Source organism: Budorcas taxicolor, chromosome 17 (genome assembly GCF_023091745.1).
Source record: "Budorcas taxicolor isolate Tak-1 chromosome 17, Takin1.1, whole genome shotgun sequence".
In the NCBI taxonomy this organism is placed as follows: Eukaryota; Metazoa; Chordata; class Mammalia; order Artiodactyla; family Bovidae; genus Budorcas; species Budorcas taxicolor.
This window is the reverse complement of record NC_068926.1, coordinates 68,973,726-69,262,083: the sequence shown is the minus strand read 5'-3', so window position 1 is coordinate 69,262,083 and position 288,358 is coordinate 68,973,726. Positions and strand designations below refer to the sequence as shown.

At 44.5% G+C, this 288,358-nt stretch overlaps 2 protein-coding genes across 8 annotated transcripts; both read right to left on the bottom strand.

Annotated features, from left to right (window-relative positions):
• Positions 1-52,112: 52,112 nt before the first annotated feature.
• HORMAD2 (HORMA domain containing 2) lies at positions 52,113-109,890 on the bottom strand. The gene is made up of 10 exons (XM_052655006.1): positions 109,840-109,890; positions 104,708-104,849; positions 102,795-102,858; positions 102,216-102,252; positions 99,333-99,353; positions 98,580-98,606; positions 88,678-88,745; positions 85,583-85,734; positions 85,152-85,405; positions 52,113-52,217 (listed from the first exon to the last, which is right to left on the bottom strand). The coding sequence occupies exons 1-10, from the start codon at positions 109,888-109,890 to the stop codon at positions 52,113-52,115; spliced, it is 921 nt and encodes a 306-aa protein (XP_052510966.1).
• A 40,359-nt stretch (positions 109,891-150,249) lies between these two features.
• Positions 150,250-278,899, bottom strand: MTMR3 (myotubularin related protein 3). 7 transcript variants are annotated; one of them, XM_052655189.1, is made up of 21 exons: positions 278,753-278,899; positions 211,485-211,537; positions 208,679-208,764; positions 200,670-200,759; positions 200,147-200,263; positions 189,465-189,547; positions 187,334-187,500; positions 176,464-176,560; positions 174,606-174,719; positions 169,868-170,073; positions 169,222-169,353; positions 167,802-167,913; positions 164,185-164,380; positions 163,212-163,397; positions 160,149-160,319; positions 158,810-158,955; positions 156,652-158,053; positions 155,443-155,553; positions 154,903-154,991; positions 154,157-154,183; positions 150,250-152,338 (listed from the first exon to the last, which is right to left on the bottom strand). In XM_052655189.1, the coding sequence occupies exons 3-21, from the start codon at positions 208,679-208,681 to the stop codon at positions 152,167-152,169; spliced, it is 3,621 nt and encodes a 1,206-aa protein (XP_052511149.1). In that variant the 5' UTR covers positions 208,682-208,764; positions 211,485-211,537; positions 278,753-278,899; the 3' UTR covers positions 150,250-152,166. The 7 variants fall into 7 exon arrangements, with proteins under 7 accessions (XP_052511149.1, XP_052511151.1, XP_052511152.1 ...); XM_052655191.1 differs by lacking the exon at positions 278,753-278,899 and adding an exon at positions 278,391-278,459; XM_052655192.1 differs by lacking the exon at positions 154,157-154,183.
• Between the last annotated feature and the right edge of the window lie 9,459 nt (positions 278,900-288,358).

The following is a 288,358-nucleotide window of genomic DNA, read 5'->3' as shown; positions in this document are numbered from 1 at the left end:
CGGGCCCTCAACTCCCTCCACTCCCTGCCCTCCAAGGGGCCCGCAGGAGCGGCCCCCAAACACCTGTTGGAGGCATGGACCTGGGTGGGTCGAGTGGAAACACGGGACAGAACCCCTTCCAGACCACCTTTCAGCGTCTGAGTGGGTCCATGCAGACAGGCCCAGAGTGGGCCTTTGAACAAGCTTAGGGGGCTCGGGGCACAGACAGGGCTCAGAGCCTCCAGCTCCAGGCATCATTTGCTGCCTCCAGAACCTGGCCTGCATTGGCTGGGCTGATTCTGTGCCCACAGCTTGGCCAAGATAAAGTCTTTCTCCCGATTTTTAAGGTTTCCCCATCACACTGGTCGGGATAGCCAGAATGTTTCTGCCAAAGGCCTGGGGGGTTCGTGGACCTCTGGAGGATGGGTGAGCACAGGGAACCTCAGGAGACTTTCGAGGAGGTTCAAATCTCAGAGTTGGAGCTTCCCAGGTGGCGCTAGTGGTAAAGAATCCACCTGCTGACGCAAGAGATGCAAGAGACGTGGGCTCGATCCCTTGGCCAGAAAGATCCTCTGGGGGAGGAAATGGCAACGTACTCCAGTATTCTTGCCTGGAGAATCCCATGGACAGAGGAGCCTGGCAGACTACAGTCCATGGGATCACAGAGTCTGACGCAATTACTGAAGCGACTTAGCACACACATGTGTATCTCAGAGTTAGTCAAGATCAGTAGTTCTCAGCTGGGATGATTTCATCCCAACCCTCCCCTCCCCACGGCCCCAGAATGTTCGGCAACACCTGGAGACATTGCTGGTTGTCACACAGAGCTGGGTGGGTGTGCCCCTTACTGGCATCGAGAGAGTAGAGGCCGGGCTTGTGGCTAAACATCCTATAAACCACAGGATGGCCCCCCTTGCAGGACTCGTGGGCCCCAGTGTCAAACGTGCAGAGGCTCAGACCAGTTTAAAATGACTCCATCAAACAAACCCCTCATCTCTCAGCATCTAATCTGCTCCTGGACAAGATGCAGCCCCCCAAAACTGACTGTGGCTTCAGGCCTTGTGTTGTGTGAGCACATGCAGGTAGGCAAACACATAGGAAGTGATCCGAGAGGGCAACAACAAGGTTAGTTCACACACAGAAGTGCTGGGCAGCTGCGAGGATGGGGGGCCAGGAGGCCTTCGTCCTGGTTCTGTGTGCCCCAGACCTGCCCCCTTTCCTCTCTGAGCCTTGGTTTTTGCATCAGAGAGATTGGCTTAGGGAGCACAGGCTTTCAGCCAGACTGCCGTGAGATCGGATCCTGGCTCTCTTCCTCACCAGCTACGGGAACCTGGGCTCATTACTTTTCTTCTGAGTCCCATTTCCTCGTATGTAAAGCGGGGACCCCACATCCTGTCTCAGAGGGCTGCTGGGAAGATGAAAGGAGATAGTACACAGAAGGCGCCTCCCAGCCCATTGCTGCCTCGTGGCAGGCACTTCTTGATGGCGCCCTTTGTCACTTACGAGGTTCATGCCAACCCAGAATCTCTGCCAGGGCCGGCACGCTGCAACCCAGCAGCTTGGGGTTGCAGATAAAATCCAGCACACTGAAATTCAAACTTAACCGGATGTCCTGTATTTTTATTTGCTAACTCTGGCCCGCTGCCTGCTTTTGCAAATAAAGCTTTATTGGGACACAGCTCTGCCTGTTCATTGACACATCGTCTCGGGCTGCTTTTTGTGCTATAATAAGAGTCAGGGACCTCAACGGTCTGCAAAGCCTAAAATAGTATCTGATCCTTTAATGAAAAGCATGCTGAACCCTGGCCTAAACTGGGGAATGACTGCTTCAGGGCAGTGGGAGTGTGTCTAGAGCCCATGAAGGAACTGCTCCCCTTTCTGGGCAGTGTAGGGAGGTACATGCAGAGGAAGGTGGGCCCTTCCATTTACCCTGTGGCCACAGCCTGCAAGAAATCAGAAAGAGCCTTGGCCTCAGGGAACAGAGGCCAGGGTTCTGGACCTGGCCCTCTGCTGACTTTCAAGTGACCTTGGCAAAGGCCCTTCCCTGCTCTGGGCCCAGGCCCAAGCCTCACGGCTTGCAGGATGTTGGTTTCCCAACCAGTGGGCGAACGCCTGCCCCCTTGCCTTGGAAGCTCGGAGTCCTGACCACTGGACTGCCAGGGCAGCCCCACTGGGCCCAGTTCTTCCTTCATTTGCTCTACGGATGGTCATTAAACATGAACCGCCTACATGTACAGATGCCGCTGGACCCGCGCCCCTGCTCTTCCGGGGGTAAGAGAGGATGATCAGACCCACGTGTTCTCAGGCTGGTGTCAGCAGGAGCGGTGAGGACGAGGAAGCTGTGGCAGACCTGGGGATGGGAAGAGATGCGTGAGTGGAGACCATGATGGGGGAGGAGCCCCCGATTTCCCCACCTGCTGCCTCCTGGGGGCCACTCAGGGCAGGAAGGGATCGACTCTGGCCAAGAGGCAACGTTTTCTTAAGCCCCTTTGCATCAGAACCCTAAGAGGGGGACCTGTCACATTCTCCTCTGGTCTGGAGAGAAGCTGCCGGCCAGCAGGGCTGCTCCCTCAAGGGAGTGGGGTGAGGCAGGGATTGAGGGAATGGAGGAAGGCCCGAATTCTGATCGTGGCCAGCAGCTACCCTCTTCCTGGTTTCCTGCGCCCATTCCCGGGAGTGTCCTGTCCCGAGCCTGTAGCTGGCCAAGCTGGGCTCAGCCCTGTGGCCAGGCCAGGGGACCAGCAGGGGTTCACTGGGGCTTCCTGCAGAGTGTAGCTCAGACCCCCTGGGCTGACCCGCAGCCCCAGGCAGAGTGGGCCAGAGGCTCCTCCCAGCCTTGGCTTGTCCCCCTCCGAAGGCCTGGCCTGGACGCCCTAGGAGGTCAGGAACCCCGCCCATCCCTGTCTGGAGGGGAGCAGTAGTTGACGAGGGTGTGTGATAGTCATCAGACCTGCCATGAGCCCCACCCGTGCTCCCTGCGCCCCTGGAATCTCCGGCAACATGGCTTTATTCTCTTTTCCATTGAGGAGCCTCTCAGTTCTGAATTCTTTCACTTGGATTGGTTTTCTGCTGGATCGATCTGATGCACGAGTTACTAATGATGATGGCACGATGCTGTGCCAAGGGGTGCTGGCAGCTCAGAGGAGACACCTCTAAGTCACACATTTACAGTTTAATTGGGGTCTGTGGCACCCTAAGGCAAATGAGTGACTAATGGTGGAATTTTAGACACATGGCAAGTCTGTAGGGGGTAAGACCCTTGGATTACAGTGTGTATGAAAAACTAGTTCCCTACAGGTGAGCAGGGCTATAAAGTTTACTAATGTAAAACTCATCTCATAGGCATTCATTTGCTTAATTTCCTAATAGCCCGATTGAAGAGTCAGGTCTCATTTGAGACTCTCATTCATGTATTTATTCAATGCCTGGCTCTGTGCTGGGTACTAGAACCCCGGGGGTGGGGTGGGGTGGGGGGGTGAAAACACAGGATCCCTTTTAGGGACTCCCCTGGTGGTCCAGGGGCTGGGACTCCGAGCTCCCAATGCAGGGGGCTTGGGTTCGATCCCCGGTTGGGGAGTTGGAGCCTACATCCCGAAACTAAGCCCCACTGCAGCAAATAAACAAACAAATACTGAAAAATAAATAAATACAAACAAGATCCCTTTTAAAAGGAGGCCATGTAGTACAGAAGATATACCATACACCGTGATAGAGAAGTGTGCACATGTGCTGAATTCTGTGCGACCCCATGGACTGTAGCCCGCCAGGCTCCTCTGTCCACGGGATTCTCCAGGCAAGAACACTGGAATGAGTTGCCATGCCTTCTCCAGGGATCTTCCCGACTCAGGGATGGAGCCCACGTATCTCTCGTCTCCTGCATTGGCGGGCGCCTTCTTTACCACTAGCGCCACCCGGGAAGCCCATGACACAGAAGACAGCTGCTCAAAAGGAGACGGTGAGGAGGCAGTGGAGGGTCAGAGATGTGGCGGGTGTCCCTGCAAGGGACCAGCGCAGCCCCAGGGAGGAGGAGGATGGGCGAAATCTCCTGAGGGTGAAGAGCACTGATGTTCAGAGAATGAAAGGACGTCACATCAAACACTGTTTGGGAAACACTGTATTAAACAAAGTGGAAAAGACGACCGTCGCAGGACTCGTCAGAGCCTTTAGGTCGGGTGGGAGGGGAGCGTGCACCATATTCCATAGATCTTCTAGAACTGTATTCCATGGACACAGTCTGGGGAGCACTGAGCTGCCCACTTCCTTGAGCATCCTGTAAGGCATCTTTCCTGGAGGCTTCCGCCTGCCTACCCCACATGAATTCTGTCTGCAGCCTCTTCTCTTCCACTTTCCCAAACTTCCCGCACGACCTGGGCTTCCTGAACAGAAAGAGAGACAGAGGGGAGCCAACCAGGCACAGGTCCTTCTGCCCCAAATCTCAGTTTGGTCTCCCACCTGCTAAGCCAGGGACCGGAGCTGACCTCCGGGGCAGGCACATGGCGCCCTTGCGAAAGGTCCCTGTAGAGATGCTCCCAGACGCACTAGGCCTGGCCCCGGGGCCCTGAATCAAGGCTGGGGCCCCAGTAACCTTTCTGAAACACAAACTGGCCCACGCACCTTCTGCTTAAAGCCCTCGGTGGCTCCCCGGTACCCTCAGGATCAAGTCCGCGGCCTCAGCTTGTGCTCCGCCCACCCCAAGCCTCAGTCCCCATCACCTGCTTCATGCTCCAGCAAGGCCAAATCGCCTGTGCTTCCAGGACCCGCCCTGCTTCTCCCTGCCTCCCTGTCTCCGAGCTTGCAGCATTCCGTGCCTGGAGCATCCTTCGAGTTCGTTTATCTCTCGATGACGTCATTCCCCCTGACTGGGACTCCTACTTGGGCCTCTTCTCCTGTGAGCATTTCTCCTGTACCCCCAAGCTGGTGTCTCCCCAACATTCTATTTTCCAATTTTTATTTACTTATTTATCTTTGGCGGTGCTGTGCGTGGGCTGTTCTCCAGCTGTGGACGGGGGCTGCTCTCCGGTTGCGGAGCACGGCCTCTAGGGCGCGTGGGCTTCAGTAGGTGTGGTGCAGGGCTTCGCTACGCTGCAGCATGTGGGGTCTTCCTGGATCAGGGATCGAACCCGTGTCTCCTGCATTGGGGATTCTTTCCCACTGAGCCACCAGGGAAGCCCTCCCCAACACTCATGTGTGTCTCTGAGGCCCCGTTCTATCCTGGCGTTATCAGAGCTGCACACAGGACTGTTCCAAGGCCGGCACTCACAAATGTGTAACAGGAGACACATGGCGTCCCCGGCAGGGGAGTGTAGGACCACAGACTGGCTGTGTGGCTTTGGGCAAGTTCCTGTACCTCTCTGTGCTTCTCCCCTCTTCTACAGATGTACGAGATTGAACAGTATCTGGCTTGTGCTAAGAAACACTCGCCTTATGGGACTTCCGTGGCGGCCCGGTGGGGGCATACTGTCCCGACCCGTCTCCATCCGCCGCTTGACTACTCAGCGTCTCAATGAGCTCAAACACCCCGTCTTCATGAAACCTTCTCCGAACGCGCACCCCTCGCCCCTCCTGCCTGGCACAGTAAAGCCTCAGCCCCTCCTCCTTCTGATGAGGCAGGGGCCACGTCTGTTCATTTCTCTGTCATTAGCGCCTCACTCAATCCCCAGGCCTGAGCAATCACTTGTGCTCATGGGAAGCCAAACGCCTTCCCGTCAAACACCCCACATCGTCCGGGTTAGAAGACTGAGCCGGGTTTGCTCCCGGGCGCTTGGAGGAGGCCCTCGACCTCGTCCAGGCAAGGAGGTGAGAACTCTGGCTTCAGCCGCTTGCAAGCGAGGCTACTTCCCTGAACCTTGGTTTCTTAATCAGTTAGAAAGATGGGGGGTGGGGAGAGTGTGCAGCAAACCTCAAAGGGCTGAGAAAGCGCTAGCGCAGCATCTCGCAGGGAGTTGCGGCCTCCTGGCCCCCTGACAGCTGTTGTCTGGGGACCGTGGCTGCTGCCCCGGCTGGGCCAGCCCTGGGTGTCTGTCATCCAGAGACAGCCGGGCCTGCCTGGGTGTGCTCACGTCCTCGGCCTGTCACCCTCTCTGGGGTAATGAGTTCCATACGTTTATCTTGCTGGGTACTGTGCATTCCTGTTTATCCCGAGACCCACAGAAGTAAACACCGTACTCGGATGACCGGAATTTTCCATCTCAGCATGTTGGAGGATAGCGCCCGTCCCAGGCCATCCTCTGGGCCCCGAGACACCCCGAGGGGCCATCACATCCACGTTCTCCCCTACCCCCGTCCCTGGCACATTTGGTTGCGTTTCACCATTTGGTGGGCCCAGTTGTTCTATAACAGACCACAGGAGCTAGAAGGATCTCAGAGAAACCCTGGTGGGTTTCAAACTGGGCCCCGAGAAGCCCTGGTGGGGCAGGGAAGTGACCCAGGGCTGTTTCGGGGGGAGGGGGGAACTGGGCGCACTGAGAAGGCAGAGCTCAGGGTCTTATCTATCGGGCCATTTTGTGAGATTTTTTTCCTTAGGGAGGGGGGGCTTCTTTTGCTAAAAACAAAATGAAACCACCCATAAAAGGTCAGAAACCACCAACATAGTTCAAATCTTCCTCACTTGACAAAGGACACCTCTGGGGCCCTAAGCACCTTTGCTGAGGCCACCTGCAGTCTGATCACTGGACCCGCAGGCCTGGCCTGAGCCCATGAAGGGCAGTGGGCTTCCCACCATCCTGCACCCCGATGCCCACCTAATTGGGAATGAGGGCGGCTCCCCCTCTGCTACCAGGGAATAGGAAGACAGTCACATACGTGAAAATACCCGGCCCACAGTGGTAACCTGCCCTGCCCTGCCCACCCCCGGATGGGACTTAGCTTGGCTTCCCCGGGTGTCCCAGACGGACCTCCCTCCAGCTTTGAAGGAAAGGTCCTGCTAGTGTCCTGAGTGGGAGTTCGGGGCTCCCGAGAGCAGCACAGGGTGGTCCCAGGAGCCCCACTGACCACTGGCGGGAGTGGCTGAGTGAAGCACCGAGTTAACACTCAGCCTCTCTCCCTAGGGGTGTGTGTGTGAGTGTGTGGAGCCCATGCCATGTGGGGTCTCAGAGGTGAGCAAGACTCAGTGACCCTCCAGGAGCCCCCTGTCCAGAGGGAAGACAGAGGTGGAGGCGCTCGGATGCTATTTAGGGGAGCTGTGGGGAGCTGGACTGAAACACTGAAGAGGGACATAGATGAGATGAGGGGACAGGGAGGGACTCCAGGGAGAGTGACGTTGAATCTGGGAGGAACGGGAGTCAGCCAGGCAGAGGAGCTGGGGAGGATGACGTAAGAAAACAGGATGACCACGGCTGCTTACAATACGGCGAGGCGTGTAAGACGCTCACAATGCAGCCACAGGGGGCCTGAAAATGAGTGACTCTTGCGGCTCCTTGTCCAGAATGACGGAATCATGGGCTCTCGGGAGATCTTAAAGGTCATCTAAGCCAGTGCTTCTCAGAGAACATGCCTGGTGGTCCCGTGGTTAAGACTCTACCCTTCTACTGCAGGGGTATGAGTTCAGTCCCTGGCAGGGGAAATAAGGTCCCACATGCTGCTTGGTGTGGCCAAAAAAAAAAAAAAAGTAAAAATAATTAAGCTAACGTGTCTCAACCAGGAAGGGGGGGCAATGGGGCATGATTTTGCCCCAGAGGACATTTGGCAATGTCTGGAGACATTTTGGATTGTCACAAAAATTGGGGAGGGCGACGCTGCTGGCATTAGGGATGAAGGGCAGAGATGTTGCTGAACGCTGTACACGTGCTAAGGACAGCCCTCACCTCAAAGAAATGTCAACCGCGCCAAGGTTGAGAAGCCCGGCTTTAAGCCCACCTCCCTCAAAATTCCCTGCTGTCTGAACCAGCTCCACCAACTGACTGTCAGGCCTGCATTTGAGCACCCCCAGGGGCAGGGAGCTCATTACCGCCAGGGAGCCTGTTCCTGTCCGTAAGCTCAGTGTATTTGCCGAGTTCCTTTTCACCATGATTTGAAATCCCTTCTCACGTTCCTTTAACCTGCAAGCATTTTTCTAGTTCCCACCTCAGAGCTAGCCCAAACCAGGCATCAGCTTGCTGCTGCTGAATCAGTCCCTCAGTCGTGTCTGATTCTTTTGTGACCCCATGGACTGTACCCCGCCAGGCCCCTCTAAACATGGGATTTCCCAGGCAAGAATACTGGAGTGGGTGGCCATTCCCTTCTCCAGGGGATCTTCCCAAGGGATCGAGCGCGGGTGTCCTGCTTGACAGCATTCTTCACCACTGAGCCACCTGGGAAGTGAGCATCAGCTTGAGACGCCTTCAAATGTTTCCCTGTTTCAGGCCCCTCCGCGTGATCACGAGGCTTGACCTGGGGTGTGGGGTGGTCTCCTATCTCTGTGAAAAGTGGAAGGATCTCAGCACCCCAGCTCGGGAGCCAGAGGGGCTGGCAGAGAGCGGGGCCCGCTGGTGGTGAGGTCAGACCGAGAAGCCCTATGTCCCTGGGCTCTCCTGCTGCCACTTGATGCTCTTGGTCATGTGGCTTCTCTGAGCCTCAGTCTTGTCTCCTGTCAAGTGGGTAGGAAGACAGCCTGGCCTTTTTTCGCTTAGTGCCCCGATGCTCAATGGCGACAGTAGGTGGGAAGATTTAGAAAGGAGAAGACTCTACACAGAACAGGATAAGAGGTTACCACTGTGGGCCGGGTATTTTCACGTATGCGCCGGTCTTCCTATTCCTGATAGCAGAGGAAGAGCCGCCGTCATCATCCCATTTCACAGAGCAGTAAACTGAGGGGGCAGAGACCGCAGCTAAGACCCGGCAGGAACCTAAGTGTCCATCAGCAGATGAATGGACACAGAAGAAGCAGTAGAGCCCTACGGTGGGATACTGTTCAATAATCAGCCATAAACAATGAAAACTTGCCATTTGCAAATACATGGGTGGGCTTAGAGGGTGTTACACTAAGCGAAATAAGTCAGATGAGGATACATACTCTATGATATCACTTCTATGTGGACCCTAAAAAATAAACTAGCGAATATAGCAAAACGAAACAGGCTCACAGAGAATAAGTTAGTGGTTACCAGTGGAGAGACAAAAGGGAGGAAGGGCAAGATAGGTGTAGGAGATAAAGAAGTACAAACTGTTTTATAGAACAGAAGCTACAATGGGGACTTCCCTGGCGGCCCAGTGGCTGAGACTCCGAGGTCCCTATGCAGGGGGCCTGGGTTCCATGCCTGGTTGAGGACCTAGAGCCCATATGCTTCAGCTCTCTTCCTGAAGGCCGCAACTAAGACCCGGCACAACCAGATAAATAAAGAGATTGAAAAATAAATTAAGCTGAGGCTATATTGTTCAACACGAGGAGTATAGCCCATAGGTTAATGACTACAAATGCAGTGTAACCTTTAAACGTTGTGAATCGCTGTGTTGTACACCGGAAACTTGTACAATCTCGCACATCAGCTATATCTCAATTAAAAAACGCAGCCCTGGTATCTGGCCTCGGCCCGAGTTCAGCACCGGGAGGGGCAGAGCCAGCAGCCGAGGGCGGCAGAGGCGCCCGTCGGCGTGGAAGTCGCCAGGCTGCGGGCGCCAGCTCTGGGAAGCACTCCCTCACACCGCTCGCTTCCCCTCTGAAGCTGCCCGGGCCGGGTTCACCCGCGCGGGGTGGAGGGCATCCGTGCCCAGGGCACCTGCCCCTCCTTCACACGCCCCCTCCTCTTCCGCTTCCTCTCCAGGCCTGCTTCCTTCCTCACTTCAAAGCTCACAGGTTCTCTCCCTCACCAGCCACTTTTCTTTTCTTTCTTGGAATCTGCCCAGGGAGAGACACCTGCGTTTCTGTTTCGAGTTCCCCTCAGGCCCCCTGTTTCTCGGGTTTCCTGGGGAGGTCAGGGCGGGGCAGGGGCTGGGGCCTGCGGGCAGCCACCCATCAGGCTGGGAACCGCGGGCCCCCTGTTCCAGGCCCTGATATTCGGCCACCTCCTCTCCCTCTGACTCCCCATCAGTCTGCCCTCTTCCATCTCCGGCTCTGAGACCCACTCACAGCTTCAGAGACAGGAGCGTGTCTGTTGGAATCCAGGCCCAGGGACAGACAAGGGCTTGTCTGGGGCAACGCTGGACGAGTAGGGGGCAGGTGGGAGTCCCCTGCCTTTCCCTCCGTGCCAGGCCCACGCCCTGTCTCAGCTCGCCCCCCACTGCCGCCCCGCGGGACACTTTCTGGGTATGCTTCTGCCCCCCTCACCTGGGACTTCGTTTCCCACCCCGTCACTTTCTTGTCCGACTCATTCGTCAAGAGGCAGTCCAGTGTCGCCTACTCCAGGAAGCGTCCCTGGATTGCCTCCCCGTGTGCTCCCTGGGCTGAGAGACCTTCCTCCTTTCTTCCCGTAGCACTGTGTCCTCAGGGTCTCAGACGGAACGACCTGTGCTTTCCAGGGTCATGAGTGGAATTGCCGGCGTTTCTCTCATTGCTTTCCTCTCTCATCTGTGAGCTCCTTAAAGGCTACACCTTAAATCCTTTCTTTCTTAAACATTTTTACTGAGATGGAATTTACACACCATGCAATTACACCGTTGAAATGATTTTTAGTGTATTCACAGAGCTGGGCAACCACCATAACAGTCCATTTTAAGACATTTTGATCATCACCCACCACCCCCCCCCCCAAAAAAAAAGAGCCTGGACCTTTTGGCTGTCTCACCCACCCCACATGATCCCCCCAACCCCCAACCCCTGACACTGAGCAAACACTAACCTCCTGTGTGTCTCTGTGGATTCCCTAGTGTAGATATTTCATACGAATGGAATCATGCAACATGTGGGCTTATGACTGGATCCTTTCACTCAGCACAATGTTTTCAAGGCTCATCCATGTTGTAATGTGTATCAGCACTTCATCCTTTGTATGGCTGAATAATATTCCATTGTACGGACAGACCACAGTGGGTTTATCCCTCTGGCTTGTTTCCACATTTTGGCTTTTATGAATAACACTGCTATGAGTCTTCCCATATGAGTCTTTGTGTGGACATGTGTTTTGGTTTCTCCTGGGTAGATACCCAGGAGTGGCATTGCTGGGTCATATGGTAACTCTATGTTTAGTTGTTTGAGGAACCGCCAGACTGTGATCCAAAGCGGCTGAACCATTTTCCATTCCCACCAGCAGCGTGCAGTGATGGATTTCTCCACATCTTGGCCGTCACTTGTTATTATCTGACTTTCTGATTCTTGCCAACCTAGTAGTTGTGAAGTGGTGAGTCTTACATCTTTTATGTGCCGAGCAGCAAGGCCTGGCAGGGGAGCGCTGGAGGCAGACCCAGGGCTGGAAGCCCGGCTCTTCACTTCTGCTGGGGAACTTCACCTGGCTGAGACTAACATCTTTCTAGTCTGTAGAATGGAATAATATCAGGTGCCCCAGAGACTGTGGCTGGAAAGCAGGTGGCACAAATGCTGGTGGACATGTGCTCGGTCAGCGTGAACCACAGTTAACAGCTACAGTGACCACTCCAATGCGGGGCAGTTTCTGGCACAAGGGGGAGTGACCCCTGTGGACGTGGGTAGAGTGGCCAGTGACAAGCTAGCCCTGGGGAGATCCCAGCTGCTGGTCTGAGCTGGACACACGGGGCCCAGGGAGGTGCTCAGTCTTGCATCCAGGAACCCCTTGGCCATGCCCACCCTACCTCCACTCCCCCGTCCCATCCAGGCCAGCTCTTGTCTGGCAAGGGGGAGCCGTGTTCTTTCTCCGGGCTTTTGAGACTCAGCACATGTGAACCTCCTCCTGATGGTTTGAATTAGAAAGCAGCTGATGCTTTCTGGAAACCCAGGGAAAAACATTATTGTTGGAGGCCAGTCTCCTCGTTGGCAGAGCTCACTGCCCTGGCCTGGCATTTCAGAACACAAAAGCCTGCGCTGGCTAAATCCGAGCCTTCCCATCGGGGGCTCCTCTCCCTGCCTCCCTCTTTCTCACCCAGGCCCCAGCCGGGCCTGCCAAACGCTGCCTGGCTGCCGGAGGGGAGTCGGGACAAGAATCCCCTGGCTGTCTGGGCCCGTCCACCCCGGCAGCACGTTGCTGGACCGAGGTCTGAGTCAGCTCCCCGCCTGGCAAAGGCTGGGTGTCTGGTGTGATGCAAAGGCAGCACCCTGGCAGGGGGGAAGGAGGCAGCAGGGCCAGGAGCGAGGCAGCCACAGGCTGGCTGGACACGCAGCCATGAGCCGCGGGAAGGGAGAAATGGCGTTGCTGCTTTCACTGGGCAGAGGAGGAAACTGAGGCTCAGAGAGGTGAGGTCTGGCGGTCACAGGCCAGCAAAGGGGTGAACTGAGGCCTGGATCACCCCAGCCCAGCTCCCAGGCCCTACCCTTCTGTTTCGTGCTGAGAATGGGATGTAGAAGCGCTTTCTGAACCAAAAGGCACACTCAGCAGGGGTTTGGAGGATCCTTCTTACTACAGTTTTCCTCCTCGGGTTCTGCCCCAGTCCCTGCGGGAGAGTCGGGGGAGGTCGCTTGGGTAGGCGGTCAGAAGACCCTGGAAGGGCTTCCCTTCCAGCCGGCTGTCGGTTCTGCAGCGGCTTCGACGGTTAGAGCCCCGTGATCAGGGCTGCCTTATCACCTCCAGGGTCGCAGGCCCTGCTCGGGAAGCCGGACTGTAGATGGGCAGGGTGATAATCAGGGCCTGCAGCGCCCTGATAAAGCCGCCGCAGCACAGGACCGGACAACCCAAGGGCGCCTCCCGTCCCTGCCTTTGCTGGCCTCGACTGCCCCGGGTGCTTAAGCTCCCTTGCCTTCCCCGTGAGGAAAGCCAGCACCCCAGGGTCCCAGGCGTGGAGCTCAGGGGGATCTCTTCCCACAGCAAACCCCCAACCCCCTTCTGGCTCCTTGGGCTCGAGACCAAGCCAGCCCCGGGTCAGGACCACAGCCACATCTCCATTTGCTTGCCCTAAAAATGGGGCTTCTCTTGTCTCCTCCCCACAGGTGTGAGAAGATCCAGTGAGATCACACGTGATTCTCGTGAGAGCAGAGGCCAGCACGCGAGAAGGTGCCATTTATTCACGCGCTTTACCCAGCGCCTCAGCCCGGTGCTTCAGCAGTGCTGTCCCCTGGCCTGGAAGCCCTCTGGTCTTTCCAGACCCTGCCCCTCCTACAGGGCCCGTCTGAACCTCACCCTCTTCCCAAAGCCATCCCGGAGTCTGGCCCCAGGCCCGTCACCTCCCCAGGCTTCCCCCTCCCAGTACTCGGCCTACAAACAGGAGGCTCGGAGGATGTGCTCTGCTTGGCTGACCAGGGCTACCCGGGTGGGTGGGGGTGGGGGTGTGTGTGCTACAAATGATTTGGACACTTTCCCCGTGGTGTGTGTTTGCGTCCGCTCTTTCCCACATTGTACATCATTTGTGTGTATAATTAGAACAGAATTCCAAACAAATGCTATCGTCACAAGGATCTGCTCCACTGGGCTCACTGAAGGATGTGGCGTGTGTCTGTCGTGGCTATGTTGACCGTGATCGTCCAGGCAGTGGTCCTTAGGCCCGATCCCCCTGCACACCCGCTTATCATCCCCTCACTAACGCGTCAGCCTCAGCTCCGTCGGTCCAGCCCCCGGGGGACACCCACCTAACCATCTGAGGTGTCCCGAACACCTGCTCTCCCTTCCCGAGGGCCAAGCTTTGGTCCAAGTGTAGCTCAGATTTCATCCCCCCGGGGGCTTCCCCTGCCTCGGCCACCCAGAGGCACGGCCCTTCTTCCTGTCTGTGTGGGGGTGGCATGGGGGAATGACCCCAGCTCACCTTTGCTTTCTCCATGTGCTCACGAGGGTCGAACAGGACCAAGAGCGTAGTGTCCAGTGCGAACAGCTGTGTGGACCTGCGGTGGGGAGTGGAGTCAGTGCTTATGGGAGGACGCGTCCAGCCCCACCAACTGGGGAGGAATGCAATTTTTTTTTTTTTTGGTGAGATCTTAGTTCCCTGACCAGGCGTCGATCCTGCGCCCCTCGCAGTGGATGTGCAGAGTCTTAACTGCACTGCCAGGGAAGACCTGAGGAATGGGAATCTTTAATGTTCCCTTTCACACTTGCTCTTTAAGGATGACAGCGCCAGTGAGCTGATTACAGGAGCCCGAGTCGCTAGGGGAGGACTCAGGTGCTGGCCCCCACACTCCCAAAACCCCAACCCCCTACTCCTTGCCATCCTCTCACCAGCTCCAGCCACAACGGTCTCGTTCCAGTCAGAGCCATGCCACTGCCCTCTCTGCTTGGAAAGCTCTCCCACTCCGCTCACCTGATCCCGAAAAATTCAGCAGATGTCCGCTCCCCCAGGGCAGCCATTCCCAGTCCCCAGGCCAGGCCTGTGCCCTAGCAGGCTGGCAGAACCCAAACCCTTCGAGTGGTACTCATCTTTGCTCTAATGAAACAATTAGCCATGTAATTATGACATCGGCCTCTCTCACCAGGCCAAAGGCTCTGCTGAGGTGGGGCGAGCCTCCATCCCAGTCAGGTCAAGTCCTGGGGACAGACACTTGGTCGAGCTCACGGGTGTGGCTCAGCACAGGCTTGCCGACCAATAGAATGAATGAGGGTGGGATTCGGCCCTCTCTCTCTCCAAAGTTCAGCATGGCTGTGCCATGGGTCCAGCTGACGATGCTAATCGGTCCTCAAGTGTTTAGTGGTGTGTGGCCTCTGGGCCCTGGAGCCGGATGGAGCCTGAGTCCCAGCTCTGCCGCCTCTGAGCTGTGTGTGATGTTGAGGCACTTACCATTGAACTTCCAGGCCTAACTGAAGCCCTGAGATAACATTAGTGCCTCATCAATAGTGCTATTGATACAGGTTTACACGAGTTAAAGATTACAATGAGTATGACTGCAATTATTATTATTATTGCTGGTTATGACTCAGAGGGTTCCTGCTTCCAATTAATTATCCTTGTTCCGTAACATCAGGGGCCCAGGCCTTGACAGCCGAATTGGAAAGGCCTGGGAAGGGAGCCAGAGGACCAGGGCTGCACCTTAGCGGCCCAGCCCGGCCGTGTGACCATCTCGCCTGCTAGCCGGATGAGTAAGACCGGCAGCCATCAGATTTCCTAATTATCTACTTCACAGGGCTGTGGGGGATGATCAGACAGAGACAGGAATGAGAACTAGTCTCTCTGCAAATATTTGTTGAACACCTACTGTGTTCCAGGGCTTGAGGAGGGCCAATTAGCTAGTGAGACCACAGGAGCCCTACCCCAGGGAAGCCAGAAATTAAGGGATTACTATGAAGTGAGCAAATGTGCTGTAAACCCGCCGGCCCCAGCCTTTTTGGCACCAGGGACCGGTTTTGTGGAAGACAATTTGTACTCGGGGTGGGGAGAAGGAAGGTTTTGGGGTGATTCAGGTACCTTACGTTTACCGCGCACTTTCTTTCTGTTGTCATGACCTCAGCCCCACCCCAGTTCATCCTCGAGGCTGGGGACCCCTGCCGTAAATGATCACTCTGCTCGTGGCCCATCTCTGTCTGTAGTACAACCTAATGGCTCACGGGGGAAGTATCTCCTGCTCTGCCTCCTTCTAGTGATGCGATCTGGGCACATCCCTCAACTCTGAAAGCCTCTGAGTCTTCATTTATGAACTGGGCTTTGAGGAGGGCGTGAACGACCCCTTCCTCACCACGCTGGCGGAAGGATGAAGTGAGTTCACGCGTGTGAGGGTTTAAGTCCCACAGGAGACACTGCTGAGCTCTTGCCAGACGGTGGTTATCGACCTTGCCACCTGGCCCTGGACTGGCACCTGGGGTTAGTGAGACGCGTGTGTCCTTCAAAGGGAGAGAGACCAGGAGTGTGGCGGGCACCCTTCCCATTGCACACTGACTTTTTGTTAAAGTCACATCTATGATTGTACAGGAACAGAAGTAAGTCTGAAATATTCCAGAGGCTGGGGTGAGGACATTTACCTTTTACTTTAAAAAACATTAAAAAAAAAATTTAATTCATGTGCTTATTTGGCTGAGCCAGGTCTTAGTCTCGGCACTCAGGACCTTCAGTCTTTGCTGCAGCAGGCAGACTCCTGGTTGCAGCACGTGGGATCTAGTTCCCTGACGAGGGATTGAACCCAGGCCCCCTGCACTGGGAGCTTGGTCTTAGCCAACAGGGAAGTCTCTACTTTTTCTACTTCTCTGTATCTTTTGAACAATAGATTATTTTTGCTTTTGTGATAAAATATACAAAATATAAACTTTTATGGTTTTAGACATTTTAAAGTGTATGTTCACTTAAAAATGAACACACATGATCTCAGTACATCAGTTCTGTTTTGCAACCATCAACACCGTCCATCTCCAGAACGCTTTCCACCTTGCCTAACTCAAACTCTGCACCTTTAAAGCACAAAGTCAGGTGCCTTTTCCCCTTGACCCTGTCAGCCTCTACTCTAACTTCTGTCCTGAAGATTTTGACTATTCTAGGAGCCTCACATGCATGGGCTCATACAGAATTTGTCCTTTGCAGCCAGCGTATCCACTTAGCATAGTGTCCTCGAGGTTCATCCGTGCTGTAGCATAGGTCAGTACTTCATTCCCTTTTAAGGCTGAGTAACAGTCAATAGATTACTTTTGCAAATTGGAAAAATGAAGATTGACCCAAAACAACAATAAGAAAAAGAATGACTGTATGAAAGACTGAAGAAGGGATGGTAGGTGAATAGCTGGGAGCCTCGGACTGAGGGGGCAGCAGGGTGATAAACTGGTGAATCAGCCCTGGGTGTCCTTTCTCCTAGGAGGAGGGAGTCAGGCCCCACTGTCCCCTGGCCGAGAGGACAATGAAGATACTCAGCCTGCCAGCCAAGGGCTGTGACTCACAAGCTGTGAGGCCGGGCAGGGCCCCCACGCGTGGCCCCCCGATGTCTGGGGCCATTCAACCTGGGCAGTGAGCAGCTCGGAGTTCCCGGTCCCCTTCTGATACCGGCCCTGCTCCCGGTCTCTGGGGACAGCCCCGTTGGCTTGGTGAGTAAGGAGGCTCTAGACAATTCCTCCTTTCATAAACCTCCACCGCTGACTAATGCCTCCCAGTCACGCTGGGCCCTTCCACCCGAAAGCCAGTCCCTGCCCCAGAGCCGGCCCTGTGGGATTTGGAGGGAGCCTCCCTCATCCCCACTGGTGCTCCCTCATGCCCTGTCCTGCCAGCCTCTGGGCCCTGGCCCCCCAGTCAGCCTTTTCTCCCCTGGGCCACTTCCCCTGCCCCCCCAAGCCCTCAGCCCTGGGGCCCAGGTTGGTCCGACCACTATCAAACCTTTGTATAACCTCTCCCTGTCCATCCTTGGCCTTTCCTGCTTAAAAGGCTGGGGCCAGCAGCAGACGACTCCAGTGGGGGGGTTTCAGGCATCCAGGCAAGCCAGGGGGGACTACTTCTGAGCACCGGAAGGGTGTCTTGAGATGCCTCGAGTTCCTCTGGGGCATGTGGAGGGGTGCCACAGAAAGAGATGGGCTTGAACCAGAGTTCAAATTCTGACTCTGCCCCTCACTAGCTGGGTGACCATGGGCAGGTAACTTAACCTCTCTGAACCTGGATTGCCACATCTGTTAAAAAGAAATAGGGAGGGGGAGTTCCCTGGTGTTCCGGTGGTTAGTGCTTTCACTGCCAAGGGCCTGGGTTTGACCCCTGGTAGGGGAACTAAGGGGCTTCCCAGGTGACGCTAGTGGTAAAGAATCCAACTGCCAATGCAGGAGACGCAAGAGATGGGAGTTCCATCCCTGAGTGGGAAAAGTCCCTGGAGGAGGGCATAGCAACTCACTCCAGTATTGTTGCCTGGAGAATCCCATGGATGGAGAATCCCATGGATGGAGAAGCCTGGCGGGCAATGGTCCATAGGGTCGCAGAGTCAACCAACTGGAGCGACTCAGCACGCACACAGGGGAACTAAGACCCCATAAGCCATGCAGTGTCAGTTAGTCCAGTCGCTCAGCCGTGTCTGACTCTTTGGGACCCCAAGGACTGCAGCACGCCAGGCCTTCCTGCCCATCACCAACTCCTGGAGCTTACTCAAACTCATGTCCTTTGAGTGGGTGATGCCATCCAACCATCTCACCCTCTGTCGTCCCCTTCTCCTCCCGCCTTCAATTTTTCCCAGCATCAGGGTCTTTCCCAAGGAGTCAGTTCTTCACATCAAGCAGCCAAAGTACTGGAGTTTTAGCTTTAGCATCAGTCCTTCCAATGAATATTCAGGACTGATTTCCTCTAGGGTGGACTGGTTGGATCACCTTGCAGTCCAAGGGACTCTCAAGAGTCTTCTCCAGTACCACAGTTCAAAAGCATCAATTCTTCGGCACTCAGCTTTCTTTACAGTCCAACTTTCATATCTGTACATGACTACTGAAGTGTGGGCGGAAATAAAAAAAGGACTGGAGGTGGGACTAATCCTTCCTTCCAGAATGGATGTGGAGCACCTTCCAGAGAGACTCTTGACTTGGCTTGGGTGGAGGTGACTGGCCAGGAAATGGGGTTGGGACTCCTTGGGGAGCACCTGCCTTTCAAGGAGAGGCCTTGTCCAAGGAGCACACAGCTGGTAAGAGCCGAGCACAGTCTCTCTGATGTCTTGGCCCTCAAGGTGGCTTGATTCCCAGCTGAGAAACGGCCTCCTATGCTCAAGGTTGGCAGGAGGGTGAATTCTTTCATGACACCATGTGAGGGCAAGGGGCTGCACCCCTGGAGTGGAGCCTGGCATGGGCACTCCCAGACATCAGATGACAAGCAAAACCATACTGGCTCTTTTCCGGAAGAGCATCTCCTTCCTTTTTCGAGAGGCAGTGAGAGGGGAATGAGAAAGGACCATAGCCAGCTTTTCTTACTAATGAGGCCTAAACCAGGCCAGCGTGGGAACGACTTGGCGGGATCCGAGAGACAGCTTGGAGAACCGGGAGAAGCTCTGGCCTGGGAAGGGAGAGCTGCAATCCCAGCTCCCCAGCCCCCACCCTCCACGCCGTGTGGCCTTGAGTGAGTCACGGCCTCTCAAGTGACACGGCTCTTATCTCCAAAAGAAGGAGGTGAGATGTGAGGTCTCTCAGACCCTTTCCAGTTCTGAGATTCTCTAGCCTTGCAGCCATCTCTTTAAAGACGAGAAGCAGAGATGCTGAGCTGAAACAGATGTGGAGGATAAAGCCAAGATAATCAGCCCAGCGGTTTCTCTCTCTCTAATGCCCTGCGTCAGCAAGGGCCTGGGTGAATTCTGGCACTTCTTCCTTGCGATAGGTAATCGAGGCAACATCTGTGGGCCCGAACTTCCGGAGGAGAGGCTGATCAGTCAGGATTTTGTCCTCAACCCTTCGTCTCTCTTAACCAGCCTGTGTGTGTGATGTGGCCTTTCTGAGTCCAGTGGGGTTCCGGGGCTGACTTCCGGCACGGAGAGTTTCTTGAACACGATTCCTTTGCTCACAGCCCCTCTCCCTCCTGTCCTTCCTACAGTTAGCTGGAGTGTGGGGACGCCCATCCGCTCGAGAAGTATTCTTTATGTGTCTCCCCAGTGCCTGGCTTCGAAATCAAAGGGATCTGGGCCACATGTGTTAGACGGAAGTCCCATGAGTCTCCAGAGTGTGAGATATGACCAGGCTTCCTGGCTCCCAAGGGGCTCACCAGGCCGGCAGAGAGTTCAGAAGGTGAGCCAGGATCCACTCGGCAAAGTGACAGGCAGGCCACAAGGGCTCTGGGTGGCTGGCAGGAGTTAAGGCCTCAGACACACGTGACAAATTTAGCCAGCCCGACACAGCCCTGAAGGGTTAGATTTCATTTTAAAGGAACCGCCTGCCCCTTTCCATCCTGCACCTGGGTCTGCCTCCTTCCTCACCTGATTCCATTCTGTAATTACACGCTCACACGTTTCTTCTCTCAACCTGCCTCTAGAAAGCAAGCTGGAGAGGGAAGGGCTGCCGCCGCCTTCTCCACCACCTTAAGGCGCCGAAGCCTGTGAGCAGGTAGGCGACAAACTCGAAGTCGTGTATTTGGTGGCGTGGCAGGGCCGAGGCAGACTTAGGCAGAGGTCGAACATTCAGTCCTTCGAGAAGCCGGGACGTGTTTTTTTTTTTCCTTTTCCTTTTTGCTTCCTAATCAGTGGCTTCTTGCCCTTCGCCGGAGCCCGGGGCGCGGAGCATCCGGGCCTGGAACGCGGACGTGCGTGGGAGGGACGTGAAACTGCGGCTGCAGCCCCGCAGAAAAGAATCGGTCTTTGTCCTCATGTTCGCGTGCACCTGTCATCCCAAGCCCTTGACAAACACTGTGTCATTCACCTTCCCAACCTGGGGGCGGGGCGGGGCGGGGCGGGGCGGGGGGCACGCGGCAGCCCAGGGAGCCGCGTTCCGTGCATTCCAGCCCCCTGACAGCTCCTGGTACCGCGGCTGTGAGCTCGCGGTGTCCAAAAATTCCAGCTGACTCATCCGTGGGTGAGCGAGGCCAACGCGGGGGGACGGGTGGAATCTCCTGGGGTCTGCCTCTCACCAGGCCCCCTCCCTTTCAGAAGGGAAAGTGGGGCTGGGGTGGGGAGGGGCGATGGCCCGGATTCAAGCTTTTTTTTGGCTTAAGGGATGCTCAGGTGTCCCTCGAGGCGCCAGGAAATAGTGAAACAGGTGCAGCGCGACGTCGTGGCCAGGAACTCTGCCACCTCAGCCACAGGATTTGAGTTCTGGCTCCATCGTTATCACTTTGGGAGGCCTCATGAAACCTCTCTGGGTCTCAGGGCCCTGGAGTGGGAATGGGGTGGTGGTGGGAGGGCAGTACTGGTTCCACCTCCGCCGCGCGGTGGTGAGGATGAAGCAAGAATGTGGGTAAGACGCCGGTCACAGTCGCGGCACAGAATTGCCTAACAATAGTGACTTGTGCTAGGACCACCCCTGCCCCACCCCTTCGAGGCAATGATGGGAGATTGTTCCCAGGCGGGCAGGCAAGTGTGCAGTGGGGCCCCCGCTTGGCTCTCCAGGACAAAGGCTGCAAGACAGGTGGGGAGAATGTCCCTGCTTGGCCTGGGATTGTGGGTAGAGCCACCACTCTCTGACTCTCCCCTGTCTCCGCAGAGCCTCCAGGAGCAGAGGGCTGTGCACATGCTCAGGAATGAGCCCACACTGGCCCCGCAGAGGCTTTTCTAGTACTCACGGCCTCCAGATGCCTTCTAACCAGATCCTGCCAAATTCCTCTTCCCTCCGCCCCCCAGGACTTGTCTGACGCCAGAGCATTTCTCAAAAGGGGGAAGCAGTCCCATCGTCACCACCTCATCACCACACCATTACAGCGCTGGCGTGCCCTGCCTTCCAGCTGTCTTCCCCAGGGATGTCTCTGAAGGTTTTTTCCCCAGCTCCTTCCGGGGGCTGCCGGGGAGAGTGAAGTCCGGGAATGAGGATGGGACGCAGGACGAGACCTTGGGCCAGTCCCTGGCCCTTTCCACTTTCCCCATTGTCTGTGAAACAGGAGGCTGGCTGAGGTCATCCATTTCCGGCGGCTCAGTCCTGGGGTTTCCTGGCCCCCGTGGGCGGCAGAGAGCCAGCCAGATGAACACTTGTGGCTGTTTGGCAGGAGAGCACGGAGGTTAGGCGACAAGTGGCTCAGGGTTTGAATCCTCGCTCTGTCCCCTTGCCAGCTCTGTGATCTTTGGCAAGGCGGACACCCTCTCTGAGCAGTTATCCTACCTGTAAAATGGGCATGCTAATAACCACCAGATGATGTGAGTGCAGAGCACAGCGGGGTGCCTGGCACTCACCATATTCCAATGTTTTCCCCAGAAGTATGGGCTCGGTCATTGTCCCCGTGAGCCTCTCGCCTCAGAGGCCGAGAAACAGGCCAGGCAGTGTTGGCTGGTGGGAAGAGAACTCAGAGCACGTTTCGGTGTTTCAGCCCCTGCACCGAGCGGCTTCAGAGAGGAGCTCCAGCTCCCAGGGCAGCTCTTGGCGCCCCTGCCAGGAGGTGGCTTGGCGCCGGGCTGTGTTCCTCATGCCCATTCCCGTACTTCCAGATGTTTCAGGCAGCAGCTGTGGAGCTCTTTCAGGTCCCGCTCCTTTGGATCTCCTTTCCTGCAGCTTCTCTTTCCTCCAACTGGCCAGACTTCACAAAGGGAGGGCCCTCCCGGGGAGGATAGCCAGATACCTCATAAAATGCCCCTTTTACCAGCAACAACATGACCGGCTTTCAGTACTAGCATTTCATTGGTCCTCCCCTGGATGTGCTGGAGGCCGGGGGAAGCAGCAGCAAAGGACAGGTGCGTGCACATGAGGGTGAGTGTGCATCCAGGTGTGAAGGTGTGTTTTGTTTTTGTTAACTTGTTTCACACTTTATTAGTTACTTCTTTTTTTTTTTCTTCTTAAACTTTTAATTCTGTATTGGAGAATAGCGGATTACAGGCTTCCCAGGTTGCTTGGTGGTAAAGAATCCGCCTGCCAATGCAGGAGACATGGGTATGATCCTTGGATAGGAAAGATCCCCTGGAGAAGGGCATGGCAACCCACTCCAGTATTCTTGCCTGGGAAATCCCATGGACAGAGGAGCCCGGTGGGCTCCAGTCCATGGGGTCACAAAGTCTCACACAACTGAGTGACTGAGCATGACGCATAATTGATTAACTGCATTGTGATGGTTTCAGGTGCACTGCAGAGGGACTCGGCCATACATACACGTGTGTCCGTTCTCCCCGACTCCCCTCCCATCCAGGCTGCCCAGTGACACTGAGCAGAGTTCCCTGTACTGTACAATAGAGGATGTGTGTTTATATTAGGGTGTGTGTGTGTGTGTCTGGGGAAGCGCATATGGGTGTGAACCTTTGCTGCATGTGAGGACATGTTATGGTATGAAAATGTGTACCCACATGTGTGTTTCTGTGTAAAGGTGCATTTATGTGTGAGGGTGTGTTTGCAATACAAGTGGGCAGACATGCATGAAGACTGAGGGTCTGTGTGTGTGTGTGTGCACAGTGGATGTTTGTGGATGCAGGTGTGTGAGAACACTGCATGGTAAGGCCACTTTGCCTTGTGTTCGAAGATGTGCGTGCACACGTTTCTATATGGCGGTGCACATGTGTGTCCCGTGTGAGGGTGGGTGTGTACACCCGTGTGGATGTCTATGCATATATGTGTGAAGGCATGTGTCTGTATGTGTGAGAATATGTGTGGCAGTGTGAAACAAGGTGAACGCTGGCAGGCTGGTGTGCGCCCGTGTGTACGTATGCATACACGTGTGAGGACGTGTGCTCCCGAGTGCGGCTGCGCACACACGTGAGGACGTCTGCGCGTGCGTGGAGAGCTGGGCGCGGATGGACAGTGCGGGGCGGAGCGCTGTAATGGCGACCAGATGGTTTCCTTGTTTTGCGAGACCTCCTTGGTGTTTTGTACCAGGCGCTTCCCAGCACCGAGGACAGATCTTTTTTTCCTTTTCTTTTTTTAAAAAAATGTATTTATCTTCTCACGTGGTCAAAGGGCAGCATGCAGGCAAAGAGGGGGTTTCTCTTCCTGGATGGCTGGGCCCGCCCACCCTGGGCATTGCAGAGGAAGGTTTACCTTTGCCAGCGGCTGGACTCTGCGGGCCCAGCTTCCTGGGCTCACGGTGCCCGGGCCCGGGCTCCCGCTCCACCTCGGGCGTGGCTCGCCTATCTCAGCGCAGATTAACTTCCCTGGCACCGGCTTTGTTTAGGCTCATTATGGAGGAGCAGCCGCAGAGAGTGCAAGCCTCTCCCTTCCACCCCGGGGGTCCTGGTTTTGCTGAAAAACACTTGATTTAGAGCTTCTCGCTCTGCTCCTTGGGGCTGGGAGTCCCGGCAGAGGGAAGCACCTAGGGCCTGGGATGTTTTGTCTGCTGAGAGTGGGGAGAGAGGTTCCGTTTCTCCATTGCTGAGCTCTAGCAGCCCTGGTGGGTTTGGGCTGTTGGTTGAGTGTCTGCTCCTAAGGGTGGGTGGAGAGAGGGAGCCTCCGGCTTGTGAGATAAAAACCCTCCTCTGCGTGATGGTGCGAGGGAACCCGCTTCTCTGCACGTGTTCCACCAGGGAAAACCGCTCTGGGCTCACTGAAACCCTTTAAAATGTTTTCTTCAATCATTCTGCCCCTGCACTCTGGCTTCAAACCTCCAATTTCCTCTCTATTTTGCCTCTCAGGGATCATAAAGAGTGCAGTGTCCTAGCTCTGAGGGGATGCAGTGGTCCACACCCTCTCCGCAGAGAACCTCCTGGGTAACGCCCTAAGCATCTGCCCACCCAGGTGGCCTGGACCATTTTGGAGTCGCTAGTCGGTAAGACTGCTGAGAGCAAGACCTGTCGCTGCCCCAGACGTCTGGGCAGGAGCCTGCTGCTTGGCTGCATAATGGGCCTTGGTACAAGTTTATCGGATGAATGAAGGCTGCGGTAACTCACCGCTGGGTAGACAGCCCTTGGTAGATGGCCTACATCCAAAGATCATTGGGATATTTGAGAAAATTCTATTGAGCCAAAATGTGTTTCCCTCAATCAATGCAGATTAGGTGTACCACGAAAGCCATAACTAAATGAAGGCAAGCATACTGTTGAGTCGCTAAGTTCCGCTCTTTGCAACCCCGTGGACTGCAGCACACCAGGCTCCTCTGTCCTCCACTATCTCCTGGAGTTTGCTCGGACTAAAGTCTGTTGAGTCAGTGATGCCATCCAACCATCTCATCCTCTGTGGCTCTCTTCTTTTGCCTTCAATCTTTCCCAGCATCAGGGTCTTTTCCAATGAGTCAGCTCTGCATGAGGTGATCAGAGTATTGGAGCTTCAGCTTTGATCCTTCCAGTGAATAGTCAAGGTTGATTTCTTTTAGGATTGACTGGTTTGATCACATTGACTCCTCTTTTATTTTTCTTTCTTTTTAAAAGTTTTGTTGGAGTACAGTTGATTTACAGTGTTAGTTTCAGGGGTACAGCAAAATGAATCAGTTATACACACATACACTCTTTTTACCATTCTTTTCTCATATAGGCCATTAGACAGTATTGGGTAGAGCTCCCTGTGTTACACAGTAGGTTCTTACAAGTTACCTACTATATATATAGTCGTAATTTCCCAATTTATTCCCCCACCACCTGTTACCCTTTGGCAACCATAAATTTTCTACATCTGTAATTCTATCTCTGTTCTTTAGATAAGTTCATTTCTACTGTTTTAAAAAATTGCACATATAAGCAATATCATACGATATTTGTCTTTGACTTCACTCAGTATGACAATTTCTAGGTCCATCCATGTTGCTGCTAATGGCATGTGATCATTCTTTTTATGACTGTGTAAGATTCCATTATATACCACATATTCTGTATCCATTCCTCTGTCAGTGGACATTTAGGTTGCTTTCATGTCCTGGCTATTGGAAATGATGCTGCAATGAACACTGGGGTGCCTGTATCTTTTCAAATTATGGTTTTCTAGACATGTACTACTCTTAATGCTTCCTGGATCTAAACTGAATATAGATCCCATAGCTGCTCCTCATATCACACAAATGTAAGCAGTTTTTCCACTGAACATCTTAAAATATGCCTCATGAGCTGGACCCAGAATTCTAGGTGTAGCCTGATCAGAGACCAGCATACTGGATGTCGTAGGTTAAAGTCCTAACCCCTGGCACCTGTAAGTGTGACTTTGTAGGGGGTTTTGCAGATGTCATCCAGTCAGGATGGCCATGTTGGAGTAGTGTTAGTCACGCAGTTGGTCCAACTGTTTGTGACGCCATGGACTGTAGCTTACCACGCGCCACTGTCCATGGGATTTCCCCGGCAAGAATACTGGAGTGGGCTGCCTTTTCCTTCTCCAGGTGATCTTCCAGACCCAGGGATCGAACCCGGGTCTCCTGTGTTGCAGATGGATTCGTTACCGTCTGAGCCACCAGGGAAACCCATATTAGGGTAGGGTGGGCCCCAGATTCAGTGACTGGCATCCTTACAAAAAGCTCTGGAGATGTGCAGATGCGCTCATGGGGAAGAAGGCCTTGTGAAGACAGGAGAGGCTTTTTCTCCCGCCCCGCCCCCCGAAAGAGCTGGAAAGGGGGAGAGAGCAGGGAGGGTGAAATCTCTGCATATCTGCTGATCATCGCTGCATTTCCCTGGCTGGTTCTGCCCATTGCTGTGCTCTCAGAGATGGGGATTTGTAATCACCAGGACATCTTTTTCTCAACCCAGTTGTTTGAGTTTCCAGACCTAAATTAGGTTGGGGAAGCACACAGAATCTGCAGACTCAGTCGTCTCTGTTTCATCAGAAGTTTGCTGAGCCTCTTTGATGTGCCAGGCCCTGAGCCCAGAAGGTTGGCGACAAATCGTGATGTGTGCCTTACACGGGATGGATTCTCACTGCCCCCTGAGGACACTGGGGCACGCACTTGCCAAGGAAGGGTGCAGCCAGGCTGTTAAGTGCCACCGAACATGGCTTGGTGTTTCCCACCTCCTCATGTGAGAATGACCAGATGTGTTACAAACACAGTCGTTTTTATTGAGTGTGAAGGAGTAACTTCGAATGTGAAATTATGCTCGCGGGCATTTCCAGAACTTTTTTTTTTTGCCTTGGTTGATGGTCGCAGGAGATGCCAGATCCCAGATGGGGTGAAGCCAGGGTGAGGACCACAGAGAGAAGTGCCAGTGCCTGAGTAAGAGGGAAGTTGTGCAAGGCGTGTGGCTGACTGTGGGCCCGTGCAGGGAGGCTGCGCGGGGGCTGGCCACGGGCAGTGGATGGTCACCCTGGATGCACCTGGCAGTGACCTTGGGAGCTTAAAAAACAAATCTGCTTCCAGGTCGCAGCACTGCCTGATTAAATCAGGATCTGCAGGGGACACCAAGGGGAGAGCCAGCAAGAGAACAGAGCTTGGCCAGGAGTAAGGTGGTTCCTTCTTGCACTTGATGTGGTACAGTGAAAACACACCCGCATACGTGCATATAGACATGGAAAAACCCTGTCATCTTAAGCAAACAAAATCTAGCATATATGTTATCAGGTAGCATTGTGACTTTGGGGAACGTGCTGATGAATTTGGGGCTGAAGACAATTGCAGTGAAATTGCAACCTTAGGCTATTCCCTGGGGCATACCCGTAGCTTCTGTCGCATATGTAGCCTTCGAGTTCTTTCTTTTTTTTCCTCCTCTCTCCTTTCTTTCCTCCTTCCTTCCCATGAACGATTTCTTTTTGGATGTATAGGATGTATCTTTCAAAAAAGATTCTGAAAATACGGAACCAAGTAAATTAGGGCTTTGGGTCAGCTTTCCTGTCATTCACCCATCCTGATCCTGATCTGGTTTCTTTGACTGAAAGTAGTGAACCCTTTCTTTCTTTGGGGGTCTCTCTTGGCCGGTCTCTTGGTCAGGGGGCATCAGCAGAAGGTTGAGAGGGATCCTCTAATGGCTTTTGGAGAATTTGCCTAGAAAGTATGCACAGATGGGGAACCCCCAAAGGCTTTTTCTAGAAGTTTCTATCTTAAGGATTTGCTCCAGTGGAAGGTGAGGGTCATGGTTCTGAATGAGGCATCCTCTTGTGGATGCCAGAGTCCTAGCCCCATGACCCCAGTGTGAGCTGGTCACCAGGTGCTTAAGCTTAAGAGGAAAAAACAAAAAAAACAAAAACCTGAAAAGGTTTGGGGATGGGGCTTCCCTCTCTGTATGTAGAAGAAACCAACCGAGGTTGAGCTCAGGATGAAAGAAACTGAAAAGAGAAACATCCAGCCCTTTTCAGAAGACCCACCCTTCTGTGTTCCTGGGGGCCCTTGGCCCATCTCCCAGTGTTCCCTTCACGGACGGAGAAGCCTGCCTCACACTGGCCCTCCGGTCCTAAGAAAACCCGACTCTGAGAAGGAAATTGGGTACAGCTGCTCCCATGGAAAGAGCGAGGGATGACAGGACAGGCCTCTGTGAAAATCTTCCAAGGAGGTAAGGAGAAAAAAAAAAAAGAGATTCTTCATTTGCATCAAGAGTAAACTTCCTGTCCCATTAAACAATGAGCCATTCAAACTCCGCCTGAGTAAAAGTCCCCTGATGCAATGCGAGGGTGAGCAATTTCATGTCAGGCTGTTGTTATGAGATTTATACATGTCCTAGCTAGGGCTTGAGGTGAACATCGGAGCCAAAAACAATAGCCCTAAACCCCACATGCACAGGAACCTCATTCCAGTGGAGTTTCCTTAAGAGAGGCGCACAGCAGACTTTTCACAAACAAAGTGACTTCAAAGGCAGGCTTGCATCACCAGCCTCCCTCCCTCTCCTGACACTTCTCTTTAGGCCAGACCTGGCCCTTCTGTTTCTTGGTTTACTTTATGAGGCTCTCTCTCTCTCTCACACACACACACACCGCAAAGCAATTATCCGAGCTCATAGGCCAACAGGAAAGTAATTGTAACTGAGTACTTCCTTTGCCACTGCAGTGGGGATGGGACCCAGTGCCTGGGCTGCAGCTGTCCCGGAGGCTCCCAGACTGAACACCCCCCCCCTCCCCGCCCCACCAGCTCCCTGGGGGAGGAGGATGCCAGGGGGATGGGGGAATGGGGGGGATTTTTCTTACATCACTTGACGTGCTTGCTGTCACTACCCAAACCCTGAGTCACAACTGAAGCCGGATTGCCTTGGATCTCTGGCTGAAACCAGAGGTTCTAGATTTGGAAACCTGACTCCCATCAGCTGACTCTTGTTCATTTCATCAGACGAAATGTGTCTAGTCTTACTTGCCCCCTCTTTGAGCTGAAGTGCCTTCTCATAAGGGGATTACATGAGGCAAAGGCGCTGTGTAGTGGCTTAGTAAGCCGATGCTGGGCGAGTGAACAATATTTGACGTTGGGTGAGTTTACAAAAAGGGCAGTCTCTCTGTTTGTTTAAACCAAGATTAAGCGAAAGGAAAAGTTTTTCTTTCCCATCCCAGGACAAATGGGAAACATATGTTTTGCCTTTGGACTTTGTAATACAAGGCACAAATGATGCTCCCCGCCCCCCTCCGCTGAGTCTTCAAGCACTGCAGACTGTTTCCTCTCTTTGGTGGTCAAAGCCAATACAAGCTTTTAGATTTCCAGACAGCAGAGCTAATGGTGATGACCCAGTTGACTCCAGGTAATTGTGTAGGGGGCTGTTCCCGGGCCATCTGTGAGTAGGCAGGATGTGATCCTGGGCACTGGATTTAAGTCCTAGCTCTGCCTTAGTCCAGGTGACCTCATGTAAGCCTCAGTTTCCTCACCTGTGAAATGAAATTGATTGAACTTGAAATGTCTCCGGTCATTTCCAACTCTGGAAAGACTGTTGGTTTAGGTTGGTTCCTCCTGTCCGTGGGAGACTTTCTTAGCTGAGGGTCCCCTTTGCGTGGGCTCATGGCAGCGTGGGAGACCTCGGGTGAGGAGCCTGCCCTAGCACCGTGCCCGTGACTCACTGTGACCTTGGACAACTCACTGGCCCTCTTTGTGAGTCCTTCTCCTTATCTGAGAGAGGGGGTTTGATGGTCTTGCCCCTGACACAGCAGCTCAGATATGTGACAAGCCTGGATGAGACAAGGGTGTAAAGTACTTTGAGTTCCTTGGGCTAAATAGATCATTCATCTCCGAAGATAAGTTAAAAAAAAAAAAATGCTAGTCCCCAAATATTTTTTGGATTATCTCAAGAATAAAGTCATGAAAATCTGAATTCTTTACTCTCGGCTTTCCTTAAATGGCTACTTCGATGCTGGTGCAGGCATCGAATGACCAGTGTGGGCTGTGAAATCCAGTGATGCCAGAATCAGTCCTGCAAACACCTCCTCACAGGTGGGCAGCCAGTCCCTGCTGGGACACAGCAGCAGGGAGAAACCTCGGATCCTGAAGCCATCTGGCCTTTTCCGAATCATCCCTGATCATTAGGAACATCTCGCCTCTGTTGATTCAGAACCTGCCTCGTGGAGTAAATCCGAACCGCCCATCGCCCCTGTAGCAGTCACTCCATTTCAGCTTCATTCCTCTTTCGCAGTGCTTGAAGACACGCCACCCCCGAGAAACCTCTTTTCCAGTCTAAAACAACTGTGGTGTCTTAAACGGATTTTCGTTGACTTGCTTTTTGGATTCCGAAGTGTTGTTGTGCTTTACGTGCTTCAAATGGTCAATGTCCCTTAAGAAAAAAAAGTGAGACTTTGAACCAAATGCAGTGTTCTAAACGTGCACCCGTGGGTGTGCCTCCTGTGTTTCTGTAACAGGTCAGGTAAGAGATGTGACAGCAACTCAGTGACTTAGAGAATATAGGATGTTTTTTCTCTGTCTCGAGTACCTGGGTGAGGTGAGCGATCCAGGTATCGGCAAGTGACCCGGTCCTCTGCAGTCATTCAGGAACCCAGGCCCCTTCCAGCTGGAGCGCCGCTGTTCTATGGGGTCAGGCTGCCTGGCTGCCGGGTCCCAGATGCAACCAGGAGGAAACCCAGAGAGTGAGGAGGTGTGTCCACCTCGTAAGGACCCCAGCTCCCAACACAGACCACCTCTTAGCATCTCACTGCTGAGAACTCAGCCCAAGGTACTCAGCTGCAGGGGAGGCTGGGAAAGGTGGTACCATCCCCAGGGAGGAACGGGAGAAAGGACGTTGGCAGCCACGAATATGGACAAGCCTCACTGGGCTTTCAGTTCTGGAGAGACAGCAAGCTCCTTCCAGGTCACGGCCAATGCACCCCTTGTCCTGCCTGGAATATTCCATCTCCCTTTCTCCCCTTCCCCTTCATATGGCCGTGGCTTCAATGCCGCTTTCCCATAGAGGCCTGGCCTGGCCACCCCAGGAAAAGTACATCCCTCATCACACTCTTTCCAGCCTTCGTTTATGTCCTCCTAGGCCCCGTCACAAGTTTCAGCAAATCTGTGTGGGTTTGCTGCTTTGCCCTAGAGAACTATAGACCGTGTGCAGGTAGGTACCCCACCTGAATGGTCCTCTGGTGTCTTTACTGCCCAACTCAGTCAGTGCCTGACACACAAACTACATGGCTAAATAAGGATTTGCTGAATCCGAGAATATCTAGACACTGCGTGCTTAGTCGTTCAGTGGTGTCTGACTCTGCAACCCTTTGGACTGTAGCCCACCAGGCTCCTCTGTCCATGGGATTCTTCAGGCAAGAATATTGAATGCGTTGCCCATTTCCTCCTCCAGGGTGTCTGCCCGACCCAGGGATCAAACCCTCATCTCATGCGTGTCCTGCATTGCAGACAGATTCTTTACTAGCCGCGCCATCAAGGTAGCCCCATATAGACACTGGATGCTTCCTGAATATAGTCTTCCAAGCACATCACACTGGTTTCACTTGCCGTGAACTAAAAGCCCCATGTCTCTTCTTGCAGCAACTCTTCCTAAGACAAATTTCTCCATCTGCTTCTTAAGAGGTTGACTTTTTGGCCACAGAGCCAGCATTTTATGCTGAATACCTATTGTATTTCTGCTGCTTGCTTCAGACGTTACTCTAGTCCCCAAAGACCTTTCTTTGATATATCAGTGAGTACATTTATTTTTCCTGATGGATCAGCCTGTGTGTGTTTCCTTATTGCTGTTGGAAGACACTGATGGAGACGGGGAAAGGGGGTCAAATGTGAAGCCCCTGTCCTTACTTCAGCCTGTGCTCCATCCAGCCGACAGTCTGGCACCAGCTGCCTTTGGGAATGAATGTTTTCTCATGCAAACCCCACTCTTGATAAGCATCTCACTCAGCCTGGCTGTGTCAAGTGCCCTGCTGAAATGAGATACACATTAGAACTCAGGGCCTCCTGTTCCACTCCTGCCCAGGACGACAGAGACTTCCAGCCAATGGCAAGAATCTCCTTGACAACACCCTCTAGTTTACCAGTCTGGTGATCCTAGAAAAAACAGGAAATGACTCGTTCTTAGTGAATCCATGCTTAGTGATTCCTAACAATTACTGCTCTCTCATAAGTGTTTGCAAACCTTTAATTCTTAATTTCTTTTGTATCGTTTCCAGGATCTAACCTTCCTGGAAACCCTGCCACATGGGTCCATTATCTGTCCTCAAATGTAACACCACTATCCTCACACCTCTGTAGGAAAGGTTTTTCCTGTCCGGCTCTGAGTATCTAAACCCTGACCTCCTTTCCAGATCTAGCTGGAAGGGGGCCCCCTCCGCATTCCAGGTCTCTCTGTGCTCTGGGTCCTCGTGGAATTCGTTAACCACATCCCTCCTTGGGGCTTGTTGCTGCCACCTGGGCAGACTTTTGGATCTTCCTCTCATGATGCTCAGCCTGGCGTCACACCAAGCCCTCTCCCAACAAGGTGTATGGCTTGAGTTGACCACTGAAAGCCAGCTTCCGTTTATGCCTACTGATTAGCCCTTTATTGGAACTTCAGCCTAAGCTGTGCTCTAGAGCCAGGTGGTGTGGTCTTCCAGTGTTTGAAAAAAACCTTTTTTTAAGAATAAAAATGCAGTATCTTGTAAAATCCCAAGGAAGCTATAGACTTACTGGATCATCAACTAAGGGAAACCAACCTGGTTGATGTAACAGTCTGGGAAATCAAGATTAGGTCATGACACAGATGGTCCAAATACAACACTTAAAACATCCCGAATGTTGCACAGGCAAAGGAGATGAATCAAAAATCAGAGCCCATGCAAAATACTCTCTGCCTTTCAGAAACAGGTTTACAAAAAGATTTCCAGTCGGGTTTCTTGAACTACCTTTGTAGATCTAAAACAATTTAATTTCCATATGACTTTGGAATAAAAAGTCAATGTTATAAAATGAAATCCTCCTGTTTAAACTGCCCCCGCCCACCCCCCCAAACAGCAGCAGCATCAGAATCCGGTAGAGGGGAGCCTCCCTGTGGCTAAGACTCTGAGTTCCCAACACAGGGGCCCAGGTTCGATCCCTGGTCAGGGAACTAGATCCCACATGCCTCAACTAAGAGTTTGCATGGTGCAGCTAAGACCCCATGCAGTCAAATAGATAAAAGTAGATATTTTAAAAAAGAATCTGGTGAAGGTGCTGATGTCACATCACACCATACTTGGGGACTAGGTTGGGGTGAGGGGGAGTTAGCTGTTTCAGATCTTCGAGTCCGCTCCCTCTCAACTGCAATGGAACAAGGCTTGTACCTTTCAGGGGAGGGAGCTTAGAAGGGAGCGATTCTGCCCCTCCAGTCACTAAAGGAGCCCTCCCTCGTCCCAGCCCTTTGAGACGGCCAACTCCCTCAGACCAGAGAGAAATTTTCCTTTCTATCGAAACACTGACGGCTCTGATTATCAAACCCTTTCTGCTGCTTGCTTTCTGACCTTAACAAATCTGGGATTAGTATGAAAACCACCCAGGCGGCTGACTCTCCACATTTCCCAACTGGCTGTCTGGAGGTGGCTTCTCCTTCATGAGTAACTTCCCCAAATATTTGGGAAATTGCCCGATGGTTACGACCACCATGTGAACTCCAGGCAGAGAGAGAAAACTCACCCCTGGGTCAGCCCTGACCTCTCCCCTCTTCCTTTCCCCCTCCTACCTCACTCTCTTCTTGCTCAAGGCAATTTACATCCCTTTTTCCCACTAAGAATGGAATTTGGGTTCCCAGCTATCAACAAGGACTTATGTGGATTTCAGGCTTTGCCCACCACCTCCCTTAAACATTTTTATTTCTTTATTTTAGCTGTGTTGGGTCTTCAACACTGCATGGGCTTTTCATCGCGGTGACTTCTCTTGCTGCAGAGCGTGGGCTCTGGGGCACGTGGGCTCAGAAGTTGCGGCTCCCGGGCCCCAGGCATACAGGCTCATTAGTTGTGACTCACAGCTTAGTTGTTCACTGCATGCGGGATCTTCCCCGACCAGGGATCAAACCCGGGTCTCGTGCAGTGCCGGGTGGATTCCTTTACCGCTGAGCCATCAAGGAGACCCAGGCCTTTCTTATAAGTTCTCTGTGATTGGACGTTCCGAGATCAGGAGGAAGCCCATTTTCAGGGATCTTCACTCCTGCCTTCACCACCTTCATCCGTATTCCTAGGACACTACAAAGCTACAGCAGTTCTCAATGAAAGGACCCACATAGAGTTTCCCAACTTGACGCTTTGCCTGGCTATCGCTTCATGTGAGCTCAAGACCACTGTGACCATTTCTGGAGTTTCTTTCCAGCCCCTACTTTTCCCTCTCTTGTTTCGCAAGATCCTTGTGAGCCTCCAGGACCCCAGGACCCTTATTGCCCCCTGAGCAGGTGTCAGGCTGAGGCGAGAGCTGGTGCCAACGCAGAGCTTCATGGCAGCAGTCAGAATCAGCATGAGAGAGGACCGTTCTGGGGGTTGCTGAAGGCACAGTTAAAGCAGTTGGGTGGACTTCACATCCAGAACCTATGTCCAGAAGCCAGCTGATTTTTTTTTTTCCCTTAATAAAAACTTTATTGAAATACTGACACCAGAGTAGGGTTGCGCTGTTGTATGCCATACAGAATGAAATGTAGTTTCATTGTCTTGGTAGATTAACTGGAATTACTGAACTGATAAGGCTTTCTGCGATAGAACACAAATTCTGGAAGCTGTGTGGATCCTCAGTGTTGCTTCCTTCTAAATGAACAGCCTTCTGTGAGTCTGGCCTTCCCTCCTGTCGGCCCAGAAGCCAGCTGACCTGTCAGTGTGTCTCCCATCCACAAAATGTAACGTCTTACAGAGAAACGCGAATGAACTTTTGGGCTGACTCAAAAGTGAAATCTGCTTGCAGGGCAGAGAAAATTTTGATTCTTTTTTTTTTTTTCAATTGTGGTAAAATTACACAGAACCTAAAATTTACCCTCTTGATCATTTTTGAGTATACAGTTCTGTGGCAGTAAGTTCACAACTGTCAGGTGGCCAACACCAGCTCCCATCTCCAGAACTTTCTCTTCTTCTCCACCTGAAACCATGCCCAGTGAACAATGACTTCCATCCTCTCTCTCACAGCCCCTGAAAATGACCATCTACTTTCTGCCTCTGTGGTTTTTACAGCCCTAAGTACCTCGTATGAGTGGAATCATACAGCGTGCGTCCTTCTGTGATCAACTTATTTCACTTAGCATAGCGTCCTTAGGGTTTGTCTCTGTCGTAGCGCATGTCAGAATTTCTTTTCTTCTTAAGGCTGAATGATACTCCGCTGTATGTATAGACCACATACTGTTTAGCCCTTCATTGTCATTTGATTCTGGTTTTTTTTTTAAGGAGTGAAGTTTGTTATTTTTAACAAATGGAGAGTTGAAGAGGCAGTGGAGTGTGGTGGGGAAAGCCATGACTTGGACATCAGGGAACCTGGGTCTCCGTTCTGGCTCTGCAGCTAGTGACTTGGGCCCAGTGGCTCCTGCGAAAGGGTGTTGGAGGAGCTCCTGTATCAGAACTGGCTGGGCTTCCTGGGAAGATCTGACTCCTTGCATTTGGTCTCTGGGAGTGGAGCCTGAGAATTCCTTCCCAAGGTCTGTCTGTAAGCCTGGGGTTCCACCCCTGCACAAATAAAACAAATTCTCCTCCTTTTCCCCCCCCTTTTTTTTTTTCTTTTTTGCTTAAGCAAACTGAGGATGGTTCCTGCCACTTGCAGTTGCAGAATTATAACTGAAATATCCTGTAACAGATGAACCCAATCCATAGAATTTTTTAAAGAATAAATTGAGATATCTGTATGAATACACCATAGAAGTGCGTACTCAGTCACTCAGTTGTATCTGACTCTTTGAGACCCCATGGACTGTAGTCCGCCAGGCTTTTCTGTCCATGGGATTTTCCAGGCAAGAATACTGGAGAGGGCTGCCATTTCCTCCTCCAGGGGATCTTCCTGACCCTGCATCTCCTGCATTGGCAGGCGGATTCTTTACCACTGCACCACTTTTATGAAGCTCACACCATAGAAGTATTAACCCTAATTTACCTTACTATATTGTTATTATATGAGGCCCCTCTCTCCCTTTAGAATAAAAAGTACTATATTCACTGGCTAGAATTAATATTCCCAAGTTACTCTTTTATGTGGCATAAGGCATTGAAGGCTGAGGGTGTTCTGAGATGCAAAGGAAAGGATGGGCATTTTGAAATGCGAATATTTTCAAGAAAGAGTAGAATACTTTTAAAAGAAATCACACGCTTCAGCAAAGTTTCCAGGATGAATATTCACTGCTCTCTTGCTTGTTCTGGGTCAGGAGAAGGGCTGGGGGCCCCCAAGACAGCTACGAGCAAGCAAAGGGTGAGCAGCCAGGCAGTGACAATGTGTTCTGGATGCCAGGATGGGGAGACAGACAGGACGGCAGGGGAAGTATCAGAGTCCACTCAGGGAGACTTCCTCGAGGAAATGATGCTTCAAAAGGGGTAGGAATGAGAGAGGCCACGGGGAGAATGTCGTAGGCCAACAGCCTGCTCAGGGCCGTGGAGGCAGAGGAGCGCGTGATCCCCACTGGGCTCTGAGCACAAGACCCTGGGGAGGCGAACACGGGCCGAGGCTGCAGGTGCGTGGGCTGAGCTGGGAGCCCGGACTTGACTCTGGGGCCCTGGGGTGCCGCTGAGGGTTTTCGGAAAAGTAAATCTGTTCACACTTATTCTCTGGCAGGATTGCCTCAGCCAGGGTGGAGGATGCGTGGTAGGGCCTTGTCCGGAAGCAGAGACGGGTCAGAGGACGCTGCAGTGATCTGAGTGAGAGAGGGCAGTGCTCCGAGATTCGCCTTAGGAGGGAAAGACAGGTTGAGGGGAAGAGAAGGGATTCCGTTGACTTGTGACTTCACTCGATCCTCAGTTGTAAAGAACTACTGTCTCCATTTTGCTGGTGACATTCGGGAGGAGGGGGTTGCCCGCTGAGTTGCTTGTCCAAGCACACACAGCCAACAAGGGTTCGGGGAATCAGAATGTTTGTTTTTTAATTGGGATATAGTTGCTTTGCAATGTTGTGTTAGTTTCTGCTGCACCACAAAATGAATCAGCTATGCGTATACATATGTCCCCTCCCTCTGGGATCATCCCACCCCTCTAGGTCATCGCAGAGCACCAAGCTGAGGTCCCTGTGCTCGATGGAAGCTTATCGCTAGCTACCTGTTTAACACGTGGTAGTGTCTGTATGTCAGCCCCCACCTCCCAGTGGGGTATTAGGATATTACAGTCTGTTAGCACAAATTGCCCCCTACATGGGACTTGGGGAGATGAGGCTCAGAGCGAGTGGGTTTAGTCATGGGAGAAAAGGCCCAAGTGGTTGTCCAGGACGGGGCCCTGGTGTGGTGTTGCCTGCAGGACCCTAGCAGAGGGGCCTTCAGGATGGGGTAGACAGCCACCAGGATCAGATGTTGACTGTTCAGCAGAATCATTTAATTAATCAGTGTGCCTTACTGAAAGACAGCCTTCGGGGCTTCCCTGGTGGTCCAGCGGCTGACACTCTGCACTCCCAGCGCAGGGGGCCCGGGTTCAATCCCTGGTCAGTGAACTAGTTCCCACACTGCTGCAGCTAAGAGCTTGCATGCCGCAACTAAGACCCAGCACAGTCGGGTTCCTGTTTATTAAATGTGAATAAATCTATATTTAAGAAGACAGCCTTCAACTGTAGGGAAGGCGCTGCATTGAGCTGGACAAGGTGCGGACCAAGCAGACAGAGGGTGGGGGGAGCAAGGCCAGTGTAGGTCCCGCAGCCCCCACACCCAGGTCCTAGGTGAATGCTGTGATCCAGGCCAGCCAACACAACCTCTCCAGGCTGCAGGCGACAATCGTTCTCCACCAAGAGATGGTTACGGAAAGAACTTCAAAGAAACAATGGATGTTAGAGGTACTCTGCACATCCTATGAGACGGTGAGTTCTGTGTGGTCCTGAGTTGTGGTTTGGTTATTTTATCTGCTCAGGTCCCCTCCAGGGACGAGTCATTAGTCTGGTCCTCACCTCTCACTTCTCCCAGATCAGCCCCTCCCTGAAGGAGGCTCTATGGAATCTGGGAGAAGTGGGAACCCTCCATCCCTACCAGGCTGATGGTTAGAAGAGTTGGTTACTTTCCTGTCCCAGTGCCTTGTCATTCCCCTGGGATGAGAAGACTCAGACCGAAAGAAGTAGAACTAGTTTTCAAAACACTTGCAACGGAAAGGAAGAGGAAACAGATTTGACCTGAGTTTTGGGGTCAAAGAAAAATTTCATTTTCTCGCTTTGGCTGCTTGGTATTGCAGCTTACATTTCAGACAACTCCAAGTGGACCTAGGACAAATGACTATGGGTAAAATGTCTTTTAAAGGGAAGACAGGGTGGTGGGTTTAGGGGCTCAAGTTCGTGAGATCTAGTTTCCAGAAAAAGCCAAGTCTGACCTAGCAGTCGAGATGCTTACCTGATTTTCTGGTTGCACAACTCAAGTTAGAACATTGGACAGGAAGCTCTGAAGCGTTTAACTCCGTCGTGTGCAAACTCCAGAAGGTGCTTACTGGGGAAATGTATGTGCATGCGAGAGTAATTCCCAGTGAGGGCCCTCTGAAAATCCTGGCCCGGGGCCCCCTGCTCTCGGCGGCTTCATCTGTAGGTGGGCAAAACAGCCCAAGGAAAGCGTGAGGGTGGGTGCCACTGTGTTTCGAACAGCTCCATGACTCGTCTGTTTCAGAAGCGGGTCATTGTTTGACTTTCTCTTTAGAATATTGTTTTCTCTTTCTGCTGTTGCAATTAGAGCTAGAAATTCAATTAACAAGGCGGGGGGGAAGAGAAACGGCCTTTTCAGGCCAGCTTCCTGGTGCTCCCGAGAGGTTCTGGGGTTAGGTCGGCCCCACTGTTGTGCTGTCGACTTCTGGGTGTCGACGGGATGGCGTGTGACTTGGCCAAATGCTGTCCCCGTGTCATAGCCGTGACCGCTACTGTCTTGGCTTCCGAGACTGCTCCTCAGTGTCTTGGTATGTGATGCCAGTTTTTAATAACAGCTCTGTTTACCGGGCAAATGGTTCGAGCATTTATTATTATTTTTGCAACACCTGTCAAAGAAAGAGAAAGCGGCCCGGCCGGGCTGTGATTAGAGGCCACTGCCGTATCAGGGGTTTTGGGTTTCCTGTTGACTAGCCTACATATCTCTGTGCACCCAGACTCACTCCCCCTGCCCCGCCCCTGAGGAAACTGAACAATATGAAGTGGACACACATGAAACGCTTTGAAGGGGAAAGTCACGCTATGTTTCCAGACACAACACTTTTTTTTTTTCCAGGTCACTTAAAAGAAACCGCACTGAGTCCATTTTCAGAGAAGCTCTTTGCGTTTGGGGAAATAAGGCCTCTTCGCAACCAGATGCCCCCGAGCTCCCCTCCCCTAGTCATATGTGTGTGTGTGCGCTCCGTTGCTCAGACGTGTCCAGCTCTTTGCGACTCCTTGGACTGTAGCCCGCCAGGCTCCTCTGTCCATAGAATTTTCCAGGCAAGAATACTGGAGCGGGTTGCCATTTCCTTCTCCAGGGGATCTTCCTGACCCAGGGATCAAACCCTCTTCTCTTGTGTCTCCTGAATTGGCAGGTGGATTCTTTACCACTGTGCCACCTGGGTGGCCCCCCAGCCCCCACCCACCTCCAATCATAAGTGCTTCCAAAGTTGACTGGGTGGGTATTTACAGAGTAGACTCAGGAAATTGAATGTTCAATCAAATTAATATCTTTCCATGGGAGACAATGTTCATAAGACACAGAAAATTGAAAGAGGGGAGTTGATGAGAAATTCCACTAAGTTCAATGCTTTTGTACACACACACACACACACACACACACACACACACAGAGGAAATACTCTAAAATGGGTGGTGAGACTAGGAGTAATTGTTCCCTTCTTCATGTTTTTCTTCTCTTTCTAAACTCTTTACCGTAAGCAGAGATTTATGCCCATAGCAGAGCATGGTGAGTGAAAGCTTAGACTTTGGAGCCAGACTGCCTGGTTTGAGTCCTGGCCCTCCCACGTCCTGCGGTGGCGTTCAGGGAATTACTTGATTTCTCTGTCTCATTTTCCTCATCTGTAAAGTGGGGGTAAGGATTGTACCTATTATATAAGCTGGTTATAGCAATTAAAGGGTTTATGTGTGTAAAGTGCTTAGAGCATGTCTAGCACTTTTGTTCAATGAAGAAAATTTTTACTTTCTTTTAAACATTAATTGGAGTATAATTGCTTTACAATGTTGCGTTAGCTTCTGCCATTCAGCAGTGTGAATCAGCCGTAATGTATACATGTCTCCCCTCCCTCTGGAGCGCCCCTCCCGGCCCGACCCTCCCCTCCTAGGTCATCGCAGAGCGCCGGGCTGAGCTCCCTGCGTTGCGCAGCAGCTTCCCGCTGGCCGTCTATTTCACCCGTGGTACTGTGTATATACCCTCCCAATTCATCCACCGTCTCCGCCCCCTCCCCCTCCCCCAAGTCTATTCTCTACGTCTGCGTCTCTATCGCTGCCCTGCAAACAGGTTCCTCAGTATTTTCATCAGTACCGGTTTTCTAATTTAGTCGAATTGTGGCTAATTTTCTCTGGAATGCTCTCGGCCATGGTATTCATGCTTTACAACGCTGACTGCTGAGAGGGCACGTATATCCCTAGGCCTGTGTCTGCCCTCAACTAACACAGTTAGGGTGGACATGTGGCTAAGATTCTCAAAGCTATTTGCCAGGTCGTGACAAAGAGCAGGGATTTCCCAAGGGTATACTGTGACGTCCCTCCTCCCCACCACAGCCCCCCCCCATTCGGTCATAGCCGAGTGACGGCAAGCCTAATTGTCTCCTAAACCACAAGTTATACTATCACAGTTTGGCTGGTGACGTCCACAGAGCTGGAAGGATCCTTGACCTTTGGTAAGTGATGCCCCTTGCCCAGATCGAAATGCCCTGGGTAAACCTGTGCACAGTGGTACGTGCTTCACTTCCTCACGTAGGCCTGGGAGGAGCAGAGGGAAATGGGAGCCGGCTTTGTGGCAGGTAGTCAAATAATTGTGAAATTGTTCATGAACTGATAGGAGAAGGTGAAGGAGCTAATGACAAGGCAGAATGAGCTGGGGAGATCTTTTCCCAGCACTCAGAAGAGGATCCACCCAGAAGCACATCTGGGACCGTTCACTTGTTTTGCCGACCACAGACTTGAGTGGTGGAGCTCATTTTTCATTTCATCATCATCATCATAGTATATATGTATGGCTGTGAGCTGTAGCCTAAGAGCTGACAGAAAGAAAGGAAAAAAAAGAAAATGCCTGAAACAGGGGATCCCTCCTGCTCAGGGAACAGGACAGGAGGGCACTGGAAACCATGTCAAACCACACTGAAGCTGTTTCCCTTCAGCCAAGGGGAAAATATTCTAGAAAAAGGAAACTCCAAAACTCTTGTTTACCCAGCTGTCTGTACAAAGTGAATTATTCATGATTAAATGTGAATAATAAACCCATGCAAATATTTGTTATATTCTCAGTTTTGAGGAGGTTGGGAGAGCAGCAGGAAATGAAGTCACTTTAAGGTGATTTTGTTAACTATTTTCTTTAAAAATATATAAAGAATATAGATTTTGATTTTTACTTATGTACAGTCTTCTAAAAACAACCCACCAGGTTGCGTTTTCTTTAGGAGGTTGTGTCCTATTGGAAATGACAATCTAAAGCTTTTCCTTTTAGTTATTATGACTTTTATATAATTTCCTTAGAAACTAATTGTGAAAGTTTTTTTTTTTTTCCTCTGACATTAGAGGGCTAAAAAGCTTACAGCAGAATCTCTTCTCTAATGGGAAATCTTAACTGACAAGTTTCCAAGTACCTGCTGCTTACTGTAAATTCTTACCTATAGATTTCAGTTATAGGTTTTTGATAAGGGAATATTACAATAATACTGATACCTGGCAGTTTGAAGCTGTTTGTCTCTTTTTGCAGAATTGGTTTAACAGTTTCCATCAGAACTGTTAGACTTTTAGCTGGAACTTGGTTAGGTTTTATGTAGCTTGCCCATTCTAAGAAACACTTAAAAATCCAAGCAATTGCCAGACAGTGTTTAATCATCTTGTAACTTTTCAAAGTCACTTAACACATTGTGTCACCATGATCTGCTAAAGAGTTTAAAGCATGCAAATGACCATTCTCTGTACTGTAATTGTAAATGAGTTTCATTCACAATAATAACTTAAAAAAAACTCTTTCCCCTGGGCTCCATCCTTATGGCTGAGTTCATTCCAAGTGAAGCCCATGTTACAGCTGACCATAGACTAGGTTCAGATAAATCTCACTTTTGCTCAACAGTAACCTCAGTCTCTGGAGGAGGGGCCAGAGGACTGGTGTGGTCCCTTCTGACTCATGAGGATCAGGCTTTCTCTAGTTGTTGGGTCAATCGCTAAGTCATGTCTGACTCTTTGCGACCCCATGGACAGCAGCACATCCGGCTTTTCTGTCCTTCACTATCTCCTGGGGTTTACTCAAACTTGTTTCCATTGAGTGGGGTTTGCTCAAACTTGTGTCCATTGAGTGGGGTTTGCTCAAACTTGTGTCCATTGAGTGGGGTTTGCTCAAACTTGTGTCCATTGAGTGGGGTTTGCTCAAACTTGTGTCCATTGAGTGGGGTTTGCTCAAACTTGTGTCCATTGAGTGGGGTTTGCTCAAACTTGTGTCCATTGAGTGGGGTTTGCTCAAACTTGTGTCCATTGAGTCGATGATGCCATCCAACCATCTCATCCTCTGCCACCCTCTTCTCCTTTTGCCCTCAATCTTTCCAGCTGGGCTCCCAAGAGAGCTCGCCCTCCCTCCCCGCAAACTGCCCCGAGGCCAGGCTGAGGAATTCCGTCCAGGTGCCAGGCTGCGTTTAGAGTGGACCGTCACCACCCCGAGCGTCTGCCTCTCGGTGGCCCAAAGCCCTATGTGGTCGCCGTCTGCTTTTCGCTGCTAATGGAAGAGAAGAAGAGAGGAGATAAAGGCCTCGTCCAGAAATAAAGGGAGATCCAGGATTACGATGAAAACCGACTTTGACAGGATCTCTGGTCAGTTCTGCACATCACGCTACCCTGCCTGCCTCAGTTTACCTGGAAACCAACAAATTGGCGGCTCATCAGTAGCTAGCGCTGTGGTTCACCTGCCGTCCTCTCTTTCTTCTGCTGCTGTTGTTCCTGGAGATCTGGACTGGGTGGCACAGGCCATCCAGAGGAATGAGAGACCAGAAAGTCATCTAATCTGCTCCCCAGGCTTTAGGCTGCCCTGAAACCTATCTAGACTTCCAGAGCGGGTAATCCTACCACCTGCTCTTGAGTTTGAATGAAACGTAATCCATCCTAAGTCCTTCATCTCTCTCTCTCTCTCTCTCTTTTTTTTTTATTAAACCTTTTATTTTGTATTGGAGCATAGCTGAATATCAGTGTTGTAACAGTTTCAGGTAGACTGCAAAGGGACTCAGCCACACATATTCATGTATCCATCCTCTCAATCCTCGGTCCACTATCACTTATTCTATGTTACGTGGAGAAAACTGGGTTTTTAAAAAACATTTATTTTTAGTTATTCGGCTGTGCCGGGTCTTAGTCACAGCATGTGGGATCTAGTTCCCCGACCAGGGGTTGAACCTGAATCCCCTGCATTGGGAGTGGGGAACCTTGGCCGCTGAACCACCAGAGGAGTCCTGAGAACTATTTTCTTATTAAAAAGAAAGCACATTAAAATTGCATTGTAAGGTTAATTGGCAATATTTGTAAGTGGCAAACATAGGTCTCAAGAGGAGGTAATAAAGAACTAGAAATTTTTAGAAAAATATGGCCTACATTTAGTGAAACCCCATCAGTGAGTGAAGGCTTCCCAGTAACACTAGTGGTAAAGAACTAGCCTGCCAGTGCAGGAGACAGGGGACTCTGGTTTGATCCCTGGTTTGGGAAGATCTCCTAGAGGATGGAATGGCTACCCACTCCAGTAGTCTTGCCTGGAGAATCCCATGGACAGTGGAGCCTGGCGGGCTACAGTCCATGGGGTCAGAAAGAATTGGACACAACTGAAGCGACTTAGCACACACTCACACCAGTGAGTGAACATTGGTCTCATTGTTGACATTTTCACTCTCCTGTTTCTCCCAGGATCTGCAGTTATCTGAGCAAACTTGCCTTTCCCTTTATAGGAACTGGCCTCAGGATTTAGAACGGTGGTTTCTTTCTCAGACTGTTTCTGCTGGGGAGCCGTTTCATTATGTGCCAGGAAGTTTCTGAACCTGCAGTGTGATTAATTCCTTTAATAGCCTCCTCTCTAGGGAAGGCCCATTAGCAGACATCATTATGAATTAACATCTGAGTCCAGGAGAAAAGCCCTTGGAGGCAGCAGTGAAACAGATCAATCTTTGTTGAGAGATGTGACCGGGGGACTTAACCACGTTCCTTGTGGTTTCAGAATGACATGCGTGTTCTTGGACCTGTAGATACTCAGAGATAGTTGTCTTCTCAGTAATACCCTGACCACACCAGCTCTTTAACATTAAGAGAGAGTTCTCAATGTTGTAATTTCTTAGAAGAGAGCGGCGTGGTGAGTGTGCATGCTGCCTGCGCTGACTGATGCCTGTGAAGAAGGGCCACTTAAAATACACTTGAGGCTGCTGGACAGATCCATTCTAGAGTAACGTAAAATTCAGGGTTCCCCCCACCCTCCACACGCCTTGATCTTGTTAAATAGTAATGAAATCTTTCTTGGGACTTCCCTGGTGGTCTGGTGGCTAACACTCCATGCTCCCAACACAGCGGGCCCCGGGTTCAATCTCCTGGTCAGGGAGCTAGATCCCACATGGGGCAGCTAAGACCTGGAGCAACCAAATACATAAATATAAAAAAAAAAAAAAGTAATGAAGTCTTTCTGCTGGAGTCTGAGTATTTTCTTGATTATTTTCACATTGCTTTGGGTTCAGAAAAGACCCTGATGCAGGGAAAGATTGAAGGCAGGAGGTGAAGGGGGTGACAGAGAATGAGATGGTTGGATGGCATCACCGACTCAATGGACATGAGTTTGAGCAAGCTCTAGGAGATCGTGAAGGACAGGGAAGCCTGGCGTGCTGTAGTCCATGCGGGTGCGAAGAGTGGGATGCGACTGAATGGCTGAACAACAAAGCCTGTATGACCTTGGGCAAGTGGTTTTGCTTCTCTGTGTCTTAGACATCTCGTCTGAAATCGAGAGGACAGCAGGACCTGGCTCCTTTGGTTGTGGGGGGATTAAATGAATGAGCATGAGTGGGTGGGTGCTCAGCAGAACGCCCAGCCCAGAGCAAGCCCCACCGAAGCTGACTAATACCGCGATTAGCTCGGCTGAGTGGAGGTTGCGCCGCAGCACGCAGGCCTCAAACACAGAAGCCGAAAAACTCTGACAGGGCAGAGGAGTGGGTGTGTGGGTCCAGGGTGGGGCCCAGCTACAAAGGGACATGAAGGAACTTCTGGGGGTGACAGAAGGGCTCTGTATCTTGATTGTGGTGGCGGTTAGCCTGGTGTAAACTTAAAACTCAGACCATTCTTTCTCTGATCACCCCCTTTCATGTATCAGCCCAGGCCGTGTAACCACTTGCTGTCTGCGTTAATGCAGAGTTTGCCCGGTTGATTTTGTGTCTCTGAGCGACTTCTTCTCTAACGCCCCTTCGTGTGCGCATACTCACCCTCGCTTCTGTGACCGTGTCAATGAACACACCTGGACTGGCGTATGTGGCTGTTCGTTTAAAAAGGAGGAAAAGAGACAGACGTGCACATGCCAGTTGGTTTACCTGTTTATGCCTTAAAATAGCTCTAGAAGGACAAATGAGAAAGTGCCTGTCTTAGTCACCGGTGGGGAGGGGACCTCGGGACAGGGCGGGAGGGATGTGTCTCGCTCTATGGCCTCTTGTTCCTTTTGAATGTTCAATCCCGTGCATGAATTACCTAATCAAAAAAATAAATAAATAAAACGTAGGCAGTAACAAGAACCCTGCCGAGTTCGTCCGTCCGTTCAGCAAATGTTTACCGGGCAGCCCCCACTTGCCAGGCAGGCAGCAGGGTTAGGTGCCCAGGGCTGCGTCTCTCCCGTGCGACCCTTCACAAACGGTGCGTCACAGGCCCTGTGTGCTTGTTCAGCCTGAAAGCTTGCTTACAGGAGATAGAAAGGGCCCGGGTTAATTACAGTGGCCGGGGCTGGCACATGATTCAGGGAAAAAACAAGGTCAGGGTCAATTACGGTATAAGGGACTTCCTTCCACATACTGAAAAGACGCAGAAAGCGGCAGCGTGGCAAGGCTATGGGATAGTACCTTGTCCCTAATGTGTCTGAACATTAACTCTCTTTGTGCCAGGCATTCTCCTGCGGGCTTTATTTGAATCAGTTCACTCAGTTTTCACAATAACTCTGAAGGGAGACACTATCATGGCCCCCACTTTTACGTGTGGGGAAATTAAGGCACAGCCAGCTTGCCCAGGGTCACACAGCTCGGAAATAGGACAACCAGGGTTTGAACCCAGGCAGTGTCTAAACTCCAGAGCCCTCAGCCTTTTTTTTTCTGTAAAATTAATTAATTTAATTGGAGGCTAATTCCTTTACAATGTTGTGGTGGTTTTCGGTGTACATTGACGTGAATCAGCCACGGTGTACACGTGTCCCCTGTCCCGAACGCCCCTCCCACCTCGCTCCTCATCCCATCCCTCTGGGTTGTCCCAGCACACCAGCTTTGAGTGCCCTGCCTCATGCATCAAACTTGGACTGGTGATCTGTTTCATATATGATAATATACATGTTTCAGGGCTATTCTCTCAAATCATCCCACTCTCACCTTCTCCCACAGAGTCCAAAAGTCTGTTCTTTACATCTGTGTCTCTTTTGCTGTCTCACATATAGGGTCATCATTACCATCTTTCTAAAGTCCATATATATGTGCTAATATACTGTATTGGTGTTTTTCTTTCTGACTTATTTCACTCTGTATAATAGGCTCCAGTTTCATCCACATCATTAGAACTGATTCAAATGCGTTGTTTTTAACAGCTGAGTAATATTCCATTGTGTATATGTACCACAACTTTCTTACCCATTTGTCTGCCAATGGACATGTAGGTTGCTTCCATGTCCTGGCTATTGTAAACAGTGCTGCGATGGACACTGGGGCACACGTGTCTCTTTCAATTCTGGTTTCCTTGGTGTGCATGCCCAGCAGTGGGATTGCTGGGACGTATGGCAGCAGAACCCTCAGCTTTAACCACTTCAATCTACTGTCTTTTGGGAAAAGCATTTAGAAAATGTTCCTTTGCTCCATCTCTGTTGAAATTCTACCTTTAATAACAATGTCATAGAATAGAATTTTACAGCTTGGAGAGCCCTCGATATTCTCAGTATTTACTTGATTCTTCTTTTATAGAAAAGTTATTTTTATTTATTTGGCTGCACCTGCTCATAGTGTGGCATGCGGGGTCTTCATTGTGCGGGACCTTTAAGTTGCAGTGTGTGGGATCTAGTTTCCCGACCAGGGGCCCCTGCCTTGGGAGCACAGGGTCTTAGCCACTGGACCACCAGGGAAGGCCCTCATTTGATTTGATTCTTAGCCAAAGAGCAACATCCTGGTCAACTCAACTTGAGCACTTCTAGTGAGGGGAACTCATTACAGCCAGAAACTGTCATGGGCTGACAGGTTTAATGATGGAAAGATCACATCCTCGAGCCGGGCACCGCTCTAGGGCACGAAGGAGAAAGTCTTCCCGCTGTGGAGCCCACACCTGCCTCCCTGCAGCCTCTTCCTACCGGGTCTGTGTTCTGTCTTTGGAACAACCCAGATCGGGTCTGTGGTTCCCTCATCTCCTGACTTGGCCTCCCAGTTTGCAGACAGCTGTGAAGTTCTGCTTAGACATTCTTCTCCCCTTTATTCAGTCTCTTCTCCTGTCGCATTCCCCATGTGAGATTCACTTTTCTTACAAACAAGCTTCCATTTTAAAATGCAGACGTGGGGAGGGCAGCCCATTGAGCTTCATCTGAAGCTTGCCTCCCATCAGACTGTCTTGCGGGAAAGAGAGTCTCGATTTGGGAAAGGAGAGGGGAGGGTGGCTCGGGTGTTGATACAGGATCTCGAGGGTAGGCAAAAAGCCGCGCTGGGACCCTCAACTCCTGACATGAAGCAACGGGACAGGCCAAGAGCTAAAAATGAGCACCTATTGAGCACCAGCTGTGTACATGCTGGACACTTAGCTTGAGTTGCTTGGTTTAATCCTCACAAGTGTGTCACTAGGTAGGCGCCACTGTTATCCTGAATAACCCGAGCTGGAGGAGGGAAATAGCCTATCTAAAAAATGCCAGCCAGGTTTGGCAGCCACACCCTAGCCTTTTCCTTAACAACCTTGCTCAAAGAAAGATGAAAACCTAACTGTGTCTGCTTACCCTGGAGCTGATCAGTAATTATTCAGACGGACTCCAGATGCCCCAGACTTCTCCAGCCTTCAGGAGTCCTACAATCCCCAGTGAGGAGCCCCACTCTTACACCAGCTTTCTGTCCCCAAGTGCCTGAGTCCCTGAGGAACGGCGCATACCCCACCAGCCTGCTCGGGCATTCCCGGCTCTCTGAATCTGCTGCCTCACCACTCCTGTCTCGGGGAAACCTTCTACAGCTGAGCCTCGTGGCACACTTAGGACAGGATGAAAGTGTTTAGGGAGACTTGTCCCCAAGGGGGTCCTATTGAGCAGACCCCACGTCCAGCTTCCGGCTGGGTTGTAGGGGTCAGTAGACCCGCTGCCTCGCCTACAGTAGGCTACTGGTAACCGTGAGTCCGCCACCTCCAAGAGTCAGTCTCAACGACTTTGACACTCCCTGTTTGTAGAGATGTAGTCACCCAGGGGAAGTGATGTGAGTCGATTAGCACCTCAGGTCTTTCCATTTCTGGGTAGGATTTTGGCTTTACCATTGCCTAACCAAAGAGCCCACTAATTAAGGCCCTCATCCTAAAGGAAACTGCTAACTACATAGCAAGTCTCAGCCAGGGCCTCATTACACAAACACACAACCACATTGAAAATATTACCTTTAAAAAATACATATGCACTAATAATTTCTGAAGGGGATACATTTGGAACAAACAGAGGCATCTCCTCGTTTGTACAGAATCTCGGACTCACGCCGTGGGAGGGCTGCTCGTTGCTTTGATTCTTATGAGTTCAGTGCGGGTCTCATTTTATCATCTGGGTCTTCCTTCTCACTGAGGATCATCACCACTGAGAATTTTTTTTACTGTAAATCCGGAAACTTCCTGGGAATCTCTAAAGATCCAGTGCTACTCGGTTTGAAACCATGAACTGACAATGTTAAGACAGCCTGAGAACTGGCTCTAATAGTGTTATTTTTTAAAAAAAATTGTATATTATTTATTAACACATACATGTGGAATCTAGAAAAATGGTACTGATCAACCTATCTGCAGGGCAGGAGTAGAGATTCGGACATAGAGAACAGACTTACGGACACAGCAGGGACGGAAGAAGGCGGGATGAACTTAGAGAGCAGCATTGAAATACATACGTTACCATGTGGAAAATAGACAGCTAGTGGGCAGCTGCTGTTTAGCAGAGGGAGCTCAACCTGGTGCTCTGTGGCAAGCTAGAGGGGTGGGAGGGGGTGGGAGGGAGGTTCACGAGGGCGGGCACATACGTATACCTGTGGCTGATTCACGGTGATGTACGGCAGAAACCAACACAGCACTGTGAAGCAATTATCCTCCCATTAAAAATAAAAAGAACAAAACATACACAATTCTGAACGTGTGTGAATGTCACTTTGACACTGGTGAATCTTTCCAGGCTCTTCCTGGTAGAGGTGAGCGGGAGAATGAAAGCACCCTGACACCAGAGAGACCTTTGAGAAGGGAAATGAAGGTGTGGTTTTGGTGCCTGGCTTCAAAGGCTGGTGGCAGTCGTGAGCTACACCAACCCTCTTCCCAGCTAGACCAATTTTCTGTCAAGACAGAAAAACCGCAGCAGCCCAAGTCAAATTTCCCCTGCATCGATTTCAGTTTAACGACATCCCAGTTTCCAGGCGGCCTGCGGCAGATCTTCGCAAGCGCCAGCGCTGTTGGGGTGAGGGACTGGCTAGAGCGCTGTGGTTTAGGCCCCCCAGCTGGGGTCTGAGTTGTCCTTCTTTTCACCGAACTTCTAGCTTCATGATGAACTTGTGGTTGTTCATTCCGTTATTATTAAGGACAGAAATGAATAAGCTACAAAAAGGGTTTTTTTTTTTTTAATTTTTTTCCTCTCCCCATCCCAATAAATTATCCAGTAAATAGAATTGAACACCCTCCCATCTTGATAGCTGGCTGAACATCTGAGCCCTGCTATGTCAAATCAGCGAGTTCACGTTTTCATGGTTCTCGGATCCTCTTGACAACATGTCTCCTGGATGTGCCCAGCCAGGGCACAGTTCCAGCACCTCTCTGCTGCTGAGACACACTCTCTCTCTCTCTCTCTGTCTCTCTCCCTGTTTCCATCAGACACACACATCCCGCCTGCTGGCATCCACTGCAGGAGGAGAGGGGTGTTAATAGAGACAAGAAAAGCACTGAGAGACTCTCCAGACAGATTCAGGCTCTAGACTTTGACTTAAAGGATCCCCCACCTTAGGCTAGGTTTATGAAAATTATAGATTGAGAGCTAAATTCCTCTTTTGAACAAAATGGTTCTCTCTGAAATCCAAATTGACTAATTGCTGCCTGTAACTCGTCTGCTCTGAGAGTCAGAGCCTCCCGGGGTACTGACGAAGCTGCTTGGTGTTCAGACACCTGAGGCTCCGGGGCAGGCTCGCGGCCTCACAGGGTCTGCCCCGTCAGATTTTGCCAGCCTGTCGAGTTCCACTCCTCCTGGCACTGAGTGCGAGTGGCCTCCTATAGCCTTTGCCAGTCTGGTCTACGCTCTGCACTCTGGAGACACAGAACGAACCTAATCCCTCTACTAGACAGCTAATCTCTTCACAGGATTCTCTTCAGAGAAGTTATGGTGACTCAGGCTCCAGCTCTATCAAGGATAGAATAAGCCCGTACCTTCCCCCTCCTCCTCCTCTTAGTGGCAGGGTGAGCTCATGGGAGGACAGTCCACGTGCTGGGGGAAGGGAACTCGCTCCTCCCTGGCAGGCCTCGGGGACACAACCCAACTCAGGACCCCAGCTGGGGGGCTGCCTGTGGGCAATCGGAAGCTGGAGAGCCTCCCAAAGGGGAGTGTGACAACCACAGGCTGCCGCTGGCTTGCGTGCACGGCTGGCCCCTGAGAGTCTCCTCTCAGCCCGGATGCCCCTGAGAGTCTCCTCTCAGCCCGGATCAGAGGTCTGTCCTGGCTTCTGAGTCTTTCATGCGCATGAGAACCCAGGGGGCTCTCCAGAGGGGCCCCCCAGGGGTTCTGATGAATAGAAATGAGCCAGGCCTAGCAGTCTGCATTTTAACAAGCACTCCAGGCCCTGATCTCCTTACTGCACTGATCTGAGTGAAGAAAACTAGATGAGCCAAAAAAACACCTTGTGTTCTGATTTTATTTAACTAGAAAGCACACACATTTATAACATTTAACTTGTTGGTCCTATCCATTTAAATTGTTATTAAATTTCATGGTATATAAATAATTCAAATAACACTGACATTTATTATTCATCTGCTGCTAATCATTCAGTCTATCAGAATTCTTCCAGAATGACGGGAGGACTGGGGGCATCATCTGCAGGTTACAGACTGATGAGCTGAAGTTTGGGGTGGGGGGAGTGTGTCACAGGGGCTCTCGGGAGGGAACCAGGCTCCTGCACTGCAGCCCGTTCCCGTCTCGGGCTGGCCAGCAGAAGAGGGCACAGGGCCGGCTTTGGGGAACTCTACAGGGAGACTACACTTCGGTCCAGCACTTGGCTGATGAACCTCGTGACTGAAGGTACCCCAGAAATCACACCTGGATCAGCACCGCCTCACACTCGCTATGCGATTCTGTGGGAATTCTAATGAACTGCAGAGGGATTCCAGCACACAGGTTACAACAAGTTAAAACCTTTTGTGGCTGTCTGAGTACCTGGGGAGTTGAATTAAGCAAAGAAAATCCTCTTTCCTTTGAGAAGGACAGCTTGTTTCTCTTCCAAAGAGCTGCTGTGGTTCTTTTCCAGCTATAAAGGGTGTCTCATCTCTAACTCCGCCTCAAAGTACTGCTGGCCCCAAGCAGTCCTGGTGACCTCGTTTCTTTGTGGCCAAGTGAACCCGTGTCCTACCCGGTCATTCAGCACTTAGTGAATTAACACAGAAAGTTGAGCAACACATTTAGTCAAGGGTTTTGGTGATAGAAACTTACTTTCCTACTAAAACACTTCATGCACACTTGTTGCAAAATGAACTTATTTTAGAATAAAAGTAGCAAAGGCAGCCAAGTTTCACTTTCTGTCAGGGATGAAGACTTTCACTGGTTCGCTGACCTTCCTCTTCTTTCCGGATCTCTCAGAACTTTGCTGACTGCACACGAAATTCATCTTTTGAATCTGTGAGAATCACCAGAGAGAGGCACACTTCAGCAGAGACTCTGATATCTGCTCAAGGTACACAAAACAGACCAAGCGTTAATCCCCTGAGCGGCATAACGGATCCAAACCTGCCTTCCTGCAGGCTGGGCGAGCCCTGCTTGGGGGCCCTGCTGCCAGGAGCTGAGCCTGGCATTCCAGCTTTCAGGAGCTGAGGCCCCTGGAGGCAGCCAGGTTTGGGGACAGTTTCTTGGCTCTCTTTAGTGAATTCAGCACATCCAGCTCTTGAGAAAAAGAGCTGTCAAGAGGTGGGGCTAACAAGGAGCCATTAAGGGTCAGGAGAGATCTAGGGCACTGATAGCTTTAGAGGCAAATATAATTCAAGTCACCTTTTCAGTGAGCAGAATCATGCAGTCTTACCTTTTTTAAACTATAGGTTCATATTAACAAGGTGGGACCATGACCTTCTTTCTGCTTGATGAGAATTACGTTACTGACGAAAGAGAATTCAGTTAGTGACTCATCATGGATATATATTTCTCCATTGGGCTCAGCTTTGGTAAAGATTTTAGAATTTATTTTTGCTTAACCGAGCAAACAACTCGATGTCAGACAATCCCTAATGGCTGGAATTCCAAGACCGGCATGGAGGACATTTTTATATTTTCCAGCCACTAGATGGGAGGAAAGGTTTTTCCATGTTCTCTGTTCTTTCTTTGGAGGAAAATGGAATAAGATACATATTTTTAAGCAAGACTTGTCAGAATATCTAGTAGAAGTTCCAACATTATTCTTTTCCTTTGTTATAGGTACAGGTTATTATTGTTGACATGCTTTTACTACAAAATAATAGAAGTATCAGTAAAGCAGCTAAGTACCATTGAGAACCAATGATTGGTTCTACAAACACCTAATTTCATCACCAGTTTTGCATTTTAGAAAGTAGTTGAATTTCTGATCTCAGAAACCACAAATTCCCTTTGGCTTAAACCAAGACATTGGCTATATGGAACAGTAAAACTGAGAAAATAAGTACAGCTGCTCATCAAGTAACTGGTTTGCTTAGATATACAAAAGTTTGAAAGGTCTGCTCTAAAGGTAAGGAAATAGCAACATAAAAACCCAAAGCACAAAAACCGACTTCTTTATCTGGGAGGTGAATCTGTTTCAGTGTAGCTGGAAGAAAAAGTACTTGGTAAAATCTAGCTTTTCTAAAAATGCTGCTTGGGTATGCTTTCCATTCAAATGAAATTATCCCCACTTCTATCAAGTCAGGTTACACTGGGAAGGAGAGAAGATGGGTGTACAAGTTGGCCTGATGGTTTGATAGCTTTGTTCTCTTTTTTTCTTCTTTCCTTGAGTCAACCAGAGTTCTGTTACAAGCTTCAGAGCTTTACTTTTATGGCAGCGAGTTCACTGAAACATCTTCATAATGTATATAAGGCAACTAGTGCGGTCTGGGAAGTCCAATGGTTCATAGGAAACTAGTGGATTCGAAAGCAGGCATGTGATCAGTTGGGATGCTTCCTAACATTGATAAATAGTCCGTGTTCTGAACTATATAAACCCACAAGTTTTACCCATACAAAGCAACATTTGAGAAACATTTTTCAGGTGCGCTCCGACTCGCTGAGTTTGCATCGTTGGTGCCAAAGCCACCCAGGCAAGCATTCCACTGGAGGTGTCCAAGTTAAAACCCTGGGATTCATCCACGGCTACTCCACTATCCTCACCCTGAAGTCTAACTCATCACTAATTCCAGCCGAGCCTACCTCTTTAATATCTTTCAGATCCGTCCATTTTTCTCTTTCGCCCTGCCTCTGGTTTGCCATAGGCCAGTATCATCTCTCCCAACTCCTGGGTCTCAAACTCCCACTCTTCCTGCCTCTCCAATCCACTCTCCCAGTCTGGAGCCTACGTAGGCTCTGCTCAAATCTGACTACACGGCTCTCCTGACTCATCACCCACGTGAGTGACTTCCCACCGTTCTCAAGACGAAGCCCACACTCTCTGCGGCCTGGCCCATCTCTGCAGCTCCGCCTCGCTCTAGACTTCCTGGGCCAATCGCAGCTCTCACGTGGCCCCCACTCGCCCCACTCTGGACCTGGCCTCTGGGGTCTGCTCCACACTCTGCTCCTGCTCCGTCGCCGGGTGCCGGGAACTACTGGCCGAATGAATGAGTGTGCTCTGTGCTGGCACTAGTACCGTGTCCCTGGAAATGCAGGAGTGCATAAGACACGCTTGTTTTCAAGGATTGAATCTTGTAAGGGAGAGACAGTAAGCACACGATTGCAAAATAAGCCAGCACAACACAGTAGACATTCATTCATTCAGCAACTACTAATGGAGCGCCAGCTCTGTGCGTGGTATTGTTCTGGGCGCTTGGGGCACATTAGTGAACAAACGAGATAAAAATCCTTGCCCTGTAGACTTTACAATCCAGCCATGTTACTTTTTGGCTTAACGACTTCCTATGGCATCTCACCACTCTTAGGCAAAGTCCAAAGTGCCTACCTTGGCTTTTCGTACACCATCGGTGGTTCTGGGAAAGAGAAGGGCCCCAGAGGGGCTCTAAGACCCTGATGGCAGCTCTGCACTCATTCCTTCGGAAAATGCTCCTGCCCCCAACTCACACACGCATCCGCTGTGATGGGCCATTTGCTATTTGTGGGGGCTGCTAGCCCCTGAACACCCCGCAGCTGGAGTCGCCACCTGCCAGGGCCTGGCTGTGCCCAGCCGTACCCGCTGCTTCTCCTCTACTGTCTCACTCTCTGCCCGCTCAGTTTTCTCAGCACCAACGACTGGCAAATGGCCCATCACAGTGGATGCGCATGTGTGTGTGTGCGAGAGAGAGAGAGAGAGAGAGAGAGAGAGAGAGAGAGAGAGAGAGAGAGAGAGAGTTGGGGCAGGAGCATTTTCCGAAGGAATGAGTGCAGAGCTGCCGTCAGGGTCTTAGAGCCCCACTGGGGCCCCTCTTTTTCCCAGAACCACTGATGGTGTATGAAAAGCCAAGGCAGGCACTCTGGACTTCGCCTAAGAGTGGTGAGATGCCACAGGAAGCCGTGACGCCAAAGCTTTGCCCTGACTCTGGACCTCTGCACACGATGCTTCGTCTGTTCAGCAAGCTCTTTCTCCCTCCACCGGTCCTCTTTTTGGCCTGATCAATTCCTGCTCTTTCTTCAGATGAAACATGATTTCCTCAAAAAGCCTTCCCTACCCTATTCCTGTTAAGTTAGGTACCCCAATCATATGCTGTTAATAGAGTCCCAGGAGATGAGGCACTTGCCTGTCTTGGTCGCAACTAGCATATAGTAGGGCCTGAATACATTTGTTTCCTCTGAATGAATGAATGAATCCTCAGACAACACTGCCTGCTGTGTAGAAAGGTGTGCGGAGGCATCAAGTGGAGGCAGGGCGGTGAGTCATGCTACTGGAGTAGTCACATGGTAACCCTGGGCACCAATGCCGGAGAGACGTCAACAGTGAGAGAAGTATCGAGAAGATAAGAGTCAGGAGGATGATCAACTGGACGCAGTGGTAAAGGAGAGGTGGGTAGGTCAACAATGACTCCCCGTTTCTGGTTCAGCTAACTTCAGGGATGGAGGGACTGTTCTCTCAGGCAGAGAACACTGAGGGTTTTGAACCTGCTGTGTCTGGAGTACTTGAGAAACCCCAAGTAGACATAGGGGATCGGCAGCTATGTACGGACTGGAGCTTGGGATGGAAGTCTGGGTTGGACATGTAAATGTGAGAGTCATCAGCATATGGAGACTGATTAATGCTGTGGGTGTGGAAGAGTTTGCTTATTGAGAGATCAGAGCGTGAGAAGGGAAAGGAGGCCAGGATACAGCCATAAGGAACTCCAACACGTAGAGATTAGGTGAAAGAGAGCCAACAAAGAAGGGTGAGAAACAGAGAAGTCTAGATTGTCCTACGAAGAAAGCCAAGGGAAGAGAGGTTTAAGAAGAGGGAATAGAGAAAATAAAAGCGATGAAGGCTTTTTTTCCCTGAAGTGTCAGGGGTTGCCGAGACGTCAAGGATGATAAGGACAGAAATATGTCTATTTGATTTAGACAGGGAAGTTACTAGCTGCATTGTCTGGGGGGCAGACATCACCTTGAAGTCAGTTGAAGAATGCATAGAAAATTAAAGACATTGAGACAGCAAGTATGCAAAGTTTTATAAAAAGTCAAGAGGGAGTGACCAGCTCAACCTGGGGAATTTAGAGAAGGCCCCTAAGCATAAGAGAAACATTGAGATGGGTCTTACAGTATGGGTTCACTGCACTGGAGACGGGGAAAGTGGGTAAGAGGGGTCATTCTAGGTGGAAGGTTCATTCAGCATGCTTAAAGCACTGAGGTATGGAGAAACATGGAAGGGACACGCAACAGTGAGAAATGTCCCTTCACTAGATGGGCCCTTAGGGTGAGGAGCTACACATCAACACTCTCCTGTTAAAAATGTAAATTCCCCTCTGATTATTACTCAGTATGGTATCAGTGTAAGTCAGCCTATCAAATGGTCTCCTCACAGGCTTTGGGAAGAAGACAGATAAGTATCAACACAGAAAGAGCAGTCAGGGCGCCGTGCTTTGCATTAGGGGGTTGATCTGTCTGGGGAACAGAGCGGGTGGGCAGCCCCAGACGACCAGGAAATACCGTGAGAACTTTTTGTGCCTGGGGTGACAGTGCAGAGAATTTGTTTATTACTTCAAAACGATCTGCCAGGTCAGATCTGGCAAAATGTTTTCTGTTTAGAAAGTCAGTCCTTGCCAGCATAGATGTATATATAATCAAGTGTGAAGTATGGCATCTCTGGACTTAGAAGTTCCCAGATCAAGGACATTTATGGTTCAGAGAGGGTTTGTGCTCTTATAACTAAGTCATAGCCATGATGTTAGTTTCAAATCCTCTCCCTTAAAATGTATCTTTTTTTGCTCAGTGAAAGGTAGATCAACAGCGATTATCTAATAAATGCTATTCGCATGAATGGAGCTTGTTGTTAACACTGTGATGAATGAGCGGTTAAGAAACCAAACGCTTAAAGAGAATGCTGACCTCCAGCTCCAGTGGAGCTGTGAGCTCTCTGATGCGTTGGGAAGTGTCTCGCATTTTCCTGGGATTTATGGAGAGCTTGCCCACTGTCTTAGGGTTCTGGACCACGTTTATCTCTCTTTGGGAGGTAAATATGTAGTCTCCTTAGAAATCACATATTTCCATTAATCTCTAGAGTTTTTCCTATCAGTTCTTCCTTCCTGTACATTTTCTAATGCATCATGTGGCTTCTAATGCATCAAGTTCCATAATTCATTCATTTACTCAGCCAATGTTTGGGGCATCTTCTCTGTGTCAGATATTGTGCTGAGCACGAAAGACACAAAGCTGATCAAGACATGCTTCATGTCCTCCAAGAGATTATGGTGGGGAAACAAACTGGCTACAGATGAAATGATAGAGAGTCCTGTGTAGGGCACGGGGAAGGTTCCAAAAAGATCTTGTCAGCTCTTCCTGGGGAGGCCTAGCACGGCCTCAGAGAGGATGTGAAACCCAAACTAAGAATGGCGAGATGAGCAGACATTCACCAGGCAGATGGCATTAGAGAGAACATTCTAGACAAGAGAAGCACAGGGACGGGATAGAAAGCAGAATACCCCTGAGGACAGGGAATCGTTCAGCGGGACCAACAGGAAGGGCATAGGGTGGTGGGCTGGGTCAGACAGTGTCGTTCTCCCAAGTATGGACTTTGTGCTGTCGTGGAGTGCCTCCAAAGAGTTCTCAGAGCAGGTGTGTTGTGGAAAGGTCCCGATGGCAGCAGTGTAGGGGTGAGCCGGGGGCAGTGAGACGAGGAGCAGGAAGGTTACTTCAGGAGAACTGATCCAGGGGAGAACAAGGGCCGCAGTGAGGCTAGACCAGGGCGGGCGATGGGGGCAGAGGGCAGAGGAGAGAGAGAGGGAGGCTCTGGACCTGGACCCTGACACATCATTGCCATTCACTGCGATGGGCACAGAGGTGGCAAAGGGAAGAAAGGAGTCAAACAAAATGACAAAAATGATCAATGATGCCATAACAATAGTAACAATACAGTAATAATAATATAATAGTAATAAATAATCAAGATGGGAAATAGAGGAAGCTGAGGGGGTGGGTGGTAGAAGCAAGGTGGGGAGGGTGGGCGGAGAAGTAACTGACTCCGGTTCCAAGATTCTGCATTGGAGGTGAGCTCTCCAAATGCAGATGTCCCCCAGGGCCCCGGCCAGGTGATCTGGAGCCCAGGAGGAGGGAGGGCACCGTGTCAGGAGCACAGGGAGGGTGTATTCACTTCACATCAAAGACGGGCCGTTACCTGAGCTCCGGCAGGAAGGTGGGCGAAGTGGCTATAGGTACAGGTACCTCTTTAAACAGGGGGGCAGGAGGTTGACTGATTCGTTCCTGCTGGGCTTAGTCATTTCTATGAAGTAGAGTTCAGGTCATCTGTTTAGCAAGGGAGTCAACTGTCTTGGGTGGCACTGAAGACACTTACATGGTGTAAGCATGGAGAGGGGGAAGGAGCCACTGATGGACCTTCAAAACTAATAGTTACTGCTTAGGGTCCAGATAACTAAGATACAGCACCTTCAAATGAAAAAATGTGACTTTGACATATTAAACATTTTGCTCTTCTTTTTACAACCATTTGAATGCTTACAATAGACTTGCTAAGAACATCACAAATGTCATCTCATTTATTCCTTGCGACAACTATGTGAGGACAGAGAAGGGCTTTTTATTCCTCTCTTACAGATGTAAAAACTGAAGCTCAGAGAATTGAAATGACTTGTCCACTTCACACATTTAGTAAGTGGAAGTCTTGAACACAGGTCTCCTGACTTCAAATTCAGTACTTTTTATAATCTGCTTTCAACCCAAAGGGGAAACAAAGATAGGAGAACCCAGCCATCAGAACTCTGGGTAGGGCTCCTCGGTTTCTGTCTGAGGCTGACCGTTGTTGGGCACAGCCTGCTGGGACCTCAAATGAAAAGCCAAAGCTGAGTTCATTAATCTTCCTTTGGAACCAATTTTTCCTCCTGACTTTTCAATTTCTGTTAACCACCATTTCCCAGTCATCAGAGGTGGAAAAGACGGTCACCCGAGACTCCTCTCTCATTTCCTAATGCCCACATAGCGCTCTTGCAATGAGTGCGTGAAACAGCACAGATGGGGCGCCTGGCCCATCTCCCACGTGCAAGTCCTTCAGCGCCTGGTGGCTGTCGTCATTCCTACTCCAGCCAGACTGGATCCTTGCGGTAGGCTGAGAAGGGCCACCAAAAGGTGTCCATGTCCTAGTCCCTGGAGCCTGTGAACAATACCTTATACGGCAAAAAAGGCATTGCGGGGGCAGCCTCTGCAGGTGTGCCTGAGGGTCTTGAGATGAAGAGGTTATCCTGGATGATCCAGGTGACGCTACCCATGAGCACGTGTGTCCTTATAAGAGGGAAGGAGCGGGAGACTGGAACACTGACAGATGAGGAAGAGACCGTGTGACCCCTGAGGCAGAGACTGGAGTGATGTGGCCATAAGCCAAGGAATGCCAGGGCCCCGACATTCAGAGGAGTATGGATTGCTTTCGGCCCAGTGACTGAGTCTGGGATTTCTGGCCTCTAGTGAGAGAATACATTTCTGATGTTTTAAGACACAAGATTTGTGGTCATTTGTTACAGCAGCCCTAGGAATCTAACACAGTTATTCCTCCAAAACACCTCATTCTCTCCCCTCTTCTGTATTTCTTCCACGTTTCAGAAGACAGAAATCTTCTGTTATTAATACTTACCCTCCTAGGTTTTGAATAATTCTTTCAAGGTCAATCTCTAAAAGTATTTCATCCACAAAGTCTTTCTTGTTTCTTTAATCTGATATGAATTTTCTTTCTTGAGCAAATACCCACAGCACATTTTTTGTAATTATGTTTTCCTGACGGCATTAATATTTGTAAACAATTTGTCCTTTACCTAGAACAGGGTTTTAAGTTCTTTAGGAATTAGTTTATATTAATATGATTTTTAGACTCCCTGAAATGCTTTACATGGTGTCTTTTACACACACCAGTAATTCTTTTGCTATCTGAACTACTTACAAAAGTATTCAATTACATAGTTATTCACACATCCTAAAGCTGCACCGTCAAGATTAATTAAAATTTAGAATTCGGTTCCTCAGTTGCCTTAGTCACATTTCAAGTGTTCAGAAGCCACCTGTGGGTGCTCAATTCAAGTGCAGAATAACCACGTATCAGACGTCACAGATACAGAACACTGTCATCGTCAGTGACGTTCTCCTGCACAGAAATGCTTCACAGAGGCAATCTGTGACTAATCCAAGCAGACACGTTTCCTAGGGACCTTGGTGTCAGTAGTGACATTAGAAATAAATTTTCCTCAAAAACGCAAAGAACCATTTTACTTTGTAAAAAAGTCACAACTCTCCAAGATTACTTTATCAAATCAATGCAATCCCAACCAAAATCCCATTAATATGTCTTTTGGAACTGAAAATGATTCTAATGGTTGTCTAAAAGTGAAAATATACAGAAAAATCTTTAAAATACTAAAAAAGAACTATGAGGGTGGGGGTAAAGAGTTGGTTTTCCAGACTGCAGACACAGAGTAATTAGAGCACAATAGCAATAAGAACAGACATATCAATCAGCACAGCAACAGACAATAGCAAGTCTAGAAACACACTATCTAGGATTTTTCGTTTATGGTAGAAGTAGCATTCAGATTAGCAGGGAAAGGGTAGCAATTCAACACCACCACAATGGGAAGACTCTCACACCAGGAAAAACAAAATCCAGCTAGCTTAGGGAGCCAAACGTAAAACCTAAAATTAGTTTATTAGAAGAAAATGTATCAATAGAAAACCTTCTTAGAAGAAAATATGGAAAAACACGTTTATAGCTTTAGCATTGCAGAAACTTAAAAAAAAAAAGTTTATTTATTTGGCTGTGCCGGGTCTTAGTTGCAGCATGTGGGATCTAGTCCCCTGGTGGGGGATTGAACCTGGGCCCCTTAGGGGGCGCCGAGTCTCAGCCACTGGACCACCAGGGAAATTCCTCCAAAGACCTTTCTAAGCAAGATATGAAATGGTAAAACCATGGAAAGTTATCCTGTGTTCCTAAATTGGAAGACCTAATGTTGTTAAGCTGTCAATACTACCCAAAACAATCTACAGATTCAATATAATCCCTGTCAAAATCCTAGTGATTTTTTTTTTTTCTCAGAAATAGAAAACTTCATTCTAGAATTCATATGAAATCTCAAGGGACCCTGAATTGCCAAAACAACCTGTAAAAAGAAGAACAAAGGGATAGGCCTCACACTATTGATTTCAAAACAACTACAAAGCTAGTGATCAAAATGTTGTATTGGCCCAAAGACAGACATACAGACCAAGACATAGAATAGAGTCCAGAAATAAACCCTCACATATATAGTCAGATGATTTTTGACAAGGATGTCCAGAGGGGATGCCCCATGGAGACTGATTTTTGACAGAGGGGATGCCCAGTGGGGAAAGGAAAGTCTTTTCAAGAAATGATGTGGTAGACCTGGATATCCATGTGCAAAATAATGAAGTTGGACCCTTGTACCACATACAAATATTAACTCAAAAGAAACTGAAGCCCTAAACATAAGAGCTAAAACCATAAAACCCATAGAAGAAAACGAAGGGGGAAGTCTCGTGACACTGGATCGGGCAAGACTTTCCTGGACATGACACTAAAAACACAAGCAACAAAAGGAAAAACAGGTAAATCTAACTTCATCACATTAAACCCTTTCATGCACCAGAGGACACTACCAAGAGGTGGCCTAGATGACCCATGGAATAAGAGGAGATATTTGCAAGTCACATCTTATAAGACATTAACATCCAGAGTATATAAAAAACTACAATTGCAACAAAACAATCTGATTAAAAAGTGGGCAAAAAAGAAAATATACAAGTGGCACAAAAGCAAATGAAAAAGATTCTCAACATCACTAATCATTGCGACTGCCACTGCTAAGTCGCTTCAGTCGTGTCTGACTCTGTGCGACCCCATAGACGGCAGCCCACCAGGCTCCCCCGTCCCTGGGATTCTCCAGGCAAGAACACTGGAGTGGGTTGCCATTTCCTTCTCCAATGCATGAAAGTGAAAAGTGAAAGCGAAGTCGCTCAGTCGTGTCCGACTCTTAGCGACCCATGGACTGCAGCCCACCAGGCTCCTCTGTCCATGGGGTTTTCCAGGCAAGAGTACTGGAGTGGGGTGCCATTGCCTTCTCCTCACTAATCATTAAGGAAATGCAAATCAAAACTACAGTGAAATATCACTTCATACTCATTAGGATGGCTATTAGTAAAAAAAATAAGAAAATAACAAGTATTGGGGACAATGTGGAGAAACTGGAACCCTTATGCATTGCGACTGGGAATGTAAAACAGTGCAGCTGCTATGGAAAACAGGACGGCAGTTCCTCGTGTAATCAAAAATGTAATTACCACGTGACCCAACAACTTCACTTCTAGGTATATGTCCGAAAGAACCCAAAGTGTGAACTTGAACAGATATTTCTTCACTCATGTTAATGGCAGCATAATTCACAACAGCCAAAAAGCGGGAGCAATCTCAATGTCCAGAGACGGATGAATGGGTAAACAAAATGCAGTGTATACAAACAATGGAATATTGTTTAGTCTTAAAAAGGATGGAAATTCTGACACATGCCACAACACGGATGAACCTTGAAGACATTACGCTAAGTGAGATAAGCCAGGCACAAAAGGACAACTAGTGTTACATGGGTTTTCTAAATATACTAACAAGGAGAAATCTCTAGGACATATGTTAAGTGAAGAAAGCAAGTTTCAGGAAAAGATGCCATTATCCCATTGATGCTTTTAAAATATCCATAAGTGTATGCATATATGTGTAGGTATATATACGACATAGGCATACATTCCTATACGCGCATATAGTGCTATCCAGTAGAAACAGATGCAAGACACCATTACAAGCCACATATAAAATTTAAAATTTCCTAGTAGGTACACTGAAAAAAGTAAAAGGAAACAGATGACATTAAATTGTAATAATTATTTGATCCCATATATAAAAAATGTTATTTCAATATGTAATCAATATAAAATTGAGATATTTTGCATTTTTTATACTATGTCTTTACAGTCTGGTATGTATTTTCCACGTACAGCACATTTCACCTCAAGTTAGCCACATTCCAAGTGGCTTACAGCCACCTGCAGCTCCTGGCCGCCATGCTGGACAGCACATCTTGTGTGTTTTCAATTCAAAGCCAGTGATATGCACTATCCTTATTGGTGGTTTTTAAATTATCTGTGAGAATGTATTCATGTGTAAATTGTATTGGGTTGACCAAAAAAGTTCATTTGAGTTTTTTGAAACATCTTACAGAAAAGCCCAAACAAACTTCTTGGCCAACCCAACAGAATTAGTTGCATTAGAAATTTGAAGTTCTGTATTTGTTTATTCTGTTAAAACTATATCTTTTATTAATTGCTGTTTATAACCAACAATCTTTATCTGTTTTCCTTTATTTCAATGTGATGAAAGCTTTACTACATTATTTTAATTCGTAAACTGGGAAAGTCATAAGAGAACATTAAAAGCCTTAAAATTTTTGTGGTTTACCTTTTACAATTATAAAATATTCTAAACTATTATTAGATACTTTTCAATAGAAAAATGTCAGCTACTTTCCTACTTCCACATGCCTGAGTAATTAACTATTAATTCTGTGGTAACTAAAGTAGAAATATAAAACACATATAAACACATTCAAGCACATACTTGAAGTAATTATAAAAATGAAACAGTTGTTTTCAGTTTGCAGCATGTAGGAGGAAACGTACAGGCGATGACATGATGATGTTATTAGATGTGCTAAACTTGACATAGGTTTGCTGATTCTTCAAAAATGAGATGAACAGATAATAGATACAGAATTGGAAATGATACCCGCTTCTCATAGACTCGCTATGTAGTATGTAGGTCATTTGCTTGAGTCTGAGTCTCTGAAAAGCGCTTCAGCAGGTGTTAAAAGAAACAGAGTATAACCGTAAGTACAGAAATGACTCTATAGAGACGGGCCCCGCAAAACAGGCAGGAAAGGGCCACTGTGGTATGAGGACCATCTGAGGTGGGAGAGCTCCTACTGGTGTGATGTCCAGACCTTGCGTCCTGACTGCCTGCTCCCGCTGGCAGGAAAGAGAGGGCAAAGCTGATGACACTTAGGAGCTCTGGCACCCCCGAAACAGTTCTTGCATACAAGGTGGAGGCAGAATGGCAAAGATCGCTTCACTGAGAAGTCAGGTTTTCACTTTCAACTGGCCCTAAGTTCACTTGAAGAAACAAAGGAAAACAACAACAACTAAAAAGAAGCAGTTGAGTGTTTGGAGTGTGGATAGGTTTTACATGAGGGACAGACACCTAACCTTAAGTTGTATTTTGCTTTTTCAGCAAACAGTGAACATTTTCCAAGTTTTAAACAGAAAATGAAAATAATCATACCTCTCTTTCTGATCTACTTTTATTTGCTAATATAGTTGAATCCTTTCCTATAATTAACGGAACTTTGCATGGCATCAGTTCAGTTCACATCTAGTTATTTAACTGCCTGGTTCCTTTTCCTGGATTTTATTTATCTCTTGCAATAACTAGTACAGTCACATGGTATGAAATTCAAAATGCAAAATAAAGGCACACAGTGAGCTTCTCCCTGCCACTCAGTGCCCTGTCTAGAAGGCAACCTCCACCAGTTTCTTGGACAACTTCTCAGAAACTGTTCTGTTTCCATTCTGAAATTAACTGTACAGGTGGCGCTGGTGGTAAAGAACCTGCCTGCCAGTGCAGGAACCACAGGAGATGCAAGTTCAGTCCCTGGGTTGGGAAGATCCCCTGGAGGAGGGCATGGCAACCTACTCCAATATTGTTGCCTGGAAAATCCCATGGACAGGGAGTCCATGGGGTTGCTAAGAGTTGGACACGACTGAAGCAACTTAGCACGCGTGTACTGCTAAAAAACTTAAAACTGCTAGAAAAAAGTTCGCAGTATCATCCTCTTCAAGTTGTTTCACTAGAGCTGGATCAGGCCTGGACTGATGAGGAAGCGAAGGGTTGTGACCAAGTCCCCGACCTCGTTGCCGGGTCACGCCTGGTCTCATAGCACGTGAAGGTGGGCTTTCTTCCCGCTGCCTCCAGTTATCGGTTATCTTCCCCATCTGGAGACCCCATGTTTTCCTCCTAAACATGGACTAAAGGAAGTGAGAGAACCAGACTGTATGAGGGTAAGAATGAGGGTGGGGCAAGCAGAGGTTCAGGTAGCAGGCCGAGTACCAGATTCAGGTCCCAGGCGTTCAGGTGATGATGCGGGAGGCCTGGGCAGCAGAGCGTTGCACGGTGGTGAGGAACACAGACGTGGGAGAGTGAGCTCTCGCCAGTATCTCCCACAGGTAGGATGAAGTGAGGGCTAAATCTAGATGCAAGCAGGATGCTGTAGGTACACAGAGGGAGAGAGAGAATGGGGGGAGGGGCTTTATCAATCAGCCCAGGGCTGCTTGAGCATGTCTGATGAGCGTCTTCTCAAAACAGCACACGTTTTTCCCTGACTCATGAAAACCCAGAGCTGGGAGAACGCCAGACCCATGTGCTGAAGCTCAGTCAGTGGGGAAGCCTTTCAAAACCAATATGGGGAGGAAGGACTCAGAACTTGCACACGCACAAAAATGTAGGGATTAATAATAAGTACCCCCGCAGCTTACGACTGGACTCAGAACCAAAACAAAACACTCATTTTCAAAAGCTTTACTAATTAATTAAAATCGAGGCGGCCAGGCGTTGCTCGCCTCCAGGGGGCGCCATTCACATCGCTGCCCATGACACCGGTAGCCCCTGGAATTGTGCAACGTTGTCGACATAACCTTGCGTGGGTGGCAACCCTATGAGGACAAACGTCACTTTTTGCGACCGCTTCCTAAGTTTCTCCATCTCTACTTTTTTACTTGGGATACAAGATTTTCTATGATAAGAAGAAATCAGATATATAGAAATATGAACATGCTTTCTTAAAACCGCAAGTTTGTTGAGTATAAACTGCAGTGTAGCTATGCTACAGAATGTGGCTAGATTATATACCTAAAATATGGCATAGTGTGCATAATGATTTTCCATGATGGGGTAGGGCTGCTCGGTCTCAAATATTATTTATTCAGAAATGTAAGGCTATTTCAAATCAAGTCAGCCAGAGAACAGCGTGGAATGGTAATACTGTTGCAGGGCGTCCGGCACATACATTGTCATTCTGAGGGTTTTAGGTTTATGATTCAAAGTTGAAAGTTTCACAAGAAGAGTTTTCCTGATTTCCCCTCAGCACGTCTCATTTCCCCTCTCGCCATTGTCAAATCCAGCGGGGTAAAGATGTCTACCCATTTGAGAAACAATATGACGGTGGGTCATGTGAGAGAATGAAACAACAATGTGGAAAAAGCTTCTGTGCATGTTTAAAGTTATGCCAGCATGGTTCATAATTCCTCGGTCGAATATTCCTGGTCCGGAAGCGGCCAGCCACGTGAAATCAAGAAACATTTGTCATCGTTAGATACAGCTGTGTTCTGTTCTCTGTGTTTTGCATTAACTGGTGAATATGCAGGTACTGATCTTTTTTAAGTTGTTGGGGCTGGGTGTTTTTGTTTTTGTTTTTGGTGGGTAGGTATTGAGCTAATTCCTAGTGGTTTTTAGAGTTTACCCACATTTTCCCTTTTTGTGGAAATATTTACGCTGGGGATTTCCACTAAGGGAATTCGAGTTAGCAGAGCTCTTTGGGGTATGTGTGTTGGGGGGATGATGGAAGGGACATAGCAGCTGAGGCCATATTTCTATTAGTGCCTTTTTATTTTCTTGCCCCACTGAAAGTGTTTCCATACACATAAGACTTAATCTAACAGGTTCTCATGGAATATTATATACATAAAATAAGATCATGGATTTGAAAATGTTTGGCACAGTATCTGGTACATGTTAATCACTCAATACAAATTGATTGTGTCTAGCTGCCTGATTTTGCCTGATTTTGGTGAATATGTGGTTGCTGTAGGTGAAATGTGCCCTAAACTGGTGCACCAACTTTTAAAAACCTACCTTCTCTTGGGGTATGAGAAGTATACAGGATCTCCGAGTGATAAGTGAAATTATATATTTAATAATAGCCCTCCACTTCAAGTTTCAGCTGCAAACCTGTCGTCTTCCTGTAAGTCCAGCAGCGGCACTGAAGACTGAAGAGCATACAAACGGAGCCATCCTCTCAAATCCCACCCAAGAAGCCATGAGTCTGCTTGAGAAATTATTCATCTGGTTATTTTCATGGTATAGTGCAAAGACTGACAACTAGGGGGCTGGGTTCCATCACTGACTTGCAAGTTTCCATCACAGTTAAAAAAAAAAAAAACGGGAGGGGGATCATATTTGCCATGGACCAAACAGCAATGCTTTGAGGATTAATGACATAATGTCTGTAAAGAGGTTGGAGCTCCTTGGAAAAAAGACACTACATAAATATAAAGTAGTATTAATATTTAGGCTTAGTCCACAATGTGAGACCTGCTTTCTCCGGCTCATGAGGTCACCAGCAGTTTGGTAACGTGTGCTCAGACACCCACAGAGGAGCCTTGTTCACTTCCTCGTGAGTGGGCCAGAGAGCTAATCTGGACCCACCTGGCGGGGGCACCCATGGAGGCCGCGCCCCCTTCCCACGGCCTCTGAGTGGGCACAGATGGAGCGAGCCGGCTCCCTGAAGGGATGAGACATGGCCGAGGGCGCACTTCAGCAGCACGCAGGGCTTCCCAAGAATGCAGTGGGAGTTTGGGAATGTTTTGGCTTAGAACTAAACAAAAGTCCAGTCATACTGTATCTTGATTTAGAAGGAGAGCTAAATTTGCCTTTCTCAGACAAAGAAAATTGGGATTAAGAGTAGGAATGAGAAAGCTGCCTCTTGGAGTGGTTACTTTACGTCTCTGAAGGGTTTGGAGGCAGACTTGGGTATGTCTGTCCTGGGAAAGCTGTGCTCTCCAGGGACTGTCTGCAGGCCCTTTGATGACTGCTTTCTGTCTCCTCGTCAGCGCTTCGTCTCTGTGAACTGGTTATCAAGGGTGATCTTGCAGAGGTCTAACTGAATGACGAAATATCTGCATTTCTCAGTTTTAAAAGATAAAGTTAATTTTGCACCTCGGGCATCAGAAACCACCATCTTCAAAAAATGTAAAGTTCATGAATTTACCAAAAGCCCTGGAACTTGATAGCGATTCTGAGGCTGTGGCCATAATACCAAACTATTCGAGCAAGAGATGGAGAATGTGAAGAAATATTTCTTTTTTTTAAAGCTAGGTGTTTTGTTTCTACATTGATGTAGGTTGCATATTCTTTTAGAAATGATTTGGTTTCTTTGTCCACTGCTTTCTGTGGTATTTCAGACTGACTGACACTGACAAATAGGTGCTTCTGTAGGAGAAAGGAAACAGAAACAAATTGGAAATCTTTTTCTAAAAAAATTATTGACCCTAGTGGTGCTTCCTCGATGAGCAGTTCGGTCCTCACGCCGATGACGCGTGTAGCAGAGCCAGAGAGGCTCGTGCACGGGGAGTGTCAGGGCCTGGGCATGGGGAGGAGGGTGTCCCCACGGAGGACAGGCCTGGCGCAAAGAGTTAGAGGCTGAATGGAGCAGGGTATGGGAGACTCTTGGGGCGTCAGAGCCTGAGCAGGGTGACATGGGTACCTATACGTGTGTGGGGAAGATGGCGAGGATGGGAGGTTGGTTACATTCGAGAGGATGAATACCATAAGTAATATGTTAAGTATAATGGGGGCCAGGTTTCTCACTGATGGAGAAAGAAGTTACAAATATGGAAAGAGATAAAGCCAGAATTTCTATGGGATTAGATGGGAACTGGTGGTACAGCTGTGAGTTCACAGATTCATGATAGGAAAATAATTGTGTCTTGGACAGTGGAGGAGGAGTGGGGACGAAGGCCTGATTACCGTGGCATGCAAAGAGAAGAGAAAGGGAAGTGGGCACAGCAAGTGCAGGCAACTCTCTTGCAAGGTGGATACGATTTAGGTCAACGGAAAGAAGAAAGGCATTCCAAGCGAGAGAAGATTACTTGTTAAGTTAAGGAGGCAGAAGTGAACTTGGCTTGTTCTTGTGACACTGAGAAAATTGACTCCAGGAAGGGGGACAGGTTCGGTGATAGTGGGAAATAGGACAGGCAACGTGGGGGCAGGTCGGGAGCAGCCTGAAAGCCAGGTAGAGGTGCTTAGACTTGACGTAGTAGGAAATGGGAGTCACGCGACATTTTGATTAAGGAAGTGAAGTGATGAGAGTTGCATTTAAAGAAGATGCGGGATGGAGCAGGAGGCGGCGGGAGAGCTTGGAGGCTGCGGCAGCAATTCAGGTGCAAGGGGATGCAGGCCTGGACTCAAGTCCTGGCAGTAAGAACATACTGGAAAAGGAATGCTTGGGGAAATTTTGATACCCGACTAAATAAGTGATCTCAAGATTCTGTACCTAAGAGGATAAAGATGATGCTGAGAGGCAGGGAAATTGGATAAGGAAGTCTGTTTTGGGTGTGGAAAGGAGAGGGCAGTGAGGAATAAAAAGACGAGCATCCTGGACTTGACACGATAGTGGGACATCACGGTGGAAATGCCCAATAGAAGATTAAAGATACAGAACTGAAGCTCTGTTCAGTTCTCGTGGTCAGGGCCCAAGATGAGACATTTGGGAGCCAGCAGTACACATGGGGCCATCAAAACCCTGAGAGTGGATGAGTCCTCCCGGGGAAAGTATGTAGACTGCGCAGAGTATGGAGTCAGGACCTTGGACAGGTTGGGGTTTGCCCACAGTTAGAGGCGGGAGAAGAAACAAAAGTAACAGAGAGAAATGGATGACGGCTCAGGAGGGTGGCAGAGACTGAGAACAGTGTGATGTCACAGGAGTAAGAAGGAACATTTAGAAGAGAATATACAGCCACATCATAAAACAGGTCAAGAAGAATGAAAACTAAAAGAGGAAAGACTGTGAGATCTTATTGGAAAAGTCATTATTAGAAAAAGTGAGGGAAGGTGAAGAAGAGGGAAAAAGCACACTTTCTGATTCAAAGAGCAGGTGAAAAGCTGCAGTAAACGGACAGCATCTCGTGAAAGACTGCCTATGGAAAGAGCACAGTTAACTAGAAGGATGCGCAGGGTCACGCGAAGCTTTCTTCTACCTAATGTCTGAACAGCTTCATCCAAATTTTCCTCCTCATTTTCTACTACAAGAATGTCAAAGTCCTGCTTTTGAACAGAGTCAGGATTGTGACACAAAGCTCCCAAAACCAAGTGGAAGAATTTATCTCTGTGTGTTCTCCTAAGTTAATAGGAAAGTATCTTGGTGGACTTTCAAACTATCTTTTAATATTTTTTCCCCTAAATTGAGACTATGGATGTCCTGGCAAGAAGCTCCAAAAAGACAGAGTATGCATGACAAATTTAAAACATGCAAATATTTTCAGATAATATCATTATTATATTCAGTGGCCTTCTACACATCTGAGATATTTATTTCCAAGTCGGAGACTATGAGCTAATATTCATTCAGACTTAAATACTTTAAATGTGATTTTAAAGTAGTTTTATAGGATTATGAAGTATTTTTAATGTTAAAATTGTTAAGCAATATTTCACCAATTCTGAGAAGTCCTGTCTAAAGCAAGTTAGACCAAACCATTATTCTTCAAACCAAAATGCTTAAAGAAAAAAAAAATGCATTGCTGGTCCTAAAAGTTAATTCTTGAAATATTTATTTTTTGAGGAGTACATTTACTGATTTCTGGGTGAAATGGTACATTGACACTCCATCAATATTTATTTAGTTTCCTCCCCAAACCTCACTGCTGCTGCTGCTGCTAAGTCACTTCAGTCGTGTCCGACTCTGTGCAACCCCATAGACAGCAGCCCACCAGGCTTCCCCGTCCCTGGGATTCTCCAGGCAAGAACACTGGAGTGGGTTCCAAACCTCACTAGAGCGACAGTAAAGAGATTTAAGAGTAGAAACCCCAAAGGACTGGAAGAGTAAGAGAGAAAACAAGAGCAATGGGAGTTTGGAAGCTGGAAAGCAGACAGATAAGAGGTAACTAGTATCGCTGGTGGAGAAGGCAATGGCACCCCACTCCAGTACTCTTGCCTGGAAAATCCTATGGACTGAGGAGCCTGGTGGGCTACAGACCATGGGGTCGCTAAGAGTCGGACATGACTGAGCGACTTCCCTTTCACTTTTCACTTTCATGCGTTGGAGAAGGAAATGGCAACCCACTCCAGTGTTCTTGCCTGGAGAATCCCAGGGATGGCGGAGCCTGGTAGCCTGCCGTCTAGGGGTCGCACAGAGTCGGACACGACTGAAGCGACTTAGCAGCAGCAGCAGCAGCAGCAGCAGTGTCGCTGGTAACTTAAACCAGCAGTGGGGCAAACCGAGAACTACCCACATGTACAGGGAACTATAAAGAGTTTCAGCATCAGGTGCTTTTGGAATAAGGAATGAGAATGGTGGGTAGTGAAAGTGTTAGCTGCTCAGTGGTGTCCGACTTTTTGAGATCCCATGGACTGGAGCCTGCCAGGCTCCTCTGTCCGTGGGGGTTCTCCAGGCAAATATACTGGAATGAGTTGCCATGCCCTCTTCCAGCGGATCTTCCCGACACAGGGATCAAACCCACTTCCCTTTTGTCTCTTGCATTGGCAGGCGGGTTCTTTACCACTAGCGCCACCTGGAGCTAACTAAAGAAAGTGCAAGTTGCTCAGTCGTGTCTGACTTTGCGACCTCATGGACTATACAGTCCATGGAATTCTCCAAGCCAGAATACTGGAGTGGGTAGTCTTTCCCTTCTCCAGGGAATCTTCCCAACCCAGGGATCGAACCCAGGTCTCCCACATTGCAGGTGGATTCTTTACCAGCTGAACCACAAGGGAAGCCCAAGAATACTGGACTGGGTGGCCTATCCCTTCTCGAGCGGATCTTCCCGACCCAGGAATCAAACCAGGGTCTCCTGCATTGCAGACGGATTCTTTACCAACTGAGCAACGAGGGAAGCCTGCAGCTAACTAAAGACCTAGTAAAAGACATTTATGAAGCAGTTGGATTCCTCAGACCCCTTCTTCAACTTTGCAAAACCAAACAGTTGCCCACCCAGGCATAAAACTGAAAATTCCCTGAAGAATGTTGCAGAAGGTAGTGAGATCTAGATCACAATTGAGGCAGGGTTGTGGCGCCGGAAACGGGGGGATTAAGCGAAAGTACGCACAGTGAATGTACAGAGCCTCAGCCCTCTATCTCTACTTGGCTCCCAAAACAGCAGAGACCAACACAGACTCAGGAAAGTGACCAAGAGGAATCATCTAAAAATACAGATGTTGAGCATTCCCTGAGGCCTGATTGTGGCACTCTACAGCGAAGGCCCACGAGCTCAGAGCTTTCTAGTCCTTGCACTTTTAAGCACGAGCAGCCAACCAAGGACCACCAGCCGTCTTTGGCCTCTGCAGGGAGAGAAGTCGAGAAGGCGAACAAGGGTGGAGGAGGAAACAGCAAGCAAAGAGAAGAAACAAAGGCATGCAGAGGGAAGAAATGCATCTGGAGTATCAATATCCTGAGATAAGAGACCATTCTGTGAGTGTGAACGAGAGCAGGACGCCTAACCGTAAGAAGGAACACCCAGAGAACAGCGGCACAAGGCTCTTGGAGACAGAAACACAGTAGCACAAACAAAGACTCAACAGAGGAACGGGGCCATGTTAGCACGCTAGGAGTCACCCCCGAGAGCACAGAATGAAGGCACAGGGATGCGGAAATGGCACAGGAAAGACTTTTTAAATAGAATAACTATATACAGCAGGTCTGCTATCTGAATATCACACTAGGAGATCCAGAAAGAAAGAGTAGAGAGTTTTGAGCAGACATAATTTTCATCAAGGAAATAATTCAAGAGAATTTCCCAGAACCGAAGGAGCACCCAGGTTACCAGACTCAAACTGGCCAGAGTGACAAACATAAATAATTAATTAAAATAATTAATAAAATTTCAGAAATCTGAGGAAACAGCTTCCAGACAGGAAAAAAAAACGAAACAAAACAGATAATAGACAAAAGCTCAAAATCAGAATGACTTGGAAATTCTTAACAGAAACACCAGAAACTATAATATTTTGAGGAACAATGCCTCAGAATTCTCATGAAAAATAATTGTCCTCCTAGACCTTTATTTCTGGACAAACGTAAAGTAAAATAATATTTTTAGGGCTTAAAGGATCTCAAAAACTTATCACCGATCACCTCTCTCTAAGGAAGTTATTAAAGGACAGGCTCCACAGAAACAAGGGAGAAAGACAAATCAGGAAATGAAAGGTCTAAGACAGGAGAGGCACAGAATTCCCCAGAAGCTACGGAAGGGAGATTTCAGTATGAGAGGCAGGCACCAGGCAGAGCAGTCATGCAGATTTGGTCAAAGGTGAAAAGCTCCAGGAGAAATTTCTCAGTGAGGACAGAGCTACTGCATCTGAATATCCTAGAGGGGTCTTAGAGCAGCACTGTCAGCAGGTCTTTCTGTGAAGATGGAATGCTCTGCATGTGTACTGCCCAACACAGTAGTCACTAGGCAGAGCACTACAAGTGGGTGACTGAGTAGCTAAACTCATTTAATTAAAATTTCAACAGCCACATGTGGTGAGCGGCTACCATTTTGGACAGTGCAGGTCTAGATAATTTGCAGAGAGTTAGGAATTGAATTAGGAATAAGTAGAGAAAAAGCTAAGCAAATGAACAATTATTAACTGCAGGAAAAACAAACATTTATGCAAGAAAAGCAACCATGACTTACTGCATAACTCGGCTTGTTGTAGAATTATATAGATGAAAGAATCTACTGCAAATTAATGGTATAACCAAAATTATATTACATATTGGGAAAGTATTAGGTGGCTTGTTTTATCTTACTTTCACTTACCAAAAAAGGTACAAATACTTTCTCCAGATCAATAATGTTATTTCTCTGCATTTGTGCTAAGTCACTTCAGTTGCTGTCTGACTTTCTGTGACCCTATGGACCATAGCCCGCCAGGCTCCTCAGTCCATGGGATTCTCTAGGCAAGAATCCTAGAGTGGGTTGCCATGCCCTCCTCCAGGAGACGTTCCTGACTGAGGGATGGATCCTGCATCTCTTATGTCTCCTGCACTGGCTGGTGGCACTGGCTGGGAAGCCCTTTCCTTCTCTACCATGTTCTTAATGGCTACGTAGCGCCTCATTTGCTTGGTCTACCAAAGCTGACTGAGCCAGTCTTTCCGTGAGAGACACTTAGGTTCTTTCCAATGTGGAACAGTTACCAACAGGGCTTTAATGGTAATAATTAATACCATGGATCACTGCTTTTTAAAATTTAACTGTAACGAGGCAAAGTCTATATACTATTATGTATACTGTTGATCTCCTGGAGAAGGAAATGGCAGCCCACTCCAGTATTTTTGCCTGGAGAATCCCATGAGCAGAGGAGCCTGGAGAGATACAGTGTATAGGGTTGCACGGAGTTGGACATGACTGAAACGACTTGGCACACACAGCACACATATACTGCTCCATCTATTTTAAGCATATTATACATTTGCAGGAGCCTTGATAAATGTATATATCCTTGTGACCACACTACAATCAAAGTAGAGAACATTTCGTCACCTTAAAGTTTCTTTATGCTTCTTTGCGCTAAATCCCCATCCAACCCCCACACCTGGGGAAACATCAGTTTGTTTCCTCTCATTTTAGATTAGTTTTGCATCTAGAATTTCACACAAATGAAATCATATAGTATGTACTCTTATCTGACTTTTTAAAAATTCGGTCACGGTTTTGCAGAGTTGTTTATTCTTTATTCTTATTATTGCTACTACTAATCCTTTGTACTGAGATACCACAATTTACTGATCCCTTGACCTGTTGTTGGGTATCTGAGTTGTTTCCAGTTAGGAGTTATTATGAATAAAGCCACTGTGAACATGTGTGTTCCAATATTCTTGTGATTATATGTCTTCATTTCTCTTCGATAACTAGGAGTGAGATTGCTGTACCACACAGTAAGCTAATATTTAACTTTATAGGAAACTGACAAAATGTTCTCCAAAGTGGCCGTACCATTTAACATACCCACGAGCAAGATATGAAAATTCCAAAAGATCCACATCCTTGACAGCACTTGGTATTCTCAATTTTAATTTTAGCCCTTCTAGTGAATGCAGACTAGTATCACATTTTGGTTTTAAATTTGCATTTCCTGGATGACTAATGACATAAAGTATCTTTTAATGTCTTATTTGGCTATTGGTACATATTTTTTGGTAAAGTGTCTGTTCATATTCTTGGGCATGTTTTCAAATGCGGTTGGTCTTCTTGAGCTGAAAATAATCTGTATAAATATAATCTGTACATATAAACGTCATACATTCTGAATACAAGTTCTTTGACAGATTTTTATTTAGGAAGACTATTTTCACTCAGTTTTTAGCTTGCCTTTTCATTTTCTCAACAATATCTTTCTGGAAGAGAAGTTTTAAATTTTTATAACGCTCAATATATCAGTATTTTTCCTTTTATTGTTAGTGTTTTCAGGGAACTGCTTAAAAACATTTTGTTGGACATTTTGTTTCCTCCTAGAAGTTTTATAGTTTTAGCTCTGACCACGGTGGTATAAAATTAGAAAAAAAGAACAGAATAAAATTGGGTAACTCACAAATATGTGAAAACTAAACAACATACTCCTAAGTAACCAATAGGTCAAAGAAGAAATCAAAAGAGAAATCAGAAGATTATTTGAGATGAATAAAAGAGAAGATACACCCATTTTTTTTTATTGGGTTGTTTGTTTTTTTGATACTGAGCTTCATGAGCTGTTTGTATATTTTGGAGATAAATCCCTTGTCATTTGCTTCGTTTGCAAATATTTTCTCCCATTCTGAAGATTGTCTTTTTGTCTTGTTTATGGTTTTCTTTGCTGTGCAAAAGCTTTTAAGTTTAATTAGATCCTATTTGTGTACTTTTGTTTTTATTTTCATTACTCTAGGATTCGGGTCAAAAAAGATCTTGCTGTAGAAATCAGGAAGAGAAAAACAAATATCAAATAGTAACGACTATGTGGAATCTAGAAAAATGGTGCAGATAAGCCTAGGTGCCAGGCAGGGACAGAGATGCAGGGCGAGAGAGCAGACGCGTGGCCCTGGGCTGCCGGGGAAGAGGCGGATGGACTGGGAGACGGGGATGGATGTCTGTGCTCCTGCACGTGTAAGACAGGAGCTCAGGTCTGTGCTCTGCGTGACCAAGACGGGTGGAATGTGGGTAGGGTGGGAGGAAGGAAAAAAGACAGGGTATATATATATATATATACACACACACATACATATAGCGAGTTCACTTTGTTCTACAACATTGTAAAGCAACCATGTGCTGTGCTTAGTCACTGAAGATACAACAGAAGAAAACTATTGCTAAAGCAGTGCTTAGAGGGAGGTTTATAGGTATAAATGCCTCAAAGAACCTAAATTTCCAACTTAAGACACTAGAAAAGTGCAAACTAAACCTGAAAACAAGCAGAAGAAAGGAGATAAAGACTATATTGGAAATTCGTGAAATGGAGAATACAAAAACAAATATAGAGAAAATTGATGAATCCATAAACTGCTTCTTTGAAAGATCAACAATATCGACAAACCTATAGCCAAGAAAATGAGAGAAGACTCAAATTATGGGATTCTCCAGGCAAGAATATTGGAGTGAGTAGCCATTTCTTTCTCCAGGGAATCTTCCTGACCCAGGGATCGAACCTAGGTCTCCTGCATTGCAGGCAGATTCTTTACCATCTGACCCACCAGGGAAGCCACTGAATTAGAACAGCAAAAATTACTACTGACTTTACAAAAATGTAAGAAAGCATTATAAAGAGGTGCTATATAAATCCCTTGTCATTTGCTGTATATGTCCATAGAGATAACATAAATGAAATAATAAATTCCTAGAAAGACACAAACTACCAAAACTGGCTCAAGAAGTAACAGAAAACCTAAATAGCTCTATACAACTGAAGAGACTGAGTTAATAAGTTTAAAATTACCCGCAAAGAAAAGCCTAGACCCAGATGGCTTACTTTTATTCAAAGAAAAATTAATGCCAACTCTTCACAAACTTTCCCAAACAGTAGAAGATTGCTCCTAACCTAATATTACACTGGTTTTAGTATAATGATAACATTGTATTATTTCGGGTTATTACAGGCACTTTTTTTTACTCTCAGTCTTACTCTTTTAAAAACAACAACAGCAACAAAACTGACTTCTTTTAGGCTAGGCTTTAGTAATAGTAGAATCCAAAGTGTTACTACCTAAGACTACTCACTATGCTTTTCTTCTGCTGTTACACACACACACACACACACACACACACCTATCTATGTATCAATATGGACTTCCACTATTCTTGTCTAGGAAATCCCATGGACAAAAGAGCCTGGCGGGCAACAGTCCATGGGGTCTCAAAAGAGTCAGACATGACTTAGAGACTAAACAGCAACATCTATCGATACACTCTTTTTCCCTTTATGTACAAGTGATACATACACAGCTCATCAGAGTGGCTATTCCTACTCACAACAGGAAGGAAATAATTCTCTGATATGTTAAAGAGTGATTCATATATGAAAAAAAGATGACTTATATGACTGATGGGAAAGTCAACCAACTTTCATTCCTTTTCATGGTTAACAGAGGATAACAATTATGTTCTGTAATGCAGAACAGAAAATTTAGTTGAAAAAAAATGTCCTATTAGACAAAAAGAAACTTTGTGAAAAGGACTATAGCCCTGTGATAAAGAGAATGATGTGCGGTTTTGAAGTCTGAATATTTTCTGTAGATAATGAGCCTCCTCCAACGTTTTCAATAATCAACTCCATTTCCAAGAATCTAAGATATTCTTGCCAACACTACTTTGTATCAGACAAGGCATATATGCTTCATGAGATGTAATGATATGAAAATCACCAGCCTATACCTCAAAAATTCAAAACTTCAGAGTTTAGTGGGAGAAAATAGGGTTTTGAGTGAAAAGGCTCTTGTTTTAATCCACTGACTAGAATACATAGGAATTCTAAGGAATTTCAGAAAATATCTTTCTAGTCCACACTTAAGTGCCCATTTACTTGGGCACTAATATACTTTACATTCTAATTTCTCAAAAACAAATCATTTATACTTAAATCCAATGTGTTAGCACAAAAGGTAAGAAATGGCCTTCACACAGGGAAAAAAATGCATTCAGGTAAGCCATATATTGTTATGTGTATTCTTTTGTGGAATTCATCAATAAGAAAAAGCAACCCCTTCTAAGGGAACAAAGACTCATAAAGAGCTCACAAAATTAGAAAATTACCGCCTGTGGATCCCCACTTAAAAACTGATAAAAATACAAATTCCCAAAGAGCTTTCTTTTTAAAATTATGTAGTTTTGGCTGTGCTGGGTCTTCACTGCTGCTGGGGCTTTTCTCACGCTGAGGCGAGTAGGGGCTTCTCTTTGGTTGCGGTGCACAGACTTCTCACTGCGGTGACGTCTCTTGTTGCAGAGCACAGGTTCTAGAGCGGGCTCAGTAGCCGCGGTATGCGGGCTCAGTAGCTGCGATATGCGGGCTCAGTAGTTGCGTCTTCTGGGCTCTAGGGCACAGGTTCAGTAGTCGTGGCACACAGGTTTAGCGGCTCCACGGCAGGTGGAATCTTCCCTGACCAGGGATGGAGCCCATGTCTCCTGCATTGGCAGGTGGATTCTTTACCACTGAGCCACCAGTGTTAGTCACTCAGTCAGGTCTGACTCTTTTAAACCCCATGGACTGTAGCCTGCCAGGCTCCTTTGTCCATGGGATTCTCCAGGCAAGACTACTGGAATGGGTTGCCATTCCCTTCCCAGGAACTGAACCAGGTCTCAGGCAGATTCTTTACCATCTGAGTCACCAGGGAAGCCCCCCAAAAGCTTTCAGTTCAGTTCAGCTCAGTCACTCAGTCGTGTCCGACTCTTTGCGACCCCATGAATCGCAGCACACCAGGCCTCCCTGTCCATCATCAACTCCCGGAGTTCACTCAGACTCACGTCCATCGAGTCAGTGATGCTATCCAGCCATCTCATCCTCTGTCGTCCCCTTCTCCTCCTGCCCCCAATCCCTCCCAGCATCAGAGTCTTTTTCCAATGAGTCAACTCTTCGCATGAGGTAGCCAAAGTACTGGAGCTTCAGCTTTAGCATCATTCCTTCCAAAGAAATCCCAGGGCTGATCTCCTTCAGAATGGACTGGTTGGATCTCCTTGCAGTCCAAGGAACTCTCAAGAGTCTTCTCCAACACCACAGTTCAAAAGCATCAATTCTTCAGTGCTCAGCCTTCTTCACAGTCCAACTCTCACATCCATACATGACTACTGGAAAAACCATAGCCTTGACTAGATGGACCTTGGTCGGCAAAGTAATGTCTCTGCTTTTCAAAATGCTGTCTAGGTTGGTCATAACTTTTCTTCCAAGGAGTAAGCGTCTTTTAATTTCATGGCTGCAAGCATCATCAGCAGTGATTTTGGAGCCCCCAAAAATAAAGTCTGACACTGTTTCCCCATCTATTTCCCATGAAGTGATGGGACCAGATGCCATGATCTTCGTTTTTTTTAATGTTGAGCTTTAAGCCAACTTTTTTACTCTCCACTTTCACTTTCATCAAGAGGCTTTTGAGTTCCTCTTCACTTTCTGCCATAAGGGTGCTGTCATCTGCATATCTGAGGTTATTGATATTTCTCCTGGCCATCTTGATTCCAGCTTGTGCTTCTTCCAGCCCAGCGTTTCTCATGATGTACTCTGCATATAAGTTAAATAAGCAGGGTGACAATATACAGGAATGATGCTAAAGCTGAAACTCCAGTACTTTGGCTACCTCATGCGAAGAGCTGACTCATTGGAAAAGACTCTTATGCTGGGAGGGATTAGGGGCAGGAGGAGAAGGGGATGACAGAGGATGAGATTGCTGGATGGCATCACTGACTCAATGGATGTTGAGTCTGAGTGAACTCCGGGAGTTGGTGATGGACAGGGAGGCCTGGCGTGCTGCGATTCATGGGGTTGCAAAGAGTCGGACACGACTAAGCGACTGAACTGAACTGAACTGAAGGCCCACTTGACTTCACATTTCAGGATGTCTGGCTCTAGGTGAGTGATGACACCATCGTGATTATCTTGGTTGTGAAGATCTTTTTGGAGAAGGGAATGGCAAACCACTTCAGTATTCTTGCCTTGAGAACCCCATGAACAGTGTGAAAAGACAAAATGATAGGATACTGAAAGAGGAACTCCCCAGGTCAGTGGGTGCCCAATATGCTACTGGAGATCAGTGAAGAAATAACTCCAGAAAGAATGAAGGGATGGAGCCAAAGCAAAAACAATATCCAGCTGTGGATGTGACTGGTGACAGAAGCAAGGTCTGATGCTGTAAAGAGCAATATTGCATAGGAACCTGGAATGTCAGGTCCATGAATCAAGGCAAATTGGAAGTGGTCAAACAGGAGATGGCAAGAGTGAACGTTGACATTCTAGGAATCAGCGAACTAAAATGGACTGGAATGGGTGAATTTAACTCAGATGACCATTATATCTACTACTGCGGGCAGGAATCCCTTAGAAGAAATGGAGTAGCCATCATGGTCAACAAGAGAGTCCGAAATGCAGTACTTGGATGCAATCTCAAAAACGACAGAATGATCTCTGTTCGTTTCCAAGGCAAACCATTCAATATCACAGTAATCCAAGTCTATGCCCTAACCAGTAACGCTGAAGAAGCTGAAGTTGAATGGTTCTATGAAGACCTACAAGACCTTTTAGAACTAACACCCCCAAAAGATATCCTTTTCATTATAGGGGACTGGAATGCAAAAGTAGGAAGTCAAGAAACACCTGGAGTAACAGGCAAATTTGGCCTTGGAATACGGAATGAAGCAGGGCAAAGATTAATAGAGTTTTGCCAAGAGAACGCACTGGTCATAGCAAACACCCTCTTCCCAAAAGCTTTAATGGCTTAATAAAGTAAGAACATCAGTCTCTACAATTGACATGGTACAACATTAGCTGGCCATCTTTTTATAGCTGTCTGGATGTGTTAGTAATTACTAGAGTCATTTAAGAAGCCTGGGTTAACTACCTGTATTAGAAAGAAGTACTTTTCCCTCAGGATTTAAACTTAGCATAAAAATTTTTTAAAATTCTATATCCACAGGTTATTGTCACCATATAGATGAGTTCTTTAAAGAAGAAGCTTGTCCAAGAGTCTCTTTCTAGGGTACATGACTATTGCTATCTACGCAGCTGACCGCAACAGAGAAAACAGGCCCCATTTCACGGAGTACTGTGCGGAGACAGACACTGTGTTGTGGGCCTTACTACCTAAGGCCTAAAGCTCAAAACACCCTATGAGGAAGGAAGACCTGTCCTGAAGATGTGGCCAAAGTAGATGAAATGATAAGGACACATTAGAACAGGATTTTTCAGACAGTGCTACATAAACCTGTTTTGTCCTGGGATTCCTTGGTCTCTTTACTTGGGTTCTGTGTCCTGTTTCTGAAGTGGAGTTTGGTTTTATGAGTTCTTATCATTTAAGAATTTTTAAATTTCAAGTTTGTCTCTTTTCATCATTTCTGATCCATGACCAAATTATGGTCTGAAGTATTTCAGATACAAAACAGAAATGGTAACCAAAAGGATGTGTGAAGTGAGAAGAAAATAGGAGCTGAACACATTCCTGGTCAGGCTGTTTGGTAAAGATTCAACGCAATACAAAGATAAGGACCTGGCAGGAGGGAGAGCATGTATGCTTAGAAGCTGAAATTCCATTTGATGCTGAATTTGAGGTATTCATATAATAAATATGTCTACATATTGATGGAGAGGTCTGTTTGGAATAGGGAGACAAAACCAAACCAAAGAAATAGAAGAAGACAAAGATGAAAGCCAAACATGAGCAAGATAGAAAAACAGAGCCACAGAAGAGACCAGCACAACCAAAAGATGACCGTGAAGAAAGAAGTAAAAACGCACTGATTTGGGCCAGTATAACCCAAGAAAAACAAATGAGGCACAAATAAATACCAGATATAAAAATAGGGAAACAACTACAGAGCAGAAGTGATTTTTAAAATTATTAGACCTCCATGAATAATATCATTCCAAAATATGAATACTTGAAGACAGGGGAGAGAAAGGTGAGTTATTTCTATTTTTTGTGTGATGTTATTCATGGAGGTATCTTGTAATTTTAAAATTCACCTCTGTTTCTGTAGCTATTTCTCCTTGTTAGAGAAAAAACATAGAGTACATCTCTGTAAACTTTAGAGTGCAAAAAAATTTTTAAATAAAAACTGCCAAAGATAGCTGAAAAGACTGATAAGTTGAACTATGCTAAAATTAATATTCTGTTCATCACAACATACCATTATGAGAGTAAAAAGGCAACTCATAAAGTTGAAGAGATATTCACAATACATGTATCTGACTAAGGACTTATGTAGAATATATATTCAGAACTCCTACAAATTCATAAGAATGAAAGACAAACCCAACAGAACCCAATAGAAAGATGACAAGAGCCTTAAAAAGAAATTTCACAAAAGAGGACATCCAACATGGCCAAGAAACCTATGAAAAGGTGCTCATCTTCCTTAGTCATCAGGAAACTGCAAATTAAAACCACAGTGACATACCACTACACACCCACCAGAATGGCTAAAATTAAAAAGATGGAAAATGCCAATGGTTGGTGAGGATGTGGAGCAACCAAAACCTGCTGATGGAAGTGTAAGTTGACACAAGCACTTTGGCAGTTGTTTTGTAGTATCTATTAAAGCTACTCATATCCTGTGACCCAGCAATTCTACTCCTACCAGAAATGTGTATATTTTACTAAAAAACATGTTCAGAATACTTGAAGAAGTGAAAAAGTGTTTCACACTCCATGATTCCACATCTATAAAATAAAAAACAAGAGAAACTAATCTATTCTAATAGAAGCCAGGAGAGAGAGACTCCTGTTGAATAGAACCGTGACTGCAAAGCAGGACTGAGTTTTCTCAGAGTGCTGGTACTGCTGTGTTTCTTGATCTGGGTGCTGATTTCGCATGTGTGTTCAGTAGGGCTGGAATAGGGTGAGGCAGGCAAGATACTGGCACTCTCTCTTACCTCCCATCCCAGTGCTTGGGTTCAGTTTGTGAATATTTATTGAGCTGTATCATGATATATGGGCTTCCCTGGTGGTACCAGTGGTAAAGAATGTGTCTGCCAACGCAGGAGACATAAAGAAATGCAGGTTTGATCCCTGGGTCGGGAAGATCCCCTGGAGGAGGGCACGGCAACCCACTCCAGTATTCTTGCCTGCAGAATCCCATGGACAGAGTAGCCTGGTGGGCTAGAGTCCATGGGGTTGCAAAGAGTCAGATACGACTGAGCACGTGTGCAAGATATATATTATGATGTATGTTGTTTTCTGTATGTGTATTATACTTGGGTTTTAAAATGTAAAAGGAGTCTGATCTACCTTACCCCACAAATAAAAATTAACTCCAAGTGGAATAAAAATTTAACTGTAAAAAGAAAAACCTTAAACCTTTATAACAAATTAAAGGAAAGTATCATAAATGACCTCAGATAAGGAAGGATTTCTTAATATTCAAAAGCACCTGTTAGAGGAAAAGTTTGACTATATTAAAATTAAGAACGTCTCTTTAGCAAAAAGGAGCTTAAAGAAAGTGAAGAGATAAGCCACAAACCTAAAAAAAAAATACTGTAACATAAATAATGGAAACAAGTTATTATTTTGGATATATTTTTTAAATCAATGAGGAAAGGATAAATAACCCCAAAGAAAAATGCATGAAAGTCTTGAATAGTTACTTTATATACATAAAAAACCACAGCAGCCAATATACACGGAAAGATGCTTAAACTCATTAATAATCAGGGAAATCCAAATCGAAATCAAATCATGAGGCATTACCATTTACATCCAGCAGTTAGGCAGAAACCATAAACGTGGGTAACACTAAGTGTTGTCAAGGATGGCAAGCACCCCCTCCACTGGTACCGGAGCACAGACTGGTACAGCCATTTTGGAAAACAGTTTTTCACCACCTAAGAAAGTTGAAAATGTGCCAGCCCTAGGACTCTTTGGAATAGTCCTCAGAGACACTCTTGCATATGTGTACAAGGAGGTGTATACATGAATGTTTATAACAATTACAAAGAGAAAGAATGTCTGTCAAGAGTAGAATATTCTACAGCAGTGAAATGAATGCACTCTAACTTAGGGTTATCCATAACACTTGTACCCTGCTCATCAAGAACTTAATTATACTTCCAGTGCGTATGAATAAACACTTAGAATTTTTTAAATGTTTAATATGCTCTTTTTAAGTTAAAGAAAATCCCAAATTTCCTAACTTCATGGGTACCTTTTGTAAAAAGAAGTATATTATTGGGTTGGCCAGAAAGTTGGTTTGGGTTTTGCATAAGGTGCTATGGAAAAACCCAAACAAAATCTTTGGCCAACCCAACAGAAGGTCTATTTCCCCCTCCTAGCCATGGACAGTTTCATTTAACAAAGCATATTTCCTTCTTGAACATAGTGCTTTTTTAGAATAAAGACTCGAGGTCAGGGTCTAGTTTTGTTTTCCTTTTTATACCCAGCACACTCCACTGGACGGTTATGCTGTGATATGAGCTGTGCGGGAGCTGAAGCGCGTCAGCTGGGTTTAGCCGAAGCAGTAGAGGGGCGCTGCGGCTTTGCCTTACGTCAGTGTTGCGTTCCTCTTCTTCCTCATCGCAGTCGAGGCCCTGGTGGGCGATCTCGGTCGTGTCGCTCTCCTGGAAGAGGCTGCTTTGCAGATCAGACACTCTGGTGGCTTCGGCTGTGACTTTTACTTTCATGCTGTGAAAGCCAGTGGAGACCATTCCCACTTGAAGGTTTACAGGCTCCCCTTCGAACAGCAGGAAGTGCGAGCTTACTCCTTCTTTAAAGCCAGGGGGCTGGTAATCGTTTGGGGTCACTGCAAAATGGAGAGGGCAGAAAACCAAGAAAACTGTGAGTCTCGGGAGAGCAAGTCAGGTTAGCCTTTCATGTGTAACAACAGCCGTCTCTTTCAAAGGCTTGCCAAAATCCTTCTGTTTATCCAAAATACTACTTCAGCACTAAAGAGGGGATCTGACTAGAGGTCTCCACCTACCTGCATTGTAGTAGTGGAGAGTCATAGTCAGTATAACATCGTTAGGAAGGGGTCCAAGGTTCTGCATCAGCGTGTACAGTTTACGGATCAGCAGAACACTGGCTTTCTTAATATCTTCACTGTTTGTCCCACTTTTGAAGCTTGTGTTACTGCTATAACCACATAAGAAAACAGCAAACTTTTCAATCACATATAATATTGAAAATCTATTTCAAAAAGAACAAAAATTTTCACTGTATGAGCAGATAAATATAAACTAAACGCAGGACACTCTTGAGACTATTTTAGAATGTAAATTAAAGGAGTTATTGTACTTTTTGCAATGAATGTTCAAAGGGGTTCTTAAGTAGCAAGTTCCCTTAAGGCATTTTAAATGTGACCTCATTTTTTAAAAATTTCATTTATAAATGACCGCATAATTTAATACTGAGAACAATGGACTTGACATTTAATATTGGCTCTGTTGCTAACTAGCTGAATGACTCCGGTCAAGTCACTTAGACACACCAGGTCAGTTAACTCCATTGTGAGATAAGCTTACACGTTTCTATATCTCTCCAAATTAAATCAGTCATCATCTCTGGCCTTTGTACCATCTGGGCATCTCTCAGAGGCATCCCCTTCTCACTCTTGCATGGATTATCACCATGACTGACTATTCTTCCCGTTTTCCTTCTTGTTCACACTGCAAAACATTCTCCACAGCACTCCTAATACATATTCCTAACAGGAAAATCCGCTCACATCACTCTTAAGCTTCGTATATTGTATCCATTACTTTTCAGTGAAATTCGAGAACACTGTGTGTGCAATGGCCTTTCACCAGCCACACCCGCGCCTCCACCGTCATCTGTAACTAGTCCCTGATTCCTTCCTACTCCTATGCATTTGTGTATGCTGTTCACTCTGCTCACACTGAGCTTTCCCACTTGTCTCCCTGACACTCACGTGTCATCTCTTCAGGAGGTCTTCTCTGGCTGTGCCCACCCCGCACCCCCATGTATAACCAACCGTATGTGCCCTCTAGACTGAGTGGCTGTATTTTTCATCTCCACAGTACTAAGTTTGGTGCCCAACCCCAGTAAGTACTCAATAAACATTTGTTTTATTGAGTGAATGAACAAATTGGGCTAAATTACCTTCCAACTCTAAACATTTTTTATTTCTCTCCAAAAATTTCCCCCCGATTAGTCTCACATTTGAGTAGTTTCCGGAAGGACTATGACTGCAATATATTTGTACAATGCCTTTCACGTAGTAAGTACGCAATACTGAAAAATAATCCTTAGTAATTGAACTACTAGAGGTAGTGTGAATTCATAAAACAAACATTATTAAGTAAACACATTTGCTCCTTTTTCAGTTTTGAACAACTTAAAGTTTTGTCTGCCAGGATCTAGCCAGTTTGAAATAAGTAACCAGAGGGAAGGGTGATAGCCATGAAGTCCATGGGCTCCTTCAGTATACATCACAGTCATGAAACCGTCTCATGTAAAATCATATTCAAGGCTTCCTTGTACTGTTTTTTAAAAGGAAAATCATCTTTACTATGTAAGAGGTGATAAGGTAATTTTGTATAAACAGTCACCCAAACCAAGGCCCAGCTTGGGTCTAGTATGCATTACCTTCTCTTCCCCTGAGCAGCAGAAAGATTTGGCCATTCCTGTTATACTGCTCACCTCTAGATATGTGCGCCTTCACGACGAGAGAGACTAACCTGGTTGTCAGTGGCACTTAGGTCTGAATTTTAGAGGGCAGGAGGCAGCTGCCCCATGTAAGAGAGCAGACATGGAAGCTCGGAGCACTGTGCGGCCGCATGCAGACAGTGGCTGGGGATGTTAGCACCTTGGCTCTCATTCCTAGAACCTACTTCCTCTTCACAGCCTAGTGCTGTCTGGAGAGTTTACAAGGGAGAAGATTGTAAGGGTATGAATCTTGGAGAGAAGTTGTAAAGCTTGTAGTGAATGATGAGAGAACTCATCGCATGGAAAACTGAGAATGAGGCCACATTTCTCTTCAGAGTCATTCCTTTCGGAGAGACTCATGCCTCTGAGGTGGAGCTCTCTGCCACCCAGGACTTTCCTCCATCTTCCACCCGCCCCGCTTCTATTCCGTCTCATTAGGGATACTCAGCTCTATCTGAATCCAAAAGCTGGGAGGGGAATAAAACATCTCCATACGAGCTGAGGACCTTCTGAAGCGACTGTCCTTGTCCTTGCTGTTCAATCCACTAGTGTATCTAAAACTTAAAAATTTAGGCTTGACAGGAAAACGCAGTGCTCTCCAGTCTTTTCCATACAAGGATACAATATAGATGGTTATATTCGCATGGCATACGGGGCTAAGCAGATGAGAATATTTGTGTCTACAGGTAAATAGAGCAGGGGCTTCGCCTATCCCGGTCCCCATCTGGCTGTTCTGAGGGTAGAAAGGATCGCTTTCTTGGCATAGCAATTCAGAAGCTTCGGGTTAGTGGTTAGATAGAGCCTCACAGAGTTCTTCAATCAACACCACATGCACAGCCCCATCAATATAATTTCTACTGCTGTGCTACCCACCAGCCACCATAAAGACCACCAACATCACCACCGTGACCACTTGGTACCGTGTACTGTGTGCTTCTTACCTGCCGGGGACGGGAAAAGCTTTACCTATGCATTATAATTTAACAATCACAGCAACCATATGAAGTAGATATTATTAATTGCACAGTGCGGATGAGAATGCTAACATCTGGGGAGGCTGAATATTCTGTCCAAAATTATATGACCAGAAATGTCAGAGCTGGGGATCCAAGCTAGATCTTTCTGCCTTAAGAATTAGGACTCTTGACCACTAAACTTAACTGCCTTTAGACCTACTAATATCACCTACAAGGAGAAGAGGGAAAGAAGCAAAGGAAGCCTCTTCTCCCACCACCTTCATTCACGGATTTCAGAAATTTAAACAATTATTACATTCCCTTTTTATAATAGCAAGTTTTTTGTAAGATTATTGGGGAGGTTACAAGGAAGAATAAGGCCTATCTCTGGCTTCAAGAGGTATATGTCTACTTCAATCCTATGTATTTCTTATGTTCATTAAACAGATTCTACCTGTCAAAATCCATAGTGGCGCCTTCTTGTGTGTATTTGAATTTGAACTGGTATATCTCAGTCACTTTCTAGAAATATCAAAGGGAAGAAAGAAAGAAATTACTTTCAGAAACTCTCTGGATTTTCTTATCTAGTAACAGGTGTTACTTGCCAGGTGTTACAGGTGTCTGCTTATCTAGCAACAGTATATACCTTCACTGTTTACCTTCTATACCTCCCACATACCTGTTTGTTTTATAGCATGACATTATTCAGGAGTGATAGCTCCAGATAAAAACCTAACAGTTTTTCTCCTCCAAGCTAAAAATGAGTTAGATGGCATAGTCTATTGTTACTGCTTTAAAGCTGGAGAAACTAAAGTCCAGAGGCAAGTGTCTGACCTGGCTTTGGTCAGCAACAGTGGAACCAGCTAAGAAACCACTCATTCATGGAACAGATATTTATTGAATGTCTACTTTGGGTCAGGCACTGGAGTCACTGTGGTGAACGTGACAGAAAAGGTCCCTGTTTTTCCTGCGTATACAGACTGGTGGGAGAAATCAGTAAATAAGTAAACAAATAACAATTTCAGGTAGTAATAGTGCTGTGGACAATATGAAGCACAGCCTGTGACAGAGGACGGAAGGGCGAGGTGCTGACTGGGTTGGGAAGGGCCAAGGAAGCCCTCGCTAATGAGGTGATGTTTGAGCTGAGCCTCCCTGACAAGGGTCAGTCCTGCGCAGATGTGGGGGAAGGCAGGGCACCCCAGGCAGAAGATACAGCGAGGCTAACGCTCTAGAGGAAAGGAGGCCTCCTTCAGGACTACAGAGGAGGCCAAGTGGCTGATGGTGAGCAAAGGGGAAAGTGCAGGAGATGAGCTTGTAGACGAAGTTGTGGTGCCTTGTAACTAAGAGGCTTGGACTTTATTCCAAGTAAACAGGAAGTGAATGGTGAGTGGTATTAAGCATGGGAGTGATTGACATTTTTTTAAAGATCACCTTGGCTATTTTAAGAGTTCAGAGAAGTGGGAACCATGAGAGTAATTAAGATGGTAGTAATTCAGGGAAGACTACAATGGCAGCAGGTAAACTAGAAAATTTGAAAAAGAACTAGAGTCTGTGGTATCAGATCTTTTTTTTCTTTAACTTTCGTGATCTTGCACTAAAAACTAGAAACCACTGCTATCTGCTAGCTATAAACAGAGACAAACATAAATAAATAAGCTAGAAATAGAGAGGGACAGATTTCCTCATGAGAAATGTAGTCCATTTAAAATAAAATAATCGCCTAGCAGTTGAAGCTAACATTTGACCCAGATACACACACAGTTGACTCTTGAACAACACAGGTTTGAAGCATGCAGCCCCACTTAAACATGGATTTTTTTCCGATAGTAAATACTACAGCTGTATGTGATACGTGATTGTTGAATCCAGAGGATGCAGAACCAGGGATACAGAGGAACTCTGTTCAAGGAGGGCCTGCCATGAACTACGCATGGCCTTCCCCTGCATGGGGCCGCCACCCCAACCCCTTCCTTGCTAGAGAGTCAACAGCAATCTATCCACAGAGCTGGAGAAGGCGCTGAAGACAGACAGGCAAAGGCTGTGAGTTTAAGTCAAAACACAAAAAGACTCTTCCTTCATCGTTTCAGTGTTTTGTTCCTTGACAGTGTGGGAATGGGAATGTTAGACTGATGAGGAAAAAATCACAATGTTCTTGTTCAGTTCATTCAGTCGCTCAGTCGTGTCCGACTCTTTGCGACCCCATGAATCGCAGCACACCAGGCCTCCCTGTCCATCACCAACTCCCGGAGTTCACTCAGACTCATGTCCATCGAGTCCGTGATGCCATCCAGCCATCTCATCCTCTGTCATCCCCTTCTCCTCCTGCCCCCAATCTCTCCCAGCATCAGAGTCTTTTCCAATGAGTCAACTCTTCGCATGAGGTAGCCAAAGTACTGGAGTTTCAGATTTAGCATCATTCCTTCCAAAGAAATCCCAGGGCTGATCTCCTTCAGAATGGATTGGTTGGATCTCCTTGCAGGCCAAGGCACTCTCCAGAGTCTTCTCCAACACCACAGTTCAAAAGCATCAATTCTTCAGTGCTCAGCCTTCTTCACAGTCCAACTCTCACATCCATACATGACCACAGGAAAAACCATAGCCTTGACTAAACGGACCTTAGTCGGCAAGGTAATGTCTCTGCTTTTGAATATGCTATCTAGGTTGGTCATAACTTTTCTTCAAGGAGTAAGTGTCTTTTAATTTCATGGCTGCAATCACCATCTGCAGTGATTTTGGAGCCCAAGAAAATAAAGTCTGACACTGTTTCCACTGTTTCCCCATCTATTTCCCATGAAGTGATGGGACCGGATGCCAGGATCTTCATTTTCTGAATGTTGAGCTTTAAGCCAACTTTTTTGCTTTCCTCTTTCACTTTCATCAAGAGGCTTTTTATTCCTCTTCACTTTCTGCCATAAGGGTGGTGTCATCTGCATATCTGAGGTTATTGATATTTCTCCTGGCAATCTTGATTCCAGCTTGTGTTTCTTCCAGTCCAGTGTTTCTCATGATGTACTCTGCATAGAAGTTAAATAAGCAGGGTGACAATATACAGCCTTGACGTACTCCTTTTCCTATTTGGAACCAATCTGTTGTTCCATGTCCAGTTCTAACTGTTGCTTCCTGACCTGCACACAGATTTCTCAAGAGGCAGGTCAGGTGGTCTGGGATTCCCATCTCTTTCAAAATTTTCCACAGTTTATTGTGATCCACACAGTCAAAGGCTTTGGCATAGTCAATAAAGCAGAAATAGATGTTTTTCTGTAACTCTCTTGCTTTTTCCATTATCCAGTGGATGTTGGCAATTTGATCTCTGGTTCCTCTGCCTTTTCTAAAACCAGCTTGAACATCAGGGAGTTCACGGTTCACGTACTGCTGAAGCCTGGCTTGGAGAATTTTGAACATTACTTTACTAGTGTGTGAGATGAGTGCAATTATGCGGTAGTTTGAGCATTCTTTGGCATTGCCTTCTTTGGAATTAGAATGAAAACTGACCTTTTCCAGTCCTGTGGCCACTGCTGTTTTCCAAATTTGCTGGCATATTGAGTGCAGCACTTTCACAGCATCATCTTTCAGGATTTGAAATAGCTCCACTGGAATTCCATCACCTCCACTAGCTTTGTTCGTAGTGATGCTTTCTAAGGCCCACTTGACTTCACATTCCAGGATGTCTGGCTCTAGATTAGTGATCACACCATCGTGATTACCTGGGTCATGAAGATCTGTTTTGTACAGTTCTTCTATGTATTCTTGCCACCTCTTCTTAATATCTTCTGCTTCTGTTAGGTCCAGACCATTTCTGTCCTTTATCAAGCCCATCTTTGCATGAAATGTTCCCTTGGTAGCTCTAATATTCTTGAAGAGATCTCTAGTCTTTCCCATTCTGTTGTTTCCCTCTATTTCTTTGCATTGATCGCTGAAGAGGGCTTTCTTATCTCTTCTTGCTATTCTTTGGAACTCTGCATTCAGATGCTTATATCTTTCCTTTCCTCCTTTGCTTTTCACTTCTTTTCTTTTCACAGCTATTTTAAGGCCTCCTCAGACAGCCATTTTGCTTTTTTGCATTTCTTTTCCATGGGGATGGTCTTGATCCCTGTCTCCTGTACAATGTCACAAACCTCATTCCATAGTTCATCAGGCACTTTATCTATCAGATCTAGGCCCTTAAATCTATTTCTCACTTCCACTGTATAATCATAAGGGATGTGATTTAGGTCATACCTGAATGGTCTAGTGGTTTTCCCTACTTTCTTCAATTTGAGTCTGAATTTGGTAATAAGGAGTTCATGATCTGAGCCACAGTCAGCTCCTGGTCTTGTTTTTGTTGACTGTATAGAGCTTCTCCATCTTTGGCTGCAAAGAATATAATCAATCTGATTTCGGTGTTGACCATCTGGTGATGTCCATGTGTAGAGTCTTCTCTTGTGTTGTTGGAAGAGGGTGTTTGCTATGACCAGTGCATTTTCTTGGCAAAACTCTTTTAGTCTTTGCCCTGCTTCATTCCGCATTCCAAGGCCAAATTTGCCTGTTACTCCAGGTGTTTCTTGACTTCCTACTTTTGCATTCCAGTCCCCTATAATGAAAAGGACATCTCTTTTGGGTGTTAGTTCTAAAAGATCTTGTAGGTCCTCATAAAACCGTTCAACTTCAGCTTCATCAGCGTTACTGGTTAGGGCATAGACTTGGATTACTGTGATATTGAATGGTTTGCCTTGGAGACGAATAGAGATCATTCTATCGTTTTTGAGATTGCATCCAAGTACTGCGTTTTGGACTCTTTCGTTGACCATGATGGCTACTCCATTTCTTCTGAGGGATTCCTGCCCGCAGTACTGGATATAATGGTCATCTGAGTTAAATTCACCCATTCCAGTCCATTTTAGTTCGCTGATTCCTAGAATGTCGACATTCACCCTTGCCGTCTCGTTTGACCACTTCCAATTTGCCTTGGTTCATGGACCTGACATTCCAGGTTCCTATGCAATATTGCTTTTTACAGCATTGGATCTTGTTTCTATCACCAGTCACATCCACAGCTGGGTATTGTTTTTGCTTTGGCTCCATCCCTTCATTCTTTCTGGGGTTATTTCTCCACTGACCTCTAGTAGCATATTGGGCACCTAATGATCTGGGGAGTTCCTCTTTTGGTATCCTATCATTTTGCCTTTTCATACTGTTCATGGGGTTCTCAAGGCAAGAATACTGAAGTGGCTTGCCATTCCCTTCTCCAGTGGACGTTCTTGTTACCTGTTTCTATCTGAGATTTGGTGTCCCATTAATCACAGTCAGCGGGTTCTGGGGATACTGGCTCATGCTGCTTACATTATTAAAAGACTAATTTGTAATGGAGTTAATTTTAAGAGAAAAAAATTTTTTCTAGCAAAACAATCTATGTGAGAAATTAAACCAAGATCAGAAGGCTGCTTTGAGAGTCCAGTAAGAGAGATGTATGAGACCGGAGGAGCCTACGGCAACAGGTTTCCTCCAGAGAGGCTAGATACACAACACCCTTCTTCGTGGATGAGGGTGTAGTTGCCCTGTCAGGTAAACAATGCCTGTTCGTCCTGCCCGCCCATGTTTCCCAACCAGCTCTAGCTTTTTGATGCTCCAAGCTATCTTTTAATTGTATCAAGAGTAGATCCTGTAGTGGTTGATAAAAAATTGATACTTTCTTATTTGGTCTGTAGGGCAACTGATAAAAGAGGCATGTTTGTAATTGTTTTACACTGTGTGTGTTAGTTGTGTCTGATTCTTTTCGACCCCAGGGACTGCAGCCCACCAGGCTGCATGGAATTCTAGCTCCATGGAATTCTCCAGGCAAGAATACTAGAGTGTGTAGCCATTCCCTTCTCCAGGGGATCTTCCTGACCCAGGAATTGAACCCAGGTCTCCTGCATCACAGGCAGACTACTGTGAGCCACCAGGGAAGTCCAATTGTTTTACAGAAGATGCTCATCCTTAATAACTTCAATCTGTGTCTGATTGATCAAAGAAGGTTTATTTACAGCAGGCACTAGTCTCTTCTTAACACCTCATAAAACATTCTCCTGCTTTTCAGATTAATGTGTTGCCTAATAAAGATGAGCCTTTAAGCTGCTTACCAATGGTTTCTATTAATCATACTGAATGTATCCACATGGACCAGAACAACAGCAACATATACAGCCTTTCATTCTCCCTCCATGTTCCAACCCACTGGCAAGACTTCAGGCCTGTCTCCAAAGCGCATCCCCAGGCCATCTGGTTCTCTTCACCTCCATTCTCTTCACCCCATCCAAGCCAAGACCAGCTCTTTCCATCTGATCTGCTTGCTTCCAAACTATTCCTCCTCCTCCAAATTCATTCTCTGTTCTATGGCCAAAAAGAGTTTGGAAAATGCAAATCAGACCGTGTTGCTCCTTTGCTAATGGTTTCCCACTGCCCTCAGGATAAAATCCGGTTTACTTTGGTCCACTGGCCTGACTCATCTGTGCCCTGCCAACCTCTCTGACCTTCTCTCTTGCCTCTTCCTTCCACCCCACTCACCCAGCTCCAGGCCCAGGGCAGCCTCTCTGTCCATGAACATACACGATGCCTTCCTGCCTTCAGGCCTTCAGACAACTGCCCTCTGGGGTACGTTGTCTCCAGTTGATGATAGCAATCATGCTACTTGGGCACTTCCCTAAATGCTCTGCTGCTGCTAAGTCACGTCAGTCGTGTCCGACTCTGTGCGACCCCACGGACGGCAGCCCACCAGGCTCCCCCGTCCCTGGGGTTCTCCCGGCAGGAACACGGAGTGGGTTGCCATTTCCTTCTCCAATGCATGAAAGTGAAAAGTGAAAGGGAAGTCGCTCAGTCATGTCCGACTCTGTGCGACCCCACGGACGGCAGCCCACCAGGCTCCCCCGTCCCGGGGGTTCTCCCGGCAGGAACACGGAGTGGGCCTACCTCTGTTCATTTATACGTAGCCAGACTGGGAGCAGGCACGACACCATTACAGATGAAGCTAGTGAGCAGCAGAGCTGGGATCTGACTCTGACATCTGCAGTGCTAACTCCTGTATTGTTATGCCAGTCCCATGCTGTTGCCTTTCACAAGCCTGCACAGGGCGGCTCTTCTGGCCACTGAGTCTCAGCTCAAACAGTGGCCCCTCAGGGAGCCCTTCCAGGGACGGCTCTCCAATCTTTTTTCCTCCATTCCCACTTGGCACTCTCCAGCATACCACCTTCTTTTATTTTCATAGCTTTATGATGTATCTGAAACTGTTGCTAACTTTTGTTTACTTGTTTATTGTTTATCCTCCTTCATAAGCTTAATGTAAGCTTCCAGACAGCAGGGACCTTGTCTATCCCATTAATTCCTGTGTGTCAGACACATAAGTGGAACCTAATTAATACTTGGTGAATGAATACATAGTCAGCCAGGACGGAGTTCACACTCAATTGGATTTCATCTTACAGAATTAAAAAAGTCTCCAAAAGTATATTGTGGCTAGAAACAGGGGCCCTCTGTATTTCAGTCCCTGAAATGGTCTATTAAAAGTGGTGTTGACCACCTCTAATAGTCCCAAAGAAAACCAGATGGCGAAATGGCAAGATCTGTGTTGTGGTGTCAGTCGTGTCCGACTCTGCAACTCCAAGGACTGCAGCACGCCATGCTTTCCTGTCCTTCACCATCTCCTGGAGTTCGCTCACATTCATGTCCACTGAGTCGGTGATGCCATCCAACCATCTCATCCTGTCACCCCCTTTTCCTCCTGCCCTCAATCCTTCCCAGCATGAGGGTCTGTTCCAACGAGCCGGCTCTTCACATCAGGTGGCCAGAGTATTGGAGCTTCAGATTACGCATCAGTCATTCTAATGGATATTCAGGGTTGATTTCCTTTAAGATTGACTGGTTGGATCTCCATGCAGTCCAAGGGACTCCCAAGAGCCTTCTCCAACACCACAATCTAAAGCATCAGTTCTCTGGCGCTCAATCTTCTTTATGGTCCAACTCTCATATCCATACATGACTACTGGGAAAACCATAGCTTTGACCAGACAGACCTTCGTTGGCAAAGTGGTGTCTCTGCTTTTTATACTCTCTAGGTTTGTCACAGCGTTTCTTCCAAGGAACAAGCGTCTTTTATTAAAACACAGTAATTCTTTATGGGTCTAGCATGTGTTAGGTTACACATCTTATTAATACCCTCCACCCGTTCCGCAGCATGCATCTGCAGGAAAGCTACACTGTCCCTCTTCACTGCTCTAGTTACTTTTGTCAGTTCATCTTTCTTGAGATGGAGCAACCAGGACAAAACCTCAGGTACAGAAGCACCACAGCTTTGTGTAATGCCCCAAACTCCGCGGGTCTCTGGACAGAATAAGCACACTTGTTTAAGCCAGAGGCTCTCAGCTGGTGTACCATGACAGCTCTTCACAGGAGCACTGCAAATTTCAGTCCATGTGTAACATGCTTTTTTGCTTCAGGTAAATATTAATGTTGTTATTATTTGTGCAATTCTGCTTAAGGGAGGCTACGCTTCTACCAATATGAGTTAAGAAACATGGTACCGGGACTTCTCTGGCAGTCCGGTGGTTAAGACTTTGCCTTCCAATGCAGGGGGTGCAAGTTCGATTCCTGGTCAGGGAGCTAAGATCCCACATGCTTCATGGCCCAAAAACGTGAAATATTAAACAGAAGCAATATTTAAAAAAAAAAAAAAAAAAAAAGAAACATGGTACCATATTAGATAAGACTGTTCATGTGAGAATGTTGTTTTGAGAGTATATAAAAGAGTGAGATCAAAGATGTAAATAGTTCTCTCAGTGTCTTGATGCTAAAGAGCAATCATGAAACAGTGTAACCCATGGATACTCTCCGGCTATGAGTATTGCTGTGCCATAGTTATACCATAATTATTGCTGAGATGTGTGGAGTCTTTTTGAGTCTTTTAATCCTCTTAAACATGCCACCAAATTATCTAGTAATCAAAAGTGTTCCATGAACACAGAGGTTAGGGATCACTGCTATAGGAAACAATATGTAAGAGTTCAGAATATTTTTTCTGGGTCATAAATGATGGCTTAGAACTTATCATATAATAAGCTGATTTTGCTTTCTAACTTTATTATATATATTGCCTACATCAAATTTCATTTAACAGTTTTCCTCCCACTCTGTGATATTTTTCTGTAGATAAGCCCAATTTCCTAAGCATTGTACTACCTCAAAAAGCCTCAAAAAATTTCAGACCAGGAGTTTGGCATGCAGAAAAAACCTTAGTAATTTATTGCATGAAGGAAATGACCAATTTATTAACAATTTATTGGAGACCATACTTTGGGAAACTTTTCAAATGCACTGGAAAAACCCCTGAAAACTAAACTAGAGATAGAGATATACAGAGGTAGCTTGGGCACTGAGGAATTGTTACCCACCTGCACGCACCAGTTTTCTCGGCCTTGCTCAAACAGCTATTTATAATCTTGCCAAAGAGTGAATAGTAAAGGCTAAAAAAATGCTCAGCTTAGCTGTGAAGGTCACCATTTAGGCTAAATTCATAGGCTTAGGGAAAGAAAATTGAAAGCAAGGAAAGGGGAAGAGGAAAGAAAGCGGAGAGGAAAACAGAGGTCAGAATGAGAAGAAAGGAGGAAGGGCATCTCCCTCCATTCCTGGGCTGTGACCTCAGCTGCTGTTCAAAGCAGCACAGGTAACCACTGTGTACTCAGTACATTGACAGTCACTCTGGGGGATGAAAAGAAGACAAGACCCTTGTCCTCAAGAATTCACAGTCTGGCTAGGAAGATAAAGTAATCTATAGGAATCAAGAGTGTTGAATTGTGAGGTCCTACTGGGAAAGGGAATTCAGAGAAGGAAGAACTTGGTGTGAACAAAATAATCAAAGAGGCTCTCATGGAAGTTTCAGACACAAGTTGGCGTTGAGGATGAATAGGATTCAATAAGCAGAGGGAAGAAATTTACAGAGAGAAGGAAAAAGGTATGGCTTGGAAATCTATGAGAAGGTCAGAGCGGGAGAATTTAGTTAGTCTTTAAAAAAAAAAAGGTTTAGCATTTTTATGCCCCAAAGACCACAAATAGAAAGGATTCAGCGTCAGTCAAAATGAAAAGGAGATGCGGTCTTCATAAATCAGATTCTCACCGTTCAGGTGTTAGGGAATAGGCTTCAGTTCCACTCAATGTTTTTCTCCCAGTACTGCTAGGTAGTTTTTTTAAACCGCATAATAAAGAATTGGTGACATTTATAATAAAACACACAGAAACAGCTCACTATGAGTTACTTTGCTCATTTGGTAGTCTAGTGACATAATCTATGGCCTCAACTCAGGTAAACATATTTAAATATACATACCTGCCCATCTCTCTATGTGTTCTTACCTCAGGTTCCTTGGGATTTGTGTAAAGCTATTTAAGGAAAAATAAACAGCATTTAATTTCTGAAACTAGATTACTCCTCACAGAATACATTTGCTATGTGAAGAGTTCAGTCTGTGCTATATTAATTGAGTACTAAAATACATATATGCATAGATTATATATATCTTGAGATATACATTTCAAGCTAGAGGTGGAATAAGCTCTAATTTTGTGAACATAGAGAGGCTTTAGAGTATTCCATGAACATTGACTATAAGGAAATTGATAGCCAGGTATTTTATAATTACTGTAGCTGAGCTACAAATAAATTCTAAATAATTGGTTATGGTTTAAAATTTTTAAAATAATTTATATATCTAAGACTCTCAGTACTATTGTCTCATATTTTCCTTCTGTTCTTAATGACATATACCATGCTATACCCAGCAGTATACAAAACTTCAGAAAAGTCTGCAACACTTCAAAAACAAGGAACTTTGAGTCTGTAAAGTAACTGAGAAAATGAAATCCTGATAGCTAGTAGATAGAACAGATAGTATATCCTATATATTTCCTCAGTTATTATAATATGCCAAAGAAATATATAGACTATGACATTTTAGTAAAAGTTCTGATAGAGTTTTGTTTCATTCCAAAATGTCATAGGACAGACAATGAAATTCAGGGAGGATGGGACAGAGTACACAGTTGAACCTTTCACTTGCCAAAAGACAATGAAGCAGAGACACAGGCTTAGTTTAAATGTGTACTTACTGTTAGTACTGCCATGTGTAGCTGTAAGAGAAGAGAAAACTGTTGTTACTACACACTTGCACCTGTGTTATTGTTTTTTTCAATAAAGTCTAGTTAAACTATGACATCAGAGATGTTCCAAAAATTTGAGTAGAAAAAATATTCAAAAGGTCAGAGAAATGGATACTAATCCATTCATCCAAGTGAGTTCTGCTGGAGAGGGGAAGGATGAAAAAAAAAGATAACTATACTTATACATTCTAGTTTGGGAGGCAAAAGATACACAAAATAATTCATGATAAGAGTTAAATATGCCATAAGCATCTCTAAAACATTTTGCCCTTGGAAAGGAATCTACTAGAGTTAAAAATCTGAAGTCTGATATGAGTTCTACAAAACCCCTGCCCTCCCTACATATACATTACAAATCAGATTCTCTCTGTTTGAAAGAATAACAGAATACATAGATACAGAGACAGAATCAAGTCTATCACAAACTTTTAAACACTGTGATACAGATGAGAAAATTTTCAGGACCATAACTTCGTATCAAATTATTCACCTATTTCACCCAAAGGACTAAAACTTTAGTGACGCTGTGTGGCCATTTTGGTTACTGCATACAGTTGATTTTAAGACTACCCAGTGAAACTCTAACTTACATTATTTAATAGCTCATTCATTCATTCAAAAGTAGAAATGGCCCCTGATCTCAGGGAACATGCAGACCAGCAGGAGAGGACAGAAAACACACACACACACACACACACACACACACACACACACACAGGTACATCATCACAAGTGTGTTAATTGCTATGAAGCAGTTAGGTTGTGAACATGAAACAGATGGACAATCTAGGCTGGGAGAAGGGTGGCAGGGGGCCGGGGCTTGTCAAGGAAAGCCTTTTGGAGGAAGTAAATATTTAGGCTGGGACATGAAAGATAAATTGGAATTAGCCAGATAAAGGGTGTGGGGTAGGGAAGAAACTTTTGCAGGAAAAGTAACAATATGTACAAAGGTTAAAGGCACTCAGCATGTTCTAGAATCCTTGTGTGGCTTGAATTTGGTGAACAATGGTGAGAGTGACGCCTTAGAAAGTGTGATCCCTAGGCCAGCAGTCTCAGCATCACTTGGAACTCGTCTGAAATGAAAATTCTCACACCAGAAATTTGGGGGTGGGACCTGGCAATGTGTGTTTTACCAGGCCCTCCAGGTGACTCTGATGCAAGCTAACATTTGAAAACTGCTGCCTTGGATTATTAACTCATTTAATTCTCAAACAACCCTGAGGTAGGTTCTAATATTACTGTAAAGAAACCCTAAGAGGTAGGTTACATGCCAAGACACAGGAATTAAGTGGCAGAACTAAGATTCACTTCAGGCTGGCTTTTTCCAAGCCTGGAGCTCTCACCTACATTGCACTGCCCCTCAATGATGGACACTCAAGAAATGTTGCTCAATGAATGGACAGGAGAATGAATGAGTGCTGTTTGGTGTACTGATGATGGCCTTCTACCCCTCTCAACCCATCTAAATACTAAGGGCCTTCAAAGCTCAGGAGTCATTTTCTCCCAAAGACTTCCCTCATGCCTCTCGCTGGCTGTAATCCCACCTTTCCCATACTTCCTTTGTACATGATCAGTATCTTGCCTTTGGCATTATATCACTTTCTAATGAATATCACGATTATTTATACTTGTGATAAAGATGATTTTTTAAATAAAAATATCAAACTGATATGAAAAAACTCAAAATTTAATAGCCCATCCTGGCACAGGTAGAGACCAATCAGAAAAGGTGCCAGCTTAGCCTTAGGCTGGGTTCCTGGAAGCTCCCCCTGAGCCAGCTGTCATCCCTTTAGTTGCTAGGTTATGGAACAGTCTGGGGAGATCCAAGACTCCCCAGAGACTGGTGGGGTGAGGGGGAGGACACGGTGGGAGTCGTTTGGGGCCTCAGAGAAGCATTTATTTAGCACTGGATATAGAGTACTTCAGTATTTTAACAAAAGGTACAGCCACACCAGTGTTCACTAGCTGATCATCAGTTGTGCATATGAATGTCATTCATCTTCTGCCTTGGTCATAAGTTCTTTGTGTGCACAATCTCAAATCTGTTTTATTCTTGCATTCCTCAACCTCCCGGTCAGTGTTGAACAACTCATAAGTAATAACTGTCCAATGAAAAAGGAAATGTATCAGTGCAACTAAATAATCCAATGCAAGGCTTACTCACCTTAAGTTTTCTTAAAGGAATAGGAATTGAAAAGGGGCAAAAAGACACAGATGGGGAAAAGGAGGAAGCAGCGGTGCAAAGTTCATTTCTTAAATTATCTCTTCCACTAGACTGGAGCTTCTAATTTTTATACCCTTCGCAGCTGTCTTGGGCAGTGAGGAAAATCTAATGCACTTAAAATTCAGGCTGCATTTTTCAAAATTCAAGCTATAATACTAGCTATTTTGAGGGAACAGGTTATATACATGTGCCAAACATAGACAATGAAATAACTAACACAGAATAAAAATCAAGTATTCAATTCCACTTTTTCCTTTCATATCTGCACATTGCATCACCACGATTTTGAAGCAGCGCAGTGTGCTGAATGCCAGATTCTTGTCTCCCCTGTCCCACATCCTGTGGGTCTCTTCCAGTGACTTCAGAGGAAATTCTGTGATCAAAAAGATATGCGTATGTAAAAGAGAAAACTGAGGGTGTCACTTCTAACTGATGTAAACGAGACATCAACAGGACAACAGAGACACAAAGTAAAAGAAGCTGGTTCATGAAGGCATATGTAGGAACTGGTGTACTGTTAAAACACAACAAAATAAAGGCTAAAATCTTCTTTTAAAGGGATAAAGGGTGAGTCTTTGATCCTGGTATAAATTTAAAGACGTTCTTACGTATCTCTTTTCCAAAGCATCAAAACAACCTTGAATCCTGTCAAGAAATAAATACTTGATGTCAATTTGGATCAGATGCAAAGTCAAAAAGAATCCCAAGTACAAAACTAATTTACTTTTTTTGCTTTGAAATACTTTAAGTTGATAACCATCTCACCTTTCACCCATTTAATCATTTTCTAGAAACTCCTAGTATGTCTTAATGTATTAACAGTACTTATAATAAATAATACGTAAGCAATTTTGAGGTAGGGAATCACATCTTATTTTTCTTTTTGCATCTTGTAATGTTTAGCGCAGTGACATGTATTTGATAAGTAATCAAATTTTGATTGATATTTTTCTTCCTTGTATAAAGTCTGTATTCTTAAAAAAAAGAAAAACTAAATCAGTACCTTAAAATAACATTGGATAATTGTTACACATTTCTAGGAAGTTGTAAAAAAAAATACATGGAAAGAAAGAAAAGAAGAAGGCAACAGTTTTAAGGAAATGATCTTACCAAATAAAGTCTTCTGGGTAATTTCAGCCATAATAAAAATAATGCTGTTTAACTTTGGTGGAATTTCAGTTACTTACCACTTGATAATATGCAGTGACCCAGGACATTTTTTATCTTCTCGGAGGATTTTTAAACTGAGGTCTACAAAAATAGAAACATAGCCTGCTGTACTAAAATTGTCCATGCTAAATAAGGGTATTTCCTTTCATGATTTTATTTATACCACTTACTTAGTTTTATAGCTTATAAAAACATTTTGAATCTCTAAATGTCTAATTTTAAAGCAAATCCTGTGTTGATGACTGGCTTAGTTCCCGTTTTTATTATAGATTAGCAGTCTCCTCTTCTACAGTGTACACAACTGAGGTGGTTGTGAGATCAATGTGTCACTTCTCTGCTTCTGCTGAATTTTAAGTTATCATGAGGTAGTACTGAGACCAGCTATATCAAGCAATTTAAAATATACACCTCAATCTCAAATCACTTATCTGGTATTTCTCTCAGTGGGGGGAAAAAAAGGATAAGAAATTTTTCATGGGGTATTCCTCAGATATTAATTTACATCTGAAATTCAACCACCTTACTATAGGAAGGAAGAATAAGAAAAGCATTAACAGTCTGGTTTAGACTAGTCTAAAACTGATTATTGATTCATGTATGACTTCATATAAATCACTTCACCTTTTCATAGTGTTTTCCTATTCTAAAATTGATGTTACCTCTGTTGCTGTTGAGGGATATGAAAATTATTACTGGGCATTTTGATGTCATGTGCTACTTTAAGTACAAACACTGAGAGGAAAATATACAACTTCCATTAAAACTATCACAAAAGATAAAGCTGTAAACAATGGTATTGCCCTCCATGCATAGGTTAGTGATTGGCACACAGTAAGTGCTTAATTAATTACCCCAAACGTGGCTTTCTCTAATTCTATATTCCAAACAAGAGGAGAAATGACAATTATATGCTGCATAGAAACATTTTCACTATTACAGATTTCTATCCTGGCCAGAAGAGCACAACACAAATGAGGCTGTCACAACTGCAAATATGCTTTTGTGTTTACAGCACACATGGATTTCATTGATGCTCATGTAGAGAAGCAAATGGTGTTTAAGAAAAAATAAATTGGAATGAGGCCTAAGTTATCATTAAATACAGATGTGAGAAACAAAGTAAAATTAGATTTTGAAAAATAACATCTTACAAGGAAACTTGTAGCCCTCTAAGCCCTGTATATTTATTTTCCAAATGATACTCTCCCACTTTGGTGACAAATCAGCAAGATTTTCTGAATGGTTATCACAATCTAGCTTTTTTTAAAAATAAGATTTTTGAAAAACTGAAGAGTCCTAGCTAGGTACATTCTTCTTAATACAAGAGAAGGAAAGGAGACAGAAACAGCTTGTAATACAAGGAAATGAGATCATAAATTTAAGGACATAAGAAATAAAAGGAGGGAAACTAGAAGAGAGAGAAAATGGAGAAAAGAACAGAACCGATTGGAATAGCAATTGTTGACATCTCCATGTCAATCAACAGATGGGTTTGGGATGGCTATGCATTTTTTTCCAGCTTATTTCTACATGTGAACAGAAAGAATCTTTAAAAACTTCTCAATTAAAGTTCCTCAATGCGGAAGTCTGTCTCAAAGTTGACACACAAAATAGTGCAAACGTACAGCACCCACAGAGGTTTCAACCTGGCCGCTGCTTTTGTGGGTGTAGTTTAGAATTACTGGGCTTGTCCATACAGATTTCTTTTTTCTTCAGCCTGTCATTTGGTATCTAGCCAGGAACTAATGGTTCCTACAGGTAAAACCACTACACAAAGTGAAATTAAAATGGAAAATGAATTAGCAAATTGATCCTGACAAACAGGCCCATGACCTGGAATTAGCACACTCCATGAGAAATTAAAGTGTACTCCTGCCAAATAGAGGGAAAGGGCCGCACCAGCCAAAGTAACCATTTAGTTAGACTTTACCATCCAAATGGCGTTCTCCGTAAGAGCTCTCTGGAAATAGGCCCCGTAGATACGTTATACACGAGACAGAAGTAGCAAAAAGTTTCTTCACCATTATCAGTGACTCATGCTCGTTAGTGATTTGAGATGGGAAAACTGTTTTCTAGGAGGGAGGAAAAAATGAAAAAGATTAGTATTCTTTAATATATTCAGCCCATCATGTCATTACCACAAGCAAAATGGAAAGACTTTTCAAGACCTCAAGTCTGATACCTTTTGAGATAATCAAAAGGAAACAAGGCTTTGAATATTGCTTTAAATTAGATTTTCACTGGCAAGGTAGAGACAGGTATTCAAGTAAGTCAAGACTAATATAATTTATTTTACAATGATCTGTGGATTTGAGGCAAAACTGGGAGTCTGATGATGTGATCTTCCCTTCCACACACTCCTCAGAAGGCGCTGCAACCCGCCCTTCGCCCCCTCCATTCTGTTCTCTCCTCTCCAGTCGCCAAGCAATCCTATCGTTGGCCTCATCTCAGTCCCCATACATGCGACTCTACTGCAGTGTCTGACACTTTTGCCCACACTCGCTCTCAGCTTCCGTAACACTATTTTCTTGTTTTCTTCCCCCCATCTATCCTCCATAGCTATTTCATTCTCTTATTTTTCCTTCGGTTTTTCTGCATTTTCTGGGTGTTGCTCCCACCCCAGAATTGTCTCCAGTCTTTTCTCTTTCTATAGCTCTCTCTCCTTGAGTCATTTCGTCTAGTCTCATTGCTTTACCTGCAGCCAGTACAGAGAAAATGTCCTTATTTCTGTTCTGAGCTTGACTTCCATGTCTATTTTCCCAACATCTATGCCCAGACCACTTTGTAGACCTCTCAGTTTCTCTCTCTCACCCTGACTGAAACCTGATCCCAAGCTTCAATCTCAAACAAACGAATCAGTGTCCACTTCAGTCAAATCATCCAAGCCAGACGCAGAGTCACCTTTGGCTTCTCGGCCCCCTCCATACTCCACATCCAATCACTCAGTACTCTTAATTCTATCTAGAAGCAACTCATTGTCTCCTTTCTCCTCTCACTGACTTGGCTCAGGACGTGCTCATTTCTCCCCTTTACTACTGCAGCAGCCTCTGACCTCCCTGCCAGTCGTTCTTTTCCATCTGTCCTTCCTGTTGCCGTCATCATTCACTTTAAAGAATACAAATCTTATCATGACACTCCCAGTGTTCACACAGGATAGAGTTCAAGTGCGGCATCTGGGAACTGTCAAACCTCATCTCTGCCCAGTTTTCTTGCCTCATCTCCCAGCGACCCCCCTTCATCCTCTCCCACGCACCCTACTCTTTAGCCACACGCAACTGCTCTTCATCGACTATTCTGCTACCACGTGTTTTCACCTTTTGTGCTTTGCTTAAGCAAAAGTTCTACACTGTAGGTGACTCTCACACATGAAGCTGAGCACAGGAAACCTGGCACAAATGAGTTCTACTGCATGACTGCTCCTATACAAGATACAAAAGCAGGTGAGATGAGTCCATGTTACTAGAAGTCAGGATGGTAAAGCTCCAACAACCTTGTTCAAATTCAGAGGTCTTTAAACTATGGTATGCAGTTTCAACTGTTCAGATTTAGTAATTCTGTTACCTGGAGGCAGGTACTACCCACGAATATGCCTTTAGATGAAAGAGAATGCCCCCAAAGCTTTTCTGTATCCAGATCTGGTTCTAGAATGTCTTCTGGACATTCTGGACATGATTTTGCAATGTAAGCTGCTTCCTGGGTACACTACATAGTGAAAACGAATTATCAGTTCATCCTTTTGGTCAAACTACATTATATTCAGTTTTCAAAAAGATATAATTATTACTCTTGCATGTATGAGAGGAATTTGGGGGGAAAAATTAATAGAGATCTTAAAGCCAGCCTAAGGCTATTTATTTGTATTCTGTAACCAGTGGAAAGGCAGCAGGTTTGATCGGGTCAGTAGAATAATTGTTTTAGGAATATTAAGCTATAGCAGAAGTAGGAAAGATCACAGTTCAAAGGGAATTTGATATGGAATGTGCACGTGTCTGCATGTAAGTGTGTAAAATTTTACAGAAAATTGCTTTTTGTACCCATAGATTCTGAGAAATTAAGGTTCTTTGGGGTTCATTGGGTAATAGCTGGCATGATATGTATATATAATAACTTACTGAAAATATGCCAAAACTTAGAGACAATACTTCAGTAATAACCATCTGTAAAATTAAATAATCTAAAAATATAAAGATATTTATTTTAAATATGGAATCAAAACGGCCATTTGTAGTAATGAAGATCAATGATTGGAAAAGGCCTCTAGAATTGTTATTTTTCTATACTCCAGGAATTTTTTTCTCAGCTCAACTGGTCTAATATTTTAAGAGGTATCATGCACATTTTCATAAATGTCTAATACATGAAAATACTGTGGCTTAATAATAGAAAACTATTATAAGTTATTTTAATCAGAAAGTGTGCTAATGACGTAAGTAATGTTGGACAGCTCAACTGTCAAGCTGTCTGTGTGTGAGTCGCTCAGTTGTGTCCGACTCTTTGTGACCCCATGGACTCTAGAGCTCAGCCATCAAGTTACACGTGTGTGTGTTAGTTGCTCAGTCATGTCCAACTCTTTGCAACCACATAAACTGTAGCCCACCAGGTTCCTCTGTCCATGGGATTCTCCAGGCAAGAATACTGGAGTGGGTTGCCATTTCCTTCTCCAGTGGATCTTCCCGAACCAGGGACTGAACCCAGATCTCCCACATTGCAGGCAGATTCTTTACCATCTGAGCCACTAGGGAAGCCCTATGGCAAGTTATAGTATTTCTCTGAGCTTCAGTTTTCTCCTTGTTTCAAGGCTTAATTGAAATAATAATACCAAGCCCTTGGCACAGTGCCCAGCACATGTAAGTGCTGAATAAATGTTAGCTTCTATAGTAATTATTGTTGTTTTCAGTAAAAAAAATAGCAAAATCATACAGTCACTTGAAATTTGCTGGGAGAAGTAGTTCATGCAGTCCAAACTACAAAGACAAAGATCTGTTTATATCAAAAGGTCAATTTGTTAATTGACAGCGCAAAAAATAACTGCCAAACTGATTGCAATTCATCTACCCAGCTAAGCATTTTCACCCCAGGAAGGAAGCACACTTAGGAAATCCGATGAGATCAGGAGTCTGCTTGTTGAATATACTGAATTCAAGCCAGAAAGATGACGGCTTTCTCTCTGCCCTAATTCTCCTTCAACTTCAATCCTTCCTACCTCTGCTACAGCTTAATATTCTGAAAACAGTAATTTACTCAACTGTCCTGGCAAAACTGCTGACTTTCCACTGATTGCAGAATAAAGCATGGGCTCCTTACTTAGCCTGGCTTTTAAGATCCACACTAATTTGTCCCCAAAGTTCCTATTCAATGAATTTTCCTACTTCTGTCCAACATGATGAAGCCCCACTCCAGTAAGGATGGGTTCTTTGTTACTCGCTGAAACACGCCATGCTCATTACTTATTTGAGCCAAGGCATATGGTAGTTTTTTCCTCATGGAATTCTCTTCTCTCTCCTCCATCCTAATCCTTTTCATTATTTAAGACCCACCTTAAATCTTGTCTCCTTCCTGAGGAATATACAAACCATTCTAGTCTATACAACAATCCCTAAATTTCTATCGTTCGTATTGTTTTACTCTTGTCACAAACATTTAATGCATATACTGCATTGTATATTGACTTACCTCCTGTAAGTCATTTCCCCAACCAGATTACAAACTTCTGGAACATGAAGATTCTTTTTTTTTTAAATTCTCTCAGAAAAGAACACAGTGTTCCATATCTATTACATAATACTAAGCTCTCAGTGAATAAATGAATGGTTCATTAATGGCTGTCATGGGACAAGATAAACTGCCAAGGTGAGCCCAGCAAGGCTGCCTGGCCCTGGCGTGCTCCCCCAGGGTCCTAGCTTCCCTCAGTGCCCTCTCCTTCAGTTCTTATAATTGCATCAGTGTGTATCAGAAGCTTCCTAATTGTGTCAGGAAGTGAATGTCTAACAAAGAACCTTTCTCTTTAAATCTTTTCTTTTGGTTTCTGATTTCTTTTACTCTTGCTGTTGTCCAGTCACTCAGTGTCTGACTCTTTGCAACCCCATGGACTGTAGCACGCCAGGCTTCCCTGTCCTCCACTATCTCCTGGGGCCTGCTCAAACTCATGTCCACTGAGTCAGTGATGCCATCCAACCATCTTGTCCTATGTCTTCCCTTTCTCCTCCTGCCTTCAATCTTTCCCAGCATCAGGGTCCTTTCCAATGAGTCAGTTCTTCACATCAGGTGGCCAAAGCACTGGAGCTTCAACTTCAGCATCAGTCCTTCTAATGAATATTCAGGATCGATTTCCTTTAGGATTGACTGGTTTGATCTCCTTGAAATCCAAGGGACTCTCAGGAGTCCTCTCCAACACCACAGCCCAAAAGCACCAATTCTTTGGCGCTGAGCCTTCTTTATGGTCCAACTCTCACATCTATACATGACTACTGGAAAAATGGTAGCTTTGACTATACAGACCTTTGTTGGCAAAGTAATGTCTCTGCTTTTTAATATTCTGTCTAGGTTTGTCATAGCTTTTCTTCCAAGGAGCAAGTATCTTATAATTTTGTGGCTGCAGCCACCATCGGCAGTGGTTTTGGTGCCTGAGAAGATAAAACCTGTCATGGTTTCCATTGTTTCCCCATCTATTTGCCATGATGGGACCGGATGCCATGATCTTCGTTTTTTGAATGTCTCATGAGATGAACCTTCATCTGAAGATGCTTCGAGCCTGAAATCTAGAACTCTTCCCTCAACTGGTAGTTCTCCGGACTTATAACTTCACAAAACTCTTTTACTCTAGAAGGTCTAGATATATAAACATGAAATAAGCACCCAGGAAGTTACTTCGTAGGAATCTATTCTAATTTCCTGAACATCCTCAGTCCATTAGCCAGTTAAAATGTAGACATACTCTGCCAGGATATTATGTGCCAATTAACTGATAAAGCTGCTATTTTAAAAAACACCAAAGATTAAAGTCATGATTCTGAATTAACTCACTAAATAGTCATTGATTTTCTTTTAATTCTTAATAAATACCTTAGATGTCTTGTGAATTCTGATAGAGCGAGAGAGCTGAACAGTGGCCATGATAGTAATGTATCAGGATTCTTTCAACAAATCTAACCTGCAGAAAAAAAAATTAATTAGAGACCTTGCCTAAATAATCCTTTTCTTGCATATCTTACAAAGAACTGTATAATTAGCATTTGATTGTATTCTTTGGAAAATCAGTTTAATAAACATCTCCACTACCAATTTTCTATAAATTAGAGTAAGATCTCTGGATTAGTTTTTCCAACCACCCAAGGAAAATATAAGTTGACTTACTAGTTCCCAAATACATTTGGAGAATAAATTACAAATCCCCTAAAGGTTCAACAATGTATTTTACTCATCTTTGTTATTCCCTCAGAGTGTGAACAGTGCTCTCTTTATAACAGAGGCTTAAAAAGTATTTCTTGAATTAACTTCATGTATAATTGATTTTCAAAGTCAACTCAAAAATTAGAGTTTCATACCCATTAGGATGGCTATTCAAACAAGATGGAAAATAACAAGTGTAGGTGAAGATGGGGCAAAATTGGAATCCTTGTACACTGCTGGTAGGAATGTAAAGTGGTGCAGCTGCTGTAGAAAGCAGGATGGCAGTTCCTCAAAAGGTTCAGTAGGTTGACCATACTACCAGCACTTCCACTCCTAAACTCAGAAGTATCAAAAAGTGTTAGTCGCTCAGTTGTATCCAACTCTTTGTGATCCCATGAACTGCAGCCCACCAGGCTCCTGTCCATGGGATTTCCCAGGCAAGAATACTGGAGTGGGTTGCCATTTCCTTCTCCAGGAGGTCTTCCCCACCCAGGGATCAAACCCATATCTCCTGTATTGCAGGCAGATTCTTTATCATCTGAGCCACCAGGGAAGCCCAAAAAGTATTGAAAGGAGGGATTCAAACAGACACACACCAATGTTCAGAGCAGTATTATTTATAATAGCCAAAAGGCAGAAACAACCCAAAGGCCCAGGAACAGCTGAATGGGCTTTTAAATATGGTATATACAATGGAATGTTATTCAGTATCAAAAAGTAATGAAATTATGACATATGTTGCAACATGGGTAAATTTGAAAACACTATGCTAAATGAAATAAACCAGACACAAAAGGATGCCTATCACATGATTCCATTTGTATGAATAGAGTCAGATTCATAGCGACAGAGAAGAGAACAGAGGTCACCAGGGGCTACGGGGTGGAAGGAATGGGGAGCTCAATTTATACATAATTTCATTCAGGATGATGTAAAATTGTTAGAAAGGGGTAGTGGTAAAGGTTGTACAAACGCTGTGAATGCACTTAGTGCCACTCAGTTACACGCTCAATGGTGGCCGAGATGATAAATTTTATGTTTATACATTTTACCACAATAAAAAAGCATTTATGTTTAAAAATACATACAGTTTTCACTATATCACTTCACTAACAAAAAAGAAGCAAATTTCTCTTTTTCTTTTTAAAGGACTTAATTGTAGTTTCAAGATTTTATGGAGTTCTGACCAAAATATTAGTAAAATAAACCACTTCAAGAAATTCTGGATCACCTAGGATAGCCTGTGACTTGATTTTGTGTATAAATTAACGCAAGATTCTGGAAGATTTTGCAAATAAAAGAGGGCAGTATTATTTAAGGACACTGCCACAAGGTGGTGATAGAGATTATAAACAGGTAATAATTTCTCTCAATTTACTTCTTCAGAGTAGCACTAGGGGACACTCTTTTACAAGATTTAAATGAGACTGACAACCACCTGATAGTCCTTTGGCCCTTAAAGATTCCAAGGTGTCTTTTGTTGACTTCAGATTAGAACCTTCATTTTTGAGCATAACCTTCAAAACTGACTCAATATGATCACTATCTCCTTTACAACTTCAAGAAATAAAATGGGAAAAATAAGTAACTACAAGAGTTTACACTCCAGTTTTGACCCAGTAAACCAAGATAAACAACCACTTCCCTGGTGGCTCAGACGGGAAAGCGATTGCCTACAGTACGGGAGACCTGGGTTCGATCCCTGGGGCAGGAAGGTCCTCTACAGAAGGAAATGGCAACCTACTCCAGTACTCTTGCCTGGAAAATCCCATGGACGGAGGAGTGTAGTAGGCTACAGTCCATGGGGTTGCAAGGAGTAGGACACGACTGATCAACTTCATTTCACTGAGCTAGTTATTAGAGACAATAAATAATAGGGAATAATTATTTCAAGTGGCTTTCTATATTGGTGGGTTTTTAAATAATTTCTCTATGATGGCAAGGTATTCTGATGGCATTTCTAGAAAATCAAGTCCTGAATACAGTATCAGGCTATTAGAACACAATGCATTTACTACATCCATGTATTTGGAATATATGAATAATCTGGCTTAAATTGATATTATCGCTGAAAGCTCAAACCTCCAGGATACTTGCTTTTCAGAAGGGATTCAAAGCTAATCACTATTAAGCATTTGGTACTTATCTGCGGAATTAACATTTATAAAATTAGTGAAGTTAAATTTTCCAGACACATATGCATGTATACAGAGAAAATTAACTGCACTGCTAGTGCAGTCTGGGAGAAAGTCTTTGGAGTTAAGGAACCTGGGTTCGAATTCTGCTCAACTACCTAGCAACTCTATGTTTTGGTCAAATTACTTAGTCTTGCTGGGCCTCGGTATCCTTTTTGTAAAAGGAGACAGTAAATCCAGCTTTTCAGGGCTCTTATAGTGTTTATCAGGACATGTATTTATCTGGAGAGGAAACACAGCATAGTGGTTAGGCACATGAACGTTTGCAGAGCCAAACTGCCTGGGATCGAGTCCCAGTCTGCACTCCGATTGCCATGCTGTTTCATGCACACGTTTGCCTCAGTTTCCCCATCTGTAAAATACAGTCAGTGATAGTATCTATTCAGGTATGACCTAAATCAAATTTCTTATGATTATACAGTGGAAGTGAGAAATAGGTTAAAGGGACTAGATCTGACAGAGTGCCTGATGAACTATGGACGGAGGTGTGTGACACTGTACAGGAGACAGGGATCAAGACCATCCCCATGGAAAAGAAATGCAAAAAAGCAAAATGGCTGTCTGGGGAGGTCTTACAAATAGCTGTGAAAAGAAGAGAAGCGAAAAGCAAAGGAGAAAAGGAAAGATATAAGCATCTGAATACAGAGTTCCAAAGAATAGCAAGGAGAGATAAGAAAGACTTCCTCAGCAATCAATGCAAAGAAATACAGGAAAACAACAGAATGGGAAAGACCAGAGATCTCTTCATGAAAATTAGAGCTACCAAGGGAACATTTCATGCAAAGATGGGCTCGATAAAGGACAGAAATGGTATGGACCTAACAGAAGCAGAAGATATTAAGAAGAGGTGGCAAGAATACACAGAAGATCTGTACAAAAAAGATCTTCAAGACCAAGATAATCACGATGGTGTGATCACTCACCTAGAGCCAGACATCCTGGAATGTGAAGTCAAGTGGGCCTTAGAAAGAAGTCAAGTGGACCTTAGAAAGCATCACTATGAACAAAGCTAGTGGAGGTGATGGAATTCCAGTGGAGCTGTTTCAAATCCTGAAAGATGATGCTGTGAAAGTGCTGCACTCAACATGCCAGCAAATTTGGAAAACTCAGCAGTGGCCACAGGACTGGAAAAGGTCAGTTTTCATTCCAATCCCAAAAAAAGGCAATGCCAAAGAACGCTCAAACTACCGCATAATTGCACTCATCTCACACACTAGTAAAGTAATGCTCAAAATTCTCCAAGCCAGGCTTCAGCAATACATGAACCGTGAACTCCCTGATGTTCAAGCTGGTTTGAGAAAAGGCAGAGGAACCAGAGATCAAATTGCCAACATCCACTGGATAATGGAAAAAGCAAGAGAGTTACAGAAAAACATCTATTTCTGCTTTATTGACTATGCCAAAGCCTTTGACTGTGTGGATCACAATAAACTGGAAAATTCTGAAAGAGATGGGAGTCTCAGACCACCTGACCTGCCTCTTGAGAAACCTGTATGCAGGTCAGGAAGCAACAGTTAGAACTGGACATGGAACAACAGACTGGTTCTGAATAGGAAAAGGAGTACGTCAAGGCTGTATATTGTCACCCTGCTTATTTAACTTATATGTAGAGTACATCATGAAAAATCTGGGCTGGAAGAAACACAAGCTGGAATTAAGATTGCCAGGAGAAATATCAATAACCTCAGATATGCAGATGACACCACCCTTATGGCAGAAAGCAAAGAGGAACTAAAAAGCCTCTTGATGAAAGTCAAAGAGGAGAGTAAAAAAGTTGACTTAAAGCTCAACATTCAGAAAACTAAGATCATGGCATCCCATCAGTTCATGGCAAATAGATGGGGAAACAGTGGAAACAGTGTCAGACTTTATTTTTGGGCAGCTCCAAAATCACTGCAGATGGTGATTGCAGCCATGAAATTAAAAGACACTTACTCCTTGGAAGGAAAGTTATGACCAACCTAGATAGCATATTAAAAAGCAGAGACATTACTTTGCCAATAAAGGTCCGTCTAGTCAAGGCTATGGTTTTTCCAGTGGTCATGTATGGATGTGAAAGTTGGACTGTGAAGAAAGCTGAGTGCCGAAGAATTGATGCTTTTGAACTGTGGTGTTGGAGAAGACTCTTGAGAGTCCCTTGGACTGCAAGGAGATCCAACCAGTCCATTCTGGAGATCAGTCCTGGGTGTTCTTTGGAAGGACTGATGCTAAACCTGAAAGTCCAATACTTTGGCCACCTCACTCGAAGAGCTGACTCATTTGGAAAAGACTCTGATGCTGGGAGGGATTGGGGGCAGGAGGAGAAGGCGACGACAGAGGATGAGATGGCTGGATGGCATCACCGACTTGATGGACATGAGTCTGGGTGAACTCCACGAGTTGGTGATGGACAGGGAGGCCTGGCATGCTGTGATTCATGGGATCGCAAAGAGTCAGATACGACTGAGCGACTGAACTGAATAGTATCTACATTCCAGGGTTGTTGTGAGGACTAAATAAGCCATTATTTGTAAGGCATTTGGAACACTGTCCGACACACATTTCATTATATGCAGGTTCAGTCTTAAATCTGATATTTGTGTCTGAACTTGTTTTCTTCCCACCTCCCAGTGTTCCTTCTCATTGTCGTCTTCAGGCTTCTTCCTTGCCCCATTTTAAGCTTTTGGTGTTCTTCACGGTTCTGTCCTAGGAGCTTTTTTCAACATTTTAAACACACTTCCTGGGTGAACAAATACATTCTCACTGTTTCAATTACTATTTCTATTCTAACAACTCTTATATGTATACCCCGACCTGGGTTTTGCTGGGGAGTTGCAGATCTGTACCTCTGACTATGAACCAGTTTCAGCTGGATTTTCCCAGCATATCCAAATGTGAATCCTTTTGCCCTAAACCGATTTCTGTACCTTAGCTGAGTGGATGACAGCATCAAATACCTGGGTTTCTCAAGCCTAAAAACTCTGACTCAGCTCTGCTCCCTCCTCATTCCTACAGCCAGTCTCCTAATGTTTCTCAAGCGTCCACTCCTTACTTGATGCACATGGTTGTCATCTCCGCTTTAGATCAGATCAGCTTCATCTTTCACCTGGATTTGTTCAACCACCAGTCTGTCATTGGCCTTACCCATCTCCAGTCTGTTCTCGGTACTGCAGCCAGAGTATTCTTCTTAGATTACCAACAGGACTCTGAAATTTCCTGGACTGAAATGCTTCCGCAGGCCCCCGGTGCCCTCAGGATGAAATCCAAACTTCTCCAGATTGGGCTCAATCCTCCTTAGCCACATCTCTAACCATTTTCCCGTATACTTTTATGCATCAGCTATTCTCATCTACTTTAAAATTTTTAATTAATGGATTTATTTTTGGCTGCTCATGAGGGGCTACTCTAGTTGCAGTGTGTGGGCTTCTCACTGTGGCGGCTTCTCTGGTTGCAAAGCATGGGCTCGAGGTGTGCTGGCACCAGCAGTTGCAGCTGACAGGCTGTAAACATGGGCTCAGTAGTTGTGTGTGGCACATGGACTTGGCTGCTCTGTGGCATGTGGGATCTTCCTGGACCAGAGATCAAACCCACATCCCCTGCATTGGCAGGCGGATTCTTCCCAAACAGGGAAGTCCCTTGTCTACTTTGAAAGTGTTAGTTGCTCAGTTCAGGACTGAACCTGGGTCTTCAGCATTGCAGGCAGATTCTTTACCACTGAGCCACCAGGGAAGCCCAAAACAAGTGTTAATCACTTGGTCGGGTCTGACTCTTTGCAACCCCATGAACTTTATCTTCTTTAATTAACCTATATTCTCTCAGCTTTCAGGTTTTTGCAATGTTCCCTCTGCCTGAAATATCCTCCTTCCTTTCCAATTCCTACTCACCTTCTAGACATGGGGTTAGTGTCAGTTTCTCAAGGAATTATTCCCTGGTTCACCATCAAGTCCCAGTTATGTGCATGTTGTAATATATACCGTATCATTTTGCATTTATGTATCCATCCCACCCTGCTGTGAGATAACATGAGGGCAAAGTTGTATCTGCTTAGTTTGTTCTTTATTTTTTTAGGTTTTGTTTTAAGGTATACTTCAGTAAGTTTTCATATATTCATGAAGTTTTGCAACCATCACTACTATCTAATTTCAGAAGAGTTTTGTTACCCTACAAGAAACCCTATTTCCACTAGCAATCACTCCTCATTTTTGCCTCCCCTGACTCCTTGCAACCATTAATCTACTTTTCATCTCTATCAGTTTGCCTATTCTGGACATTTATTTCCTAAGAGTGGAATCATATATAAATGTTTGTGTCTAGTTTAGATCATTCCGGAGTCGTTAGCACCATGCAGGAGTGGAATAAAGTTGGTTGTTGTTTTTCAGTTGCTAAGTGGTCTGCCTCTTTGCAAAGCCATGGACTGTAGCACACCAGGTTCCTCTGTCCTCCACTATCTTCTGTAGTTTACTCAAACTCATGTCCATTGAGTTGATTATGCTATCTAACCATCTCATCCTCTGCCGCCCTCTCCTCCTCTTGCCTCCAATCTCTCCCAGCATCAGGCTCGTTTCCAGTGAGTCAGCTCTTTGCATCAGGTGGCCAAAGTATTGGAGCGTCAGCACCAGTCCTTCCAATGAATAGTCAGGATTGATTTCCTTTAGGATTGACTGATTTGCTCTCCTTGCAGTCCAAGGGACTCAAGAGTCTTCTCCAGCACCAGAGTTTGAAAGCATCCATTCTTCGGCACTCAGCATTCTTTATGGTCCAACTCTCTCTCTGTACATGACTACTGGAAAAACCATAGCTTTGACTATGCAGATCTTTGTTGGCAAAGTCATGTCTCTGCTTCTTAATACACTGTCTTGGTGTGTCATAGCTTTCCTTCCAAGGAGCAAGCATCTTTTAATGTCATGGCTGCAGTCACCATCTGCAGTGATTTGCATCATGCAGTTCTGGAATAAAGTCGGTAGGTGCTAAAAAATATATACGCTGGATCAATAGAGAAGTAATACAGGGACAAGGAAGAATTGAGGGTCTAGAAAAGAATTATAGAATTTTAGAGGCAGAAGGAACTTTGAATGATCTAGTCCAAACATTTATTTTTCTAGATGAAAAAAATCAAAGTCCAGAGAAGTCAGTTGATTTATTCAAGGTCAATCAACCACTTAGTGGCAGAACTGAGAATAAAAATCAAGAAAACTGACTCATAATTTAGGGGTTTTCCTACAGTGACTCAGCACAATTAAATTCCCTTGCTTTCACTGCATCCAAAATAATGCACTACCAGCACCTTCCTAGTTGCTGAGCTTTCTTGCTGGTTTCTAAACATGGTAGTGTCTCTTTTCCATGTTCTAAAATAAGCTGGCTTCAGGAAGGCAAAAAAGATCTAAATAATTGTTTTAAATAGCCAGTTTCCTTTCAACTTCTAACTATTCTGTTGCAACTGTTGTTTTCCCTTTGAGCAGGTGTTTTGTGGAGGTCTCCTATTCAAGTACAAACTGCTTAATTTTGAAAGCTTACAAGCTGACAGCCCCAGGAGTTTATGACTCCATAGATCATGTATTCTCAGAGAATTATTCTGATTTTTTATCACCTTGTTCTGACTCATTATCTAAAACCCTAAGAGATTTCAAAACTGTGAGTTTTAAGAACAGAACTCTAACTTTCAAATGTCTTTGACATTTGTCTTACACTTTGCTTGTGTATTGGATTCACACACATCTGAAACTTCACAGGGCCTCAATACCATTCATTCTTATGCTTGATATGTCTGCTCTGACGAGGATTATGATCTTGAAAAAGGCAAAATTTCTGTGTTTTCTGAGATAAAGACTCACTCTGGGCTTACCTCTTGACCTACGTGTCAATTGGCCTATTTAAAATGGAGACACAATAACTACTTTACCCTTTCATGTGTGAATCCAAGATTCAGATAAAGATTAACCAGCTATTGTTTAGTTTCTGAAGGCCTAAGCCTCCTAGGAAGGTGGGAGTTGGGGGGAGGGGTGTGTGTGGAAGGGGAGGTGGCATTCTGAGTGACACACAAAAAAACAGTTTCATTACATGTGCCCAAAGGCAATAACAGTTGATTTCCTAATGATTTCCACCCAGCTTTCCCAATCTTTCAAAACCATTTTGTGTTTTTTTTAAAACAAGAAAATCCATTTTCGAGCAAAGGAATAATATCCAATAGCTGGATTCTAAAATGCAGCCAGATGACCTTCCTTACATGTATATGATATGAAGGATGGCTTTACTCAAAGGAAGTACATGTCAACATAAACGGGCTTGCATCATAAAGTTGGAAGGAAGAGGAGACATTCTCTGCAACTAACCCAATCCCTTCAGGTTTAAAGAAAAGGAAAGTCAATTCAGTGGAGGAAGGATGGTCTTTTTAACAAATAGTGCTGGAACAACAGGACATCCATAGACCAAAAAACCCCCAAACCCCTCAACCTAAATCTGACATCACATAACAATATTAATTAAAAATGGATCATAGATTTAAATGTAAAATATAAAACTACAAAGACTAGGAAAATCCAGCAAAGGGACTTTGTTTGCCAAAATTCACCCTGTTACTCAGAGGTTTCACAGAGTTTGGTCCCATAAATTATTATTCTCTATTTTAACAAATCCCATTTGGTCCTGTTAATTCCCCTACTCCCTGCTCACTCAGAGTAAATGGTTTCCACCGTATTAACTGGGTATTTGTTCATGCTCTTTTGGTTTTTTTAATATCTTCTTCATGCTACTTCATTTATTCATTCTATTCAACATTTACTGGGTGACTACCATGCACGAATCTTTGAGTAGGCTTACAAAGATGTAAAATACTGTTCCCATCTCAAGAGATTTATGGCCCAGTGGAGGAGAAATCAGATTATCCTAATTAGATTAAAACTCCTTTACTTTTTCTTCAATTTCATCAGCCAAGTACACGATGTACTACTGCACACGGAGTCCAGCGCTCTGCACAACTGAACACATTTTGGTGACTGGTTAGTCTTGAGTTTCAAGATACACTCTGCACTGTTTGGGAAACTAAAGTCCAGATTAAATGGCAAATCCTGGATAAGGCGAAAGACGAACTTGAGGTCAGCCCGTGGGGACTCACACCCTCCTCGCTCCCCTCTTGGTCTGCGCCAGCCATTGATTCTGGCAAAAGGCCTCCACGGCTGGAGAAAACCTGATCGAGAAGATAATCCCCCAAAGCTCCCCATCCGACTGCGTGTTGCAGCACGCAGGTATCAGTTTTGGGGGCTGCCACTGCCCCCTCCCCCCGAACTGATTCCTTCTTTTCCACCGATATCTCATTTAAAAGCTACCTTGATAGTGGAAATGTGAGTGTTTCCAGCACAATTCTTTCCACCCCCCACCCCTGCCCCCGACCCCTCAGTAAATGTGACATTTTTCATCATCAAGCGTTTGGGGGAAAATGGAACCTGGCGGTTTCCTCTGTCCTTTCTCTCAGCCCCGGCTTTCTCGCTACTCCTCAGAGTACTTCGGCCCTCAAGAGAAATACTTTCAAATCAAACTTAAAGCCTCAGGTAGAAAGAAACGAAAAAAAAACACAAAAACCTAAGAGAACTAACAACGTTCAAACCGCCCGTTTTTCTCCGTATTCCTCGCGTTTGGGCAGCTCTCACCTCAGCCGGTTGACGCCTTCCGGTGACTGGGACTCAACCGCCTTTTCTGGCTGAAACCCGCCTCTGGCGCTTGTGAATAGTCGCCGAGGCCTTCCTGGGCGGGGCGAGACGAGACGCCTCGTGAATAATTCATTAATTCTCGCGCTCCGAGCGACCGGCCTCGCGCCGTCTCATGCATACGCAAATGAGGGCGCCCGTGGACTGGCACGCCCCCAGCTAGCCCCGCCCCCCACGCCGGGGCCGCGTGCCCCGCGGGGCGGCGGTTTGCAGCCCACGAGCCGAGCCGTCAGGCCGCCGGCGCGGCGTCGGCTCTGCGGCGTTGCTCGCTTTTCTGAGGGCTCGCTCCGGCTTGAGGAACCCGCGCCGAGCTCGAGGCGCCGCACACGGACCTCGACGCGGCTCTCGGCTCGGGGCCGCTCCGCGCGGTAAACCTTACGTCGAGGAGACGCCTGCCGGCTGAGGTGAGAGAGCGGCGGCGAGCATCTCGCGGGCAGCGAGGGTCCTGGGTTGCAGCCTGCGGGACTGTGGGGTTCGTGTTGGGCGAGGCCCGGAGCGAGGGGTCCCAGAGAGGCCAGGGGGCCCGCGCGGGGGCGGCGCCGGGGACCGGAGGCAAGCGCCCGAGAGAGCGGGCTGACGGCGACGAAGGGCGCTGGAGACCCAGGCCACAGAGGTTTCGCGCCGGAGGGCATCTCTAGTTCTGCCCGGTGTGGACCCCGCTTTGCCTTATTTTTAATACGCGTTGGTAATTTTGGCAATAAGCACTTAACATGTACTCCTCTCACACTGCCCTTAACCTCGTCCCTGGCGCAGGGCTAACCCCCGTGAGCAGTGGGGTGCGTCCCCTCAGGCCCAGTTCCCACGGGTTCCACTGCACACGTAGGCTCTTGTGGCGATCCTCCGCGGGCCGCAGAGCCCCTCGGACCTCTGCAGTGGGGTTTCCTGCGAGAGTGGATGAAGCGGCGGGTCACTTGGAATCTATTTTTTTTTTTTTTGAGTATTTATTTCATTTAACTTTGGCTGTGTCTGGTCTTAGTTGTAGCACGTGGCATCTTCATTGTGGCATCTTTTGTTGCGGTCCGGCAGGCTTAGCAGCCCCGCAGCATGTGGGATTCTAGTTCCTCCACAAGAGTTCGAACCTGTTCCGGCATTAGAAGGCAGATTCTTAATCACTGGGCTGCCAGGGAAGTCCCCTTGAAACCTATTTTTAATTTGTTTTCACAGTTAAAAAAAAAAAGATTCAAGTTGGCAAAACCGTGAGTTTATAACATAACGGCTAAAACCCATCTTTGGGCAGCTAATTCCTTTAGTGCAGGTTTTCTCAGTCTCAGCAGTAGTACCCGCCCGGCTCAAATCCAAATCATTTGACAACTCAGAATGTTTTCAGACGTTGTCAGATGTCCCCTGGGCGGCAAAATCACCCTTAGTTGAAAACTACCGTGGACCCTTGAACAGTTGGGGTGTCGCGGTGCTGACGGCCCTCACAGTCAAAAACCTGAGTGTAAATTTGTAGTCGGCCACCCTCATCCGAGATTCGCCTCTGAAGTTTAAGCCAGCTGTGGATCGTAGAGTTACTATTTATTGGCAACAGTCAGCGTGTAGATGGACCCATGCAGTTCAAACCCGTGTTGTTCAAGGGTCAGCCATTCCACTCTAACTCTACGTTTTCCAAAAGTGACTGCTCTTTGAGCTCCCGTGCAGATGGTCTCTCTGCTCTAGCCCTTTCCCGGCCCAGCGTTTTCCTGCTTCTCTGGCGGGGCTGCTAGCCCTGCTGTGCTGGCTGTGCTCATTCTCACCTGCCTCCAGTTCTCAGTCAGCTGATCACCACCATCTCCAAAGAGCCTTCCCTGAGGTGATGAAGTCGACACCACAGACACATACCATTATTCTCTCTCCTTATCACTGTTTTCTTCCTAGAACTAAGTGCATTCTGGATCTCATTTATGTGTTAACCTGTTTTTCTTTCTTCACCACCGAGGATACAAGTAAGCTTCATTAAAGGTCTCATCTCTTCAGGTCCCCACAGGATCCCCAGTGCCCAGCACAGTGGCTCACACACAGTAATCACTCAATAAATTTGATGGACTGAAATGATAAATTACCCTCTTTTCTCCCAAGAGCTTCTGTGGAGTTTCTCCTACTCCTTTCCATTCATTGTCCCTTCTGCGCTCCTTTGTGACCTTTGTTTAGAACTGAAATGGGTAAATGAGCACCAGCAGCTGTGGGTGAAACCGTCACTTTCCTCACTGACTTAACCACTCTTTGGGGACAGAAACTGTCCTTTATTATATTTATTGAGAGTATTCATATTGTTGGATGAACTAATAGATGACTTAAAGAGCAACATTAGACAATTAAAAATGGATCATGCTAGGCTTCCCAGGTGGCACAGTGGTGAAGAATCTGCCTGCCAGTGCAAGAGACGAAAGAGGGACAGGTTAGATCCCTGGGTCAGGAAGAGCCCCTGGAGAAGAAAGGAAATGACACCCCACTCCCATTTTCTTGCCTGGAAAATTCCACGGACAGAGGTGCCTGGCGGGCTATAGTCTGTGGGGTCGCAGAGTCGGATATGACTGAGCTTGCATGTACGTATGTGTCCCTCGTGGTCCAGTGGCTAAGATGCCCCAGTGCAGGGGGCCTGGGTTCCATCCCTGGTCAGGGAGCTAGATTCTGCATGCCGCAACAAAGGGTTCGCATGCTGCAACTAAGACCCGGTGCAGCCAAATAAAAAATATTTTAAATGTTTTGTTTAAAATAAATAAGTAAATAAATGTTTTGTTTAAATAATGAAAAAAATTGATGGGGCTTTAGAAATTATGAAGGAACTTTACAGATGAGAGTTTGGGTAATTTGCTCAAGGTCGCCAGGGTTTTTGAGAGACCAAATCACAGCTACAACCCATGGTATCACACCTCTCACTTCAAGGCTCTTTCTTGTTTCCAGCCAGTCTAGTTTCTGATTACTTTTCTGAGAACCTGGCTTACAGCTTAAACACAAAAATCCCAAGACTTGCTTCTTGTCAGCTAAGCTTTTGAGGTTGTACTCTTCACCTTTTGATTAAATCCAGCCCTTGGGATAATGGCCTCATAAACTCAAAAGTGCTATATGGTATTTCAAACAATTTTCCATCTTCTTTAATGCCTTTCAGTGCTAAGAGATTGGAACTTGCCCCTGTCAAAGCAAAGTATCTTGTTTGTTTTGGAAGGAAAAAACGTTTGTTGTAGGAGAAAGTGATCATTGTTTAGAAATTTACAAATAACCAGTTGTTAAAGTTTTGCCAAATCCTGTATCCAGTAGTAAAATAACATGTGAAACAGATGCAAATGGAGGGGGAAAGTCTCTTTTGAGATGACTTTTCATTGCCTAAAGTTGACCTTTCCCTCCGTAGACACGTGTGTCTCCTGTGCTTCATGCCGCGTGTGTCTCCTGTGCTCCGTGCACCTGAAACAGCTGTCACTCACTCATTAGCATCTAGGCAGACTTCCGCTTTTGAGGACCAAAGACTATTCAGGGTTCCTTCTTTCTTCTTGGCAGTTTTTGTAGGTAGCACCTGGTGTTATGGTGAGAAACTTGTGGAGTCCTCTCAGCTTTTAGTATTTTGCCGTTTTTTTTTTTCCTGGTGTGTGAGAGCACACTGCCATCCCTGAAAGCAGAGATGCCTTTTGTCTGACTGACTGAAACTTTTCCCCACCAAATTCAGTTTAACACTGGAAATTTTTCCAAAAGACAGTTTTTACTTGAGCATTATCAAAATAGACATATTGAATATAAAATGTAATCTCTAAATCTCTCTCCTTCTTCAGTGCACATAATCATGATGCCAAATGCAGGGAAAAGAGATTGAGGTGGAGGAGCAGCTGCTCTTAACATCATCATAACTTCCAGCCATCATAAATCTGACACCACCATATTTATTCATTCATCAAACATTTATTTTGCCCCTACCATTTATAAAGAACTCTGCTTGGCCTTGTAGGGACCAGAGACATAAAGACTTGGTCCCTGAGCTGTGGAACTTTTCAGAGAGAGGGAGTTTGGTAAGAGAGGGAGACCTGTGAACACATTACTCGAATAGAAAACAGTTTGCAAACATTAATGGAGGTAGAAATTATATGATGGCATGTAGAGAAGGGAGCTCTGCATTCTGAATGGGGAATCAAGACAGCGTCACAAAGGAGGTGGCATTTTAGGAGGAAAATGTGTATATATAATTTGCTTTGCACATTTTATGGCAGTGGTTTTGGCCACTTCAGAACAATAAAAGCAGACATTTTGCCCACGACTTTAGAAGCAGGAAAGAAAGGGAGATGGAGGAGCCTGTCTTTCCACTCCTGTCAGCGACAAGCTTCTGAAAGCTCAGTGCTGCTTCGCAATCCCAGGTGCCTCGCTCGCGGTTAAGGGGAGTATGCCAGCTAGGTGGTTTTGAGCCCTCTCACTTCTGCATTAAGCTGTTATCCTCATTTCCATTGGGGCATACAGTAGCCATGTGATTTTTGGGGGGTTAGGGATCAGTGGTGTTTATAAAAGTGTTTGTGAATGTGACTCTGAAATCCTAGCATTTTAAGTACCACTGAGAAGGAAAGACAAATGATTGAAGTTTTTCATCAAGCCTGTGTGTGTAAATTGGCTATATCCTTACTTATTTATTGTATTTTTTTTAAGAGAGGAAGGCAAAGATAGAAAATTGCCAACTTGGCTTTAGCTTTTGAACTTGATCCATTCATTGGCAGCCACAGAGAAGCCAGTCAGTATGAAAGAAACCCCGAATACAAGGTCTAAACTTAGGCTCCTGCTGCTTTTGCCCACACGCTATCAACCTAAAACACAATTGGTTGTGTAGGATTATGGCGTTCATGCCCACTCCAGAGTGGCATATCAATTTATGCATCCTTTGAATTGATCTTTTCCGACTGGCAGAGGAATCTCCATGTGGGTTGTATGTTTCTGGGGAAAGCCTGGGGTTTGATGAACTGGAACAGGAAATGACAGGGGCCGTGTGGTGACAGGCTGCTGCCTGCTTGAGTGCCCTAGGGAAGGTATTGAATGCTCAAACATAGAAATGTTGTGTTTGGCTACTTAGTTCTGTTTGCTGCTATGAACTTTGTTGACATGTAAAATGATTTTATTCTTAATGTTCATCGTTTAATAGAAAAGATTTCAAAGGGAGTAGATTTTTAAACTGCCTCTCTGTGATTGCACCGTGGTACATCTGTACATGGATCTGAGAGGTGATTTGCACATTGCTGACAGTCCATATTTTGAGGCCCTTTCTACGTTTTGATGCTTGGAAAATGACAGTTACCAAAATTGGTTTAGAAGTCCTATGAGAACATAGTCCAACTCAGCCCCATGAGAGGCTTTTTTCCCCCCTTCCTTTAGTTCATACTAACCTAATGCAAATATGTAAGTACTAATAGCCTCTGACTGAGAAGATCCCTAATTTAAGATTCAGGATACTTACAATCTTAGCATGAACTGAATACAATAATATAAGACATCTGAGGCAGGCCTTTCTAACATCTCTTCTCATTAAACAAACAAAAAGCAACTGCTTCCTGCCAAGAGAAAGGTTAAAGAGCTGGAAAGTGAGTAAGACATTACACAGTAAATTACCAGTAGAGCTTTAAAAATGAAAGGGAGAGAGAATTGCAAGAAGGCATCATTCAGAGATTTGCTGTAACTTACACCTACAAAAGCTATACCAGAAAGCCAGATTTCTCTGAAGTCATGTTCTCATATTTGCCGGGGGCTGTGTTAACCTCAGTCACCTCAGTGCACAGCACAGAAAGACTGTAGTGAAGAGGCACTGAGAAAATTCAACGTGTGACTTCATCAATAAGCTGTAGATATTCCCCCCACCAATCTTTATTTGTTGAAAAGGCACTAGATATAGGACTTAGTAAACACATCGAGTGACTGCACTTATGTTATTGTAAGAACCCCAAATATCCAAGTGATTAACTGGGATACGTTCAAATTATGCTGGCCTTATAGAGTGAGTTTGGAAGCTTTCTTTCCTCTGCAATTTTTTGAATAGTTTGGGAAGGATTGGTATTAACTCTTCCCTAAATGTTTGGTAGAGTTCACCTGTGAAGCCATCTAGTCCTGGACTTTTGTTTGTTGGGATTTTTTTTTTTATTACTAATTCAGTTTAATTACTGGTAAATTTTTTATGTTTTCTGTTTCTTCCGGGTTGGGTCTTGGGAGACTGTACATTTCTAGGAATCTGTTCATTTCTTCTAGTTGTCCATTTTGTTGGCATATAGTTGTTCATAGTAATCTTATCCTTTGTACTTTTGTGGTGTTGATTGTGGCTTCTTTTTTCATTACTGATTTTACTGATGTGGGCCCTCTTTTTCTTGATGAGTCTGGCTAAAGGTTTGTCCATTTTGTTTGTCTTATCAAAGATAAGATTAGTTTCACTGATCTCTTCTATTGTTTTTTAAGTCTCTATTTCATTTATTTCTGCTCTTTATGGTTTCCTTCCTGCTACTAACTTTGGGTTTTGTTTGCTCTCCTTTTTAAAATCCCATTAGGTGCAGGGTTCAGTTCTTCTTGGAGATTTTTCTTGTTTCCTGAGGTAGGCTTACATAAATATGAATTTCCCTCTTGGAACTGCTTCTGCTACACCTCACAGATTTTGGATTGTTGTAGCCTCATTTTCATTCATCTCCAGGTGTTTTTTAACTTTCTTCTCTGACGTCTTCAGTGGTTGTTTAGTAGCATATTGTTTGTTGTTCAGCCCCCAAATCGTGTCCAACTCTTTGCAACCCTATGGAATGTAGCATGCCAGCTTCCCTGTCCCAGAGTTTGCCCAGATCATGTCCATTGAGTTAGTGATGCTGTCTAACTGTCTCATCCTCTACCGACCCCTTCTTCTTTAGCCTTCAGTCTTCCCAGCATCAGAGTTTTTTCCAGTGAGTCACGTCTTTGCATCAGGTGGCCAGAGTGTTGGAGCTTCAGCATCAGTCCTTCCAATGAATATTCAGGACTGATTTCCTTTAGGATTGACTGGTTTGATCTCCTTGCAGTCCAAGGGACTCAAGGGTCTTCTCCAGCACCACAGTTCAAAGGCATCAGTTCTTTGGTGCTCAGCCTCCTTTATGGACCAGCTCTCACATCCTTATACGACTGCTGGGAAAACCGCAGCTTTTACTGTATGGACCTTTGTCATATATTTGCCGCATATTGTTTACCCTCCACGTGTTTGCATTTTTTTGCAGTTTTTTCTTGTAGTTGATTTCTAGTCTTACAGCATTGTGGTGGGAAAGATGCTTGATGCAGTTTCAGTTTTCTTGAACTTACTGACACTTGTTGTCTAGCATGTGATCTCTCCTGAAGAATGTTTTGTATGTACTTGAAAGTGTTTTCTGCTGCTTTTGGAGGGAATGTTTTATACATATATATGTGTATTGCGTTTGGTCTAGTACGTCGTCCAAGGCAATGTCTCCATATTGATTTTCTGTCTGGATGATCTGCCCATTGATGGAAGTGGGGTCCCCTCCGATCATTGTGTTACTGTCAACCTCTCCCTTTATGCCACTTAATAGCTCAGTTCAGTTCAGTCGCTCAGTCGTGTCCGACTGTGACCTCGTGAGTTGCCACACTTGGTGCTTGCTGCGTGTGTTTAGGTGTTCCTGTGCTGGGTGCATATGTGCTTAGAATGCTTCCATCATCTCCTTGGATTGGCCCCTTCTCTGTCTCTTACCACAGTCTTTGTTGGAAAGTCTGCTTTGTCTGCTCTGAGCGTTGCTGCCTCAGCTTTCTTGCGATTTCCATTTTCACGGGGTGCCCTTTTCCCGCCCCTCCCTTTCAGTCTGGGTCTTCAGGTCTGAAGTGAGTCTCTGTGGGCACCATATGTATATATGGGTCTCGTTTTTTTATCCGTGCAGCTGCTCTGTGTCTTTTTATTAGAATTGTCTGTCCATTTACATTTAAAGTGGTTATTGATAGATGTGTGCTTGTTGCCACCGTGAATTGTTTTGCTGGAGCTGTTGTACTTCATTTTTGCCCCTTTCTTCTTTTGTTCTCTTGCCTTGTGATCTGATGGCTGTCTTTTATGATTTGATGTTTGAATTCCTTTACCTTTTCTGTGCATGTATCTATTATTTTGGGGTTTGTGGCTACCATGAGGTTTGTATGTAACAACATGTGTGTATACATGATCATTTTAACTTGCTGATCTCTTAATTTCAAATGCATTTTAATGACCCCTCCTTAATATCCCCCTTCTCCCATGACCACTGGTTTTGACATATTTCACATCTTCTGTTTTGCATACCCCTTAAATACTTATTGTGGATCCAGACTGGTTTACTGCTTTCTTTTAACCTTCCTATTTGCTTGTATGTGATTGATTTACTACCTTCTCTGTGTGCTTCCTGTTATCAGTGAGCTTTTGATTTCTGTAATTTTCATGTTTTTAGTTGTGGCCTTTTGTTTTTTGCTTAGAGAAGTCCCTTTAACATTTCTTGTAAAGCTAGTTTGGAGGTGAACTTTTTTAGTCTTTGCTTGTCTGTAAAACTTTTGTTTTCTCTATCAAGTCCTGAATGGAAACTTTGCTGAATAGAGTTTTCTTGGTTGTAGGTTTTTCCCTTTCATCACTTCAAATATATAGTTGCCACTCCTTTCTGGTCTTCAGAGTTTCTGCTGAAAGTTCAGCTGGCAGACTTAATGGGATTTCCTTTATACATAACTTGCTGCTTTCCCTTTGCGGCTCTTAATAGTATCTTTATCTTTCATTTTTGCCATTTTAATTGCAGTGTGTTTTGATGTGATCCCTTTTCAGTTTATCCTGTATTTCTTGGACCTGGATGTCTGTTTCCTTTCCTGGGTTAGGGAAATTTTTAGCTCTCATATCTTCAGATATATTCTCCACCCCTTTCTTCTCCTTCTGGGATCTCTATAATACAAATATTAGTATGCGTGACGTCGTCCCAGAGGACTCTTAAACTGGCCTCATGTCTTTCTGTTCTTTTCTCTGTTCAGCTTCAGTGATCTCAGCTGATCATTCTTCTGCATCTTCCAATCTACTGATTCCTTCTCATGTGTTTTAAATTTCAGTTATTGTGTTCTCAGCTCTGTTTGGTTCTTCTGTATAGCTTTTAACTCTTTGTTCACCTTCTCGCTGTGCTCATCCTTCTTCTGAGCTGTTTCACCATCTTCATGATCATTACTTTGAGCTCTGTAGCCGGTAGATTGCCTGTGGCTCCATTTCACTTAGTTCTTCTGGGTTTTATCTTCTTTCTTTGTTTAGGACATGTTCCTCTGTTGCCTCATTTTGCCGAATTTGCTGTTTTTATTTCTGTCTCTAGTAAGTTGGTTCTGTTTCCCAAGTTTGGCGAAGTGGCCTTTTGTGGGCGACATCCTCTGTGTCCAGCACTGTGCCCCTTGCTCACCAGGTCCACGTGCTGTAGGGGTGCCCCGTGTAGGCTGCACGGGTCCTTCTGTTATGGTGGGCGGCATGGTGGGTGTGGCAGGTCCCCGGTCCAGTCAGGTTGCCAGGCCCTGCCATGGGAGGAGGCTGCGGCCTCTGGTTGGCAGGGCCTGGCGGGTCTCGGGGTTAGTGCCGGCCTGCCGACAGAGCCGGGTTCTGGGACAGTAGGTGGTGGGGCCAGGGTCTTTGGACCTACTGTTGGCCCTCTGGTAGGTGGGGTCAGTTCCTACGTGGCTGGCTGTGGGTTCGAGGTGTCCCAGAGCTGGTTCTGGGGCAGTGGTGAGTGGGCTGGATCTGACAGAGCTAACCGAGGAGACCAAGGTTCCGAGGAGGTGGTATTGGCCTGCTGGGGGCGGTGAGGATGGATTCCAGGGCTGCTGGCTGAGAGGCCCAAGGCGTCCCAGAGTTGACCTGCTGGTGGGCAGGGCTGGGTTCAGGGGGGGTCTGCGGTGGGGGTCCCGGAGCTGCTGCTGGGGTGTTGGCTGGGCCTTGACAAGGCAGGCTGTGGAGCTGTGGTCATCCTGGGGCTGGTGTCCCCCTGCTGGAGGGTGAGGTCAGGGCCTAGGGTCACCGTGCTGGAGCCTCCCATCAGTGGGTGAAGTGGGTCCTGGGCCTGGTGTCTGCACACTGGCAGGCAGTGCTAGGTCCTGTGGGCTCTGACTGCAAGGCCTAGGGGCCCCAGAGCTGCTGTTGAACTGCTGGGGGGTGTAGCCGAGGGCCTGGGGTTACTGGGGCTCGGGCTGGCTCACTGGTGGGCAGATCCAGTTCCCAGAGCTCTGGCCACAGGGCCCTGGGGATCCTGGAGCTCGTGTGGGTCTGCTGGTAGACAGGGCCATTTCCTGACACAGCTAGCTACAGGATCTGGGGTGTCCCAAGCCTTGTGTTGGCCCACAGGTTGGGGGACCAGACCCCAGGGTGGCTGGCAGATAGGCCCACAATGTCTCAGAGCTGGTGTTGGCCTGTGGGTGGGCAGCAGGGGCCCAGGTGGTCCCAGGGCCAGTGCTGGCCTGTTGATAGGTGGGCTAGGTCCCACCACAGCAGGCTGCAGGGCTGCGGTGGTCCTGAGGCTGGTATTCACCCACCAGTGCCTCAGCCCTGGGGCCTGGAGCGTGTGAGATTTTGTGTGCACCCTGTAAGAGTGGAGTCTCTCCCACAGTCCTCTGGGACTCCCAAAAGTAAGCCTTGTTGGCCTTCAAAGCCAAATGTTCTGTGGGCTCGTCTTACTGGGGCAGGACCCCAGGGCTGGGGAGCCCAGTGTGGGGCTCAGACCCAGAGCTCCTTGCTGAGAGCTTCTGCAGTAGTACTTATCTTCCAGTTTGTGGGGCCCCCACTCAGAGGTACGGGTCTTGGCTGTGCCGCTCCACCCCTCCTACCCATCTTGCCACGTGGTTCCTCCTTTGTATCTGGGTCCCGGTCTTCCTCAGCAGTAGTTTCTCTGTAAATAGTTGTGATTTGGGCACGCCCATGAGAGGAGGGGAGCTCAGGTCTTCCTGCTCTGCCATCTTGGCCTGAACTCCAACCATCTTTTTTTAGATGGAATGTTTGTTTATATACACATACAGTTCACCACTTTAAAGCACACCAATTGGTAGGTTTTAGCATGGTTATAAAGTTGTGCAGCCATCACCGCTAATTCCAAAACATGTCTGTCACCCCGAGTGGAGCCGCTTGCTTGTTAGCAGTCGTTCATCCTCTGTTCCTCCCCGTCCTCTGTCCCCCATCCATCTATTGCCTCCGTGGATTTGACTGCCACCATAAATGGGGTCAGACAGTGTATGGCCTTTGGTGTCTGACGTCTTTCATTTAGTAAACGGTGTGATAGCCGTCCACGCTGTGCCTCACGTCAGTGCTTGATTCCTCTCTATGCCTGAATAGTACTCCACTGCATGGCTACGCTGCAGTTTGCTCTCCATTCCTCTGCCAGTGGACATTTGGGTTACCACCTTTTTGCTGTTAAAAATAATCCTGATATGAACTTTTTGATTACCTGCCAAACTCTTTTCACACCAGCTGCACTGTTTTGTATTCCCAACAAAAGTATCTGAGAGCTCTGACTTCTCCACATCTTTGCCTTGTCCTTTCCGTCTCCCCAAGCATTTTTTGTTTCAAACCATCCTGCTGCTGCTGCTAAGTCGCTGCAGTCGTGTCTGACTCTGTGCGACCCCATAGACGGCAGCCCACTGGGCTCCGCCGTCCCTGGGATTCTCCAGGCAAGAACACTGGAGTGGGTTGCCATTTCCTTCTCCAATGCATGAAAGTGAAAAGTGAAAGTGAAGTCACTGAGTCGTGTCCAACTCTCAGCGACCCCATGGACTGCAGCCCACCAGGCTCCTCCGTCCCGGGGATTTTCCAGGCAAGAGTACTGGAGTGCGGTGCCATTGTGTGAAATGATCGCTCACTGTGGTTTTGGTTTGCATTTCCCTGTTGACTAACGGTGAACACCTTTTCCTGAGCTTGTTGGCCATTTGTATTTCTTTGGGGGAATTGTCTGTTCTAATCCTATGCCCATTTAAAAAGTGGGTTTTCCTCTTACAGTAGTTGTAGGCCTTCTTTATATATTCTGGATACAAGTCCTTTAAAAGACACATGACATTCAAATACTTTCTTCCATTCTGTGGATTGTCTCGATGATGCCCTTCAAATCAAACAAAAGGCTTTAATTCTGATGAAATACAACCTGTTTTTTCTCTGTTGCTTGTGCTTTTGCTCTCCTATCTAAGAAATCATTGCCAATTCAAGGTGATGACGTTATACGAGTGTGGTTTTTCACTAAGAATTTTATACTTACATGTGGATCTTCAGTCCATTTTGAGTTAACTTTGATATATCGTGTGAGGTAGGGACCCAACTTCATTCTTTTGCATGAGACTAGCCATTTATCCAAGAACAAAAGTGTTGAAAAGACTGTTTCTCCCATTGAATTGTCCTGTTACCTCTGTCAAAAAGCAGTTACCCGAACCTGTGAGGGTTTATTTATAGACTCAAATCTCTATTCTATTCTCTCTCTATGTATATATGCACACGCACACACGCATGCACACACACACGCACATGCGCACACACATACATGTATCTATATCCTTTTGTCACCGTCACGTTGTCTTGATTACTGTGCCCTTTATTAAGTTCTGAGATCAGAGAAGTGTGCATCTTCCCGTTTTGTTCAAGATTGTTTTGGCAATTCTGGGTCCTGTGCATTAATTTTAAAAAATTGTTTATTTATTTTGACGGGACCGGTCTCCCCGGCTTTGAGCGGGGGTGGGGGCTTTTCCTGTGGAGCACGGGCGCAAGGGCACGTGGGCTCCCAAAGCTGGGCGCGTGGGCTCGGTAGTTGCAGTTCCCAGGCCCCAGAGCACAGGCTCAGTAGGTGTGGTGCTGGGCTGACTTGGCCTGCGGCGAGTGGGATCTTCCCGGATCAGAGATGGAACCCGTGTCTCTTGCATTAGCAGGCAGATTCTGTACACCTGGGCCACCAGGGAAGCCCCTCCCTTACGTTAATTTTAGGATTAATTTGTCAATTCCTGCAAAAGAGGCACCTAGGATTTTGATAGGAATTGCACTGAATATGCAGACTGGGGAGTATTGTTGTTCAGTAACTGAGTCATGTCCAGCTCTTCGCAACCTCACACTGCAGCACACCAGGATTCCCTGTCCTTCACTATCTCCCAGAGTTTGCTTAGACTCATGTCCATTAAGTCGGTGATGCCATGCAACCGTCTCATCCTCTGTCGTCCCCTTCTCCTCCTGCCTTTGATCTTTCCCAGCATTAGGGTCTTTTCAAATGAGTCGACTCTTTGCATTAGGTAACCAAAGTATTGGAGCTTCAGCATCAATCCAATGAATATTCAGGGTTGATTTCCTTTAGGATTGACTGGTTTGATATCTTTGCAGTCCAAGGGACTCTCAAGAGTCTTCTCCAATATCACAGTTCGAAAGCATCAATTCTTCAGTGCTCAGCCTTCTTTATGATCCAACTCTCACATCCATACACACATGACTACTGGAAAAACCACAGCTTTAACTAGATGGCAAAGTGAGGTCTCTGTTTTTTTAATGCGTTGTCTAGGTTTGTCATGGTTTTTCTTCCAAGGAGCAAGAGTGTTTTAATTTTATGGCTGCAGTCACTGTCCAGAGTGATTTTGGAGCCCACGAAAGTAAAATCTGCCACTGTCTTCACTTTTTCCCCATCTATTTGCATGAAGTGATGGGACTGGATGCCATGATCTTAGTTTTTTGAACGGTGAGTTTTAAGCGAGCTTTTCACTCTCCTCTTTCACTGTCATCAAGAGACTCTTTGGTTCCTCTTCACTCACTGCCAGTAGAGTGGTGTCATCTGCATATCTGAGGTTGCTGATATTTCTCCTGGCAGTCTTGGTTCCAGTTTGAGATTCTTCCAGCCCAGCATTTTTCATGATGTGCTCTGCATAGAAGTTAAATAAGCAGGGTGACAATATACAATCTTGATGTACTCCTTTCCCAATTTTGAACCAGCCAGTTGTTCCATGTCTGGTTCTAACTTGCTTCTTGACCTGCATACAGGTTTCTCAGGAGGCAAATAAGGTGGTCTTATTCCCATCTCTAAGAATTTTCCACAGTTGGTTGTGATCCACACAGTCTAAGGCTTTAGCATAGTCAATGACGCAGATATTTCCTGGAATTTCCTTGTTTTTTCTATGCTCCAACGGATGTTGGCTATTTCTGGTTCCTCAGTGAAGCTATGAACCATGCTGTGCAGGCCACTGAAGATGGATAGGTCATGGCGGGGAGTTCTGACAAAATAGTCCACTGGAGTAGGGAATGGCAAACCACTTCGGTATTCTTGCCTTGAGAACCCCATGAACAGTATGAAAAGGCAAAAAGATATGACACCAGAAGATGAGTCCCCCAGGTCTGTAGGCATCCAATATGCTGTTGGAGGAGAGCAGAGAAATAGCTCCAGAAAGAATTAAGAGGCTGGGCCAAGGCAGAACCGACGTTCAGTTGTGGATGTGTCCGGTGGTGAAAGTAAAGTCCGATGCTGTAAAGAACCGTATTGCATACCAGCCTGGAATGTTAGGTCCGTGAATCAAGGTGAATCGATGTGGGGAGTGTTGCCATCTTTTCTCTTTGATCATGTGTTTCTTCCTGGCTGTGCGGCGTCTCCCTTGCTGTGCGAGCTGCTCTCTCGCTGTGGGGAGCAGACTTACTCTTGGTCGCGGTGCAGAGGCTTCTCTTGCGGGGTCTCCCTAGCTGTGCGGGCTGCTCTCTCACTGTGGGGAGCAGGCTTACTCTTGGTCGCGGTGCACAGGCTTCTGCTGCGGGGGCTTCTCTTGCTGCGGAGCACGGGCCCTAAGGCGCGTGGGCTCGACAGCTGCAGTCGGTCCCCGGGCTCCAGAGCGCAGCCTCAGTCGCCGTGGTGCGCAGGCTCAGTCGCTCCGTGGCACGTGGGCTCTTCCCGGACCTGAGACGGAACCCGGGTCGCTGCTAGACCACCAGGGAAGGCCCTCCTTTTGTGTTGTTGTTTGTAACAAGTTCGTGGGTTCTCATTCATATACGTTTGGTAGATTTCAGCAGTGAAGCTATCTGGCTCTGGGCTCTTCCTTGTGGGAAGTGTTTGATTACTGATCCAGTCCTTTCGCTTTACAGGCCTGTTCAGGCTTTCTTTTTCTTCTTGATTCCATTTCAGTGGTTTGTGTCTTTATATAAATATTTTCATTTCACCTAGGTTATCTAATTTGTTAGCTTACATTTGTTCATAAAATCCTCTGATTTTTTTATTGCTATAAGAATGGCTATCATGTCTCTCTCTCATTCCATCTTTTCATAATTTGACTCTTTTCTCTTTTCCCTGGGCCTTTCCAACGGATGGTTTGTCAGGTTGGTCTTTCCAAAGAATCAACTTGTTATTTCATCCATTTTTTTTCTATTGTTTTTCTGTTCTCTACTTAATTTATTTCTGCTAGAATGTGTATTGTTCCCTCTTGCTTGCTTTGGGTTTATTTTGCACATCTTTTTTAGTTTCTTAAGGTATATGTGCTTAGTATATAGAAAGTGTTAGTTGTTCAGTTGTGTCCAACCTTTTGCGACCCCATGGTCTATAGCCCGCCAGGCTCCTCTGTCATGGAATTCTCCAGGCAAGAATACTGGAGTGAGTAGCCATTCTCTTCTCCAGGGTATCTTCCCGATTCAGGGATCAAACCCAGGTCTCCTGCATTGCAGGCAGATTCCTTAGCATCTGAGCCACCAGGGAAGCCCAAGAAAACTGTGGAGTGGGTAGCCTGTCCCTTCTCCAGGGGATCTTCCTGACCCAGGAATCGAACTGCGGTCTCCTGCACTGCAGGCTGATTCTTTACCAGTTGAGCTACCAAGGAAGCCTCTTCAGGTATATGATTAATAATTAATTAGAGGTTTTTTAAGGATAACATTTATAACCATAACTTTCCATCTAAGCTTTAGCTGCGTTGAATAACTTGATACGCTCTGTTCTTGTTTTTATTTATCTCAAAGAATTTCCCAATTTTCCTTGAATTTCCTAATTTTCTTCTTTGACCTCTTGGTTGTTTTGGTGTGTGTTGTGTGGTTTCCACATATATGTGATTTTCCCACAGTATCTCCTGTTATTGATTTCTTTTAAAAAATTTTATTGAAGTATAGTTAAGTTATAATGTGTTAATTTCTGCTGTACAGCAAAGTGACTCATACATATTTTTCCTCATATTGTTTTCCATTATAGCTTATTGCAGGATATTGAATACAGTTCCCTATGTTATACAGTAAGACCTTGTTTTTTAACCATCCTGTATATATAATAGTTCGCATCTGCTAATCCCAGACTCCCAGCGCCTCCCTGCCCCTCCGGCCCCTCAGCAACCCCAGTCTGTCCTCTGTGCGTCCGTCTGTTTTGCAGATATGTTCATTTGTACTGTAGTTTAGATTCCACATATAAGTGACATCACCTGGTGTGTGATGTCTTTCTGACTGACTTCACTCAGTAGGGTAATCTCTAGGTCCATCCTCATTGCTGCAGATGGCATTATCCCATTCTTTTTAACGACTAATATCCCATTATAATATGCATATCCCATCTTTTGTGTCCATTCATCTGTCAGTGGACACTGAGGTTGCTTCCATCCCTGGGCTGTTGTGAATAGCGCTGTGGACGTAGATGTGCATGTATCTTTCCAGATTATATTTTGTCTGAGTGTATGCCCAGGAGCGGGATTGCTGGATCATATGGCAACTCTTATTTGTAGTTTTCAGGGAGCCTCCGTGCTGCCCTCCACAGTGGCTGTGTCAGTCTGCACTCCCACCAGCAGTGTGGGAGGCTTCCCTTTTCATCACACCCTCTCCAGCATTTCTTATTTGTTGAGTCTTTAATGATGTCCATTCTGGCCAGTATGAGGTGGTAACCTCATTACAGTTTTGATTTGCCTTTCTCTAATAATTAGTGGTGATGAGCATCTTTTTATGAGGCTATTGGCCATCTGTATGTCTTCTTTGGAGAAATGTCTGTTCAGATCTTCTGACCATTTTTTGATTGGGTTGTGTTTTTGATAGTGAGTTTCATGAGCTGTTTGTAAATTTTGGAGATTAATCCCTTGGTTGGTTGCTCTGTTGGCAAACATTTTCTTCCATTCTGTGGGTCGTCTTTTCATTTCAGTTTTGGTTTCATTTGCTATACAAAAGCTTTTAAGTTTAATTAGGTCCCATTTGTTTCCATTTTGTAAGTTATTTTAAATTATGAAACAGAAGAACTGATCTTCAAGTTGCAGGTGTTCAATACAAGCTTTTTATTTCCATAACACTAAACGCATGGATCTAAGAAAACTGTATTTAATGAGCAAAACTTTCAAAGGAAAGAAAAAGCAGGTCACTCATTCCTATACAGCAATAGTCCAGTGAAGGCAAAGCTATCAGTGTATTGTGCAAGGTGAAAAGGAAGCTCTCAGGCTTCCGAATTGCAGGATCTTCTTAAAGCCCAGGGACAATACACCTGGCTGGCTTTTAGGGCGTCTTTCCAGACAGTCTCATTCAACATCAGCACTCCAGGCAGGGCAGGTCAGAGCCTTTCAGAGCTAGGAAAATACCGCCTGCAGTGCTTAATCATACGCGTCTCGAGGCCTGTGGATAAAACTCCGTATCAAAAGGAGGCTCGGGTCCCAAACAAGTATTGAGTGGCCAATTATTTGTCAACCAAAATGACTTCTTTAGTGCATGGACAGCTCTGCCGAGATTTCCTAAGTCCTTGTACAGACTTACTCCTGTGGAGGATGCAAGGATGAAAAGCATGATTCTCAACTTCTGGGGGTTTTATGTTCTAGGGGAGAACTGAGTAGAGGAGAATTCCAGTTAAGAGGTTGTGTGCTGGAGAGAGCACTTTTGGAAGAGGAAACTGAACTAGGCCTTGACAGACTAAGATTCTTTTTTTACAAATGTGGATGAGAAGAGCAAGGAATTTTTCAGACTGCAACCCGAGTGATCCTTCTGAAGCACAAATCTAATCATGACGGTCCTCTAGCTAAAGCCCTTCACCGATGAGAAATATCAACACTCACCTTGTTTTATGAGTTAATAGTGCCCAGCACACAGTGAACCGGGAAACTGAGGCCCAGGAGGGGTCGTGTCACCCCCAAAGCCAGGTACTTAATGGCAGAACCAACCCGGGACGCAGAGCCCCGGGGAACACTCCTCTCCTTAGGCGCCTCCACAGCCTGTTTAGGTTAAAGAAAATAAATGAGCACCCTAGGCAGAAGCACACCCACAGGCTGTGGCGGAGGGTCCAGCCGTTCACACCCGCGGGCATGTTGCGTGTATCCACCCAGACGGACACTCAAGATGGCTGCTGACCGAATGGGGAAAGGTGCAGAGATTGTGTGCAGCGGAATCCTGTTTGCACATAACTAACGATGTTGGTGAGTGACAGCAAGAGGTCTGGAATAATACCGAAGGAGGGGCATTTGGCAGAACTTTCACTTGTTAACATATACCTTTGTTGCTAGAGTTTTGTGTTTTTTTGTGTGTGTGGGGGGGGGTTCATCTTGTTTTATTTACAAGGAGCATAAATCTTGTTTCTAGCTAAAAAGAAACTTCTAACAGCCCTCCGCTGGCCCTCAGGATCGTGTCCAAACTCCTTACTGAGGCCCCTCTTGATCCGCCAGCCTCCAGGCTTCCTCCCCGACTCCAGCTCCCAGAGCTCCGGGGCGCTCTGCCCTCTGGGCTGTGGGCTTCCTGTTCTCTTTGCCTTTCTTTTCTCTTCTCTTCGTGGGGCTGCTTCTGTTTATCCTCCAGGGTTGGCGCTTCCTGAAATACTTTCTTCCCTAGAGATCGGCAGCATATTGCCTCGCTTTCCTTTTTCCTCTCCTTCCTGGCCTGCTTTGCCAGCTCCTTTCTTCTCCCTGGCCTTTGGCTCAGTCCTCGGCCACCTCTTCTCTCGGGGGTGAGCCAGAAGGTGCCCATCCGCTGCCTGCCTTGTCACTGCCTCACTCTCCCACGTCCAGCCCCAGCACCCACCTCCCTCTGAGCACGCAAACCCTCCAGCAGGTGGCATGGTCGTCCTTCCCGTGCGCTTCTCCCCTCTCTGCAGGGCAGATACTTTACTGTATGGCTGCTCCCTTCTCACCCTGAGCACGAAGGCCCTGTACCTCCTCCTGAAGGTTCTTGAAAACACAACTCCGGTGTTCTCGCTGAAAACCCCTCAGAGGCTTCCCACGGCTCTAGGGACATAGACCGTCCTCTTCGAGCCCAGACTTGGCTTGTCTGAGCCAAGCTCACCCCCCTCTGTGCCCCCTGCTCTTCAGCCCCACTGGCCTTACAGTGCCTCCCTGCAAAGGGCCTCGCTTCTGGCCCACGGCCCTGCTGGCCTGGCCGCAGTGTGCCCTCTTCGCAGCCTCTCCTGCCCCCGGTTGGTGCCTGGTTACCACCTCTTTCTGTCCACAGAAATCACACTCCTCAGGGAAACCCTTCCTGATGCCGAAACCAGAGCCACGTCCTGATGGGGGCTTAGAGCCCTATCACAGCCCTCCTCAGGGTTTACCATGAAGGTCTGCATAACCCATGGACTCACTAGGTGGAAAGCTCAGGCTGAGGACCAGGCTTATTTCCCTCCCTCCATGTCCTCCAGGTCTAGCAAGGACAGGCACTCAGAAATGTGCAAGTTAAGGGAGAGGAGACGGATGAGAAGAGTTAAGAGGAGAAGTTCCATGGGGTGAAGAACAGCCGAGTATGCCTGGGAGGCCAGCTGCTGTCAGAGCAAGGAATCTGGGCTGTAGTTTGTGAACTGAAGGAGGTCGGCCACGCTCCTGGGGCGGGACAGCTGAATTACATGGATCAGCGCAACAGAGGGTGACAGGATGACCGAGTGCATTCCAGAAGGCCTTCCATAGCCAGTCTGGATGGATACAGGCTGTGTCTCTGAGCAGAGGAACTTGGGGCTGGATTTTCTCTTCTGTGTGCTCGTCCCGTCCCTCGGGTTACTGCTCTGGGGGCGTGACTCTGGGGGCCTTCTCTCTCAGCGGTCCTGGTGCTCCATCCGGTAGCTCATCAGGACGGGCAGGCCCACGGTGCTCACCAGGGGGACCTCTCTTGAGCAAAGTGTCCAGCACTTTTCCAGTTCATTTTTTCTTTAAACAGGCGTTTACTAAAGTAAGCAATGGCCTGCAGCTGTCGGAGCCTGAGTGGCAGACTCACCCAGCTCATTGGGCACAAGCGTGGGTTACACCCAAAGGCTGCTGCTGCAGGGCACCTGGACAACACGTGGACCTCCTCCACACCTGAGAGCCGAAGGGACCTCAGGTAAGCGGCCCACGATTGCTCGATAAGGCTTGTGAGAAACACTGTTCAGCTGGAGGTGAGGCCTTGACAGCACTGTCTGCTTTGGGAGCCAGGCTGGGCCACCAGCTGCTAGGTTATACTTAAGCAGACCTCCTTCCCTACCTGTGACTGCAAGTGCAAAGCAACCCAGATGCGCCTCCACACTAGGCTATAAAGAAACAATTAACCACAGTTAATGGCCCATAATTTGTTATTTCTGTATTCTATTCCCTAGGTTCCCTCCTAAGTTATTACCCACGAAGAAGCATAAAACTGCACATAAAACTGTATTTCATAGAAACAAAGTGAGTGAGCTCTATCTTATTTCCTTCTACTTTAAAACAGTGGGCCTTCCTAGCTAGAAATGAGGCTCACTCCCACAGCTGGGAAAGGCTGCCTGCCACTCAGGGCCTACATCATTACAATCCAGGGACAGGACAGCTAGTGTCAGGACCTAATCCAAAATGAAAACATGGGCCCCTTGTTACAAACAGTAGGAATATATTTGGAACTGCAGTAGAAGCGCATTAGACCAAGACAAGGCCCTTCTGAGCCGTGTGACTGTGGAGGCTGTGCACACAGAATGTTCTGGGTCCTGGTGGCGGGGGAGGGGTTGGGGGAAGACTCCACCCTGAGGAGCTCAGCACACAAGCAGCTCCTCCCCGGGCAGGGCCTCTACAGCGGAGGGAGCATCAGGAGAGGCCTGAACAGAGCCCTGGGGGCCAGGGGGCAGGTGGGGGGCCTCCCAGCTCTGACGTGCCCGAGGTGAGGTAGTAGAAGGCTGGAGGGTCAGAAGAGAACTGGAGGCCTTAGGACACCGGGAGGAGGGGCAGGAATGGGTGGAGAGAACGCTGGGATTGAGGCTTGACGAGAGGGAGTTTCTAGGCATGGGATTACCCCGGTTTTATTTTATGAAGTAGAGCACGTCAAGTTTAGATGATGTTTCTCCCCTCTAAACCTCTACCCTTCCCCTCATTCTCCCCTGCGGTAAATGACCCAGCGGATGCTGTCCTTCCAGCTGGTCAGGGCGGAGCCTGCAGCGCGTCCTGCCCCTCTGCCTCAGCAGTGCTCGCTGAGTCCTGTCACTTCCCTTCAGGTCCCCGCTGGGCCTGCACGTCTGCGTCTCTGGATCCACTGAGGCCACCCCCACTTCTGGCCTTGTCTGTGACAGCAGCCACCTCACCGCCTGGCTTTCGGATCATCAGACTGGAGTCTAAGTCCTCATTCTGCTGCGGGTTAGCTGATAGGGCTCCTCATCTGCTTCAGCTGTAACATGGGGATGAGAACACCTATCTTAAACAGTGGTGGTCTGGACAAAAGGGGCTTAGCACACTGTACATGCTCAACGGATCGGCTTCTTGTCTCCTCTTCATCCCTCAGGCCCTAGTTTACACACTGCTTCCCTAGGGACCCTCTCCTGACTTGCTGCAGGTTCCCACAGACCCCCGGCTGCTCCGCAGCGTTCTCACACTTACCATCTTCTGCAGACAGTCTTCTCCATGAGCACGGGATTCTGGCTTTCTCTGCCTTGGCTACTGAGGTGCCTGACATGAAGTAGGGGTTCGTTTTTTGCTGTTTGACTGTTCTCCCTGTACATAATCAAAGGTTTCCAGGCGTGGGGAGGTCCCTGTAATGTTCCCCCACCAACTCCAGGTAAGTGGACAGATGATCACATTGTATAAACAGTGGAAACCAGGAGTACCCCACCTGATTTAAATTAGACCTCGGCGCTGGGGCCACTCATCATAGCAGATCCCGTTCATGAGCAGCAGACCTGGGCCGGGTAAGACCCACTCAGGGCCAAGCTGCTGCAGCCAGGAAGCCAGTGCTCCAGACTGACATACACTTCCCTGGGAAGGCAGTCGGGCTGGGGCAAGCCCATCCCCCGGGGGGAATGACGGCGGCCCTCCGCTCATCGACCCAGGGCCACCCGCGCGGTTGAGCCAACGCTGCTTCTCAGGCCTTGACAGCTCCCCACTGAGGCTGACCGATCACGGGAGAGGTGTGCACGCCAAGAGGTCGATGCCCTGAGAAGCCCAAGATATGGAGGGACTGGGTGGTGGTTTTACCTTTGTAAAATAACATGACTAGAAAAGTACATTAAAATGCAGAGGTTGATGAGTTATGAGATGAGCCGTCGTGAAACCCACCACTCTCCGGAAGGTCACTCATCCTCTCCGACCTCTAGACGGGGCCAGGGCCCTGGCTCTTGTAGTCACCATGTCTTTGCACCTGAAAATAACACTTTTGCCCGATTCTGAACTTCTAAAGAATGGAATCATTCGGCAGAGAATTTCCTCTTCCTCCATCCAGTGTACGGGGATTCACCCACGCGTCTGTGTACGCAAGCAGCTCCTTCACTCACTGCTTGGTTATGCTCTGCAGGGGAACGTTTCAGACTGTTGACCCCTTGCCCCGCTGGCGGACACCGCGCTGTTTTTGGCTTGTGTGCTTTCACTGCCTTCGGGCGAGGCTGTCCTGGAGGACTTGCCGAGGTGACAGGGGTTTGGGGGAGAAGCAGCCGTGGGCACAGTGGTGGGCAGGCAGGAGGGACTCCCGGCCCAGAGAGGGCTGTGCGAGCAGGCCGGGCGGTGCTGTGGAGGAAAGGGTGCCGGAGGGCCCCTCCAGAAGTTCACCCTTACTCGGACCACGGGGTTCACCTCCCCCACCTGCTGTACCTGCTGTCTGAGCCCATACTGTGCTCCCTGGAGGCACCTCTGGTGGCTCTCCTTTCCAAAGATGGGCAGACATCAAGAGGTTTGTGTTTGGGAAGTTCAGGGGTCGCCACTGCCCAGAATGGAGGTGAGGCGCCAGCACGGCGGCCTGTGGCTTAGCCCTCACCTGCCCTGGAAGTGAGGCTCCCAGGCAGGGCCACCCAGCCAGAGAAGCTGTCCCCGGTCACACTGCCCCCCACAGTGGCTGGATCTTCGCTAGTTCACACTGGGGACCACCCTGGCTAGAGGTGGCCAGGAATCCTGTGAGCACTGAGAGCCCGACACGTCCCCCTTCTCCCTCCAGTTGGGCAGGTACAGGCGAGAGAAGTTCCTTGCCTTGGAGCAGGCTGGCTGCCTAGCAAACATGAAGGGTTCCTGCCCCCTCCAACTCTGGACGACATGGGAAAGCAGGTATGGGGGGCACTCCGGCAGAGCAGAAGTTCAAGTGCGCGCTTTCAGGATGCTGCCCCCCAGGCTGCATGGCAGTTTACTTTGTAAACCACGACTATTTCCTCATTGGTTCCTCCACAGCTTTGTGGGTTAACCAGACAAACTTCCCCACAGAGGAGAACAGCCTGGAGTGGTCAGGGCCAGAGCCTAAATCAGTGAAAGAGCCAGAACACAGGTCCCACGATCTCTGGATTAGAGTAGCACGGGCCTAGGCAGACACCCACTCTGGCTTCTTCAGGCTGAGAGTTGTCTCAAGCCTGATGGAGTCGGTGTCTGCTGCCACTTACCAATGAGTGCAGCCCCTGGCCAGTGAGGACTCAGAACGAGGTCCAGGAACAAGTGAGAAGAGCTGCATGGCGGGCGGTTTGACTATCAAAGGGCTGAAGGGAAGCTCTCCGGAAAACTGGAGAAAGCCTTAACTAAAAGCCACCCTTGTGGCTGACTGTGCTATGGGAATCAAACATGAAACCATGTCCTGTGTACAATCACATAACTTTAGCACGGAAATATATATATAAAATACTCAAAGAATTAGCTCATAGTTGCAAATACACTCTACTAATAGATACTTGTTCCAATCAAGCCTTTTTCACTATTTCCTATGTGAAACTCTGGTCTCTGTCTACAGTGGGTTAATTCTAAAAGGGCTTTCCAGGTCCCAGTTCTTTCTGGATAATGAGGATCTTTTATCTGCCCAGTCTTCCCTAACAGACGGCAGTGCCAGAGACAGAAATGCCACATTATCTCCTGGGATAGGGATGCATCTAAGTCACCAAAGAAGGCTGTGCAGAACCACTGGTCTCATTAGTTGTTAAGAGTGAGTCAGCTGGTATACCCAGAGCTGTCAGAAGCAAAGTGTAAGCTGAGGTCTCAGTTAGGGCCCCAGAGATGAAGGGCAAACAGGTGACTTCAGACACCCAGGCTCTTGTCCTCAGCTTTTCAGGCCTTGGCAGTGATCTCCGAAAGTTTAGAGGGCTTTCTTTGGAGGGCAGAGCTACGGAGGACGTGAGAGGCAAGGGTGACCCACATGTCCATGTAAGGAGAGGGAAAGGATTCACCCCCTCGCCCTCCCCGCCTCGGCAGCGCACAGGAGCCGTGGGCAGTGGCTTTAGCTGCCAAGGTTCCTTCCTGCCTAGTGTGGCTCCGAACTTCCTAAGGCGGGCGGGGCTTTGGGGAGGAATTCAGCTACCGTCTGGAAAGAGGAGGTTAACTTCCTACCTGAACGTGGGGGCGAGGAAGGCAGAGTGGCATCAGGTTTGCAACTGCTGCAGGCTGACTGGGAAGGAACTGCGCCATCCCAGCGCCTTAGACCCAGCACGCAGAGGACTGGCGACAAGGCCCAGGCTGCAGGCCTTCTGGTTCAGCCCTCCTTCCAGCTGACAAGACTGGGTGAGCAGAGTCCTAGGCCCCTGAGAACTAGTCCCTCGGGCTGATGCCTCGGGCTGCTCAGGGGAATAGCTGATGCCTTAACAGCTTCTCCGAGCCCCTGGGGAAGGCGGCCTTCTCTGCATTTCTGGCAGAGACATGGATGAAACTGTTGTTAGTAGAGTACCTTGATTTATACACGTCTCCAAGGAGGCATGTGTGGCAGGAGAGCAGACTGAGCGTCAGGAACGCCAGCACCACAGGAGCAAGGACGCGACAGTCTGGCACAGCCCGCAAGGCCGGCTGCAGAGGCAGAAGAGCCAGCAGGCGTGGCAGGTCCTCGGGGACCCCAGAGCACACGTGTTGGGCACACATGTCTGAGGCAGCAGCTGGTTGGTCCATCACGTCAAATGAAAGAGCAGAAATGTCACCCAGGTTGGGTCCCCAGGGCTGGCAGGAGCTTCAAAACCGGGAGCCGCCCCAGTAGCGTTGGCAGGTACCAGCACCTAAGGGGACTCGGAAGACTCCAGTTGTAGGGGATGGCTGTCCAACAGGCAAAGTACAGTAGGGGCCGTTTATAATTGACTCAGTCTCTCAATCTGGGTGACGAAGCCGCATGTTCACACCCCCCCCCCCCCCCCCCCGGGCTCCTCCGGCCTTGGAGATGGCAAGCGGGGGGAGCTGAAGGCGAGGTCATCACTCTTTTGCGACCTTAGGCTCACCTGCTAAGAGCAGACACAGCCGGGCCCAGGCCCGTGCCTCAGACATCCGCGCTGCGCAGAGGCAAGGCCCCCTCACTCTCCCTCCCGTGCTGCGCAGCCTGCAGAGCCGGCAGCTTTGTGCAGCTCCTGGCTCGTGCAGTCTTCGGTCAGGAACCTAAACCTCGCCGGCTGTTCGGCAAACTGAGGCCACCTCAACTCCAAGCAGTTTTTCTCTGGCCCCTCTTTCCCATTGCTGTTACAGGATTCTAAAGCAGCAGTGCACCTCCAGACCTGCATCCATTAAAATATATCGATATTAAAGTTTACATATGAACTCTGAAGTCTTCGAGTAGTGACACAGTTGCACGTTATTGTAAGTAAACTCAGATCAGAATGTTACCTCTGTAGGGTGGAAGACCCAGGGCAGGGCCAGCTATCTTCAAGTTTTAAGACTGGTGAGACAGGAGCCCGTCTGGCTCTGATCATTCCCAATGTCCGCCAGCAGTGAAAGTCACCTTGTCTCATGGACAGAGGGGCGGGGAGCACTTAATAGGTCCTCATCATCGACCCCACCCCGGGGCCAGCGCTCCAGTCCAGCTGAGGACGCGCGCAGCTGGTGCTGCAGGGCTGGATTCCACCCCAGAGTCTTCACACCCAATAACTGGTTTTGAAACTGGCTTTTGTGGCAGCACCTCAGAGGTTCCCTGCACTCCCTCCCTCCAGGTGTCATATTAAACAGTGAAAATCACACGGAACAGGTACGCTCAGAGACGCAGCGTGCGTGGCTCAGGCTGCTGGAGCCTGCAGGTAGGGCGCAAGCCTGGTGCTGGGGTCACCACACCTGGCTGCTAGGGGCTGTCACCATGTGTAATTTTAGTGATTATAACCTTTGGGTGTTTCTCACCTGATGTATGGAAGAAAAGGCCTGAAAGCAGGTCCTGGATAGTCCTCTATTAACCCTTTTTTTCAAGCATCTACTTCAGTTTTGTCTATAACCAGAGACTGCAGACAAGCTGTAACTATTTCCACTTACATAGATAAAAATCAGGCTTTTTCCTCTATAGCATTCCAAATAAAAACAGGTATGAATTGGACACTGAGTTCACAACTTGCACTAGTCAGAAATGCTTCCCCACTCTGACCCTTACCACTGCACTGATTTTAAGACATTATGACGTGAATTTAGTTCATTCTTATTAACATTGTTTTTAGGTACTTGAAAGGTTAAAAGGAAAAAAAAAACTGGATTATATATGATATCAAAACTCTTTGATTTTGGTACCAGGGATCGCAGGACTTAGTTTAAGCTTTTGTGTAGTGACTGCTAGGCTCATCTCCAAGATTTCTGATTTGGCTAATTCAAAGAGAACCAGGTTAGAATAACTATTTATCCAAGGCTGCTTTCTGGAAGCCCAAGAGCTGTGAGGGGAAGGCATCAGGAGAGAATATTTCTTATTCACATTTTGCTTTCACTGGTAACCCTGGCTGAATCTTTGCTGCTCCCTGAATCTCATTTTTCTCAACAAAGCATCACAAACTCAAAATGGATTAAAGACCTAAATGTAAGACCAGATACTATAAAACTCTTAGAGGAAAACATGGGCAGAATACTCTTTGATATAAACAAACAGCAGCAATATCTTTTTCAGTCCATCTCCCAGAGTTATGGGAATAAAAACAAAAATAAAGGGGACCCAATTAAACGTGAAAGCTTTTACACAACAAAGGGAATCACAAACAACGTGACCCACAAGGGATTGGTCACCCAACAGCTCATACAACTCACTAACAACAACAACAACAAAAATCAAAAGGGCAGAAAACCTAGACATTTTCCCACAGAAGATATACAGATGGCCAACAGCCACATAAAAATATGCTCATCACCAATAATTGTTAGAGAAATGCAAATCAAAACTATTTACAAAACAGAAACAGAATGAATGTATGGTTAGCAGAGGGGAAGGGTGGGGTGAGGCAGGAAAGGACAGTTTGGGAGTTTGGAATTCACATGTACACACTGCTGTTCTTAAAACAGATAACCAATAAGAACCACTGTAAAAAATAAAACCAGGAGGGCAGGTTAACTCAGTAATTTTCATCATCCAAATCTTTCTTCAAATCAGATCTTACGTGGAAGCCCAATACGAAAAAGGGCTGAGGCTTGCTCCCCACAGATGAGCATGAAGGCCACACATCTACCCACCTGAGGTCCCTGACCCGCCTCAAACGTCAGGATTCCAAATCCCAGGCCTCTGAGACACAGATGGGGACTCCTGCTGTCCCCTCCTGGCCAGGCCCCTCTGTCTCCTGAACAGACTAAGGGGAAGAGTGGATTTACTCCAGGCACCTAAACATGGGCCACACGACTGACTAGCGAAGCACCGTGCAAGGGGCTGAACAACTGTGGGTGGAAACGGTCTCTCCTTGGTTTACACAGTCAGTCTACAGCAGAGTCAGGGCAGTAGCAGGTACCACTGTCAGCAGCAACAGGCTATTTCACCAGGATCCAAGCCTCAGGGGTTAAGTTCTGCATTTAGAAAAAAATCTTAAAACCAGTCTGGAAGCAGTTAAAAGTTAATTTTGAAAGCTGATGTAAAATTTCACTGAAAATACAACTAAAATGCCAACTGCCATGAGCAATGTAACAGAAGCCAAGAACATGGATATGATAGAAAAGACAGTAAGTGGTAAATAAAATACAACAGCACTTAAAACCTTTGTTAATTCCTCCTTCGGAGGGTACCGTTTCCCCTCATGGCTCTGACCAGCTGCCTAACCTAGAAGAGCCCCGTTTGACCGGGAAGCAGCTGATATCTGCACAACAGGCGGCAGACCCCAAACAAGGGAGAGGACACAGGCAGCAGGGGCGCGGGGCACCAGGGCCAGCGAGACCGCCTCAAGGAGTCCGAGGCCTGGGAGCGGACCCGCTGCCTCTCGCTTTCTACCTGCCTCCATATCGCTCGCTCATTGGTGAGCTCCACTTAGAACAAGTGCTCTTAGACGATGAACTCAAACAGCTGGGCCCCGCCATGTTTTCCAAACTCAAGTGGAGACTCAGTCATTTTGCTGCACGGCCCGGGCCCATCATCACCGGCAGCCGCAGCCTCGGCAAACGCAGCATTCCACTACCCGGGGCTTTCAGGGGCAGGGCATCACCCAGCCTCGCAGGCCAAGCCGGGTGTATCAAGCCAAGTGGCCTGAAAACTGTATTCTAGGGTTTACTCTCTACTCCCATTTTTTTTTTGATAGCTGGATGCTCTGGGAGCATTTTGTTCATTCCTTTTAAATGTGCCAGTGTTTAATTCTTTATTCTTTGCTAATGCCGAAATAATGAGCATTTTCGCAAAACCAATTTTCTGTACACCTTTACTAGGAAGTCTTAGTGGATCACTGCAGCTCTATCACTTTTTTGGACTGGGATCAAGACCAAAGTACAGAAAGCAGGGAACTACTGAGACCCAGGAAAGGCAAATCTGGAGATGACAATGATGACCTGGCACCTCAAGGTCACCTTTAGTGCTCCAGGGCTGAGAGAGCCCTCAGTGAGGAAAACTGGCCGTGTCCTCGGATAACCAATTCTTCCACGTACAGCCTCCCTCAAGGGGCACTTGCTTGCCTTCTGCCCATACTGCAGGTGTCATCCATCCTAACGCCCGCAGTTCCCCGTCTGTGGCCCCAACAGCTTTGTTAGATTCTCCCAGCATTTCTAACTTACCAAGGGCTGAACCATTAGCCCTCAGGAACAGGAGCTCTGCAGACACACACACAGGTTTTCACAAAGTGGTCTAAGCCCAGACTCAGCTCCCTGATGGACTGCAGGCCACTGAAGTGGCACCTCCCTCACACACCTGCCACATGGCACACACAGATCTCAGCCTGGAACCAGCTGGAATGTGTTAAAGTGTGTGTGTACTTTAAGCAGTGAGTACATCCAGAGAGTGACCCTGGGAGGCGCTCAGGTGGCTCATCGCAGGCCACTTGTCAAGAGCCCACAACTCACCTCAGATGTAAGGCTCGCGACCCCAGAGCTGGGCACTGCTCGGTACCTACCCTCCCTTGGGAAGAACTGCACCACGTTATGTCCCCCAGAGGCCCAAGGGACGGGAAGGGTGCCCAACAGTGACGTGGGAAAGAAAATCCCTCTACAGAGAGCAGGAGCAAGTCAGGAAGTGAAGGGAAGCTATGGCCTTCCCGACTGGTTGCAGATCTAAGAGGCGGAGGTTCCTCCCTCTTGTAGGAGGAGGCAGGAGGCCTCTAGTTATGTACACAGTCCACTCACACCCAGTTCGGTCTCCTCTGCCCCAAGGAGTCTCTGCCAAGGACAGGCAGAGGCAGGGTGCTTTCTGGCCGCCCTCCCGCAAACCCCCTTCAGTCTCCACTGCACGCAGGCCTCGGTGCTCACTTGCGGCTGCAGGCGCTGCCGATGCTCCCTTGGTGTGTGGGGCTAAGGGGCCGGAGCACTGGCTGAAATCAGAGTAACAGCAGGGAAAAAAAAGCCTGGAGGACAGAGGTAGTTTTAATTATTGTTGACACTCAGTTCTTCGGATAAGGAAGAATAGCTGACTGTGTGGTTTGCCTTTTTAACTTTGGAGATCATAGGGGCAAAAACCATCAAGGAAATGTGCTTCAGTGTGGGCATCAAGGTGCAGGCTCCTTGCCAAGGTCTAGAGCTAAAAAGAAATCTAGCTTTCCTGTGTCAAAGTTCAGTTTCTCAGCAGCACCTCAAATTGCTTTGGTGTCAGAGGGAAATGGGATGAAGGGAAATAAAACCACAGGGAGAAAAATCAGAACGTGCTAGCAAACGCTACCATGCGGAACACTAAACTTTATTCACTTTATTTATATATTTAACAGTTCTAAAGTATTTACTTCTTGCTTTGACAAAAAATGAAAAATACAGGAGCGCTGATCGACTCCTCTTTAGGAGAAAAGGGTTATATGTACAGCTACGGAGAGTTACGGTTCCTCCTTTACATACAAAGAAAAATATTAATAAAAAAGTGCTTCATTGATCAAAAAAGGGCTAAGAGCTGCAAGCATTTATTCACACTGTACATCAGACCCAAGAAACCCGTAATCATTACCTCTTGGCACCTGTCACTAGGAACTGCACAATCTTCAATTAGACTGATTTCTCCCAACCTGCAAGGCCTGACCACACGGAGTGTGGAGGAGAACTTACACCCTGTTTCACTCAATGCAAATTCTGAGCAGCCTGCTGCCACTGGAAAGTCAGCCGTGCTCAGGTGCCCTTGGCTTTGCCTGGACTGACAGCTCCAGGGAAGGCTTCGGGCCAAGTCTTAGCTATACCCAGGCACACACAGGAGCCACCTTCCTGAGACACAACTTGCCCTTCGCCAGGGAGCTGCTCCCAAAAGGTCAGGAGAGTTCCCAGGCTGCACCCCCACTGCTCACCACAATCCGCCCCGTTACCAGTTAGCAGCTTTTTGCAGCGCCAAGCAGGGCCCTTCCCCAGGGAGGGAGGGCAGGCACAAACATGGACACCAAGATCACAAAGCACACACCTAAACTCTGCTCCACCCTTCTCCATACCCACCTCCACCACAAATCCTGATTTAAGGCTCTTTGAGTGCCTTATCAAAGGGCCACATCAAAGCTTGCTGAGGAGAGGTGCCTTGCATCTCCGACGGGCTATGTCCCTTCTCTAAGGAACCCTGCAGTCACCACGTCCTGCGGCTGACAAGCAGCACAACAGCAGGGCCAGGCTCCAAAGGGCGGTGGAGGAAGGCTGGTTCTGTGGGACACGCTCCCCCTTCTAGACGCTTGCACTCTGAAAGACCGATTCTACCCTCAAGGGGGAGATCCAGGATGGTTTGGGAGTGGGGCCGCTTGGGAACTCTGAGTCTGGACTTCCCTGTGCTGGCCGAGGAAGAGAGTGTTTGGGGGACCAGGCCTGTGAGGGGGCTTTCAGGCACTCCCCGGGCTCAGCGCGCACTCTGGCCTTGACCGCAGCAGCAGGGCGCTGTGCTCTGGCCGGTCTGACGCCCAAGGGTGGGAAGAGCTGCCGGCCTGGCTGAAGGGGCTGACCACTGACAGTGAGGGGAGCCCAGACACCTGGGTCCTTTAACAAGATAACAAGAGAATCCTGTGGAGGAGGAGATGCCAGCCACCCACAGCCAGCCCTCTCAGGGCCTCTGGAGGGTGCCCCCTCCCAACCCCACTCCCACTCCTCTGCCTGTGGCGGGACTGGCCCAGCCCCTCTCGGCGGGGAGAGGGCATGGGGGCACTGCTCTTAGGGCAGATGCTCTCGGCGTCCTCAGAAGCAAAGGTTTCCACTCAGCTCTGATGTGGCGGTGGTAACGAGGATTGGTCACAAACGGCAGTACCGGCGTTATTCCCTGCTGTCTAGCTCAGGCCTCCACTCCTGACTCAACCAGCCTCCTCCCATCCTGAAGAAAAAAGCACCGCTCAGCATCGCTTGACAGCTGGCAGCCTCTGGTCTTCCATAAAAAAAAAAAAAAAGAAAAATTTTTCTTTTTTTTTTTTCAAGACAACCAGGGTACTTTTCTCTTTTTTGGAGGCAGAAGGAGGATAGAAAATGGAGGGAAAAAAAAGTGGGGGTGGGATGGGAAGGGAGGACTCAGCACATCCCAGCGGCACACCCCAAAGGGCCCCCATTCCAAAGCACACGGGCCTCTAGGTCTGCCCAGGCTGCGTGGGCCTGTCACGGGAGCAGCTTGGCCTCCGCCCGCCCCAGGTCACGGAGCTTCAGTTTGAAGTGGCAGCAATGGGCTTATCCAGTTCAAGGTCAATGCTGGAGCTTGTGGGATGCAGGCTGCTATAGCAAGACTTGCACACTCGGCTAGGTTCAAAGAGCTGCTGGCTGGGAACTGGAACCTTCTGGTTACAACAGCTGGAGCAGAATACGTTCCCACAGTTCCTTGAGATGAGAAAAAACAAAAGCAGAGTTAGTGTCAGCAGCAGAGACAGGCTGGGGAACCAGCTTCCGAAGACGGGGCTTCCTGGTATGCAACTCCGATATGCTGGAGACGGAGACTCCTCTACACCAGACAGTCCGGTGGGTCTGACCCAGGAAGAAGCCAGGCAGGGAAGGGAGCCCTCCCGAGCACAGTCGCACACCACTTTCACTTTAGGGTCCAGGACACTTGGCTGCCTTATCACTACAGCTCAAGGTTACCAGGTGTCAGAAGGCACTGCTCAACAGAGATCCATGAAAGCAAACAGGCCCAGGGCGGAAGGCAGCTACTAGGCTCGATGGCTGAGTCTTGGCCCAGGAAAACCCTGTGGCCACACCCACCTGAGCAATGGCCTCTGTGTAGCTTGACATCATGAAGAGGCCAGAGACCAATTCAATTGGTCTCCGAGCCGCTCAGATGAGAGAAACCTCCAGGCCACCTGGGGAGTGAGAAGCCCGTGCCCAGAGGCTCACAGGCAGTAACAGAGCAGGCTGCTGCCCTCTAGGACTGCGGTGCTGCCGGCATGCGAAGCCAGGAGACGAGCAACCAGTGCCACACGCTCAGGGTGAGAGGACAATGCAGGTGAACACGCGTGCACCACACCCCCGATCAGACAAGGGTCAGTCACTTTCGTGGGCCACTCTGCTGCCCGCATGCATCTCCAGGGAGGATCTGATCTCTGAAAGTCTGACTGCACCCTGACCTCTCACCCTTCCTCCATTTGAAAGCCCAGCTCTGACGCGTGTGTGCAGCACAGGTGTCTGCACACCCAAACAGATGCTCTGTATGGCCTCCAGGAAAGGGAGCTGGCAGAGGCTGAGGTTCTGCTCCCCTTACAGCCCCACTCTGGGGAGGCCCTAAAATCAAACCCAATAAGCCCAACAGGAGACTCCAGGAGTCTGATGCAGCCCTCCAATGACGTGGGGTCAAAAGCTAAAGGGGAACTCCTCAGCCAACATCACTCACGACCTTCTCCTTTATGCTCCTCAGAAAGGAAACCCACTGCTGGATTAAGGGCCACTTAAGCACGAAAGAGAATGCTGAATACCCTTTGTGGATGAAAGAATACCACAAAAGGAAAGGGGCAATGAAAAGACGGAAGGAAAACCAACACACAAGACTTCATTCTCTGGAATGCAGTGAGTAATTCACAACTGTTTCTGAAAAGCATGTATCAGTAAGAACCTGTGGTTACAGAGAGAAACTGCCTCAATCTATTTCTGAATGTGTGTATTTATTTCACATACCTGCTGGAATTCAACTCAAAGGCCTGACATGAATTGGATAAGCTAAGCTTGTCTATCTGACCTCTCTCAGGCAATCCTGATGGATGCCACGTGGGGTCTTGCCTTGCAGTTTTTAATGCTAGCAGTTCTCTGGAAAGACCACCTCTGTTTGGTCCTGGGCTCTTTTTTTTTTTTGTACTGACAGTACTATTCTGGCATCTCAGGGAATGACTGACCCAAAAAGACAAAGCTCTAAATACCCCTCTACTGGCCACTTCACAAGACCAGCCCCTGCTGAAACACCCCTCCTGCCATCAGCCAGATGGCTCACCTGACCTGTGCGGTCAGCAGGCACACCCTCGGCTGCAGCCTGACCAGCTTCCAGTGGTCTCCTCAGCCAGCGGCTGTGGTGCCTCCACGCCCCCAGCCCACCTGCCTGTGCTCCCAGACCCAAGCTTCATCCCAGTGAGTGCAGAGAGGGGGAATGGGAGCGTTAGTGTGGAGAAGTTACTGTAGATGTGCAGACACCACAGGCAAGCTGTTGCAAATGCTCACCACGTTTGATCAACACGATCAGTGTCCCTGCAAGGAGGGGAGAGAGAGCTCAGAGGAGAAGCCAACTACAGACATCTGGGCTTGGGGTGAGGGCGGGGAGATACACAGTCCTGGAAGCATCATCGGTGGACAGAGAGGTGGTTCCATTTTAAACCAGGTCCACTCATGCGGGTGAGCTCTGTCACAATTCAGATCAAATTCCTATCCCAGGAACACCATTCTCCAGTCACCACCCCACCTGGAGCAAAGCATCCATAGCCACTCACTCTGCAGCCCAAAAAGAAGAAAGAGCCTTGTGGACCGAAAACTGTGTTCTCAGCCAGTCCCACCAGCCCCCCACCCCCAAGGAGTATGAGGTCAGGGAGCAGGGCAAGGGGCAGGCAAATGAAGCTCCCTGCCCACAGCAGGAAAGCTCTTTTGCTCACAGCAGCCATGCTGCATGGGAAGCACCTTCACTCTAGGAATAAAAAGTGGTGGTTTGGGTGGGAATAGCTATTGTTCACCAATCAAGGAAGAAAAAACAAAAAGGGACATCGTTTGTACATTTCAAAACTTACAATCACTCTAAAATGGAAGACAGACATCAAATGAAGTTCTGTAAACACCGATTTCAGAAGCACAAAAGGTGGGCCAGGGTCCTGAAGACCCTTGGGTCTGCCAGCCAGATGCCCGCATCTCCGTCCGCAGGCTCTGCCCCAGCCTCGGCCCCCACACCCCGCCCGCCCCGCCACTCCCCCCATGGGTACCTGCAGTGGTGCTTCCGGCTGGCAAGCCAGAAGGCACTGTCGCAGGCGTAGCAGTGGGCGGCCAGGTGGTCAGGGAGCCAACGGGTCATCTGTAAAACATTGGGGCCAGGTCAGCGACAGGAGATGGGCCACCCAGCTGGAGCCAGTGGAGCCATGCTGGGGCAGCAAGGGTCACAAGGACCACACCGGCTCCAGTGGTGCCAGCCAGTCAGGCCTGATGTCAGCAGTACAAGAAAGGCGTCCAAATCGTTCCCCTCAAGGGGACTCCAAGCTCCCTTGAGATCAAGAGGCAGCCAGAGCAGCCTGGCGGCTGTGAGTGGGCAAGGCTCTAGTGCAGAGGCACTGAGGAGAGGGCTGGCTCAAGCCTCCCTGGCTTACAAACTCCAGATGTGGCAGGATTCATAGGTGCTGAGACTCAGCGAGGGCCGAGTGTGTGGTGAGGTCTTCCCTTGGCTGGGGCAGGGGGGACAGACGATGGGGGTGGAGAAGAACCGCTAACAGTTGCATGGGTGGCACTCAGAACAGGGGCTGAGCCTGTACCTCCGTGTCCTGTTTATCCACCTGCTCCCAGCTGGCTTCAGAGAAAATCTCTGTGCTGCAGCGAGACAAACAGTTCTGATCCAGATTGCTTTCCGAGTCGGGAATTGAAGTCTGTTGGCAAACAAACACAGCTGAACAGAATGAACCTGGTCTCCTCCCAGAAGAAGAAAGAGCTTGGCAAAGAAGGGAGCACGGGGAATGTGGGCGGGCCTGGGTGTTAGGGCTGCTGAATCTCTAGGTGCCTCAGCCATCGAGAGCTGGGTTGAGCAGGTGCAGAGACAGGGTTGAGCTCAGCTGGAAGAGAGATACACAGATCTAAGGCCGGGTGCAGTGACTCTGGAGTGGAGGGGCAGGCCTCGGGCTCCAGGGAGTGAGTAGGCAGAAGTGACCAGGGTGGAGGGGGAATGCCGCGTCGGCTGCTCCAGGGGACCTGCCAATCTAACCCTGCCACTGACACCTGTGTGCTGAAACAGTGCTTTGGGCGTGTCCTCCTTTCTCTGAAGGACTCTTCGGGAAAAAAATGAAAAAACCAAGTCAGTTTGAAGTGAAGTCACTGGATGAGCCCGCCTTTAATGTACGCTGACTGATTCAGAGCCAGACTCATACCTGTTCTTAATCACGCCGAGTCAGACCCACCAGGAAGCAGAGTGTCTCCCTGAGACCCTCCCCTCAGGTACTCCCCCCTCCAGTCACCAGGCCCATCTGCACTAACTCCCAACCGTGCTAGAAACCAATCCTCCTTCCCTTCTCTACTGCCACCACCTGCCACAAGATGGGCACAAATATGTTTAAAAAGAACTAGACCTTCCAAGCCACAGCTCACGGTACTTGGGGGGTGGGGACTAACTGCTCACTAGCTATTGGGGTTAGTACAGGCACTGCGACTGCACAGGCATATCTGGTGTTGCTGGATGAATGTCACTCTGCGAGTTCACGCTCTTCAAGGCCTGACCCTCTCTGCACAGAGAGCTGACCCGGCACACAGCGTGTGTGCACTGGCTTCCCGCCTCTCCTGCAGACAGGACGCCTGCGGAGGGTGCGCCGGCGGGAGAGCAGCAGCGGCGCGCTGCCGGTCACCTGGCGGGGGCGGTCTCCAGCCTCTCACCGGGGCCACTCTAAACCTTTCCGACTGCTTCTGAAATCTGGACAGAGGGCGCCCGGCACAGCGTGCCCATCTGTGCAGCTATGGAGGCACCACGGTGTACTCACCACTTCATCCCCAAAGTCCCCGTTGAAGCGCAGGGAGCTGGTCAGGTACTGGCTCTCCAGGCGACTCCTCAGCTCCTGGACTTGTTTCTTCAAGGTCTCCACTTCCTGCTGGTGACCTGACTCAATCTGACGCAGGCGCTGCTGGATCGTGTCCGTGTACACGGGCATGCCGTCGTCGTCCAGGTGGCTGCGGGAAGGCTGCTCAGGGCTGCCAGCGGCCGACGGTCTCCCCGAGTGGCCGTGCAGCCACTTGGGGTGCAAGCTCCTCGCGTGGACGTGGGCAGAGCTGCAGCTTGTGGCCGACAGCTGGCGGCTCAGGGAGTCCTTGCTCCTCCCGGTCTCCCCGTTGGCGCAGTGTCCATTGGGGGTGGGGTACTTCTGGAGGGTACTAAGCCCTGGGGGCTGCTCCAAGGCTTTATTTTCAGTCTCTGGGGCACCGTTGCACACAAGCCCCTCCTTACATTCGGCTAAAGGCAAGGCACTAGGAGAATGCGCTGGGCTCCGGGCGCTGCCGGGGGAAGTCCTGTGCACCGCAGGCCCCAGCTGGGGCCTCTCCGCCAGGCTTCTCTCTGCAGGCCTGGGCTCCATGGCTGGAGGAAGCATGTCCTTGCCACCGAGCCGGCCACTGTGGACTGGGCCAGGTCTGTGATGGCCCTGGGGCCCGCTGTCTGACTTCACTTTATCTTCCATTAACATGTCCACAGACCCATCCATGTTTGGTCCTCTGGTCTCAAATGAAACTTGGGAGGGCAGAGAACTTGACTGTGAGGTACCCGAGTCAACCTCCACACCTGCTGAGACGGGAAGGGCTGCCTCCTCCCTGACCTCTGCCGTAGCTCCTATCTGAGACAGTTCCACAGGGACCTCCTGGGAAAGCTCTCCCCTGGGGGGCTCCTGGAGAGAACTGGGGAGAACAGTGTGCCCGCCCTGCTCAGAAACAACCTGTGAGAGCCCAGGAAGGCTGGTGCCTGGGTGGCTCCTTAGGGCAGCCTCACCCACCTCTGGCTGCTGATCAAGTTCACAGGCTGAGCCCTCGGGGCTCTTACCCCTGCTCCCCTGCTCCAACAGAGCCTCCTCTTTGACATCCTGCACCCCTCTGTGGGCAGGCTCCTCTACCCCACTCTCCTCTTTGGTGGCCTCTTGCAAAATGTTCTCCATCTGCCCCTCAGCTACTCCAGCTGCAACAGACAGCTCGGCACCACCCAGCACTTTGGTCGGTTTCCCCAGGCTGTCAGGCTCCACAGGCTCCTCCCCAGGACCGGCCAGGGTGCTCAGTTCCAGCGAGCGACGGTGCTCCTGCCACTTCTCGTTGAGGCTTGGGTCACTGCTGCGCCGGCTGGCCAGAGGCACTGTGTTGTCGCAGGCGGTGGTCAGATTGTCAAATGATCGGGTCTTTGGTAGCCTAAAGAAAGGAGTTTGGGGGAAATAAGGATCTGAGGTTGTTCTGGGGGAAGTCAGAGACAACAGGTTTTAACAGGCAGTCATTTCCTCACTGGCTCCATCACAGCTACTCAGGGAGCTGTGGCATATCTGGAATAAGGCTCAGGCTGCGGCAGGCAGAGGTCCAGGCTGAGACCTTCTACTCTCGGGCACCTCCCCTACCCCATGCCCAACACATACAGATGAACTAACACCAAACACGGTTTCAGAAAGACAATCTTCATGATGCTTCTGCATTTCTCAATTAGTGGCAAAGAAAAGTAGTGTTGCTGGTTTTCTGACAGTACAGTATTTTAAATTATTGCTCATCAGTCTGAATTCAATGAAGCTAAGTCGTAGGTTGCAAAGCAGACTATCCTCTGATAAACTCTGCCTTTCAAGGGCAACGTCACAGGTCACAGCAGAGAGGCAGGAGCACAGAGCTGTGGCTGCAACTCAAGCCAGAGGGTCACAGGGACCCAGAGGATCTGCTCCGTCACTGAGAAACTGCCCAAGAACAGAGCGGAAACGGTGCCCAGTACTCTTCAGGGACGAGGCTCAAGCGATGCAGAGCCTCACAGCTCCAAACCCTTACACCTTCCCTGAGAAAACCTCAAGAGAGCTAAGAAAGACGTGTGGAGCCAGACAACGTCAAAACCTCTGACCATCCCTGCGTACACCCCAACACAGGAATACACCCACGAAGGACCTGAGGACTCGGCATCAGCCCCAGGCTCACCGACTCAGGGGCGGGTCGTCGGGGCTGGAGCCTGGGGCTGGGTACGGCGCACAGCTGTCGTCCACGGGGGTGGACGGGGATGGGCAGGGCAGGTACACGGCGCTCCACAGCATCAGGTTGCGCACGTGGCACACAGGGTACAGCACCTGAGGAGAGAGCGGGGGACACTGGTTCAAACAAGCTCCCACAGGTCTGTCAGAAATGTCTAGAAACGAGGGGAAGAGCAAGCACCAAGTGGGAATGCCCAGCAGTCCTCCAAGATCTCCAAAAGCCATTACATGAGTGAATGCACCTCTTATCTGGGGCCAAGAGCAGGCGGTAGACATTTTTCACCAGAGAGCCTCTGTGAAATCTAAACGTTTTTCAAAAATCCACTTCTCATTAGTTATTTCTTAGGTCACCTTTACTGAATGACTGGCTTTTCTCAGCTTAATTTGTTGCTTTTACTGCACAAGAAAGTGAGTCATTCTGCTAGATGGTGATTGTCTGTTCCCTGGTACAAAGCTTGGCTTCAGAACACACTGTCAGACCTGTTTGATAGGATCATCTAAGTTAATCATGTGGGAAGGAAGGAAGGAAGCTTTCTTCCATACTGCTACTTGTCCAGCAGGCACAGGAGAGAGAGAAGCAGCTAGCTCCAATCTTTCCTTGGACTACTTAACTGAAGTAAGAAGCTATTCATTAATAGTCCAGCAAATCAATGTAACCTCAGATTAGCCTCCTTGTGACTTAGCATTTAAGATGCACTCTGCCACGAGGAACAAGACCATGGACCAATGCAGAGATGTGCGCGCTTCCTTCTCTCTGCTTAACAGAAGGTGTTCCTTTGAGGAGCAAAGTCTTAAAGGAGCTGCCAGTTCTCCATGTGAGCGGAGGATCAGACAGACATGCCAGCATCACACGCAGCTTTCTGCTGAGGCAGAAGCTGCAGTGGGTATCACCGCCTGTTGACACTGGGAAGGTGCGGGGGGCCTGCAGCGCCTTCTGAGCTGTCAGGCATCCAGGGGAATGACCTAAGTGCCTCTCCACTTGTCAGGAGATGCTGGGAGTAGGTTAAGCTCTGGCAGAGACGCTTAGAAAAGACTATTATCTAGAGTGGCCAAGTAGAGACGTGTGTTAGGTCAAACCACCCCGAACAAAGAGGGGTTGGAGGCAGGGCAAAGCATAACCAGAAAACAGGCCTTTCTCGGGACAGAGTGGTTGGAAAAAAAGGCAACTAAGCTATCCAGAGGCCACCGAGAGGCCTTCGAGAAAACAGCCGCTTCTTGAAAGGACCCCATGTGTCCCCATCCCCGAATTTATTCTGCTGCTGAGAGCAAAAAGGCTGAAGGATACATACGGCCTCTGACTGAGAGGAATACAGCAGGTTTTTGAAAGCCTTGTTGCCTGCCCGAAGCAGTGACCACACAGAACAAGTCCGTTCCTGAGTGTGCTTCTCTCCTCTCTCCTTGGCGTTGTTGCACAGGAATGTTCCAAAGAGGCAGGAATAGGTATGCTGCACCAGTTTCACCTGAGATCCAACATGAAGCAAAATCAAGCAAGGGATACATGTTTTCTGGGGGGGGAAGTCAGCCCAGCAGAGCCACCTTCCCCAGCACCCCTGATGTGCACTTCAGCTCACACTCGGGAAGGATGGGGGAACCAAGTTGCAGCCTCCTCACAACCTCGACCACCATCACTCCTGACTCAAAAGGGCGTTGGCACCCCCATCCTCTCAGCCGCCCTGTAAACAACTTCCAAGGTCCTAAGTTAACTGGGCACAAGAGCGGGTCAGTGCGCCACCAAGTCTGAACTGAGGGCATACTTCAGAACAGCTTCTTCAACACGCTGCTGTGGAGCAGCCCAGACGTGTCTATGAGTGCAGAGGAGCAGCAGTGAGAAGCCTGCTCTCCTGCCCTGGGGAGGCACGAGCAGTGCGATGCACAGTAAGGCAGGAGGGCAGGGAAGGAGGTGAGGCGCACGCAGGGCAGTGAGAGAGGCCTCAGCGGCAGAGGCCTGCTGAAAAGGGGAGAGCAGGGCGTATGCGCACTGGGGGACGGAGCTGGGAGGCCACTCCAGGCAGTAGCAACCGCGAGCGCGATGGTCCTGAGGGGAGCACAGGCTTGCAACTGCTGAGGAACTGGAGGAGGTCAGTGTGATGGGCGGACACTGCACAAGGTGAAGGGCGGGGGGAAAGAAGCCTGGACGGTAACCTCTGCAGAGCCCTGCAGGCCTTAGAGGGACTGTGACTTTTACTGTGTGGAAAAGCAGAGTCACTAGAGGTTTCCTGACAGGAAAGACACAGTCTGTGTCATGTTTCAGAAGGACCTCTGAGGCTGCTGGACCTGGGGCAACAGCTGACAGTGGCCTAGATCAGTGCTGGGAAGAGCACAGACAGCAGTGAGTTACCAGGTCTAGACACATGTTTAAAGCACGACGACAGAGTCTGCCAATAGACTGAATGCGGAATATGAAAGGAAAGTTGAGGACAACATAAAAGCTCTGCCCTAAATGAACTGAAGGACTGAGTTGCCATTTGGTGAGAAGGAAGACAGTTGAGGTGGGGAGATATAGATATTAAGAACTAAGTTCTGAAAATGAAATATCATTAAGACATTCAAGTGGAGATCCTAAGCAGTCACAAGTGGATCAGAGCCTGGAGTTATGTACAGACAGAGGTCTAGGCTGAAGACTATACATGTGGGAATCACAGAGAGCAATTAAAGCCAGAGGACTGGATGAATCCCTAGAGAAGGAGCCTGAACTCTGGGGCATTCCAGCGTTCAGAAGTGGGGGGCAAGGAAGAACCGGCTAAGCAGACAGAAAGGACCAGCTGGTGAAGCAGAGAACTAACAGTGTGTGCTAGAAGTCAACTGAAGAGTGTTTCAGAGAGGGGTGACTCAATTATGCCAAATGTTAGCGATGAACCAAAGATGAAGACGAGTCAAAAGGTACAAACTTCCTATTATAAAACAAGTCAGCGGGATGGGACGTGAGTTAGGGGGATCTAAGTTAGGGGGTCAGACGTAAGACAGTAATACTGTGCTATATATCTGAAAGCTGCCAGGAGAGCACATCTTAAGAGCTCTCATCACAAGAAAAAACTTTATCACTATGCATGGTGACAAATGTTAACTAGGTTTTGCAGTATCTTCTAGCAGATGTGAGAGTTGGGACTATAAAGAAAGCTGAGCACCAAAGAATTGATGCTTTTGAACTGTGGTGTTGGAGAAGACTCTTGAGAGTCCCTTGGACTGCAGGGAGATCCAACCAGTCCATTCTAAAGGAGACCAGTCTTGGGTGTTCACTGGAAGGACTGATATTAAAGCTGAAACTCCAGTACTTTGGCCACCTGATGCGAAGAGCTGACTCATTTGAAAAGACCCTGATGCTGGGAAAGACTGAGGGCAGAAGAAGGGGACGACAGAGGATGAGATGGCTGGATGGCATCACCGACTCGATGCACATGGGTTTGGGTAGACTCCAGCAGTTGGTAATGGACAGGGAGGCCTGGCGCACTGCAGTTCATGGGGTCGCAAAGAGTCGGACACGACTGAGCGACTAAACTAACTAACTAGCAATATGTGTAAGTATCAAATCACTGTTGTATACCTGAAACTAACAAAATGTTATCTATCAATTATACTGCAAATTTTTTAAAAGGTGACTGAAAACTGATCACTGGGTTAGCGTCGTGAAGATCACTGATGACCTTAACAAGAGCAGCTCTGGTAAAGTGGGGTGAACACCTGGCTGAACCAGGTTTAAGAGAGAAGGCGAGAAAAACTTGGGAGAGCAAATGTAGCAGACCTGAGGAGCTCTGCTGTGAAGAAACAAGACATGAGGTTGCAGCTTGAGGGGACGCAGGACCCAGGAACAGGTGTGCTGAGATAGGAGGCACTGCACCCCGCTCGTATGCCGACGGCAGTGATCCGGAAAAGCGGGAACAGGCTGACAGAGGGCGGGAAGCAGGAATGCTGAAGCCGTGAAGCTGAGCAGAGCAGGGCGTGGACGCTGGTGCCCAGGTGGAGGGAGGCTGGAAGAGGGCAAGGCCAGTGTGTCCTCCTTCAAAGGTCGGGAGCAGACAGTGGGGAATAGACCCAGGCGGGTTGGTGTGACTGACTGGAGGGAGCAGAGGAGAACCTACTGTTTCTATTTTTAACTACTATTTAGTGCTTCTATTATCCATTTTTAAAGCTACATCTGGAACAACTCAAAGACTTTACATAAACTCAGTGCACATGGATTCATTAAATGAACAAACACCTGTGTTACCTTTTTTCTAAAATAAAAAAAGAATAGCCCCTTAATTAAATCTAGAAAGGATGCTGTTTAATGTGAAAACTGGCCCACTAACACTTACACTGATACCCCTATGAATTTAGAAGGTCCCCAAAATGAAGAACCACAAGCACAGACTCACAAGGAATGCTTCATTGAACTCAAAAGAGCATGGAAATTGCCTCTGAAGCTGATGAACACAGTCAAGCCACTGCAAAAACACTGGGCAGCGCTCGTTCAGATCATCCGCGTTCTCCCCGTGACCACACCGGTCAGCAAACTTGTGGCCAAAATCCAGCCACTCCATCTCCACGAGGACCTGGAAACCCTGCGGGGAAGCACCCATGAGAGACCCGTTTGTGCCTGTCTATCCAAACTACGACTGTCCTGAACCCAAGGCCACCGACAGGAATCCCTTTCAACGGCCTCCACTCAGCCCATCAGGAGCCCCAAACCAGCCCCGTGGCCAAACGACGGGACACATACTTAGGACGGTTTCCCAATTCCCCTGCCTCCACTCCCCAATCAGCAGAGGGGTGGTAACTAAGCGTTTATCTAAGTGTTTGTTAAGACTATTTTTAGTGCTTCATTCACTATTAAAAAGTCACACTTTTGTCCCCTTCATATCTTATTTTTAAATTTCTTTCATGTTACACTTATGAAGTCATGTTTGTAAAATCTTTCCCTATCCCAGATTTACATTTATTTTAGGGTACCTTCAAGGTTTTTCTTGTCTCTCTAGCCCAACAGGTGATATTTCACAACAGGGTTCTTTCTCCACAGAACACTGTGGTGATATTTAGACCCATTATCCTAATAAGCACGTCAAGATCCTTCCTACAGAAACCCCATTTTCCGGGGTAGCCAAAACTTTTCCAAGTAGATATTCTGCAAAGGAAAATATGTCTGTATGCTTAGTACCTTGTTATCTACAATCCACCCCCTTTTAAGAGGGACTGGCACTGTGGTAGGTACTAACACAATTCAGCTCAAGGTAAAGGAGCAGTGATTCTAAACCACAGAAATTCCACTTTGACTGGAGGACCACCTCAACCAAGACTTATGCTAAAACCCTGCCCGGCGTCCCCTGGTGACCCTGAAGCGTTCCGCCCTACCTCGATGGTCCGGTAGTAAGGGTCCAGCAGGAGCTTCGCCAGCGCCACAATCTGGGGGGTCCGGTCCCAGCCGTCGGAACAGTGCACCAGCACAGGCCGCTGGTCGCGGTCCACGGCGTGCACCACCAGGAGCGCCGACTTCAGCAGCACAGACAGGTGATGCAGCCACTTGGTGCTCTCGAGAGCGGAGAGCCAACTGAAAAACCAAACACAAGCGGACAGGAAATGCTGCTTTTTATGAGACACTGGATCATGCCAAATACCCATCAAACTGAAAAGCAATTCCCAAAGACATTTCCCTCCAAATACAACAAACAGAAAATCTCTGTCTTTATAAAGTACATACAAGGATTAGGCCCAGGCCCTACCATGCAACACAGGAAAGCCTCAGAAACAGGACAGTAATTAACAGGGCCACCTTTTGTTCCAAAAATCTTACTGCTAATTACCCAGGGAGAATTAATAATTTTCAGTCTGTAAAGAGTTGTATCTACCCAGTAAAGCTAGTTCTTTCTGGAATTTTCTCCTAAAGAAAAAAATGCAACCACTTCTGAGATGGAAAAGAGAAAATATTTGTATTTAATAATCAGCAACTCTGCCTAACAAGTTCTCAAAAAAAAAAAAAAAAAAAAAGGAAAACTCAAATATCTATGTCTGTGGGGACTTCCCTGGTGGTCCAGCTAAGACTCTGCACTCCCGATGCAGGGGGCCAGGGTTCGATCCTGGTCTGGGGGCTAGATCCCACATGCTGCAACTACAAGTTCACATACGCAACTCAAGACCCCACATGCTGCACCCAAGACTTGGCATACACAAATAAAATAATTAAATACCTTTAAAGCAATATGTTTCTATAACAAGATACAGTGGCTTCCCTAGTGGCTCAGATGGTGAAGAATCTGCCTACAATGCAGGAGACCTTGGTTCAACCCCTGGGTCAGGAAGATCCCTTGGAGAAGGGAATGGCAACCCACTCCAGTGTTCTTGACCAGAGAATCCCACGGACAGAGGAGCCTGGTGGGCCATAGTCCATGGGGTCGCAAAGAGACAGACATGACCAAGGGACCAACACTGTTACAACAAGATACAAGTTGGACGCCACTCCAAAAACAGTGCAGATAACATCACGTACCACTACTGATCCAGTCTTGAATGTTTATGGATTAGAACTGGGTAGGCCCAAACTAATGATTTAGACTTACACAAATGAGTAGCCAATGGCTGCACATTGTTACTGGGCTTAGTGAAGACTGGATTCAATCCATGGCGGATTCATGTCAATGTATGGCAAAACCAATACAGTATTATAAAGTAAAATAAAGTAAAAAAAAAAAAAAAAAAGACTGGATTCAGCAGGGATCAAAAAAAACTCTTTTTTCAAAAGGCTTTCAAAAAGTATCAGATCCCAAGAATTACCCCTTGGGAATAATGACAATAGGTTTTTTTAAATTGTGCTGACATTTTGTTTCTTCTGCCCTGCCAAGAATTCTACTCCCCACCCCCAACAAAAAGCTCAAATTTCTCCAAATTATCATCAGATCTGTGGTTAAGGCCATAGTCCAGCCCTTCAAACACTGAGTCTGAGGAGAGAATCAATACTTCTGTCAGGGGACTATGAGAAGGCTTTTGCCGTGACAAGTCTATAAAGGCCTATTAAACCTTGGGGGATAAGTATGAATTTCTGGAATAGCCCAAAGAGAGGGTCTTTCCAGGCAAACAGACAACAGAACGTACTGCATAAGCACTGGCTTCACAAGGACTGGCTTGTTCTACCAACCAGACTGACTCCTAAGAGGGCAGACACTGCCTCAGGCACAGTTTCATATGCGTTGTGCAGTGCCTAGCATACACTGAAGGTTCCTACCTTTTAAGTCGTGGGTAAAAATTGAATCTCAAGACTTTCTATGGCCTATTAAATACCTGAGAAACATTTTTTGCAGGTGGATTCTTCATTCTTATTCCTCATACAGTCTTGAAAAAGAAAACTGAAAGGTGGGGCTTAGGAGAACAAATGCCAAGTTACCTCCTGGCCCCTGGAGAAACAATAACTGAGAACCCGGTTCTCTTGAACCTGACTGACTCATCCTTACAACCCGGTCAGTGTCTCCAGCCTTACACAGGAGCTGCACCCAAATCTGCCGACGGAGGAGGTGCTGACGCTGCAGCCTCCCTCGTCCTGTTCTCAAAATCTGAGGGAGAAACACACCCAGGCCCAGGCCCTGCCCAGATGCACACAAGTGTCAGGAGGCCGGCTTACGGCTGCTCCCGCCACGGCCACAGCGCCTCTTCATCCACAGGGACGCGTCAGTGATGCATCGTGATCTGTGCCGAATACAGACAAGCCATCTCCTCCTTCCTCTACAACCTCCCTCCTCCCTGACATCCATGTGGGCCAAACAAGGGCTAGTTAACTATGTCTTCTTGACTCAGGAGCTTAAAAACAGCTTTTTAAGAAAGACTTTTAACCTATGGAAGATATCAGAGATCAGGGAGTACTGACGCTCTCCTTTTTATAGGCAGGACAATCTGATAACCACAGGAATGAAGCCACTTGGCTCGAGTCATGCAGTCAGTGGCAGGCGCCCTGGACCCGAGCAGACTGTGTGTGCCATCAGCAGGGAAGGGAGCGCTACTAGCTGGGCTCTATGTTCGCGTAGCAGATGCAGACTGCTGACCCTCAGGCAAGACAGCCATCATTTCTCTGGTCAGGCTTTTCCCCAAGGACAACTGCTTCACCCTCTCGGCTAATTGCAACTATGATGAAATTAATCATTTGCTACCAGGAGTTCATACAAGTGATTCAGGCAGCCACCATTTGATTTAATCAATCAAAGAATGCTGCAAAATTAATGCAGTCATGAGATCTACTCAACAGAACTCAGGGAAACTGCTACGGGCTCTAGCACAAACACCAGAAAGGAGAAAACTCTATCCTCCGGCACCATTTCCAGCTTCCGAAATAGTGAAGCGGGGGCCTTCAAATATTTATCTGTCCATATTTGTTTTTACAGAGTGTTCCTCCTAATTTATCTTGTATTCAAACAGTTCCCTTGTGGGGAGGGGTGTTATTTCACCTTCCTCACAGCAAATGCCAGCCATTCATTTTTAATAAGCAATAAAAATCATGGTAATGTTTTTAGTAAATAAGAAAGTAGTTTAAAATCAGAAGCAAATGTAAAAGGAGCTGATCTCCTGGCATGTTTAAAAGTTTAACCCTTTCTAGAACATGATGAATACACTTTTACTGTTCACGGTAAAACACTCCAGTTCAGAGGAGGTTATGTGTCACTATAGGATGTCAGAAAACAAAGAATTAAGTTACTCTGAGTCAAAAACATGGAGAAGAGAAAGAAGAGGGCCCAGGAAAAGTAAGGCAGCGGTGCTTCCATTCTGAGGGTTTGAGACCTATTCTCTGCTGCACATTTCCACACCTTTCAAAGGGCTAGATTTTTCTCCCAGCTCCTCCTTTTTGCTGAATGATCCTCACACAGGAAGGAGAACACCCACGGACTCATGGTAAAACTGAAGTTTACCAAAAAAGTAGAAAGACCCCCTCCAACTCATTAAAAAAGAAAAAAAAGGGCACTGCAAACTTAAAGCCAAGGCCAAGGTCTTACTTTCCCGGATCTGGCATCTGAGTGCACAGCAAACGCAGAGACTGAAAACTCCTCCGAATTGAATGAATATTTGCCATCCCCATAAAGACAACTTCACAGTTTGGGTAATACTCTGGAGAGAACAACAGAGAGGACACAAATATGGTGAATTTAACATCCACAACACCAAGTTCAAAAGGAGCAAACTGGCTATAAAACAATCCACTGTAGCTGCTGACTGATGAGATGCTGGTGTTTGATGACTATTAGCCCATTCCTTTACTATGAGATGAAAACAGTGCTTGATTTCTAGCCATCTTTTCGAAAAGAAAGGATTTCTGAAAAAGACGTGCGGATGTTGTCAGTCCCTCAGTTGTGTCTGACTCTTTGCGACCCCACGGACTGCAGCCTGCCACGTTTCTCTGTCCATGGAATTCTCCAGGCAAGAATACTGGAGTGGACTGCCATTCCCTTCTCCATGTGAAGAAGATAATAACATAAAATAGAAGCTTTTATTAAAAAAAAAAAAAAAAAGCTCTGACTTCCACTTTAGGGTCTCTCAGGTGGCTCAGTGGTGAAGAATCCACCTGCCAAGGCAGGAGATGTGGGTTCGATCCCTATGTCAGCAAGAGCCCCTGGAATAAGAAATAGCAACCCACTCGGGAATTCCTGCCTGGAAAATGCAATGGACAGAGGAGCCTGGTGGGCTGCAGTTGATGCTGTCATGAAGAGTCTGACATGACTGAATGACGGAGGGCCCACACACACTCTTCTACCTTACCCCAGGTTTACCTCTTGGGTCTCTGCTAACTTGCATCTCTGGAATCTATAAGAACAACCTGGCAGGACCACATACTTATGCATTCAAATTCTGTGCTCAAACTGCTTTTTCCGGCAATTAGTTCACATCTGAATAAGGAGCTTAGTGCCTCTACCTGCTCCATCGGCACACAACTGGCACCCAAGAGGTCCCTCCTTGGAGAAAGCCAGTATGCAAACAGTGGGGCTGCTGTAAGTCAGGACTGAGGTGCTTCACTAGAGTTGTATTTACTTCAATTTCTACCCCATGTTTTTCAAGTAAAAGCCATGTGAGGACTTTTCCGTGGGGCCAGTGATGAGCATACCCAATGTCAAACACAATAAAAAGCTTTTAGAAGGCTGAGAAATCAAGTCACCAAAGAAGCAGCTTCCAAACCTAACAGGCCTTCTTAAGGGACTTTCCGTATCACCAAAAGGCTGGCACTGGGAAGAATCTGTGGTTTCACTGCACTCCAATCTCCATTTCTCCCATGAGAAGAGCACGCAGTACTGTGAATCCAAGGAGCTGCGGCTCTCTCAGGACAGGCTGAGGAACATGGCTTTCCATTCATTTTGAGTTGAGCACTACGACCCAGGCGGGCGTGGGCAGGACTCCCAAGGACAGAAGCACTGTGCGCCTCACCTGGGCACTCACAACCTCCTCCTTTGGCTCGGTTTGCCACCGCGGCTGCATAGGAGCGTGCATCCAAGATCAAAAGCTTCTGTGGCTGGATGGCTAAACTCTCTGCTCCTGAAGCATTTGACAGAGAAGAATCTGGGGACAACAGGAGCAGGAAGAAAAAACGAAATGAACCTATCTCAGGATTGTTGCAAAATAAAAACGACAGACACTTATTACAGTACCCAAAAAGTTCGATTAAGTGAAGTCCACCTAACCCAAACTACCTAAATACAATGGGACTTCTCTCCCGAGTTTGTTTTCTATTTTGCCTACAATCTCTTATATTTCAGTTCTACCTAGAATGACTGCAACGTAAGCCCAATGTTTCCCTCATGGTCTGGAAACATTGTAGGTCCCCTATCACATGTACAGTCCATCTTGTCACGATCGCAAGAAAGACAACACTCTAGCCCTCTTAACCAAGTTTGAAAGAGAAGGTCTTCTGGTTTTTGCCAAGACCCATGACTCCCCAAACAATCTCACTAACTGAAGCTTCACTCTCGCTCTTCTACGAAACCAAATTCTGTCTTAAAAGAAAAAGGCCATTTCAAGAAAAGTTTCTCAGATGCTATAAAAACTTGCTGCCAGAGGCCCAGGGACTCCTTACCGAACTCCACATCAGAGAGGTCTCCTGCACAGGGGAAGTCTCGGGGACTGTTCCTAGCCGACGGCTTGCTGCCACTGGATCGGGAGTCAGAGGCACAAGCTCTGGCTACAGACTGCACCAGGTGCTCATCGTCAGCGTTCCTCCAGCCCCACCAGCTGACCTCTGGCTGTCCGCAGCGGGCAATGACGGCTCCGTTGCTCTGGTGCCTGTGCGGGGAACAAGACGACAACTGTACCCAACGCCATGGCCCCATTCGGATACTCTGAGCTCATACAAAAAGTGACACAGTAGATTTTAAATGCCTTAGTGAATGGTACGTGATGGGTTAACTTCAAGGCCTCCCAGGGCAGAAGTCTTATAAACCATCAAGAATAATGAAATCTATCTGAATCTTTCTGGATTATCATACCATTTTAGACACCTTTGTAGAATAACCAACGAAATGATAAACGTGTATTCTTACAGAAAACAAAATATTCATGAAGAATATATGAATAACTGCTTTTGGAAAATTGGGTAAAAAAATAAAATACCAACACCACACTAATTCTGCTACTTAATAATGAAGCAGTAATCTCTCCTTTTTAATACTACACCTGCATATCCAAGCTTAATGGATGCTAAGACAAACATCTGTTTCCTCCTGACTTCTGAGGACCCAGCATAGCAACTGTGCAATTATGGCTGGCTTGAGGATTCTTTTCAAAACAAGATCCCACATTTGGGACTGAAATATTTACCTGGCCCACAGTGGACTGCTTTACAAAACCTCCTGAGATTTCATGAGTCACAACTGCTCTTACTATAGGCAGATGGAAATGAATAGCATAAAACATCAATAAGCCATACTGTGATAAGATCTTTTTTCACGAAAAAAAGACCAGAAATCATATTGTCTATCCAAGCTTTTCCTAATTAGGAATTTTAGTAAGGTAATTTTAGCAACTAAGAAGTTGTAAGGGTAATGTAATTTGGTGACAAAAAGAAATTAAGCTCTAATATATAACACAACATGGATGAACCTTGAGTATATTATTGCTCCAAAGTGAAAAGTCAGTCACAAAAGACTACATTATGATTCCGTTTATACAGTGTCCAGAACAGGAAGCTCTATAGGGACAGTAGTAGATTTACTGATAACCCAGAGCGAGGGGGTGTGAGGAGGGAACGGGGAGTGTCTGCTAACGGGCCGGGGACTGCTTTTCAGGGTGGGGAGAGCATACTAACGGAAGTGTGGTGACGGTCGCACAGCAGTGAACATACTTCAACCACTGAGCTGCACACACTGAAAAGGTGGACTGTATGTGGCAGCTCAAGAAAGCCGCTTACATGCTACAGAAGTAGTCAGTTCACTATAAAAGTCAATGAGTAAAAAGCTAGTAAGCAAAAAATTTTAGTATCTCCCAAATTCTATATCCTACAGAGAACAGTCACTGTTCTTTACTCCCATTAAAATTGTTTCCAAATGCACATTCATCCACATAGAACATATGTGGATGCCTTATGCACAGACGGGTTTTTAAACAGACTATTACATCTATATGTTTTGTTCAAAGGACAATGTGAGAACATTTTTTGTTTTTAATCCTAAAACTCATAAACAATAAAATTAAATTTGGCAACAATAAATTCCACTGGAATCATCAGTTTGTTTGTCGTTTTTAAATCCTCCCTCATTAGGAGAGACAAATAATAGAAAGTACTTGTGTATTGCCAACACAACAATTAGGTCAACTGTTGAATGGAGCCAAACTATAAATAAAACCTCATTGATTCTTAAAATGCCTACTAGCATACAATAATAGATGCTGGGTAACCAATGAGCTGAGGGGCGGCAGCTCTTTACAAAATAGGCTGGTGGGGCCTTTGCTGCACATCCTTTTCTTCCGAAATTTTTCCCAGCAACGCTCGAGAACAGTAGATGGCACTCGTCAGCCTGGGTCTTGGGTTTTAAGGGTCATAGTATGATAGCTAGATCGCAACTGAACTGCTGCAAAAACCAGCTTCCGCAGTCTTCTAAATGCTTAGGTAGCATGAAAGAGAACAAAAACACTGTACTAAAAATCACTAAAGTGTTTCCATCATTTTAAAACAGAGCTGGAAAAATAAAACTTAAGATGTTCAATGGATGAGTCCCCTACTAAACAGTGAATTCTTCAATTTTACATATAGAAAGATACAAATGTTTAAACTACCCCGAAGTTTCAAACTCCCTAAATGACTAGAAAAGTAAAAGTGCTAGTTGCTAAGTTGTGTCCAACCAACTCTGTGACTCCACGGACTGTAGCCCTCCAGGCTCCTCTGTCTGTGGGATTTCCCAGCCAGGAATACTGGAGTGAGTTGCCATTCCCTTCTCCGTGAGATCTTTCCGACCCAGGGATGGAGCCCGGGTCTCCTGCGTTGCAGCAGATTGTCTACCATCAGAGCCACCAGACAGCCCCATGACTAGAAGTTTCTAATAATCACTCAGTGAGAGAGAGCTGTGACTTGCACTACAGATGGGCAGCCTTTGCACTGTCTTGCTGTGTTAATGCAATCTCCATCTTCAATAATAAAGCCAATTAAGCACTCTCGTCACCATGGGAGAAAGCACTGATCAGATGCTGGTTCAATGTGGTGCTTTCAAGTAAGTGCGGCCAGCACTTAACCTCAACAGTCATTAGCGATCGACAGACAACTACATTCAGTAAACACATGTTGGATTCAGAAGCATCCTGCCACCTGAGCTAATAAAGCTCATTCTCTCTGGCATAAACTCTGGAAGGGAAAAGAAGCTTCCCGTGTTTATTCTAAGTCTTTCTTCGGCCTACACTTTTAGGCCTCTCTACCAACAGGGAGAATTTCACTGAACGACCCTTGCTTTGAGATGAGAGTCCTTTCCCCTTATGGTCAAAGTCAGCAAACTCCGCAAATGACAGGGCTGCTGATCTAACACAGCTGCTGGCCGCACAGCAGCAGCTGGCAGCTTTCCCTATTTGAGCTGGGCCGATCCCTGGTAAGACTCCTAAATCCTTTCAGCTTGTGCTGCTCTCTAATTCCTGTGTCAGCCTTACCACTTGAATGATAGGTAAATTTGGTGACCTACTTTTCTACAGGTGTCTGAAAACAACAGTGATGAAAACTGAGATTGAAAATTTAATGGGTTTCCCTGGTGGCTCAGATAATGAAGAACCTGCCTGCAATGCAGGAGACCTGGGTTTGATCCCTGGGTCGAGAAGAACCCCAGGGGAAGGGATGGCTACCCACTCCAGTATTCCTGCCTGGCGGAGTCCATGGACAGAAGGGTCTGGCAGGTTACAGTCCAGGAGGTCACAGAGAGTCGGACACGACTGAGCGACTTTCACTGGGCCAGAAGCAACTTTGTACTTTCACATCTCTCCCTCTTTGGGATGGCCACTAAAATCTGCCTTCCATGGACTAAGAAAACAAGCTGGTTACCTCACTAGGAATTATACAAGAAGTTTTAAACCCCTTCTTACCACCTCAGTATTTCAATGGACTTCCTCCTGGCATGAGCTTCTAACTAAGCCTCACTGGTTTGGCCCAAATTCAAGGAGAGTCCATAAAGTCTGCAAATGGGGAAAATGAAATGGGGACTGCGGATATTACAAGGACATCTGAAATTGTTCCAAAACATGAGGGAATGACTTCTTAAAAACTTCACATGATTTGTGAGAACTCAGCTAGTCACTGAATTATAAAAGCAGCCCTCAGGAATACAATCTACTCTAGACACTGATTAGGAAGCCTTGGCTTACAGAGTCCTTCAGATGTCACAGCATACCTGTGAACTGAGAACATCATGGGAACAGACTGAGGTCAGTTAGGGAACTTGCTCAAGGTGGCACAGCAAGGCGTGTCAGAGAGAAGACTTGAGTTCTAACACCTGTGCTTGTTACCACACCACCACCCCTTCTAGAATTTGGCTCCCTTGACTCTCCTGCCTCTAATCTCTAGTATCTTCTAACCAGCCAAGCACTAGCCTTCTCTAAATGCTCCCTCTCAAAACAAACTTCTTCCGTGTGGCAATATTTCAACCACAAAGACAATCACAAATCTACATTCCCCATTCTCACTTTCCAGGACTCCTCTCTCAATCCAAAGGTCATCAACTGAAGCTAAAAGCAGTGACTACATTATCTTCCCATAGGATGTCAGAAGAGGGCTTCCCTGGTGGCTCAGTGGTAAAAAATGTGCCTGCCAATGCAGGAGACACAGGTTCGATCCCTGGTCCTGGAAGATCCCACAGGCTGTGGAGCAGCCCCTGCGCCACAGCTACTGAGCCTGTGCGCCACAACTACTGAAGCCCACTGCCCTAGAGCCCAGGCTCCGCAACAAGAGAAACCACTGCAAATGTGAAGTCTGTGGACCGCAACTAGAGAGGAGACCCCACTTGCCTCAACTAGAGAAAGTCCATGCAGCAACAAAGACCCAGCGCAGACATAATGAATAAACATTTTTAAAAAACAATGTCAGAAGGATCTTGAAATAGCAAATCCAGCCATTTTTTAACCAAAATTTTCTTCTCAGTGCCAGCTGCATCATCAGGCAGTGCCCCAGTGAAGCGCTGCCCGGTACATGCCCGGATGGGCAACTTTACCAGTGAGGAGGTGCGCAATAGCCTGGAGAGCTCCCTGAAGCAGCCCCACCCCACCCCCAGGCTAGCCGCGCCAGAGGCACAGACCAAAGGCACTGGGCAGCAGCGCAGACCAAGCTGGGCCCGGCCAGGCTTCCTCACCTGTAGACGACAGCAGGGATGCGCTTCCAGGACCGGAAGCCTGCGACACTTTCCAGTTCTTTGTCAGTGATCCAGGCAGGCACTATGAGCTCCTGTGGATAGCTTCCACACAGCCTAACAGGGACGGTGAGGAAAAGGGAGAAGGGAAGGAGGAGGAGAGACTCGAGTGAGCCAGGGTAAGGGTGTGCATCAAGCTACCCCAGAGCCAGTTACAAAGGCAGCAAGGAGCAAGACTCGAAGTTCCGCCCTGCTTAATGGAGTGGGCTGCCCTAAGTGTTACACACGTCAAGTGATACTATCTTGGACTGTTCCACTTGATGCTGCCTTTCAGAAATCTGGCCATCTTAACAATCAATGAAAAAAAGCGACTCCCAACTGTTGTAACCAATATATGGATCATTTCTAACTACACAGGTACCCAGTTTAACTGCAGAGGTGGAAGTCTGTGTCACTCTACCAGGCCCTCAGTCTTTCAGGGAAACATAAGCAGTGGAAGAGCCCACAGTTTCGACTTCCCAGAGACCTCATAGGATTACTAACGTGTTGATGTGAACCAAACAAGGTATCCTAATTGTAGGTGACAGGTGCAGCTGTGGGTATACAGATGCAGCACGGTGGGTCAGCCCCACCTGCATACACCATCACAGCCCCATTAAGCCAGGTCAGTGATGTGAGTATGCTATTAATCATCATTTCTATAAAACACACTTCAGAACTACACTCAAGGCGGGGGGGAAGCCAGTGTTTTTTAATTTTTATCTTATCTTACAGTTGACTTACAGTGTTGTGTTTTAAAAAGCTGTTTTCATTAGGGAAAATATTAGTAGGTGTTTTGTCTGTCTTACGTCACTCAATATTTGGATCACTATACTCCTGTCCTCTAAGTATTACATTACCCAGTAGTCAGCTCTTAACCAAGTGTGAGCTGCTCACTTGGCAGATAAGCAGTCTCCAGTATAGGAAAGGTGGGTTACATGTGAGCAAAGCCTGTCACAGCCGCAGGCTCCCTGAGGACCCCCTCCCACCGTGCTTCTCTCCTTTGACTTGTCAGCTGAGAACAGGCCGAGGCATGACACATCCGTAGCTCCTGATTCTTGGCAACACCTCCTTGGCCAAGGTCCATGTTAAGAGCTGTATATAGTAATTAGCTGCAGTTTTTCCAGCAAAAAATGAAATGCTCTGATGGCTACCCACAAACAGTCCAAGAAAATAGCTATCATAATTTGAGGCAGCTGGAAAGATAACAAAGTGATTAATGTCTCCAACTGCTGCAGGGAAACTTAAGAGAAGGATACGTTAATTTAAAAATTCTGGACAATTTTCTTTCATTTTATAGAAATTTGAATCACCAAAATCATAGTTAATTAACTGCCCTTCCCTATCAAAGTTCTTATACGTTCCAAGGAAATATTTAATAATGTTTCCATTAATATTTAAAGGTTATACAATCATAGCTTTGACATTAGTTTTAGATCAATGAATTAAAGACCAGAATAAGACTTAAGCCTTTTCATACGATCTGGGGTAAAAGTATGTAAAAACCAGCTCCTAAGTGTTTTATCGAGTAGTGATGAGGACAACAGAAACTGCCTGCCTATAGGTATCTAGACGTACATGTGCCAGGAGAGGCCTGGAGGGGACCGGAAGGAAGACTCCAGGATCCTACTAAGTAAGAATCTCTTTCCACTCCAGTGATAGCAATGGAAACAGAAGGCTCAACAAGTACTCTGAAAATCATGCACTTATATTTAATAAATAAAACTGTTTTGAAGAAAAATTTTAAATTCAAATGTTCTGCCACATGAGAATTGGGGTTTCTTGAAAAGGCAGCGGTCCACAGGGACCAAATACAACTCACTTGTACTTCTCATTGATGTTAGAAATCCTCCAGGCGTTGTTCATATCAAAACCCATCCGCTCCACTTCGTTTTTAAACCTTGACGTTACATGTTCCCCTAGGGACCAAAGAAAGGAGAAAGGAAGAAATGAGTATGATTTTGCAAAACAGGTGGAATAAAGGCACTGGTACCCTTAGTTTTTTAAAGTATTGTAATAAATACCATATTTAGTTTTAAAACAAATCTCCGCTGGGATAAGACTATTAAAAAATGAGGAAATTCTGATCAAGAATATTATCTCTTCAATTAAACATAAATTTAAAAAATTAAAAAGGAATTAATAATCTCATCTAATCACTACTATCAAATTTAAGGGCAGTATCACCGAGCACATGTTACAGAGAATAAAACAGACTGGGGAGATTATTATGGCAGCTCTGTCTGATCCCAAAACCCATGTTCTTGTCACTATACTGGCTAGCTTCCTATTTCCACACTCAGACTGATGGTATACATAAGAAATAAAATCAGTAAGTTCACCAAGACGAGTAATATGGATCTGTAACTCCTCATGAGAAACCCTCTGGGCCAGATTTCAGAAATCGAGCTTTCTGGATTTTAAGGTGGTATATGTATTATCAGTTCAGTTGCTCAGTCATGTCCGATTCTTTGAAACCCCATGGACTGCAGCACACCAGGCTTCCCTGTCCTTCACCAACTCCTGGAGTTTGCTCAAACTCAATGTCCATCGAGTTGGTGAAGCCATCCAACCATCTCATCCTCTGTCGTCCCCCTCTCCTCCTGCCTTCAATCTTTCCCAGAATCAGCATCTTTTCAAATGAGTCAGTTCTTGGCATCAAGTGGCCAAAGTATTGGGAGTTTCAGCTTCAGCATCAGTCCTTCCAACGAATATTCAGGACTGATTTCCTTTAGGATGGACTAGTTGGATCTCCTTGCTGTCCAAGGGACTCTCAAGAGTTTTCTCCAACACCACAGTTCAAAAGCATCAATTCTTCGGCGCTCAGCTTTCTTTATAGTCCAACTCTCAGACCCATACGTGACTACTGGAAAAACCATAGCTTTGACTAGACAGATCTTTGTTGGCAACACTGGGTTAATGATCTCAAAAGCATTAAACAAACATTAACATCTTTACAGTGAAATACATGGTTAACTCAAACTAAGTGGGTTAAATAAAGCAGCAAATAGCTAGCTCAGATCAAGTCAAATCACCAAATAAAATTAAAATCTTTGATTTTCAGAACCTTAAAGATTACCGAATTGCAGTTAAAAGACCATGGGGTTCCCTGGTGGCTCAGTGGTAAGGAATCTGCTTGCCCATGCAGGAGATATGAATTCAACCCGTGGTCCATGAAGATCCCACATGCCTCGGAACAGCCAGGCCTCTGTGCCACAGCTATGAAGCCTGTGCTCCAGAGCCCAGAGTCGCAACTACTGAACCCACAAGCTGCCAGCTACTGAAAGCCTGCACTTCTACAGCCCATGCTCTGCAACAAGAGAGGCCACCACAATGACAAGCCCGTGCACCATAGCTAGAGAATAGCCCCCACGAAAAGCCAAGCAATAACAAAAACCCAGCACAGCCAATAAATAAAAGATCATAGGACTTTAACTGCCTGTATCCAGGAATCTCAAGAAACACCATACTTCTAACTAGAACGCCGAGCATTTGTAAGAACATCCACCCAAAACAAGTATAACCTGCCTACATTTGCCCTCGTGGATTTGGCTCCTTCTTCTTTAAGACAGTGAGCTACACAGGCAGAAATGAACCAAATATAAAAGTCATTAAATCTCAAGTATTTCCTTCCATGAGAACAGAGTCCTAGAACAGTAATTATATAAAGAATAAACAACAAAACAAACCACTCAGCAGTACCTCTAACATATACATAGCATCATAGGCTATAAAACACTGGTGGGCTCTGGGAGAAACTACAATAACGAAAGCACAAAACAGCCAGCACTGGTGATCCAAGTTTTGCTCTCCCTGGGAGAAGAGCTTCAGAATAGGAAACGGCAATTACTTGAATGAAGGACAAGTCTATAAAACTATTTCCCATTTAAACTGCTCTTCTTGAGCTTAAACTAGGTACTGTATGTTTCCTGAAGGATAGCTATAAAAAGATGAGGTTCAGAGATGCAAGAGGAAATAGTCAACTGACTCTACTCCATTCTGGCAAGTTTTAAAAGTGATACAATCTTTCAAACAGGAAAAAGCTATCTGAATTGGGAGTGCCATCTGTCTACAAACTGTAAGGAATGGTGACCATCAAGAATTCTAGACAGGGAGTCTTCTCACTCAGAATCACAATACAAAAGCTGTAAAACTATGGCAACTTTCAAGTTCATTAATTAATGACGTTTTCTCCCAACTTGGAATATAGTTCCAAGTCTCTGAAAAATGTAAAAAGGTATTTACTTAGTGGTCATTTACATTAGTACCTCTATCTTAATGGATACCCAGACACCCTAAATAGAATCCTATAAATTTAAGAGTAACCATCTCCACCTCCCTCCCCTCCTCCTCAGACAGTTTTCTACATAGAACCAGTGCCCAAGAACGGGTTTAGAATTCCCATTCCCAGCGTGAAACTGAGCTGCAAACATATACTGAGTAGCCATCATTTTAAAAAATCTGTTATTGCAAGTTCCTTGAGAACAAAGAATGAGTTTAAATTCTCTTTGTATTCTCTAAAGCAGTGACTTCTTCAACTTTGAATTCGACCATCACAACCTACAGTAAGAATGTTTTACACCACAATTCAATACAATGTATTTTTTAAGAGTTTCATAAAACAATACTGACCCTTACTGTGTGTGTGACTCATTGATGTTTTCTATCCTAAGTGTTTCATTTCATACTTCATTTCTTAAAACTTCGATTTCATGACCCGCTGGTGGATCACAACCTGCAGTTTGAAAACCATTGCTTGAAAAAAAACTGGGCAGCAGACCTTACATAAACAGAGTAATTCAACTGGCTTTTGCTCACCCTGCCAGAAAAGTGCAAGCCAAGCACAGATATTGCTGGGTTTTCCTCAAGAACTCCCCTCTTAGAATTCTCATATCTCCACCAATTCAACATCACAAATGCTGTGATACCCCAATTTATTTGTTGCTTTTTATTTCCATTTTGACCCTTCCTATGGGCCTTCCCCATCCCCGAATAACGGTCTGTACCTCTTTAACGTTTTGTATTTCTTATACTACATACAGTCCAGCAATTATTTTAATGAGAATAAAAACTTTTCTTTAAAGCAGTAAGTCCCTCTACCATAAATGCAGTTATCAACCAGCAGTCTACAAAAATTTCCCCCAAAAAGTCTAGCTCCCGGGGTGATTCTGAGTACTCACTCACACCTACAATTATATGTAACCTAAAGGCCTGGGGCAGAAGGGCCAGGCCCGTACCCAGGATGTGAGGAAGATCAGTACCAGAGTCAGAGAAGGTGAGAAACAGCCTCCAGATTTTCAAATATGGAGAGCAGAACCCTTCTTTTCTGTGAGCACAGGGCCCAGTCCAGTCGTCTAGATGCACAATTACGGGACTGCGGTCAAACCCGGAAAGCAGACTCTGCTGACAAGGGCTTTTACTTCATCTAGGCAGGCAGCTGCACAACAGTGTACAGCCTGGAGTCATGCTGTTCGGGGTTAATCAAAAGGTGCTTATCAGGCAATTCACAGAGAAGAGGTCAGAGAGGCGGGTCTGATGCCACTACACTAGCAACTCAATTGCCCAGCCATCTGTCAGACTCCAGATTAATGCTCGCATCCAGAACTACCACCAAGAACACAGCTAAAACGAGACGGATGTGGAGCATACAGCTTGCGTCCATTCTTATTTAGACTTTGAAATGGGGCCAACAGCACAGTCAAGAGTTTTGCAATGAACTCCAACAGCATTATGGAGACTTCCTCCAAAACGGATTAAGACTTCGAGCAACATGGCCACAGCATGGCTGGCTAACTATGACAGGTTCAACAGTCAGAAACTAAGATTTACACGAAAACAAGGTAATGATATAATTTTCCCATTTCCCTCCTCTCTGACACATTCTACTCTTAACAGGCTAGGCAGAGAAGAGTCCATAAAAGGTTTTAATAACTTCTGAAAGACTAAACTAACTTTTACCCTTCAGAGTCTATGCCTGTGATCTCATGTCCTGGGGCAGGTTTAAAAATGGCATGACTCTGAAACATCTCAGGTGCTGTCTCACCTAAAGATGACTTAAAAGAATGTGGTTGTCTGGCCTGCTCCTAACTGGTGAGTAATGCTGTAGCCACTACCAATACTCAACAATATTGGGTGGAGACAGAAGAACTAGGTTGACTGGCTTTAAAAATGCCGCCACAGTATTTTTCATGGGTGAGTTTTCCTCTGTACTTCACAGTGAAAATATATGAAAGGAAAAAGGCATACATATACACATGTATTCAAACCAAGTCACTGAAGTTCAAGTCAAGATTGCATATGACTTGCAGCAGGTTGACTTCAGTGTGGAACACGCATAGTAAAAACAAAATACAACCTTTGGTCTTGGAGTCAGTCCAGTCAGTTACATGGCATCATCTTCTATATTCATACTTTCCAAGATGTTTTCATAAGCATGACACTCAGGAGGCACCCAAGCATTCACTGAACTGAAACAGAGCTGATTTTCAAAATATACAGATCAGCTTGGGCAGGAAGAAGAAAAATGTCCCCCACTCTGAGGAACATGGGAAACGGAAGTAGAAAGAGGACACGTGGCTTGCCCGGTGCCATTTCAAAAATTAAATGGCAGAGTACAGGTTTGAATTCAGGTTTTCTAGTCCCTAAATCAGTATGTTGCCCCCCAAATGCCTCCATCCACAAACCCATGAAAAAAGCAGGAAACTGTGGACGTCCTGGCGGCCAACGGACACCAGAAATCTTCAGGAAAGAAAGGGCTGGGAGCCAAGGCCACCGTAGCTCAGGACAAAGCCAGCTGTAGTCAGCAAACAGGAGTGAGTTCGGACCTGGCACATCTTAGGAATATTCTAAGAGCTGACTCGAATCCTAAAGAAATTAAGTCATCAAGGAAAGAAGGAATCACCTAACGATGAGGAATTTGCAGTCTGTGGCTGTGCGAGAAACAGGTTAGGCCAAGTTCAATCCTTGATAACGAAACACTGTTAACTAAAACTAAAAACACTGTTAACTAAACACTAAAGCCCAAAACTAGGGAATGCCTTTTGGAATTAGGAGCCTTAAACAAATCAAAGTTCTTATATAACATAATACAAGGTACACACAATCACTTCTTAACACAATACAACAAGGTACACCCGATAACTTCATTATCCAAGGGAACGGCAGAGATTAAACAATCTAATACCTAAGACATACTGGGGGGCTTCCCTGGTGACTCAGTGCTTAAAGAATCCACCTGCCAATGCAGCAGACACAAGTTCGATCCCTGATTCGGGAAGATGCCACATGCCATGCAGCAACTGAACCCGCAGCACCACAGTTAATGAGCCTGTGCGCCAGGCCCCGGGAGCCGCGACTATTGTGTCCAGGTGCTGGAATTCTTGAAGCCCATGCTCCACAAGGGAAGCCATGGCAATGAGAGGCCTGCACGCTGCGACAGAGAGCGGCCCCCGCTGGCCACCACTAGAGGAAAGCCTACACAGCAGCAAACACCCTGTACAACCAAAAATAAGTAAGTATTAAAAGAAAAAAAAAGACCCCGCCTTGCCCAGAGACTCCCTGGTCTTCCCTGGTCTGGGAAGACCTCACATGCCACGGAGCAACTCGCCCCAAGGCTCTGCTCTACAGCCCGCGGGCCACCCCTCCCGAAGCCCACCTGCCTAGCGCCCGTGCTCCACAGCGAAAGAGGCCACCGCAGTGAGCAGCCCGTGCACTGAAATGAAGAGCAGCCCCTGCTCACCACAACTAGAGAAAGCCCATGCACAACCATGAAAACCCACCACAGCCAAAGAATACAGTCTGAGACATCTGCATTAAAAAAAAGGAAAAGATGTAACGGGGACGTCTCTGGCTGTCCAGTGGTTAAGATTCCGTGCATCTACTGCTGGAAGCACAGATCTGATCCCTGGTCAGGGCAATGAGGGAGACCTGAGTTCGATCCCTGGGTTGGGAAGATCCCCTGGAGAAGGGAAAGGCTACCCATTCCAGTACTCTGGCCTGGAGAATTCAGTCCATGGACTGTATAGTCCATGGGGTCACAAAGAGTCAGACATGACTGAGCAACTTTCACAGGGAATTAAGATCCCATATGTCATGTGGTGTGGCCAAATAAAAACAACTCAAAAAAAAAAAAAGACGTAATGGCTAAAAACTTAGCAAATATACATGTAAAATTCACAAATTTGATTGGATGTAAAATTTAAAAACTCAAAAAAAAAAAAAAAAAAGAAGGAAAAGACCCACAAACAAACAAAAAAACACCAATGGCATATGAAGAAGGAAAAAGAAAGATGGAACGGATAAGGGAGTGAAATGAGAGAGCTTAGGCACATTCTCATCACCTTCCAAGGCTTGTTGTCAGTGACTTGTGGGAACCACTGTGGGTTCGTTCCCCTGGCTGACCAGGCGTGTGGGAAGCCGAGATTCCTAAGACTTTCCCTGAGGCTCCCCAAGGGCAGCTGCCTGTTTTTCACCTCATATCCACGGCACATCATACAATCAATTCCCAATAACTAAGAAGTGCTTTCAAGTTCTGGCTCTGTCAATGCCCTGCGGTTCAGTTCAGCTGCTCAGTCGTGTCCAACTCTTTGTGACCCCATGGACTGCAGCAGGCCAGGCCTCCCTATCCATCACCAACTCCCAGAGCTTACTCAAACTCACGTCCATCAAGTCAGTGATGCCATCCAGCCATCTCTTTCTCTGTCGTCCTCTTCTCCTCCAGCCTTTTCAATCTTTCCAGCATCAAGGTCATCTCCAGTAAGTCAGTTCTTTGCGTCAGGTGGCCGAAGTATTGGAGCTTCAGCTTGAGTCCTTCCAATGAATATGCAGAACTGATTTCCTTTTGGACTGACTGGTTTGTCTCCTTGCAGTCCAAAGGAATCTCAAGAGTCTTCTCCAACACCACAGTTCAAAAGCATCAATTCTGCAGTGCTCAGCTTTCTTCATGGTCCAACTCTCACATCCATACTTGACTACTGGAAAGACCATAGCTTTGGCTATACGGACTTCTGTCAGTAAAGTGATGTCTCTGCTTTTTAATATGCTGTCGAGGTTGGTCATAGCTTTTCTTCCAAGGAGCAAGCATCTTTTAATTTCATGGCTGCAGTCACCATCTGCAGTGATTTTGGAGCCCAAGAAAATCAAGTCTGTCATTGTTTTCCCATCTATTTGCCACGAAGTAATGAGACTGGATGACATGATCTTTGTTTTTTGAATGTTGAGCCAGCTTTTTCACTCTCCTCTTTTACTTTCATCAAGAGGCTCTCTAGTTCTTCTTTGCTTTCTGCCATAAGGGTGGTGTCATCTGCATATCTAAGGTTATGATGTTTCTCCCGGTAATCTTGATTCCAGCTTGTGCTTCATCCAGCCCCACGTTTCACATGATGTACTCTGCACATAAGTTAAATAAGCAGGGTGACAATATACAGCCTTGACGTACTCCTTTCTCAATTTTGAACCAGTCCGTTTCTCTATGTCTGGTTCTAACTGTTGCTTCTTGACCTGCATACAGATTTCTCAGGCAGGCATGGTGGTCTGGTATTCTCTTGAAGAATTTTCCACTGTTTGCTGTGATCCACACAGTCAAAGGCTTTATCATAGTCAATGAAGGTTTTTTCTGGAATTCTCTTGCTTTTTCTATGATCAAACAGATGTTGGTTGGCAATTTGATCTCTGGTTCCGCTGCCTTTTCTAAATCTAGCTTAAACATCTGCAAGTTCTCGGTTCATGTACTGTTGAAGCCTAGCCTGGAGAATTTTGAGCATTACTTTGCTAGCGTGTGAGATGAGTACTGTTGAGCAGTAGTTTGGGCATTCTTTGGCATTGCCGTTCTTTGGGATTGGAATGAAAACTGACCTTTTCCAGTCCTGTGGCCACTGCTGAGTTTTCCAAATTTGTTCAAATAAGTGCAGCACCTTCACAGCATCATCTTTCAGGATTTGAAATAGCTCAACTGGAATTCCATCACCTCCACTAGGCTTTGTTTGTAGTGATGCTTCCTAAGGGCCCCCTGACCTTGCATGCCAGGATGTCCGGCTCTAAGTGCTTGGTCTCACCATCGTGATTATCTGGGTCATGAAGATCTTTTTTGTATAGTTCTTCTGTGTATTCTTGTCACCTCTTCTTAATATCCTTTGGTTCTGTTAGGTCCATACCGTTTCTGTCCTTTACTGAGCCCATCTTTGCATGAAATGTTTCCTTGGTATCTCTAATTTTCTTGAAGAGATCTCTGGTCTTTCCCATTCTATTGTTTTCCCCTATTTCTTTGCACTGATCACTCAAGAAGGCTTTCTTATCTTTCTCCTTGCTACTCCTTCAAACTCTACATTCAGATGGATCTATCTTTCCTTTTCTTCTTTGCCTCTTGCTTCTCTTCTTTTCTCAGCGATTTGTAAGACCTCCCCAGACAGCCATTTTGCCTGTTTGCATTTCTGTTTCTTGGGGATGGTTTTGATCCTGGCCTCCTATACAATGTTAGGAACCTCTGTCCACAGTTCTTCAGGCATTCTGTCTATCACATCTAATCCCTGGATCTATTTCTCACTTCCACTGTGTAATCATAGGCGATTTGATTTAGGTCATACCTGAATTGTCTAGTGGTTTTCCCTACTTTCTCCAATTTCAGTCTGAATTTGGCACTGAGGATTCATGGTCTGAGCCGCAGTCAGCTCTGGTCTTGTTTTTGCTGACTGTATAGGGCTTCTCCATCTTTGGCTGCAAAGAATAGAATCCATCTGCTTTCGGTGTTACCCATCTGGCGATGGCCATGCACAGTCTCTTGTGTTGTTGGAAGAGGGTGTTTGCTATGACCAGTGCGTTCTCTTGGCAAAACTGTTAGCCTTTTACCTGCTTCATTTTGTACCTCAAGGCCAAATTTGCCTGTTACTCCAGGTAGCTCCTGACTTCCTACTTTTGCATTTCAGTCCCCTATGATGAAAAGGACATCTCTTTTTGGTGTTAGTTGTAGAAGGTCTTTTAGGTCTTCATAGAACCATTCACCTTTAGCTTCTTTGGCATTAGTGGCTGGGGCACAGACTTGGATTACTGTGATATTCAATGGTTTGCCTTGGAAACAGAGATTCTGTCGTTTTGAGATTGCACCCAAGTACTGCATTTCAGACTCTCTTTGTTGACTATGAGGATTGCTCCATTTCTTCCAAGGGATTCTTGTCCACAGTAGTACATATAATGGTCATCTGAATTAAATTCACCCATTCCAGTCCATTTTAGTTCACTGAATCCTGAAATGTCGATGTTCACTACTGCCATCTCCTGTCTGACCACTTCCAATTTATCTTGATTCATGGACCTGACATTCCAGGTTCCTATGTAATACAGTTCTTCATAGCATCAGACTTTACTTCCATCACCAGCCACATCCACAATTAGGCGTTGTTTTCACTTTGGCTCAGCCTCTTCATTCTTTCTGGAACTATTTCTCCACTCTTCTCCAGGAGCATATCAGGCACCTACCAACCCAGGGAGTTCATCTTTCAGTATCACATCTTTTTCCTTTTTCATACTGTTCATGGGGTTCTCAAGGCAAGAATACCAAAGTGGTTTGCCATTCCCTTCTCCGCAGACCACGTTTTGTCAGAACTCTCCACCATGACCCATTCGTCTTGGGTGGCCCTACAAGGCACGGCTCATAGTTTCACTGAGTGGGACTGTGCACCAGGCTTTGCCTCTGAGTCTTCATTTCTCTGGCTCCCAAAACAGAAACACCAGGCTACTCTGACCGTTTGACAAGGTCATGAGGGTCAAACAAAAGTATAAAGAACCTTTAAACATATCTGTTTGCTGTGATTTAATTAAACATATGAACCAAAAGCTTTGACCAGTAAATGAGCCAGGAAACAAAAGGATACAAGCCTTGTTAGCCTCCCATGTTTAACACAACCCAGAGCAGGAGTGTTAAGATTGAAGGTTCAGGATTGAAAATTGAGGTTTAAAGGAAAAAAAATATCTAAAATAAACTGTATTAGAAGGAAGCTCACATCATTTCATAGCTTAGCAATTCAAGTCATTGTTTTCAAGCTGAACATATCTTTTAAGACTCAGTGGTAGATCAGCAAACTTCTATTTATGGCAACACACAATTTATAGAAAATTACACAGAGAAATGACATGAACTTGGTCAGAGCCATTTTTGAGAGAGAAACATGGTGAGTATGACAAAGATTTCATAAGGAGTCAGGAAGTCTGGAATCCAGACTCCTAGATTACCTATAAAAGGTTATCTAGGACTTGAAAATTCAAAGACAGCAAAAGGTCACTTTGTAATCCATTATTCTGTGGCCTTACCTCACACCTCTACCTTTGTTAATGCTACTTGCTCTAAAATCCTTTTCCCCATTCTATTATCAGTAACAGTTTTCCAATCTTCAAAGCCTACTCAAATGCCACTTCTAACATGAAGTCTTCACAATCAACACTCATGGCTCCCTTCCAGCGGGTTTCCTTAACACCCATACCCTCAGTATTTTTAGTCTCAGTAAACTGGGATGTCAATTCTTACCCGTGAAAAGTAGAAAACACCTTATAATGAGCTTAGAAAAACGATGAGCACATGCTGGGTGCACCGTGAAAAGTACACTGATTAATAAATACATCAATTTTAGGAGTCTCATTTCCTGTAAGGGTGTCTCAAGCAGTAATTCAGTAAAGCCACCATTTGCACATTTAGAAAGGCCTACCTGGCCTGCACAGGTCTCCGTGTTGCTCTTTTTCACTGGCGTAGACCTCCATGCACCAAGCATGGTATGCAAACGAGAAGAGGTCTTCTATTTTAGCAGGTGGTCGGATTGCACTGTTCAGTCTCTTAAGCCACTCCTGACACTGCTCAAAGGTTGAGAACTGACACCTTTGTAAAGCCAAACAAGCACAAATGTGATCAGAAGACAGTGGACAATGAAACCTAAGGGAAGCCACCATCTCAAGAGTGCCTACTCACAGTGAAACGATAATTACAGTTAAAAATCATTAGTATAGAGGTGGTGTAATGTTTATGATTTATAATTTGAAAAAACACATTCAACAAATTTTAGTCAATGATGCAAAATGTCAAGAAGAAAGCTAGACATGTGGAAAAACTTTTTTTTTAAGACGAATAAAATCTCTTCTGAGACTGATTCGTGAAAATTATTAAAGTAAAATAGCAGTCCCTCTTCCAGGAATGGGGTTTCATTGCACTTCTCCCACCAAAGCTTTATGGTTGTCCCTCTCAAGAAATATGTTCCGTTTTTGTTTTGTTACAACATATCACGCCAAACTCAGGAACAGTTCACAGTATTACTTTTAGCCAATTAGGGAATAATTTCAAAAGTAAGCTACTTAGCAATTAAAATAAATCAGCAACTTCTGATTGAAAATCAGATACATTACACTGAAGCTCTCAGCTGTGACCATGTGGAGACCAAAACAATTCTATTATTAAGTGCAATTTCAGTGCATATATATAACTAGGAGATTAAAATAATTTAAAATAATTAAAACTGTAAAAAATACTTAATCTTTTCAAATGCAGTATTTAAAATTGAGTAATTAATACACAAGCTTTTTAAACTGTAAGTTATAACCAGTATCTATCAAAAGCAAGCCAAATCTCAATGGCTAAAAAGCAACTTAAATATTTACCTTAAAACCAAGGAGGAATCAACTATACCCCAATAAAAATTGGAAAAAACAAACAAACAAGGAGGTCATTTAAACCTCTCTCTCATCCCAACTAGTGTGACTTATCAACATGCCCACACAATGTTTACTGGCACTCTAGAATAGGTCATAAAAATAAAACAAACTGGGAGAGCTAAAAACTGGGAGAGCTACTAAATTTAAAATGCATTTCAGTCATCCCTTTTCAACCATTATAACGATGAAGCCAACACTGAAGAAATTTGACGAGCAGCAGGACATCTGTAGAGTCTTAAAGTGCCTCCCAGACTGCTATCAGTTGCAACGGAGAAAATACAGAAATTGCACAGAAAACGGGTGATTCCTTGAAAGAACGATCAAAACTACATCACTAGTAAGGAACAGGTGGGCACTGTTTGCCTCCAGCTGTAATACAATAGCCTGAAGAGGACACAACCTCACGTGTACAGTATTCCAGCTGAAAATGTACCTCAATTTATTCCTGAGGAAACACTGGACAGAAAAGAAGCATTCTATTATAATAAAAGATTGTTTTCTTCAAAGTGCTAATGTCAAAAAGATAAAGAAAGGTGATGGAAAACATTCCAGATTGAAGAAAGCTACAGAATCATGGCAACTGAATACAGTATGTGCCCTTGACTGAATCTTGCTCTGAATGAGGTAGGGGCAATGCTATAAAGGGCATTATTTGGTCAACTGACAGAATTAGAACATGTGTAGCAGACTGGATAAAATCATTACAAGTGTAAAACTGAAGCTGATAATGATATTGTGGTTATGTAACAAAATACCCCTATTCTTAAGAAAGCACACTACAGTATTTTGGGGCAAAGAGCCATGATTACATACCTTACTTTCAAATTGTTCAGAACAAGAATTTCTCACACACATACAAAATAACACAAATGGGGCAAAGTGTTAACAGTACTAGTGCTCTTTATGATTTTTATCTTTGTACTTATTTTGCAAATTTACAGTTATAGCCAAATAAAAAAGAAAACATATCTTTCCAGTAACAAAGTAGCCTGAAGACAAAATATTTCAGGGACTAACTACTCAGAAAAATGTTCCTTACTAGGCTGACCCTCAAAAGCAGTTTTTGTTCTCAAATCATGAATCCACCCTTTAAAAAGTATTTTCCACACTAAACAACAGCATAAACATGTCACATACCTGATAACTTTGCAGTCTTTGCAAGTCAAATGAAGCTGAAATATATCTCGGCATTCAACACTTTCTATAAGCTGCAATGGAATCTGCAATTAAAAAAAGATGAAGTTCCCTTAGTCAAAAAGGCATTGCCCCTGCAGTTCTGCAAAGTGTCCAGCAAGAGTGATTAGAAAGCTCTACAGGAGAAAACAGCACAGAACTGCATACTCCTGTGACTCAACAGCACTCAAGTGATTTACTGGGTGACTCGGGCTTCCCTTCCTCAGCCTCTAGTCAATGCCCTCAAGTCACGTCACAGCACAAGGACAACAAATGAAGAGGCAGCACATCTAGAAGGACAAGGAAACACAGAAACGTGTCATCTCTCCGGCAACAAACTTACTATCTCCTCTCTCAAAGCACCACTTTATGATGCTGGAGCTAGCTGTGATTTGCAGTGACACAGAAGCTGAAGGGAACCACAACAGTTAATCCTGTCCTGTTGACAAAAAAGAGCTGCAGATCAAGATACTAGTGGGACTATACTTGTCGCCTATCCCAACGACAAGGTGGGCCTGGGCCTTTGTGTCAGCAAAGCAGCAACGTGAAAAAGACTGGAGGTCTGAACTGCCTGCGGTAGCACAGAAAGCCCAAGACAGCAGACGGAGCTGCTGGGCAGGCACTCTGCTCAGCAGAAGAGGAGGGACAGCTCTCACAGTGAAAGGTTGTTGCTGAATTATGACGCCGGGATTTTTGGCCCCCGGAGGAGAATTTAATCTGGGGCCAGAGACGAGGCTTGATCACTCAGAGCTTTGGTGTAATAAAGTTTTATTAAAGTATAAAGGAGATAAAGAAAGCTTTTGACATAGGCATCAGAAGGGGGCAGAAAGTATCTCCCTGCTAGTCTTTAGCTGGATGTTATACAGTCACCAGCAGTCTGTTAATGAAAGGAAGGAATGTCTCAAAACTTAGAATGGCACCAGGCCCGTCACCCATAAGATGTATTTTGGGATAATCTTGGTTCTAAATGGTTTATCTTGGGCCATAAAAGGATTAATTTGAATTTTGAAGAAGGGCAGAGCATTATATAAATAGTGTCGTTTATACAGATTAGAGGAACGGTATCAAAGTATACCATACTGGTTTATCAAGTAGGTTCTGAGCCCAAAAGGCGGAACCGACTTGAAGACAGAGTTTGGGGTAAATGTATAGTACATTTACATAGCTTAAGATAAACATTTTTATAAGAAAAAGGAAATGGTTAACTTTAAGTGAAACCAGGTGTCATTATGGCAACACAGAATTTTAAGAGAAACCTCTTTTTAAATTTGTATAGAGAAGGAAAAAAAATATCGCTAGTTTGTTTCTTCATGCCGCTTAAGGGAGATAAAAATGTCTGACACTTGCAGGCTCTTTCCTCCATTTAGAGACCCTTGGCCTTCCTGCCTGCTACCCTCTCAACAGTGGCCTAATCGGCTAGGTTTAAGGTGTTTCAAAAGACAAGCTGAGGAGCCCTGTTTGCCAAGTAGGGCTCAAGGTATGAGTAAGCTGGGATGGTTCTCTCTCTGCCAATCTGGTCATCTGATACTGAAACAAGATCAGCATGACAGTGGAGGGGATCAGAGAAGGGAGGCAGACAGGAGGGGCCGCATCTGAAGAGGGTGAGAAATCTTCAAGCTGGTGTTAGAGCCCTCCTTCTGTCCCTCAACTTTTCCTGACTCAACCCCCTGACCTCAAAAACTTCCAATTCCCAAAACTTTTAAAGAGAGCCTGGTAAAAACTGTAGTGGGCGCTCTCACTCGTTGAAAAAGGATCTTTTTACGCTGTAGCAAGCCCCATCACAACGTGGCTCTGGGGGCTGCAAGGAGCATTCCAGCATTTCGTGTTTTACATGAGGAGGAGGCAGTCTCCTCCAGCACAGAAAGAAACAAGAGAGCGCTGCTAGCTGAGCCCATTTCAGAAACAGGCTTCAGGCAAACCCTGCCACACTGTGTGGTCACCAAAGTCAGCTGGGAACTCTCAGAACAAGGATGTGGAAAGAAGCCTGTATGATGGACACGTCGGACAAACAAAAAGAAACTGGAGCAGGGATTCAAAAAGAGAAGAAAACAAAATACTGTTACTCAGGTTATGGCTGAGAGTTCTACTTCAGAGTAGAGCCTTCTAGATTTATCTACAAAATTCCTTTATAATAGGACCAGAAGTAAGAGAAAGATTAAGAATTCCTGCCAGTGTTCAGAGAAATAAAAAGGACCTCTGGCCCTCTGTTTTTAGGTCCTCTACCCCAAGGTACTATGAGAAACCAGAGCTGATGCAGTTAAAAATTCCTTCAAGACCTGTACATCTAAGAAGGAACAACAACAACATCTCAGTAGGGATGAACTGTGAGGGCGAAACAGGAGACTGAGAGATCAGAAGGGGACACTGACCTTCCCTCAGGCCAGTCCTCTGTGTATCCTGGGACACTCATGTTAGGTTTTTTGTTTTTTAAACCTACAGTCCCCGTTCTCCCCCAATACTCCCCCAAAAACAAAAAGGAAAAGAGGTGCCAGACTGGCAGTTCAGAGGCCTGAGTTCTAATTTCAATTTTTTAAAATTTTATCAACCAAAATTCTGCCTGCTTACCAACTTCCTTGGACAATCCTCTAACCTTCCCACATGCCACCAGCCTTTGCTTTCTGGTGGTCCCAGCTTAGGAAGGCCCGGGCAGAGGGAATGGGAAGAGCCTGGGGTGGAGTGAGAGTGAGCTTTACAAATCCACAGGCTCTCACAGCAATCACTTGCTCCATGTCCCCTCCAACACCCTACCTTATAGCTAGAAAACCTGAAAACCTACTAACATTACTACCAGATGCTGGAGGGAATGGACCAGCCTGTGCTATTTTGCTACAAAAAATAAAAGTTTTACATCCCTCCTATTTGGACTAGAGCCCAAGAGCCTAGGTTCAGACTTCTAAGATACAAAGACGCAACACCCCAGAGCATGCAGAGCACTCGCTGCCCACATGCTCCCAATGTGCAATGTTTCATGTACTTTAAAACTGCAAACTTAAGAAAGAAGGATAAAAATACTGGTTGCTAGTATACCGATCCTACCAAATCACAACAACCATGTGTATTCAAGTCACAGATAGAGAAAACAGATTTTAATAATCATGCAGATTATCACATGCAAGGAAGTTTAATATGCAGCAAGAACAAGGACGTAAAAGAGAAACACTTGCTTTTGTATCAAATGAACAGCTCCCTTTTTTCTTCCCCTTTCATTTCAATGTTACTCTTCAATGCACCCACCCCACCCTCGAGATTGCCTTCCCTTTGAAAAAGGTGGAGCTAGCTAGCTTTTCCTCTTCATATAGCCAACCAAAATATAAAATAAGCTTCTCTACTTCTTTAAAGGCAAGACCACTGATTCAGGTTTCTCAGCTTTCATCACATATGAGGAGGATCCCTACCATTTCTGTCACTAGACAGACCCAACAGCAAAGAGATACAGGTTCATGAGGCAGGCCATTTTACAGCTCGGTGAGGTTAAGACACTCCACTAAAGCTGGTGCCAGAGTCAGGACCAGAATCCATGGCTGCCTTCCAGCTCAGGGCCCTGTCAACAACATACATGGTGCTCCGTTCTTCCTCTCGGACGCCCTTCCCTTCTGTGTGAGCACTACTTCAGTTTTTCTTTCACTATAAGCAGCCTCTTCACCAGGGATCTTAAGCGGAAAACAGAATGTAAACCAACCAAGATTCTCTAGAGGCAATTCTAAGAAATCTGAAGTCACAGTCATGTCCTCCCTAACCCAATGGCTCAGTGCTTTGCACCAACGCATCCTCATTTTGCTCCTTTCTTCTCTGCCGCCTTCTTGCCAGGCAATTCTCTCTCCCATTACAGTGCTTTTCTCCTTATAAAACCCACCAAACTCATGCTTAAAATACATCAAACACACTCCAGTGCTGTTAATCAATTCCTCTAAAGGTCAAAAGTTACCTTACATACACCAAAACTCATGAGAGCATCAATCCAAAAGAGCAGGACAGCGGCAGTTTAAGAACATAATAGACATGCTTAAGTATAAGAGTCGCAGTACTCATTCCAGAGGGAATTTTATGTTATTTCCTACTGTATTTACCATAGTTCATTCTGGGTCTGTATATGTGTGAATTACTAAGCACCAGAATTTAAAAGGGGGATAATGTATACTTTTTAATAACAAATGCCCTTTTTAGAGACTGAATGAGGAAGTATTAACCTTGCATACACATGGCAAGTAAAAATGGCAATAACAGAGTAAAAATAATGTAATGAGTCTTAGCCTAAAATCTATATAACACACCATGAATGATCTGGGTTCTAACGATTTAAAAACCAGTCAGAAGAAAATGGTCACAGGTTAAAGACTCAAATTCTTTACTGCTCACTTTTGGTATTTACAATCTTCCAACATGGGTTTTCAGAAGCCTCCTCTGATTTATGAATGCTAAGGCCAAAGGGCATCATTAACAATAACCTACTTCTGATGCTTGGAGAGTAACAAAGATTTTCAATGTACAACAGTTAGCAATGTAAAAAATGTGGGAAATGCTAAGGAAGGTGTTTCCAGGAATAATTCCAGCTTGTTCCTAAGAAGCATTAACAGACCAGTCTAGAAATGGAGTTTTAATGTCCTTTTAAGTACTAACGTGGTCCTTACTTCTGGTTGAACTTCAGTTTACATTTTTTGAAAGTCACAATTCCATCTGCTCATGGGACTATGGGGCTTTACCCCCACTCCACAAACTGTCCTCATGTACAAAACCACTAGAACTTTCTCTAATATGAGGAAAGGGACTCATGCAGAGAGGACACATTTTGCTGATTGGCAAGGTGAGCATCTGACACTCAAAACCAGTTTGTTCCAAGCACAGGTGCAACAACCGCCTACAATTCTCATGCTACTTACTGGGATTTCAGAAGCAGCAGACTGAGAGGCGGTCTATTGAATTACACAACAAAAATCATTTTAAAATTTCATTATCTTCACTTGAACACTTACTTGTTTGTAAATTGGCTCAGCAAAGAAATATACCTATACATATGTAAAAATACAGTTTGGGAAAAGCATGGAATAGGAGCAATTCATACCTTAAATGCTACAACTATACTGGAGGTTCTTTACCCTAGAAATTGGAAAGTTGCTATAATGTATGTGCATTACAATATGATGTATTTCAATGTGCTGTGAGATTAAGAGAATATATGATATCAGACAGCTATGTAAAGCTTGACGGTGTAAGTCATTTAAGAGTTACATGTGTTCATTTGAAAACATACAAAATGATGCAAACGGGAGCATGCCACAATACGTACTGACACATCTGAGTTTTGATGGTTGAGATATGTTTGATTTAGATATAGTAACTTTTAGGGGAGGGGTCTCTTAGTATCACAGATTTTACTGAAACACTCATCTGCTGAGGGAGGACCAGAATAGGAGGAGCCATGGTTTCCTGGAGTGACCACAGGTTTTAGGAGCTTAGCGCTAACTGTGATGGGATTAACTTATTTGTACAAAGAAGTCCTAGTCTCTTCCAATCTGAATTATTTAAAATCACTGCAACTACAAAATACTTTTGCACAACCATTTTTCAGTGCAGAGCCATTACCTTGGGCTTTTAAAACAGCGACAGGCAGCCTCTGTGCCTTAGAGGGTTATCATGCTAAATGGGAAACACTTTTCGGTGAAGAAACGGGTCACAAGTTAAAAACAAGGGTAAGTTTTCTTAAGCACTGTATCTCAATCACAGTTTGGGGACCAACAATTCCAGAAAACAACCTACTCATACAGCTACTGCTGGAGAAAAAGATGATGCAGGCTTAGAGAAAAAGATGACTTAAAATGAGCTTTAAACCCAGAAAAATTTTTAAAATGGTCTAATATCTATTTCAAACCCATTATTAACTTCAATTCACTTAATATTTACTGAATACTATGGCACAAGTAAACACATTGGATTCTAAAGATACAAAGATGAACAAACAAAAAATTACAACATGTCTGGTAAAAGTTGTCAAACTGTGTTCAAGACACAGAAAAGGCCAGGAGAGAGGGTAATAAACTGTCAGGGAGGGAACTGGGACCGAGAAAGGCTTCACAGAAGAATATTATCACCTGAACTGGGTTTTGACAGGTGAAGAAAAGTTCCTTGGGTAGGAGAAGAGAAAACTCAGAGGTATAAGGTGTGTCTGAGAGCCCAAAGAGGGTGGTTTTACTAATACAAAGCGGAGAAGGGGAGAGAGAGGGAGGCAGAAAAGCTGTAAAGGACCAAGGATCACACCACTTAGGGTGACACCGTGTTAATCAAGAAAGACTGAAGGCCTTTAGGTTGGTGAATGACATGATCCAATGCATGCTTTCTCTCCAACAGATCCTCTACCCCAACAGATCTAAAAATAGTGTCTGAAATACCTGGCCATAAACCAAAAAGCTGAGAGACGGGACTGCATGAAAAAATGCAATGATAGAAAACTACATTATCTCCACATGCAATTTAATTAAATTTCACCAATTCTAGACATTTAAACACAAAATTCAATTGGGTAATTCTACTAAATATTGCTGTCATGATTTCCACAGGAGCTGGTAGGGTCTGGTTGCTGGAATATCATAGGAGATTCCATCCTGTCCCCTCTTATCAGGGCCACTCAATTCCAAACAGACCCTTCTGAACAGTGGTACATGGTATGAAAGCACAATATGCCTCTTGCCTTGGTGAATCCAGTGTGTATTTTTAGCTGACAGAAAACTAAGACAAGAGCTACGATCACAGCCCAGATCTACAGGCCCGAAGGGATTCAGGCCACAGTGACTCCTAGACGTAAACGCTTAACGGCACAGGACAGTCATCAACACTAAAGCAATAAACGCCAACCACAAAGAAAATGTCAGCCATTCGAATCTTGACAAGGAAAAAATATGATGAAGGAACTGGGTAACTTGGATGGCTGAGTAAAACAACTTTCTAAGAATCCCAAAATGAGCTCCCGAACACACTATCTGAATGAAGGGACAGTCCTGAGCTTTTATAAGATGTCATAGTACACTTCTTTGTGGTAGAACCGAAGTGCAAAGAGCCACAACACTGTTCAATGAGGAAAGAAGGCAGCATTCATTTGGTTAGAATACATGACCTTTGGCATTTCTGTGCTGGAAGACAAGTTTACTGAACTTTCTGTGCTGGAAGACAAGTTTACTGAAAAAGACTAAGGATGGCAATAGTGCTGGAAGACCCAGTTCACTGAGATACCCTCTTAATTGAAAAGGAATGCACTCAAAAGTTGAGCTTTCCCTCTCTTCAGCAATACACAGTATATTACGCAAATAAACATTTTATTTAACATCTGTCCTTATACCACTAAGAAGACGTGAGAGTCACTTCATTCTGTAACAGAAGCCTGCACTGAACTCAAAGTACATCTCATCATTTGAAGTTGCTGTTCAGTCGCTAAGTTGGGTCCAACTCTTTGCGACCCCATGGACTACAGCAAGCCAGGCTTTCCTGTTCTACACTATCTCCTGGGAAGTCGCTCAGTCGTGTCCTACTCTTTGCGACCCCATGGATGGTAGCCTACCAGCCTCCGCGGTCCATGGGATTTTCCAGGCAAGAATAATGGGGTGGGCTGCCATTTCCTTCTCCAGGGGATCTTCCCAACCCAGGGATCGAACCCGGGTCTCCTGCATTACAGACGCTTTACCATCTGAGCCACTATAGTAGTGTACACTATCTCCTGGAGATTGCTCAAATTCATGTTCATGGAGTAGGTGATACTATCTAACCATCTTGCGCTCTACCACCCTCTTGTCCTTTTGCTTTCAATCTTTCCCAGCGTCAGTGTCTTTTTCAATGAGTCAGCTCTTTGCCATCAGGTGGCGAAAGTACTTCAGCATCAGCCCTTCCAATGAACAGTCAGGGCTGGCCTCCTTTAGGATGGACTGTTTTGATCTCCTTGCAGTCCACAGGACTCTCAAGAGTCTTCTCCGACACCACAGTTTGAAAGCATCAACTCTTCAGTGCTCAGCCTTCTTTAAGGTCCTACTCTCACATCCATACGTGACTACTGGAAAAGCCACAGCTTTCACTAGACAGACCTTTGTTGGAAAAGCGATGTTTCCACTTTTTAATACGCTACTTAGGTTTGTCATACATTCCCTTGCGAGGAACAAGCGTCTTTTAATTTCATGGCTGCAATCACCATCCACAGTGATTTTAGAACCCACAAAAATAAAACCCATCACTGTTTTCACTTTTCCCCCTTCTGTTTGCCATGAAATGATGGGACCTGATGCCATGATCTTACTGAATGTTGAGTTTTAAACCAGCTTTTCCACCCTCATCAAGAGGCTCTTCGGTTCCTCTTCGCTTTCTGCCATTAGAGTGTATCATCTGCATTTCTGAGACTGTTAACATTTCTCCTGGCGATCTTGACTCCAGCTTGTGATTCACCCACCTTGGCATTTCGCATGATTACTCCGCATACAAACTGAATGAACAGGGTGATAATATACAGACTTATCATATTCCTATCCCTAGTTTGAACCTGTAAGCTGTTCCATATAGGGTTCTAACTGTTGCTTCTTAACCCATAAACAGGTTTCTCAGGAGACAGGTTATGGTAGTCTGGTATTCACATCTCTAAGAATCTTCCAGTTTGTTGTGATCCACACAGTCAAAGGCTTTATAGCATAGTCAATGAAGCAAATGTTTTTCTAGAATTCCCTTGTTTTATCTGTGTGCTTAGTTGCTCAGTCACGTCCAGCTCTTTGTGACTCCACGGACTGTAGCCTGCCAGGTTCCTCTGTCCATGGGGATTCCCCAGGCAACAATACTGGAGTGGGTTGCCATGCCCTCTTCCAGGCGATCTTCCTAACCCAGGGACTGAACCCAGCTCTCCCACATTGCAGGCGGATTCTTTACCAACTGAGCCACCAGGGAAGCCCTGCTTTCTCTATGATTCAACAAATGTTGACAATCTGACCTCTGGTTCTCTGCCTTTTCTAAACCCAACTTGTATATCTGATAGTTCTCGGTTCATGTACTGAAGCCTAGCTTGAAGAATTTTGAGCATAACCTTACTAGCATGCGAAATGAGCACAACTGTATGACAGTTTGAACATTCTTTGGCATAGCCCTTCTTTGGGACTGGAATGAAAATTAAGCGTTTCCAGTCCTGTGGCCATTGCTGAGTTTTCCAAATTTGCTGACATACTGCGTGTAGGACTTTAACTGCATCATCTTTTAGGATTTTAAACAACTCAGCTGGAATTCCATCACCTCCACTAGCTTTGTTCATAGCGATGCTTCCTAAGGCCCACTTGACTCCACACTCCAGGTTGTCTGGCTCGAGGTGATGTGACCACACCACTGTGGTCATTTCGGTGATTAAGAACTTTTTTGTATAGTTCTTTTGTGTATTCTTGCCACATCTTCTTAATCTCTTCTGCTTCTGTTAGGTTCTTTCCATTTCTGTCCTTTATCATGCCCATCTTCGCATGAAATGTTCCCTTGATATCTCCAATCTTCCTGAAGAGATCACGCATCTTTCCCATTCTGTTGTTTTCCTCTACTTCTTTGTATTGTTCATTTAAGAAGGTCCTCTGTCTCCTTGCTGTTCTCTGGAACTCTTCATTCAGTTAGGTAAATCTTTCCCTTTCTCCTTTGCTTTTTGCTTCTCTTCCTTCCTCAGCTATTTGTAAAGCTTCTTCAGACAACCACTTTTCCTCCTGACATTTCTTTTTCTCTGGGGTGGTTTTGGTCACTGGCTCCTGTACAATGTTATGAACTTCTGTCTATAGTATTCATCCCCTGCACTGAATAATCATAAGGGATTTGATTTAGGAGGTGGTGCTAGTGGTTAAGAACCTGCCTGCCAATGCGGGAGAAGTAAAAGATGCAGGTTCGATCCCTGGGTTGGGAAGATGCCCTGGAGAAAGAAATGGCAACCCACTCTAGTAGTCATGCCTGGAGAATCCCCTCGACAGAGGAGTCTGGTGGGCTATAGACCATAGGGTCGCTCAGAGTCAGACGTGACTGAAGTGACTTAATGCATACCTGAATGGCCTAGTGGTTTTCCCCACTTTCTTCAGTTTAAGACTGAATTTTGCAATAAGGAGCTCATGATTTGGGCCACAGTCAGCTCCAAGTCTTGTTTTTGTTGACTGTACAGAGCTTCTTCATCTTCGGCTACAAACAATATGATCAACTCAATTTTGGTACTGACCCTTTGGTGATGTCCACGTGCACAGTCATCTCCCGGTGTTGTTGGAAAAGGATGTTTGCTATCACCACTGTACTTTCTTGACAGAACTGTTAGCATTTGACATTAAGGTCTAGGAAATTCTCTCACCTGAGGCAGTCGGTAACGACTAAAAATTGAGAAATAAAAGCCCACCCAGCTTCTGCACCATTACAAATCTCGACGATACAGTATTACCAGCTGCAAATCATGCAGTGTTGCTAACAATGGACACCTCAGCTGCCAACTACATATATCATTTTAATCAAGCGTAAGAGCTGCTTGCTAATGTAGTGTCCCCAGTGCTTAAATTGAGAAAAAAGCAGAGTACACAATGTTTTCATGCTGAACCCTATTAACACTCCTCTTGTGAGAAACTTAAGGTTTTTTACTTCCTTTCTCCATCTACTTTAGTGGAAGAACAGCTGACAGCACTTACATTAACAAGCGACTCCTTGAACTTGATGTGAAGTCTGTAATTAGAAAGGGCAATGATGGCATCCTCAGCACGGCCCACGTACTCTGTGCTTTCTCCATGAAGTTCAAGAAAAGGGACCTTCAAAGGGGAAGAAGAAACGCTTCAGAGTCCTGAAGTAGTAAAGCAAAGCCTTTAAACACAGGTCAGGTGAATGGACTATCAACACTGTCACCCAAGACAGCACATAAATGGGTACGGGACCTAAAGAGGATGGGTTTACACCTGCAAGATTGAAAAACCTAGTTATTCACATTTAAGACTCAAGAAGGAATGACACAGAGATGACCACACCTCAGTGGGAAAGTCCTTCTAAAAGAGATGTTTTCCAGCATACATTTCTGTCATGTGTGTGGTTTAGGGAAAAAACTACATTTCTCTAATATGTATTCCTACATGCAGGGCATCACTTCAATCCCCTGGCTCTGCTGCATTGTCACTATGATGCTTCATACTTGTTTCACAATCAAAAGTGGCCTGGAATTACCTGAAGATTCTCATCCTCCCGGATCAGCTGCTTCCTGGGAAAGATCTGATTGGCCTGGATGCACTCAAGGCTGTGCCGAGTCTCTTCATCCTGGAAAAAACCCAAATGTTCAAATAATTTCAAAGCTCCTACTCCATGTTTGGTTTTTCTGCCATGTCTAGTAGCATAATCACAATGAAAATCCAGGTGCCTCTAAATGGAAAACACATCAATACCAAAGAAAGTCAAAGAGGTTAAGAACATTTCTATTAAGCACTAATAAGTTGTTAGTATATTACTTTTAGGAGAAACTAAGATATAGTGGCTTTTTTCTCTTAAGTTATAATCTTTATTTTTAAAAGATGCATTCTGAATTATTATTTAAGAATGAAATGATATGACCAATATCTGGAATATGACTCAAAACATTTGGAAGGGGAAGGGTAACAAGGAAGTGAATGGAGCATAAATGAAACAGCTGTCTATGAGGGGATTAATAAGTGGAACTTTAAGTGAGAGTTCACTATACCTCAGTGTCTACTCTGGTTATATGGGAACTTTCCATAACAAAAACTGCTTTCTTTTCGATGTAAACTGAAGAACTGAATCCTCAAACTGAAAACGTGTGTGAACCACTACCCCTAGTTTAATCTTTGTATTACATATTTATTTCTTCCCTGGTGGCTCAGACGGTAAAGCAACTGCCTGCAATGCAGGAGACCCGGGTTCAATTCCTGGGTCGGGAAGATCCCCTGGAGAAGGAAATGACAATCCACTCCAGCACTCTTGCCTGGAAAATCCCATGGACAGAGGAGCCTGATAGGCTACAGTCCATGGAGTCACAAAGAGTCGGACACGACTGAGCAACTTCACTTTCACTTTCACAAGGCAATCTCAAAAAAAAAAAAAATTATAATCTAAATGGTACTTGAACTAATCATAATTTACATAAAAACAGTCTTTTACATTATAAATTTGTATGGTATACAAAGATCAGGGGGAAAAGGAATCTACTGGAAAGTCCAGAGGTAAATTATGATGAAATTATTTACACAGCAAGTTTTATAAGAACAATAGCAATTTTAAGCATACACCCTAATAGAACGGTTCTCAAAATGTGATCTGCGGATTCTGAGACCCTTTCAGGGCCTCTATAAGGTTAAAATCACAGTCACAATAATACAAAGACTTTTAAAAATACTAAGCCTGTAATAATACTAAGCCTTTTTTCTCTGCATTGACATTTGTACAAACAGCACAGAGAGCCTCAGTGGGTAAACCTGCTGGCCCCTTATTATAATCTAGCAGTGGCACTTTGAATGTCCTTGGTAACAAGTAGGAGAAAAATGATCAATTTTATTACATTCTGACCCTTAAGTCTTTTTCTTTTTTAAAGAGGAAAACAGGGACTTCCCTGGTGGTCCAGTGGTTGAGACTCTAAGCTCCTAATGGAGGGAGCATGGGTTCAATCCCTGGTTGGGGAACTAAGATCCCACATGCTGCATGTCCAATAAATATATAAAATAAAATATTAAAAAATAAATAAACAGGAAATACACATGAAAGCCTTCTGCTACACACTGAAGTATTATGGCTGTCTCAAGGTAAAGCACTTGTGCAACTGTTTCAGTTACAAGCTGAACTAGCAACTCCTTTTGCAAATCAATGAGCACCGTTTGCAACTGAAAAGAACTGAAAAACTATGGTAATTCGGACTTCACTAGATCTTTTCTTCAAATGCCATCAGTTGCCAGTGATGAAGTTTTAATGAGAAAATTAGAATTTTGAAAGGCTATCATCTGCCAGAAGGAACTTCACAGCTTTCCAGTACCAAATACTTTCCTGATATGCCCAGTGGCAATACTACCAGTGTGATTTTTAAAATAAATTTTATTGCAAATTAGGTCTACCTTTGGAAAACCTGCATTACTCATTTTCTCATTATTCATTATTTTCAAAATGACCTGGTCATGATGTTACAAAATCATGCATGGATAGAAGATCCATTTAAAGTACAAGACAACTGATGGTTTTAACTGATGGTTTGAACAAAAAGTTCACTGACATGACTTCAAATTCCACATTGCAACTAACCTTCAAAGAACTGACACTTGTCAAGTTTTGATGTGTAACAGACGAATACAACTACCTGGAAAAATTATTAAAGTACCCTTTCATTTTCTAACTACTGAGTAAGCCTCGATTTACTTCATTTCAAAAAATACACTGTAACAAATCAGATGAAGAAGTAGATATGAGAATCCAGCTATCATCTATTAAGCCAAATATTTTTTTTTAAACTGTAAAAATGTAAAACAACATCACTCTTTTACATTAATTATTGCTGGATGAGAAAAATGTTACTTTTCATTTAAAATGTTATGGGAAATTGGTATTGTTACTTTTAAAATGAATTTATGAACATTTTAAGGGTTTCTCAGCTTTGACTTCTAAATCAAATCTCTTACAATTATACAGCGGAAGTAACAAATAGATTCAAGGGATCAGATCTGATAGAGTGCCGGAAGAACTAAGGATGGATGTTCATGACACTGTACAGGAGACAGTGATCAAGACCATCCCCCAAAAAAAGAAATGCAAAAGGGCAAAACTGTTGTCTGAGGAAGCCTTACAAATAGCTATGAAAAGAAAAGAAGTGAAAGGCAAAGGAGAAAAGGCAAGATATACCCATTTGAATGCAGAGTTCCAAAGAACAGCAAGGAAATATAAGAAAGCCTTCCTCAGTGATCAATGCAAAGAAATAGAGGAAAACAATAGAATGGGAAAGACTAGAGATCTATTCAAGGAAATGAGAGCTACCAAGAGAATTTTTCATGCACAGATGGGCAATAAAGGACAGAAATGGACAATAAAGGACAGAAACAGTATGGCCCTAACAGAAGCAGAAGACATTAAGAAGTGACAGGAATACACAGAAGTACTGCACAAAAAAGATCTTCACAACCCAAACAATCACGATTATGTGATCACAACCCTAGAGCCAAACATCCTGGAATGTGAAGTCAAGTGGGCCTCAGGAAGCATCACTACAAACAAAGCTAGTGGAGGTGATAGAATTCCATCTGAACTATTTCAAATCCTAAAAGATGATGTTGTGAAAGTGCTGCACTCAATATGCCAGCAAATTTGGAAAACTCAGCAGCAGTGGTCACAGGACTGGAAAAGGTCAGTTTTCATTCCAATCCCAAAGAAAGGCAATGCCAAAGAATGCTCAAACTACCGCACAATTGCACTCATCTCACACGCTAGTAAAGTAATGCTCAAAATTCTCCAAGTCAGGCTCCATCAGTATGTGAACTGTGAACTCCCAGATGTTCAAGCTAGTTTTAGAAAAGGCAGAGGAACCAGACACCAAACTGCCAACATCAAAAAAGCAACAGAGTTTGAGAAAAACATCTACTTCTGCTTGATTGACTATACCAAAGCCTTTGACTGTGTGGATGACAATAAACTGGAAAATTCTGAGAGATGGGACCACCTGACCTGCCTCCTGAAAAATCTGTATACATGTCAAGAAGCAACAGTTAGAACTGTACATGGAACAACAGACTGGTCCCAAATAGGAAAAGGAGTAAGTCAAGGCTGTATATTGTCACCCTGCTTATTTAACTTATATGCAGAGTACATCATGAGAAACGCTGGGCTGGAGGAAGCACAAGCTGGAATCACGACTGCCAGGAGAAATATCAGTAACCTCAGACAGGCAGATGACACCACTCTTATGGCAGAAAGTGAAAAAGAACTAAAGAGCCTCTTGATGAAAGTGAAAGTGGAGAGTGAAAAAGTTGGCTTAAAGCTCAACATTCAGAAAACGAAGATCATGGCATCTGGTCCCATCACTTCCTGGCAAAGAGATGGGGAAACAGTGACAGACTTTATTTTGGGGGGCTCCAAAATCACTGCAGATGGTGACTGCAGCCATGAAATTAAAAGATGCTTACTCCTTGGAAGGAAAGTTATGACCAACCTAGACAGAATATTCAAAAGCAGAGACGTTACTTTGCCAACAAAGGTCCGTCTAGTCAAGGCTATGGTTTTTCCTGTGGTCATGTATGGATGTGAGAGTTGGACTGTCAAGAAAGCTGAGCGCCAAAGAATTGATGCTTTTGAACTGTGGTGTGGGAGAAGACTCTTGAGAGTCCCTTGGACTGCAAGCAGATCCAACTAGTCCATCCTAAAGGAGATCAGTCCTGGGTGTTCTTTGGAAGGACTGATGCTAAAGGTGAAAGTCCAAGACTTTGGCCACCTCATGAGAAGAGTTGACCCATTGGAAAAGACTTTGATGCTAGGAGGGATTGGGGGCAGGAGAAGGGGATGACAGAGGATGAGATAGCTGGATGGCATCACCGACTCAACGCACATGAGTTCGGGCGAACTCCAGGAGTTGGTGATGGACAGGGAGGCCTGGTGTGCTGCAGTCCATGGGGTCACAAAGAGTCGGACACGACTGAGCGACTGAACTGAACTGAAACACAGAAGGGGGCTTCCCTGGTTGCTCAGAGGTAAAGCACACTCTTGCCAATGAAGGAGACACAGGTTCGATCCCTAGGTCGGAAGATCCCCAGGAGTAGGAAATGGCAACCCACTCCAGTGTTCTCCCTGGGGAAATCCCATGGACAGAGGAGCCTGGCAGGCTTCAACTGATGGAGTCACAAAGAGTTGGACAATATTTAGTAACTAAACAACTACAACAAAACACTTTTATTCTCTTAAAGATCATTTCACAGATCATTTAAGTGATTCCCTAACTAGATTTTTCTGACCTCTAAATAGTGTAGAATTAAAATAATATAGCATGCTTTAAAAAAAAAACCCTAGAGAAGCCGTTTACCAATTCATTTTTGCTGGCACATTCACTTGCATGCTACTCCAGGCAATGTATATAATCTAAGTAGTTACTGAAAACTGAAACTGGAATGAATGATTTTTCAACATATGAGAATTTGGCAAGACAAGAACATAAATAATTTTTCACAGTCAAATAAAATATATGCTCTTTTTATAGGACTGTCCTAGTACACAGTACACGTACAGCTCCTGAACTGATTTTCCCCCTGTATATAAAAATGCCTTTAATTCCAAAGGATTAAGATAGACTAACCCTAATCCTGAGAGTTGGACTATAAAGAATGCTGAATGCCGAAGAATTGATGCTTTTGAACTCGGGTGCTAGAGAAGACTCTTGAGAGTCCCTTGGACTGCAAGGAGATCCAACCAGTCCATCCTAAAGGAAATCAGTCCTGAATATTCATTGGAAGGACTAATGCTGAAGCTGAAACTCCAATACTTTGGCCACCTGATGTGAAGAGCTGACTCACTGGAAAAGACCGTGATGTCGGGAAAGATGGAAGTGGGGAGGAGAAGGGGACGACAAAAGATGAGATGGTTGGATGGCATCACCGACTCAATGGACATGAGTTTGAGTAGACTCCAGGACTTGGTGATGGACAGGGAGGCCTGGCGTGCTGTGGTCTGTGGGGTCACAAAGAGTCGGACACGACTGAGCAAATGAACTGAACTGAGGATAGACTATTGACTTTCCATAAAGAATGGTAAAAATATTACTTAGCTAAACATAAGCTGAATCAACTGCCGAATTTATTATATTTACTTAGTTTCATAGGTAAAAGGGAGGCCAAACTTGAGATGGCTGATGGGGGAAGAGCTGGAAGGAGACGAAGGCAAGGACGAGAAAAAGTCTGGCAGGTGTGTTAACCTGTTAAGAGGCTTGACAACAAATTTACCCTGGGCTAGCTACAGGCAGTAGTTTACCAGGATGAGAGAGCTAGAATAGAATCCACTTGGCCAATTTCCTGGTGTCACTGAGGAACACCGGGCAGGGTGGAATCTCATGTTTATTAATCCCTACCAGCTCCATGTGGGGTCGCTATAAAATCTTGAAAACAGATCAGTCACCACCGTCCCAAGCTAACTTCTGCTACTTGGTAAACTATGTAGGTAACAGAAGTCAGTCTATAAGTCAGGGGGAAGTTAACATTAAAGATAAATATTTAAAGAACATGGGGAGTAGAGGCTAACCAGTGAAAATGTCTATAAACTAAATTTATGTACAAATGTTGCAGGATTAAAAAAAAACTACTCTTTAGAGTCACATATGTGTAGAAACATTTGACAAATGTAAAAGTTTAAAGTGATCATCAGTCTCATTGTCAATTTTAGTTACCATTCTTAAAAGTGGCATTAAAAGTCATCAAAAATAAAAATTTCTGTTGATATAATGTTTGTGATTTCTTTCAACATAATCCAAAGAGGTGGGGGGTGGGGAGTCAGAAGGAACAAATGTGGTCATGAACTGATTACTGCATCTGGCTGATGCCTCTGTGGGGCTTATGAGGGTTCATCATACTATTTTCAATTTACATAGGCTTGAGATTTTTCCATAATGAAACACAAAAACATTTTCCTAATGCTTAACCTCCCCGAAAGATCTCAATTTTATTCAAGAATTTTTTTAAAGTATGAAAGGATGATATTCAAGAAAAACCAGTGCTTCTGAATTCTCTACACAGAAAAATAAGGATTAAGAACACGTAACCAAATAGCTAAAACAGAAAATATTAATTAATACTACTTAAACCAATGGTTCAACAATTTGCAAAGTGTTAGGTAGCTAGTAAAAAATCATTAGGAGTCCAACGAATCAACAAAGAAAAGTGTTTAATTCATTTAGTGAAATAAGCAAAACAGAAATTTAATGTTTTAATTCCAGCTACATAAACTATACATAGGCACATAAACTAGTTAGAAAGGAATACAACTATGGGCTTTGGTGGAAGAATTATAAATGAGTACTTCTAAAGACTTATTATGAAGCTGCTTAATGAAAGTTTTTTTTTTAAACACATGTTCACACCGGCTCCCTGAACACTGTGCGCGCACACACGACTGTCTGCAGGGCACCAGAGCAAGGACCAGGCTGCTGTGCGGAACACAGAGAAGCGCAACCCTTCTGTGCCCAGCAGAGCTGCTTTCACGAGCCCGCCACGGGTGGCTCACTAGCGCTGGCATACAGATCAGATAAACATTAGGCAAATGCTCTCAATTCATTAAAAACTCATGAAAACCAATAAAATAATACAGCATAAAGAAAAGCTCATCAGTACTTGGGTATAGGATACATCAGAAAGCTGTTGTGACCATAAACTGAGAAAAAACTGGCAAAGATTAAAAATGACAGCAGTTACCTTTCCCATTTTAATGACACTTCTATACACCTAGTTTTTTTGGTTTTAGTTTGTTTTTAATGTTGAAAGGCATTTTCCATCCATGTTCCCAATGATGCTTGAAATTAGCATGGCCTTTTCAATTCCTTCTTTGTGTGCCAGCATGACAGTTTGGATCTAGCGAACATCACCAAGGTAGAAGCAGAGGGCCATTTCTTCCTTAAGCCTTGAAGCTCTGTTTACATATTTTTGGGACTGATAGAAATGTAGCTGGCTCAGTGCTCCCACTTCTCTGCCTAAAGTGGGTCCTAAATGGCTCGCAAGTCACTGAAATACACTCGTTTTAGTCACAGATGCAGGCAGGCCTTGTGCAGAGCTACTTCATCTTCTTTGGGATAATAACAATGTTAAAGAGGAAAAACAGGGAAGACAGGGAACTGCTTTCATCCAGAAAGGTAAATTCATAAAGAATATGTATATGACCATATTAATTCTCCACAACGCAACACATACAGAGAAAAGCTTCTTACTGTTATCTTCCTTCCCAGAAAAGAAATAAGAAACCTGAAGTCCAACAAACATTTGTTCTTGAATCTATTTACACTACCTGACTGAAAACAGACAATATCTAACTCACACGATTAAAGTGAACAGAAGCAAAACTGCTCTAAGACACTAAAATACTCAAATTATTACTAGTGATACTAAGTAAACAATAAAAGACAACAGACAGTTCTGAGGGCGGGAACTATAAACTCACTAGTATTCACTTCACTGTCAGGACAGAGTTCGAGTCCAGCTGTCTTGCTGTTTCTCCGTACTTACCATGACAGGAGGCCGAGGTGAGGAGGAGAGATCTCCGTCCCTTCTTCAGTGTCTTGGCAAGCCTTTTCTTTCCTTTACGCCTGGAACTTGAGGGGAGGAAAAGGACAAAATTGGTAATTTTCCATGTGTGTGCTAAGTTGCTCAGTCGTGTCTGACTGTGCGACCCTGTGGACTGCAGCCCTCCAGGCTCCTCTGTCCATGCAATTCTCCAGGCAGGAACACTGGAGCATGTTGTGTGCCCTCCTCCACGGGATCTTCCCGACCCAGAGATGGGGTCAGCATCTCCTGCATCTCCTCCATTGGTGGGGGTGGTCTTTGCCACTAGCACCACCTCAGAAGCCCAATTTCCCATTTGGCCATACCCTAATTAAAGGAACTGCATATACAAGGACCAAAGGACTTGACCAGAGTCAGCCAAGAAAAAGCTGAGAGTCACCCAGCCAACCCACTAGTCAAATCCAAACTCCTTTAAAGGGCTGCGAAAATCATCCTGGCCGTAACCTATCTGAGCAAAAACAACTGCGAAAGCTCATGCTCCTAAAGTTGACAGCAACATGAAAACTATCATAAACCTTAGATGAAAATAATAAAGCAATAATTAAAACCAACTTGCGAATGAAAATACAGCATATAACAATGTAATTCTTACAATATTAAATAGCATGTTTTTGTAAATTCTGTAAATTCAAAATGGATCTCCCCATCTGTGGGAACCAAACTGACTTAGTACACAAAATATGAAAGAAAAAAGTCTTTTACCCCAATATCCTACGCTCAGTGAAAACTCAGGCCATGCTAATGCCTTTACCTGGTTTTCAGAAACAACTATAATACTGGGGGAGGAACACCGAACAAGAAACTCAGGCTACTAAGAACACTATTACTTTAATAAGTAGCCTTCTAAATGTATATATGTGTGTGTGTGTGTGTGTGTATATATATATATATATATATATAAAACAGATACATTACATGCAAAGCCAGCATTTCTAGTTCACTAAACTTCCACAAATACTGCATATTTTTGCAAGTCTGGGATTCAATATTCAAAGCAGATGCTTTATGATCAATGAAAGCGAGGGAAGAGAGGCCATGGCAGCAGCAGGGCACAGAGCCTCACACAGCTGTGCCTGGAAGCGTGGCCTGAGGTGGCGTGAAGGAGGCTCTGGCTGCAGGGTGGGAACAGACTAGACTGAAATTGCACTCATCTCACACGCTAGTAGAGTAATGCTCAAAATTCTCCAAGCCAGGCTTCAGCAATACGTGAACCGTGAACTTCCTGATGGTCAAGCTGGTTTTAGAAAAGGCAGAGGAACCAGAGATCAAATTGCCAACATCCGCTGGATCATCGAAAATGCAAGAGAGTTCCAGAAAAACATCTACTTCTGCTTTATTGACTATGCCAAAGCCTTTGACTGTGTGGATCACAATAAACTGTGGAAAATTCTGAAAGAGATGGGAATACCCAGACCACCTGACCTGCCTCTTGAGAAATCTGTATGCAGGTCAGGAAGCAACAGTTAGAACTAGACATGGAACAACAGACTGGTTCCAAATAGGAAAAGGAGTACGTCAAGGCTGTATATTGTCACCCTGCTTATTTAACTTATATGCAGAGTACATCATGAGAAACGCTGGACTGGAAGAAACACAAGCTGGAATCAAGATTGCCAGGAGAAATATCAATAACCTCAGATATGCAGATGACACCACCCTTAAGGCAGAAAGTGAAGAGGAGCTAAAGAGCCTCTTGATGAAAGTGAAAGAGGAGAGCGAAAAAGTTGGCTTAAAGCTCAACATTCAGAAAACGAAGATCATGGCATCCGGTCCCATCACTTCATGGGAAATAGATCGGGAAACAGTGACAGACTTTATTTTTTTGGGCTCCAAAATCACTGCAGATGGTGACTGCAGCCATGGAATTAAAAGACGCTTACTCCTTGGAAGGAAAGTTATGACCAACCTAGACAGAATATTCAAAAGCAGAGACATTACTTTGCCAACAAAGGTCCGTCTAGTCAAGGCTGTGGTTTTTCCAGCGGTCATATGGATGTGCGAGTTGGACTATAAAGAAAGCTAAGCACCGAAGAATTGATGCTTTTGAACTGTGGTGTTGGAGAAGACGCTTGAGATCCAACCATTCCATCCTAAAGGAGATCAGTCCTGAGTGTTCATTGGAAGGACTGATGGTGAAGCTGAAACTCCAATACTCTGGCCACCTGATATGAAGAGGTGACTCACTGGAAAAGACCCTGACGCTGGGAAAGACTGAAGGTAGGAGGAGAAAGGGATGACAGAGGATGAGATGGTTAGATGGCACCACCGACTCAATGGACATGAGTTTGGGTAAACTCCAGGAGTTGGTGATGGACAGGGAGGCCTGCTGTGCTGCAGTTCATGGGGTAGCAAAGAGTCGGACACGACTGAGAGACTGAACTGAAGTCTAGTAACAAGGCCTTGATTTTCAAACAGATTTAACAATTTAAGAAAACTCAAAGAAAGAATCAAGTTGCAATTTAAAAGATCATGTTTAAAACTATTTTAAACAAATGATTAAGGCTACAACTCATTTAATCTCAACTTTAATACCAGTTTCTAGGCATAGTGTATTATACTATGGCAATGGCTCGAGTCCTGATGGTGGGGAGAGACCAAATTTTAAGATTTAACATTAAAGTGAACATACAAGAGTTCACTTAAATGCCCACAGACAAACAGGGCCCCCAAATTAATCTGTCAATTGTCTTTTGCTGCCTCAAAACAGCAGAGTGTAGTAGAGGGTGAAGGGTAGGGAGAACAAACTTACCAAATAAAGTTTGTCTGAAGAGCTTTTTCTATTTGAAGGTTTCACAAGAAAATCTGCAGAAGAAAAACCAGTAGTTTAACAATGACAAATATCCTAAGTATCCAGTTAAGCCACTTAGATTTTCCCACTAGACTTTTCTCTACAAGCTGGAATGCCATGACAATACATTAATTTTTAAATTGCTACAATGTGAACTTCTTAGTGAACCACATTTTAGAATACTTAATTGTGCAAAATGGGCCAATTCGGGCCTTACCATGCCTTTAGAAACTGCCGAACCATACAGACAGAACGTTCCCAGAACCTACAAATACTCCTCTAAGAATTTTGCTCTGTCAATCAAATATCATTTCTGATGGCTTCTCAGGTAAATCTCTGCCACTAAAAGAACAAGTACTTTGAAAAACTAAGAAAATCGCAGGAGATCTAGACTTGGACTCGGTGGTTGAAGTTGATTTGTGCACGTTATTGGCTTCTCTACCAAGGGATCTTTTTGGCGTAAGAAAAAAAGATCAGAAGGGCAAAGTGTAGTCTAAACACAAAAAACTCCTGTCACAAAGAGGCAACATCTGACCCTTACAGAGCTAAAAGACCTCGTCAATCTACTGTTTAATCACTAAGTCCTGTCTGAGTCTAGCTACCCCATGGACTGTAGCCCCCCAAGCCAACAATACTGGAGTGGGTGGTCATTTCCGCCTCCAGGGGAATCTTCCGATCTAGGAATCAAACCCAGGTCTTCCGCGCTGCAGGCGATTTCCTTTGTAAAGACTTCTCTCAGTATTTGCAGACAACTTATCCTTTTGAGCTGTTGATGCGACATAAAGTCACATATATGAACAACCCTGCACAAAATATCAAAGTCCTAAAATCAAGGAGTCGGTCAACATTTTGCATTATTCTCACAATCTCTGAAAACACTTTTTACACAAGAACCATATAAGAGGAGGCTAAGTATGTAAATATAAAATGTTCTAACCACAGGAAAGATATAAGCATCTGAATGCAGAGTTCCAAAGAATAGCAAGGAGAGATAAGAAAGCCTTCCTCAGCGATCAATGCAAAGAGAGGAAAACAACAGAATGGGAAAGACTAGAGATCTCTTCAGGAAAATTAGAGATACCAAGGGAACATTTCATGCAAAGATGGGCTCAATAAAGGAAAGAAATAGTATGGACCTAACAGAAGCACAAGATATTAAGAAGAGGTGGCAAGAATACACGGAAGAACTGTACAAAAAAGATCTTCACGACCCAGATAATCATGATGATGTGATCACTAATCTAGAGCCAGACATCTTGGAATGTGAAGTCAAGTGGGCCTTAGAAAGCATCATTATGAACAAAGCTAGTGGAGGTGATGGCATTCCAGTGGAGCTATTTCAAATCCTGAAAGATGATGCTGTGAAAGTGCTGCACTCAATATGCCAGCAAATTTGGAAAACTCAGCAGTGGCCACAGGACTGGAAAAGGTCAGTTTTCATTCCAATTCCAAAGAAAGGCAATGCCAAAGAATGCTCACTACCGCACAATTGCACTCATCTTACATGCTAGTAGAGTAATGCTCAAAATTCTCCAAGCCAGGCTTCAGCAATACGTGAACCGTGAACTTCCTGATGTTCAAGCTGGTTTTAGAAAAGGCAGAGGAACCAGAGATCAAATTGCCAACATGTGCTGGATCATCGAAAAAGCAAGAGTTCCAGAAAAACATCTATTTCTGCTTTATTGACTACGCCAAAGCCTTTGACTGTGTGGATCACAATAAGCTGTGGAAAATTCTGAAAGAGATGGGAATACCCAGACCACCTAACCTGCCTCTTGAGAAATCTGGATGCAGGTCAGGAAGCCACAGTTAGAACTGGACATGGAACAACAGATTGGTTCCAAATAGGAAAAGGAGTACGTCAAGGCTGTATATTGTCACCCTGCTTATTTAACTTATATGCAGAGTACATCATGAGAAACGCTGGACTGGAAGAAACACAAGCTGGAATCAAGATTGCCAGGAGAAATATCAATAACCTCAGATATGCAGATGACACCACCCTTATGGCAGAAAGTGAAGAGGAACTCAAAAGCCTCTTGATGAAAGTGAAAGAGAAGAGCGAAAAAGTTGGCTTAAAGCTCAACATTCAGAAAACGAAGATCATGGCATCTGGTCCCATCACTTCATGGGAAATAGATGGGGAAACAGTGCAAACAGTGGCAGACTTTATTTCTCTGGGTTCCAAAATCACTGCAGATGGTGACTGCAGCCATGAAATTAAAAGACACTTACTCCTTGGAAGAAAAGTTATGACCAACCTAGATAGCATATGCAAAAGCAGAGACATTACTTCGCCGACTAAGGTCCGTCTAGTCAAGGCTATGGTTTTTCCAGTAGTCATGTATGGATGTGAGAGTTGGACTGTGAAGAAGGCTGAGCGCCGAAGAATTGATGCTTTTGAACTGTGGTATTGGACAAGACTCTTCAGAGTCCCTTGGACTGCAAGGAGATCCAACCAGTCCATTCTGAAGGAGATCAGCCCTGGGATTTCTTTGGAAGGAATGATGCTAAAGCTGAAGCTCCAGTACTTTGGCCACCTCATGCGAAGAGTTGACTCATTGGAAAAGACCCTGATGCTGGGAGGGATTGGGGGCAGGAGGAGAAGGGGACGACCGAGGATGAGATGGGTGGACGGCATCACGGACTCGATGGACGTGAGTCTGAGTGAATTCCAGGAGATGGTGATGGACAGGGAGGCCTGGCGTGCTGCGATTCATGGGGTCGCAAAGAGTCAGACACAACTGAGCGACTGAACTGAACTGAACCACTTTCCAAGTAGTATTTTTGTCTCCCAGTAACTTTTAAGTTTTACAACTCAGGCTGGGCCACATTAACAACATGCTATATGGGAACTAAGGCTATTCATAATTTGCAACTTGAGATACAAAATATACTACTATCAATATTGGTTCTGTTGTTTAATGAGGTATAACACAGTAGAGCAGGAAAGTTTAAAGGTTTTAAATCTGCAGGAACTTTTGTTGCTAAAGCATAGTTTTTGCTTAGTATTTGAAAACTGAAATACAAATTACAATTATTTTCATTTTTCCTTTATACTACAGTAAGATTATTATTGACTTTTTAAAATTATGTCTGTAGGTACACTGTATCATCTATGAACTTTATTTAGGATAATAAGAAAACATTTGTCAAAAAGAACAGATGCTGGGTCTTTTTGTCTTAGCTATTGAAAAACAACCAGATAAGACAATATATTAGTATATGATGGCACATTCCACGGAAGCACTAAATGCGAGAAACGATGAGACATTTCACTGTAAATGCTGTAGCACTCTGATACTTCTTGGGTCACTCCAATGACATGCAAGTGCTCAGAGTTCAGAGAAAGAGACAACCAGGGAGGCTTCACAGGAGGCGGAGCACGACTTAGTCTTACAGATTAGGTGGAATTTAAATAAAAAGAGGGGAGGTAAGCCAAGTGAGGATGGATACTAATGCCACAGTGGGAAGAGGACACATTTTGAGCAACAGAGAGTAGGTTAGACTAGCAATCATATTCAGGGAAATTAGACTAAAAAGACAGCACACACTGTGGGCCTTCAATGCCAGGCCAGTGAGTTCAGATTTCACTCGATGGCATAAAACCAGAAGCTTCCTGAGCAGGAGAATAACAACACAAGAGTGGTCGCATGAGAAAGCAGCAAGCAGGATGGTCTGGAGTGGAAGAGTCACTTACGATGTTTCCAGACTAGGAGTTCAGATACGAACTGCTAAGAGCCCAATATCTTAATGATAGTAAAAACACAGAGGCACCACCAGAGTGGAAAACGTTAATTGCTTAAGCTTGGTAATTAATTAGGAATGAGAAAAGGAGGCAGAGCAAGTTGGCGAAGATAACTGCAAAATGCTAAGCCCTGTGGTGAGCAGAAAAAGAATGGTTTTGTTAAGAACCGAAGAGCAGCTTCCAAGGAAGCAACACCAGATAGGATATACTGGCTTTAAAGGTGGCCTCACAAATAAATATATGTCCAGCCAGTAATTATGGGTAAAATGGGATTAGATTCAAGAGACAGGTCAAAGCTAGGGGTAAGAATGAATTAATGGTGTTCCATTTCAAAGAAATTACTATCTACTACAAGAATCATCTGACATAGTTTCAGAAATTACTTGGTAATTTATTCTGTCAAAGATAGGATAAGTCCATTAATAGCAAAGTGTGTGAAGGTTCCAGAGGTGTAAAGCTCTAAGGCATGGACCAAACAACAGGATGACTCAACGAAAGGCTCAGGCAGGTCTGCTTCAAGGCCAGCAATGACTCCTCGTACCACAACCAAACACCCCCTTAGCTGGAAACAAGTATGCCACTGTCCAACACTGCCAACCAAACTTTAAAGACTGCCCATGGCTCTTCGGACTATCTGCCCGATAAAGGCATGCAGAGTAGGTCTGAAGGAAGCTCGCTGGTGCCACAAGCTATTGTCTCATGAAGCCTGACAGGATCCCGTGATACCAGCCATGCGTTTGAAGAGGTAGAATGTAAAGTGGTTACGTTAAATCTAAGCAATAACCTCACGCCTCTAAGACCATGGATTCTTAAGCACATTAAGCACTGATGAACAACCTGGGCAGCAATGTGGAGTAAGAGTTAATGATGGTCACTTTTACATTCCATCTGGGGAGTAGTGTTAAAAGGGGGGGCGGGGGGACTTTCTGAAGTTACCTGATGTAAGAGGGTAAATTGTTTACAATCATGTAATATACTATGAATTGAATTTTATCTATTTTAAGAGGAAACTAAAAAAATAGACATACTTAATTATTAAATACTAAAATACAAGATATTACTGTACACAAGGTCCTTCAGGAAGATAATGAGAAAATTATTACGAGGAAGGGCATGGAGGCCCCGAGAAGGCTAATGAGGAATGGACACCGGCAACAATCTGCCGTCATCTTAGGCCACTACTATATCCACTTCAGCAAGGGCCAAGAGCCACACCAATGTGGACCATTTCTGTAATAAAATAAGGGAAGCTAAACTACAAAAACCAATTAGATTAAACCAAATACACAAGGAAAACTTAGAGACTCAAGTCGGTCTTCCTATAATATGGGTGGGGGGGGTGGGATTCAGGGGAAGAAAGGGCTAAAGCAGCACTTTTTGGGCTACAGTATGCTTTCACTTCAGAAGAAAAAAGAAACTTTTTTTTCCCTACAGACCTGTCTCACTTTCAAATGTAAGAATAATTGAGAGTTCAAATCTTTAAGACGACAACACCGAGCCATTTTAAAAGAATCTTTTATTTTCACTGTATGTGAAAGAAATGGCTTTTCCTGCACATGTACTGCACACTAAGAAACACTGACAGCAAGACTTGACTGTGGAGGCAAAATAATTAAGAGATGGTAATTTTCAGTAAGTGGCTTTACGACTGCTACCACTCTGGGTGGGCTCTTCAGGTTCCCAGTGTTTCCTCATGTGTGCCTAGTGACTCTGGATATCTGATGTATGACATGACCTTCCCAAACTAGGATTCCATGGCATGTTGGGGAGATTATTCCATGGTGGAGAGATGATTTAATCACTAGTAAATCCCAAAACTTATCAGCTGAGTAAAACTACTGTGGTTTGGTCTTACTCCCCGGACAATATCCCAAACCTCAAGCTTTCTAAAACTTTTGCTGCTGAAGTCAACTATAAATGAAAAAAACCAAGAAACAGTTCAAAAGGCATGGGTGAATGCTCTCAATTAGACTTTTTCCCCCTACTTATAAGGATCATGTTTTTTAAAAAAGTGAGAAAAAAAAAAAAACTAAATGTGAAATTGAGTCAGTGTCCTGGTGCAGTGACACTTCCAAATGAGATTAATTTACTTAAAAAAAAAAAAAAGATGCTGTATGTCTTTCCCACCTCTTTCAAAAACATTAAGGTCTGTGTGTTTTCAGGGACCCAGACACAAGTTCACGATGAGACTATGCATTCCTCTGCCAGCTGTAGACTACAGATAAGCAGTTAAAATATTATCATTTCCTAAGCAAAAAAACAACCATCTTCTCGAAAAACAAAAATCCAGTAAGTTGTTCAGAAATGGTCAGATGAACTGTTATAATCTAATTTCTGTATCAAAGAGCAATAAGTCTCTCGAACCAGCAATATTTATGGCAATGTTCACTCTAACAAGTTCTGTTTCAATAGATAATAACCAAGTATCGATCGTGTATAATTCTGTGAATACATTAGTAGTACAAAAGTGTGGTTCATTCTATCAGTTTTGTTTTTTTTTCCTCAAATGTGGAAAAGTTCCAAATACATTCCTCAAAGGAGGTGCTGCTGTAACACACAGAATTTCAGTTACTGATCAATACTTAGGATCATTTGTCTTCACTTACGTGACTAACATTGACAGCTGCTTTTTCCAAAAGGGACCCCCAAATATGAGAAGTCAAAAGCAAAGAAACTGTGCTCTAGTGTTTTTAGATATTAAGATCTGACTGCATTTCAAGTGTACCTTTTTGCTTTCCACATCTCAAGAAGGCAAAAGGAAGCCCTGACCACCTTCTCAGAAAGATCAACTGTGATCAAATCAACCTTAGCAAATTTGATTTGTACCTTTTAAAATCATTTATTTCTTACAAGTGTTTCCCTTTTAAACTTACTCCCTATAGGAAAGATAGCAAGAGGGGAAGCATAAATCATGCATAAATCATACATGATGTCTTGGTGAAGACATTTTCTTTTTTTCCTTTTGATTTTTTAAATTATGCAAGTATGATAACACATTTACAGGAAACTTGGAAAATACAGAACAAAGTTACACATAGTTCCACTATTACAATTATTTTTAAGTAGAAGATTTTTAGTTTGAGTTTCAATATCAAACTCTCAAAAATTAAAAGAATGAATATACAGAAAAGTAGGAGGATACAGACCTGAAAAGTTCAGTGAAGGCATTTTCTGGTGGTAACCAGAAAAGATTAAAACTGAAGACATAATACAGTCTACTAAAGAGGATAAAAATAATTTCAAGAATTGTTTTAATGTTTTGACTTGCTCTACAGTCACTTCTATAAAGAAAACATCCACTTCATTCTACTAACTCAGATATATTAAATTATTAACAGGATTATAAATTTCTATGAGTAATTTGTAATGTTATCTTCTGACTCTCTATCCTCCACCAAAAGTCACAAGGCAGATATTATTTTACTACTGAAATTAAGAATTTTAAATTTAGCTTTGTGAGGCAACATTTAGGTTCACCATGGTAAATGGAGAGATGGTCCCTAACACCTAAGAAAGAAAAAACAAACTATCAGAAAACAAATACTTAAGTTTTGGTTATTGACAGAGAAAGTCCAGGCATTCAAATCACTAGAAATTAATTGAAAGCCACGCAAGATCATTTTATCTAAGTGCCAGGGGTAGTTCAATATTTATAACTGCTATGTAAAGATCAGAAAGACCAGCTCCGGTGTTGGGAAAATGTTTGACTTTTGTTTCTTTGACTAGTTCCAAGGCCTACCTTTGGGATATTAATAAAAGAAGGTAAATGCCTGCACACTCATTTATGTCCTGCCACTTGCTCTCAGTTAACTTTTAGTGAAGAGGAAAGAAGTAATTTTGTTTCCCCCAGTCCCCCTTTCTCCCTACACTGTCCCAAACTGAAGTTCTCATGGGCAATCATAGGGCAAATGTTCTATTTTTTAAAAAAGATTCCTACTCAGGAAATTCATACCTCAAGGAAACTTAAAATTTCCTAATTATAACCTTATAATGACTTCTGCCCCCCTTAAAACATCACGTGATTATCTCAACAGAGCCTGCACACTCTGACCATGCCTCCTACAAGTCCAAGAATAAAATTATAACTGCATTTTCCTGGACAAAACACTGAAATAACCAACTCCTACCTATGAAGATGAGCAGGTTTACAATAGGTTCTCAAAAGGTTTTTCAATAAGGCTTAAATTATGAGCTCCAATTTCTTATGTACTCCAACAGAAAAAGACCACTAATCATGAGATAGGTAGCAAAGAACAAAACCTTACTTTTGTTAAAGGCAACTAAAATATTATGCAAAATTCAACTACCAATGTCATTTTGAAATGTGCAAATTCACACTGTTTATTCCAATATGCTTTGCTTCTGGACCCTGCCCTAAAAAGGCAAGAACATTCTCCAAACCCCACCCTTTTTATACCAATCCTCTGCCCTCAAGCTGGATAAGAGGTTTCTTTTCTAGGAAGACAGCAACTTAGTTTGAAAGTCAACTTACCATAGAAATCAAGAGTTCGCCCATGTATAAATGACATGATTTTCCTATTAGGCCTAGGTACTTGGGATGTTCAAAACCAATTCTAGAAAAATTTGGAGTTAAACTACACTCAAAAAATAGCTATCAGCATTCCAAACCTAGCTAATCTGTATATTGCTTATTAGTTTATCAATAATATATAGGAATATTAATGGTCTTCTCTCCATCTACAAACAGATTCTTCAGAAAAGTTGTGGTTCCCTCTACTTAGATTTATGCAGAGTAATAGGCAACAAAATGGACAAGGACCAGAAAGCTGAATGAAAATGCAAACCCACCCTTTAAGCATACAACTTAACAATAAAGAGAAGAAACAGATTTTAACTGCTGTCATCTCGATTATAAACTGTCCAACTCCAGATAGCCAACAGGCACATTCAGAGAAGAGAGACAAAATTCCAAGAGTAGAGGCTATACGCGCAACAAAAAGAATCCACTCTTACCCTGGTCCAGTTGTGTGTGCTGTGCTTAGTTGCTCAGTTGTGTCCAACTCTTTGCGACCCCATGGGCTGGAGCTCACCAGGCTCCTCTGTCCATGGGGATTCTCCAGGCAAGAATACTGGAGTGGGTTGCCATGCCTTCCTCCAGGGGATCTTCCCAACCCAGGGATCGAACCCAAGTCTCCCATATTGCAGGCGGATTCTTTATCATCTGAGCTACAAGTGATATTCTGGCAACTAGGCAGGGGGCTACTCATATTTTTGAAAACAAGCCAGTGAAGACCCAAATAACCTCTCATAACCACACACGACAACATGGGCTCTATTTAAAATGGTGAGCTCAAATATCCACTCTTTTGAAGCAGTACTCCTCAATTATTAAAGAGCCAAAAGACCAGAACACCATCTTCTTAAGAATCCTTTTGGGACCAATACAATTCAACAGATGCCCAGAAAACAACCCACCCTTTTAAACTAGTGACATTTATTTCATGTAAACAGAGGGAAACATGTAACTGCCACTGAAATATATGTAGGGATAAAAAACTTTTTCAGCTAAAGTCAAAAAGTAGAATTCAGAAAATGCTTTACTTAAAAGGAGAACAAAAGTCCTAAGCTAATAAGAAATAAAGTTGTCTTATTAAGTAAAGAGGATTCTCCTTAAATAACTGCACTTAACCACTTTAAAAACCTTAGACAAGTCATAGGTTCAAACTGAAGACAAACCAAACCATGAATTTTAAGAATTCTTAAGCTATCATTTCGCTTAACCCATTAATCAGAAAAGGGGATGGGGGCTTTTTGAAACAGCACACTGGCTAAATTACTTGTATTTATACAAAACACATTAAAATACAGGTATTAGTAAAATAGTTATCTAAAATAAAATTAAAAACTGTTGAAACACACAGCCTAATATCAACCTATTCTAAACACACTGCAGAGTCTAAGGATATTGCTTAGACATCAAAAAACTTAAGTACTAGGACTCCCCTAGTGGTCCAGTGGTTAGGACTCAGAGCTTTCACTGCAAGGGACACAGGATCGATCCCTGGTGGGAAACTAAGTTCCTGCATGCCGCATGCTGTGGGGAAAAAAAAAAAAATCCACACAGACAAGTAACTGGAATTCTCAAGTTTCCAATAAGCATGTGAACATAACTACTAAGAATAATACCACACTTTCAAGATCAATCTGAGCCACTCATGTTTCTTGCATTTTCCAACATGAAACTAAAGGAACTAAAGTTCAATGAAACTCAAGTCTAATAAAGGTCTAAGAAATAATGCATCACTCAAGCTCTCTGGTAAATATCAGGCCTATGAATGAATGGACAACATATCCTGTACTACTTTCATTTTTACCCAGGACACACATATGCTAACATGCAAAGAAATATAAAGACCTTGGGAAGAGTTTACACTTTCCTACTGATTTACTCTTCAACATCTAACCTAGCCAGGGATCAAATGGCCAACATCTACCAGATCATAGAAAAAACAAAGGGAATTTCACACACAAAAAATCTACTTTTGCTTCATTGACTACACTAAAGCTTTTGACTGTGTGGATCACAACAAACTGTGGAAAATTCTTGAAGAGATGGGAATTTCAGACCACCTTAGTCTCCTGAGAAACCTGTATGCGGGTCAAGAATCAACAGTTAGAACTGGACATGGAACAATGGACTGGTTCCAAATTGGGAAAGGAGTACATCAAGGCTGTATATTATCACCCTGCTTACTTAACTTATATGCTGAGTACACATCATGCAATATGTCGGGCTTGATGAATCACAATCTGGAATCAAGACTGCGAGGAAAAATATAAACAACCTCAGATATGCAGATGATACCACTCTACTGGCAGAAAGTGAAGAGGAACTAAAGAGTTTCTTGATGAAGGTGAAAGAAAAGTGAAAAAGCTAGCTTAAAACTCAACTTGCAAAAAATTAACATCATGGCTTCCAGTCCCATCACTTATGGCAAATAGACGGGAAAACATGGAAACAGTGACTGATTTTATTTTCTTGGGCTTCAAAACCACAGCAGATGGTGACTGGAGCCACGATATTAAAAGATGTTTGCTCCTTGGAAGAAAAACTATGACAAACCTCGACGGCGTATTAAAAGGGGACATCACTTTGCCAACAAAGGTCCGTATAGTCTAAGCTATGGCTTTTCCAGTAGTCATGTATGGATGTGAGAGTTGGACCATAAAGAAGGCTGAGCACCAAAGAACTGATGCTTTTTAACTGTGGTGCCAGAGAAGACTCTTGAGAGTCCCTTGAACAGCAAGGAAATCAAACCAGTCAATCCTAATCAAGCTTGAATATTCATTGGAAGGACTGATGTTGAAGTTCTAATACTGTGGCCACCTGATGCGAAGAGCTGACTCACTGGATAGACCCTGATGCTGGATAAGGTTGAGGGCAGGAGGAGAAGGGGGTAGCAGAGGATGAGATGGTTGGATGGCATCACCGACTCAAAGGACATGAGTCTGAGCAAAGTCTGGGAGACAGTGAAGGAAAGGGAAGCCTGGTGTGATGCAGTCCTTGGAGTTGCAAAGAGTTGGATATGACTTAGTGACTGAACAACATCAACATCTAACCTAAAACTTATATTCTACAATATATAGGTATTTTTTCAATTGTTTCCATGGTATGGTATACATACTATTGGTGATATGTGAGATGGTTTAAATGTAACATAAATGCCTTTAAAATATATATATACTTGTGCTAATGAACACTGGAAAAAACACCCTTCATTCTATTGACTCTGAAATGCCGTTGAGTTCAAGGTACATAATTAAACTTACACATCATCAAAGAAGGAAAAAAAAAACCAACTTGATCTTAAGATAAATTACTATTTGGTATACAGATACTGCAAAAAAAACCCATCATGTAAGTAGCTTATTAAGGAGGCGTCTGGGAGACACCGCACTAGCACGTGCATGTGCGTTCATCCGACTCCGTGCGGACTCCATGCGGCCCACGGGCTGCAGCCCACAGGCGCCTCGGTCCAGGGAGTTTTCCAGGCAATACTGGAGAGGGTTGCCATTTCCTACTTCGGGGGATCTTCCCAACCCAAGGACTGAACCCATGTCTCCTGCATCTCCTGCACTGGCAGGCAGAGTCTTTACCACCGAGCCACCTGGGAAGCTCTCATATCTCACTATACGCTAATGCAAATCCTTCATAATACAAACTGCTACTTACCTGTCTTTCCTCGAGTTGCTTTATTCTCTCTTTTTGCTTCGTAAGACCTACTTTTCCAGTCCATTAAAAGTCTGAATCCATTCAAAGCAGGCATGATCAGGGCCTCAAACATCCAGTCCTCCCCTACAGAAACGACAGCTTCTCTCAAGGTTTCTGCTGCTACTACCTGAAAACTTCCACCACTTCCCCAATCCTGACAGCGATTGCTGGCACAGCAGCAGAATACCAGACCTACTTCTGGACTGTCAATGTAGCACTTCCAACTCCACGTATTCCAAAGAGAAGCCACCACTGGCCTCCCTTCCCTCTCCACACCGTATCTTCTTTCTTAACATTTCACTGGGACTCTTGGTCAGCCTAGGTCTTCAAGGCTGGAAACTATCTGACACTATTTCCAACAGCATCTGCCACCATCTCCCATCGCTTTCTCTGAAATGCACAATTATCATCCTTTCATTTCACACCACCAGTACTGGTCTAGCAAACTGGTTCTCAAGCATTTGTTGAATTAAATTTATTTAGACCTATTACTGAAGAAACAAAATAACCAGCTAAGATATGATTCTGGGCAATTCCTCTTTCGAACATTACCTGGCATAACCATCCTGTCAACAGACATTTTAATAAAATATCCCTCTCAAAAAAGATATGTCCTACCGCATACATGCCCAGAATGAACAACTTGAGGCTTTTGACAACCTTTCATGCATGAGTTTCTGTCACTGCTACTACTTCTGCCTCGTTTACACATCCCACCTAATCCTCCTGGATAACTCCTACATATCCTTCCAGGCCTCCCTTGTAGCTCAGCTGGTAAAGAATTCACCTGCAATGGAGGAGACCCTGGTTCAATTCCTGGGTCCGGAAGATCTGCTGGAGAAGGGACAGGCTACCTACTCCAGTACTCTTGGGCTTCCCTGCTGGCTCAGCTGGTAAAGAATCTGCCTGCAATGTGGGGGACCTGGGTTCGATCCCTGGGTTGGGAAGATCCCCTGGAGAAGTATGGAAAGGCTACTCACTCCAGTATTCTGGCCTGGAGAATCCCATGGACTGTAGAAACCCATGGACTGTAGATCCACGGGGTTGCAAAGCTGGACACGACTGAGCAACTTTCACTTTACTACATATCCTTCAATATCTGGTTTGAAAACAGTAATTTCACTATGAAAGTTTTCCCTTCAGAGTTCAATGTACAGTTTCAACATAGCTCTATTTTATAACAGAGCTCACTACATGCCATTATAATTATTTACATTTCTATTTGTCTAGACTATGATTAGCTACATAGGTAATTTTCCTACTGAACATCTGAACTCAAGGGCCATATACAACCTGTTAACAAGATGCATTACAATACAAATTACTAGGTAAGAACAGTTTTTGGAATTAGACCATTTTGGATGTGAATTTTGGCTCCAAACCTATCTGAATCACTTTGGGAAGTTCACTCAGTCTCCTCATCTATAAAATGGAGATAACATCAATACGTTTTCTAATCAGTGTTCAGTGAATACTAATTCTGATGAGGACAAGAAAGATACTCAATGACTGCTTTCTGGATTAAAAAAAAAAAAGCACAATTTAAGTCAATACAAGAAATTAACCAGAGCCTTCTATTACCTACCCACTGAATAAACGTTTCAAGCACACCCATGCCCATTTAAAACCTGTAATTCTAGTTCTTACCATAAATCCAACATTTCTACCTGCCTTTCTTCATACAGAAGAAATCCCTGGGACTGACAGATGTGTAAGTTTCCATTATTCATTATAAACTTTCTAAGTCCAAAATTTTTTTTTTAAGTAATGTGATTTTGCTGAAGCAAAAATGTTAGTTGTAGGCACTTGAGGCTAACCAAGAAGAAATAACTGACTGAGCCAAGCAATATTAACCGCTGCTCTCCACACATTCCCAACTCTCAGGACGCTCTCAGTGCTTGTCAAGGTCTAGCGCATACCTCTCAACAAGGCCTCCCCAAAATGAGGCTCTTCCTTCTTAATGACAAGGTCTCCCCCAAACGAACATTGTATTCTTCCCCTCTAGGACATTCTATGTTCATTCCAAATTCCTTGCCATTGTTTATGTTACTTCCTATACCCAGGCTGGCCCTTTCTTCACCAACCAGATCCCTAGAGCTTCACTAATAATCCAAACCACTAAACTTTCATTGCATTTTTCCAAGTATACAGGATTTAACATCTATTCTCTTTTGCCCAGGTCTACTTCTTTCCCTCCCCCAATTTTCTCACCCTCCTCCTCCTCTTCCTCCTTCACTCTCTCAAATACAGAAGCAAGTTCCCTCAAGAGCTACTCAAAATGTTCTGATCTATGACATGTCTCTTCTTAAAGCACAAATAATCTTCCTAAAGAGGTTTGTGGTATCACTGATAATACTGTACAAGTAGGACTCTTTGATCAAGCCACTCCTAATGCATCTTTCTCATGTTCCATTCTTTGTGTAATAATTTTGCTTCTACCCCCAAAATTGGACCCCCTTTCTTTCTCTCAACTTTTTCTTAACAAAGGTGAGATTATAAAACCGTTTCTTCCAATTTGAAGCCAAGATCACTTTTCCATCATATACATTTAATGCTTTCTAATAACTGGCAAAGATCCTCTCAACAGTACTGCACCCACACGCACAGTTGACTCTACAGAGTCAAAAAATATAGAAGTACCATTTGGCATACTACCTGAACAATTAAATTATTTTTTTTTTAAGTTGGACTTAAGTGATGGAAAGAACAAGGTGAGAAAATACTCTCAAAACAAATAAAATCTCACATTAATGTGTCAATTGTGGCAGCTGCTAAGCATTTTTTACTAGCAGCTAACTTATATTGAGAATTTCCCTCTGCCATACACACCGCTGTGTTTATACACTCATCCACCGATGAGCATTCAGGCTGTTGCTACCTTTCAGCTGCTACAAACAGTGCTATGAACACTGATGTGCAAATACCTGTTAGGAGTCCCTGATTTACCTTCTTTGGGTAGATGCCTAAGGAATGGAATTCTTAGATCCTATTATGATTCTGTTTAATATTTTAAGGAACCACCAGATTGTTTTCCACAGCAGCTATACTATTTCACATTCCCATCAGCAATGCACCGGGGTTCTAATTTCTCCAAATCTACATCAATACTGTTCCAATTTTTGATGACAGCTATCTTAATAATGGGTATGAAGTGGTTTCTTGAGGTTTTGATTCGCACTTCCCTAATGATCAGTTATACTCACCTCTTTTCGTGTGCTTACTGGCCATCTGTGTAACCTATTTGGGAAAATGTCTATTCAAATCCTTTGCCCATTTCTAGTTGGGTTGTTTTACGGTGTTGTGATCCTCTATATAATCTAGCTATTAATCCTTTATCAGACATAATTTACCAATATTTTCTCTAATTTCTTTAGGTTGTCTTTCCTCTGTTGACAGTTTCCTAGTTCTTTCTTCTGCTGCCTGTGTTTCTGATGTCATACCAGAGAAATCTGCCGAACGCAATGTCACGAAACCTTTCCCCTATGTTTTCTTCTAAGAGCATCACAGTTCCAGCTCTCAGGTTTAGGTCTCTGATCCTCAATTACTCAGATAATTTTAAAGCACAAATGATCATGTTTTTAATTTCATAAAAACTTTTTTCAAGTGTTGAGACTTAACAGAATCTATATGCTATAGAAACAGTCAATGATATACAAGATGTTAATTTATGCCCTGTTTACAATTTTTAAACAATTGGAAATAAGGAAACTGACAACCATACAATGGAATATTATGCCCTTCTAAGCACAGGAGTTGGGTGAGTAACCCAGGTTAACTGAGTCATAGCCTATTCCGTCAACCCCGTGATCCAAGGGGGAACCAATGAGAATCCTCTTCAACGACAATCAGTTCACCGAGTCACCCTGGACCTACCACAGTGAGTTCAAAACAGTAAGGATGGTTTTGAGTTTTTAAGGCAAACATCAATAACTGACATCTAGTAGACCACACAAATTACTATCTGAGGTCATTCATAATTTCACCATTAACTCACAAAACATTCCTTTCAGTGACATCATTTCTTTAAGAAGCAGGAGATTTAGCAGCTGCTATGATAAAAAGCAAGCACCATGTAACAATCAGTGTGGAACAGGAAATAGAGGTATAATGTCCGACCTGATTCTAAGGCTTGAGAATCTGTGCAGTATCCAACAGCCACATGCACAGAAAATCAAAATATTCTCCTTCAAATTGCGTGAATCAATTTTTTAAAAAACTAAACTGTCAGGAAATAAGTACTTAGGTTGTTTGGTCTTAACTACTTAGCAAATGGAGCTGTTTTTTTGGCCAATGGGCAGGCACCATGGAAAATATTACCAAGACAGCTAATAAGAGACTTTGGACTATGCAGCCATGAACCAGGAGAAACCTGGGAGAATCACACCTAGAGAGGTGCCTAGAGGTGCAAAGCTAGAATACCTTAGACACTCCCAGTCCTCAGAGGCCCCAAGCTGCCTGCCACAGTTCTTCAATCACGTGAGCCGCTCCAGTATTCTGCCAGTAAAGCCATCCCTTTCTTTTTGGTTATTTAAGCTCTCTAATTCAGTTTCTATTACCAGCAACCCAAAGTCCTAAATAACAAAATCAGATGATTCAAACATTCAGCCTGATTTTCTTAGCAAAATCATCACTAATGTAGATCAGGGTTTGCTTGTTTTTGTGGGTGTGTGTGTGGTTTTTTTTTTTTTTTACACAATTTAGGGCATTACTTTAACTCAAATATAAATCATTCTGTTTACTATTTCCTGAATCAACTGAACAAAGAAAGCTGTTAGATACTGTATACTTAAAATTTAGTTTTAAAGTTTTGCACGTATCTTGACAAAAATACCCATTTGAATTAATTTTTCATGAGATGACAGTATAAATCATACCACATTTTTTCTTTCAAACTCACATTAGAAATTAGAAAATTTCTAAGCGATCAAATTCTACTATACTCAAGTTACAGCTTCAAAGAATAAGTAAAACATTCAATTTTATGAACATTAAAAGTCAAATATTTTCTTAAATAATTGACTTCCAGAAATAAATTGATTTCCAGAAACAAATTCATACAGAACTCATATTTACTTTACGAAGATCTGTTAATAGAAATCAAAGACAGCAGTGACTTCAGCAATGAGAACAAATTACACTTTGTTTATTGCAACTGAGAGAAAAGTAAACATTTCAAAAGTGAGAAAAGCTTATGTCAGAACTATACCAATTAATAAGGGCAATTACAGCCAGTTTTTATGCCCTGTGATAAAGCATTTATACAGACCTACTTCGCTGATGGCTCAGCCAGTAAAGAATCTGCTTGCAATGTGGGAGACCTGGGTTCAGTCCCTGGGTTGGGAAGATCCCCTCGAGAAGGGAAAGGTTACCCACTCCAGTATTCTGGCCCAGAGAATCCCATGGACAGAGGAACCTGGTGGCTACAGCCCATGGGGTCACAAAGAGTTGGACATGACTGAGCGACTCACGACAACAAAGAGCATGTGGACTGTGAGGACTACTGAGTTGCATAAATTCCCAGAGGCCTAGAGATGGAATGAGAGAAAAGAAATAGAGATTATACTCTTTTCTAAGTGAACATTTAAAGAAAAAATACAACTCGTTAATCTCATTGTACTTAACATCAAGCCACTGAGGTCTGAACACCCATTTGCAACCCCCCAGCAGTGTCTCAATGAGTCAAGCGAGAAGAACAAGGAGGAATGGAAGCAGGAGATGAGAGAAAGAAAACAGGGCTCCAGGGGATAATGTGTATTAAAGAAAGAATCAAGTGATCTTTATACCATGACACCTATGCATCAATTTAGGTTAATCATGTCCTCCTCTCAATGAAGAATGTTAACTCCTAGTTTATCTAGTACGTCTCGGATTCTAACCTTTCCCATACAGTCAAATCAGTTAGAAATTTTTTTCTAAATTCTTTTCATCCTAATGTTTCAGCAGCCTGTTTTTAACATTATTCCTTTTGTCACCCAGTGGGCAGACCCAAGAGTCACTCAAGATTTCTTTAGAATTCGAATTCATCTTGCATTTTCATCCAACCTTGAATAGAGCTAAGATTTTAAAAATACATTATAAAATATTTCAGATTATCACACTGGTATGAAATGGCAGTTTCAAGGAGCTTCAAAGTTTGTTGAGGATCCTTCATCCCTGGTTTTCATTCTAACACTGTTGCACGTTTCTCTTGCATCCATTTTTTAAAGATTTATGTATCTATTTACTGACTGTCACACAGCTTGTGGGATCTGTAGTTCCCCGACCAGGGATCCAATGCAGACCCCCAACAGTGAAACTGCCAAGTCCTAACCACTATACCACCAGAGAACTCCCTCCTGCATCCATTCTTTATTCTAATGCTTCTCAACCTAGCAAGAGAAGGAACAAGCCTTCTTGCAGTTCACTATAAAACTAATGGGAGTGTATCAGATAAGTTAAAGCAGCTTTCATCCCAGGATGAAGTCACAAAAATGCATGTGACTGACAAATTTCACATTAATATTTTACAGTTACATCTTCACCTCTAACACATCGATTCATATTGCATCCCTAACCCCAATTCCATAACCCAAGGCAACCCTCACTAAAGTCTACCTATTTAATTCTAATTTTTAGCTGGAAAGAATGAGAACAGACAGAATTTTATCATAGAATCCTAAGCAGAAAACTCAAAGGTTTAAATACTTCCAACACCACCCAATAATTCAAATCACCAGTCATACTGAAGACAACTTAAAAAGCTAGATAAAATATTTAAAATTCTCTTCAAAGCAAAGACCTAAACAGACAATGAGCTATTATCAAAATCAAATTCCCTGAGACATAAAAGAAAACTGAGATTCAGAGTCCAGTTCAATATCTGGGTTGGCATCTGCCCTGCGGGTAATTTGATGGAACTGAAGAGAGACTGAGTTATACCAACTCAGCAGCCCTCAAATTTAAAATTCCAACTCAAGAGAATTCCCTGGTAGTATAGTGGTTAGCATTAAGCACCTTCAATTCAGTGGCCTGTGTTCAATCCCTGGTTGGGGAACTAAGATCCTGTAAGCCACAGAGCGCAGCCAGAAGGGAAAAAAAAAAAGAAAATTTAACTACACGCTGTTAGAAACACACACCTGAAAATTTAAGGAAACAAAAAATCTGGAAAACAGATTATGAAGAAAGATGTCAGGCAAGTATTAACAAAGGGAAAACTGGATTTCGCTATACTTATACAAAAAAAAAAAGGAGACTTTAAGGAAAGGGGGCTTCCCTGGTAGCTCAGCTGGTAAAGAATCCGACTGCAATGGAGAAGTTGCTGCTGCTGCTGCTAAGTTGCTTCAGTCGTGTCCGACTCTTAGCGACCCCATGGACTGCGGCCCACCAGGCTCCTCCGTCCACGGGATTTTCCAGGCAAGAGTGCTGGAGTGGGGTGCCACTGCCTTCTCCAGCAATGGAGGAGACCCTGGTTCAATTCCTGGGTTGGGAAGATCCATTGGAGAAGGGATAGGCTACCCACTCCAGTATTCTGCCCTGAAGAATTCCATGGACTATATAGTCCATGAGGTCACAAAGAGTCAGAGGCAATTGAGCAAATTTCACTTAAGGAAAGAAGCATTACTAGTAATAGAGCCTTTCATAAAGATAATATGTTCAAGCTAAGAAAACAATGATTCTATATTATATAAACCTAAAGTTTGATGTAGAAATATATAATGCATAGGATTACAAAGATTTAGCAAGACTGAAAGAAAAACTTATACACAATGGGGGAAATTAAAGATATAATGTATGTAAATAATAACATCAAAACATATCAAGCATCAAGCACTCAGGACTAAATCCAACAAAGATGGATTATAAGGAAGTGGTGAAAGACAGTAAAGCAGACCAAAATAAATCACAAAGCCTAAATTATCAGTTCTCTCAGTCTGAACTGACAATCCAATACAATCCCAATCAAAGGGAGTGGACCCAATCCCTGGTCGGGGAACTAACATCCTGCACACTGCTCACTGTAGCCAAAACATAAGAATTTTTAAAAGTTAAGAACTGTTCAAAAAATTAACAAATCAGTAATAGAAAAAATTTTCAATGTGTTAAAGATTTTAACATAAATTTCACAAAAGAAATATAAAAAGCCAATAAACAGATAAAAATGTGCATTGTCAGTCCTCCGCAAAAAGCACATGAAAACACAATGAGATAATCTCTCACACCCAGCAGAGTAACTACAGAGACTGACAAGAGCAAATGCTGGCTAGCATGTTGGCTAACTGGAACTCACACACAGCTCATGGAAATGTAAACTGGCATTACCACTCCGGAGAACAGTTTGGCAACTGCTTATTAAGTTAAATGTACATTTATCCTATAACCCAACAATTTCACTCCTTGGTATTAACCCAAAAGAAGTGAAAAACACGTGATCACAGAAAGGCTTGGACACAGATGTTCAAAGCTTTACTCACAATAGCCCCAAACTGGAAAGAACGCATAATTGTGTTCAGTAACAGGTCATCAAATACACTGGTATATTTCTACTGGAATAGAAATATTGCTGGAATACTACTCAGCAATAAATGAATTTTAAACCCTGGTGGCTCAGACGGTAAAGCGTCTGCCTACAATGCAGGAGACCCAGGTTCAATCCCTGGGTCGGGAAGATCTCCTGCAGAAGGAAATGGCAACCCACTCCAGTATTCCCACCTAGAAAATCCCATGGATGGAGGAGCCTGGTAGGCTACAATCCATGGGGTCGCAAAGAGTCGGCCACGACTGAGCAACTTCACTTCACTTCATAAATGAATTACTGACATTCACAACAGTACGGATGAACTCAAAAGTATTATGTTGACTCAGAGCAGCAAGTTACAAAAGAATACTATACAATTCCATTTAAATGAAGTTCAAAAGCAGATAATACAATTCCATTTAAATGAAGTTCAAAAGCAGATAAAACTCATCTGTAGTGACAAACAAGAACAGCAGTTTAGGCAGAAGAAATAACCAGAAAGGGGCAAGAGGGAACTTTATAATAAGATGCATAAATTCTATATTAGGATTGAGGCAGTGGCTTCAGAGTTGCAAGTATTTATTGAAACTCAAACTGCACACTTCCATCTGTGTATTTCACTAAATAAAATGTATTTTAACTGTTAAAAAAAATCCTGAAATAGTATCCTAAAGCAGAGGCTCTAATCCTCATCCAAAAGTAGTGTCTTTAGCAAAGGTCATACAACTTGGTTAATTTATAAGTAATTTTAATATGTATACAGATCTTTGCCATTGTATATGGTATCTTATTTACATTAATTTTGTGTTGGTTTAAGCAAGTGTGAACAAATAGAATCAATTTGTATATTTTTATAAGAAATATATGATCTGTATTTTGATTTCATAAATTTGTGGTTGAAAAGTAGATACACATGCCTGAGTTACTCAAACATCTCTAAAAGCTTTCTAATAGGTACATCCATGGGTTACATGATTATGATCCCACCTTCAGGACATTCTGGAAAAGACAAAAATATGAGAACAGGGAAAAGTTCAGTGGTTGCCAGAGGTGAGGGGTGGAGGAAGGGTTTAAATAAAAAGAATAAATAGGAGGGACACTTCTGGGGCAACAGAACTGTTCTGTATCAGAACTGTAGTGCTGGTTATACTGCAATATGCATTTATCAAAACTAACAGAATTGTATGTCAAAAGCAGTAAACTTTAACTTCAGGTAAATTAAAAAAAAAACAAAAGGCTTTACAACTAAGTTTAACAAATGCTGAACCTGACAACATTTAAATAAAAACCAACCACCTCATACGCACCATCCTCCCAAGGTCCCCAGACTCCTTCTGAGGATATGCATATGAACTCCTTACCTCCCCTATAACCAAAGAGCATACATTTACAGGTGACTAGTGTTTTGGGTCAAGTCTGAGGTTCTTCTAAGGTACTGAAATTTCCATGACGTTAACTTGCCTCCAAGGAGATCAAGTTCACGACATGATCAAAGGCATGTGCTATGTGGTGGCTTCATCAGTTACCTTGCATCTTTCATCAAGAAAATTGTTCAACCACTCACTAGTCTATTGGTAACAAGCAACAATTAAAAAAGAAACGCTGCATCTTTGAGAAATTTCCAATTTCCCATCTGGAAGAAAAAGGGAGTTCTAGTTTCAACTCCCATCAATATTTTTCACCTATTAAAAATACAGTATTATCATCACAAGTACGGCACCATCTGCAAGTCCACATCAACTGTTCTTCTGAATAAAATAGTAGCCAAGCTATACCTCCATACACCTAATCATCCCAGAATAATGTCTACCTCAAAAAGTTTAATTTAAAATTGTATCCTCAGATTTTAAGGCTATGTTGTTCAACAGGAAAAGTATCATGTGGCTTTTCCTAAAAGTGGTTTTAGCTAACCTCAATTAGCATGCCTGAAAAGATTTATAAGGTTATACCTCAAGAGTGAGGTAAGCACATGACTTCAAGTCACAACTTAAGACCATCAAAGTCCCTTTCCCATCTTTTAGATGCAGGATTTTGTTTAAACTTGTACTAAAAATTTGAACTGTGACACTCCTTGGCCAGATCTTACATTACAAAATAAAACTAATGTCATCCATTTTAAGGCTATTTTAAATTCTAGACATTTTCATCAAATGAAGACAGTAAAATATACAACTATGCATTCACAACTACAAAGTGTAGGTTCCAAGTCACCTGTTGGAGAACTGAACATGTCACTCAGGACAGGGCCAGCTTCATGAGTCTGCAACCCATGCACACTTGGTTTAATGCTATGCTGTAGCCATTCTGAGAGTCTTAATTTTGGGGGGGGGGGGAATTGTGGGGGGGAATCTTAAATTTCTGAAAGTCTGTCCTGTGCCACAATTCTATGTAAAAAGAGCAAACGAATTTACAAACAACAGTACTCCAGTGACCAAGGAAAATTTACTTCTGGGCTCACAAATTAACACAAATTTTTCTTCCTCCTTATTATGGCCAGAACTATACATATGGTTCCAAATCAGAAACTTAGATTTCAAAAAGGTTTATATCTACTGAAGCATCATAACTGATTCATTTATCCCACCATTCAATGATGTTAGTCCTTTTATACACATTTATGAAATCCATTTTGATTTGTACTTCACTAACATGGGCTTCCCCTGTGGCTCAGCTGATAAAGTATCTGCCTACAATGCAGGAGACCCGGATTTGATCCCTGGGTTGGGAAGATCCACTGGAGAAGAGAAAGGCTACCCATTCCAGTTTTCTGGCCTCGAGAAGTCCATGGACTGTACAGTCCATGGGATCACAAAGAGTCAGACACAACTAAGCAATTTTCACTTTCACTGACACCCAAAATTTATATATGCAGTGCTATTATTCACAAAATTTTATATTCTAAAAACCAGTATTTTATTTTTAAAAGTCTTCAAAGTTTTAAGAAAGAACAAGTAAACAAGCAAACAAAAGTAAACAACAAACAAAAGAAGAGAGCAAACAGCTCCTGAGCTGCAAGGTAAACAGTGTATGGTAAAGAAAGAAGTCTCCCGAAAAGGTATCCTGGCACTCTGCAGGTACTCAAACATCCAATGTCTATCACCATTTAAAGTGTCAGCATTCTCTTCAGGAAAAAAAAAGATTCAGCCCTGCTGATAAGGATATTAAAACTCCATATCCACAGAAGACAAAATAGGGTGAGGCTGAAAAATTGGTAGAAATGATTAGAAAAAAAGGTAACAGAATAAGAAGGTATATAATAAAGAAGCTTAATCCTTACTTAAGATACTTCTCAAGAAGTAGCTTAGTTTTTTCCACTGTACATGGGGATGCTTGACAAAAGTTTTTGGAAAGGGGATAAAATAGGTCTTTAAAATTCAAAAAAAACCCAAATTATCCAGGATGTCTTTCAGCCCCACCAGTAACATATTTAAAAGCATTTAAAAAAGCATTTAAAAACTCCAATGGAAACGATGAAGGGGGTCATTTTTTAATAATACAATTTTATATTCTATTTAAAGAAATTAACTCAGAAAACTGAATAGAAACAGGTATTGGAGTCTATGGGAAAATTCAGAGACTTTACCAAGGCAAATAAATGACTATTAAGTTGAAATTTTTGTGTCACTAAATAATGTTCTACTACAGATTATTATTCAGTAGTAACACTGAAGCCATTAACAGTCTCTGAGATGTTAAAACAAGAAATCCATTTACTCTAAAGCTGAACATTTATTAGATATCCTCAAGCCGGGCACTGCTTTCCACCAACTTTCTACTTCAGCACTGAGGCAATCTAATCTAAAGGGCGAGTCAGGAGCCAGGTCTTCCCACTGACCTCCCGGGCTCACCGCCCTCGGGCCGGCATGTATCTGGTACAGGAAACGCTGCACGGCAGGAAGGAAGCCTGCTTGCCCTGCACTGCTGGGCCGTAAGCTTGTGTTGTCATGGACACCAGCACAAATATAAGGGCAAGGAAGCAAAAAGCTGACTGGATTAGAGAATCTGGTCCATGTGATCAGTGTATTAATGAGACTACAAGTACCTAAAAGTTCCCAAGTATACCCAAATTATTTGATTTTCAAAGAAGATTGATCAGGGGGTTAGGGTCAGTACTATAACAAAGCCACAGAAGTTAAAGAATCTTTTATTCTTAAAACTAATCTTGTTCCATTTATGAGTGCAGACTATAGAAGAAGAGACGCAAACACATAAAGGGTTTCAGAGTGGATAGACAGCTATCTTCTGCTTCTATGCTTTTCCGTGGAATGAGTACAGGAGAGAAAGGATTATTTAACCAGACAGTAAACCTAATCAGAAAGGCATCTTTCCTTTTTTTTTTTTTTTTGCAAAAATCCACATTTAACACGGCCTCTCCTGCTTTCCTCTGTTTGCTCCCCGCAGCTTGTGGCGGAGCAAAGGAATACGGTTCCCGTTTGACCATGCAGTATCTCTGCATGATCTCCCGTTTTAAACAAAGCCTCCAGAACTTTTAATTCTCAATATTTAAGAATTAAAAACATACACTAGCATTATAAAGCGTTAAGTTTTTCGGCATTCCCGCACAACTTCAGAGTCAACTTAACTAAAGTGAAGTCGCTCAGTTGTGTCCGACTCTTTGCGACCCCACAGACTGAGGCTGTAGCCTACCAAGCTCCTCTGTCCATGGGATTTTCCAGGCAAGAAGACTGGAGTGAGTTGCCATTTCCTTCTCCAGGGGATCTTCCCGACCCAGGGACTGAACCCAGGTCTCCCTCATTGCAGGCAGACGCTTTACCGTCTGAGCCATGAGGGAAGCCCCTCAAAACCTGATTCAGACGTTTACTAGTTCTGTCATCTTGAGCAGGTCACTCTTCATTAATAACCTTCTGACAGCAACAATACCTCAAAGTATTATTGTAAGGATTAAATGATCTAATACACAGAAGCAACTAGAAGTGTACCTGGCACTTAGTAATCACACGTTAGCTTAATACTAATGCCCTGATATGTATCAATAACTCCTTATACCACACACACTAATGTTCTTTCTTGAACTCTCAAAATTTAATTACCTCCCCTGACCAAACAAATACATGAATTACTGGAGAATAAATTAATGTACATGAATAACTCTTAAAAGGTCTTAATTAAAGAAGTATCAATCATACAGTTTAGAACTACAGTTAAAATACTGTACACAGAGCTCTGATTTAATACTATCATAATAAGTTAATATAGGCTTAGTCAGACTAGTCTAAAGGAATCTCTCATTGTTTTGTTAAACAAAACCAAATTTTGAATAAACACCATTATCTTCATATTTAAGAGCTAGTATTTACTGGGGAGCTTCCCACGTGGAGCCAGTGGTAAAGAACATGCCTGCCAATGCAGGAGACGTGAGAGAAGTGGGCTTGGTCCCTGGATGGGGAAGATTCCTTGGAGAAGGAAGTGGCAACCAACCCATTCTAGAATTCTTGCCTGGAAAATCTCATGAACAGAGGAGTCTGGCAGGCTACAATCCATGGGGTCACAAAAAGTGAGACACAACTGAAGTGACTTGGCATGCACAAATTTACTGAACTGTGTGCCCATCACTGAGCTGTGGACTTTTCATACATTATCCTACTTAATCTTCATAGGGTTGCTGAGGTAGGACAACTCATTCTTATTTCAGAGAGAGGACTCCAAATCTCCAAAAGACTAAGTAATTTGCCCCAAATCAAAGACCCAGTGTCTTTCTAGATTCTAAAACACCAGGATAGTCACTTCACCATGATGTGAATGATCACCTGAGTTGAGTTTTTCCCTAGAACAGTAAGATTTTTCAAACTCTACCAACATGACAATGTACAATAAAACACTGAAACTTAGGCATTAAGAGAAAAAATTCAGTTCAGTTGTTCAGTCAGTCCAACTCTTTGAGACCACATGGACTGCAGCACACCAGGCCTCCCTGTCCATCACCAACTCCCAGAGCTTGCTCCAACTCAATGCCCATCGAGTTGGTGATGCCATTCAACCATCTCATCCTCTGTCACCTCCATCTCTTCCTGCCTTCAATCTTTCCCAGCATCAGGGTATTTTCCAATGAGTCAGCTCGTTGCATCAGGTAGCCAAAGTATTAGAGTTTCGGCTTCAGCATCACTCGTTCCAATGAATATTCAGGACTGATTTCCTTTAAGATGGACTCTTTGGATCTCCTTGCAGTCCAAGGGACTCTCAAGAGTCTTCTCCAACACCACAGTTCAAAAGCATCAATTCTTCGGTGCTCAGCTTTCTTTATAGTCCAACTCTCACATCTATACATGACTACTGGAAAAATCATAGCCTTGACTAGACGGACCTTTGTCAGCAAAGTAATGTCTGCTTCTTAATATGCTGTCTAGGTTGGTCATAGCTTTTCTTCCAAGAAGCAAGTGTCTTTTAATTTCATGGCTGCAGTCACCATCTGCAGTGATTTTGGAGCCCAAGAAAATAAAGTCTGTCACTGTTTCCATTGTTTCCCCATCTATTTCCCATGAAGTGATGGGACCAGATGCCATGATCTTAGTTTTCAGTATGCTGAGTTTCAAGCCAACTTTTTCACTCTCTTCTTTCACTTTCATCAAGAGGCTCTTTACTTCCTCTTCACTTTCTGCCGTAAGGGTGGTGTCATCTGCATATTTGAAGTTATTGATATTTCTCCTGGCAATCCTGATTCCAGCTTGTGCTTCATCCAGTCAGGCATTTACCTGATATACTCTGCATATAAATTAAATAAGCCGGGTGACAATATACAACCTTGACGTATGTCAACAGAAAAAGTTAATAGATTTTATTTTAAATGCAAATATAACAAGAGAAAATTTTCAGAAGTTATGTGTAAAAGAAAAATTATCCAGACTATCCAAACAGGGCATGAAGAAAACCACCACCTTCAAGTACTGCAACATGGATGTCTGCTCATTTGGTTAGATGTATGCGACACTGTCTGGATCTTATGGACATAAATTTTCACAAGCAAATTCACTCACGTACATGAATACTATGCACAACAGCTATGTCTTTATCTACAAATTAACTGCCCTAAAAGTAGGTACTGTTATATGGAGAATCAGGAGGAGCATAAATGTAGCTCAGACAAGCATTAGTATGTCATCTCTCTGGAAGGTGGTGGTACGGAAAAACAGAAAATGCTCTTGTTAAGTTTACAGTATCATCTTTGATATGGGGAGAATGTGCAAAGGACATTCACACACTAAAGTCTGATTCAGTTCCGTCGATCAGTTGGGTTCGACTCTTTGCAACCCCATGAATCACATCATGCCAGGCCTCCCTGTCCATCACCAACTCCTGGAGTTCACCCAAACTCATGTGCATCGAGTCGGTGATGCCAACCAGCCATCTCATCCTTGGTCGTCCCCTTTACCTCCTGCCCCCAATCCCTCCCAGCATCAGGGTCTTTTCCAATGAGTCAATTCTTCGCATGAGGTGGCCAAAGTATTGGAGTTTCAGCCTCAGCATCAGTCCTTCCAATGAACACCCAGGACTGGTCTCCTTCAGAATGGACTGGTTGGATCTCCTTGCAGTCCAAGGGACTCTCAAGAGTCTTCTCCAACACCACAGTTCAAAAGCATCAATTCTTTGGCGCTCAGCTTTCTTCACAGTCCAACTTTCACATTCATACATGACCACTGGAAAAACCATAGCCTTGACTAGACAGACCTCTGTTGGCAGGGTAATGCCTCTGCTTTTTAATATGCTGTGTAGGTTGGTCATAACTTTCCTTCCAAGGAGTATGCGTCTTTTAATTTCATGGCTGCAGTCACCATCTGCAGTGATTTTGGAGCCCAAGAAAATAAAGTCTGACACTGTTTCCACTGTTTCCCCATCTATTTGCCATGAAGTGATGGGACCAGATGCCATGATCTTGGTTTTCTGAATGCTGAGCTTTAAGCCAACTTTTTCACTCTCCTCTTTCACTTTCATCAAGAGGCTTTTGAGTTCCTCTTCACTTTCTGCCATAAGGGTGGTGTCACCAGCATATCTGAGGTTACTCCTGGCAATCTTGATTCCAGCTTGTGCTTCTTCCAGCCCAGTGTTTCTCATGATGTACTCTGCATATAAGTTAAATAAGCAGGGTGACAATATACAGCCTTAACATACTCCTTTTCATATTTGGAACCAGTCTGTTGTTCCATGTCCAGTTGTGCTGGCCTTATTGCCAAATTCAGACTTAAATGGAAGAAAGTACGGAAAACCATTAGACCATTCAGGTATGAGCTAAATCAAATCCCTTATGATTATACAGTCGAAGGGAGAAATAGATTTAAGGGACTAGATCTGATAGAGTACATGATGAACTACAGACAGAGGTTCGTGACACTGTACAGGAGACAGGGATCAAGACCATCCCCATGGAAAAGAAAGGCAAAAAGCAAAATGGCTGTCTGAGGAGGCCTTACAAATAGCTGTGAAAAGAAGAGAAGCGAAAAGTAAAGGAGAAAAGGAAAGATATACCCATTTGAATGCAGAGTTCCAAAGAATAGCAAGGAGAGATAAGAAAGCCTTCCTCAGCGATCAATGCAAAGAAAGAGAGGAAAACAACAGAATGGGAAAGACTAGAGATCTCTTCAGGAAAATTAGAGATACCAAGGGAACATTTCATGCAAAGATGGGCTCGATAAAGAACAGAAATGGTATGTACCTAACAGAAGCAGAAGATATTAAGGACAGGTGGCAAGAATACACAGAGGAACTGTACAAAAAAGAACTTCATGACCCAGATAATCACGATGGTGTGATCACTCACCTAGAGCCAGACATCCTGAAATGTGAAGTCAAGAGGGCCTTAGAAAGCATCACTACGAACACAGCTAGTGGAGGTGATGGAATTCCAGTGGAGCTATTTCAAATCCTGAAAGATGATGCTGTGAAAGTGCTGCACTCAACATGCCAGCAAATTTTTAAAGCTCAGCAGTGGCCACAGGACTGGAAAAGGTCAGTTTTCATTCCAATCCCAAAGAAAGGCAATGCCAAAGAATGCTCAAACTACCGCACAATTGCACTCATCTCACACACTAGTAAAGTAATGCTCAAAATTCTCCAAGCCAGGCCTCAGCAATACGTGAACCGTGAACTTCCAGATCTTCAAGCTGGTTTTAGAAAAGGCAGAGGAACCAGAGATCAAATTGCCAACATCCGCTGGATCATCGAAAAAGCAAGAGTGCCAGAAAAACATCTATTTCTGCTTTACTGACTACGCCAAAGCCTTTGACTGTGTGGATCACAATTAACTGTGGAAAGTCTGATTAGCACCTCTCAATTAAAAAATTATGTCAAGATGCTGGAATGCAGTACACCTGCTGACAACACCACAATAAAATACAAGAAGTGAGTTAGATGGATTTTGATTCTCAAATGTCAAAATGTCTTGACTAACAGCAAAACAAGCAACAACTACAAGACACGTAAAAACATATTAAAAATTCTGATGGCATAGGAACTGGATGTAACATGAGTATTTTGCCAACTGTGACGTATATCCAAGAACTCAGATATAAAATCATCCGCAAAATTAAACTTAAGAAGAACCCATAAAAGACTGCTCTGTGGTTATATAAGAAAATATTCTCTACCTTATTCTTACAAAATAAACTCTAAAGAAGCATAAGGACACAGCACCTCAAAGTTACTCTCAAATGGTTAAAAGTAAAAACAGAGAGTATGATAAAACATATTAAACAAAGTGTAAACAACTGGTGAAGGACACTGGTAAGCTCCTCATATTACTTCCATAGATTTTACTAAATCTGAAATAATATCAAAGCAGAAAACTTTTTAATTTGCCACAAATGTGAAAGATTAATAGTCTATAGGTACACGAACATTCGTCATTCTTTCTCTTATGATAAAAACAAAATCCAAACAAGAAAACAGGTTGTATATTCTGAACATGAGGAAGGCTGCATAAGACTGCCCTAGAATGATGTTATGAATCACGTGAATCACATAATCTGCCTTGCTCATTTCCATGTCTTCCAAGCAATCTCTGATTATAACTTTACTAACAGGTTAGGTCCACTATGCCAGTGTTCCATTAAATTTACAACCAAACAAAAGAAAGAATTTCAAAAGAACTTTTACCAAGGAATTAAACACAAAAGTAAAGGCAGTGCAGTAACAGAAGTCAAAATTGTTGGTTATCTCTTTAGGGTACATAACTGACTGGGAAAGGGTGGGAGTCTTAATGAAAGAGAGCTGCAAATGTTCATCTTAATCTGAGTGCAGTTACATAGGTTAACAAGTTGCCAAAAGTTAGGGTTACTAAACTTCATTACATGCATATCATTATCTCAATTGTTTACTTAAAACAAAAAGTACTTTCAGAGAAGTTCTTGGCTCAAATACGAAATCTACAATGCAACACACTAACTTATATTGCAATGGCATTCAGATTCACTAACTGGTCCCTGTAACCTTTATTAACATGAGTGGAGCTCTGAGATGGATATCTTTGGAAAAAAAAAAAAACTGTAGAACTTTAAGAAAAAGGTGCACTATGAGATCAAGGCACATGCAAGGAAGAAGGAAGAGATGGCTCAGGAGTTCCTACCAAATAGCATGTAATCTTGACTAATCTGTAACATTAACTGTGCTACAAAAAGTCTAGAAATCAGGTTAGACATCCTCCCCTATTCTGTCTTAGCCTGCTTGAAAAAATAAACTTGCAAGTTTTTTTCCCCTTTTGGGGGGACTATGGGAATAAAAATTTAATATGGCTTTGGCAAAAACTAAAACACTACACTCTGGATGTTGTCCTTTATTCAAAACAATATCTGCATGTACAGGGCAATATCAACCAAAATCAATGTATGTAATGGTAAAGAGAAGCACAAAACTAACATTTAAGAGGCAAGTATGGAAACAGATAGGGGTAGATCAGCTACTGCTATCTTCCTTCCACTGGGCTGTATCTCATTTCAGAGATTCAAGTACTGTTAACCTTGCTGTGCCAGTGTTTCCACTGCACAATTTAAAACAAAAAAATTTTTTTCTAGTTAAACAGTGAAGTTGCCAAGTAACTACTCAGAAACCACTCAACTCTACTTCAAAATTTTTTTAGCCAACAACTCAAGTATTTTTTAAGTTCCCTTTCTTAATAACAAACTGAATATAATCATAAGTTCAGAAATCCATATAAAAGATCTGGGAATGATCATTTATATTAAATTCTATAAAACTAATCTATGGTTAACAGAGAGATTAGATTATAATAACCTGAAAATAGTTGAGCATATTCTTTTTAAAAGCTCCTATAATCCATATGGATTGAAAATAATCCAACTGAAAAAATTAGACAAATGATAACAGGAAATCACAGGAAAAATGCGAATGTTCAACAAATATGAAAATATGGTCAACCTCAGATAACCAGAAATTTACAAATGAAAACAATGACAATAACTATTTTCCATCTCTAAGACTGGCAACAAGATTCTGTTTAATTTCAAATTCTGAAATGAGCATGGAAAATGACTACTTCAGCATACACTTCTGGTAGGACAAAACTGTTACAGCTCCTCTGAACACCATTTTGGCGTTCAGTGTGGTAAAACTATAGCCATGCATATCATACAACCCAGTAACTATTTCTCTTGATAAACTTGAGAAGTAGTCATGCGTGCACTGAGATATAGAAAAACCTTCACTGCAACAGATAGTAACAACAAAACAAAGTTTATATAGGGAATGTTATAATATTAAGCAACTGTCTCTAACACATATTACTGAAGAAAGCTTAAGATGTAGAGAGCAATGTACAGTGTATTAAGAAACAAGGGGAAAAACTGAGCCTGGACTTGTGACCCCTCCCCAGCACCTCTGCCCACAGCTTGGTTCCTTCTCCCACCTGTATGGATGTGCATCTTTCAAGACCAAGGAAGGTGAGGCATCAGTGAGGGTATTACTTGGTTTGCCCAGGATCTGCTAAAAGCAGAGAAGAACTCCAATTCCCAGGGAAATTATTATCACTACATAAAGACACTTACAAAGAAACGAATTCAAGGACATTCACCTCAGTACTCTCGCAGAAAAATCACAAAATTAGTAGAAATTATGTTCACTCCATCACATTCTAACAAAAATGATTTCATATGAACCTACTGCTATCCTCACCCAATGACAGTGGTGGTAAAAAGCTGCTTTGTGTATACAAATCACTGGCTTCATATTTTCAGAGAAGACACGCCTCCTATTGGGACAGTTCTGACACTGTTTTAATGAGCCAAAGTTGGCTCCGTGGGTTAAGCAACAATCTTTAGACCAAATGCACTTCATCTCTGTGCTTTAAATCAAAGTTTGAACAATCCCTATGCTAGAGAATTATTTACACATGAGGTTAAAAAAAAATCTTTACTCCTAATAGAGGTACCACACTGGTCTTGACATGATTTCCTCTGCCTCTAGGATTCTTTTCCTAGCATTCAGAAAGTTTAAATAACAGCTATTTCCTTTTTGTTATGTAGATGGAAAAATTAATATCCCAATGAATATAATACAACATTCAAATATTCTAAATGCCAGTAGGAATCAATACTGAATAGACAGCGTTAGCTTCCCTGGAGGTCCAGTGGTTAAGACTCTGAGCTCCCAATGCAGGCGGCATGGGTTCAATCTCGGGTCAGGGAACTGAGACCCCACACCCACACAAACACAGTAAACCCTGCAGCTTCTTTCTAAAAAAAGTATACGAACTGACAAATTCAGCATGAACACCGACTTTACTAAATTCCCACATTCAGACTTCAGCTTAAGAACCTTGTATTCCTAAAGTCTTAAGATTAGCCATGAACTTACTGGTGGGCTTAGTTTTACATAGTAAGACTCCAACAAAATGTTTTCTTTAGCTTATTACAGATGGTTTAATTAGCATAAATAAGTCACTAAATTAACGTAGTATGTAACCTAATGTTTTAAAAAACTGAACTAGTGAGTTTAATTTTTTTTTTAGTGTTCTCAAGCATTTTTTGAATGTTTTTAAATGAAGTACAGTCAATTTACAATGTTGTGCTAATTTCTGCTGTACAGCAAAGTGACTCATTTATACACATACATACATTTTATAATATTCTTTTCTACTGTGGCTTATTCCAGGAGATTGGATATATTTCCCTGCACTATACGGTAAGACCCTGTTGTTTATGCATTCTAAACATAATAGTTTGAAACTACAAACCCCAAATTCCCAGTCCATCCCTCTCTGTCCCCACTTCTCTTAGAGTTCTCCAATTTTAAAGCAGATTACCTAAGTCTTCAAGAATAAGAAAAGCACAGGTGAAATAAATTGCAAGCATAGAGTCATCAACCAGTATCCTAATAAAGTCAGATATCTGAAATATATTATAAACATAATTATACTGGGTTGAATTTAACCTAGAAAAATATTTCCTACAAATTAAAACCAAGATTGGAAACACATCCAAAAGCCAATATAAATTAGTAGTCCAGAAACACTATTTTTCAAGAGCCAAATTTCTTACTGGGCATATATCACTGTTTTACAACAATAATTTTATTAACCTCTTAATAAAAACTTTCCTTCCTCCCTTCCTGGCTAGCTTTTGCAGTCAACATACATAAAGTCAGGCAGTTTAAACCACTTCAAACCAAATCTGTCAGTGAGAACTCTACGGCAAGATAATGGCATTCACTTTCAAGTAGGTGCACTGTTAGTACAAAGAACAACAATGTGCCAAGCTAAAAGAATTAGAAGAGGGGGGCTTTGAGCAAACTGTTTTCACCCTGAGGGTAAAAGAAAAAAGGACAGGAAACACAGAATGAGGAAACAATCAATTACCCAGAGACTACCACCAAAGCTATGCAGTCATATGATACTATTTCCCCAAACATTAAGAACTATAATTCTAGATTTTAGCATGATACAAACTGTCTCTTATGGGAAGAGAAGAAATAAGAAAACTGTGCAAAGCAACTATCCCTTCTTTGTATTCTTAGAAGCAAATAAGACTGTGCACCTCTACCTTTTAGTATCCACAACCAGTAGCATCATTTTAGTTAAAATTCCCTTCACTCTTAACGTATGACACGATATAGTCCCTTTAAATTAAGAGCCGATTGAGAACTTCTAGACAGATTCTGCTGAAACCCCTAGTATACCAAAAGACAGGAGACTTGTCCTAATCATTCATCAGTTTGGAGACTTTATTAAAAAACAAACAAACAAGATAATCCCCCAACTCCTATTCCTATTCCTTTCCTTTATAGGCTACAAACTGAATGAGGCCATTCTGGTTCCCACTGCATCCACAGGCCTAGGACATAACAGTGTCAGTAAATAGGTGGCATCTGGTAAATATTTATTATATTAATAAACCTAAGCCAAATCCTGTAGAGAAAACAAGCAAGGATAATAAAGAGGAAGATGTTTCAAGGCAGAGAAAATGCTTCAGAGAACTCATAACTGCTATCAAAATGAAGAACTTTAAAGTTCCAAGTTACCCAGACTACATGAAAGTTATTTTAAATTATATGATCAATTTAAAGACGCTTGTTTAACATCATGGACTTCTGTCTCAATACAACAAGAAGTTACATCTTATCTTTGCATACATCAGGAGGTCAGTGTAAGAAAGAGCTATATATCGAGAGAGAGAGCTATATATATAGCTCTAAAGAAAGTTCTCAACAGCCCTATACAGTTCAGGCTCCCAACACTTCCTTCAAGGTTTATCTCATGCCACATAACACCAGTATTTACTCATCTTTGCTAAATGAATCACTTGAATCATCTGCTTTAGCGACATGACACCTGATGACTTCAGATGGGAAAAAGTACTTTCCAATCTTAAGATAAATAAGCAACATTTCCGTATCAAATGATCCTCTGCCACTTATTCAAATCCCATTGTTTCCAACTATTATTTACTCATAAGCGGTCTTCAAGCTACACAAAGATCTCACTATCCACCTATCATAGACTCGATATGTCAATTTACCTATAAAATGACTTTTTACCGAGACTTTAAAAATTGTAAAACAAAAGCAAAAAGTATTAAATAACGCACAGTATCTTTATAGCTTTCTTTTATCTAGTAGTAATAATGGTGGCTGACTTTATTTTGGGGGGCTCCAAGATCACTGCAGATGGTGATTGCAGCCATGGAATTAAAAGACGCTTACTCCTTGGAAGGACAGTTATGACCAACCTAGACAGCGTATTAAAAAGCAGAGACAGGAAATGGAGTGCGGCGGGTGGGCAGACGAGGTGACCCTGCGACAGGTATTAAATCATCGTTAGTCAAGATGTCTTCAGCGCCTGAGCCTCCAGCCTTTAAAAAGGAGCCGCCCAAGGAGAAAGATCTGGGAAACGTAGGGCTCAGAGGGGTCCGCACCACAACCTTATTTCGAGCTGTGAATCCAGAGCTCTTCATTAAACCTAACAAACCTGTAATGGCTTTCGGATTAATAACCCTTTCGCTTTGCGTGGCTTATATCGGTTACCTACATGCGACGCGGGAGAATGAGAAGGACCTCTATGAAGCTATTGATAGTGAGGGACACAGTTAGATGAGGAGGAAAACGTCTAAATGGGATTAACTGAGCTGGTTGCTGCAGATGAAGGTTTACGGGGGCTCTGAAATCTTCAGCTGAAGATTAGGACCACACAGTGTCTTGTTTGTTGTTCCAAAAGATGCTGCTGAGGAAGAAGGATGGCGATTGCAGCCAGACCCCTAGAGAGAATGTTGTCCTTTCAAAATGGCAGCCGTTATCGCATTCTTTTTTCCACAGAAAGAGCTGTTCAGTATTTTAATTTTATTAAATCCTCTTTTAAAAAGTGCCATGAGAAGTCATTTTTGTAAATTATAAAGTTCTGTCCAATAAAAGTACTGCTGCTCTTAAAAAAAATAAACAAATAAAAAATACAAAATAAAAATAAAAAGCAGAGACATTACTTGGTCAACAAAGGTCCATCTCGTCAAGGCTGTGGTTTTTCCAGTAGTCATGTATGGACGAGAGAGCTGGACTATAAAGAAAGCTGAGGACTGAAGAATTGATGCTTTTGAGCTGTGGTGTTGGAGAAGACGCTTGAGAGTCCCTTGGACTGCGAGGAGATCCAACCAGTCCAACCTAAAGGAGATCAGTCCTGGGTGTTCATTGGAAGGACTGATGCTGAGGCTGAAACTCCAATACTTTAGCCACTTAATGCGAAGAGCTGACTCACTGGAAAAGACCCTGATGCTGGGGAAGATTGAGGGCAGGAGGAGAAGGGGACAACAGAGGATGAGATGGCTGGATGGCATCACGGACTTGATGGACATGAGTTTGAGTGAACTCCAGGAGCTGGTGATGGACAGGGAGGCCTGGCGTGGGGTCGCAAAGAGTCTGACACAGCTGAGCAACTGAACTGAACTAAAAAATGATGACAAAATGACAGGAAATAATGATGACGAAATGACATCTGTCAGTATTTAAATGCTAGCACTCGTCCTTGAGTATTGCTAAAACTGACACCAAGATTTGTTCCAGAGAAATAAAGGTTCTGGTAAACAAAGATGGTCCTACTAAGTAGGTGAAAATAACACATTACAATTATAAAGTCTACTAGCTATGTGTTGCAACTTTTAATGCAAATCCCAGTACAACTTTTTAAATCTTATATGAATGGTCTTTTCTCAGATGTGAGGAAGTAGGGACTTACTACTACTAAGAAAACAAAATTGATGCCTGCAGTCCTAAATAAAGACCCAGCCACAAGAGACACCTTTGGACACATAATTTTTTCTCTAAGCAATACATATGAAAATGTAATGCCACCCTCACGTGCAGAAAAAAAAAAAAAAGCCACTTAGAATCACCTTTCCTCTTCTAAGGTTAAAGTGGGCTTTTAAGAGGCTAGTCCTCTTGAGTTATTTCCAAATTCCAATGAATTCTAGCTGGTGGAAACCAACAGAAAATCCTTTTCTAAAGGTGTTTATATTGATAGAACAAGAACAGAATGAGCTGTCACTAATCAGTGACCCAAGAAGGACAGGTTATGGCGTAGAGTTCTGAAAAAATATCGTCCACTGGAGAAGGGAAGGGCAAATCACTCAGCATTCCTGCCTTCAGAACTCCATGAACAGTACGTAAAGGCAAAAAAATATGACACCAGAGGATAAGCCCCCCTGCCCCCCAGTTGGTAGCTGTCCAATATGCTACTGGGGAAGAGAGGAGAAAGAGCTCCATAAAGAGGCTGGGCCAAAGCGGAAATGATGCTTAGCTGTGGATGTGTCTGGGGCTGAAAGTAAAGTCCAATGCTGTAAAGAACAGTATTGCATAGGAACCATGAATCAAGGTAAATTAGACATACTCAAGTAGGAGATGACAAGATCAACATTTTAGAAATCAGCCAACTAAATGGACGGGAATGGGCAAATTTAATTCAGATGACCATTACAGCTACTACTCTGGACAAGAATCCCTTACAAGAAATAGAGTAACCCTCATAGTCAACAAAATGCAGTACCTGGGTGCAACCTCAAAAATAACAGAATGATCTCGGTTCATTTCCAAGGCAAACCATTCAACATCACAGTAAACCCAGTCTATGCCCCAACCACTAAAGCCAAAGAAGCTGAAGTTGAACAATTCTATGAAGACCTACAAGACCTTCTAGAACTAACACCGAAAGAGATGTCTTTTTCATCATAAGGGATTAGAATGCAAAAGTAGGAAATCAAGAGATATTTAGAGTAACAAGCGAGTTTGGCCTTGGAGTACAAAATGAAGCAGGGCAAAAGCTAATCAAGTTTTACAAGACAACACACTGGTCATAGCAAACACCTTCTTCCAACAACCCAAAAGACAGATATCACCAGATAGTCAATACCGAAATCAGACTGATTATATTCTTTGTAGCTGAAGATGGAGAAGCTCTATACAGTAAGGCTTGGAGCTGATTGTGGCTTAGATCATGAGCTCCCTATAGCAAAACTCAGTCTTAAATTGAAGAAAGTCCCTTGTGATTACACAGTGAACGTAACAAACAGACTCAACAGACTAGATCTGGTAGACAGAGTGCCTGAAGAACTACGAACAGAGGTTCATCACACTGTAGAGGAGGAGGTGACCAGAACTATCCCAAAGAAAAAGAAATGCAGGAAGGCAAAGTGGTTGTCTGAGGAGGCCTTATAAATAGCTGAAAAAAGAAGGGAAGGAAAGGCAAAGCAGAAAGGAAAAGATATACCCAACTGAATGCAGAGTTCCACAGAACAGCAAGGAGAGATGAAAAAAGTCTTACGTGAACAATGCAAAGAAACAGATGAAAACAACAGAACAGGAAAGACTAGAGATCTCTTCAAAGATAACTGGAGACATCAAGGGACTGTTTCATGCAAGGATGGGCATGACAAAGGACAGAAACAGTAAGGACCTAACAGAAGCAGAAGACATTAAGAAGAGGTGGCAAGAATACACAGAAGAGCTATATAAAAAAGGTCTTCATGACCCAGATAACCACGATGGTGTGGTCACTCACCTAGAAGTCAAGCGGGCCTTAGGCAGTGTTATTATGAACAAAGCTAGTGGAGGTGATGGAATTCCAACTCAGCTATTTCAAATCCTAAAAGATGATGCAATTAAAGTGCTGCACTCAATATGTTAGCAAATTTGGAAAATTCAGCAATGGCCACAAGACTGGAAATACTGTTTTCACTCCAATCCCAAAGAAGGGCAACACCAAAGAATGGTCAAACTACCATACAACTGTGCTCAATTCACATGCTAGCAAGGTAATACTCCAAATCTTTCAAGCTAGGCTTCAACAGTACATGGAACTGAGAACTTCCAGATGTACAAGTTGGGTTGAGGAAAGGCAGAGGAATCAGAGATCAAATCACCAACATTTGCTGGATCACAGAAAAAGCAAGGGAATTTCAGAAAAACATCTACCTCTGCTTCACTGACTATGCTAAAACCTTTTGACTTTGTGGATCCTAACAAACTGGAAAATTCTCCAAGAGAGGGGACTACCAGACTATCTTACCTGCCTCCGGGGTATGTATGAAGGTCAAGAAGCAACAGTGAGAACCAGACATGGAGCAACCAACAGCTTCAAACTTGGGAAAGAAGTATGTCAAGGCTGTATATTGTCACCCTGCTTATTTAATTTATATGCTGAGTACATCATGCGAAGCAGGGCTGGACGAAGCACAAACTGGAATTAAGATTGCTGGGAGACGTATCAAGAACCTCAGATATGCAGATGATACCACATTAATGGCAGAAATTGAAGAGGAACTAAAAAACCTCTTGATGAAGGTCAAAGAGGAGAGTGAAAAAGCTGGCTTAAAACTCAACATTCCGAAAACTAACATCATGGCATCTGGTCCCATCACTTCATGGCAAATACACAGGGAAAAGCAGAAATAGTGACAGATTTCATTTTCTTGGGCTCCAAAATCATTGAGGATGGAGACTGCAGCCATGAAATTAAAAGATGCTTGCTCCTTGGAAGAAAAGCTATGACCAACCTAGACAGCATATTAAAAAGCAGAGACATCACTTTGCCAACAAAGGTCTGTATAGTCAAAGCTACAGTTTTTCCAGCAGTCAGGTACAGATGTGATAGCTGGACTGTAAAAAACGCTGAGCGCCGAAGAATTGATCCTGGGTTGCTGGAAGAAACTCTTGAGAGTCCCTCTGACATCAAGATCAAATCAGTCAACGCTATAGGATATCAATCCTGAATATTCATTGGAAGGTCTGATGTTGAAACTAAAGCTCTAATACTTTGGCTACCTGATGCGAAGAGTCGACTCACTGGTAAAGACTGTGATGCTGGCAAAGGGCAAGACAAGAAGGCAGTGACAGAGGATGAGATGGTTGGATGGCATCACTGACTCAATGGACATGAGTCTGAGCAAATTCAGGGAGACAGTAAAGGACAGGGAAGCCTGGCATGCTGCAGGCCATGGGGTCACAAAGAGTCGGACATGACTTAGCGAGTGAACAACAGTATGAAAAGTGCACAAAAGAAGTGACTCTTTAAACAGTGAAAGGCAGAGGCTTATACATTTAATGTAAAAGAAAATGTAGGAGATGAAAAGAATTCCATGGGGAACAACATATAGATTTCTAGAGGAATACACAGAAGAAAGTTTGTGATAATGTTTACACAAGTATAAGGTGGTCTTACCGATTTTTCTTCATGGCAGTAAATTTCTCTGGAGAGAGGATTTATGGGAGCCTCAATCCAGAAGTTTCTGTTTAGAGATAAAGGAAACTCCAAGAAGGCTTCTTTCTAAATTGTTGAATATCAAATGCCTTTAGTTCAGAATAATCATGTAGCACTCGGATCCCCACAACAGAAAACAAGGAGCAAGTTTAGGCAAAACTTAAACTAACTAGGATCAATGTGTGCTCTGTTGCGTCAACCATGTCTGACTCTTTGCACAAAAACCTATATGATAACTATAAGAAACACACTGTAAATATAAAGACACAGATAGCTTGAAATTAAAAGGATGGAAAAAGACCATCCAAATTGTAGTCTAGTCCAAAGAAAGCTACAAGAGCTATCCATACTCATGTCAGATAAAGCTGCCTTTCAGTTCAGTCACTCAGCTGTGTCCAACTCTTTGCTACCCCATGAAGTGCAGCACGCCAGGCCTCCCTGTCCATCAACAACTCCCGGAGTTCAATCAAACTCATGTCCACTGAGTCGCTGATGCCATCCAACCATCTCATCCTCTGTCGTCCCCCCACTCCCAGCATCAGGGTCTTTTCCAATGAGTCAGCTCTTCACATCAGGTGGCCAAAGTACTGGAGTTTCAGCTTCAGCATCAGTCCTTCCAATGAACGCCCAGGACTGATCTCCTTTAGGATGGACTGGTTGGATCTCCTTGCAGTCCAAGGGACTCTCAAGAGTCTTCTCCAACACCACAGCTCAAAAGCATCAATTCTTCTGTGCTCAGCTTTCTTTATAGTCCAACTCTCACATCCATATATGACTACTGGAAAAACCACAGCCTTGACGAGACGGACTTTTGTTGACAAAGCAATGTCTGTTTTTTAATATGCTGTCTACGTTGGTCATAGCTTTCCTTCCCCAAGCTGCCTTGGGGAGAGCAAATAATACCAAAGTAGGACAAGTCATTACGATAAAAGGGTTAACTTACTGAGAACACATCACAACTGTGAACTATATATGCACCTAAAGACAGAACTTCAAAAAACATGAAGCAGAAACTGACAGAACTGAATCTATAGATGTAGTTTGAGACTTCAGCACTCCTCTTTTAGTAACTGACAGTACAAGCAGGCCAAAAAACTTAAGTATATAAAAGACTAACAACGGTATCCATCAAAACCGATGTCTACCTGCAGGATAAGGACACACGGCATAGTCACCATAATGTGCCTCATCACAAAATAAATCTCAAATTCAAAAGACTGAAATCCTACAGAGTATGTTCTCTGATCACAAGGGTATTATATTAGAAATCAGTAACAACACACTTCTAAATAATCCATAGCAAAAAAGACATTACAAGAGAAATTAGACAATATCTGACATAGTGTGTCAATTTGTGGGTTGCAGCTGGAGCATTGCCTAGAGGAAATTTTAGAAATCTGTATACAAAATGATGACCCTTAACCCTTACCTCATTCATTAAACAGACTACTTCAAGTTGTAAAACACTTCAGTTTCACAAAACTAAATGTAAAACATAAAACCACAAAACCTCCAGAAGGAAAATTTAAGAAAGTATTAGTGACTTTAGGCCTACAGAAGATTCCTGAGATAGACTGTAAAGAATATTAAGTATAATAGGTCAGCAAATAACACTTCATAAAAATTAAGATTTCCAATCTTTGAAAGATACTGTTAAGAAAATGAAAAGGGAAAAACCACAAATGATGAGAACATATTCCACAAAGTATGATCTGCAAAATCTGTAATAAAGGATTCATATCCAGAAAATCCCCTTCATGGAGCACAGCTTTTTGGTGGGGCAGGTGGGCTACTCAATGAAGCTATGAGCCATACTGTGCAGGCCACCCGAGATGGACAGGTCACAGTGAAGAGTTCTGACAAAATGTGGTCCACTAGGGGAGGGAATGGCAACCCACTCCAGTGTTCTTGCCTCGAGAACCCTATGCACAGCATGAAAAGGCAAAAAGGCATGCTACTGGGGAAGAGCAGACGGCAATCATCAATGGCTCCAGAAAGAATGACGCGCAGGGGCCAAAGCAGAGCCGATGCTCAGTTATGGATGTATCTGGTGGTGAATGTCAAAGTAAGTCAATCCTGAATGTTCACTGGAAGAAATGATGGTGAAGCTCCAATACTTTGGCCACCTGATGCGAAGAGCCAACTCATTGGACACGATCCTGATGCTGGGCAAGACTGAAGGCAAGAGAAGGTGATGACAGAGGATGAGACTGACTAGACAGTATCATCAACTCAATGGACATGAATTGGAGCACACTCCAGGGGACAGTCTGGCAGTGCTGCAGTCCATGGGGTCGCAGAGAGTCGGACACAACTTAGAGCAACTGAACAACAACAACAATAACCTAGAAAAGATGAAGAACTCATGCAACTTAAAAAAATTCCTGATTTTTCAACTGGGCAGATTTTAAAGAACACTTCAAAGAAGATAAATGAATAGCAATTAAGCACATGAAAAGATGATCAGTGTTACTCATCTGAAAACTATAAAGTAAAACTACAATAATATGTCACTACAGACCTACATGCACGTGTGCTAAGTCATGTCTGATTTTCTGTGACCCCACAGACTGCAGCCCACCAGGCTCCTCTGTCCACGCGATTTCCCAGGCAAGAATACTGGTGTGGGTTACCATTTCCTCCTCCAAGGCATCTTCCAGACCTAGGAATCAAACCCATTTCTTGCACTAGCAGGCAGATTCTTAACCACCGAGCCACCTGGGACGCCCACAGACCCACAAGAATGGCTGAATAAAGACTGACAATGAAAGTGAAAGTGAAGTAGCCCAGTCGTGTGACTTTGCGACCTCACGGACTGTATAGCCTACCAGGCTCCTCCATCCATGGAATTTTCCAGGCAAGAGTACTGGAGTGGGTTGCCATTTCCTTCTCCAAAGACTGACAATACCAAGTGTTAAAAAGAATGTGGAACACCTAGAATTCTCATACATTGCTGGTGGGAATGAAAAACAGCATAGTCACTTTGGAAAATCGTTGGGCAGTTTTTTACAAAGTTATAAACATACATTTACTATGTAACTCTGTAATGTCCACTTCTAGGTATTTAAATGAGAGAAACTGAAACAAATGCCCAAAGACCTGTAACATACATAAGGAACTTTATTATCTAGCTAAAAACTAGAAACTCAAATATCCACAACTAGTGAACAAAGAAACTGTGGAATATCCATACAATGGAATACTACTACAATTAACAAACAGAAAGGGAAAAAGTGGAATCAGTGACAGATTTTATTTTCTTGGGCTCCAAAATTACCACAGACGGTGACTGCAGCCATGAAATTAAAAGACGCTTGCTCCTCGGAAGGCAAGCTATGACAAACCTAGACAGCGTATTAAAAAGCAGAGACATTACTTTGCTGACAAAGGTCCGTCTAGTTAAGGCTACGGTACTTCCAGTAGCCACGTACGGGATGTGAGATGGACCATAAAGAAGGCCGAGCGCCGAAGAATTGATGCTTTTGAATTACGGTGCTGGAGAACACTCGAGAGTCCTTAGACTGCAAGGAGATCAAACCAGTCAATCCTAAAGGGAATCAACCTTAATATTCATTGGAAGAACGGATACTGAATTTCCAGTACTCTGACCACCTGACGTGAAGAGCTGACTCACTGGAGAAGACCCTGATGCTGGGAAACACTGAAGGCAAAAGAAGAAGGGGGCGTCAGAGGATGAGATGGTTAGATGGCATCACCAACTCAATGGACATGAATTGAGCCACACTCAAGAGATAGTTGAGAACAGGTAATGCTGGCGTGCTGCAGTCTGTGAGGTTACAAAGAATTGAAGACAACTAAGCAACTGTACAACAATTAAACAGAACCACCTAATACTACTTTTAACAACAGGAGTGAATTCCAAAGCATTATGTTAAATCAAAGAGGGCAGACACAAAATAGTATGCATTGCGTTAATATTATTCCATTTATACGACATTTTAGAAAAATGGCAAAACTATAGTTATTGAAAGTGATTAGTAACTGCCATAGGCAGGGACGGGAAAGGACAGTGATCCAAACTTTCTGGAGTAACAGAAAGAGTATTTGTATGACTGTACACAATTTTTAAAACTCAAACTATATAGTTAAAAATGAGTCAATTTTGGAAATTCCCTGCCAGTCCACTGGTTAAAACTCCATACTTCCACTGCAGGGGATGCAGGTTTGATCCCAAGTTAGGGAACTAAGATACTGCACGCCATGCAGCAGGGCAAAAACAAAAAGTTAATTTTGTGCATTATACTTCAATGAAGCCTCCCTCTGACCCCACTTAGCAGCAAAAAAAAAAAAGTCAAAGGTACAAGCATATGCTCTAGATAAGGCAAGCTTTTTTCCTAAATCTTAGTTAGAATAGGGCTCTAAGAAGTTAATGTCTTGCCCCCAAATCATATTATCAATTACTGGTGAAACCATGTTTGGGGATACAAATCATTTTATTGTAAATCTAAAACAAAGAATGCAGGCTTTAGGGATGACCATGAGAATCTGTATAACTGAAACCATTTCGATGAAGCTCCAGGAACTGCATTTAACCCACAGTGAACAGTAAAGGAAGTTTCAGTTTACTTGGGGCAAGCCAGCTAAAACAGATTAGGCTAAAAGTTGGACGGTGTAGCACAGACTTCTCAAATGCTTGGCTTAGGACATTCTCCCCAGTGGTCAAGTTTATTTTGGGAATAGATTATTTTAAAGTTCTTCATGTTCACTGCAGTGCCTTGCGCATTAATCTCATTATTCAAAGGTTTTCAAAGCAATTCTCAAACAAAGTTTAGAGTAACTGTATCTTTCATTCTCCCCTTATATGTTACAATCAAGCAATTAGGGCCAAGTAATGAAAGAACCAGGTTTTGTAAGGAAACATAATGCCAACAGCTTATTTTAAAACACAAGAAAATTGCTCTGAATACTTAATAACCACATGAATCTTAACCTCAGCCTTTCATGTCTGTCACCAATTCATTCACAAGAGTCTAACATAGAACTCAGAAGTAGGCAATCCACGGAACCCACAGCAATTACTAGAGGTTCACTAATTCTCAGCATATGAACTTTTCACTTCCTTTTATCTGTTCTACTTTTCATTTTTTCTCCTCCCTCTTTCTGCAGCCTTTATACAATTACCATGGCCTCTTTTTGACAGAATAGAGGATATTCATGACTGATGAGTGAAATTATGATTATAACCTAATTTCTATCTTTGCTCTACTACTTATGGTTATAACCTCTTTAAAGGAAACCTCTACATTGTACAGGTATAAACAGAAAAGAACACTGATCCATTCTATACCAATCCTAACACAATTGAAAATACGTCATCATTTTCACTGATTTGGAATATCATTTTATATACAAACTGAATTTACCTATGTATATTAAATGCTTACCCTGAGATTAAAGTCCAAACTATCTTTAAACATTATTAGACTAATATTAGATATATTGATCAGAATTTTTAATTTTAAGTGAAAGAAACTCAAGCTAACTTAAAATCAGAACTGCCTGGGCTTCCCTGGTGATTCAGTAGTAAAGAGTCCCTCTGCCAAGTAGGAGACATGGGTTTGATTGCTAATCTGGAACGATCCCACATGCCTCAGAGCAACTAACTACTAAGCCTGTGCACGATCACTGAGCCTGTGCTTTAGAGTCTACGAGCCACAGCTACTGAGCCCAAGTACCACGCCTGCTGAAGCCCTCGTGCCTAGAGCCTGTGCTCCGCAACAAGCCCAGCACCGCGACCGGAGAGTGGGCCCAGCTCGCCTCACCGCGAGAAAGCCCTTGCACAGCAACAAAGACTCAGCACAGCCAAAAATAAACCTTTTTCTTTTTTTTAAGTCAGAACTGCCTGGCTCACAGAAGGATATGAAAGTGGTGCACAGAAACAAAAAGAATGAACTTCAGGCACTAGGGCCTCGAGGTCTCAATGCCACCGGATCCGTTTCTTTTATCTCAGGCTCCTCTTGACTCATTCGGTCTCATTCCCTCCCACTGCAGGCAAACCTCCTGCCTCCCACTAGAGGCAGTCCCAGCTTCACAAATACAGAAAACTGACAGCCTGCTCCTGTCATCTGTGTAACAATACCAGTAAAGAACACCTATTGGCCCTTTGTGTCAAATGCCAATCAGTACTACAAGTGATACAGACACAAAATTGGCCAGGTCTAACACGTGCTCAACCCTTAATGCAAAAGAAAATGAGGACTGAAAAATCCTGCTGAATAAATCAAAAGCAGCAACTTGCCTCTATAAGTTACCTTGATTTCACAACTCAAATGCAAGGATCTCAAAAACAAAAATCCAATGAAAACCCCACTCCTTTCACTACTAGTATAATCAAGTGTTGGCTTAAGAACACAATGTAGAAAAAAAAAAAAAAAGAACACAATGTAGGAAGTAGCAATAATCCTCCAGATATAATCCAAATTGTATAAATAAGGAAATCTAACCCTTGGCTCTAGATCACTGACCTAAAATTACAAAAAAGTCCGAACACAGGGGGAAAAAGGAAAAGGTCCACTTAATGAGCAAACGTATATACATATTTATGATAGTTTAGCAAGAGACAAAGCAATCTCATTTTAAAAATTCACTCTCTGATAGCACTAATCTGAGACATTTATTTGTTGGTGATCATATAGTCAACCGGACTTCCCTGGTATCTTAGAGGGTAAAGCATCTGCCTGCGATGCAGGAGACCTGGGTTCGATCCCTGGGTCAGGAAGATCCCCTGGAGAAGGAAATGGCAACCCAGTCCAGTATTCTTGCCTGGAGAATCCCATGGATGGAGGAGCCTGGTAAGCTACAGTCTATGGGGCCACAAAGAGTCAGACAAGACTGAGCGATTTCACTTTTCACATACAGTCAACACAGCAATGGCTAAGAATCATACAACACTTGGGGAGTTAATTATCTCTGGAGAAATGCTTCCTTCCTTTTCTGGCTGTGTCATATAGCATGCAGGATCCCAGTTCCCTGACCAGGGATCCATCCCAGGCCCCCTGCAGTGGAATCCTGACCACTGGACCGCTGGGGAATTCCGGCTTCCTTCCTTAGAGAGCCATTTTTTTAAGTGAAAAGGAATCAAATTTCCCAACATATTCTATGGAGAAGGCACTGGCACCCTACTCCAGTACTCTTGCCTGGAGAATCCCAGGGACGGAGGAGCCTGGTGGGCTGCAGTCCATGGGGTCGCCAAGAGCTGGACATGACTGAGCGACTTCACTTTCACTTTCATGCATTGGAAAAGGAAATGGCAACCCACTCCAGTGTTCTTGCCTGGAGAATCCCAGGGACGGGGGAGCCTGGTGGGCTGCCATCTATGGGGTCGCACAGCCTATGGGGTCGCACAGAGTCGGACATGACTGAAGCGACTTAGCAGCAGCAGCAGCAGCATATTCTAAGTTTTAAATTACTTTGTTTCAGGGCTAGTCATTTGACAACAACTGACTGTTACTAAGAAAACACAGCAACCTCAAATTCTTTGCTGATCCACCACGCAGTTTAAACGACAGTTTGCTACCTTCTACAGTTTTTATCTTTCCGGCATTTCCAGTCCTACACAAGCTGTTTCTGTTCTACATAACTGCATGTACACTCAGAATTCAATTCAAACGATGACCTACATTTAGTAATATCTGAGTACCTATAAGACATAGAAAAAGGCTCACTCTCTACTAATTCTTATCTTTCAGGCTCAAATTGAGGGAATAAAATGATACTCTATTTTTAATAAGTACCAAGTTTATTTATGATAAAGAAATTCCTTAATACAAAGTTCTATTAGTCATACTGCTTATGAAAAATAACAAAAATATAGAGCTGCAAATAGTGTAAGGGAGAAGGTCCTTGTTCATAACAATTTTAAGAGCCAACACATAAGAGAACTCTTCTGTATGCTTCACCGTTTATTAGTCATTTAATCTTAAAACAACCCTACAACGTATTATCCCTTTTTACAAAGGGGGAAACTAAGGCACAAAAACATAAGTTAACTTGCCCAAGTCACAGAGATAGCTAATAATTTAGATACTTCATGACTCTGAAGCAAGCCCCCTTTCAGAGCATTTTTACTCCTGAAACACGCAGCTAGTAGGCCAAGGGTCTGTTCCTCTAAACTGAATCGACTCTGGTCTTGCTTCAGTTTCTTCGAGCCTGTTCAAGGAGGAAACAGTAGCTACAGTGTCTGACATGAACATGACGCTTGTGCTTACTATTGCGCTAAGTCTATTCCCCGAGCTCTAGAAAGCTGATCCGGCACAGGGCTTCTTGAGTTAACCCTTCGTCAGGACAAGACTATTCTCACCCAGTCCCAGAAAAGGAAACAGTACCCCAGCCCCTCAAAGGCCACCACCGTTCTGTATCCTCACGTTGTTGTCCATCCCCAAGTTTTACAACATTAGGGGAACGTCTTACTTGCATCCTACTATGGAAATCTTTCCTATCATTATTGCCAGTAGATACAAGTAAGATCTCATCTTGATTTCTTGGCTGACTTTCACTGATGGTATTCTAGTAGGAAGCTTTGAAATAGGACCCTGGGATAGGCCATTCCCTTCAAAGGGTCTATCATTACTCCTTGGTGAGTCAGCTTTTGGACTGCTGCCAATGTGCTTTTTGTTAACTTTATCATGAAACCATATTTCTGTAGAGTTGCAACAGTGGCCAAAACACTGCATTTCAAAAGGCTCTCTCAAGTATTTATCAAAGAAAGGACACAGATACATATCCAAGCAAGCCACTCACGTATCTCAGTAAAAGAAGGAATAACACAAGCAGGTTTATACAGTGTCATGTTAAAAGATTCTCTTAAGTGTAAGTGTCCAAAAATGTCCTGTAAAATCTCCTGGTAACTTGGTTTAAGTAGGTGTTATGCAAATGGGTATATTTTAAAGTTTTTTATGCTCTTGAAGGAAAAATTATTTTTCTCTGTATCAGGCAAGCTAGCTGAAGAATTATCAAGTTAAAGAAAGTTTGAGATACCCAGGAATTCTCTGAAGGCTCAACAAATATCTCTAAGGGGAAAAATCTATTTTTGTACCTTTTTAGAGGAACTCACTAATAAATTTTTGGAATTCTAGTTTTGAGAAGGTAAAACACTGTTGCGAATGGGGGAAGGGTATATGCAGTGCAACTGAAGTACTTCCACGGAGCAGGAATGCAAAAGCTCCTAGCTCCAAATAAAGTACTGGACAGTTATACCGCTTTCAGGGAAAGAAGCAGTGTTATTACTGTAGTAACAGTAGCAACAATCACAACAGGCCTATATGGAGTGCTAGCTGTTAAAAGCACTTGCTGAATCTAACAAAAGCCCCCAGAATACTGTTATCCCTGTTTTAAAATTGAGAAATCTGAAGCAAGAAGTTAAGGAATTTGTCTAAGATCAGAGTACTAGTGGTAGAACCATGATTCAAACCTAAGCCTGAGCTCTTATTCATCATACTAAACCGGAATAGTGAAAAGAGCACCCAACTTGGTATCAGACGATCGGGGCTGAAGTTCTAGTTCAGCTACTCACTAGCAGAGCAATCTCAGACAACTAATGACAGCTTTTACACACAATTTATTCACCTGTTAAGTGAGAGTTAATAGTATCCCCTGCTCTGACTACTTCACAAGGTAGCAGTGAAAATTCAGTGTGCAACTAATACAACTAAATAAAATTTTATTTGTAATACTGATTCCATAACAGTTGCTACCTCCATATTCCCACGTTTCTAATTCTGGCAACCCTATTCTGGAATTCTCAACATGAATCACCAATATTGCAGTCTCAGGCAAAGTAAAGAGCCTAAGTCTTACCCCTATCCAACAACCACATACAGAAGAGACATGGTTACTTTCAACCCCCATTACTGTCAAAACTGGGCATCTCCAGGTAGATATTTCCACAGGAAATAGCTAGAAAATGACAGCCCACAAGTGAGATATCCCCTTAACCAAAGGTTCACATTCGAAGTGCAATACATCTTGGTTCTAAACACAACATTCACTCAGTTTCTAACTCAGAAGAAATGTACATTGCTGAAAGAAGCTCTGTAGCTCTGTATACCGAATACCTCAGTCTCTGAAAGGCTCAACCTGAGACTCTGAGACTAATCAAAGAAATACACACATACCATGCTCAATCATACCACCTGTGGTCTCTGTAGTCCTCTGAAGGGTCAGAATTGGAACCTCAATATTAATTTGCAAAAATTGCCTGCAATTTCTTTTCCAAGGTAAAATGGCCTTACCTTTTTCTTGGCTTCACACCATTAGAAAAAGAAAGGTCAGTCACTACACAAAGAGGATAATTTAATTCAAGTAGCTAATCAACCATAAACTGTAAGTTTCAAGACATGTTCACATGAAATAGGCCACCAATGTTAGTATTTCCAATCATCTTGGGGGAGTCTACAGTGCAAAGCCTGTTCTCCTTAAGACTTTTCACAACCAATTATATAACCATTCTGCTAGCTAGAGGGAACAAAAGAAAGTCAAGGGCTCATAATTCAAGAGCTACTAAAAACAAAATATGAAATTATGCAGTGGGTTGGAGGTGGGAGGGATGTTTAAGAGGGAGAGGACATGGGTATACCTATGGCTGATTCACACTGCTGTACAGCAGAAAGTAACACAATATCGTAAAGCAATTATCCTCCAATTAAAAATAAACTTAAAAAAAAGAAATTATGCACTAAGGAGTTTGATAACTGAATATACCCACTGATTAAGCACATGTGCCTATTTCCTTAATTTAAAAAGTACTATTTACAGTTTACACTGTAAGGTTATTTATATAACAAATTACTCTCATTCTAAGACTGAAATTTTGGGAGGGATTTGATAAGAAAATAACAAAATTCTGTGCCTATTACAAGCTTTTTAAGGTTCCATAGTAAAGTTAAAAAACCTCTAGGCACCAAGTTTTTTTTTTAACCATGAGAAAACACATTAATATGGGCACACACATACATGTGTGTGAATATGTTTATACCAGCTCTGTGCATAGTTATCAAAAACTGCAAACAACCTGAATGATCTTGGAACATGAACATAAAAACTGGGATACATCCATACAATGGGATGCTTCAGCAATAAAAAGTAATCCCTGATACACAAAGTATGAATGTCTCCAAGTGCATTGTTAAATAAAAGCAGGCAACCTCAAAAAGTTACATACTGCATGATTCCATTTATATAAAACTCTAGGAAAGACAAAACTACAGTGACGCAACACATCAGGAGCTGCCAAGACAAGAAGTGGGAGTCCTTCTCACTGAAGGACCAGAAGGAAAATTTTTGAGACGATGGAACTCCTGTATCTTGATGAGTACTGATCATATGTGTTTCCAAAACCTGCAGAACAGTACTCAAAAAGGGTGACTTTTACTGTATACAGATTATACTTTAAATTTTTTTTTTCAAACCACAGATGTGACAGAATCTGTATTATCATTCTGAAAACCAGGGATCTGATATCGCAACCACCGAAGCAGAACACTAAACCTTGTTAGAGCTGCCTCCGAGCCTGACAGCTCCCTTCCAGTTAACATTTTGCCTACAAATCTAAACAGTATCTGCAGGCAGAAACAAACTGACGTAGGATTAAAAAACAAATCCATTTTTAAAAGAAAACTATCTAGTATTTACATCGCAGGCATTTTAAGAAGAAAATGAGCTTTGTCAAAGAGGGAATAAAATTCAAACAGTAAATATTAACATCAATCTTTCCCATAATCACGACAATCACAATAAATAAGATTCCTTTTCTAATTTTGGTTCAAAAACCCAAAATTTTACTTCACAAAACCTGCAAAAGATTATTAAAAGATCTTTAATATTTGCCTAAAATCTTTAAGAGCTTTCACTTAACTGGGCAATACAGCAAAGAACTCAACTACCTCTCAAGTTACTTAACCCCATCTTGCTTTGATTTCGTCAGTAAAAGTGGAATAATTAAATATAATAATTGGGGCTTCCCGGGTGGCACCAGTGGTGAAGAACCCCCCAGGCAATGCAGGAAAGAGACTCGGGTTCAACCTCTGGGTCAGGAAGATCCCCTGGAGGAGGGCATGGCAACCCACTCCAGTATTCTTGCCTGGAAAATTCCATGGACAGAGCCGCCTGGCAGGCTAGAGTCCATGGAGTCGCGAAGAGTCCGACACAACTGAAAAGACAGCACACACACATGCTGGGAATAATCCCAGACAATTAAATGACTTAATACATACAAACTGCTTAGAATAGTGTCTGGCATACTTAGAAGTCTCAGAAATTTTTAAGCCAATCTAAACGAATGATCTTAATCACTGTGTGTCCTTGTACAAATCATTTTCTTTTCCTATCACAATTCTGTTCTGTGACGTCAGAGGCCAAAATTCAATGGCCTAAACGCCTAATAATATTATTCTATGTTCTTATAATTTTACCTCAATTGCACCAGTCACCTTGCAAAAGTTAGGTATTGTCCCTACTGTACAGAAAAATCTGAGGCCCAAATTAAGTCAAGTAACTTTCCCAAAGAGATGGCAAAGTGAAGACAAAGCCAAGGTACAGATCTGGTATTCTGAGAGTCCTCAAAACTGTTCTCTTCAAACATTCTAGCCTTCTATCAATTCCTTCCCTTCTTACAGACATAGGTATGACACACTCAAAACCCTCCAATGTCCTTTCTGGCCCCACAACACAGCATGCAGGAAGGCACACAGGATCTTAGTTCCCAGACCAGGGATTGAACCTCTGCCCCCTGCAGTGGAAGCCTGGAGTCTTAATCACTGGAACACCAGAAGTCCCTCCAATATACTCATTTAAGCTATACATTTGTTTTATGCGCCCTTCCACATGTTTAACATTGTAATTTGAAAAGATAAAATAGGTTTCTCCATTAAGTGTATTCATATATGAACAGAGGCAGAAGAAAATTTAAAAAGCTGAAGAAAATTATATTCACTGAAATTATGTGAGGCAGTAAAAGGTTTAAAACTGAAGTGTTACATACATACGAAAAAAGTATATACATCCTAAGTACACAACTCAATGATTCTCATAAAGCAAACCATGAAATTACTACCCAGGTGAAGATACAGAACATAACTAGCAACCCCAGTCTCCCTGCGCTCACTACCAAAGATAACCATTAATCTGACTTCTGCTGCCATCTATCAGGAGTGTTTTGGTAACTTTATAAAAATGGAATCACACAGTTAGCGCTGCCTTGTGAATGGGTTCTTCCACATACACTTACTTTTTCTTCTTGCAGACGTAGTGCATTTAGGCTTCCCAGGTGGTACAGCAGTAAAGAATCTGCCTACCAATGCAGGAGACGCAAGAGACACAGGTTCCATCCTTGAGTGAGGAAGATCCCCTGGATGGGGAAATGGCAGCCCTCTCCAGCATCCTTGGTGGAAAATCCCATGGACAGGGGAGCCTGGCAGGCTACAGTCCACAGGGTTGCAGAGTCAGGCTCAACTGAGCACAGAACAGCACGGAGTAAAAAAGGTTCTCTCACTGCCATCAAACATTCAATTTAAACCATCAATCATTCTGAAAGCAAACCAATTCTCAAGCCATAAAGTATCTAAGGTATTGGTTTATTTAAAGGATAACTAGTACTCTCTCTCCCTAATGAGAGTTCTAAGAACCTTTCAGTTACTTTAATGCTAAGTCGCTTCAGTCGTGTCCAACTCTGTGTGACCCCATAGACGGCAGCCCACTGGGGTTATTCCCGTCCCTGGGATTCTCCAGGCAAGAACACTGGAGTGGGTTGCCATTTCCTTCTCCAATGCATGGAAGTGAAAAGTGAAAGTGAAGTCGCTCAGTCGTGTCTGACTCTTAGTGACCCCATGGACTGCAGCCCTCCAGGCTCCTCTGTCCATGGGATTTTCCAGGCAAGAGTGCTGGAGTGGGGTGCCATTGCCTTCTCTGAATTACTTTAATAGGAGAAAACAAATCCAAAATATCTCAATAAATATCCTTTCATCCATAAAATTGAATTATAACCTTTAAAAAGCAAGACAGAAGAAAAGAGGGGAGGGACATCATGAAGAAAGTGCAGGCTCTAAGTCTCTTAAGAGTAGTTTTGCTCTTTTATATAAAAGAGTTGCCAACTATAGCCAACAATACAAAATGCAAACCTTTGGTTTGCAACAAAATACTTAATTCCAATGCAAGTTTGATGGCACTGCAACAAAAGCTTTAGCTAAGTAAATGCTTCTATTTTATCCTAAGATCTCCTCCTCCTGCTAATCTGCATCACTGTCTCATTTTCAGAGTCCATAAGCAGTGCTGTCCAACATGCAGTCACTAACCACGTGGCTATTTAAATTTAATTAAAATGTTCAGTTTAGCTCCCTGTTTCAACTAGCCAAATTTCAAGGCTCAATATGTACTGAACAGCAGTTATCAAGCGTCAGAAGGAACTGGAGAAAGTTCTATAGAACAACACGTTCCACACATGCTGTCTCGTGTCACACTCCTCGTCCCTTTCAATATCCTGAATGCGTATCCTAAGAAAACGGGGACTTCCTGGTGGTTCGGTGGCTGAGACTCTATGCTACCAATGCAGGGCACCAGAGTTCAATGCCTGGTGAGGGAACTAGATTCCACATGCTGCATCTGAGACCCAACACAACCAAATAAATAAATTTTTAATAGGCCTTGGGGTGGAGAGGAGAAATGTTAAAAAATACATAAGAAAATGATGATGGATAAGTAGTATGGGTCACTAACATATTTCCCATCTCACTCAAATTTAATTATCACTCATTTGAAAATTTCTTCTCCTTGGCCTCCACTATGCCTCATTAACCTAATTGTAACAGCTTTTAAACAATCTGATCTTCTCCCACTCCCCTAAATGTGATCTCAATCTTTAGCTCTTCTAGGTTCAAGATCTCATCCAGATAAGACCTACCTTTCTTCCTGCCTCAAATTCTTATCTCTGAGCTCCTGTGACACATTTTTACTTGTATACTCCCTGGTCTCAATGTTAAATGTGTGAAGGGTTTCATTTCAGTCCTTTTCCAAACTCCCCCTCCCAGTTCTACATTTTTGTACCATCACTAGTCTCTGAGGCCCAAAACCCACCAACGCTGAGTCCCTGCCACTAAATTTCCCATTCAACCAGTTCACAAGTATATGTGCATTTCCTTCAGGCTGTCAACTAAGAATGCTTAAATTAGCAAACTAAATCACCACCCTGCCACCACCTTAATTCAGGTCCTTACTACCTAATTCTGAGTACAGGACAGATTTTTCACTGCTTTCCAATCTTTGCCTGTTCCCAATTACATACACTGCCACAGGACATCTCTTCCCTGCAGGGGCTCAGTACAGAGAGTAAAAGAAATTTCAAGTACTTTAACATTTTATTTCAATTTTTAGCGCTTTACAAACTTACTTTCAATCTTCTATTCTGTGCTAGCAAAACTAAAACTATTTCCCAAACATAGCTCTATGTGCCTTACCTAAGTAAAGCTTGAACTCCTCCTAGTTTCTACTATGCAACTTTAACATGTTAGCTGTTTTATACGGCAAAACTACCCAGCTCAGCACCTCTTACATAGCACCCAATTTTGAACGAACCTAAGTGAACAGACCAGGCCTGAGAAAGTTACAAATATACATACTGGTTTAGCATCAATATTTGTTGCATGCAGTTCTAGTCCCCCAAAATTTACTCTGCAGAATTATTTCTATACAAATTACCCTACAGCTGTTCAAAAGCATGAAGTACAAGAATATCCAACAGAGACTGCACTCTTTGTAATACGGGGAAAAAGTACCCACCGCCCCTCCGCGCCCCGCAAAAAAAAAAAGGAATCCCCAGATGTCCATCAGTAAAGGTCTGGGTAAATAACCGTCCTGTGTCTATAAGAAGTTCAAAAAAAACTACAGTCCTTAAAAACAGGTAAATATTTTGCAATAGGGTAAGATGTTTATAAAAACATTGAGAAAAAAATTGTAGATCAGCCATGTACAGCTTGATCATATTAAAAGCAAATTTTAAGATCTATATATTAATCGAAAACAATATGGGACTAAAATTACATTCTATTCATACAACTGAGTACTACATAGCTATTAAGCAAACACACATATATTAACATAGATAAATTTCAAGCTTTTTCAAACAGCAGAATATATACACTAAGGTACTATATGCATTTGAAACACATTAATACTACATGTCAAACACACACAGACATCTGTAGGAATAAAACAGCACAGCATGGCCTAAAATGGTAAAACCACCTCTGGATAATGGAAATAGGATTTAAGATGAATGCAGGAAGGACTCCAACTATGTAATATTTTGGTTTTTAAAAACCAATATAAATACCTCTTTGAGGCAAATTTTACAAGACATCAACATCTATTAAATCTAAATCTTTTAAATTAGGCACTTGGTGTCTGTTAAATTATTCTCCATATTCTTCTGAATTTCTGAAATATTTAAATTTTCTTTTAAAAAAAGAAAGCCAAGATTGTGGGATTTGGGAACAGAAAAATGGGCTTAATCATAAACCTATATATCTTTAGTATAAAATTTTAAACTAAAAAAGCCTATAAATTTATATTAGTATCTACCTTTATTACCTTGATTGCCCTTGAACTTTAATCTTCTTTTTTAAAAGAATAAAGTAAGGGCAGACAGTTAATAATGTTCTACCCCAGAAATCTTACACTCTGAATGATATATCATCTGTCTACACAAACACTGAAGTTACTATAATGTTCAATAAACAGCAAAAGCTGAATAGGCTTTACCTAATCACTTAAACTCTGGATATATTACATAGATCTTCCTAGAGTATCAACAAATGAATGAGTAAATAAACTTACAGTGGCTCAACTCCCAGCCATACACATTAACACCAAAACCCCAACTGTCAAAATAAAAGTCATTTATCTAATTATCTTCCAGTTCAAATTACATGTGCAAAATCAGTATCACATCTGAGTTGCCATAATTCTATTTGATTTCTTTTCCCCATTTTTAAATACACACAGGGCTACAGTTCTTACTCCACATGGCAAGTCAGCAGGAAAACCAGGAATTCTGGCCGAGTCCTGTGTTTAAGCTCACAGTATCTGACTTTTCAAGATATCATTTGTAATTCTCAATCAGCTCATTAGGAAGGGAAATATCAGGTGGAGGTCTTGTGTTTAACTGTGACCAAAGCCCAGACTGCCTCAGTGTCACAGTGGAATTTACAGTAAGAAAGTTCAAATCAGCTTGCCTGCCCCATTTTCCCATACTGCTTCCTACAGCTGCCACTCTCCTTAGGAACTGGAGTCAATTAATGTTCTTTTTTGGAGGGAGGGTCACACCCCATGGCATGCGGAACTTCCTCACCATACCCCCTTCAGTGGAAGTGTGGAGTCTCAACCACTGGACCACTAAGGAAGTCCACAACCCATGTTTTTAATGCTGACTATGAGTTAGATCTTCATAAGCCAGCCAATGAAAACTAAGGACATTAAAATGTACTTTAAAATAGCAGGTTTTCCCTAATTATAAGAGTAACAAAAAAAAAGTAACACATGTTCATTACAGAAAACTGGAAAACTACAGAATAATGAGGCAGAAAATGGTCACTATTCCAGCCAGAAATTAATCACTATTAGTATTTCCATTCTTGTCTTTATAGAGTCTCTCTTATGTATGAAAGTATATTAGAAAAAAAAAAGAAAGTATATTAGTTCACTTACGAAACATGATTTTAAGTTCAGCGGATCAAAGGGGCAATAACATACTAGCTTCTTCAGAAGACTAATTTTTTTCAGCCTTTTTCAGAATAAACCAAAACCACAGGTACAGGGAACTGGAGAGAATAAGATAAGTGTCAGCAATTATATTTGCTCCTTTTCATTCACGCTATGGCAAACCCTGCAGTCCATGTTTGAAGAACCATTATACACCCAAAAACTGAGTATGTTTCCTTTTCAAATAGCAAGCTACTATATAAATACAGATACATACATATATACACACACACACACACACAAACACACACATGAGTCTTGCCAGTAGGAGGAACCCACACAATGAAAGGAATTACATCAAGACTTGTCACCATGCATCTATCCTGAAGAGAAAGTAAGAGGATATCTGAAAGGCTGATGTAAAATTAATGACCTCTCCCCCAGAAATGTTTTCTGTGCACATCAGATGAAGGAACTATCTAACTGCAGAAAGTGATGTGTTGGTTTCACAAGACTACAGTTTATTAACATGTGTAAATATATAGGTAAGAGTTTAAACAGTCCATAAAATTGATAGCTTCCTTTATACCAGGCAGTACATTAAGTGCTGAGGAGTGAAGGAGAACACCCATCAGTACCTACTTCCGCAGGCTTCCTAGGTGGCTCAGCGGTAAGAATCCACCTGCCAATGCGGGAGACGAGGGTTCCATCCCTGGGTGGGGAAGATCCCTTAGAGGAGGAAATGGCAACCCACTCCAGTATTTTTGCCTGGCAAATCCCATGGACAGAAAAGCTTGGCAGGCTACAGTCCACAGGGTCGCAAAAGAGTCGGACATGAGTTAACAACTACATACCACCTACTTCTTCAGGCTTACAGTCTTCAAACATGATGTCAAACACTGCTTTGAGGCATGTGGCCTCAAAGGAGTCACAATACCCGTGATTAAATGATGCTCTCAAACCCTTATGAGGATCTAAGATGTCTGTGACAACAGACATCATGCTTGTAAATCATGCTACCCAAGGTAAAAAGGAATACCTGGCCTCTTCCCCAAGATACTATATATAACAATCACCTTCAATATAAATTATCTTTTAACTGGCAAAAAAAACTTCTTTTAACTAGCAAAAACTAAGCACAAGTTGCCCTTTTCACAATCTTGAAGACTTCAATATCGTCTTTCTCCGATAATGACCAATCCATATAAAATTACTGAAATTAAACTCCCCATGATAGGAAGAGAGAGGGAGACTCATTTTTGTAGGGTAAAAGCACCATTTCCAGATTTCATAACTAAGCAGCAGGGAGGAGAGGGGCAAATCAAAAGTAACTTATGAACTTAACCACAAAGAATTCTGCCCAATGTCACAGGGCAGCCTGGACGAGGGGAGTTTGGGTGAGAATGGGTGCATGCATATGAACGGCTGGGTCAGTTGGCTGTGCACCTGAAACCACCACAATATTGTTAATCGGCTATACTGCAACATAAAATAGAAAGTTTAAATTTTTTGAAAACAGGAACATATTCAAACTTTAAGAAAAAAGTCACCTTTCAATCCAGGACTCAGAAAATTTTGGCCCAAGAAAGCATTTTTTAAGTTATTGACTCAGGCTCTTCCAAATGGAGTTAAAGAGTGACAGGTTAATTGTGGTATTTTGCAAGCAAAGGAAAGCTAGTACGTACCAATTATTCATCTTTTTCAGTCTCCAAGACCTAAGCTCTTAGAAAACAAAAATGTTACAACCAAACTGCTTTCCATAAAGCAGAGACTTTTAAAAACACACTCGACACAGTATCAGTTCATCTCTAAGAGAAGTAGACTACTCATGTAGACTGTCCTAGCCCATGACTGCTGCTGCTGCTGCCAAGTCGCTGCAGTCGTGTCCGACTCTGTGCGCCCCCAGAGACGGCAGCCCACCAGGCTCCCTCGTCCCTGCGATTCTCCAGGCAAGAACACTGGAGTGGGTTACCATTTCCTTCTCCAATGCATGAAAGTGAAAGTGAAGTCGCTCAGTCATGTCCGACACTGTGCAACCCCATGGACTGCAGCCCACCAGGCTCCTCCGTCCCTGGGATTTTCCAGGCAAGAGTACTGGAGTGGGGTGCCATGGCCTTCTCCGATCCCATTGATTGGCCCTTTTCAAATCAAGCGCCTCAACTAGTGCTTTCTGAGCAAGGTTCATGTTTGCCCTTATTGCAGACGTGGCTCAATAGCATGGGACACTCTGAAGACTATCCTAATCCAACTAGGCTGGACCACCTGCAGAACTAGTGGAAAAGCTCTGAAACAGTCAACCATAAAAGCCCAACATTACATCTTAAGTGTCTGAAGCAGTTACATCCAAAGCAGAACACAGTACACCCAAGGAGCACCCAAGATGCTCCACTGCAGTAAAGGAGAAAGACATCTGAACTTTAATTCTCATCCTTGTTAATTTTTTTCTCTATATTTTATAAGACACACAATAACCAGTTACTATACATATTATTTGTAAAGTAAATAGTTAAGGATTGAGGGTTAACGCTCAATAATTTTTAAGTAATCTATATCATTGCCCTTCCATTTTCACCTGCCCCTTCCACAGCTAAGCTGTAGAGGGTAAGGGCTGATGATGAAAAAAGGACAAAGGAAATTTCCAAACTATTTTAAATTCCCACCAAGCTGCTGCTAAGTCACTTCAGTCGTGTCCGACTCTGTGCGACCCCACAGACGGCAGCCCACCAGGCTCCCCCGTCCTTAGGATTCTCCAGGCAAGAACGCTGGAGTGGGTTGCCATTCCTCCTCCAACACATGAAAGTGAAAAGTGAAAGTGAAGTCACTCAGTCGTGTCTGACTCTTAGGGACCCCATGGACTGCAGCCCTCCAGGCTCCTCTGTCCATGGATTTTCCAGGCAAGTTAAAAGGTAGTAAATCACTAGAAAGAATATTCGGAATCGGACAATAATATTACTGTTGCCGAGACTTTAAAATAGCACCCTATTTAGAGGATACCCTGAGTATTTTGAAATTTTAAAAACAACCCTTTGCCAGGTAACCCTACTTTTAGGAATTTAGCCTGAGAAAACAGCAGCATAATTGTCTTTTTAAAAGCTCAAACGAGACACTTCCCTGGCAATACAGTGGTTAGGGCTACTCACTTCCACTGCGGGGAACACAGGTTTGATCCCTGGTCAGGGAACTAAGATTCTTCAAGCCATCTGGTGCAGCCAAAAAAAAGAAAAAAAAACACCAAAGGAGTTCATCACAGCTGTTTTATGATTTTATGAGGGAAAACTGAAATGTCCGTTAACAGGGAATTGCTGTAAACCATGCTGCACCCATATCACAGAATACTAAACACCCATTAAAGGAACATCAACCTGACATGGGAAGTTGCTCTTAAGTATTTCAGTAGATAAGTAAAAAAGAAAAACACCAAACATTACATCTAAATGGGATGAGGGATCAGCTCTACTTTCCTTCATTCTCCTACATTATCTCCATTTTTTTTGTAGGTTTCACACACTCATACAAATATGTACTGTAGCTTTCATAATCAGAAATAAAAACTTCATTTTGAAATTCAAAATGAAATTAAATTAAAGCTCCTTATTATTGCCCTGTAGACTTCTAAAACTTTAAACACACTACTTTGCCCCATGTGGTTTGTGGAATCAGTCTAAATACTTTACAATTACAAATTTGTCTTATCTTATAGAAACATGATAGGCGTGAACTAAAAAATAATGACCGTATTTCAAGTAAACCATCCTGTCTTTCTACCAATTCTTTCAAATGTTAGGATTTATCAATATACTTATAACTCCTTACATTTGCCAGATTATCAGTCTATGAATATTTCAGAGAAATAAATTTATGTATCTTCTGCAACTAAATTACAGAAGCATTAGCTAAAAAAGTAAATTTAGAACAAATGAAATCAAGAACGCTTCCTACTATCTCTCATAATAAAATCATTCTAAACATTATATGAAGAAACAAACAGGCATGTAACAGATCTAGGTCTGGACATACAACCAACATGATGCTCGATGCAGTAATGCACGCCACGAGACGACATCTTTGTAGTTACCAGACAGTCCATTTAAGGGAAAGGAGTTAGAATATTAGCGTAAGTTTGTCTTAATTATGTTCACTAAGTCAACAATTTATAACAGACCTATGAGGTATGTTGTGGATTCGCAGGTGGCTTAGAGGTAAAGAATCCGCCTGCCAAGCAGGGGATGTGGATTTGATCCCTGGGTCGGGAAGATACCCTGGAGGAGGAAACAGCAACCCACTTCAGTATTCCTGCCTGGAAAAATCTCACAGACAAAGGAGCCTGGTGGGCTACAGCCCAGAGGGTCGCAGATTCGGATGTAACTGCGTGTGCAAGCTCAAACACAAACATACACACAGTATTTCACCCTTAACAAAACAGCTTTAACTTTAACCAAACTTCATAATCTTCTTGTGATTTTTCATTTACGTCTCACTATTTTTATAGTCATCCTAACTGCAAAGCTCGGGTACCGGGTACCGTATCCCTAAGCAACTGCTTCCAAGTTTTACAACTCAAGAAAAAATACATTTGGGAATTTCCTGGCGATCCAGTGATTAGGATTCTGCGCTTTCATTGCAGGGGTCCGGTTCAATCCCTGGTCTGGAAACTAAGATCCCAAAAGCTGCACAGAGCGGGGTGGGGGGTGGGGGGACTGTAATTATAAAATTACATTTTATGTGGCAACAGTACACATATAGTAACAGAAGTAACGTATAATAAATTTTCCCAAATCAGTTATTAATTTTACCATTTTCTATGTGCTAATTTTTTTAGAAATCACCACACTGATTTCATTAAACACAGCCCTAAAACATTACACAGAATGTGCCAAACTCCCTGACCCTATCACTTTCCAACATAAAAAAATGGGTGAAATCCAGCAAATCTACTCTAAAGGCAAGTGAAGTGAAGTGAAAGTCGCTCAGTCATGTCCGACTCTTTTCAACCCCATGGACTATACCGTCCATGGAATTCTCCACTGGAGTGGGTAGCCTTTCCCTTCTCCAGGGGATCTTCCCAACCCAGGGATCCAACCCAAGTCTCTCGCATTGCAGGCAGTTTTTTTTACCAGCTGAGCCACAAGGGAAGCCCAGGAATACTGGAGTGGGTAGCCTGCAAACCTTGGCACAAATTTAAGACATCTCAGATCCCTCTGCAGTTTCTTGAAACACTGATCATTCCTATTGGCAGACTGGATGCAAGTGCTGCTAAAAGGTTTCTCCAAGCAAGAGTACAGACCAGAAATCTTTTCTGTGGCTTTCCTAGTGAAATCACTAAAGTCGGCACTTGACAGCAGACACCAGATTTACCACTGCTCCACAAGTCAACTCTTCCAGGGAAACAGGATTCTAATACAACAGGGCTCCATCATCATCCACTGACATTTTTAGACTGCTTTTCATATACACCATTCCATTTCATCCTCACTGTACTAATGAGGGACCTGAAGCTCAGAAGGCTTATGCGGTTTGCCAGAAACAACACAGCTAATGAGCACAACCCGGACTTGAACTCAGGACTTACTAGTCAGCCACTGTCATGCTACAGCAGTTTTCTCTTTAAATGTCTGATACGAACTTGAAAGTTACATTATGGTTCTAGATGCAAAAGTGAAGATAAAAGCACAAAATTAAAATGAAAAATAACAATGTTAGCAATTCTGGTAGCTTCTAAAATTGGGAATCTTGGTTCAATTGGGTATGGATTTGATCTCATATTTTCAGTTTCACTGATTATAAAACTACATATAAATTCAGCATAGAAAATTACAGAATTGGGTGGTCTGTAAGAAACAACTGACCACAGAAATTACACAAACTTGCACCAAACCATTCTTAATCTTGTGGCTTCACACTCAGTTATGAAGTTCTCTATGTGAAATCCGTTTTGATTTCAACACTAAGTGAATTACAACAGCGTAAGCATGTTGTTTCTGCTTAACACTTGCAACATGCATGCAATTTCCAGAGCACTTTTGTACAATGTCTATAATCCATAAGTCAAAAGCAGAATCCAAAACGGAAGGTTCATCTACCTATATGAGACTAATACTAAATAACAATTACAAATTAATAAAGATTTGCAAAATCAGGCTGGAGAAACTACTTTGGGTCAATAATTACAAACCTTTTAATTTTACGGATAAGAAAATGGAGGTCTAGAGAAGTGACATTCCCAGCAGCAGTCAATTAACACCACAACCTAAGAAATAAAAAACCAAGGCCAATTTAAGACCCCAAAACTAGGGACAGGATAGTGTCCAATGACAGTCTTTAGAAAACAGAATCTCTTAGGCAAACCACAAGGACTAAAAATCTGACTCTTTAACTCAATGCAAATTATCAAATAGCTTTTAATAACAAACACTGTTATCAACCACCAAAACTGTTCTTTTTCCCACCTCAATACTATCCATTTACTCAACAAATACCTGAGGGCATAATATATGCTGAGAACTATGCTAACTACTCCAGATACCAAAGAACAAAACATACAAGGCCTCCGGCTCTTGTAGTGGACAGCTGGGTGTGCTTCTCTAACAGTACTACACTATGATTTAACAGGATGTTGACCAAACTCCTTCACTGCTCTCTACAATATTTTCTTCCAACTCTTCCAAACTTATAACAAACCTTACCACACCCCCTCTGAAATATGAATACTTCCTTTGGTAACTCAGCACTCCACTTTACCAACTGAAAGCCTTAACCAGAACTACCTCAGACTTTAGAACTGACTTTGCCACTCCTCTTAGCCTTAGGCATATTTCAAGAACTTTTCACAATCCACAGTAAACCTTCCTGGTTCACAACCCTAGTCTCAAATGACTGCTAATTCACCAGCCCTACCCCCACTTTGCTAGAAACCTGAATCAGACAGTTTAGGTGCAACAGTGATGTTGGAAAGCAGCTTCAGAGGAGCTCTTTGTGGCCCACAAGCAGACTTTCTGCCTGTGCCTCTCTGCTTCTATCCTCTGGATTGCTCATTATATCTCTGGATATACCTCTAATTTTATGAAGCATGTACCTGAAGATGTACACAAATAATTCTTGGCAATCTATCTGCTTCCCGTACATAAATCCACTGTATTTTAAGAGATGCTCAGGCTCCACTCTTTTCCATACCTCTCAAATTGTATAAACAGTTAAAAACACTCTCAGGAGTTATAATTACTGGAAATCCTTTGGAATACCAGAGGTGACTTAAAGCAGACATTCACAAACCTGGCTGACTAGAATCACTCAGGAAGCTTTGTAAGGCTCAGAGATTTTAATTCACCAGGTCCCGCATGAGGCCTGGAATAAGCATTTCAGGCAGTCTGTACTATTTCTAACAACTGGTATTTAATTAGTTAATCACCAAACTAAAAAACCTGGTTTACAAACTGGGAAAACTTGGGTTCTCTTATGGCTTGCTATTAACTAACTACAAGTGGGGCCGCAGAAGCATACTGGTCACGTGAACAGCTCTGGGCCACCTGAAAATAAGGGAGTTAATTACAGCTGAAAGAAGCCTTCATAAGGAGCCAATCTACAATTCTAGAACCCTCCAAATTTAGTTAAACATCACAAACTGTACTGGGTTTACTCCAAACAGTGTCATTCTCTAAGCTCTTCTTCCCACCCAAGTCACAAGCCTTAGAAGGGAAGACTCTGCTTGACACCAAAACACGCTGGCATCCCTCACCTGGTCGCCGAGCAAAAAAAACATACATCCTGTCTCTTGCCCTACTGGAACAGCCTTGGATGTGAAAGAGGGAGGTCCCCAACACCTCTACACCTATAAATCCCAACTATTTTATACTAAAAACAATCATCCTGCATAATTCAGCGCAGGCCTTGATGGCACCGTCGCCCACATTGTGAGCAACGAAGGTGAAATTCAACTGGAAGAGCAAGCCCACTTTTTTTTCCCTCACTGTGGGAAAAAAAAAAAAAGCAGACACTGTCATACAACAAAGTGTATGTCAAGATACTGAAACAGGTAAGAATTTAGGCCTCAGTCTGGAGACAACTGGATATCATTACCCCCCATAGTAGCTCCTGGGAAAACTCACAAGTAAGGTTATCAGACCCCAGAGGAGTTTATTAAAATGGCCATAAAATTCACCCTTACTATTTTGAGGCAAGTTTTCCAGCCCAAAGTACAACCAACAATACTATCCCAGGGGTCCTAAGCGGCAGGATTTTTCACCTGAGAAATCACTCTAACCTTTCGTGAGGCTGTCTGACCAGCGCTGTTTTCTCAAGCACCTCCGAGCCATCCTTCCCACCCCAGGACTACCAGCTCAGGAGGATGCCCTGCTCCACAGTCGGGCGGCCACTCCTCCTTCCCACAAGTCCCGGGCCCGCTCCGCTCGCCCCGGGGGCTCCGCGGCCCCCAACCTCCGGCCTCCCGCCACAGAGGACGCCCACGGGGCCGGTCGGGGTGAGGGCCGCACGCTCACCTCCTGGAAGTCCGCGGGCATCTCCCCGGACGCTACCGGGGAGCGCCTCACACCCCTCGTCCCCGTGGGCCCTTCCCCACCGGGTCCGGAAAAGCCGCCCCGGCCGGACCCCGCCTCCCCTGCGCCGAGGGTCCGGGCCGAGCCCCGCCGCGGCGCTCCCGCTCGCCGTGCCTCCCTCTGGCGGCCGCGGCCGCCGTCCGGGCCACCCTCCTCGGGCCACGCACGCCGTCCCCAGCCCCCCGCGGGTCGCCGCCTCCTCAGAGGGTGACAGCCGCGGCGCCGGGGCCGAGGACGGCCCCTCCTCCAGCTCCTCCTCACCCCCGGAGTAGACGGGGCGGGGGGGTGGGGGTGGGCTTCCTTACCGGGCTGCAGAACATGGCGAGGCCCGTCTCGGCACGGCCTCCGCCACCCCTCGAGGCGCCCAGCCCGGGCTGGCGGGGGGCAGCGCCTGGGCCGCTGGAGCGTCTCGACCGGCTGCGCCTCCGCCACCGCCTTCTCACAACCACAACAACATGGCGGCACCAGCCACACAGAGCGCGCTCCCGACGCCGAGCCGGGCCGCGAGCGGGGACGCGCGCGCACGCTCCGGCCCTCTGCCGGCGGTCGGAGCAAGGGGCGTGGCCTGGGGCGGTAGGCACGCCCCGGTGGTGGGCGGGGCTGCAGATCAGCCGAACGCCGGCGGCTGGGACGCTCCAGCTGGAAAAGAGAGAAACAGGATCTGCGAATGGGCGAGGAAGTCAACGTTTGGGCGAGGCATCTTTTCCTAGCTCTACGGCCAGGGGCAAGGCAATGCTCGAACAATGGTAGTATCTTTCACCTGTAATTGTGCTCAGAATAAAACTAATTTAATATAATGCAAGTAAATATAGCGTGCCCAAGGTTCTACTCGGAATACAATTTCACACTGCTTCCACCAAGGCTCAGGTAAAAGAAGTCTTTTCAAACAAGCAAAAAAAAAAAAAAAAAAATTTGTAACGTGTTCAGTTCAGTCGCTCAGTCCTGTCCGACTCTTCGCATACACAATAGCTTGTAGAACAAATCTACAGACCAGGACCGAGTTCCCTCAGGCCCTGACAGATGCACCTGTAAGATTAGCATTTTAACGTTTTGTCTTTGACTTTTCTGGAAAATGGCTGAATCAGTCAAATGAAATCTCTCCTTGCATCTGTTGTAGTGTTTTTATCCACAGCACTCTGCAGTTATTTATCCTTTTTTTTTTTTTAATGTTTGTTGTCTTTCTATCCCATTGTTAACTAAAAGCTATTTGAAGATAAGGGTCTTCTTTGGTTTGTTCATCACTTTATCCCCTGCACCTAGAACTGCTCATAACAAATAGCGGGAAATTTTCTGGATTAATAGCTAATTTCAATACAACACATCCAATTTAATCCTCACAGCTTAAATGGGTAGATACTGTCATCACCATTTTACAGCTGAAGAAATTGCAGTCTAGGATAAGATACACTAAAATTTTTTTAAAAAGCAAACCCAATCCTACTGATAACAAAAACTCCTCTCCCCACCAAGCTGTACTGCCAACTTTGTGGCATCATTGCCTGAAATAAAATCCCAGGTAAGAAATTACATTAGAGTTCAAAGTTAGGAAAGGCTTTGCTTTACTCCGTCAGCTAAAAAAGAAAAAAATTTGCACAACCTAAAAACTGAGAATTATGTTTCATTTGGCCAACATACGGAGGACTTAAGCCCGAGAGTCAACCTCTGATAGTTCTGAGGGACTGTTCTAAAGAGGTACGGGAGAAGCCGAATCTATAGGAATTTTTACACCAAAAATCAGGTAGTGAGAACACTGTTAATTTAAGAAAAAAGCAGACATCTCAAGTTAATGAATTTAGCACTTTTTTATGTATAGGAAGATGCAAGCAGTCTGGACTCACTGAAATCATTCCTTCAAAACGCACCATAACTTTTGGCGCTAGTATTGTAGATTTTGCACCCTGAATCCCATCAAGGTGCAGCTTAGGGGAGGCAGCTGCCAATTGTTGATGACTAGACGGTCACAATATCCCCTGTTACTGATATAGCAGGATATTCTCTGCCTACAAGATTCACAGACACAGGTGCCCTTCATTTCTAAATAATTAGTATTAGGCAGATGATCCTGTATCTTTTTACCTCGGCTTTTAGAAAACCCAATGCTAGTTGTGAAGTTCAATGGTGGTCTACTGTTGGCCCCTCAAATCCATGTATTAATAGTGACTTTTCCTCCTGCCTCAACTCTGCAATTTTACTTCTGTTTCTTCTATCCAGTTTTCCCTTTCCTGTTATATGATTACATAGCCTTTAAGGAATGAGAGAGGAAATAGTAAATACTAATGAACAAACAAAAAAATGCTTTTCCCACCTGTTTCTCCTGTTGTCCAATAAAATAAGATTCCCATCAAGTTCATTCCTCGGGAGCATACGTTTTGCTACCTAGGCCTCTCCGCTCAGGCCAAGACTGAAGGTTCGGGTTCTACAGCTGGTGTCCTCTTATTGGATGGAAACTAGCACCTGACTCCAGGACGGCCCACCCATAGGCTGGCTAACTCCCCATGAGGTAGCTCGTGGCAGATATTCAGCCAATAGAGTGTTAGCATTCACTCAGCCACTCTCACAGTCACCAAGAATCCGAAAGTAGAGGGCCAACATTTGGCATAGCACGTGAACCAGTTTTTCAGCAAGAGTATCGCCGTGTGCCGCCTGGCGTGCTTCAGTCCATGGGCACTAAGTCCATGTCCGCTAAGAGTCGGACACGACTGAGCGACTTCACTTTCACTTTTCACTTTCATGCATTGGAGAAGGAAATGGCCCCCCACTCCAGTGTTCTTGCCTGGAGGATCCCAGGGACGGGGGAGCCTGGTGGGCTGCCCGTCTATGGAGTCGCACAGAGTCGGACACGACTGAAGCGACTTAGCAGCAGCAGCAGCAGCAGCAGCAGCAGCAGCAAGGAATTCTCAACTAGTCTATAGGACGTAGGAGAAATGTGTGCACTTTGAGTCACTATTTGCGTGTCCTCATTCTCATGGATTGAACCTTAAGATGTGCTCATGCTATACGAATGCTTGACATGTAGATCTAATGTGATCTTAGCAGAGCTGTGACCAGGTATTGTTATGCTCCCTTTTTACTCATGAGGAGGTATAAATCAGGATTTGAACTCCGACGATTTGATTCTAGAGTGTGCTTTTAAACTCCATTCTTCACCTCATTCCCACTACCACCCACCTTCTTACTATTAAGGCAGCAGGCCTTAGTAAATTGTCTCCAAATAAAAAAGAGAAAACTGCTGTGTGGCCTCGAAAAAACAAGGAGTAGAGCCTAAGAAGAAACAATGGAAGGGAAGCTGCTCTGAGTCTAAGGACTTAACATTTGAATCTTGGTGCATCTGTATACGTGTTTCTAGCTTCCTTTTTCTCTGCCTCGGTTTTCTCATCAGCTCCACGGGGTCCCAATCATCACTTTGCTCACCTCACTTGGTGTGTAAGGATTCTTTAAAGTAATCACTTTGAAAACTTTGTAACTTATGAAAACCCAAACAAATGGGTGGGATTTACTGTGGGCTTCAGCTGACAATACTTTGTGAGGTAATTCAAGAAAAGAGAAAGTCGATCCAGGCTCAGTCACAGCTTTTCACTGCCCTATTTCTCATGTGAGGGTGCCCTTGCTACCCCACCTGACCTTCCTCCCCTCCTCCTGCTACCCTTTCAGCCTCTTTTCCCCGCTGCTATCTTTAAAACTGAAAATGTTCTTCCAGCTGCTCAGTGACTCTTTGAAGTAGTTTAAGAACAGATGGAAAGATTGATTAATGGAGGCTTCCCAGGGTCACACAGGGTCCCTGGAAAGCAGAAATCCCTCAACCCCCTAAAATGTAGCCTTCCCAATGCTAGGTCCTGCTGCTTAATGATAAAAGTCACTTCCCCTTCAGTGAGCGCTTTGAGAAGATTATCCCCAAACTCGCATAACCCTTCAGCATCTCATTGGCCTCCATACCCAGCTAGCAGACAGATGTAACTGCAGCTTTCAGATTTTGAGGAACTACTTGCTCAGGATCAGATAGAAACTAGAATTGAACCCAAATTTCTGTAATTCAGCGTCCAAGGATTTTCCAGGCACCATACTACACCCCCACTGCTGGAGTTAGGTCAGCTCAACTCGAATTCAGCATAGACCAGTGGTTCTCCAAGTGTGGTCCATGGGTTCTCAGGAGCCCTGAAACTTGTTCAGGGACCCAGATGGGTTAAAACTGTTTTCATAATAAAGCTAAGAACTCATTTACCTTTTTTACCATGTTGACACATGCACAGATGGTGCAAAAGCAGAGGTGGTAAAATGGCTGGCACAATGTAAGATAGTGACACCATTGATACTTGTTGCCATATTTTTCATGAGTGTACTGGTGGTAAACTGGTAAACACTGATAGTAAACAAAATACCGATTTCACTTAAGAATGTCCTTGACAAAGCAGTTTAAAAGAGCACGAAAACAAAACTTCAATATTATTAACTCTAGACCTTTGACTACAAGTCTTTTTAACATTATGATGAATAAAAATTATGCACAAAGCGCCTTTTTCCACTTTCTTTTTGAGGTGAAATTCATGTCACATAAAACACATTTTAAAGTGAACAGTTCAGTGGCATTTAGTTCATTCACAATATTGTGCAGCTGCCACCACGATTCAGTTCTGAAACACTTGACATCACTCTAAAATGAGAATCCATACCTCTTAAGCTGTTAATTCCCACACATAAAGCTCTTTTGCTAGGTGCAGAAGTAGGATGGTTGTCTCAATGGAAAGCACTTCTGCAATGAGTTGCACTGATCTAGCCTCTTTTTTAGGGGAAAAAAGAAAGATTTTTTAAAAAGCAAATTACTTTTACTTTATGTGCAAGCCTGGCTTCCCTAGTAGTTCAGTTGGTAAAGAATCCACCTGCCATGCAGGAGACGACAGTTCGATTCCTGAGTTGGGAAAATCCACTGGAGAAGGGATAGGCTACCCATTCCAGTATTCTTGTGCTTCCCTGATGGCTCAGCTGGTAAAGAATCTGCCTGCAATGCAGGAGACCTGGATTCAATCCCTGGGTTGAGACGATATCCTGGAGAAGGGAATGGCTATCCACTCCAGTATTCTGGCCTGGAGAATTCCATGGACTATATAGTCCATGGGGTCACAAAGAGTCAGACACAACTGAGTGACTTTCATTTTATGTGAAAGGAATGGTCAAACATGCGAAATACAGTTATTCAGACTTGGATATTTAACAAACGTTTTCTCAAAAATGTATGAAATGGGTTTGTCCCGTTAAGTAAAATAGTTGATGATCTTTGTTGTCAGTGATAAAACTGCAGCTTCATTGGAATTTTGGAAAACTTGAATGTCCCACCATGTACTTGATGTCCCAATGTCTTTTCTGCTTAAGATGGGCAGTAATAGTAACAAAGGTGAACTTTTGATATTGCGTAATAAACTATGCCTACACTTGGAAGAGCTGCATAACCCAGTGAACCGATATCTTCCAAATGACCAGTACATAATGTTACCCAATCATGCATGAATAAAAGATCTATCCAAAGTACAGGACAAACCAATAGAGTTTAGTGTGACTGAGTATAAAAGTTTCATTCAAATGAATTTATGCAACTAAACTTTAGGAAACTACCTCCTCTCAAGTTTTAGTGCAGTATCAAAAAAAGAATATCCACAAACATCTGAACTGTATGAGACTGGACAGTCTTCATGTATTTCAACAAAAACAAACTGACATAGATTGAATGCACAAGCAGATAGGAGAATATAGAATTCCTCTCTTAAGTCAAACCTTAATAAGACCTGCAAATGTGTAAAGCAATGCCATTCTCCTCACTAAATTTTTCATTCTAGAACACAGTAGTTTTTAATGAAAATACGTAATTTATATTACCATGTCTTGGGTTTGTAATATTATTTTTAAATCATGTATCTTTTAATAAATGACAAGTAATTTAATATCTTGTTTTAATTCTTAACAAGGTAAATATCCATTGATATAACCATAACTAAAGCTATTCAAGGTCCTCAATAACTTTTTAAAATATTATTTATTTATTTGGCTGTGCCAGGTCTTAGCTGTGGCATACAGAATGCTCAATCTGTAGTTGCCACATATGGGATCTAGTTCCCTAGACCAGGAATCAAACCCAGGACCCCTGCATTGGGAGCACAGAATCTTAGCCACGGGACCATCAGGGAAGCCCCAGGGTCCTCAATAATTTTTAAGGAAACCAACAAGGTTGAGAACCACTGTCATTTTCATTGGAATTTCTCAACTGCAAAGACATCTTCAGTCGGTATGTAAATTTTTTAACCTAAATAGTTATGTTTATTATATATGTGGAAAACATAGCAGATCAAACTCAGTATAACAGGTATCTTTGCTTAGGATGAGGGTAAGTTTATTTATGTAAAGTGAGGAACTGATTTAAAGAAAAATGTAGGGACATCCCTGGTGGTCCTGTGGATAAGAATCTACCTTGCAACGCAAGGGACTCAGGTTCAGTCCCTGGTCAGGGAATTCAGGTCTCACATGCCACGAGAGGCAACTAAGCCCTCATGCCTCAACCACTGAGCCAGAGAGGGAAGACGTGGCAAAGCCAAATAAATAAATACTGAAGGAGAAAAAGAAAGAAAAATGTGACATATATGTTAAACAAATCTGATGATGTCAAAAATTCATGAGGATAGCATTCAAATGACTGGTCATTGGGAAACACTGAAATAGTGATAGAGTTTTTAATGAGGGCAGACCTGCCACCATACCTTACCATGTGGGTGATGTCATATGGAAAATGAATTATGGTGGGAGTTAAATAAATGAGCAGGTGCATTGATGTGCTTCCAGTCCTCCCAACAGCGCAGCACTGGGAAGGCCTGCTGCAACAGGAAGTCGGAGGCCTGGATTCCTGACCCAGCTGAGCCACTGACTCACTGTCTGACCTGACCCCACCCCCAGGGCCTCAGTTTTCTCATCCAGAAAATGACACAGCAGCATGTCACCCTCTCCGTGGAGCCTCCCAGTCCTCCCAGCCATCCTCTGATTAAAGGAGTCAGCTTCTCCTTGTTTAATTATGGCTTCAGAGAATCACAGAAGTGCAGCTGGAAAGGATTCAAGAGCTCCAAGTCTCCCTGGCAAGCCCCTCCTGTGCTCCCCCACCCCATTAATTTCACAAATGAGGGAACTGAGGCCCAAAGAGGTTAAAAAGCCAGCTGGGGGGAGTGGGGGGCTGTCAACAGGTAATGCCCCAGGGTCCAGTGGGGAAATGTGAGTGCTTTTTCTACACTCTGATGAATGAGCTAGATGTTTGGTAGCATAGACACCACTTAGGTTTTAATAAATACCGCACAATTCTGCTGGGGATGTGAATCCCACTTCAGCCTAAGAAAATCAATGTGGCTGGTCAGGAACACTGTGTTAATCAGACTGATGGATCGCTTCGTGTTACTAACTAAATCCACCTTGAAAAGGCCAATTGCCCCTTCTAAATTCCCCCCAGGGAAGGCAGAGGTGAAATTGGCAAGGAGAGGATAGAAGGGGGCATGGGGGAGGGAACCATAGGAGAGGAGGGGCACCTTCCCTCCGGCTCCTCTCCAGCCCTCCTCCTCTCCCTACCATCTAGGCTGTAAGACGACACACCTCCCTCAGTGCCCGGCTTGCTCTGCCCAAAGCTTCCCCGCAGCTTGGGCCAACTCAAAGCCACAAATAGAACCAGAATCCACTGAAAATAGCTCCTCCTCCCTTCTGCCCAGAGTTTCCAAGTGCAGCCAGGGAGGCCCTGCCCCCACCAGCCACAGGCCCCAAGCAGGGAACTCAGGTGGAGGGACACTCTGACCACAGCCAGGGACCATCTCAGGAGCAACAGTCCCAGTAATAGCTGACCCTTATTAAGTGCTGGCTCCCTGCCATTCCTGCGGGGAGCTCTAGCTGTCAGCAACCCAACAAGGAAGCGCCAGGAGATCAACCCCATCATGCACATGAGACTCTGAGAGTTGAGGAGCTCGCCCAGAGCCACAGAGCCAAAGAAGGGGGAGCAGGGGTCCACGTGGTTAACCACAGAGCTGCCTGTATGCCTCTCTCCACGCAGCAAACATCAGCTTGCCCCAGCTTCCTGAGGCTGTGGGAGCTCAAGCTAGGCAGACCTTCCCTTGCCAGCCGGGGAAACTGAGACCCAGGGAGAGGCAAGTCTTGCCCAGAGGCACTTGGTAAACAAGTAAATCAAGCACCCAGGTCTCTCAGCTCAGAGGCCAGTGGTTTTCGCAAAGGTTGGAGCAAACAGAGACTCCCTTGTTCCTTTTATGTAAAAGCCCCGTTGGTCTTTTCTTTTATCCCTAACATTTCAGCCTCCTCCCACTTCCCACCAGAGCAGAAAGCCTGCCCCTAAACATTCTCTGACAGCCAGGCATCCTGAGATTACCTCTTCTTCCCCCTCTGCTCAGGGTGTTTAATGTTCTAGGGGAAGAGAGCAAACAGCAGCGCATAAATCATGGGTGACATAGGCTGGGTTTCTCCTTTGCTGAGAATGAAGCAGACGGGACCCAGCAAGGGAAGAGAATTAGCAGGGATTTGCTGGCTCATTTAAATTCAAGGTCCAAAAGACACACATTTCTCCTACCCCTGAGAGTTAGATAAATTTTCCTCTGCCCCGAGATCCCATTTGTTATAAAATAATTCTCCGAAACAGTCTTCGCCTCCAAGGTGATGACAAGCAAGACGAGAATACGGCTGCGAAAGCTCTGCTGGAAAGGAATTAAGTTATTTAAGAAGCGGTCTAAGGGTATGAAAAAGAATCTCTCACCCAGTGTCAAAAAATCTCAGTTCCATTGCCAGACCTGCTAAGGAGTCTGCCAAGCTGCCTCAGTTTATCCAATGTGTCTGAGAAGCAAAAAGTATACACACTCAATCTTTTTTTTTTTTAATTTGGCAGCTCTCATGTATGCAGGATCTTAGTTCCCCAAGCAGGGACCGAACCTGTGCCCCTTATGTTGGAAGCACAGTCTCACCACCGGACCACCAGGAAAGTCCTCAGAGTGGATCGTCTTGTTTGTTAGCAATGCTTGTTGAGTACCCCCTTTGTCTAGCATGATGCCAAGCTCTGCAGATGCAACACTGAACAAGACAAAACCAGTCCCTGCTCTCCAGGGACTTATATAGTCTGATTGACACAACAGTCAACAGAATGCAAATAAGTACTCTGATGGAGAAGATACAGGATTTACAGTAGCAGTTAAGCAGAGAACCCACCCCACTCTTATGGGAGTCCAGGTAACCTTGATACAGAGACTGGAAAGAAAGGAAGGGATTAATTGGGTGAAAGTCAAGAGAAAGGATGGCTTGGGGACAGGGAACAGCACATACAAAGACCCAGAGGCAAAAGAGAGCCAACCTGTTCGCTGAACCACCCAACTGGAGCAAGTATAGGTTTATTTGGGCATCTTTCCGTGCGGCAGGCTTACCCTTTTAAGATTAAAATCATGCCGAAGCTCTATGACTTCACGTTGTGTTAATAATAGATTGCAGACTAGATTCCTTAATGGTTGAATTCTTTTAATATTACAAACTCCTTCATCAGCACCTCTAGGAAATAATCAACCCTGTTCCAGCAAGTCTCTGGATGCTCACAAACCCTTTCATTGGATGTATGCCATCTGTCTCTCCAAGTCCTACATTCTTGACTTTTTAAGGTTGAGTCTTCCAGGACATGACCCACTCCATCCTTCTTCATCAGGGCATACACGGCATAAGGCCAGCCGGCGTGATCTGGGGGTCTTGGTCTTACAGGGAAATTACAGACTTATATCCAATCAGAGAGAAAAAAAATCATCCTGCACCCCTAGCCCAACGGCAATGGAACATTACCAGTGAATACCTCTCTGGGAAATGTGATTCTAAAGGCAGAAAACAGAAGATCAGAGATGCAGCTAGAATGAGTCTTT

Bases quoted from the DNA above. Each gene is read 5' to 3' on its own strand.
- HORMAD2 (XM_052655006.1), bottom strand. From the start codon at position 109,890: ATGGCCACTGTTCAGCTCTCTCGCTCTATCAGAATTCACAAGACATCT. The intron at 85,406-85,582 runs GTAGGTGGAGAC...TCCATTTTGCAG, and splicing joins TCTCCACTACTACAATGCAG to TGACCCCAAACGATTACCAG. The intron at 52,218-85,151 runs GTAAGGCAAAGC...TGATTCTCACAG, and splicing joins AAGAGGAACGCAACACTGAC to ATTCAAAAGATGAATTTCGT.
- MTMR3 (XM_052655189.1), bottom strand. The intron at 164,381-167,801 runs GTAAGACCTTGG...TTGGTTTTTCAG, and splicing joins CAGATGCCAGATCCGGGAAA to TTGGCTCTCCGCTCTCGAGA. The intron at 158,956-160,148 runs GTATGTATCCTT...CTCTCTCCTCAG, and splicing joins ATTCCTCTCAGTCAGAGGCC to GTGCTGTACCCTGTGTGCCA.